The sequence below is a fragment of the Bombus pyrosoma genome, linkage group LG8 (assembly GCF_014825855.1).
Source record: "Bombus pyrosoma isolate SC7728 linkage group LG8, ASM1482585v1, whole genome shotgun sequence".
NCBI lineage: Eukaryota > Metazoa > Arthropoda > Insecta > Hymenoptera > Apidae > Bombus > Bombus pyrosoma.
Window position 1 is genome coordinate 890,595 of NC_057777.1, and position 287,285 is coordinate 1,177,879.

General features: G+C 40.1%; 21 protein-coding genes and 1 long non-coding RNA gene across 47 annotated transcripts in view; 8 read left to right on the forward strand and 14 right to left on the reverse strand.

The window, feature by feature from the left end:
- The window catches only part of LOC122570413 (cyclic AMP-responsive element-binding protein 3-like protein 2), a 49,522-nt gene extending 43,984 nt beyond the window's left edge, over positions 1-5,538 (forward strand). For all 7 annotated transcript variants that reach the window (XM_043732693.1, XM_043732694.1, XM_043732696.1 and 4 more), the window contains one exon: positions 1-5,538. This exon is cut by the window's left edge and continues 1,833 nt beyond it. The gene's annotated coding sequence lies outside the window, so the exon portion shown is untranslated.
- Positions 5,539-7,106: 1,568 nt separating this feature from the next.
- Positions 7,107-15,910, reverse strand: LOC122570411. The gene is made up of 7 exons (XM_043732687.1): positions 15,593-15,910; positions 15,207-15,504; positions 13,453-13,757; positions 12,891-13,014; positions 12,563-12,797; positions 10,476-10,629; positions 7,107-7,628 (listed from the first exon to the last, which is right to left on the reverse strand). Exons 2-7 carry the CDS (start codon positions 15,483-15,485, stop codon positions 7,283-7,285), a joined length of 1,443 nt encoding a protein of 480 aa, XP_043588622.1. The 5' UTR covers positions 15,486-15,504; positions 15,593-15,910; the 3' UTR covers positions 7,107-7,282.
- Positions 15,911-16,264: 354 nt separating this feature from the next.
- Positions 16,265-37,300, reverse strand: LOC122570415 (allatostatins). Its single transcript, XM_043732701.1, has 3 exons — positions 37,139-37,300; positions 18,615-18,905; positions 16,265-18,405 (listed from the first exon to the last, which is right to left on the reverse strand). The coding sequence occupies exons 2-3, from the start codon at positions 18,873-18,875 to the stop codon at positions 18,076-18,078; spliced, it is 591 nt and encodes a 196-aa protein (XP_043588636.1). The 5' UTR covers positions 18,876-18,905; positions 37,139-37,300; the 3' UTR covers positions 16,265-18,075.
- A 24,278-nt stretch (positions 37,301-61,578) lies between these two features.
- Positions 61,579-65,158, reverse strand: LOC122570250 (histidine-rich glycoprotein-like). The gene is made up of 5 exons (XM_043732347.1): positions 64,993-65,158; positions 64,324-64,406; positions 62,394-62,627; positions 62,074-62,217; positions 61,579-61,857 (listed from the first exon to the last, which is right to left on the reverse strand). Exons 1-5 carry the CDS (start codon positions 65,156-65,158, stop codon positions 61,690-61,692), a joined length of 795 nt encoding a protein of 264 aa, XP_043588282.1. The 3' UTR covers positions 61,579-61,689.
- A 4,757-nt stretch (positions 65,159-69,915) lies between these two features.
- Positions 69,916-79,112, forward strand: LOC122570013 (transient-receptor-potential-like protein). Of its 2 annotated transcripts, none has more exons than XM_043731798.1 (18): positions 69,916-70,262; positions 70,400-70,615; positions 70,695-70,917; positions 71,046-71,243; positions 71,778-71,967; positions 72,355-72,543; positions 73,408-73,598; positions 73,671-73,849; positions 74,309-74,593; positions 74,924-75,114; positions 75,219-75,301; positions 75,470-75,591; positions 75,657-75,844; positions 76,161-76,351; positions 76,709-76,908; positions 76,991-77,272; positions 77,988-78,126; positions 78,563-79,112. In XM_043731798.1, the coding sequence occupies exons 2-18, from the start codon at positions 70,436-70,438 to the stop codon at positions 78,832-78,834; spliced, it is 3,303 nt and encodes a 1,100-aa protein (XP_043587733.1). In that variant the 5' UTR covers positions 69,916-70,262; positions 70,400-70,435; the 3' UTR covers positions 78,835-79,112. The 2 variants fall into 2 exon arrangements, with proteins under 2 accessions (XP_043587733.1, XP_043587734.1); XM_043731799.1 differs by having other exon boundaries at positions 69,916-70,153.
- LOC122570014 (coatomer subunit beta) lies at positions 79,016-83,523 on the reverse strand. Its single transcript, XM_043731801.1, has 10 exons — positions 83,376-83,523; positions 82,790-83,205; positions 82,381-82,714; positions 82,015-82,303; positions 81,599-81,939; positions 81,246-81,510; positions 80,721-81,088; positions 80,160-80,604; positions 79,851-80,086; positions 79,016-79,650 (listed from the first exon to the last, which is right to left on the reverse strand). The coding sequence occupies exons 2-10, from the start codon at positions 83,155-83,157 to the stop codon at positions 79,420-79,422; spliced, it is 2,877 nt and encodes a 958-aa protein (XP_043587736.1). The 5' UTR covers positions 83,158-83,205; positions 83,376-83,523; the 3' UTR covers positions 79,016-79,419.
- A 3,388-nt stretch (positions 83,524-86,911) lies between these two features.
- On the reverse strand, positions 86,912-87,709 carry LOC122569982. The gene is made up of 2 exons (XM_043731732.1): positions 87,430-87,709; positions 86,912-87,210 (listed from the first exon to the last, which is right to left on the reverse strand). The coding sequence occupies exons 1-2, from the start codon at positions 87,623-87,625 to the stop codon at positions 86,996-86,998; spliced, it is 411 nt and encodes a 136-aa protein (XP_043587667.1). The 5' UTR covers positions 87,626-87,709; the 3' UTR covers positions 86,912-86,995.
- Positions 87,710-88,303: 594 nt separating this feature from the next.
- On the reverse strand, positions 88,304-103,262 carry LOC122570341 (insulin-like growth factor I, juvenile form). Of its 5 annotated transcripts, none has more exons than XR_006317793.1 (4): positions 102,386-103,262; positions 96,966-97,239; positions 95,275-96,003; positions 88,304-94,062 (listed from the first exon to the last, which is right to left on the reverse strand). XR_006317793.1 is itself a non-coding variant. In XM_043732517.1 (3 exons), exons 1-3 carry the CDS (start codon positions 102,724-102,726, stop codon positions 95,908-95,910), a joined length of 711 nt encoding a protein of 236 aa, XP_043588452.1. In that variant the 3' UTR covers positions 88,304-95,907. The 5 variants fall into 5 exon arrangements, 1 of the variants encoding a protein (XP_043588452.1); XR_006317792.1 differs by having other exon boundaries at positions 95,164-96,003; XR_006317790.1 differs by having other exon boundaries at positions 88,304-94,902; positions 95,164-96,003.
- Positions 103,263-103,624: 362 nt separating this feature from the next.
- On the forward strand, positions 103,625-131,441 carry LOC122570340 (ras-related and estrogen-regulated growth inhibitor). Of its 2 annotated transcripts, none has more exons than XM_043732516.1 (5): positions 103,625-103,757; positions 126,753-127,023; positions 127,427-127,649; positions 128,165-128,351; positions 130,733-131,441. In XM_043732516.1, the coding sequence occupies exons 2-5, from the start codon at positions 126,885-126,887 to the stop codon at positions 130,913-130,915; spliced, it is 732 nt and encodes a 243-aa protein (XP_043588451.1). In that variant the 5' UTR covers positions 103,625-103,757; positions 126,753-126,884; the 3' UTR covers positions 130,916-131,441. The 2 variants fall into 2 exon arrangements, with proteins under 2 accessions (XP_043588451.1, XP_043588450.1); XM_043732515.1 differs by lacking the exon at positions 103,625-103,757 and adding an exon at positions 126,292-126,651.
- Positions 131,442-131,665: 224 nt separating this feature from the next.
- On the reverse strand, positions 131,666-135,660 carry LOC122570339 (Bardet-Biedl syndrome 2 protein homolog). Of its 2 annotated transcripts, XM_043732513.1 has the most exons (11): positions 135,369-135,659; positions 135,176-135,295; positions 134,746-134,934; positions 134,499-134,681; positions 134,179-134,401; positions 133,889-134,100; positions 133,519-133,689; positions 133,098-133,202; positions 132,672-132,984; positions 132,193-132,447; positions 131,666-132,117 (listed from the first exon to the last, which is right to left on the reverse strand). In XM_043732513.1, exons 1-11 carry the CDS (start codon positions 135,591-135,593, stop codon positions 132,023-132,025), a joined length of 2,091 nt encoding a protein of 696 aa, XP_043588448.1. In that variant the 5' UTR covers positions 135,594-135,659; the 3' UTR covers positions 131,666-132,022. The 2 variants fall into 2 exon arrangements, with proteins under 2 accessions (XP_043588448.1, XP_043588449.1); XM_043732514.1 differs by lacking the exon at positions 131,666-132,117 and having other exon boundaries at positions 132,284-132,447; positions 132,662-132,984; positions 135,369-135,660.
- Positions 135,661-135,867: 207 nt separating this feature from the next.
- LOC122570097 (ER membrane protein complex subunit 10) lies at positions 135,868-137,296 on the reverse strand. The gene is made up of 4 exons (XM_043731973.1): positions 136,869-137,296; positions 136,534-136,797; positions 136,181-136,447; positions 135,868-136,100 (listed from the first exon to the last, which is right to left on the reverse strand). The coding sequence occupies exons 1-4, from the start codon at positions 136,926-136,928 to the stop codon at positions 136,005-136,007; spliced, it is 687 nt and encodes a 228-aa protein (XP_043587908.1). The 5' UTR covers positions 136,929-137,296; the 3' UTR covers positions 135,868-136,004.
- A 1,172-nt stretch (positions 137,297-138,468) lies between these two features.
- LOC122570096 (apoptosis-inducing factor 3-like) lies at positions 138,469-142,454 on the forward strand. 3 transcript variants are annotated; one of them, XM_043731972.1, is made up of 8 exons: positions 138,469-139,029; positions 139,094-139,206; positions 140,269-140,561; positions 140,630-140,966; positions 141,048-141,395; positions 141,486-141,691; positions 141,766-141,982; positions 142,065-142,454. In XM_043731972.1, the coding sequence occupies exons 2-8, from the start codon at positions 139,134-139,136 to the stop codon at positions 142,322-142,324; spliced, it is 1,734 nt and encodes a 577-aa protein (XP_043587907.1). In that variant the 5' UTR covers positions 138,469-139,029; positions 139,094-139,133; the 3' UTR covers positions 142,325-142,454. The 3 variants fall into 3 exon arrangements, with proteins under 3 accessions (XP_043587907.1, XP_043587905.1, XP_043587906.1); XM_043731970.1 differs by lacking the exons at positions 138,469-139,029; positions 139,094-139,206 and adding an exon at positions 139,626-140,066; XM_043731971.1 differs by lacking the exons at positions 138,469-139,029; positions 139,094-139,206 and adding an exon at positions 139,637-140,000.
- A 7-nt stretch (positions 142,455-142,461) lies between these two features.
- Positions 142,462-143,308, reverse strand: LOC122570098 (ribosomal protein 63, mitochondrial). Its single transcript, XM_043731975.1, has 2 exons — positions 143,143-143,308; positions 142,462-142,835 (listed from the first exon to the last, which is right to left on the reverse strand). The coding sequence occupies exons 1-2, from the start codon at positions 143,199-143,201 to the stop codon at positions 142,571-142,573; spliced, it is 324 nt and encodes a 107-aa protein (XP_043587910.1). The 5' UTR covers positions 143,202-143,308; the 3' UTR covers positions 142,462-142,570.
- A 563-nt stretch (positions 143,309-143,871) lies between these two features.
- Positions 143,872-152,429, reverse strand: LOC122569988. Its single transcript, XR_006317639.1, has 2 exons — positions 149,049-152,429; positions 143,872-148,935 (listed from the first exon to the last, which is right to left on the reverse strand). It is a non-coding gene; the product is annotated as an uncharacterized LOC122569988 (long non-coding RNA).
- Positions 152,430-158,149: 5,720 nt separating this feature from the next.
- Positions 158,150-214,144, reverse strand: LOC122570234 (cytoplasmic polyadenylation element-binding protein 2-like). 3 transcript variants are annotated; one of them, XM_043732305.1, is made up of 9 exons: positions 213,601-214,144; positions 211,141-212,318; positions 202,207-202,315; positions 174,547-174,597; positions 163,600-163,902; positions 163,360-163,472; positions 162,724-163,116; positions 162,535-162,645; positions 158,150-162,352 (listed from the first exon to the last, which is right to left on the reverse strand). In XM_043732305.1, the coding sequence occupies exons 2-9, from the start codon at positions 212,233-212,235 to the stop codon at positions 162,236-162,238; spliced, it is 2,292 nt and encodes a 763-aa protein (XP_043588240.1). In that variant the 5' UTR covers positions 212,236-212,318; positions 213,601-214,144; the 3' UTR covers positions 158,150-162,235. The 3 variants fall into 3 exon arrangements, with proteins under 3 accessions (XP_043588240.1, XP_043588239.1, XP_043588238.1); XM_043732304.1 differs by having other exon boundaries at positions 212,999-214,144; XM_043732303.1 differs by having other exon boundaries at positions 212,865-214,144.
- Positions 214,145-215,011: 867 nt separating this feature from the next.
- Positions 215,012-216,413, forward strand: LOC122570236 (charged multivesicular body protein 5). Its single transcript, XM_043732308.1, has 4 exons — positions 215,012-215,222; positions 215,321-215,638; positions 215,729-215,956; positions 216,044-216,413. The coding sequence occupies exons 1-4, from the start codon at positions 215,154-215,156 to the stop codon at positions 216,092-216,094; spliced, it is 666 nt and encodes a 221-aa protein (XP_043588243.1). The 5' UTR covers positions 215,012-215,153; the 3' UTR covers positions 216,095-216,413.
- Position 216,414: 1 nt separating this feature from the next.
- LOC122570237 (tubulin epsilon chain-like) lies at positions 216,415-218,851 on the reverse strand. The gene is made up of 9 exons (XM_043732309.1): positions 218,691-218,851; positions 218,346-218,578; positions 218,132-218,247; positions 217,868-218,056; positions 217,473-217,724; positions 217,256-217,402; positions 217,035-217,184; positions 216,785-216,959; positions 216,415-216,561 (listed from the first exon to the last, which is right to left on the reverse strand). The coding sequence occupies exons 1-9, from the start codon at positions 218,713-218,715 to the stop codon at positions 216,415-216,417; spliced, it is 1,434 nt and encodes a 477-aa protein (XP_043588244.1). The 5' UTR covers positions 218,716-218,851.
- A 12-nt stretch (positions 218,852-218,863) lies between these two features.
- Positions 218,864-222,679, forward strand: LOC122570235 (nuclear envelope integral membrane protein 1). 2 transcript variants are annotated; one of them, XM_043732306.1, is made up of 8 exons: positions 218,864-219,098; positions 219,460-219,569; positions 219,656-219,878; positions 219,948-220,114; positions 220,200-220,415; positions 220,499-220,623; positions 222,082-222,243; positions 222,357-222,679. In XM_043732306.1, the coding sequence occupies exons 1-8, from the start codon at positions 219,005-219,007 to the stop codon at positions 222,478-222,480; spliced, it is 1,221 nt and encodes a 406-aa protein (XP_043588241.1). In that variant the 5' UTR covers positions 218,864-219,004; the 3' UTR covers positions 222,481-222,679. The 2 variants fall into 2 exon arrangements, with proteins under 2 accessions (XP_043588241.1, XP_043588242.1); XM_043732307.1 differs by lacking the exons at positions 222,082-222,243; positions 222,357-222,679 and adding an exon at positions 221,401-222,028.
- A 7,040-nt stretch (positions 222,680-229,719) lies between these two features.
- On the forward strand, positions 229,720-286,435 carry LOC122570331 (protein tincar). Of its 6 annotated transcripts, none has more exons than XM_043732495.1 (15): positions 229,720-230,801; positions 250,896-251,028; positions 252,958-253,062; positions 253,229-253,505; positions 253,996-254,220; positions 254,362-254,493; positions 255,736-256,641; positions 256,718-256,905; positions 256,983-257,182; positions 257,303-257,805; positions 258,294-258,489; positions 259,483-259,615; positions 259,779-259,829; positions 285,990-286,096; positions 286,240-286,435. In XM_043732495.1, exons 4-15 carry the CDS (start codon positions 253,235-253,237, stop codon positions 286,268-286,270), a joined length of 2,943 nt encoding a protein of 980 aa, XP_043588430.1. In that variant the 5' UTR covers positions 229,720-230,801; positions 250,896-251,028; positions 252,958-253,062; positions 253,229-253,234; the 3' UTR covers positions 286,271-286,435. The 6 variants fall into 6 exon arrangements, with proteins under 6 accessions (XP_043588430.1, XP_043588424.1, XP_043588427.1 ...); XM_043732489.1 differs by lacking the exons at positions 285,990-286,096; positions 286,240-286,435 and adding exons at positions 260,382-260,600; positions 260,818-267,672; XM_043732492.1 differs by lacking the exons at positions 259,779-259,829; positions 285,990-286,096; positions 286,240-286,435 and adding exons at positions 260,382-260,600; positions 260,818-267,672.
- On the reverse strand, positions 266,724-279,502 carry LOC122570332 (probable sodium/potassium/calcium exchanger CG1090). 2 transcript variants are annotated; one of them, XM_043732497.1, is made up of 10 exons: positions 278,567-279,502; positions 276,544-277,029; positions 276,187-276,412; positions 275,742-275,854; positions 275,419-275,594; positions 274,901-275,124; positions 274,174-274,488; positions 273,823-274,056; positions 273,582-273,669; positions 266,724-267,136 (listed from the first exon to the last, which is right to left on the reverse strand). In XM_043732497.1, the coding sequence occupies exons 1-10, from the start codon at positions 278,588-278,590 to the stop codon at positions 267,088-267,090; spliced, it is 1,935 nt and encodes a 644-aa protein (XP_043588432.1). In that variant the 5' UTR covers positions 278,591-279,502; the 3' UTR covers positions 266,724-267,087. The 2 variants fall into 2 exon arrangements, with proteins under 2 accessions (XP_043588432.1, XP_043588431.1); XM_043732496.1 differs by having other exon boundaries at positions 266,724-273,669; positions 278,567-278,859; positions 278,933-279,500.
- LOC122570334 (tetratricopeptide repeat protein 1) lies at positions 280,835-282,240 on the reverse strand. Its single transcript, XM_043732502.1, has 4 exons — positions 281,808-282,240; positions 281,540-281,716; positions 281,266-281,448; positions 280,835-281,196 (listed from the first exon to the last, which is right to left on the reverse strand). The coding sequence occupies exons 1-4, from the start codon at positions 282,105-282,107 to the stop codon at positions 281,017-281,019; spliced, it is 840 nt and encodes a 279-aa protein (XP_043588437.1). The 5' UTR covers positions 282,108-282,240; the 3' UTR covers positions 280,835-281,016.
- The window catches only part of LOC122570333 (tachykinins), an 18,943-nt gene continuing 17,964 nt past the window's right edge, over positions 286,307-287,285 (forward strand). Inside the window, exon 1 of one of the 2 annotated variants that reach the window (XM_043732499.1) lies at positions 286,307-286,444. The gene's annotated coding sequence lies outside the window, so the exon portion shown is untranslated. Of the gene's footprint in view, positions 286,452-287,285 lie in introns of both variants that reach the window. The other variant, XM_043732498.1, reaches the window with a different exon arrangement.

Here is a 287,285-nt window from a genome sequence, read left to right on the forward strand (position 1 = left end):
CTGTATAATAAAGTCATTTATCAAGTCAGATATTTAAAATTTCTATCGATAAAAATCAAAATTTCGCTTGGATGAGTAACGGCCCAGTTTAATTACGAGGAGTTAAACTTGTAGCGAGACATTTAGCGATAGATAAGCGTTCGCGCAGACTATTAAAGTATTTAGGAGCGTAAGTGCATTTTCAATCGACTGTCGGTTGATATTTGTGTTCGCTTGACAGCGATAATGACTCTTCGATTTTCGTCCAAATAATATAATAAAATTAGGAAACGGATATAGAGAACGAAGAATAGTTAAAATATAATATTAAGACGACATACAATTGAAACGATAAATGTCCAACGCGTTAACTATATAAATTATATAAATAATGAGTGATTATAATTAATGTGGTATTTTATCTAGAATGAATACGAGATGATCGTGTACGTCTATTTTCTCCAGAGAAAACTTGTTAGATTGATATATATATATATTTAGGAATTTATTTATAGATTAGGATCCATTCACGCGAGATATAGATTTGTATATTGTATTTGTAAAAGAAGACGTTTATTTAACCATCCGTACGTTGTTGAGATGGTTCGCACCATTGTGGTTTTAAGAAGAACGTGTGCAATGATGTTGACTTTGATTATTTCTTCAAAGAACGCGCCACAGTATATAGATGTATAATTTTTTCGTAATTCTGTTATACTATGATACTATATTACGTGCGGTGTGATTCGTAGTACGATAAAGGAAGATAATTTTTCGGACTGCAAACAGTTGAGAGACTGCAACGAAAAATGGAAAATGAAATTCGAATCTTTTTTCCTAGAAACAGATATTTTTCGAGAAGAATTGTATTTTAGACGTAGTAAACAGGGTTTCTGTCTTTCCTGTTTCTTGAACTCCTTCGAGATTCTTAACATTCTCGCGTTCTTTATCGAAAAGGTTTATTTCAAGAAAAAATAAGAAAGTAAAAACAGAGAATAGTCGAGGAATGTTTTCCGCGAGAAAAATATTTTCTGTGTAGGAAGTGTTTTTATAAAAAGACAAACACTCGGTATCGAAAATATAACTTGTCGATAAAAATACATTTCTCGGGGGATTTGCAATTTAGAAAATAACAATGGTTTACAAATACACGCACAAAGAATCGTATAAAATTTAATTCCTCGAAAAATATCTAAGAAATCCAATCTTCGATTTTAACGAAAGGTCGGTAATCTTTTAACTTCGTAACGAATCACGCCTCACTTTGCATATTCTATGCTCGCACTGATCACATGTATCGTCCAATTTCAAAGGCGACAAATTTTCATTGTCTAATGGGTACAAATATCACCGATAATGTTCACGATCGTGTGAATTAAAGTTAAAAGAAGGGTGAACGAATGGTTCTAAGAGGAAACTTGTCTCGAACACGAGCGCTGCCATTGATTACTATAACGATCTTTGAAAATATGATACTTTCGGCACGTAAAGTCTTGCTGATATAGTTAAGCACGAGAAGAAAAAATTCTCCAAACGATTGCATTTTCTTGAATTTTAAAATACATAGGTATTTTATTAACGCATCAAGTGCCATGATGGTTAGAAATATTATTATATTACAAAATTATATGAAAACTACGATAGAACTTTGATCATTGGAACATCTAGATGGAAAATTCTGCTTTTCTTCAAATTTTCCAACCATCTAACATATCGCACTGTGTTACGTGACGTACATAACACAGTGCGTGTGTATTATTGATGAAAAGTAAAAGAAGAAACGAATGTCGGAGTATGTTTTTGAAAAAAGAACGATTTTATTCGAAGTGGAGGACCGCTTGAGAAATTCTGGGAAATGATAGAACGGTTCTTGTCTGTTTTAGTTGGCTATTTAAAGCTCGAAGCTGTAGTACGAGCTTCAGCGTCTGGAGCATCTATTTTTATGCAGAATTCGCTGGGTCATTTAAACAATAACAAATGTGTTAGGTTCACATTACGTCTACAATTTTGAAGCTTTATCTTTTATTTCAAACAGGTTGTCCGAAAGATTGGTTACGAGATAGATTGGATAAACAATTTGGTAACTTATCGTGACGTGATAATTGTTCTCGCGTGTTGAGGTAAACTCAGAGGATTTATTTTATTAAATATTCCTTTGCCAAAAGTCATATTTCTCTCTGATAATAACAATCGACATTCTGTTCTTCTTTTTAATTCAGAATCTTCATATTCTCTATAGAGTATCTTTAATAATACAATTAATTTAAATACATGTTAGCATTTTGTATAAAGAATTAATCAGAAACTTTTAAACAAATTACTAAATTTTTCAATCTGTCTCAACAAAGAAAATATCTCTGCCATAAGTCTGGTAATTTAATCACGAGAAAAACGGGTTTTCAAAAGTCACTGTTTCATTTTAAAAAATTAAAGGGGAACAAAAATCAGAAGGGGAGGATTTTTCCTATTTACAGAAAACCTGATTAATCGATCAAAGGGTAGGATAAGTTTTAACTGACATGGCATCAAACGTGTTAATAAATATCAAAGATGGTTGAAGAACGTTTAACAGAATAATTCAAGTACCTAAAAATTCGATGGCGCGTCTCCGATTTCTTCGTCGAACACATTTTCGATCACGATCGAGGCTCCTCGCGCGATTTTGCGATCTCATCGTTCGGCGATCACGTGTCGCGGAAAATTTTCCTCCTGGCTTAGATCCACGCTTCGAACCAATCGAAGTTCGCGAGAACTTTGATCAACTTGTCTAGCCGTCGTAAGCCCAGGAAACAGGGAATTGTAAACACGATCCATATGTTAAGCGGATATTGAAAGCTGAGATCTAGGGAAGCTGCCAATTTCCAATTTTTCAAATCCTAAACTTTGAAATTTGCAAATTTTCATCTGTTCGAAACTTTAGACGTCTCGATTTCTCTCAACCTTATTCCTCTAACATTTCAAATTCCGAATTCTCCAAATTTCCGAAGCTTCGAGTTTCTCGAATCTACAAAAATCTAATCGACGATAAATTTATTTCCAACTTGGGCTCCCGGAAAACAAGTTGTTTCGTATTTGTATAATATAACAAATGTTACATAACGTGATATAGTCATTCAACTTTCGCGAACAACAACGAAAACCCGTGAAAAAAGTTATAGGAAGAAACGTGATCTCTATTCAAACTCGAGAAAACTATATCGTAGCGAAGATACGCGTAAAGCTCTCAAGAGATTGACAAAAAAATTAACGAGTTTACCAAACAGTGTCACGTGTGTTTATAGTACGCTATTGAGGAGGAAAAAAAATTACGAGAAAGACACGCACACTCGCGTGTTACGTACTCGCGGTAAAAAAAGCGGCAAGACGTGTAAAAAAGGCAGGCTAACTCGGCGTCTGTCAATTACTTACGCCTGACTGAGCACATCCGCAAACGTGAATCCTACTGACTTTAAAGACCGATGTGCCTATAATGTTCTTAAAGGGGATACTGTTTTTCGCGCTTTCAGTTGTTGACCCTATCGCTTGTACGAGATTGTGGCGTGACACCTGCACTTATGGGGTAATATCGATGCATTATAGATTAAAGCTGAGCGCCGAACACCTATGGACGTTTATTACATTAAGTAGCGCGCGTTGATCGCAATGGTCTCGTAAATAGGAAGAATGTAGAGGAATCTTCCAGTGGAAAGTATCTCCGGTTTAGATAATATTACAATGGAACTTTGTTTATTCGAACGAAATTTTAACTGGCCGATGAATTGAAGTTTTGCTGATTGAATTCGTTTATCTGAACGCGAGCTGCCATTACGCGAATGACAAGCGATAGGCAGCAAGGCCAACTGGCGAACTCCTATTATACCAACTCTAATTATAATAAACTGTTTGTCCCGTGACAAGTTCAAATAAATGTAGTTCCAGTACGTAGATAGAGATATGTTAATTTGGTATTTGAAAGAAACTTAAAAGTTGGGAAGTTTGTTCGATTATCCGGAACTGTGTACGTCTGAATGACCAAATTTTGGAATTCTCAAGTTTCCGTAACTTTGCATCTCCGAATTCCTAGACCTGCAAATTTCTTGATTTTCCAATTGCACGTTGAAACTCTCAAATTTTGGATATCTAAACTCCTCGTGCTTTCGAATTCCCAAACTTCGAAGTTTCCAAGTTTCGAAATGTCTTACAGTTTCATAACTTCGAACTTTTCAATTATCTAAAATTCTACAAACTTCAAGCTTTCAAATCCTGAAATCTCTGGATCTCTAGCTTATCAAATGCCACACAGTCGAATTTCAAAGCATCTGGTTGTGAATTTCTAAATTTCCAGTGTTCTTCCCTAATTTCGCAATTTCCACGATTCTGTGAATCGTTCCGTTTTCAACAATTTTCCAAATTCTCTTTGCCCAACTTCCACACCATTTACATTCGCGCTCTTCGATCCGTGCGTTTCTAGGTTGTTTCAGAGTCGATCAAACGACTATGTAAATTAATAAATCTCGAGATATTTGAGGAATTACTTGTTACAGTCCCTGTTAATCCTATTCGCAGCAGAAGCAGACGCAATTTATACGTCGGTGTTATCCAATGATTCGCGGAAACCGTAATTCCCGCTATACAATTATACGAGTACGTACGTAAATTCGCCGGAGGAAGCCTCGTATCGTTAGATAAGAATCATAGCCTGTCGCGCAGAGGAATCGTATATAATTTCTTGTACAAAATGCCAATTGAACGCAGTTTTATCCAGAGGAAATGAGAGAAAGAGAGGAACAGAGAGAGAATGAGAGAGAAAGAATTTAATATATTCTATAAACGAAGCTTTATATAAATGGTTATATATATACATATATATATATAAATATACATATATATATACATAAGATATTTCTATATAAACAGATAATATATGTATACACTAAAGAAAACGTACACAAACACATTTACGAGTCTATAAAATAGACGACGAGAGAACGATTGTCATACCATAGACTGTGGATATTTATGGAATTTCATATTTTTATCACTCGAACGATCAAGAAATGGATCAAGAAATCTGTAAACAGAGATTCGTACCACGAAACTAGGTATCGTAATTTTATCATGGACATCTTGTATATTTTTGCACGTTGTATGCATTTTAAGAGTTGCTATTCTTCCAAATTTCTCGCATTTCATACTTTTAAATATAAATGCCTAAAGATCCGCAGGCTAATCCGCACGCAAACAGACACGTACACGCAAATAACGTTCGTTCGATTTCATTATGGCGAATCGATGATCGATTACCGATTCGTAAGATTACCGGTTCGCTGCATCTGTGTGCCCTGCACCGAATATCCGATGTATCGCGTGCATTATATTATTTATCCGCAGAGACTAACCGTGTATATCTCTGTGTATACGTGTCCTCGTGTTAGCTGTGCAACGACTTATCCTATTATCCCGACGAGTAAATGTCTTTACGCGATTATGGTGTGCCGCTGCCACGTGGACGCCGGTGCACGTGGTCGTTCGTCTAACTTCGAACGTTGTATGACAAATGAATAAACACATGTGACTTAACTTTTTTGTTTTCGACCTTTCAATTCTTAGCCACTCGTCCAATTTCGTGTCTGGCGTAGCTCAATTTCCTGTTAAAAATTGAAGAACTGTCGACGACGTAGTATCATACTATTTCTTACATTTTTCAAATTCTTGTTTCGTTATTCATCAATCAGGAGATTTTGGTTTTCTCGGTTTATACAATTGGCGTAGTTGGATCGTGTCAAACGATTGGACAGGTTTTTTAAACGACGTACAACTCGATGAATTTTCATTATTTTCACTTCGAAATGAATATCGTTAAGATGTGAAGAACACGTATGCGTGCCATCAGCTGATATCCACAAGGTTTTACGGTTCTTTTTAATGAAAATCTCCAAGCGAACTAAAGGAACGTTTGTATAAAAATTCACAAATTATAATAAATATAATGAAATAATTGCATATATATTATATCAACGCATATGAAAGAAACAAAAACGAAGAATTATATATACCACGTCGAATCAAAAATCAATTGGCTTCTCGAGACCATTTTCTTCCCTTTAAACGAACACCGTGTTAAAGAAAGTTTGTCCTTGATTTCCCAAATTTCGTTGAGTCGCTATCAGAATTGATCTTTCTAAACTATTTTTATATTCTTCTCCAGATAGTTTACAATTTTGTCACGACTATGTAAATCGATATAACAAGCTAGAATAATAGTTTGTAGACAATATTCCCAGCAGTCCGTGCTTCAGAGTTAAATACATTTGTTCGTAGATTATCGAGCGTCCTAGTTCATTGGGATGTTTCCTGCTCAGTCTCCGTGGGATTAACTTGGAACATAAGTTGTTTACTAGTGGGTTTAGGTGGTCTTCTAATCCCTTCTTAATCTTCCTACACAAATTCCTTAGTACTTGTAATACATGGCGTGATAGATGGAATGATTGTAAACGAAAATAACCTTCACCAGCTAATTGATTTTGCGCGTACGTGGAATAATAGATTTCACGTGACGTCACTGTTCGCATTGACAATCTTATCGGGTTTACTCTGCCGTTAGGTTTCACAGGATCATCGAGCGTTTTTATCAAAACATCGAGTAACCGATCGAGTAATCGAGTAACTTTGGAATTCGATTAAAGCGAATTACTAAGGAAATACTTTCTTGCTCGTTTAATTCTCTTCGTAATTCTAAGTGAAAAAATTACATATTTTACTTGATATGGCAATTTAATTATGCCGTCGAAATAAGACCATTCGTGCAGCACATTTCACAGCCCAATCTGATAGGCCTCCACGATTGAATCGACCGTTCATTCACGTTTTAATTAAGATTCTGGTAATGAATTATCGACCTCCACCTCCTGATAACATTGTTTCGATCTCTTCTCATTTCCCGCACGTCCTTCGAATTTTAGAAACAAACAAATTTTTACGTCGTTGAATTCTCTGGCCCGATTAATCTGAAAGGTGTTGCGCGGTCTTTCGATCATTTCTGATTCGGTTGTAGCGAATTTTTTATCGTTAGAAAATATTTCAAGCTTTCATTTCTTAAAAAAATTAAACGATATACGAAAAAGAAAATCCTCAGTTTCGAAATAACGTACATTCGCAATGGTTATAATATTTATTGAAAAAGAGTGGTTATACAGCAGCGAATCATTTCTCGCATTACAACGTAATAAAAGCTGCTTTATACTTCAATTTAAATAATATAACCTTACGCCGTGAAATGCTGTAATTTCTACCAAAAGAGAGAAGCAAGAGAATTTTTATCGTTTTATTGATCGGTGTCAAGATCCGCTTCCTCAATTTGATCATCCACTTTACGCTTAAGGGTCGATAAACTGAGGGGAGCTTCCATATTTAAAACCTCCTCATCCTCCTTGCGCCCTTTTCTTCTCGATCTGTACAGAGGATTTTCGAATCTTCCACCGGAAGAAGGATCGTTTCCCTCAGCTTCGTTATCTTCAAGATTTGGTTCGTTGACGACGCTGGCAATTTGAACGTTGCTCTCCGCGCTATTTTCAAATCGAGCAAAACCGAATGGTTTGCTACCCTGCGTTTTGTCCACTCGAATTCCATCCCTTATCGAAGAAAAGATCTCCGAGAAGCCTAGCAGGAAACTGCAAATAATAACGAGACGTCTGATTAAAATTCTGGATACTTAACTACGTTAAATACGTACATTTTAAAACTGCTTTTATTAGTTTGCTTGCATTTAAAACAAAAAGTTTGAAGTTTCAAACATCTACCTTAGATAACTGAATTTGAAAATATTTGCTGTTAATCTCAAAGAATAGTGAAAACTACTTTCGTCGGAAGAACATGTTATGCCTTAGAATATTTCATAGAATTTTTCATTACAAATGAGAGAAAAGGTATCAGTAACATAGAACATTATTATAATATCTTCAGCACTTTGGGTTATTAAATTCCCTTTAAGAAGCATTCTCTTTTAAAACTACAAATTTACGATACTTTTACATATAAACAGCACTACTCATTGATCAAACAGAATTAATTAAATTGCAAAAGTTTCTACTTCCTATTTTCTAGTTTCTAAGCATATACAGAAAGAACATCCCATTTTTTATTCTTCCTTTTCTTCTTTTCGTTCATTACTTTATGAATTTATGTCTTCTTTTTATTTCCCCGTTTCCTCTAACAATTTGAAATTTCATTTTACAAATTGCCCGATTAAGTGGACAAATATTTAATAGCAGTGGCGTTCCTGTAGTCGTGGAATACGAGTTTGCATTCGTAGTTGGAGAAATTAATAACACGATAAAGCTTAGACTTCTCCGTTTCTTCCTTTTCTCGACCTTTCGCTTCCCTCATCTTCTTCTGCTTCTCTCTTTTCTTCGATTGCTTTATGAATCTTTCTTCTAATTATATTTACACAAGTCATAATTTACACTCTATCGCTTATTTTCTTTAACCTTTGCATCTACTAGAGATATCCTTCCTTTTTTCCCTTATTAATCTTCTCTGGGAAATATTATTTTCTGCTTCTCTTCTACGATCTGTTTTTCCCTCGATGATTGAAAATGTTATTTCACGAACTGTTTGATTAGGTGTCTACATTCGCTTTGTACACGTGTATTACCACCGTACTGCTCTCCAATGATTCGATCGACAGCAAAGAGAACTTTTGAAGTTACACATGTTCCAATATGCAGTTCGGTTTACCGTACGTAAACATTGATACCATTGCTGCAATTCGAAGCAACCGGTGCTGTTTCTCTGGTGATTTCGTTATTCAAAATCACCGAGATTGGGACTCGAATTTCTGCTACTCGAACGGAATTCATAACAGGTATTTGTAACAAAATGAATTTCTGTTTACGATGGGTAAGCTGATCGTTGTTTGTAATAACTTTGTGAGCGGACTTCTTGCATAGCCGAATATAAATGCAAAGATCAAATTGATTGCCAATTAAATTCCAAACGCTCAAACTCAGTGAAACAAAGATGTACACACTCACAGCCACGTAATGGACGATATCTTACATCGTCAGAGTTTCCTAATACGTTAGACGAAGATACGTTTCACTGAATTTTATCGATACTTGCAAATTCTTTAATCTTCAAACTTCCGAATTTGCAAATTTCCAAACCTCTCGATCTTCAAATTTATTCGGTTCGCATCAGATTTTTCAATCTTATTTCGATCGGTAAAAGGTTCTCACGATTAAACATTTCAAGAGACATATAAACGTTTTAAAAACATTTGGTTCAGTCTCGTTTAAAAGTATGCCGAAGGGAGGTTAATTTCGGAAACATCCGGTTTAACGGGGCTGCGAGCGAAGGAGAAACGCATCCAGTTGCAAACTGCGCCTCGTGTTTCATATTCCGTGTAATTACTTTTTCCATCGCGTTCCTCTTCTTTTTCTCCCTTTGCTCCTCTCTTTTCCCGTGTTGTCTCTGCCTCTCAACGATCCTCGTCATCGACACCCACGTGTCGCTGGAATATAAGGGTCAAACGGGACGAGCTTATAGAAAGCTCCATCGCCGTTTTCCCAACGAGTCGCACGTAATCGTTGAGCTGCTCGCTTCCGTTTGTCGTTCGCGAAAACATGCATCGCCCAGCTATTTTCCACGATTTATTAATTCCGCCTTCTCCTTTCTTTTTCCCCTTTTCCTTCGACCTTCTCTCTTTCATTCATTTGCTTGCTTAATTGGCAGCGTAGAACGCGAAGAGATTTTTAGTTTACTGGAAGTTAGCTTTGCACGTGGAATCTTTTGAAAATGCGAAAATATGAAAATTCAAAGGAACGTGTTTTCGTAGTTTGAGCAGCTATTTCACAGTTTGCGGGGACATTAACAGGTCTATGAAAGCAGAGGTCCGAAGGTTCGAAAATTTACATATTCGAAGTTTGAAAATTTGGGAATCTGAAGGTTTACAGGTTTGCATCGTGAGAACTTTGAAAGCGAGAATTCGTAAATTTGCAAATTTTAACGTTAACGCATATTCGCAAACCTGCGAATCCCACGGTTGTAAAATTTACAAATTGGAACGTGGCAAATTTGGAAATCTCGAAACTTCGTAACATTGAAGTTTTGAAGCTGACAATTTACAAATTCGACTAATAAATTCGAAAGTACTAATAAAGTTCGAACGTTTCGTCTAACAATGCGCGACTGTTCGTTAACCCATCTACGAATGATTAATAAATGAATCGTTTTTATGGTAAAATATGTAAAGCGCTTTCATGGTAAATTTAGAAGCAGGAGGGATTATCATATCTCTGTTGCTCTCTGTATCGTCTCGCTGTAGCTCATAAATTTCTTAAACCATTTTTATCCGAAGTTAATCCTGCAGGAGACTTTAGAATTCTCAGAAGGTACGTACAAAAAGGATAAAAGACTGTATGTCGTGACGTTATAGTGCCTCGTAATGAGAAAAAGAGTTAGAAGAAAGGATATTATCTCTTTAGGTTGATCATTAATTAATTACACTAAGTACTTACTGCCTGTAAGAGTAGCCAAAGTATAAAAAGACGAGGAACAGAAGAAGAAGGACGATCATTGGCATTCCCAAAAAGGGAACCAATGTAATAGCCATACGATTATCTCGCACGGCAGGGCCAGTTACTTCTGTTGAGAGAACTTCGACTTCCATACCTATTAAAAGAAGAAAATCACGATAAAATAAGCAATATTTAAATCTGTTGTGGTCCTCCATTTTTACGTTTCAAACCTGTAATGGGAGCAACAAATTATTGTCGTAAGAAGCAAACAAATTTTTCATGTTTTAAGAAATACTCTGACATATAAACGAGCGTTGTTCCATACTTTTCTCAAATTTAAAAAATCCGTGAAGAAAGAATAGTACGATCGAGTCGGGGACGATGAGAAAGATCGGAAAGCAGAGTTAAAAACATCTTTTGCAATTAGAGCACTCCGGATAATTAAGATAATTCGTAATCAATTTCAGAACTTTTAAGTCATTGGGAAATATTATTCTTCCGATTAATTTCGAAGACTTGATAATTGCCATTTTGTAAGAAAAGGATGATTTAATATTTCGCGATAATAATTTACGATTTTATATTAGACTCCGTTTATATAAAAACCGAGCAATAAGTTAATTCGTTTTATTTATTGTAAATCGAATTCTTTGATATAAAGATGGTAGACGTTGAAACTAAAGGAGCTTTGACAGTCACTTTTTAATCGCTTGTTGATTGAGGAAATATTCTGTTAAAAAGTTTCAGGGGATTTTCCGATTTTCCTTGATAAAATATAAAGTTTACCTTGTCTAGAAGAAGAATAACTTTCATTAATCTAGAACGAATGAAAACTGAAATTAATGCTGTTGGAAAGTTTCTTTTTAACGACTCGCTAATTGAAGAATATTTTATACTATTATAACTTTCTCGCGACAGTCGCCAATTTAAGTTAGTAGTTTTACTTAATTTCAAGTAGATAAAACGTAAAGTATTTAAACGTATTAAAAGTAATAAGTAAAATAATATTTTCTTGTGAAAAAACCATAAGAAATAATGGGAATGTTAAACATAGAAAGTGTTTCGAGGGGAAATGTCTTGAAAGAGCGATGGTTGCGTCGTCGATGAAGCCGGAGTAGTCGGTCAGGTTAATTGTTTTCTACGTAGTGGAAAATACAGTAACCGATATTATCAGGCCGTGACTCGTCGAAGAACCGTATGATTATTCATGGAGTCTATAGAAACTATTTTGAAAGAAATAAATAATTTATTTCCTGCATCGCGTGTAACTCTTCCTCTGCATATTTTTACACAAATAGACAACATCCGATGTCAATTTTTAATATGGCGAAATATTTAAAAAGGGACTTGCTCGATTAAACGAGAGAGAATAATCTAAAAAAATGGCCACGACTACACAAATTTATGTTGAGATGATACTTTTAATTCCAATATTCATCGATAGTCGACAACATTAATTTTTATATTCTTAATTCTGCTTGTAATATACGTGGGTATATACAGGATATCCCAGACAATTGAAATTCAATACAGGATAAAGGAAAGTGATAATCGATAAGTGATAAGACAACAATGACGACAGAAAGCAAGTCGTGACACTGTCCGTGTTTAATAATACAAACACGATCAGAAAGAAAAGTTTCATAATTCGAAACTTCCATTTGACACACGGCTATTTGCACGCGAGTGTTTAATCAAACTTGTTCGTTCCTTTCGAAAACGTGGCCTTGAATAAAAAAACGTTATTCTTCTTTTTCTACTTATTTTTCCACGTAGAATCGCTAGCCGGACGATTGTACTACTATTTTTTAGGACGGTCCGTATATTTTTAATTCTCATTTCTACGGAATTCAATCAAACGGTAAAATTAATTAACAGTATATTCGATTCGCATCTTCGACATGAAGCACCGCGTTTTTCATGTTTAACTTACCTCTCCTTGCGAATATTCCTACGAGAATAGATATCGGCGACACGTTAAATTAAAGAAAAATCATTAGTTACGTACACATTTAGAGATAACGAAGTAACGAGAAGAATAGAAAACGAAAAGATTAAACTAGAGAGACGTAACGTATGGAATTTACTTTGCAACAATCTCTTTGCGCGATATGTAGCTTCCAAGATATCGATTTCCGAATAGTCGAGCTTCTTCTTTATCAAAACTTCGATAGCTCCGTTCCAGGTAGGTCTTACGTGCCAAGCGATGCTTTCAGCGTATCTTCTTAAAGCGTCGTCTGTTAATAGTTGAACCAATGGTAGAGGTATTTTGTTTGTTAAAGACAATCGACCGCCACAGTATCGACAGCAGTGACCTTCCACCTACGCTCGAATATTATTTGAAAAATGAATTTCAAGAATTTATTACATCCATGGGAATTTCTGTAAAGTATGATGATTGTTGGTTGAATTTACCCATATGGGATATTCACAAGGCGTGAATCCACACTTTGGTCTTTCAATGGCACAAATTTCTTCGAGATAGTAGCCATTTGGATCGTCTTGGCAGGGACACTCCTTGCAACTATAGCCCACGTATCTGTGGAATTTGATCTTGGATCATCTTTGTTAAATAAAAATTTGGATGAATACACGAAGATACGAAACTCGGAAGTTTCAACATTTCAAAATCCGGTAGTCTGAATGTTCCGAAGGTTTGAGAATTGCAAAATTTAAAGATTGAAAACTTGCAAGGTTTATGAATTTAAAAGTTCAGTGATTTCAAAGTCTGGAAGCTCGAACACTTAGATGCTCGGGTCATTTGAAAATTCCACGATTTGCAGATTTGAAAGCTGAAAGACTGGAAAATTAAAAAATTGGTCAACTCGGCGGTTGGTAGGTTTCGCAATTTAAGAACGTGGAAATTTGGAAGCTTGAAAATTCGAACATTTGAAAAATTGCAAATCCTGCAATTTGCAAATTATTTACTCCGAAACATGGTAAATCTTTCATCAAAAATTTGTTCAGCGAGACGCACTTTACTGTGAATATTCCTTTCTCGAACTCTCTACTGTGAACCATGTCTGCCCATTGCCACGCTCTATACGGTTGCTTTTCGTCCATCATTCTCACCGATTGCACTTCGATATTCTTCATCGGCAAAAGTACGCTGAAGGTTTGATTCTTTCTGGGAAGTACGATATTATCTTGGCGACATGGTACTTGCTCGAGATGCGGCGCTGCTATTGAACTTCCGCCCCAATTTTGAGGGTCAGCCCAGAATAGGTGACCCGACCTTGACCACTGGCTGATTTTCTTTGGTGATTTTCCTGCTTCACTCAACTATTATAATTGATCGATTAATTGCCTAATAAACTGATTAAGCATGATAATTGTTACCTAGAAAGAAATTTTGTAACGAAAATAAAAGGGTGATCTTAAAGAATGGCAATTTGCGGACCTGATTGCGAACGAAAAATTTGTCAACAATATTAAGACCAACTGTCAAGCAACAGAAAACGTTATTTTATCCGAGATGCGATAGGAAATTTAAGAAGAACGAGTGTAAAGATGAAAAAGCGGCAGTTAATCTTCATTTTCTTCAAATTCTGATCCAACTACAGAATAATTATTCATCCATGTCGACATAATAATTCTTCAGAAATTCCGCTGATGAATCAATCGAAGTTTGAAATCGGGAACATCTGAATTACCATCGGATTGTTGCTACGATAATTGCTACGTGAAAGCAATAGCCCTCAACGATCTTGTAGTACTTCGGATTTGCTAGATTTCAAACTTTAATTGATTCACCAGCAGGATTTCTGAGGAATTATTTCGTAGACGGGCCGGAATCTGAAGAAGATGAAGATTAAGCTAAAGAACGGGCAAGTTTGATCGCTGCCGCTTTTTCATCACCGTTTTTTCCCCATCATTCTTTTTTAATTTTCCTCGAGAGATGCGCTTGGACGTCTTGAGAGACCTTCTCGTTCGCAACGGAGTTAAAAAATGGCAATCTCTAACATCCTCCTTCGTGGTTAATAATTTCATAATTAAAATTTCGAAAAGGAAGGTCAACAATTTCGTAAACTTGATAATTTCAAAGTGGATTTCTACTTTCTTTCGCACTCGCGGTTTCCATTTCATTTTTACTGATTTTGAGTTTACCGAAACAGCTGCTGAGGCATCGTACGCATTTTATTTCCACCGTTCTGAGACGTTGCTCGTTAAATTTTGCTATCAAAAGAAGAAGAATTCGATTTACGTCTTGTCCGGCGATTCTGTTTCGCAGGCTATTAAACAACGAACGAGAAGAATACGACACAATGTCGATACAATCCTCGGGCTAATCGTGTATTTCGTGTATACCGAAATATATGTACTTTATTACGAGTTTTTTTATTAGCATGTTAATAATGTCGATCGTGGAGGAATTAACGAGTAATCGAAAACTTGGTACTTTAATTTACCATTATTATTAATCTACCATCCGTCAAATATAAAAACAATTATCAATAATCACGTCTAGAATAATATTATGTTGTCAAAGTATCAGTTACTAAAATAGTAATTATTAATTATTATCAAAATAATAATTTCAAAAGATTGGAAAACGAAGCTTAACAAATATCAATTTCACCTGTGAATATACTGTCGCGTTAATTCGTTACTATTTATAATGCGTAATCCGGTGACCTATGAACCATATTTATAGCAATTAATTGAAATATCACGCGTCTTTAGTCAGTAATTTATGTAATTATTTATTCACGCGTGTTTCTTAATTCCTACCTGTAATCTTCCATTCCTGGGCAAGACCAAAGATCCAGATCTAGGTAAATCGATTCCAGACAGCCTTAAATCGATCGATTTTCCAATTCCCACTGCGTGTCTCATATCCAAAGGAAATGTCACGTAACTGTCTAATTCCGGTACTCGTTCCCCAATCCAATTTTCAGCCGTTTCCCATTCTAAATTTGGAAGCCAATGCTTCTCGACACCGAGAACTACTTTTATGATTAACAAAGATTGGAAAAATGTCCAAGCTTCGTAAGAAACTCCACATTTCATGATATCGAGCAACGGTTTCCTATAAATTAAAATCTTATAGATCTCTGAAATTTGTTATTCCTTTAACAACGCTGATTTATCACGAGTAGCGTTAAAAGTTCTTTTACTTTTCGATTTCGAGATTCGAAGCTTCGTGCGATTCGAGAGAGAAATGATTTTTATTAAAATGGTTCGGTCAGCGTTTAGGCGAATAGGGACGAACGATTGTCGAGTTAAACGATCGGAAACTGAAGCGAATAATCGGAGTTGACAGGGGGCGTGCTTAGAGATTTATGGCAAGCTGCTGCAGACTCGGCCTATTTATCGTGATAATTTAAGTTTCGACGATCTTTTTACAACGACGATGTAGAAACCCATTGGCGAAGACATTTCTATACTTTATATCATTAGGAACGGTCAATTTTTCTATTTTTAAACTTTGAATCTTAATATAATATTATGATATCTTGTAATAATCGAACATTGCAAAAGGTAAACGTACTACTTTCGCGTTTGTTAATCTTCTAATTTTCGTATTACTTGCTGTCTAAAAGCAACTTCTCGTATTTTCTATTACCAGAGATCTTCTAACAGTCTTATCCTTTGATTGAATTTTCAAAGGCGACTGAAATTCGATCGCTGCTAACATTGAAATACGCAGGAAGATTAATTGCAAGCGCAGCTGCAATATCATAAAGCTTATCTCGAATGATTCCGGAAGCATTTTCTTTATCCTCGAAGTCGAAGTCCTTTCTTCGTCCTTAATAAGGTTTGTCAAGGATTTTTTAAGGCATCATCACTTTTCTCTTTTTTTTTTCTTTTTTCTTTTTGAAGAACATTTATTGGATAAACACCTGGACAAAAATTTAAACAAGGTTCATCTAGAATATCCTTAATTCTGTAAAAATAATACTTAACTACAAGTGTCTAGTATCTTTTATTCTGATGACAATCGAGATCTTACGTAAAACGGTAACATTCATAGGGATTTTTAAAGTACAACGAACGTATGCAATTCAGTGGATCGATGTTTTTGTATATTTCGGTACGAACGATAGCCTTATTTAAATTCATAGTCGCGAATGGATATGAAAAAAGGGATACAGAGCTGGGTAAATTCGATTTGCCAGCAAAACGACAAACCATTTCAGTGTTCCATCTCGCAATAACTTGTCAACCTAGATAAAATACCAGTTTATTTGAAACAACGTTAACAAGCTCCAGGACATTGCTGCTAATTAATAGAGTTTCCTATTGGTGCAACGAATAAAATTTATTTATATAAATAAAATAAGGAATACACGATACATTCGTAGGTCTAAAAATGCTTTATTTTGGAAAATCGTCACGAGAACTGTTCGTTTGTTACTCGAAATCGTCAAAGATAAATTATTCACCAGAAATTATTCTTTAAAATCACATAGTTTATGTTGTTATTATTGAAATTTACACTTATTATATAATATATTGTACGAACTTTACTTATTACGATAAAAATGATTTAAGCATTTTCAATATTATTTATCGAACAAATCTATGTACACGATATGAACCTTCTAATAAAGCATTTTCAAATCCATGTGTATAAATCTCAAGACACTCGTAATTCGATCGTTTCAAACACATTTTATTCGTACAAACGTCTTAACCACCAAGCCGAGCCAAACATCGCCATACAAAAATAATCACCATATCGACATCTCTGGTATTGTTTAAATCAAATATTTGAAAATCGTTTAAATGACATGTTCTCCTTTTTAAATCAATTTTGTAGTTATTCTTAAATAATTGCGCTTCGACGTATTTAAAGGTGAATATGATTCTTCTTGATTATACCTTGTTCCATCTTCTGTTTGAGTAAATGTTTTCTAGAGTAATTTTTCGCATGATTTCTGATTCTATTATGTAAATCGTACCGAAGACACAAATTTCCTCGCACACACTTATTATTCATGTATACAATCAAAAGGAGGACTTGAAACGAGGAAAGCAAGATGCTGTTTATTCCGTGAAATAGTCTGGATTTATTATTCGTATATGCATGTAGAGGCCGTATTTAAATCATTCCTTGGTACATTCCAAAACGTTAATTAAAATAAAAAAGAATTATCTGGGCATAAGGTAAAATTCATTCTCACGAAAATACATAACAAGTTCAAAGGAAAACAATGAATTAAAATCGACGCATCGCCTCAAGTTATGCTCCTTTATTTTCGTTTCAAATAACATTTGCCCAACTTTGACACGAACGCCGCTCTTCCATTCGATTCAACCATCGTCTAAACGATGGAACGATCCACCCAGCTCTGCGGTTACTTTTACTTATACAACATCAACCAAATTAAAAACCACCACCGATATTATCAGACGTAAAGAAAGAGAGTTCGATAGGTAGATGATGAAAATGGAACGCAAAGCCCGAACGAGATGTAAGAGACGAAGAACTCGTTTAAGAGACGTTGAAACTTTCGAACGTGTCTTTATTGTTGCGTTATCGATATACTTCGTCTGACAATAAAACTCTGCGACATCGAATTAGAGCTACATTGCCATAAAAGTCGACGACACCGTTCAAATGGATCGTCGAGCAAGACATCCTCCGCGAAGAGTCCTATTGCGGCGAATCCTCCTCGTCTTCGGGCATCCTCTTGCCAAGGCCAAAGTGATATCTCTGGCTCATCAAATCGTTTGGTCTCTTTGGTCCTGTCGGCTGTCCGTTGTTCGGATGAGCCGCCCTCTTACCCAATCCGAAACTATAGGGCCTGCTACGTTTCGCCTCTAAAATATCGTCCAAATTCTCTTGCGAATGATAAGCGAGATTATCCACGGGGAGGTAATCCATGTTTAATCTGACAGGGTAGTCTGAGTTATCGTTTCGTTTCCCTAAACCGAAACTGTATTGCCTGCGTTTACCAAGACCGAACGAGTAGTCGCGTCCTCTCTGCAATTATGGAATTTAATTATTTCGTAGGATCGCATCTTAGAGGAACGGGTGCGTTGGCTATATCGAGAGAACTATTGTACAATTTGCGCACGTTTATAACATTTTTCTTTTCAAAAGGAAGCTTCTAACATGGAGAAGTTTTATTAGAAAAATATGTTGTTTCGTAATATGTAAAAGAATCTTCTTCTTCTTAGGTATGTTCCTACCTTGTTATCGTTCGTGTCTATCCAACGTTTCCCAATACCAAAGTTGTATACTGGTAGCCTCTTATATTCGGAAACGTAAGTATAAGCTCTTTTCTCAGGCACAGAGTCGTCAAATTCCATAGGATTCAACATAGTGTTATAATCATGAAGGTTCATCGAATAAGGCGGTGCTTCTTCCATCGCCAAAACTGGTTTTTCCACGATCCCGATCAAATAAAGGAAAGCTACGCTCGACGTTAACAAACCTGTCCTAATCTTCATTGTAAAGTTCTCTTTCCGTTTAATTCTGGCCTGAAAAAGATAGAAATGCGATTAAATATTGTAGTATCGGGGAAGAAGCCTGGGGAAAAGGACAAGACCGGTGAACTACGCGTAGAAAACGATAGAAGCGACGACGGGCCGGAGAAGATGGGAAATCCCGATCGGCCATATACCCGTGGCCCTTTACGACATTGGGTAATTAAAAAAGGTGTACTTGACATCCACGTCTGTGTAACACACGTGCATGCTAGGTATAAAAGGTAGCCGTTAGTGAGTTGTTATTTACAACCGAGTTGCGACTAGTTGCAGCAGCGATGCAGCTGCGATTAGTTGCGGGTTAATCAATCGCAAGCTGTGAGCTGTAAGTTGTTAGTCGTCAGTTGAGTCGAGTCGAGTTGAAAGCGACTTGCGAGTTGGTGAATCATTAGTTGCCGAGTTGTTATGAGTTTGACAACTGTTAGTTGTGAATTATCAATTTAGTTGTATTAGTTATATCATATAACTGCATTAAGTTCGCGTTAAACGACCATCGTTTCCTGTTTATTTCTACAATATAATGTATAAATAGAGAGTTTAATCAACAATTTATTATTTTATAATATTTAATCTCGTTTGATTGAATTTTTTATCGAAAGCTGTAGGATATATTTTCTAAACCAACCAACTATAGTAATATTTGTCGCCCGAATATCGTTTCATCGAAAACCATTGGAATCGCGAGAAATTTTACCGGAATGGAGGCAATCTGTTTCCTAATTTCGAATTGGGTTTCAAAATTCACAAATCATGAATAACAAGTGACACGACACATTGCCTCGAAAATTGCTTTCCCATGTATCTAATCTGTTGAGAATTTCCACTTTCCTAGTCCGAATCCAGTCGCTGAAATTTCGTTGCTCGACCCGATTTCATCCGAAAACTTTTCATCATAATCGCAACACGAATTTACATCGTAAATGCAAAACTGAAACTCTTAACGAGTTCACCGCGGAAAAGTTAAGTGATCGCATGGATTTTCCATATCTTCGTTGCCGTTATTTATTTAATTAATTATACATTTCCCAATGTATTATTATACCTAGCAGAAGAATTATTATATCTGCTTTAAATTAAACTCTCAAAGTTTGTCTGCTCGGAAGCATTAGGTCAGAGAAATTTGGGAATTTCTAAAAAAGATTCTTTGGATAAATTGTTTTCTACATAGATTGGTATATCAACTCTCCACGAGAAGATGTGTTTTTCAAAGAAATAGAAAGTTCAAATATTTTCGCGCTATACTGGTTCGTAATATTTATACAGTACGATAATTTCCAGTATATTCGTTTCGCGTTTCTGACCACTGTCAGTCCATTTCCATTTATATTCCTTTGCGAATTTCTTTACTTTCTTCGCTTCCATCACATTTATTCCGCTCCACGTATTACGTACTTTAAAAATACTTTATTTTCAAAGATCTATTCTTCTACATATATTTCACAATCCCGCGTCAAGTAAAATCTATAAAATAATACATTTTTTAAGTATTTTCAACTTACTTAATTTCCAAATAATCGTGTCTTTCGTAGGCAACCGAGACTTTAACGAAATAATTACTAAAGCAGTATTAAAATTTGACAGAATAGGATATTCGATTTCGAAAAATGCGCAGCCCAAGTAAATCAATTTTTAAATTTTTGCTACTAAAAAACCGGAACTGTCTTGGTTCTTTTAAGAACCAAAGGCACGACCAAAGTTCCAATAAATTTCTATTTCAATGATTTATCAAATTTTAACCGGGTAATTAATACAGGCTGGCAGATACTGAAACAATTTTTTACGTCGACTGTTTCTTCTTTCTCTTTTTACAACAAACACGTGAGAAGTGGTAAAACGATCACGGTTTACGATCCACGATTCAGCCGAAAAATCCGACGCTACCAACGATTCTTTCGAGAGCCACGGACGATTGTAAATCCTGTAAATTGAACGAGATGAGCTCCGGGAACGCGTATCCTAGTTTCCCCGTGTTGGCCTTTCGTTTCACTCGGAATTGCCACTTTAAATCGAGGCCGATTTAATTTCCACGGGTATCTCGCAGAAATGAAACGTCCTGGTAAATGTTGGGTAGGTACCACTGAAATTTTCACGAGCTTCGTGAGAAATCTTTCTCCTCGGCGTACGAATCGATATTCTCAGAATTAATCTCACGAATCGGCTGGCTATAACGTACAGAGGTGTTAATAACCATTTCGGGATGGTGTTTCTTCCTTAGAGAAAAGTTGTTTCGCGCGAAACAACGACAAATTTCTCCAAAGACACGTCTTTCTTAATACGAAGGAAGCTATCTTTTACAGGAAAGCTTCTCAAATTTTGCTACGTGACTATAAAATTGGAGAATGTGATCCGAAATTTTGAGAATCAACGATGTTTTACAGATATTTGCTTCTTTCAATAATGACAATGAAAAAGAAATGGATCATAGCATTATTTTTGAAGTTGTATACTTATATTCTTCATAATAAGTAAAAGAATAAAATATTCTTTATTTTCGTTTCACGAAACGTCAAAATAAAGATGAAATCAACAAATTTATATTTATTTAGTAGAACCATCGTTGTTGTGAAAATTCTTGACCATTCTTTGGTCATTTTCATTAATCGTAATCAAGTATGACCAAGAAATACCGATATCCAGTGGACTTCTATATCGAATATTGAACGGATAACCAATGATACGCGGTTTCAGTATCGTACAACAACACGTGTAGTCGCTCACCCTAAATGCGACCACCAATTCCTAATGATTATCGGATTAACTGAATTGCAATTCGCTTAAGCTCGATAGTGGCATCTCTCGTATTGAAGAGACGCGATTCAATATTCTAAAATACTGTTAAGATTGTCGTGCATTGCCTTGGAATTCTATCATAAAATTGGTAATTTTATTTTTGAAAAATGCCGGGATAAGTACCCAGAGAGAAAGTATTTTTCGTTGATTTTCCTCTTGTTTCCTGATAAAATATTAATAACTACAATTACGTGTATTTTATAAATATCGTGTAAATATTTAAATAAATATTTAAATATTTACTTTAGTTAGTACAGTCATTTGGTAAACAACTGAGAAGAAATCTTCGTTGCGTAAGCGAGGAACTTTCCTAAAATAAATTTTTGCAGGTTCCTGACAAATTAACAACGAATTACGTTAATAGCTTGAGAAGAACACTTTTCACAAATTAATGGACATTTGTAGAATAAATTCCTGAAAAGGAATATCTTTCGCGAGGTCACTGATACTGTGATAACAGAAAAGGTTGACATTTGACAAATCCTGTCCGGAGTATAAATCGTAATAAAAGTTAATACCTTGTTGAATAAAATTTTGACAACTGAAAGAAAAATGTCACGTAGAACAGACCTCTACGAATGGAGAAATTTTCTAACTAAAGCCATTACGAATCGAAAACAAAATTCCTGAATAGATCTTCGTAACTTACGTAAGAAAACCTCGCCAACAATTTCGGCGAAGAAATTTTTCAACGATTTCCTCGATTTAATAAAAATTCGAAGACGGAATTCTTCGAATATTTCGATATTCGCGAACAGAATTTCCACAAATTAATGGAAATACAACTCTCTAGAAAACTTGGTAGGTATAATCAATGTAGTTTCATAGAAACTCGAGAGTAAACTCTGATAAACGAGAAACCCTACAAAATTGTCTGCATCGCAACAGGTGCCTCGACTCTCTCTCTCAACCAATGAATTTAGTTTTTAATTACAGCGACGCTCGTATTTTTATTGCACGAGAAATATCAATTCGCTGGACTTTCGTCCCGCCGAGTTAACTCGCCGGCGTAAATCTGCCTTTCCGATCTTCGCTGGATGAAGATGCATTAACACGTAAAAAAGAAAAGAGAGAGAGAGAGAGAGAGAGTAAAGAAGAAGAGAAGCGAGAAAAACGAAGAGGAATAGGAAGTTCCCATAAAATTGCAAATTGCTTTGAATAATCGTTCCGTCTCGGTTCATCAAAGTTCTTTTCTATGGCTTTTTCACACGAATGTGATGAATTTCGGGTTACTGGACTGGCAAAAACATCGAAAAGAGGGCGTGAAAGGAGGGAAAACGGGAAGATGGGTATACCGAGATGCGATTTATCTGATTCGTTTGGGGACATCAATCACGTGTCTTGTATCGTGCTTCATATCGATTATCCAGCTGCTTTGAATCAGCCTGTTCCACGTGTCCCGCGTGCACTTTGAGAGATCTGGTATGTGTTCATTTTTTCCCATTTTTAATGGGCTTTCCGCAAGCAATGTTTTGTGTTACGACAGGTATTTGTGTTTCTATTAATGCTCCTTTAGAGGCGAACAATATTTCTTGCGTTCTGACTATTCTCTCCCGACACTGTGTGCTGCGATAAGTATTTCTGTTTTACGTAATTCTCAATTAATTTTTTTAATAATTATTTTTAATAGGTAAAACGAATCTCTATTCAAGTACCGTTTCTTTAGTCGTATCCAAAAATATAAATCTTCGCATTGTGCAGTTTGATTTATTCGTAATTTCGAAATACACACTACCAGAAATAAGCGAGTGTCTGGATACTTTGGAGCGGTAACATAAAACGCGTTTGGCCGCGTGTTTCTTCCCGAGGAAATCTGTACCGATGATCTTTGCTGAAAAATTATTTCCTTTCCTACTATGGCGTTTCTTTAATCCGCGAAGAAACTGCTAAAAGGCTTTCGTAAATCTATTGCTTACTCACAAGTTTTAAGCTCACGAGCTACGACGTCGTTAGGTGGTAATCTCCAAAGTGATAAAAGTGCAATTTTACAGCCACTGTCTTAATTAAAAGGAGAAAATTGGTAATTATATATTCCGTGGCATTACAGTTTCTTTAAAGTTCAGAAGTTTCCTCTCGTTATTAAATTATCGAAAGGTACGATTACATTTGAAAGAGAAGACAAAAGATATTGGGTTGTGTTATTAATTCTGAACGTATTTCTTCTTTCATAAAATCGAACTGGGATTTATTTCTCATTATCCTGAAATGAACTATTTTAATAATGTATGAAGAAATAAACGACTTCTTGCTATAATACAGTTATTTGTCACGACAGATTTTTCTCTTAGTAACGTAGTAACTTATCGTTGGTATAGTAATTTCTCTTCTAAAGGGACTTTCCATTATACAAAGCAACGTACATTCACGTACTGCTAAATGATACGGAATTTGATATACTTTCAGCTAATTAATTAGTACCGTAACAAAGTAAATGCTATAATAGACACAAGTACTTTCTACAGACACTGTATATGCCTAAGAAGATCGTGTCAAAGTCGATTACAAAAATTCCAAATTTTCATCAAAAAACAACGACGACAAAATGTCCCTTGAAAGAATTAGAAATAAAAGTACAAGCATCGTTCCAATCGCCGCGAAATACGATAGATGCTGCTTTGAATTACGAACAAAAATCAAAAATGAATATACCGAAATGAAAACTCTGACTGGATACGCAAGAAAATCGCGCCAGTTGAAATCGTGTCAATTTCAAAAATGAATCGACGAACTCAAGTTCTCTCGAGTGCTGTCGCATGACGTTTTCGGATCAATTTCCGCGTTTCGTCAGCAATTAAACATCGGACAGCGCAACGTAAGTGTTCAACTATATACCGTTCGTACGTGTTGGTTGAATGAAATGGACTATCATCAACGTATGCAGACATATGCAAACAAGTACGCATCGTTGGATCGATAGGACAGGAGTCGTACGGAATGTGTCTGACTGGTCTGACTCGACGACGAGCTTAATTCAATCGTCACTTGGGAAAGTTTCCGATGGACGACAGTTGGCAGGGCTGAAACGGCAGTGATTCGACTATGTTTCGAAAATCATTGGCAAATTTCTGAGTTTCTCATTGACATCTCTGTCAGAGGTTCGAGACGTCACGCTGCCAAGTTGTAATTTTAATCGTTTCCGCCACATATTGCTATTATTGGTCACTGACCATTTCTATATAGTTAACAAATAACGAATTTATGGTTGCGTTCTAGTTGGTTGATCAGATTTCTATGATTCAGTGTTAACTTGAACTTTTAGTAAACGAGAAATATTTGGTCTGTATAAAAATGAGAAGAATTAAATATAAGGTTTCGTTTAAATCTAAAATACCTTTATTTCAACTATTTCTGATAATGATCGTGCGATTTTCGTGTCTTTTATCTCGTTAGCTTTTAATTCAGTTCAGTTATAACAACTTAATTTCAATCGAATTTTTAATAACTTCGCGATACTTCTCTGTTTCTTGGAGACGTAAGAGAAAGATAACTCTGATCATTGGCCTGCTACGAAGAATCTGTTTTCAGGAAAACGCGTTAAAAAGAAACGCTTTACGTAATACATCGAACGTGATATTACAGAGATTGAGAGATTAATAATTATTTTATTCACTTTCGTTTACTTTACTTTGTTCCTTTTTTTACTTCGTCGCTTATTCATTAGCGATCTCATCTATATTACACCAATCGTAGTTTAACCGGATGCTTTGGAAAAGCACAGTGGAAGACTGGACGCAGGATCGCTTTTTAGTTCGCGACAGGAAGCCACCCCCTATGATATACTTGGTAACCGGAAATGCGATTAACGCGTACTCCGTGGCAAACCCATCGACGATTCGTTAATGAAATTTTAAGTTGTCTCCGAAAGACCCTTGTTGATAGACTCCCACTTTCCTTCGCCCTCTTCATCCGATTTAATGAAATTGGTCTTGTTGACCAAATGGACGAACTATCCCGAGGGAATTCAAGATGCGATAGGGTAGGTCTTTTTTGATGGTTCGGTGGTGGTTCTTTCTCTGTTTCAAAGATACGTATAATGTTATTATTATTTAGGAACTATCGTTTAATTTACGAAGAAATATAGTTTCATTTTATTTAGATGAAATTATTATAATATAATTATGTTACAATATAAAAACTGCATCTTCCTGTTTATTCCTTTATCGACATTTTTCTAATATATCCTACTTGATCCCATTAACCTTCTTTAAGAATTTTCTTGTTTCACTGAATTTTTGAAAGCAATTTTTACGATCTTTCTAGAAGACAAACGACATAAAAATGGAAGGAGTAGCTAGTCAACGAACAATATACGAGAACTCGAGTAGGAAAAGTTTGAGACGCGTTATTGTTGCGATTATCATCGATCTCATCGATGGACTTGTGAACAGGCGCATACGTATACGTGCTACCTCGCCCCGGAAACGAGATTATCCTCGCTTCTCGATATTTCTCCCTCGAGAGAGAGAGAAAAGGCGCCCCGTGTCGTGAAATTAAACCTTGTTAACGTGTCTTCCATATTTCACTGTTCTTTACAACATCGCACTAGCTTCCGGTACAGCAGAGACGATCAAGTTCCACGAACTAATTCTAAAACAACGTAACAATTTCCGTTCCTTTAATTTTCTATAACAACTTTTTCGATTCCTCGAACTTTCGATTGGAAATTCCACTTCGTAAATTCCATAAATTGTTTGAACCTTTTGTTTCCCGTATCTTTGTCGAATCGTTTGAATTTTTAATTTCTAAATTCTTCGCCGAGGCACACAGAAGCAAAAATGCTATAGTTAGATCACCTACGTTATTTAAATGGAATCGATGCGATGCAACTTGCGTATCGAAGAGAAAAAATCGAGACGATCATCGTATCTCTTTGTAAATTTGATTATTCCAACTATTTGATCGTAATTGCTCGAGTCACTGTATATGTAGCACACTGTACAGCACGATAACGAGAAAGAATAAAGACGGACAGCTGGAGCAAGTTGACGTAGATATCGAGACACGGTCAGTAAATTTTACGCGAAGCACGTCATGAAAGTAACGTAGAGAAAGTAGAAATACGGGAAAAAGAACGATACGACGATGAAACCGTGAAGCTGAGGAATCATAAAAATCGTAATGTCGCGTTGCATTGGAAGGCGAATTTCACGCGCGGTGGATCATTATCAATGATGAAATTGTCGATGAATGTGATAGGAATCTTGTTAACGGACCAAATATTGTTTCTTTTCGTACTTTTGTTCTTTTACTTTCTTTAAGGCGAAATGTCAGCTTTCCAATTTTTTCTCGGCTATGGGATACTGCAATGTTTAAAATTTATAGAAACAAATTACCATTTTAATTCATTTCTGGAAATGACAACATTCGGCAAACTTCTTCGTACTTGAGACAATGCCACGGATTGACATTGAAAATTACAAGAAACTTTCGATACCAAGCATCGACTAAAAAGAAGATCATTATTGGCTTGTCGCGGAAACTTTCGCGACATCTTGTATTTGCTAAATATGAATTTATGCCTGGTGTCTGAATCTAAAGTTCTTTATGGTCGTTGTCGAAGAGACGCATTGGCCAAAAATTAAATCTTTGTTTCCGTCGTATTCAGCATAGCAATTTTCAATCTTTTATTTGTATTTTATGGTATTTGAAAAATTTCAATACTAACGTTGTATCACTGATACAATTTCTAGAAAAATTTGACAAGTATTGATATTTGGAAGAATGGGAAATAAGTTTCTTATATTAAATTTTGTTTTGCAATATTGGAAATTACGGAATCCTTCGAGTGATAACATCATCATCATCGATATAGTTTTTAGAAAACGTAATTTCATATGAAACTTTTACAAATGCTAAAATTTAGGACAATAGTTTGAAACAGTTACATCCTATCGTTGATATAATTTTTCTAATGTTTCATTTAGATAGTATAAGGATTCTACAAGTATTAATATTTGAAAAGGTACAAGGTAGATATTATAATAATTAGAAGGACACTTCTAATAACCAGAGTTTCATCCAACTTTCAGATTATACTATTTTAAAGGAAATTACTATTGAAAGTTTCGTCAAAGTTCCAAAATGGGATACTACGAGTAGTTTCGCCTTACCACGGCCATCGCTTTCGCCAGTTTCCTTTCTTGATGCGTCTGATTGAAATACAATACAAAGAACCGCTACATTATGGCAGAGAATTTCCAAGTTGTAGCACAGTTCGAACACAAGACGGGATGGTAAAGCGTGGTTTCGTATTCGAAACTGTTAGATACCCGTGTTTGTGGTTATAAATCGTGTCGTCGAATTGGGTCAAGCTTTCCGTTTAACGTATATTTATAGAGAGAGACCAGCCATAAGAACGTAGAATATTAATAAATTGCTGGTAATCCTACGCGATAATACGATTTACTGGACGAGAGAAAGGGGGATATCGATACGTTAAATCGAAAGACCCTTCTACATTCAAAATTATTTGCGGAAATTATTAAAATATAATCCCACTCGTACGCACAATCTTTATCGGTGAAATTGGTGAAATGTCTTCCACTGGATCAGAATTTTTCTTACTTTTAGTATTATAAATTTTAATATTATAAATTTAATACTGAAATATCGAAATAAAGGTATTTAATTTAATTTGCCTTGCTTTTAATACTGACAATTCGAAAATTTCATTTACGAAAATAACTTAATAGACGCGCGAAAGTCTAATTGTAAGAAATATATCTCGAGAAGACCGAGGAAATTTGTACAATTTTCAGTATGATAAATTGAAATTCAATTAGGTGTCACTGAATCGACATAGAGAATTCAACATTTTTAAAGTTGGGGATAATATTGAATAATATTGGAAGATTTAATTAATATAGGTCAACGATCGCCGCTAGTGAAGTTGCTCAATGTCATGAAACAAATTCTATTCGATCTTTCTCAATCCTAATACCTCAAGGTTTAAGTGGTATGGGTCAAGGATCGGAGCTACCGAAGTTAGCCAATGTTATGAAGCCAATTCCACTTAATCTTTTCTAAGGAACCTAAAGATCGCTGAATAAATACAAACAGAAGCCAGGAATTATTTCTTCCGAAATGATCGGTAGAATGAGGTATAATTAAAAAAATTAATTGCATATCATTGTAAAAACTCTGTTTCGTCGAACAAATCAACGCGAGAAATAAAACGACTGCTTATTGAAAAATAATCAATTGAATTTTATAATCTGCCAGCTGAAAAATACACAAATCGAGAAAATATCGCTAAATCAATTCGAGAGGTGCAAGAATTATTCACCTGAAAGCTGTGATTAATCGTTTCTATTTGTGATAAAATCAGTTCGAAACAATCTGCGAATTATTCATTGCGAAATGAACAGCAATCCTTGCTACTTAAGCGATCGCGAGAACAGAGCAATTTACATAGGTTATCAAAGAGCAACACATATTAAAGCAGAAAGCCACGCAGCACCAAACAGAGAATTGTTATTAAACGACTGGTAGTAAACTGAAAAGTTGTCGTGAGCTAGTGGTTCGTCATGGCAGGCTGATTAGCCCACTTTCAGATTTCATACGCGCGAGATAAGCAATAACTGTGCACTGCACGCTGCTTATAAGCTACAAAAGATTCGCTAATAACGCTGTTTTAATAACCTCGCCTGATCCGTGCTTTTCCTTTCCACTCCGCCCACTGCTCTCGTTTTCTCGTCGTTTAGGACACAATGTTCATGGAAACGCGTGAAAACGATCGTATTACAAGGATGTCATAATAGAAATTAGGAGATAAAGAAATTGTAAATTGAAGTAGCAAGTAGCAATTGATATCGATCGACGCATAGACATAAAGTATTTTACGTGTTTTTCCGATATACGATCATTTTATATTGTACACGATCTACTTTATGTTCTGTTATTTTCTAGTTTACGATCGTTTTATGATAATAATAAGTGTTTGTAACAAGTGTTTATGTACGGCCGTCAATATTTGTTGAAGCGTTGTATTGTCCTGATGAAAGTAAACTTATCTTCGTGATTGTATTATTTCGATGAAAGTGATCTTGCAGATACAAATTAGACACTTGTAAAATGTTTGATTTCTAAGAATTTTTAAACATATTTAATAGGGACAAAACAGTTAAAATATACGTAATTGATATATAGATGGACAGACAGATAGATGGAGTATATAAATATTTATAAATAAATTAATGTATGCGATACTTGGAATATAAATATTTCGAATATGCATAATTGCAGTGTAGATATTTGGAGGATAGATATCTTTATTGTTGACAGTTCGCGTAATTACATTTAAAAAAGTGTTATCTTGCTTAATACTAGCCTAGTAATTTATGAAGCCAATATAAATTATTAAATAAATTACAGCTCGTAGAAAATTCTCCAAAACTATTTAAATAATAAATATTCTTATGGTTTAAAACATTTTTTAACAATTGCAAAACCTACAAACGCGTTCCTCTACTAGCATCGACCTGTACCAGCCGCGATTGTTGACTTATACTACTTAAATATTCCAATATTTCCGAATTCATCGAATGTTGTCGCAAAAAAATTGTAAATTGTCTCGAAGAAACTAAGAAAAGGAAAGGATTGCACTCTAGTAAACTCTCCGTCGCTCTAACGTTTTTCGATCGTATCATAAACTCTCTCCACATCACAACAGATCGATCGTGACAATTTGCACGGACTTGTAAAAGATTCGCGCCGGAATCACGAAATAAATCCGTTTTCTAGGTCTGTAACACGATTTGAAGCGAGTGGAAAGGCATTCACTGTATACTTTACTTGATCACGTACGATCAAAGTTTCGACCAATATTCTCTTAGGATCTTAACAACTCGGACAGCACGAAAACTTCGCGTCTGATTGGAGCATTCGATTATTCCGTGGCCTCGAAAGAAGAGGCGATTGCTTCCATGGAACGAAAGTTTCGATATCAATTTTATTGAAGCAGTGACGCCCGTAAATAACAACGAAGATATTACGAGGAACTCGAAGTTTTAGTCTTGTCGTCGAGATAATTAAAAAATCTTACTTCGGTCAAAGAGTTACTCGATACTCGTGCTGAACGCTGCTAATGAATTTCCGATCCTTTTATTTTAAATTCTCTTTGAAACACGAATTATGATGAAAGTTTGAGCGACATTCTAAATAACGATCTTGTCAAATTTTCAAGATCTGTATGATACTTTGCGACCTAAGAAGTTTCTGTAAAAATTTTACGTTTGGAAGTCTATTGTTAGAAATTAGTGTATTCGTTATTTTGTCTCATTTTTTAAAATAGAGAAACATCCTCCGGGTGTGTCGAATTGACTTAGAGCTAAAAAGTTTAATGGGAGTAGGAATTTATTATCAGAGGATATTTGTTAAAGAAAGATCCTGTGCATATTAATTGGACCATTTATGGGAACATAAGTGTCTGGAAATAACGGAGGAATAATAAAAATGTTGCCGCTGACCGTGAGAGAATTTTCTTGTCTACTTTCCTTTATTTTTTAAATAATGAATTATCTACTATTTTTCCTATGTTTTTATCGTTATTTATTTTTTTACTTATTTATTCGTAGATTTTTAATGACATATATATATATATTTCTAATTAGTAACAGGAGTGGTATGTTTTCAGTAAAATTGTTCGAATTGAAGCGACACATCCGTGTGACATTTCCGAATCAATTTAACAGCTTTCGATGACCCAGCGCGGTTAAAAACATATCACCGTAAAACTTCCCGACGGTTCGAACGAAATCGTAGTTTCCAATTCTACAGCATTTGTTAGGTAACTCTTTTAATCACAAGCTTTAACTTTTCAACATGAAATTCTTCTCTCCATGTAGCGTCATAAAATTTATTAATGATAGATGTTCCTCTTGAAAGAATTCTGAACCTTTAGAGGGCTCTTAAACTTAAGTATTATACTGTGAACTTATTTAAAAAATCTATCAAATGGCTTCGGGAAAATTATCGTGCGAGAAAAACATTTAAATTATACTTCTTCGTAAAAATTTTACAGCAATTTCATTATTTCTGACATCCCACATATATAAGAATAATAATTATATATATCGTTGCAGTTTAGGATCGTTGATGGTCAATTATCACTTATCAATTCATTCGTGCAGATGATTTAATTAATTTGTACAAATAATGAAGCAAATGAGTAGACATATTTCATAGTAATAACTACGAGAATACAGTAATTGAGAATGAAAATCAAAACGAGAAGTATGTGCCTCTTTTGTCCGATTCCTATGGTAATCTACACTTCAATCGCATCGGAATAAAATGGTTTTCCTTTTTCGTGTACCAGAATAATCCCATATACGGTGTAATTCAGTAGTAATTATTCGAACGATACAAATTTCGTACTTAATTTTACTGTGATTATAAAAGCTAAACGATCGTTATTTATTTATATACGTTTGTGAAAATACATTGTACACGTTATCCTCGTTATCCAAATAATGTTTTAAAAGGAAAACTCTCTGATTTCAAAAGGTACACCCAACGACATTTGTATCTTTTTTATTTATTTATTTTTTTTTTGTTTAATTTATTCTTTTAAAAATGATTTAAAAAATCTTTAGTTTTCGTTAAAATCCTACACGTACTCTCGCTGTCCTTAATGCACATGATCCTGACTGGCAGACTGCAGATGTTTATGCAAATAAATATGCGAACGTATACAAAATATCTATACGTAATATCAAAAAATTGTAAAAATGACTAAAGCAGAGTATTGTTTCCATTATTTAGAAGATAAGACAGATCTGAATATTTAAATACCGTTTGTTTACTTACATTCGTGAAAATATATATTTTTATAGCATATCCATCAGGACAATGAATGTTAATTTTATTTTACATTTGTCGCAGCTAATTGGGATAATCAACAGTAGTCCATGACTCTTCTCATTAACGAATAATTCATTTTTAAACTCGCTATTTTCCCTGAGCAATTAATCAAGTTACTTCGGCATTGGCTGAATGGAAAAAAGTAGGGCGATCCTGTTTCTTATTACGTTTTTATTCAAACTCTCATCAATGTTTGTTCGCATCGGCACAAAGCTCGAATTTAACATCGTTACACGTTACTAACGTTACCGTCATGAAAGAAGAGATACTTTTTTGTTGTATCGTCATTTGTCTTTTGCGGCTACATCAATCATTAGTTAACATTCGTATATCGTGGATCATACAATTTTATTATGCATCGTTCTTGACGCCTCCACAGCCTGTCGCTATAGCGAAAATTTATTATCCAAGTCAGTCATCCGTTATGCAAACGCAAAGTGGGCTATGAGAAATTTTTGTTCGTAGACACGTCGCAAGCAAATCGATCATTCCTCGCATAATTAAAAATTTTGAAACTCTTCTTACCTTTTACTGTGACTGGCAGGTCAAGGGGATGTCATATTCCATTTTAAATATAAATACTTGTAATACATCTAAAAATAGTTTACAAATAACAAATTCTATCTGCGTGATGCAAAAGAATAGTGAAATAATTACGAACGCGAGCACCAGCGTTTTCGGGTTGACGAACAATCTGCCCAACGATCGACCAACTGTTTTTATACAAGGTAGAGAAATGTTTGCTATGTTTGGAGACAATGTTTTCGCGTGGCAAACACGCAAACACGGGAAAATGCCCTGGCGATAAATAATAAATGAGGATCATTTTCAAGCGACGATTGAAATATCTTTTAGGAAAAAAAAGTGTTTTATTATTCAGATAGAAAAATAACATTTGACATTTCACCGCAACTGGTTCATATCTCGTAAGCTAGTTCCGAAGCCTGCTATAATTTGTACAATGATTTTAATAGATCTTAACAACTTTGTAAGCTACTGAATCATAAATAATTAAATATGTGTTTTTACATTCCTTTCAATGTTTTAGCTAGTAACAAAAATTAAATTATTAGACGGCCGAAAATGTGGTACTTATTAGAATACGAATGTAAATTGAAGAAAGGATTCTACGGAGATTGAAATTCTTCAAGTGCTAGTGTTAATAAGAAATTCCTTCACAGAAGTTTCGCGCCCCGTCGTAATTTAGTAATATGATGGATCTTGACACACAGAGTAATAAGGTTTTCCATTAAAAGAATAACCTTTTTTGAAGTATTCTACGTTAAATCAAACCAGCTATATTTCATACAGCTATGTATAATTGATTCAGTTACAAGCGACGAGAAAAAGAGCCAGTTGCCGAACATCGCACGAGAGAAGAAAAGAAAGATTAAAATTACAATTTATAATTTTGTTTTTAAAACAGTGGTTAATTGTTTTCGCCGGATGTCCTCGTTTCTTTCATAGAAAGCACAACGAGTTGTCATTTTGATTTCTTCGTCGAGAAGAGCAAACTGCTAACATCACTTTTATACCGTGCGATTTGTCACCGATGGAAAGATACGTCCTTGCAAAACTTTTCTGCCGTCTCTTTTTACAACTGTACTTTTAGAATTCTTCCGGACTGTCTCTGACGTTTACTATGACCGGAGACATTCCGAGTCGGCCACTGCTTCTCATTCCACCATTCCGTCCTCATCTTTTCTAACTTTTTCCACGGTTCTAATTTCTCTGTCCACTTTTCTCCGTGTTTCTTTTCTTCTTCCAACGACTTTTTCCCTAATGGTACGGACAGTAAAAATTGACTCGACTTTTATCTACACGCTGCTTCCATGATATGTGACGATTAACAGAGTGAAAATATAGCGATACGATATAATTTAATATTTTTAATGTCGGTGCAATAAGCTCGTTCGCGTTTCTTTAGGGTAGCATCGAAGTTTAATTACCAATTATTATCGAGAACTATAACTTAATATATCAACGGATGATTAGATATTTGAATTTAATTAATTTGACGAAAAATTCACTCGATAAGGAAGTATGAACGTTCAAAGAGGAAAATGAAATATCGTAAACGCTATAGAAATTACAATTTAATACACTGAGGAATTATTGAAAAGTTAAATTTAATTTTATAAACGATCTATTGAATTCCTGCCTAACGCTGTTTTCATTAATATTTCAAGAACGTGCTTAAAACATAGTTTCTTCTTTCGAGCAACAGGTGAGCGTTTTGTTGGTCTCATGAATAAAAAATCGCCCTTTCTCTCCTTTTCTGCCTCTGGCTGATTGATGTTACGCTCTCACCCCTTAATTTGTGAAGTCAGAGGTGACTAACAGCTAGGTATTTTAAATTTCTGTATCCTTCTATGTCCTTCGCGATACAAACCACGAATGAAATTTATCGTATAAAATATAGGACAGGCAAATTGAAGTAAGATAAACTACATAATCTAAATTTTATCTAAATCAACTACACCACCATCTGTAGCGATACTATTCGTTCAAACTTCGATTATTTCGACTTTCAATTTTTTATAACATTCCGCTTTTCAATTTTCAATATTTCACTTGAAGCCTCCACTCTGCTCTATCGTAGATAAATAAAATCACAAACGATTTCAGTAGTAAATTTCGAAAATTTTCAAATAAAATATCTCGAGTTATCCAGAAATTGGAAATCTGACGATTCTCTATAAATTTTCTATAAATTCGCCATTGGCATACGCTATTGGCATAGCAAGATAATTCTGGCGAATGTCACACGAGAAATTACAGATATCAAAAGGGAGAGACTTTCGCCTCTTGCACTGTGCTGCGTTTAAAACGATTAGAGTTTCCGCTTTGCGCCGTAGTCGTGCAAATTACGAATCGTCAAATTTCACGAGAGATTTCGTTCGCGGAGTAGGCGTCTGCATTAACCAAATTGGATGGTCGTCTCAAAAATGTTGTAAGAACACTTCAATTGCAATTGCGTCAGACAGGTCCAATATCTCAACGTTAGTATTCGGCTGGAACAACGTCGCATTAAGCAAGGAATATCCCTTTTATAACATCGCGTTCGATTTATTGCACGAGGATCCTAATTGTGTGGAACGGTTTGGAAGTGTCCATCCCATGGAATCCAATTACGTTCGAGTTTTTTCGAGAGAGAGTCCGTCGATTTTTGGTGCAACAAACTTATAGATTTGAAGATAAATAAAATGTCATGTTTCGCGAAATTTTGATCGATGAAACTGGACGAAGATTAAAATTTCCTTCTATTCCTTTACATTCGCGTTATTTCTATTCGAAGCAGGAAATATTCTTCCTTTCTGTGGCTCTTTCTTTTTTGTTATACTCAATTTTATAAAATTATCGTTTAATTTTTATCGCACTTGAAACGAGAACGATACAGTCCAAATCTTCATTATGCTAAATGTTCTTCAATTAGAAACGATCGATTAGATATTTACATCGCATCATACACAGTTGCTTTCTAGGAGAATGAAACCACCCCTCTGAGTTTACAAGAAAGAATTTCAGACTTCTCAAAATTTGGTACTATCACTTTTCTATGAGGAACTATCGTCTAAATAGTCTCACAAAGGACTTTCTCCACGTCGTGTTAAATATTGTCTTAACATTGACATCGTTGGATCTGTACTTGACCTCTATTTCTCGGTAATTATTTTTCACAAGGCTCGCATTTTCCTTCAGATGTATGAAACGAAATTTTATCCCAGAAATCTAAAAATTGCATTCTATTGCATCCGTCTAATCTAAAAACAAAATTCTAAACGCTTCAAAATTGACAATTTCTACTATTCAAGATCGAAAGCATCGTGCTACCTTAAATATCTTTGTATCAAAATCTTCACACGAGAATTGTATCACTTATCACAGTTTTCCACCTAATCACCTCACTACACCTCCTATAAATCTTCAAGTAGTCACTATGGAGCGTTAAGGAGGAAAATTTTATATACAACTTGAAAATCATTTTGCAGATCAAATGAAATACCATTGATAGAAACTATTCTTCCTATTTCTCAATTATCATATTTTGTTACATGCACATTTGTATTTAGATTTTCAACCCAAACCGCCTTGGACATCACAGCCAAAGCCATCCATCGCCAATCTCTCCGATTCTTTTCCATAAAATTCAAACACTATATATATATATATGAATGAACTATTAAAAAATCTTTTCACTTTTTTCTCGAAAAATTCAACTCCTACAATTATATACTAACGCGCAGCCTATACGAATTCTCAGGAAATAACACCAACTTGTCTCATAAACTTCAATTCCTATTAATCATATCGATTCATAAAGAATCCTAATCTCAATCTTCTCTCACAAAACCTCAAACCTCTATATATTTACATCCCTGTTCGTAGCTCGTACGAGTTATTTTCAAAAAGAAATCCCAACACCAATGTTTTCTTACAAAGTACAACCGCTCTAACTATTCACAGCCGATATGTCGTAGGAATTCTCCAAAAAATCTTTCCACCGAACGAAATAGAAAAATAGTAAGAAAAATACACCGGTAGCGGCGATATCGAAGAAACGATCAGCTCACCTGTTGCTATAGAAGCAAAGTAGACGATGTATCGAGGTGGATGTTCCCTTGGGAGTCGAAACCGTAGCTCCGTTTCCGTTTCACGTGGTTCACAATCGTAGGTAAGGTGTTCGAGGTTGAGTGTACGATGCCGAGCGCCGCGAGTTTGCTGTCTACACGAGATATGCCGATCAGGGCATCGCGACGCCACCCTTTATACGCGTGTAAGCCGCCTGTGTGCCGTGGGCCGCGCGTGTCGACTACCCCTCTGCTCTTCTCAATCTCCGTCTCTCTCTGTCCAACCCTGATCGCGGTATAGTCGTCTTTTTCGCACACACCGTGTGCGCATACGCGCGCTCCTCGCGATCGGCATTCAATTCTCTTCTTCGCGAGCTGCCTTCGAAGTCGGTCTGATAAAATACGTGTGAACAGCTCGGTTCGATTTTATTCGCTACATTTAATTTGTTCCCTCGTTGTTCTTTGTTGCTTTGTTAAGCAGAACTTTGGAAATGTCGTTTCGAGTGGATAAATAAATTTGGACAGAGAAACGGTCGAGAATAGGTTTCTCTGGCCAAACGAATTTTTAAATTTTTGTGAGATGGTTGATTTACGGTGTAACGTAGTTATTTTTCGTTGTCGTGAATTGTCTTCGAATTCGGCGTGGTAAAACGCGCGTGAATAGTTCGGTTCTATTTCCTTTCCTTCATTTTGTTTCATTTATCGTACTTTATTTATTTCTTCTTCTTTCCATTGTGGTTAAACATGGTTTCGGAAAATTGTTGTTTTATATGGAATTTTAATAAAACTATCCTATATGCAAGAGGAGAATTAAGAATAGTAGAATTTTGATAAAATACATTTTCGAATCCTCGAAGTAAGAGAGTGTGGTAAAATACGCCTGAATAATCTGATTTTACCTTTCTGTTTGTTCTTTCTTTATTACGGTTATACAGGATTTTAATGATGTTCTAAATGAATATTAATTGCTGATGTTTCAACCATGTACGCATGACGGGTGAAATGGAGAAGTTCGTGAACTTAGGATCGTTAAAAGCCAAAGTTTTGTACGTGAATGTAACCTAATCTGTGAATTAACCCTTCCATATAGTTGTACTTTGCGATTGCTCTACTTTTCTAAGAATGAAACGAGCATTTCTTGTGAATTTGAAATTCCGTTTTAAGAAATGTTGCAGTTCTGTGCATTTTTATGCTTCTTTGTTCGAAAAAGCGAAAAATGTTGCAAATTTGCGCTCGACTAAGGGAACGTAAAATTTCCTCGTGATCGACCACCAGTTCGAATTGCTTGTTACCGTTAAAGAAATGTTAATTTAGTGAAAAAGAGATGACTTTGTAACTTGTATTCCAAGGAATTTCAATTTTCTGAAATCATTCGCCACAGAATGAAGCACTTTTGTATAAGATTTTCTAAAATTAAGAAAGAAAGAAGATCGTCGTCTGCATCATGCGTTCCGAATGAATTTTGATCTTCCTTCGAGCGTCCATGACGTTAGGAAATTCGAATATTTTCGTTTTTCCATCAGACGCCCACGTATAGCCTCTTTTTTATTTAATGAGTGTTTTCCTATTTTCTGGTTGCTCGCACAGGCAACAGGTTCGTCCACTCAACCTTTGCGAGGTTCGCGTAAGTTCAGCTGCTTTGGCAATTTGGCTCAATTCAGCCAAACTGAAATTGAGCTGTTTTATGTATCATAGTTCTCGAAGGCTATCACAGATGAAATTGCCGCGTACGCAAATTTTGTTTTAATATTGTCCATGTTAATGTCATCGTAATATCTTGATAAATCTACATGGCAGGAATGGTAAGGAGAAAAAGAAAGAAAGAATTAACCGAATCTTAGAATTCTCTTTTATAACTGCAATGTTTTAAAAAACAGAGTTCTATAACGTAAACCGATGGAAACAAAAATTGCAAATGAAATGTTGCATTAACGCAACGTTGGTCTTTAATGGCTTAAGTTGTTTTGGAACCATGTGTTTTATTTACGATCGTTGCGTGAGTGTAAAATTTGTCACGCTTAACATTTATTTAAAAGAAATAAAAAGCAGATGGAAAGTTCAGACTTTTTTTCGATATTAAAATAATTTCATCCAACACTATATATATAAATAATTCTAAATTTATTATATCACATCGTGATAATCCATTTATTATCGAACATCGATAATTATTCATATTCAAATTATTCGTATCGTACGAAATCTCCATATACATCGTTTCTAAGACTGCAATGAATTTCAAGAAAAATTATCTTCGTTTAAATAGCTTCATCTTTCGCGAATCTCCGCGGTTCTCGAAACTATGAAACATTTATATCCTACTTAATGCCAGAATGAATAAGTTTCAACATTAACACTGATAAATTAACAGAAACTATCTTTATTCCAGACCAGAGTAAATTGGCTGTAATATCTTCATTCGAACACCTTTATCCTCCACGAATATTTAGAATTCTTAAAGTCGTTGAATATTCATATGCCAGTGAGGACTTGAAATTAACAAATAATCAACGACTCTTTTCATCGGCAACTATTTTCATTTAACAAACGAACACAGATGTTAACATCAGCATAGTAATAACAATAAGAGTCTCTATCAAAATCCCCTTCGTTTTCTTCGAATCGCTAGAATTCTTAAGACGAATAAGATGAGATTAAAATTAGTAAATAAACAGGAACTATCTATACGGAGGATGTTGCGAACAAATGACTAATTTCACCCAAATATTTTTATTTTCGTCAAATTCTCGGAATCACCAAATATTGGACATCCGAGTCGATCACTTCCCTTTGACGCCGACGTCGGCAAAAAAGAGAGTCGACAAAAGAACGACGACGAGTTTATTGGTTTTTTCGTCGGATTACACGAACGATGACAGGGTTCCTTTCATGGAAAATCGACATACGTCAACGCGCATATTTCAGGTATCGGCCAAACTAAAAACGTGGCGCTATTTGATCCGCGATTTGTCCAGTTTAATTGGCTGGTTGTGAAGACACAATTGTAGGATGGTTTCGACTAAACGACACCGGCCCACGGGGAATGGATGTTTGCTTCTCACTTTATTGGGGCGGTTTTAGTTGCGTCGAGAATCCAGTTATGAGGACAGTAAAGTATACATACTTGAAATCAGGGATAGCTAGAGGGATAGGAAATCGCCGGAGATTAGATTAGTCGGGGCATCCGAAATTTTGCGTACGCTTGATTTACAGTTCTCAACTATGTTCTCAAATATTAAATGTAAATAGTTTGGAACTATACGTAGTTGAATCAGTGAAGATGGATGTCTGAAAGGTGGATAGTAAGCGCGTGTAAAAATGAATTGTTTCACCCCATGTAAATTTTCCGAGTACTTGATTTATTGATATTTGATTTATTCTTCTTAAACTTCTTAACTGGAATTTGGACCTATTATTTTAAATAAATACTAAATATGAGTATTTTGAAGTTATAGATAGTCGAATTGTTGAGAATAGATGCTTAAAACTATGGGAATAAGCATATGTAAAAATGAATTATTTCGCAGTAATTCCGGTTGGATATCATTTAAATTATTAAGTTTTTAATTCAAGAGAGATGTGCTACAGTGAACTTCCACTTAAGGGTTAGATAACATTAAATACTTAAGATTTTTTCAACGGTAGTAGATTGATCTAACATCTATGTGTTTTCAATGGTATAGTGACAGGGAATATTGAAACAAAATAAAATAATCAAACAGTTCATACTACTTGTACATATCGAGCTATAAATATTACATATATGGCTATTCTACTAGATAAATCATACTGGATACCTAGAATTTAAAATATTTCACGTTCAACCAAGACACCCTAAATCATTTTAAATAGACTAAACTATCTGGCAATCAAATTATCAAGTATTCGGATCATCCTTTTTGCAATCCTTTTCAGCATTCGTTCGTCAAATGATTCATTTTACATTGAATTTCACCTTTATCCTTCCAATATAATTCCGTATACCTGATACACGTATTTGACATGTTGTTCAGGAAACCGGAAACTTAACGTAGATCATTTTCTTAATATCGTAGGAGTCGCGTAGCCGGATATACCACAGGTCGTATTCGCAGAACAGTTATCCGGTGAAAGGCTTGCAACAAAACATCAGGCTGACAGAAAATGCCAAAAACCACGCGAAGCTCGCTAGAGTGCTGAAAGATGAAACGGATGCACGTGTCGTCATTATCGTGCGATAATATTCACCGAAAGCTGGAGATCCGTGGCATTTACTTCGTCTTATGAAATTCCGTTTTTCTCCTTTACAAAACGTGTGATGCGGTTGGCGAGGAAGTTATTCTACGCGCAGAAATAAGTTGAAAATGTAAAATAAACTATTGCCATTTGAAGCTGCGTTTTTTCGAAAAATCCAATCTGAAAATTTTCGAATTTTCTTCCATGACATTTTTCTTCTCTTTTTTACGCAATGTAACACAGGACATGTGCCACAAATGGACAGTTTATTCTACATGAAAAGATACGTCGAAAATAGAATAAACTATCCGCATAACAGACTAAACGATTCCCATTCAAAGCTTCGTTTGCCGGAAAATCCAATTCGAAAATTTGCCGAGTTTTCTTCCATGATATTCCTTTTTTCTTTTTCATACAGTGTAACACAGAACGCGTGCTACAATTGGCGAGGAAGGTACTCTACGTTGAAAAACAAGTAAAAAAATGTAGGATAAAATTTGTTCGATTTAATTTTTGTTTTCGAGAGAATTGAGTTTGAAATCGGTGTTACTTCTCGATTAAAAAAATTCTTTCATATTACGAACGTTCAACGACTCATCCATCAAAATGAAAATATTTTCGATCAGCAATCCGCGCGATAGAAAAAAGATAAATTACATGATACGCGGGTTCGTGAGCTCGCCTTTTTGCTCTCAAAAAGCATGCAAATGCACATGATTTTTCTCTCCGCGTTGGCTCGTGGCCAGGTATTTACGACTTTTCTGTCAGTTCACGATCTCAGAGAAATCTCGTAGCACACGGTGTCTCACGAAAGTATTTGAATATTTACCACGGGAAACTTTTATGCATATATGGTACGCGCCATATAAAACATTTTGAAACATCAACGTTGCAAAGAGACGCGTGACTCTAGTATCTATTTTGTTAAGATTTGAAACTAATTTAAAAATGCATATAGAAGTTACAAGATATTTTCGGTAGAAAATTAGTATTCTCATGGTGCGTGAATTAGAAAATTAATATTTTCAGCGTGAATCTTCGTCGTATGATAAATGTTACAAATGGTCCCACTGAGTATTGCGGTTCATCGACATAATGGATACTCGACTGTTTAAATACTTGTGAGATCTTTGCGAAATGTTCATTCACACCAAATAATCTCGTAATTATATATACCTTGGGATTTGTTTCGAACTCTATCAGTATAATCGTGACAGTCGAGTATCTACGATGGTAGCAGCAAAATTTTTTAACGTTTCATCTAACGCGAGTAACATATTCGCGAGAGTGTTCGAATATTTTTATGCGCTAATGTACTTGCCTGAAAGCGGCGAACTTCCGGCGGAACTGTCTGCAAACATTTCACCACGTTTCGCGTATTTAACTTCGGTCGCCGCTGACGGCAAACTTTTCTCTAGCCCGCACGACAATCACAAAGATTATTCGATTCGGCAATTTTGTTATTCGTTTCATGCTATATTTCCAACCTTCTTGCAGAGTTATTTGATTGAAAGCAAGTTAGATCTAATCAAGTTCTTCGGGATTCAACGAAGAAAGTTAACTTTGAGTAAAAATGACAGTAGAAAAATTACGTTTACATTTATGAAGTTATAGCTTATTTGTTTCTCTTAATAAAAGTAAAATCGTGGAGGATACGTGTTCTAAAAACTAGAAAATATTTCGAAAAATTAAAATACCTATTTTTAGATATCCCTTTTTATCATAGAAATGGGATAGCTGCGATGTAATGAGATTTGGATCTAAAATATTATTTAATTTTCAATATTCTTTATATCTTTGGACTTGCTTGAAAAATATAGGCCTTTATGATCATCGTATTACAATCAGTGAACGAACATGGCTTCGTTCAACTGTTGTACGTCAAATAAAAAATGAAAAGAGGAAGTTTCCGAAAGTTGGGATGGCATGGATCAACAAAATCCCCTTTAGTAATAGGCTTAATTAAAAGTAAAGGCTTAATAGTTTGCAATCTTACTCGGAGGAGTTCTAACGCTCCCTGAGCCACAATATAATTCTAATTAACGATGAGAACTTCGTTAAGCGTTCTTTGCAGCTGGAATGCAACCATTTAAACCAGAGTTAGATACAACCTCGTAGAAAACAAAATTTGTGAAATATGAACGATAATTGGAAAAGTCAGAGAATCGTAAACGTTACGAAAGTTGCAAGCGCAATGAACGAAAATCTGCAGGAAAAATAAAGTGCATAAATTACAACAATTTTCATCTTATTTTCTTTTACCTTTTGAATACGATGGCGCTTGGAAAAATTTCTGATTTTATTCGAAGATCATAGTTCGTGCAGGCGACAGCTTATGGAAAAAGTTCTGCACAGCGTGGGATATACTTCTTGCGATGCATTAATGCGCCGTAAGATTGCTATGCATAAGACGAGCGATCATTACAGTTACTCGCTTGCCAGTTCAAAGTTGACATCGGTCGACTTTTATTTGCGAGATGCGATCAGGTTTGCGCGACGTCTACGAGGAGGATCAAACAAATTTGTAACTTTTTCTTTTTTTTTTTTAAATGACTATGAACCAACACTTTAATTTTGGTTATAATATATACAATTAACTTTTAATTAACAATAAGAAACACCCTTATTTTACTTTTGACGAACACCCCTACAACTCATCGTATTCGAAAAGAAAATGCAGACGTTCTAGGAAAGAAAGAATAGGCTTGCAACTAAAACTGCAACTGCGTACACGAAATTGACGTAATGAACATGAGCCATCTGTTTCGACACTTTTTGAAACTCCACGTACCTAGTCGTTAGTCGCGTTGGATAGTCGATCGCAATTAGGCAGCGCGTTAAAACATTAATTAACACCGACGCAACGAAATCCTTTGTATCGCAATTATACTTTACGGTATAATGTAGCACTGTAGCGGACATTATAGTCGCGTGACAACGAGCGTTTAATTCGTCGAATAAAATGTCTGACGTTGATTGAGACATCACACAACCGCGATGAATCGAATTTCATCGACACGTGTAAGCGGCTATCCGATGAAAAATAAACAATTCCATTTGTTCCACTCGATTCAATATGAACGTTCAATTTATTCAATTTATTCGATCGATCTGCCATCACAGGATTTAGGAAATCCCCTCTTGCAGCCAACAACAGAGAGACAGTCCAGTATTTTCCAAATATCCTTTTTTTTTTTTTCTTTCCATAAAGTTTTCGTTTCCATGTACACTTTCGCTCAAAAGTTTGCCGCAACCTTGCGCTTTTCTGGACGAAAGAAATCTTTTCATCCTTATTTTTTCTTTTTTTGAGAAAGAGAGAGAGAGAGAGAGAGAGAGAGAGAGAGATAAGAATATCGTTATTGTGACTTTTCATTTACAATTACAGTTTCTGTACTGTTCGATATTGTTCGATATTTTAAATAAAATATTTATTCATTTAACTGCTGGCTCGAAATGACTTCCATTGTGACTGAAGTATTGCTTTTTAAAACTCGTCGACCTTTCAACGCCATTTGAAAACTACTTGTGCTTGACGCGAACGTGGCCTCATCCGTCTTCGGGAGCAACTAAGCCGTGACGCCTACAAAGCGTCATCAACAATCAACGTGTTAATTATTTCTTCTAAAATTCTAAAGGGGTCCGCGCCCAACAATCAGTAATATCAATATATCAAATATATATACAATATATTAAATTGTCAAATTCGCCTTCGAAACGTCACTGCGTGTTGCGCTATGTGCATCGACTGTATTTGGAGTACACATGAATCTATCGCTGCAAAAAATATACAAATGAAAAATATTGCTCCGAGTGTTGAAATTATTTATTTCAATTACGTTGGAATAAACTAGAACGCGTTTCAATGGCTAGCAAAAATAGAATTTTTTCTAAAAGCACAAGATATGCATATGCATCGTGTTCCATCCATTAACCTGCGGTATCTCGCTATTGACATAAATTTCGAAGATCTCAAATCACAATGTAAATACTGATTAAAATATTAAATTTCAAACATTCACAGTCAATACTATTATCAATATCCCCGTCACTTGTCAATATACTCACCACATAATTTGTGCATTATGTTGGCTTTAGTATCGTAAAATATCTAAATTTCCATTGATATTCCACTTAAACCCTTCGGTATTTAATACGGAGAATATTGAAAAGCAAAAGTTGACGATATTATTGACCACGTAATACGCTGCAAACTTTTCAGACAGAGTGTAAATCGATTCGAAGAAAGAAAAAAAAAAAAAACGGAAAGAGAGACGGTTGACGCGTCTTTTACATGACAATACGTCAATGGACTTTTGCCAGACCGACGAGTAGGCGTACGAGCTATTAAAGGAGCGCACAAAACGTAGGAGCCGATGTATTCGTCTCGTTAGGAGGCAAGGTTGAGAAACCCTTTGGAAAAACGAAGAATCGTCGAATAAAGATGCCTTTCGTTCGTTTGTTTCTCATTTGCGTTTCTTCGTCTGGGATGGAAATCTCTTCTGCCTTTGAGAGAACAGTTTATGGAATGCTATTGTTAATGGAACATTTAGAATTGCGAGGCCGGTCATGGAGAAATTAGTGTGATTGTAATCGAAGAATGATAGGAAATTCTCAAAAATGGATAATTAAAATTTTCAAGATTTTGTTCTTTGACTTGATTAGGATGGTTTATAAAATGTGGTATTTAAGATTCAAAAGTAGATCGCGGGAAGATTCTTGAAACTATAAAATATAGGAAAGCATAATAAATTTAGAAGAATTAGTTTTTATTCGATGAAAAATCCAAGAACTTTTGGTACATATAATACAAATGATTAATAACTGCGAGTGAAAGAAGCAATTTGATTGTTCATGTTCCTATATTTAATCTTCAATCCCAGCGTTCGATAGCGCGATACGAGAATATAGATAAAAAGAAGTAAAACACTGCTGATATATTTTAATTTTCCACTCCCTCATTGAAATCTCTGGTGTAATTTTCACGCTATTAACGATAACATAGTCAAATATGCATAGATACTTCTGAATCTTATCGCTAGCTATTGGACAAATATTAATCGATAGGAATTTTTACTTTCGCCCGCGTCACCGATTTCAACTAGTCAAATACCAACTGACAGTTGTGCGCGATAAGAAGATATAGACAAAATAAAATCTATTAAACAGATACAACGATCGTCCGGTGTACAATTTGAAAAAAATTCTAATTCACGTTCGACGCGCAACTTGTATTCTCCAATATCTTTATCGATCGTGTATAATTTTCGGAAAACAGGAAGATACGAAAATAGAAAAGTCGGCAAATGACAATATATCAAGATAGCGAAGTAGATACAGGAGAAAATGGGAAAATAGCAAGCTAGCAAAGTAACGAAGCAGATAAATAGGAAAATGGGAAAATAACGAAATAGCGAAATTGCACAACAGTGAAACAACGAGATAGAAAAATATAAAAATATAAAATATCCGATAACAGTTTCAAAAATTTTCTTCCTGTAATCGTCTGAAATAGCAAATTAAGAAAATACCACGATACCGAAATGCAAGATACCCAACATGACTCTACAAATTCTCCTACAATCGTGTGAAATAAGCATATCTTTTAAGCCTCTGCTATATTAAGTACAGAAACGATACATTTGCCATCCTAACGAAACAAATTTCAAAATACCGTGCGTCATGCGGTATTAATTTCGCTTTCGCGTTAACCCGTCCCGTGAGAACGGGCCAGAAATCGCGCGACATCGATCCAAGTTATCTCATAATATACGAAAGAGAATTGGTCGATAACGGTATCATTTTTATTACCTATTGTTAATCGGAAGGCACGCGTCGAAGCATCGTTCACGTTGTGATACGTGACGATTGCTCGATGGTACCGTGGAATAACCGGTGTTCCTTCACACGAGGCTCATCGGCGGACGTGTCGCGTGAGACCTCCTATTTAATGACCAGCGAATATCCGCGCTATTAGCAACGACCTGGCGTTGACGTGAGTTACTTTCGAGCACAGCCTGCTAGCCTTTTATCTTATTCGAAGATGGAGCGCGATATCGGAATCAGAGATTGTAAATCACCTGTCGCTGGCATCCGCGACTATGTCAGCTGGAATCGTTCGCGCGATCTTGGTCTGCGACGACTAATAACCCGGTGGGTCGATAGAGGAGAGGTTCGAGGGAGAGTGGTGATGGGGAGATTTTAAGACGACTCGTTTTGTCCTTTAGGAAGATGGCAAAGTAGCTCGACGTGGCGAAAGAAATTATTTTCTTGTACTGTCCAATTTTTTACAACGGTTCGAAGATGATCTATGATTTATGAAGCTATATATCGGATATACTATGGTTAAATGAATATTAAATGTGGATATTTTTAAACTACGAATAATTGAATTATCGAGAAGAAATATTTAATACTTTTGTAATAAGTAGACAGCCGTGAGCATAAACGTGAATTTAAATTTGTATGTACATCACTAAAGAGATGGAACATAAACGAACATCCCTGTTTTCTTTCAACTGTCATAAATAGTAACTTACTTTGAGTATTTCATATATTCTTGTACATTATACGTGTTCTATACATTTCTGCGCATTTCAATTTGCAAAAACAACCGCGATCTAATAATGAGAATGCTTCAAAAGAATTTGAAAAAACGCATAAGAAACTTTGATCGATCGCTAATGGACACGACCGAGGCACTTCTTCAATTTTTCTCCAAAGTTTCGCCACGATCTATCATTCTACGCGTAGGATATTTTAGTCGACAGATATTCTGTTCATTTCTCTGAAATAACGAAGCGCTTGCATTCGTACGTTTTATTGTTAACTTCAACGTGTCTCTTATCTTGTCCGATATCCATTTGCGATGAGCCTAGTTTCGTTTGAAGTATTATCATCTTCAGCTTTTCTGTCATAGACCATTTTTAATAATCTCTTGCAGTTTCTTGCCTTTCTTTTGAATGTTTCGCCAAAGTGCTTCACTTTAATATTTCGTGGAACTTCTTCAAGCTACTTCGTGACTGTACATTTTGTGTCACATTCTCCGACTTTAGCTCATTTGGAATACGATCTTTGAACATAACGATCGATCTATTACAATCAGGCTGCCTACCTGTTTACGCAATCTTATTTCTTTCATAATTAAAGAAGTCCATTTTACTATAAATATTTTATGTATTGTGTACATTATGTGCTTATTTTTAAATTTCCCAAAAATCCACAAAAATTCGCAAACTAATCAAAGGCCAACGCTTATCCACTAGAAGTTGATATATTTTAATACTCATTAACACTTATTAATACCTTTATATCCCTCGAATGTATTAGTTAATTGATAATATTCTCCGAATTATGATATTTCTCCCTTACGATTCGAAGATGATAATAATTGTTCATGCCACAACGCGAACTTAACACTTGTTGACGATTCATCCCGTAAATCACGCAGCGAAATTTCAACTTTCCAAATTTCCTTCTAGAAGCGTACCGCAAAGTCGGGAACTTTGCACGGAATACTCCCACGTTTCCCGGCCTGTCAGACCGTCGAGAATCTACAGTTAGAAGGAACGTTTCCTCCCACGGAACATCTTTGCGGAGCAATTTCAGAAAACCGTGCAACAAGCTTCGTTCAACAGGGTTACTTTCCTCTCTACGTTTCGAATGACACCGTTTCTTCGTGTAGTTTCACGCAGCCGGCCATTTTTTATAGACACCATGCATTTCTTCTCATAGAGGAAGCGGCGGTGACAAGAGCAACTGGCTCGAACCGAGCAAATGAATTTCACGTCTGTGCAGCTAAAGTGAATGAAATTGAGCCTCGAGCTCGTACACTCGCTATCGTAGCTAAATATCAAAGTTCTACCGTTCGAGTACTTCGTTACAAGTTTATTAATTAATTTATTATATTAAAGTTTAACAATCTCTGTATAAGTATCGCGTAATAAAAACAACGAGTATAACAATTTGCACGTGTATTAGGTTGCAACGTATGAAATTTCTAATTTTCTTCACGGTGAGTATTAGCTTGATTCTAAATCTGACTCTAAATTTTGGTTGTCCCAAGAAATATTTTTACCTTTTTGTAAGTACCATTTCATATGTTGTTCTACAACTAGGAGAACGGAGGAATCTTTTATACGCGTTTTTGAAACGCGTTTCTTTTTTTTTTCTTTAATTTCGTGAGGTATAACTTGTTGAACATTGGATATTTCGTACGATGCAATTTGGTAAAAATATTTAAATATTAATGCTACTTACAAACGTCGTAGAATAGGTGCAACGATTAAATTGGAAATTCAGAGGGATGTCTTAAGCTCGCAATTAATAATTGTTTGATAGTAATTAGTAACGAGCAATCGACTAGTTCATCGATTTATAGTTATCTAAATTATCTTTTGGCTCGTTTTGTCAGTAACAGGTTGTTATTGTGCCATTGCAGGTCTTTTTGGGCCTTAAAGATGGCTATGCTATTAGTTGCTCTTCGAATCAAGTACGAAATTGCACAAATATCGCAATCTTTTTCGCGAGCAACCTATATACACAGCGTATATATTAATTGTACGAAAGTTTTAACTTTGGGTGTAGAGTTCAAAATTATAAAAAATCGTAAGGAATTTCTTTTTGTATAATCAAAATTTTAGCTAGTCAGGCTAAAGACAACGTAAATCTGCAACATGAAAGTTTCTTTTTGATGTGTCGTATCGTTAAAATTCTCCTGTAGTATTTTTTAAAAATGCACGTGTGTATTTGATTTTTATACAAACAACGAATTATAAACAAGAAACAACAAAAATATGTGGAACTATCAAAGAAAATGGACTCAGTGTCCCTTTTTATCATCCCCATTTCCGCCATCGCCCTTTTTATACATCCATTTTTTTCCATCATGATGATTTTTCTTCTTCCCATACATATTTTCATGTTCGTAGTGACTATCCTTGCCCTCTTTAACCTTATGACCTTTGTCATCATCGTAATGACCACCTTTCTCGTATTTGCCTTCCTTGCCATGCATTTCTTCGTGGTCGTCCTTATTATGATGACCCTTTTTGTAGTGACCGCCTTTGGACATTTCGTGCTCGTGATAATGCTCGCCGTCGTTTTCCATGTCACCGTCCTCGTGGAACTCGTCGAAGAACTCGGTTCGTTTCTCGAACTCATCCTGAAATTGTAAAATGAAAGAAAATAAGGCAAAGCAAAGACAGAAATTGAAGAATTCCAACGATGCGTATTTGAGAATTGTCTATAAAATAAATAAAGGCACGATCAATGATAGAAAATGCTAATAAAAATATCCTTTAAATTTAAACAATGAATCGCCGAACCTTATTACGCAAAATCTTCAAATCAAAATGGAATATTAAATTAAACGTAAATCCTAAAATTATTTACGATAAATATTTAGAAAATTGTATCTGGGAAAGAGACGATAAAGGGAAAAATGTAGTTTCTATTTTGTTCACTATTGAGCAACCCTTTAATTCTATTTGGATAAAAGTGAATAAAGGCAAAAAAATAGTTTCTTCAATTTAATCAAAACAGATCAGTCCACCCCATATGAAACTTACCTTTTTGTGCACGAAATGTTGTCCCTTGGTATTGTAACCCTTCTGATGTTTCCCATTTTCGTCGAATGCCGCCTTTTTTTCACCTTTCTCGCCCTCATCGTGTTCCTGGTGGTATTCACCCTCCTCTTTATGATCTTTCTTTTCGCCATCCTTCTCGTCAAAATAATTGCTGTGCCGTTCCTTGTCGTGATGACCCTTATCAGCTTTCTCCTCCTCATGCCAGCTTTTGTAACCCTACGAAAAACAAATTAAACACACGACGACTAACTTCCGTATCAGCGATAGTTTCAACGATGTAGAAACCATTTAATTAATCTTTTTTTCGGAGTTCTTTGATATTCCTATCTTTGGGAACTACGAAGCGCTATTGGTTTTTATCACTGTAAATTTGATTATCGAGAATCTGAAAAAGTTGGGAAAATTTTATCGTAAAATTGTCACAGAAAAAATAAAAAAATATGGGAACGTAATATACGCGAGGATAATTATGAAAATATTGTTCGGAATTTTAAACAATCCTCGTCTCTGAGAACTCGCAGGCATTAATAATTTTTATTGCGAGATATAACGGAATTCACAGAATTTTGTTACACGTAATCAAATTAGTTGGAAATGCAATAGTATGGATGATTCGCTATGCGTATCGTTAGTTATGAAAATTCTGTGTAATAATTTTTTTTTTTTTAATTTCGACGATTCAGAACTTTTAAAACTTTTAATAATTTTATATCGTCTAAAGCGTAGGAATAATTGTTCTTTATAATCAAAATAGTTAGAAACATTCAGCCATTGACATAAAAAAAATTCATTAAATATACGTAAGACTAGTCACGTTTTCCCTCCTAATCTCCATCCAACGTGAACTTTCGAAATTTACCAGTGACTGTAAAACGCTAATTACTAATTACGAGTTAAAGCAATTAATAGCCCATCTAATCGCATTGACGTCCTACCTTCTCCCCTTTCTCATCATCGCTCTCATGATGCTCTTGCTTGCGTTCCGTGGCTCCACCCTTCTCAAATTTCCCTTGACTACCCTTTCCACCTGCGTCGCCACTCGCTGCACCCTCTTTTGCACTCTGATGACTCTCGTTATTATGCGAGCCATCGGTTGCAACATCTTCCTCCACCCTGTCGTCATACTTCTGCGCATACTGACCATAACTGTCTTGGTCCTTCGTAAATCCGTCGGAACCATCTTTTACATCTTTAGACACACGTTCACTATCACGAATATACTCGTGACTTTGTAAATCATGATTTCCAGTCTGATGGCCTTCGTCTGACTTTCTCTGTATTTCATATTTCCCGCCCTTTTTCAAATCCCCGCTTTTGTCATTTGCAATATTCGTAGCTTCCGCTACACCATCAGAAGCTTCTCTACTATCCTTCTCATCGTTTTCTCGTATCTTTGCGTCATTTTGCCCAGATTGGTTTACCAGTGCCAGACTGGTTAACAATGGCGGATAGTAAACATAGTTATTTGAATGCAAATTGGATGCTGTGTAAGGCGATAGAGTGGAGACTATGGGATTTGCCGAATGAACAGTAACTGCTGGAGTTTTGATGTTTTGATAAGAATTCGAGTTCGATGAGACTACTGATGACTCTTCAGAAGATTTACCTAGATCCGACCCACTGGTGTATCGATTGTTACCATTTGTCGGTTCATTAGTCGAACTTCCATCTTCGGACGGACCATTTTTTCCAGAGAACTTTCTTCGAGGACTTTTATAATGCCTGAGTCTGGCATCATCGGGTCTAGAAAATTGTTGACGATCGGTAGAGCTTTCATCTTCTAAGGAACCATTTCTGTCGGAATATTTTCTTCCAGAATTTTTATGTTTCGGTCTGGAAGCATCAGATTTAGAAGACTCATGATGGTCAATAGGCGCCTCGTCTTCCAACGAGTCATCTCTCTCAAAGATTTGGGAATTCTTATAAGGACTATGTCTATCAGCGTCAGATTTAGAAGATGGCTGATGATCGGTAGAGCTTTCATCTTCAAAAGAACCATTTCTGTCGGGATATCTTCTTCCAGAATTTTTATGTGTGGGTCTGGAAGCGTCAGATTCAGAAGACTCGTGATGATCAACAGAGGCCTCTCCTTCCAACGAGTCATTTCTCACAAAGATTTCAGAGTTCCTATGACTATGCCTATCAGCATCAGATTTAGAATGGTCGGTAGAACTTTTATCTTCGAAGGAACCATTTTCTTCGGAGATCCGAGAATCCTCGTAAGGAACACTGACTCTATTGGCATCAGATTCCAAAGATTTTCGAAGATCACTAGACGGAGAACCATCTTTCACGTTCACTCGGATCGTCGAACTGCTTTTACTATCTTTCCTTTCGTACGATTTCTTATTTAATCCAGGCAAAGAATTTCTGTAACCACTGGAATGGCCACTATCCATCTTCGCGGTATTTCGATGAATATTCCTATCGTCGATGCTTCGAATCTCGTCAGAGGCTATTCCTTTACCATTTATTTTCTCCAAATTGTCTTCCTGGCTTTCTTTAGAGTGTCTGCTTATGGAAAATGGTCTTGGCGCAATATCATACTTGGGTAACTTGGCTTGCAAACTTAATCTCCTCGATTTATTCTTATTTTCGTTCGTTGTCGATCCTCGAGCCTTCAGGAATTCTTTAGGATAGTTTTCGGTATTTTCAGTGAAGCTGGATGATTCTACTTGTTGCGCAGGTTTACTCGTCACTCGTTTGCGACTTTTCTTCCGTCTACTAACTTTTGCCGGATAAGAATCGTTGCCGGAAGGTGTTGTAGTAATTACGGGGTCTGTGTAGTACGTTTTCTGTGGGTCAGCGGCTAACGTATAAGGGTTGTACAAAGGAGTAGTGATCTTTTGGTTAGATACATTTTCGACGTTCGTTTCGTCCTTTGGTGTAGTTGATTGAAGAGTTTGCGGGGAACGAGTTCTAGAATACTTTCCTTTGATTGCTTTCGAGACTGTGACTCGGTATATGTGCTGTGGGTCTTGAGATTTTGATTTTGAATCGATTTTAAGTGGTTTCTGGCTGCCTTGGTTGGGTCTGGAATAGTATTGCGGTATTGTTACGAGTTTCTTGGGTTGGTCGGTTCTTGGTACTTCGTAGTAAGTGTTCGTAACGTCTGGAGTTGCTGGACTCGCGCTTTCGCGGCTGGCAACTATGGTATCTGAAAAATAAATAGTTTGCTTTTCGGAGATGGCATTTAAGATTAAAGAAAGTTGAACGAATCTTTTAATGGAAGAAAAACTTTCCATCTTTTGATTTCTCTAATTTGTCGAATAAATCAATAAGCGAATTTTTCCATATAAATAAAAATTTATTCTTCCAAATAAAATTGATAATTTCAATATAAAATATTTAAAATAAATAAAAGTAAACTCGTTATATATTTTTCCCCTAACGTCCTCGTTTTCCTTTTATTGAGAACTTGAAGTTTCAATGAAAATGTATTTCTACTGAGATAATTTTTTAATATAATTACCATTGATCACAAACATAAATGGTACTCTTTTAGAAAAGTAAGGATACGAAAGTAATATCTTGTATTGCAATTCGTTTAAATTTACTTTTCACTTTACTTACCAGGGTTGATGTTATAAGAGTCCACAATTTTCCTTTTTCCTATCTTACTAATTTTCTGCGGTTCGTATTCAACGGCAGACAGAACATGCTTTACATTTTCCAAGCCTTTTACATCACCAGCGTTTACCAACACTATTCTCGATTGATCCACTCGTTGGTCCAACCTGCCTCTAACGCTATTTTTCTCGGGAATCACATTTTGACTCTCTGCTAACGATAAAATCTCATCGTTAATTTTTGTAGCATTATGAACATCGAAAAGTGCTGTTTGTCTTGGGTTCGAAGGGACTATTCTTCTTATCCTGGTGATGTTTGCATTTATTATCGACGATCCTGTGCCCTGTAAAAGATACATTTCGCAATTGAAAGGATTTGCAACCGAGAAAATCGATTATGTCTGGTTACGGTTGAAGCATGATGCTACTTCTTTGTGTGAAACTTTTTAGTATAATCTTGCGAGACAGTTGCTTGTTACGTAACGAGTAAAATATATGGATCTGACACCGTTGCACGAGAAAGTGAATATTTTTCTCGTTTTTTCATCTAGAAAGTTTGACAACTTTTTGGACAATACAACTTCTACAAAGCGTGAACGAGTGGCTATCTCAATTTATATTTTATCAATTTTATCAATCGCAATGTTGCAATATTAATTATTGTAATGCACAGATAAAGCGTGTTTATTAATTTACACGTAGTCGTATTTATACGTCGCTCAGTTTCTATAACGAATTGCAATCCCATGCAGGAATAAAGCAAAAAAAGTCCAATTAAAATTACACGTTTTAACTTGCAACTCATCGGTTTCTGTGCATTCCCACGCTTCATGCGTTCGTTCTCTGCTATAATAATTAGGATATACTAAAGAATATACGTATGTGCAGTACACAGAAAAGTTCGTAAGATGGCTAAATGTAAAGAAACGTGAAAATTCAAATACTTTCAAATAAATTAAAATTATACTTTAGGAAGCATTAACAAGCCTCTAAAAGGTAAATTCTATGCATTTATTCGATTGAGTTTATACTACGATGTTTCGAAAAACGTTCATTGCTTAAAACCTCTTCAAACAATTTTAAATTGAATTCACATTCTTCGCTCAATTTCACCTACACTGACGTATACGCTTCAAACCCATCAAAAGAAGAAAAACCCTAGGAGCCTTCGAAATAAGTAATCGTCGCACTGAAATTGACATAAAATACTTTTCTGTGTACAATTTATATTATAAAACCATTTTCTACAATTTATATTTCACTTGTTTAAATTTTAAATTATCCATCGATTCTAAGAGCCACCCCAATAATTAAAAACACAAGCTGTACGTCTATTTAACAGCCTAGAAAAATCGTCGACTGGTTTTGATCATTTAACTAGTTTAGGAATAGAGTTCAAGTTTTTAAACTATCATTTATGATATCGGTGAACTTTACCAGGCAAAACAGCAAAAGCAGCAGGCCGACTGCCGATAACACACGGGCTCCCATGTCTCGTTGGCCACAGAACGTAAACTGAGCTGCAATTCTACCTGGTCCAGGCAATTATATCGGGTGATTTCTCACCACAGAAAACCATTCGCGAATGATATGACAATTTCACACCGATTAGAAGTCTCGATTTACCCGATCGAGCCAGCAAACCTGACTCCTTGTCGATCGAGTCTTTCAGCTTCCTCCTTTCTCCATTTATAAAGTTGCACAAGATGGTCGCTCGGCCGAATCGTTCTAAACATCTCAAAGTTTCCATCTCTTATTCGACGATATTGCACAAACTTTTGCCCTCGTTGTTCCTTTTCCAACGTTTTTATCTAAAATTCGTCGTATTCCCAGTAATAAAACTCGCTCGTCTTTCTTTTGGAAAACTCTCTTATTCTTTTTGTTTTATTTTCAGTTGGTCGTTCGCTAGTTGGATTTTGCTCAATTAAAACGAGTAGAATCCTAGCGAGCTGTTAATTACCGGAATGATCGTAACGTGACATGCTCCTGGCTCTCGTTTGCCAGTGAAAATATAGGGAAAATTGTATTTTTAGTTTTGTTGCTTGCAGCTGGCGGTTCGTGAAAGTGGTTTAATTGCACTGTGTACGAGAATCCGATGAAATACTTTTTTCGCTTGTCACGACATTTCGTTGCAGGATTATTACGCGTGATTTTTGTTCAATTTTTTGTTCCAGAGACATGGGACAGTTATCGTATGGCACTTCTGTTACGTATAGTTTAGAACAAAGAAAGAAACAAATTAATAATTGCAAATTTTCCTCTTCTTACCCTGTTTATGGTCTTCTGGTTTTTTATGATTTAGAAACGGAGCACCGTTTCTTACATTATAATTTACACGTACATACACCATATAAATGTTATATTTAAACGCTTAATAACGTATAGGAAACAGTTACATCGAATATCTTTTTGAAACTTTCTTCCAGATCGGAAGAAAAATCTTGCAGCCTCATCTTTCGATAGAAGCTAGACATTTTGTAACGATTAACGAAGTAAGCATCGCTGGTGCGGTAAATCGATTGCTACTTTGCAATCACCTGTGACGAATTTATCTTCGTCGTGCTGCACGGTTCCGTTAAAACTCTGCCGACGTATTATATACGCGATATCGTTATGATTTGCGCTGCGTAAATGTGTACGTATCGAGATTAATTATGCACAACCGTCGTCGTCGACGAATTGAGCGATGCGATTACCGATCACGCGATTCATTTCAATCGAGTTATCACTTCCAATCGTCCGTAACAATTATCCGAAACAAATTATTTATTAATTCAAATTACGCGACGAATTACCTTCGTGCGTGTGCTCGTCCCTATAATTAAAATCATACTTCGCTTCGATTACGTCAAATTTTCATGTCAATAATCAATATGCAAGCAAAATTGCTTACAAAACCGAAAATCGAAATTTTTATCGACTTACTGTGCGATAATTAGAGAAATTGACAAACGCTATGCGCAATATAATTGTATGTACAGCAATGAGCGTAAGCGGACGCTCTTCAAGACAGAGAAACTTTTTTAAAATTCGACCAAAAGACCCGACTTGTTTTACAGTTAGGAGAATCAATTTATTAAATATCGTGTAAAGAAATGTTGAAACAATTTCAGTTGGTTCTTCGTCATATTATTATATTACAAAAATAAATATTTATGTCATAATAATTACATGTTGATTAATAATGACATGTAAAAAACGAGAAGAATAATTACACGGTAATATCATTTCTATCGCACAATATCAATCGAACGAACAGCAAGTAGAATATGAAAAGAAGAGAAAAGAGAATCTCAAACATTTTATACGAAGTTACACCCACCATACGTCCAACGTATTTCTCTTCGGCATATGTACATCTTCAAGTATGTTCTATTTACCAAACTCTCTAGAACTTCCATCGTATTCCACACCCTCTCGAAAACCCGCCCTTGACGTCCATCCAGATGCACTTGGAAATGCACTTTAGACTTTCATTTTCGTGCGTGACACGGTCACGCTTTAAAGTTTCGTAGGGAAACAGCCGTTTCCCGTTCCATCTGCTTTCATTCTCCGATGAAAGTGTTTCGGGCTTGCGAAGACACGCTTCGCGTGGGCAGCGAAAATGAAAGACGGGAAAAAAGAAAAGATTCTGGGATTAGTTGTAACGTTTAATTCGCCCGTTAGTGGCAAGACGAAGATCGACGAAGGGCTGCGTCGGAGCTTCTGACGTTGTTCCTCCCACGAGCGCCGCCATTACGCTTGCAAAACTGTGTTCGTTAACTGTCCAGAGGAGCAATCTTCGGCTCATCTTGGGGAATTTATTCGATTCGTGGAAAACGACTCGCCTCGTTCAACGCTATCGCTTCGGGCCCGTCTTGAAATTACCATTCGATGCGACCATCTTCTTGCCCTTGCAGCGTGGTATTTAAGCATCACGGCATTTTTCTGTTTTTATTTCGTGCTCAGCCGTGGCTGAGGAACAATGTCGCAATACGAAGAGAAAACTATGGAAAAAAGTGGAGAGAAAGGTTCGGCAGCTGCGAGCATATAAATAGCGAAATGCTTGCTCGTATAGATTTAAGTAATTGTATTACGAAGGGATAATATCTCCATCTTTTTCCTTCTTTTATTGTACGGCATTTAAAAATACAATTCTTGTATTTTAGAACGCTATAACACATCAGCAGTCTAGTGAGAATTATACCAAATATAATATTCCAAATTCCAAGTTGAATTTCGTATAGGAACTTCTTCCGTTATTTAAATACCCGTTAGCGCGTTGTTGGTCAAAAGTTTCGAGAATGAAATGATTATTTGATAAAGATTGGTTCGAGGCTCGTCGATTGTTATTAAAAATTTGATGGCGCAATTTAGTTTCAATTATAATCGGATCAGTTGGAACGATATATTTTTGAAAAGAAAAAGAAGAAAGTGCGTATTACTACTGAAATTTTGTAAGCGAACGCGTGAATTGAAAATGATAAATAGTACTTTTATAACGCTGCTATAATGTTTCAGTAATAAATTGATGAAAAATGGCAGAGGAAGTAATTTTAACAGGTCACGCGCTCTGTCTGACTTTCAACGACCCTTTTCCCTTCGCGTTACCACGTTATTTCTCTGGCGCTTTACTCGCGTGAATTAACGACAACTTTGCTTCGTTATATTCAAACAGTGCGCAAACAGAGTTGTCAAAATACTTAGAAAAAATTATCCAAGAGGTTTGAACGTTTTTACCAATTTCTAAAATAAACGGAGATTTTACAACTTCGAAAAATGTACCTTCGCCTGTCAGGGTAATGTTACATTGCTGTTTTATAGGTAGAAATTTTCTTGTGCGACAAAAACTCTTTAAGTGCTTTATTAACGAGTTTTAACAGAGCTACGGAACGTGAAGTCCATACGGTACCAATGTTTTTATTTCGTATATATCGTGTTATTAAATTTCGTCGCCATTCTGTCCAAATTCGTTACGAAATTATAATTCCATTATAATTACGCTAATACATTGCGATATACCAAAAAAAAAAAAAAAAAAAAAAATAATATATACCGACATATCGCTCATATCTCATATTTTTATTGTAGCTTCCTAATATTATTGAGACATTCACGTGCCAAAGGTGGTTAAACGCTTGATCGATGCTTATCTTGTGTAATTTCGTCAACTTTCTTCTACTATTCGTTTTGTTACCAATTTGCTAAATAAACAGCTGGATTGTTAATTTTCATGGCGTTGGAAAGAATTAATTTATGAGAAAAATATGATAACGATTGGCTGAAATGAACCAGAAAAATCATTTTCGGGCACACTGATCAACTGCTGAATTCGTAAATCAACGTTGTATCTCACGGAACAGTTTGATAACTGGACGAGTCTGGCTTCCTGTCGCGAGAACAATCGCGGTATCTCGAGTCGATACTACGGTCGTATTCGTTCGACAGCGCGACAATGAAGCGCTTTAGCGGACCGTGGCCAATTTCACGCCAAGATTTTCACTTTTCACGCCGGAATAATCGTCGCGAGAGATCGGGAGAGAACGAATTCTCGCTTGATCGGCCAACGCGATTTTTTGACTTATTCTACTCGTCCAGATGTTTCGCTATATATAACCGATCGATCTCGCTTCGTGGTTGAAAAATTCTTTTACGATCCTCGCAACTTCGCGACGTAGATTCCTGATTCTTTGAAGAAAGAATGCCATTTTACGTGGCAGTGTTTCTGTCTATTTTTCAGGCGACGAAATATGAAATTTAATAGCAGTTCGAAATTTAATTTACAAAAATAAACATAACGACATTGAAAAGTAGAACATTCCCCTTAATCCTCTTGCATCTCATTCGCTTGCAAATATATTATACGAGAATTCCCCTCGACAATAATCTCAGTAATTCTAATTTCACAACTCAATTTTCGAAATGTGATAGCAACATAGCCTTCCAGTTAGAATAACGAAAAATCCTTTGAGATAAAACTGCTAAATATGTACAAATATCCAACTAGACGATCGAAATATTGCAAAACGTTGGAGTGCGCAAAGAGATATATTTTGCACCATACTATCAACATGGATAATCCAGAATTATTATTATCTGGTTTCAAGCGTATCCCATTAAAGCTCATAAAGGATTTACAAAAGTTACTTCCCCGTCCCTTGCTTGTCGTACAATTTCATGTACAAAAAGTGACGCAGATTTCTATAGCAGGTTCCATGTATTATCATTCGAAATATTCATATTCAATGTCATATATCGCATATTAAATATATTCAAAGAAACGTATCGGTAAAGAGAGACAGACGAAGGAGTCAAGTAAAATTTAATGAAAATTTATAAACACCCAATGAAATTTAATTAAATGTATTAAAATTAATAAAGATAGTCTCTTGACGCGTGTTCGTATATCTTTAACAGGCTTTACTAAAAACAGATTAACTGACATTTGCATAGGCGACAAAGTTTTGTAATTTTTCGAATAAAGACCTCGTTCATGAACAGCATAGTCTTGGTTCCCTTGCTTTCTACCGAACTTGCACTCATTACGGCTGTCACGTCGAACAGTCAACGAATATACACAATTCCATACACCTGCCTCGCTATTTACGCGCGTGCATTCTGTTTCTACGTTCGACTACTTCCTCCGAATGTTCTTATGCATTTGCGTTATAGTTCCGAGAACGATGACATGTTGGTTCCCTTGAAAATTTCATCACGGCAAAAGTGCACAGTGACTTTCGGCCACCCGTTTCGAATCGATAAACTTCGGTTCAGATTAAGAGCTAAAGCTACTTAACATTTCATACGTACAAATTGCGATTTTATTACGATTTCTATGCATATCTTTTATACACCGTGATCTTTAATTTGATCGATTTTCAACGACGAATATTTTGTTGCGCTACTGATTTTTCAGTTTCTCTGATTTGTTTGAAAATTATTTAATATTTTACCGAATAATTATCTATAATGATTTCTACGTCTAAGGATGTATAACGTACCATGATCTTCGATTCTGTTTCCTCTAAATTCTATACAACGGATGAAGAGTTTTCTAAATTGTCATATATTAATCATTTAAATATTTTTTAACGAATCTTTGAATCGTTTTAAAACGCGAATATTCGCTGTCATGACTAGCTGAAGGGTTAATCTTTCGAAGCATAAATTTTTATTTAGAAAACATACTACTTTATCTCCTGAGAATTTAATGGCCGCTGCTGGCGAACCATTTCTTCCCTGATTCGTGTCCACCCTTCTTTCCATATTTCTTATCGTGTTGATGATGACTATCGTGGCCTTCAGCGAGCTTGCGACCCTTCTGTTTACGATGATGATGACCCTCCTCGTGCTTCTTCTTTTTACCATGCCGATGCTGATAGATACATCAAATAATATCAAATAATATCAAATTTGAAAAGTTTAGAAACGTTTGGACGTTTAAAAATCAAAAAAACAATTTCTTACTATTTGGATAAATTATGACTGATCCACGAACGAACCAAATAAATAAATGATAAATTTATCAGAAAAGAAACCGATTAATTTCCACATGTAAAATGTTGCACAAGAAATTATCATTTTAACAAACCTCGCGACGAGCAGAGTCCGTATGTCCTTTCTTCTCGTGTCCACCCTTCTTGCCTTCGTGTTCGTGGTGGTAGCCTCCATGTTTCTCATGTTCCCCATCCTCGTGATACTCATCGTAAAAATCGTGCTTCTTCTCATACTCGTCCTACAACACTCGTCTCGTATCATAATTTCTTAATAAAACTCTTTGCGTTTAGAGAATTACATTTTTCTTAAGACATCCACGTATCGACTTTAGAAACTTTTATCCACCCTATGTATAGTTTCTTGCTTGAAAAGCTTACTAGAAAATCATAGAGGAATTATTTCTGAAATAAAAACCTTCTTAGAAATACTGTGCTCTCCTTTGGTGCTGTAGCCTTTTTGGTGTTTGCCCTCCTCGTCGAATTTCGCAGCTTTCTCGCCTTCTTCACCATGGTGACTCTCGTCATAATGATCCGTCTCCTCGTGTTCCTTATCCTCTTTCCCCTTTTTCTCGTCGTACTTTTGCTTGTGGCCCTCGTTGTCATGGTGGCCCTTCTCACCCTTGTCGAACTCATGGAAGACCTTATAACCCTGTTTTCGAGCATTCGTGATCGATGAAACTGGCATCAACGTTATAAAAATATACGGGCGAAATGTCATACAGCTACAAATTGCAACAAACTGCGGATTTCCATGCATTCATAGGAGATTTGAAAACGCAAAATTGCATGGAATGCACGTAACATGGAAAACTATACGAAATATCCAAAGTACTGTGCTTCCTATAAAATATAAAACAACTATATTCTACTCGCCGCTGTAAATATTAAAAGAATTAGAAGACACCAACGTTATAATTCTTGAAAGAGACCGGTTTAGAAGAAGTCGAAGAATTTTCTCGGAATGGCCACGTTGAAAAGAATTTTTTGGACGAGTAACGAGTCCATTGATGAATTAATTGCCTCGTGGCCAGCGACCCATGAAACGAGCGCAAGAAGCAATATCGAAGGGTGCGTGTACCGAACAAAGGGGCGAAAATACCGTTTCGTCGTTACGAAGAATTTCCCGGTGAAGAAAGAAGCGTCGTTTGGTCTCTGCAAAGATATCGTTCGCGCAACGACGACCGTGTAATAAATAATCCCTTAAGAACACCGGGTGGACACTAATATTACGGGCGATAAGAAGGGAAGAGAGTCTTGGACGTCGACGATGACGAGTACGGCTGCAGGAGAAGAGGAGTGTTGCATGCTCCCAAGGAAATTTGTTACAGCTGTGATATTGCAGCCGGATTATCAATTAACGCCGAAATATTACGGTTTGCTGAGTTTATGATGAAATTACGATGATATTGGGCGTATTTGAAAAATTTCGAGAGAAATTTCAGGAGATTGAAAAATAATATATTTACACTGTTGTTGGCAAGCGTATGGATATTCTGATTAACATTAATGCGTAAATTAATGAGAAGTTGATAAATCAAAGCGACGCTTGGTATCCTTCCGTGGAACGGAATGATTATAAAAATCAATCGTTTATTGAAGATATTAATATTGAGGGTTGTTATTGGATGTCTTCCCTGTAGCATCGAAGCATTTTACGACTATTCTTTTATAATTCGCAATAAAGTATTTTTTTTATGTATTAATAATGATTCTTGAGAAAAGATATCGAAGAAATAATGGATCTTGTTACTGCATCTTTATGACCTTTATTGTAACGTTAAACCATTTCAACGAGCATTCCTTTATCATTTTCTATTTTCAATGTATTGTTTGTATGTTAATTTATTTCCTCTGGTTTTTTCAGCGAACGACAATATTAATTCATCAATAACGATTTGTATAAAAACAAAAAAAACGTTTTGTATGAAATCGTTCGATAAATTTAAAAGGAATATTCTCATCTCATTATTACACTGCGGACATTTATGCGTTTATGACAAGTGTAAATATGCAAAAATCTGCAAAAAAAGAAAAAAGAAAAAATGTACAAATGCAAAAATATATGAAATATCGAAAGTAAAGCGCGTATTATCAAACTTAAAAAATAAAATACGCACTTTATTTATCTGCAACTATGAAGACATGAATTTGCAGAAATATCTGCAATTTATTTAACGTAAAAACAATTCAGAATAACGTCATGCTTAAAACATCGTATTTTCTACATCCTTCTTCTATTCTTCTCTCAATAAAACACTTTGGTAAGAAATTTTTACGAATGTGCAATTCGTAGAAACTGTTGAACAATTTTGTACGAGAAATTCGTTCGAACAATGGTGCTATACCTTGTCACCCTTCTCGTCGTCAACGGTATGATGATCTTCCTCGTATTTGGTGCCGCCGCCCTTTTCCTCTTGTCTTCCTCCACCTGTTTCAATTAATTACCGAGTAAAGCTTCTCGCCCTTTGCCGAAAATTTCTCAAGAAATTCTCGAACTCCATGAAAGGATGGTGTTAATTGTAGTTATTAAGGTTTACCGAGCAACCGAAGGCGTTCTATTTCGGTATTAATTAAGTCTACCGTTTCTTGCATCGAGAAATGAATAAAACAAAGGTGACAATTACAAAGAATGATACCTTTGATCTCTCGAACGCTTAAAGCATTAATCACGAAATTTTATTATTAATTTAATAGTTTTGTAAATCAAGGAATATTAGCTTTGAATCGTATGATAAAATAAGACACAAAAGAATTATTTTAACAGTACGATTTAATTTACTTTCATTTACTTGAAGAAAGTTGCTTCTGGGAATTAATTAATGCCTATTGTGAATAAATTCGTTTACTTTGAAAAGCGAATCTCTCTCGGACGATAATTTAACGTAGGTTAAAAAAATAATTGAACCAACTACTTGGAAAATTACGTATATAAATATATTTGCCACTTTCTGAACAAAATAACGATTCAAATATCGAAGCAACTACGAATAGACTTCTTGAAAACTATTACTTGCCTTCGTGTTCACTAGCAGCTACCTCAAGATCCTTCATGTGCCGGAAGTTCTCAGAAACATTCTCGATCTTCTCATCACCAAACGAATTACCAATCAGAATCGAACCAATTATCAAAACTAGAATGAATCTTGTAAAACGTAAAATCTCACGACGTAGTATAGCCATCGCGTATAGAAATATAGAAAAAATAAAGAAGAATCGTAAATCTTAAAAGCAAATATGTAAATTAATGATGCAAGAGAAGTCTCGTTATTTAATGATGGGAACGAAAGCAAACACTGAAGATCGCTTGGATTCGATCGACAGATTTATTCGAGGCGTAGTTCCTCTCTCGCGTTATTTTCCTTCCCGCTCTGTGTCCGATGATCTCGTTTTTCCGACACGAAGAAAGTTCGCTTCCGAATGAACGATGAAAAAAGATGCTTTCACTCGATCCGCTCCGCGATACATTTCCCATCGCCTGACATCGATTGCTTGTTAAACGCAATCGTTTATCCGCTGTGTCTATTCAGAAGGTTCATCGACATAGATATTCCTTTAACAATCCCAAACGCTTTCCCCTATAGATAGTTGTTGAAAGAAGATCGGACAGTTTCTTTGCAATGTTCGAAAGGATCCACGCGTTTATTTATTTTTTCGTGCTGTCTTTCCTATCGTTTTCTATTCTTTGACAAGATCGATACGTAGATTGCGAACTTTTACGCAAACTCGTTTTTATATTGGCTTCGTATAATAATTTCTATTTTACGAATTTTGTACAAAAATTCCTGTGGCCGCGTGATCAAACGAAACGATACAATTAAACAACGACAAAGATTTGCGTCACTCAGCAAATATTAAACTGAATACTCTGTGCTATTTTTGTCATAAACGCAGAAATATCTGGAGTCTGTCGATAAGATAACGCGGGTCGTTTAATACTTTGCTCGAAGAATTAGAATTTTAATATTTCTGAATTTTGTTATTTTTATCCGCGCCTGCATATCGTGTTATACTTTTGCTATATTGTATTCCTGTTTTTATATATTTCGTGTTATAGGTCACGACGTAACGAAGCTATGAATTTCGTTGGCAGCCAAAGTGTAGTAGTCACGCTTCTAGTTTCAGGAAAATAGACATAAATACATTCGGGCAAGGAACTAAAAACTGCGCAAAGTCGTGCGAAAAGTTCGAACTTGAAGGCTGAAACCTATCCTGAAAACGAAGGAACGAGCGAATAATATCTGAAAAGAGTTTAGGAAAAAATGATCAAGGACTTTTTACATGTCTTTAGGATTTTTTGACGAACAAACCATAAAACTTTTTCGTATTATCATTTTACACATATTGTTTGTTTTTGTTTTAAAAATGTTTGTCGATATTTTTGAATGAAAATGATCAACATCGCCGTTAATATAAATCAATACAGTAACCATTTATACGTCGTGTAGCATGGTATCTAAAAAGAAAAGTGTGTTATTGGCATGATGAAACAAAATTAAATTACGAAATGATGAAAAAAAAGCTGTTCGCGAGTGAAAGAAAATAATGTCTTATGATTTGCACGATGATTCTCGATTAACGTAAATAAGAAATGACGTTCTTTTAGTTAACACAACGTAGCATGTGTATAAAGTATTACCAGAGCGTTTTCACGGAACGCCATAAGCTCTAAGTCTTTCTCTTCTCGTACTAGCGTGTTATTTTTGCACCTGAGAAACGAGTTCCCAAGCTGTTGACATTTCATAGTTTCCTTGAGTCAGCACCGCTGGTCCATTTATTTTCCTTGCGTTCAACAATCCTCGAATAACTTTACAGCTTCAGTTGCAAGCTTCTTTTTAAATTTAACAACCTAAGAATAATAGTCGCTTAACACGTCACGTTTCATTGCCAAATTTGTGACGGTCTGTTGTGTTCTTACGGTATTATATGCGATATCAACGCAAATCCTAGGCGTAAATTATAAATAATTGTATCAAGTTATAAATAATAGCTTGAAGCAATATAGAATCGCATAAAATAATACAGAAGTAGATTATGTTGTCGAAATTACTCTCAATGAAATATTATATCAAAGATTTGCCATCGTTGTGAAATATTATCATCGAATTCCCATGGTAAAATAGAAGAAAAGAAATGGAAAAACCAAAGTTCTGAAAAGTCACGAGGGAAATGGGATTTTAAACGTCACAAAAATGTCGCGCTACTGTAAACGAGACGCTACAAATTACGATAAAAAATTGAAATTAAAATTGAAAGGCGAAAAAATTCGGGTTGAAACTGATATTCCGAAAAACTGCAAAACGCGGATGAGCTAGATAGCTCTGACGTCAGATGTCAAATGTGACAGAGATCTCGAAGTATACTACGCACAAAATTAAAGCAAATAGTCAAAGGATGCACAGATCATTCTTCTTTAACAGTTCTTCTTTCAGAATAGAAAAATCCCGATGGAAAATTAAATTCCGAACACTATGAGAAAATCGTAAAATAAAACAAGATCTTGAACATTAAAACATAATTTCGAAGTACTTCGAGTCAAAAGTTTCAAAGAGATAATAACTAAAAGACTAATAACTGTGTAATAATTTCACCTTAAATAACAACAATAATTGGAAAATATTCCACTAAAATATTCTAAAAGAATTACCTCGTCAGACAGCGGTAAATATTAGTTTTAAAAACACGAAACAGCATGAGAAAATAACTAGGTAATACTGTAACGCGAAATAACAACAAGAACTAAAAAACAATTACGATAGAAAATTCCAAAGAAATCACCTGGTGAAACAAAAATGAATATTGTCGACGAAATACCTGTTGATATGCAACTATCCGTAACGGAACAGCTGTTCGATAGTCAATAGAAAGTTGTTCGAAACAACGAGATCGAAGTGGAAAGAAGCATATCAACGGAAGCCGATGGATAATCTGCGTTGGATCTACGATCGTTGAACACCCTCATGGACGCCAGCCATCGAGCAAACATCGACTGGAACGAGGGGAAAAGTGGATGAAGCCGCAGTGCAAACCGAGCTAAAAAGAGCTGGCTGGCTCTTTTTCATCCCTCGTTCCTCTGATATCTGGCGACCTGCTAAGCCATAAGAGGGAACTCTTTAATAGTCCAGTTTAATGAATTTCGCAATTTGTAACTAGCCAGGTTGCGCGGATAATCGGCTTTTAATGCTGTTTGAGTGTTTCGTCGCCGCTTTGAGCTGCTTTCTTCCAAGATGTCGCGAATACTTCGATCACGTCTGGTAAGGATATTGTAAAACAGGTATTAATTAATTAATAGACTATGAATTTCCATACAAATGTATAACTTTGTTTATCTTTATCAATTAAAGAAATTGAACTTAAGAAAAGATTAGTGCATCGTTCCAAGTATTTTATGCATCCTTATTCGTTATGTACGCTAAAGGGGAAAAGCTTAAAGACTTTGAGAATGAAAGGAAAGGGAGGAGAATTTTGATCATTTGAAGTTGCTAGAAAATCTGAAATTCAAATCGCTTTTGTCAAGCGTACGAAGTAGATATTATACGCACAGAGACGTATTTATTTATTTCGCCGATCATCGAGAGATAATTTCTTTGAAATATTGCAATTTCTCTTTCATCGCGTGCTGAGTTTCATCGAGCGGTAGATGCTTGGCGGTGGACAAATCGATTCGAAAGATTCGCGAGTTAAGGGTATCGTAACTTTTAGGGGCTATTCGAGCAAACAATCCGCGTAAAAAGATCCTGTGAAAAGAATATCAAGGATGATCGTGTTGCAGGACTATAACGACGGAGGACGCTAAAACGCGTCTAAAGAATTACATTTTTTTTTTTTTTTGGATAGTAATCTGATCATATAACTCTAACGATGCTTTATACTTCATCGCTGAATATCTAAGCCACACAAGGCATGGAAATAAAAAAATATATCCATCGCATATTTATCTCGAGAATTTTTTAATAAATTTCCAACATTTTATATGAAGTCTTCTAAGATTCCTCTGTTCTTTTTTCCTTTATCACATTTTCTTACAGATTTATGTATCATATGTTCCTTAGAATTATAAGTAAACATTGAAAATGATGCAGAATAAAATAAAGAACGAAACTTTTTTTACTTTGATATAATATCTATGAGAAAATATGAAGTTGCGACATTACACAGAATGTAATGAAACACGTGGGGCCCACCTCGAGAGCTGATTGTACATCTAAAAACATATGTCCTATTTATGTCCTGTCTTCATTTATAAGGTGTAACGAATTTTCTGTTCTGATTTCATCTAATCTAATTACTTTCGCAGAAGATGCTCAAAACGACCACCTCCCATTTCCAAGCTTATAGACGTCCTCTCATGGATCCAGTTACACTCTGAATGGTTCCTGGTGTTTCCCGAATTTGTTGCAAAGCTTGTTCTACTCTGAACCTTGGTATCTCGACATTTTCAACAGGTGTTGTCCCATTTACAAAATTTTTATACCTCATAGACAAAGACAGCCAGAGCATGTTTATACGAACATTTTTCATTGTTTTTAGCTCAAGAAGCGGATCCCGCATGTTCTGTTACACCCAATATATGGAAAAATAAATTTTCTTTTATCGAGAAATGTAAAAACTTGTCATTCATATAAAATAATAATTATCGCAGTTATTATTGCATACGGTATTACTAATTATTCGTTAATTATTGCTTATTAATTATTTAGTAACTATAATTATTATTACTTTATATGCAAAAGTCTGTCTATAAATACAGCATAACTGTCAGAGATGACACTCTTCGAGAGCACCCTCTGACCAAGCCATCGCGTGGCTAACGAGATATCGATAAGCAAATTAGTCCGCGTGTGTACACCGCCTTAAACGACCAAGCAAATAAACAGGGTCTCGGTTAATACTCGTAATTCGATTTCCATCATCCCCTATATAAGCGAAATCGACTCTCGCCAGTGTCGTTCGCTTACAAAACCTTCTTCACCAACCTGGCTCTTTCTGAATACATTAATGATTTTTTTCAATCGTTAAACGTTGTTGATTTTTCGTATAAAGAAATTTCGTGGGAAATTTCATATTGCTTCGTGACAGTGTGGTGCAGACATTGGAGAATCTAATCAAGAGATTTTTTAATAAAGAGCAAGGGGCAGAGGTTCGTGAATTTGAAGTGGAATTGTCGCAAGTTTGGAGGTGAATAAATAAAAGATAGAGTTGTGTTGGTGGAGATTGGTGTGCATTGGAAAATCGGTGGAAATCCAGTTCTTATATAGCTCGCATTGTTCGTGTGTTGCGATTGGGGGTAAAAGTCAAATAGCATAAATCTCTTCTTTTCCCTAAGATCTAATTCCCTTATCAATTAAAATACAACAATAGCAGATGTAAAAAATATTTGTCCCTTAAAGACTCGTGTTGTAAAAGATCTTCTTCGTCTTATAGAAACTTCGAAAATTGTCCTTGAGGCCTTAGTCCAAAATGGGCTTCGAGAAGACAGAGAAAGAGGTAGAAGCTCCTCCAAACGAGATGGAAAGCTACGTAGTCCATCTTCCAAGACCTTTGAACATCGAAGAAAAGAAATATCTATTAGCAGTGGAACGGGGCGATTTAGTTAACGTCAAAAGATTCATTCAATTTGCCAATAAGGGTAGTGTCAACGTGAGTCTTTGTTCCAATCAACGCTTTTTCTTAATCGATTTCTACTTGGTGAAAAGGGTACAACGTATTTAAATCTCAGGGGAAGTCACTGGACATAAATTGTGTGGATAGTTTGGGACGCGGCGCTTTGTCATTGTCCATTGATTCAGAGAATTTGGAAATGGTTGAATTGTTGGTGGTAATGGGCGTGGAGACGAAGGATGCTCTTCTCCGAGCCATCGATCAAGAATTTGTGGAAGCTGTAGAGTTGCTGCTCGAACACGAAGAATTGCTGACTGCTAATTTATTGGCCGAGGAAAACAGTGAGTGATCGATGTTCCATCCTGCTATCGAATCTTTTAATTCGACGAAACGCGTGGACAATTGAGAAAATAGTAAACGATCGAACCTGATGTTTCTTATAAAATATCCATGCAATCTGCATTTGTAGCGACGAAAGATGTGATCCACAGTTGGCAGAAGATCGATCCAGCATCCGCGAGATATCCGCCAGAAATCACGCCTCTGATTTTGGCCGCACAGCGGAACAACTACGAGATTTTGAAGTTGTTGCTGGATCGCGGTGCCACTTTGCCCATGCCACACGACATTAAATGTGGATGTGCCGATTGTCTGCGATCGACGACAGGTGAAACACTCGAGCAATCCTATAAAATAAATTTCCAAATAAATAATAATAAATGTTCGTCTTTCTTTAAAGACTTTTATGACTTTTTTTCTATCAAAGAAAGACGATCTCGATAAAAGTACCGCGAGTTGAAATATATGCCATCGCTAAACAAAGCTATGGTTGTTACAATTAAACTCTTCGGCTGATTGTTATTGCCGATTTCTTTTCATTGGTTAGGCGATTTATTTTTCACGCTTTCGCGCAATTTCTCCGAACGAGAAAGAGAATAAATTTTTGCAAAGGTTTCTCTAAACGAATTTAGCCCGTCATAAACATTGTCATAATATAATCTTCGATTAAGTTAAGTTCCATTGCTACGAACGTATTTCCTTTTCAGTGTAGCAATTAAGGGTTCAAGAAGACGAAAGTAAAAGGGTTACTTAACATTTTTCGAAATGCAACTATAAAAATGTCAAAGTTATATAAATCTAGAGACTTGACTCTGATTTAAAACGTATATTACCCTGACATTATCGTTCTTTTCTATACCAGGCGATCCACTGAGACTTTCGTCCACGAGGATTTCCGAGTACAAAGCATTGGCAAGTCCGAGCTTAATAGCGCTCAGCTCGCCAGATCCATTGCTAACAGCTTTTCAATTAAGCTGGGAACTTCGCGAACTGACGATTGCCGAACCGGAAAGTAGAGGCGAATATCTGAAGCTTCGACGACAGGTGGAGAGGTAAATTTCTCTCTTCTCTTTCATTTAGTTTTTACCTTGTCCATCGATATTTCATTTTGTCGCGTGAATAAATTTCGAATTTCCCAAAAGAGTTTTTGGCTTGTAAATGAACACAGTTTCGTTCTCTCATTATCGTCAGATTTTGGCTTGTAGAATTTTCAATTTTCTGCAACGTGTTACCAAACACGTTGCATCGTATATTCTTAAAAGACGTAAAGCTAAATTTAAAAAACTAATACAAAATAGAACTGTTGCAGTTATAGAAAAAAGTAAATGTAAAAAATATGGCTATTTCCCTTCAAATTACAAAGTGTCCTTTCTATGGTATGTAAACCTTCGAGATCTGGAAATATCCTTAAAAGCTTTCGTCGATTTCATTTCAATTAGATTCGCCGTTGATCTGCTGCAACAAGTGCGAACTACCACGGAATTGCACACGATCCTCAACTATGATCCTGAGGATGAGGAGAACTTGGTCACCAGGAAGCAGCTGGCTAGATTAGAATTGGCCATACAATATAAGCAGAAAACTTTCGTCGCTCATTCCCACGTGCAGCAACTGTTGGCGGCGATCTGGTGAGTTAGTTACAAAGTTCCCTCGATTTTCTGCTCCTCAATTATCCGCGTGAAATTGCCACTGGCTGTTTGCAAACTTTATTTCGTATATTACATTAACAATGAACTCAATTACGCTGTAACTATCGGGTCTTCTTGTTACGTTTTACCGATATTAAAACCGATTACTGATATTAAAACGTGATTCATTTAAATCATTTTGCGAGGTGGAAATTAAAGAAGAAGCAGAGAAAGAAGAGGACATTAAGATGACGAGATTGTACTCGATAAGAGGGATATTCAGAGATCTCTCTTAAAGATACAGCTTTATTTTAATTAGAATTTTTCAACTAGAGCAAAAGAATCTTGGAATAGTAAAGATAATAAAGATAATTGTTCCTCGAAAAGGTCATTGGATTAAGCTTCAGAGTTGGGGCAAAGTTCAGTTTCCTGAGAATCAGTTACTTAATAGATTTCTCGTTTCCTTATGCCACAAATTGTAGAATAATCAGTGGTTCGTTGAAATAAAAATATTAATTCTTATAAAATTACCAATTGACCTAACTGTGTACAATGGATAGACTGCGGATGTTTCTACAAATTTGTATTATTGGTCCTAGAAAGAAGCAGAATCCAACCAAAGACTTATTTCGATCGCTAAATATTACAACATATTTTATCATCGATAAATATTATATTGAAAGATATTTTGGGTATCTTGCATACTTTTACATATCATATGCATTCTGCGCGCTAAAGTAATTCATCATAAAAATCCGCGATCTATTAATAGCTAATTATTAAATTATCTTAATAATTGTACAAGAGTGTGAACGGAATATTAATTCTAAATTAAATTATCTTCTTCTGATTCGTCCATCGAAGGTACGACGGCCTACCTGGCTTTCGGCGTATGACCACGTGGCAAAAGTGCGGTGTCCTTGCAAAAACTGCCCTCATGTTTCCATTCTACTCTGTAATGTACTTACTAGCGCCAAATTCGAAAACTGGTCAAATGATGCGAAAGCCATTCGTCAAATTTCTCGTTCACGCTGCCTCATACGTGTTCTTTCTATGTAAGTCTCAGTGATGTTAATAATTGTTGAAATGAAACTCATCGAGTCAGACGATGAATAATCGTTGTTTAGTTATTTTGATGCTGGTGTCGCAACGCGCAGAAGTGGAAATAGTAAAAATATTCGGCAGCGAGAAGGCAAAAAGGGATATCGAGATGGAATTAGCAAGACAAAGGGGCGCAGCCCCTTCGTTCCTAGAGGGTGTAGTTGTTCTCTATGTTCTTGGATTTATTTGGCAAGAAATGAGAGAGGTATTTTTTACTTTTTTCCTCTATTTCGTTTATTATACTATACTATAGGCCTTCGAGTTCATATAAAAATATATACTGTATCAAAGATGTATAATACGTTCCATCAACGATAAAACGAATGTACGTTGTTTAAAAAATTGGAGATGATCTTGGAATCTTTGAAAAATCTCTATCCAGAGAAAATTATACCACAGCTACTACTTCGTTAACCATCTTAGTTTTTAATTCTGTAGAATTCTATAGAATTATAATTTTCGTATTAGGAATTGTCGAATATTGCGAGGCTTCGTTAGGAGATGTAGAAATAGTTTAGATTTAGGAAAATCCTAAAGAAGGAATACGAAGATTTCGTATGAAACTAATGTACATATATAAAACCGAGTTTACTTTAGAATAGTAGATTTAACACATTATGTTATAGAATCGAATAACAATAATTAATATGCTACAAATTTCAAGGCCTATGTGGATGGCTTGAAGGCATATTTACGGGACATGTGGAATTTCATCGACTTCACCAAAAACTTTCTCTACATCGCAACTGTGGTTCTTAGAACTGCCGCGTACCTTCAACAAAGAGCGGAGATTAATCAGAACCCTATGGCAGCTTTGGTCCCGAGAGAAACATGGAGCGATTTCGATCCTCAGCTAATAGCGGAGGGTTTGTTCGCAGCCGCTAACATCTTCAGCGCTTTGAAACTGATTCATTTGTTCAGTATCAATCCTCATTTGGGGCCTCTTCAGGTACTTGTTATTCCCGATATCGTGAATTTTTCATTAACAACAGCAATTAAAAATTGGAAAAAAAATAACGCTAAGAAGAAAATGTATAAAATGGATAAAGGAAACAAAAATATGTGAAAGAAAGATGAATAAAAGGATCGGTACACAAAATGAATAAAATGTTAAGGAAAAGTTCCGAAAATTTTCTAAAATTACAAAATTCTACGATCCTAAAAATTCAAACAAAAATCTCAGCAAAATTCTCTTTCTGTTTCCAATTCTGATTTTTTTTAAAGAGCTCCATCGTTCTTGATCCATGGTATCATCGATTGAAAATACGTTTTCTTCCAGATATCCTTAGGTAGAATGGTGATAGACATCGTAAAGTTCTTCTTCATCTACACGTTAGTACTTTTCGCCTTTGCTTGTGGCCTAAACCAACTGCTTTGGTACTTCACGGAATTGGAGAGACGAAAGTGTTACGATAACATCGCGGACCCATCTTGGGATCCTACCAGCGAGTCCTGTTTAAGATGGAGAAGGCTAGTATTCGTATATCGTAATCAACAACCATTTACTAAAAATTATTTTCTCCAATTTCTCAATTCAATCCAATAAGTACCCTTTTTATGATATTTTTCAATAGATTCAGCAATCTCTTCGAGTCGTGCCAGAGTTTATTCTGGGCTAGTTTCGGAGGAATTGGCATAGAAAGTTTCGAACTCGCAGGTAAACCGAGAGAATCATCCAACTTTTATGCTATAAATCTATCTTATTGTTCTTTTTCTTTTTTTTTTTTTTAATAAATCATAAATTCGTAAAATTATATTTCTCAATTTTGATTAATATATATTTAAAAAAAGCTCTCGGTTTCGTTATGTCGATTTCTGTTTTGAGGAATCAAGACTTACACTCGATTCTGGGGCCTGTTGATGTTTGGTTCATATTCTGTGATCAACGTGATCGTTCTGCTGAATCTTCTCATCGCCATGATGAGCAACAGCTACGCTGTCATCGAGGTAAATCACTTTCGATAACATGAAAGAACGAGAGAATTTCGATTCGTAAAATGCCATGTAAACAGGAACGCGCGGACAAGGAATGGAAGTTCGCGCGGACGAAGCTATGGATGAGCTACTTCGAGGATGGCGACACGCTTCCGCCTCCGTTCAATATTCTTCCGCCACCGAAATTACTCTTCAGACTGTGCGGCCTGCGGAAGAAGAAATTCGAAAGAGAAACGAGCGATCGCAGGCGGACACACGAGTCTAAGTAAAAATCGAGCTTTAACAATAATTCATCGCATAATACAAATTGATAATAATACTAAGACTTACAAGCTGTACAGTGGGTTATTTGAAAAATTCATAGTTTAACTTCAGTTCGTATTTCAGTTTCTGCCAATCGACATAAAGTTCTGCTTTATTTAGTAAAATGGCGAAATACTACGTTCGAGAAGATATTATTCCTCGTTAGATATTAAACATGAGACTATGGTCTTTTAATAAGAATCCTTAGTATGCTAAGAGTTATCATATCTACCATGGCGTTTTACGAATTTTACGACGCTCTTGTTCGCTCTGATCAGGTACGGAGCCGTGATGAGAGCTCTGATATGGCGGTACGTAGTGCACTCACATTCTGAACACGAAATGGATCCTGTTACCGAGGACGATGTTCACGAATTAAAATCAGACTTGTCATCTTGGAGATGCGAATTGCTGGATATCTTACAGAGGAACGGCATGGATATTGCTGGGGCTGATACTAAAGAAAGAAGTGAGTGATTTTAAGAGAAAAGAAATTTTTTAATGTTCCCTGTCACGTATTTGATGTTTGATGAATTGCTAAATAATAAATATAGTATCGGGTAAAAATAAACGACAAACGAGGAAATAAGGAAATTCTAGAACGAAAATATAAAATATAGAATACAAAATAAGAAATACAGAATAAGAATATATCAATAAACAGTACGAATGAATATGAAATATTTGTAAGAATAAAAGAATTGAAATAAGCAAAGTACTTTTCCTACGGTTAATTAAAATCTTCGCTTAAAACTTCAATGGCTCGTTCAACATTTCGATTAATTCTTACAATTAACTAATTCTCGTCACTTCTGTGAACAATCAGCCATTCTAGGCAAAAAGATGAGGGTCTGGGAGCGACAGCTGATGAAGGACTTCCAGGTAGCAGTTCCTGTCTCGGGTACGGAGTCCGAAGAACAGCCAGATTCTCTTCAGCAACCGGATGAAGACGAAGATAACATCGCCAGATGGAAAAGGATTGCCAAATTAGCTGTATTAAAATCTGCTAATCATCGTTGGAGCCAGGTGAAAATCGTATTTAAACTTACGTAATGAAATTAACATTTGATTCGTTGTGAGTGAGGAAACGATTAATGAAATATCGTAGGTCGTGGACAGCGCGATAAAAAGCTCTCAAATTGGTAAAAGTAACAGCAAAGCGTCTCTTCAAAATCAATTGCATTTGAAAGCAGCCATGGAAGAAGCACAAAGATTAAACAATAAGAGCCCCCTGCCACCTGTGCCGCCTGTAGAGCTACCTGAAAGCACAGCCTCGACGATTCTTCATGTTCTTCAGGATATCGTCGAAACTGAGGAAAAATCGCATGAAACATTGGCCGAACCTCCGATTCTTACACTCGCGGCAAACCATAATGAAACTGTTGTAAAAGTAAGTACCACTTTGTGTATTAAAACTTTAGATAAATAAAAATTTATATACTTATACAGGGTTGTTGGTAACTGGTGGTACAAGCGGAAAGGGGGTGATTCTACGCGAAAAAAGAAGTCGAAAATATAGAATAAACATTTTTCGTTTGAGGCTTTGTTTTCGAGGAAATCGACTTTGAATTTTCGCTCGGTACGCGTGCACTTTATATTTATTTACGTCGATATATCTATTATCTGTTTCTATATTTATTTATAATCTAAATTGTCGATTATAGTTAATTAAATTAACTTTCGTAAATTAAAAATTTCGCTATTTAATAAATTTTCTTGCAAAATATTAAACCTCGATACCTTTGGATATACAGCTAAAAAAAAGATTTTGTGAAAATTCATATTAGTTCTCCAAATTCAAGATCTCCGTAATTCTTTTTATCCAACTAAAAGCTATGAAAATTCCGAAAAATATTGTTTCCCAATAGCAAATTCATTATTCAAAGGAAGAAGTTCTTTAAAAACCTTCGATTTTTGTTAATACGTCTTAATCTTTTTTCTTAACATATCATGAAAGAATTGAATACTTATAAAATACCATATAGTCAATTATAAGACACAAGTTTCTTAATTCAAAGATTGTAATTTGTTCGTACCTCGCACGCGCGTATGTTTGGATCCCGTCTATGGGGAATCACGTAATGGGTTGTTGCTTTCCTTTATAGACGAAGCCCGTGATGTCAATGGACTATGTCGATGAGAAGCCCGCTAAGATTGCACCACCAGTACCGCTTCGTACGCCGCCGCGAGTCGTCAAAAGGAAGTCCGCGAACTCTTCCACCACGGCCTACCAACAATCGACTGGTAAGAACATTGTTATTTTTATTTAAAGAGCACTGTTTTATTGCTACAGTCACAGCAAAATTAATCAATACTATTTGCTTTCACAAAGCTCTTATAAATGTTTTCAATACAAGGGAACTGTTTTCTCATTCAGATAAATAATAATAATACATCAATATAAATAAATATCTTCGTTGATCATCTGTATAAAAAGAAATTCAGTTAAATATCTATAATGTTTGTAAATGAAAATAAGAAAATGGATATGTTTTTATTCTATGTCTCCATGTTTGTTTTCAATTAAACTTTGTGCGTACTTGAGTAGAAAATTTTATAAAAATTCTGCAAGCTATTTTTGTTGCGACTTGTGAAATTAATTTTTCTATCTTTTTTTCAATTTAGTAGTTATCCATTTGAAGAAATGAACTTTTTCTTTTAATAATACGTGTGTTTACAGAAACATCATCAGCACTTCCCATCCACGCAATGAACAATCCCCAGTCTTCGTACGGTTCACCAGTGAGGGCCATGAAGAAACCTAACACGGACACAGAATCGACTTTATCTGCCCATACGGATGGCAAAACGATAAAGTCGCGATTGAAACCTACGCTGAGTCCGAAAAAGAATTTAAACATGCCAGAGGATAAAGAAAAATTGGTGGACATAGCGTCTCGATCGCCACGAGTATCGAATAATAGGTCGCCCCGAAGAGGTGGCTGGCTGTGAAACACTGAATAAATGATAAACATAAACATAGCTTATGAAATTTCATTCAGGCATATGAACTGAATTTCTTTATTTTATATTCTTTAAAGTAAACTGTTAAATCCGACATTTTAAAAAGACAAATTGTATACTATACATTTTTACGACATACGTAGAGGAGATAATAAATCAGCATCGAAAGGACGGTGTAAAGTATTCATTTTTTATTTCTTAAAAAATATGTGTATGTATTAGAAACGTCAATTTAACAGAATAAAATACAAGCTTGTACAGCTAAAGTATCGTATATGTATATATTTCTTCGCTCACGGGTGCAATCAGTGTTGTGGTTCGATGGCGCTGGGCACAAGGAAACAAAACTAAAACAATGCATAAGTTAATGCACTAATCGTATAAAATATATCTCAACATCGTGACGTTCGAAGAAACTTTGAATCGTGGAATTGACGAAGGCAAATGGCTACTGCCATTTTGACAGTATTTCACGTGTTCTTTCATCTGAACGAACTCGATTGGCTACACGTTTTTTCCACCTTGGAAATAACTTGAATACTGAGGATACCATAGGTCAAGTAACTATACTCTCTAAGCAGCTTGCACCACTTTGCTTTGTGGACCTTTCTGCGTAGAACTGATTTTGTCGCCTAACGACAGCGCCATGCCTTGACTTTTCGCTCTAATACGGATATGACCGACCACTGGTGCATCTGGTTTGTTCAGTGGCTTCTCGATGGACATATTCGCCAATGCATCCTCGCCGAATATCGATTTCGCGTACATGTTCGCTGCCATGAAACCACATTGTCCAGAAAGGGCCTGAAAGTATATTTATTCCCTTATTTTTAGAAATTTGACATTTAAGGTTTTGCTTCCCACCGTTAATGATAACGCAAATGTTTCCCTTTTTTAAGAATCTTGCTATAACTTTTTTCATTATTTTTAAAGTTGATTAAAGTTTCATGAAAAATATATATACATACATATTTATAAGAAAAATTAAATTTAAAGTACAGTACCTTTTCTGGAGTGAGACAGCGCATATTTGTAGATTTTAGTAAGTGAGCGAGGTACTCCCTCAAGTCTGATAACGTCGTATTTACAGACACCTTGTTCTCCCATTCGAATTCTGCCCACATTTGTCTGAATTCCAGGTCGGTACACGTTGCTGGCACTATATAATCCATGATATCAATATGTATGTCATTCAACACCACTACGCTCCTATCAGATCCAGCGCCGGATACGTCGTACACTGAAAATCGATGAGTTCGCGTTCTTATATGTCTTTGATAAGCAAAGTAGCAGCACGAATCTTTATTAACTACCTATATTTCCAAATATTATTCCATTTTCTGTGGATGCCACTTTCACATTTGCCTTAATGCTTGCGAAGTCTCGAGGAGCAAGCACAATAGGCTGTGGTCTCTCTACAAGTTTTAAGTCACCCATCGTAGCAAGCTCTAACGTACAATTCTGCAGAGTATCTTCTGTCTGATTAACGATTAATACATCGAGTACAATGTCGTATTGATTAACGTGAACAAGAGCTTCTGCGTAAACAGGATCTGAGAAGCCAGTTAATTGGGTAACCTTGCTCAAAGCATTGGGAGTTGGCGCATCTCCACTAGCACCGGCTCTTCCAGCGACGGCAGCACTCAAACTTTGTTCGAATACATCACCAGCTCCACCTGCCAAGTCCGAACCACGGCTCAACTGTAAGAATTGTATCGCGTCGTCTACTTGAACAACGCTACCCGGCTTCTCCTTTGCCTGTATGAACAAAAGAATGTACTATTTGCATTAAAAATATTTATATGGCGCAAGTACTGAGACCAAGACTATATAAGAATTAAGGAAGAATATATCAGATAGAGTTGAAAAGGAACCTTTTGATTCTGTGAATCTTCTTCAGCTTTCGCTGTCAGCATTCTGCCAAGAGCTTCACGACATCCCTCTGTGAAAACTTTCTGCACAAGTGTCGTCGGGCAAGCCAGTGATCTCAAGCATAAGGACAAACGTTCTGCATCATCGTGCGTTATTGCCTTAGCAGGGAGACCCGAACGACCCAACTGCATTACGCTGGACATCACGAACATTGCTTCAGCCTGTATACGATTGCTCTTTTGCACGTCTGTTTCAAGACTCTTATAACGAAGCGCTAATTTAGCTAAGGTTGTAGCTAAAGACGCGCCTATGAAGAAGTCACCTTCCATCATGTATTGAACTAATGCTGGGCGTTTTTCTTCTTTCTTTCCTGTAATATTAGAAAAATAAATGTTAAAGTGTCTGAAATCAATAAATAGATGGGCTCTTTTATTTTTTGTTGAAGAAAATCCAATATTTTAATCATTTTCTAGTGAAAAAAACAACAACATATTAAAGTACTTAGGTAAATGATAATAAATAATTACGTGAGGACGCCGCACTAAATGCGCTCTGACTGGCATATGTGCCATCTGACGTGACCAACTGTACTGGTGTAACTTGTGCGCTTCCATCTTCTGGTGATTTCTCACCAGCCTGACGTTTATTCTCCGCTTCCAATAATGGTAATTCTCCTAAAGCAGCCCGTATACGACTCAGTACAGCTTCTATGTCTTCTTTCGACGTTGCATATTCACCAAGAATCCACAACGCTGCTCTGTGTACCCTTACCGATCTTATATGTGGAAATACCTGTACATAAAACGCAAGATTAAAAATTGATTTGTTGAGATATGAAAACGAATACTAATTTGTTAATTTTTACTTCTTTAATACGTACCTCAAGCAGTTTCTCTACAATAAGTGGTCTGAGATTTTCAAATCGCTGGATAGCTTCGCGAACAAACACAAGAACGTCAGTAGCAGCGGCCTCGTTATTCTCAGACAAGAAATCTGTTAATACTGGAATTACTGTAGCCGCCACGTCCGAGAATTTGATAGAGCAAGCATGTAGTGTTCTAACGAGTAATTGTCGATATCGACCAGCGTCTTCGTGTTCTCCGCCAGCTGTTCTAAGCACTTCTTTCTTCAGTAATTGTACCATTTCGTCGATCGTGCGGGTTGTTACCAAATCCATCGCTAGAGCTAATGTTTTTGTTCTGACCTCCAATGCTGGAGAACCTAAAATATGAATTAGAGCCTTAAGCAATTTTTTATATTTTGAGTTACTAGTTTTATTTGTCTTCAGAAATCTACCTAGAACCCTGAGTACATCCATCACCAAATCTTGAAGGACTCTCTCATAAACGGGACTATCCTTCATTGCAATCAAACGATCCAAGACAATCAATTTAACATTATTATCGCTTTCTTTAACGACTAATTCGATGTAGCACGAAGCTGCGGCTTTGATGGCCGTAGGAGCACTGGAAAGTGTAACCAAAGTACCAGCTGCTTCATAACGTACAGCAGCACTGGGTGAATTCAACAAACTATAGATGCATCTGATAAAACGAGCTCTCTCTGATGGATTTGCAAGACAAACCTATAAAAATATACGTTTATTAATATTTGGGATTCGATTTTTTACTACCAGTAGGAGCTTGTTTAAAATATATGCACCTTGTAAATTAATTCCACAATAACCAACTGCAATATGTCGCCAAAGCTGGGCACTTGATCCAAACAAGCTGCTAAATAAGCCAGTGCTCTGCTCTGATCAGCATGTAACAACATTAGGAATGCATTTCTCCTACAAGACATATCCTGTTCTCCCTCTAAATATTTTGCTATTAATTCTGGAGCGTCTGGTATAAGAAATTCAAAGTTTCTGTAAATAGTAAAAATAGCCAGGACTGCATTACGTCTAACGTAAGAGTGTCTATGCTCTAGACACGCAATTATTGCAGGCATCAGAGGCTCCAAAAGTTCTGGTTCCTTCAATTTGCACAAAAATCTGAAATATACAAGCATATTTTTAAATTAGTCTGGCATTTCAACAACTAAAGTAAAGCGATCGATATATTAATACCTTAAAGTCGATCCTCTAACAAACTCATTAGGATGCTGCAAATCTTTCCTATAAGCATCGCAAACTAAAATCATCTCCTGAAGCAATTTTCCATCGGGAGAAGTTTTGGGTACAATTTCCCAGAATATCAAAAGCAGTTTCTTTATGGTATGATCCTGTAATGGTAATACAAATCTAATGATAGTCATCAAAAGTCCAGGCAAGCGTTCTCCGCTCAAAATCATGTGAATGGTTTTCTTAAGAGCATCGATCTTTGTCTGAACATCGCCTTTCTCCAGATCTTGTTTTAACTGAAGTTCGTTTAATGGTTCGGTATCGGTTGGAACGTTTATCAAAGTATAGCAAGGTTGTTCGACGATAGTACTCATTTTTGCGGTTACTTTACACTATGTCAAAAAAACTTTTTCTTCTACGACCTGCAAATTAAAAAATCTGTGTATAATTTGCGACTAAATAATCAAAATTGATCGTGTGATATATTATTCGGAAAATACATTGAAAGTGAGGTTAGGTTGCACTCCACTATACCTCTACTTTGCCATATTGAAGACGATACTATAGATTGTGTTTATTAAGCTTGACATACCTGATTAGAAGAAAATCGTGCTGTAACAAAAAGCAACAATATCTTTCAATTGGTCAACTGACATTTATACGAATCCCGAAACAAGGAAAACAGCATACGTGTCAAGCCCCTGCACAAGGGGACTATTCGGATTAGGAATAGATAGCGCCACGGTCTACGCTTTCCACGTAGATCACATATTTTTGAATTCGTCATTTTATTTCTTTTCTAAAATATTCTTTATATCTTGTTTTTGTGCAAATATAAGATTTACTGTCATTCTTTCCTCTTTAATTCTACAATACTTCGATTTTAAAACAACGGACAATCATGTTTTAATACAAATGTATGAAGAAATGTTTCTACAAAATCTGTATGTAAATCACACGGTAAGGAATGTTTATACTTACGTAATATTGAATTGTACGTACTTCTTAAAAAGTTATTAAATGTCCCTGATCACCGAAAATATTTAAACACGTCATTTTCTTAATTGCAATTAATTTTAAAGAGACGATTATTTTCGATGAATATAAAAGTAAAGTGTATGTTAATATAATTATTAATATTGTTAAGGCACATTTAAAAATTTGTGTTTTAAATTCGTATGAGTTGAAACATTTATTAAACATCTAACAATAAATTTAAAGATCCAATAATAAATGTATTACAAATTACAAACATTTAAATGTTTTTTGAAAATTTCTTAACTTGCATAATTAATCGAACTATCCGATTAAATTACAATTCTGTTAAAAAGCAGGTATTCACTTGCATCTTGCTTTTGTTTACTTTTCACGCAAAGATTCGTAAAAAAAATGTACAATTAAAATTCTTCCCACAAATAATTCCGAAATGAAGGTACAGAGGAAAAAAAAAACAAGAAGTAAAACTTACTAAATAAAGCGTTTAACCTATTAATCGAACGAGATACATTGTTACTAAATATTATTAATTTATTTCCTTCAAAGATAAACCATCTCGATTAGCGAACTGCCTCAAGTGGAGCACTACTGACCTAGAAAACAAACTGAACTAAATAGATTGCAACTGCGTTCAAATAAGCGAATAACCCGTTCGCGAACTTCACCAACGAAGTATCACACGCGATAAAAATACTTCGAACAATTCCACTATTAAAGAGAATAAAAATGAAAGAATAATTTAGCGATTTAATTCTTGCAAGAAAAATGGTAATTACGTTGCTTCATGGCATTGGAGTCATTTTGTTGCAAATAGAATCGCTCGAGGCTATTGCATAATCGCGTTATCGCTTATATAGAATATTCAAAAATAATTATGTTGCGTTTCGAATAATTACAGCATTTTTCATTGATAAACAAGATGACCATATGACATATTACCATATATGTATACGTGATCAGATCTCTATGATTGACAGGCGTATTTTTCTCTTTGAATAACAAACATCCATGTAGAATTTTACTGAGCATGACATATGTCTTTAAAAATTTTCCATTTAACATATGTGAAACCAATTCGCTTTTATGATTTCTTCACGTTTTCCTGCGAATATTATTCTTGCGAAGTTGAACAAATTAAGAAAAAGCATCAAATTGAATGAATTATAAGCATGAAAGCTTTTAATAGGTTTTCAAAGATCAATCAAATCTTACTATAACAAGAGAACCTTGTTTCGTTATCGAAAGAATAAAAGCAAATACTCGAGCGAATTTCAATCGTAATCGGATTATCATCTATATGGAAACAGGCTAATATCTTCAAGCGGATTAAGAGTACACATCCGTAACAGCAAATTGTGTAATATGAAACAAACTTTTTTCAATAATTCGTTATATCAATAAACATCAATATTCAGTGACACCATTACATTAATGAAACTTCATAATACCTAAATATTACATAATTTTATATTATATTGTTACGTTATTCTGTATCATACGTTACACATCGTTTCATGAACCAATGAAATATCTTATATAATATATGTAGCCATACAAATCTTCTATGGTAAATGTTGAAAATTTACATAATATTTCCGCGAGTCAGCGTGGATATTAGGTTGTCTCGAAAGTTTCTTTCGTCTTATAAGGAAACAATAGGTGCACAACAAAAAATGGATAAAATGCATGGAAAATTGCATCTATTATTTCCTTATAAAACGAAAGAACGTTTTGGAACAACCTAATATAAACTATTAATCAGCGAAAAGCAATCGATCTCGTTAGACACGATTAGAGAAATTCCCATTGGTGGTCGCTGTTAATTTTTCGAGATTCCAACTCGATGAAGCGGTTTTATGGCGTCAGACGAAATTAGCGGCTAGATCGCGCGCGCGCGCCGGCTAATTGCAAGCGTCTCGACGTGACGCCGGAGCCGATCCTCAATTGCTTCTCGTCTCTGTCTTACCTACTTTTTTCGATTAACTTCTATTGCACCGGGCGTTGCACGCACGAAGCGGGTCAGACACGCGTTTAACTCGTTCTGGCCATCTCTCTGCCATAATCGGCACCGTCCTTTTTTATCTCTTATTGGCGTAGTTTCACGGAGTTTCAGCCCGATCGCCGGGAATATCACTCATTATTGCCACAAAGAGCTTCGCGTTCGTCACGCTGTCGGCGTCTCCTTTGTTGTTTCGATCGCTCGAATCATTTTCTATAGTTGAACGAGCTATTGTCTCGTTTCGAGCGATTCAGTTTCCGCTGGTAATTGGTATTTCGTTCGTCGTTTTACGGTCTATGCATATAATTTAATGCCCCTGAAGCAATTTCAATTAACTCTGTAAATTGAAATGTAGAGGAGAGGGAATGTCGTAAACGTTACTTTCGTCCGGCTTTTCTTGCAATTTTATTTAACTGCATCTATAGAAATACTAGTAGCTCGAATGATCATTTCTAGAATAATAATCGATTCTTCCCATTAATTACGATTTTACAGTTTACCTTTAGATAGATGCAGTTTCACCGTATTTACACCGCCTTCTCGCGATGAATAAACTCGTGGAAATAAATCGGTTACCTTTTAAAAAGTTCGACGCTAACAGCTAACAGATTGAGAAATTTGTGAAAGGATAAATCAACGATAAAGGTTGATCAATTTCTCCAAATTCCTATAGAGTTAAACGCTTTAATACGTGATCAAGCAGTGTACGATTACTTAAATACATGTATGTTCGAATTTCTTACGTTTTTTAATGACGCAATGATAAGAAATTGTATTAAGCCGGCAATTATCTCGTTTAATCATTTATTCTTAAAAATTCTACCTTCCTCTGTTATAGCGATATAATTATTTCGAAGCGGAAAACTTATTATCCACTACGTGTGCGAATATAAAATTCCAATTAAATACAATTTGACTTAAATAAAGAATAAAGAATAAACTTGAATAAAGAGCAAAATCTTTGGACAAAACACAACATCTTAGTCAATAAGTACTTTATTTCCTCAAAGATTCTCAACACACAGCTGAAAATTTAAGTACGATCGATTGTACAACAGTCGTCATTCGGATTTTCTGTTCAAAAATGACTAAACATTCTTTCGTACTCTAAAATGATTAAAAGTACTAAAGTTCCTCGCATGGCGTATCAATGATAATCTCGCGATTCATTACTAAACTCTAAAAAAAAATTTGGATAATGAACCGCAATGTTGTCGTTAATATCCCATGCAAGGAATTATTCCTGGATTATCGTAGCATAATTTCGGATTCGGGCAGCATTTCATGGCAACGCTTTGGAAGATCTTCCTGCTCAGATCCTTCGAACTTCTGGGCATTCTGTAGCCGACCTCGTCCAGAAGTTCTTCCAATTCGTCGGAGTTTAAGCTGAAGCCGAGGAAATCTTCTGGACGCCGTGAATCTTCGGCATTCTCTGTAAATGAAATCAATTTTCGGTTCATTAATCTTTTGTATTCCTGATCTGGTAAAGTATTACGAGGAAAATACATGTACACTATACATTGTTGCATGAGAATATTCGCTTTAAATATTCAACTTTCAATGTTTAAAATTGAATATTCAAAGATTTGTGTTAATAGGAAATTAAAAAATTCCTACCGATATAAATATAAACAATCATGTGGAACATTACCATCATTTAGATAACGAAGTAATAGCTGGACATTTCCCGTGGATCGTTTTATCCTTTCTCCCTTGCAGCTATTCATAATCGCATCCCTGGCGATGTTTTTACACTCTAAGGACTGTCGGCTTATCGTGTCGGCTATCGAGATCTCGACTATTGCCAGCAACATCGTCGTGACTAACGCCACTCGAATCTGACACATATCCACCAATGATAACTGTTTCGACTAACTTGCAACAAATAACAAAATAGCTGTTTCCTCGGATCGAGAACGCGAGATCGTCGATTCGCCGGTCTTTCGGTTACTCCATATATTAACCACGGTCCTTCGTACTTTTAACGAGAAAGTTATCAGCTTGAACGTGTCGCCAGACCGACTTTGCAATCGGGTTTGTTTTAATTGGATAGTTGAATTTTGTGTTCGGTTTATTGTTTTATCGTCACTAAAAATGTTATCGAGGTCAAGAAGGGGTATAGATGGAATTATTATTACGTATTAATTATGACGCCATTCGAGTTTTGGATGATTGCAGTTGAAGTTCCTACGGACAAGGGCGTTCATTATTGATTACTTATCATCCATTATTATTTATTGTTATTAGTGTTTGTTATTCCTATATTATTATTGTATTATATATTTCCTTTATATCATTATTTATTATTCATTTATCCATCATTTATTCACAGATGTTAATACTTTATAAGCTTTTAGATTCCTCGACGTTTTAAATTAACTGAAAGTAAAAATTTATTTATACAATTTACAATAATTTATTTGTAGTTCGCCGCGATGTTTAGGCTGTTTTTGATAATTCGATAAAGAAGCTTCTGAAACAAAATTTATTAATTTCGAATGAAAAATGAATCACCATAGTTGAAACTTCGAAAACATATTTCATTTATTTGCATCGTAATACTTTTACGTTTACATTATAAATTGAGCTCTTGTTTGAAATATTTTGTCGTAAAATCATGGAACGCAACTGGAATATCGCAACAATGTGGATCATTCTACGTACTTATTCTCCTGCAGAAGTAAGCAAAATACTCAAACTTCTTAAGACATAACATAATTTCACCTCGAGACGCATTACGGTATTACGACATCGAAATATAAATACGAATAGTCATCACCTTTCACTAGAAGGCAGGTTTCATTCGCATTTAATAAATACACACTGTATATTTACAAATAAATATCGAATAAATGTGCAATTGCATTTAAAAAGAATGCAATTAATCTTTGCAAACACACTGGTGAATTTGTAAAGAAAATTACACCATACGTTGATAGGTTTCGCAAACAGAGCAAAACTCTCCTCTGCAATATTTTGCAGTTTATAATCGAACTTGGCAGGACCATTTGTTAAGCCATGATTTTCAATTTTCTATCTTTTTCCATTTTCCAAACTACGTTCATATAAATGATCATTTGCATACAAATCCGCAGTTTAGCGATAATCCAAGCTCTTTCGGGCAGTTGCAGGCTAATCATCTACACGGATAAACAAATTGAACGTCAAATTTCGCTTCTCAGAGATTCATGCATACTATATATCTCGATGCGTGCTTTCAAAATTATAACGACTCTCAGCGTTCCTTATGAAAATTGCCTTGAGACATATCCCATTAATCTCAAGGGTTGAGACACTCAACATAGCATTGATTCATACTCTCCTCATCTCCATTCGAATAACAGAACACCACTTACGACTTACAAATAATCACTGCATTTAAACAAAATTAATACATCATCGCCCATGTATGTACAATGCACGTGTACGAGGCTAATAGAAAATTTTACTTGCCAATTTCGCGACCAAAAATTTGTACGTTCGAATTAATTCAAGAAATGATCCGAGGACGAATTCTTTATGAAAGCAAGAGATCCTGGATGAAAAAATGGAACGATCTTACGCGTTTCGAGATTTGCGCTCCACGTATCACCCGTAGATACTTAGCAGAATGCGACGTTCCAATGACGATTGGGAACAAAAATAAAAATTCACTGGCAACGTTCGCAGGCCATGTTCGCAGGCCATGTTCGCAGGCCATGTTCGCACGTTGGCACGTTCGTAAGTCACATTCGCACGCTCGCAGGCCACGTCCGCGGACCAGGTTCGTAGGCCATGTTCACGGATCATGTTCGCACACTAGATACGCACGTTCGGAGGTCGCATTCGTGGGCAACGTTCGCGGAACAGGTTCGCACGTGCTCAGGCCACTTACGCAGGTTCGCAGGCCACATTCTGACGTTTCGCGGTGCGACATTTCAACGAGGATCGAGGGCAAAGGTCAAAAAGATGGATACAATGTGCAGCTTTCTCGAAATTCGATATCAGGGGATGCGAGATGAGTGAAGGTCTATTTATCGTGTCTGTTAGTGTTTTCTCTGCTCCCTGGCTCAGTTGAGATGTCTTGAATGGCTACCTCTTTGTCTAACTACACGCGGTGACGTTTAAGTAAATAGCGCCGATGCCAGGAACAATCTTACCGTTCTTTCGTAAGTATCACGCAGAAATCATTTCGTTGCCCTTCCGTCTCGTCGAATATTGTGCTGACATTCGATAAAGAACAGGACTTTTGTCTTACTTTTAAAATTTTCTTAGGATAGGCGTCAGAAATTCGCTCTTCGATCAAGTCGCGGTTACGAATGAATTTCACTAAAAAAATTAACAACATACATTTACATAACAATGTAATACAATATCTTGTTGACACGGAACGATAAAAATTACAGTCGTGGTTCGGACCATTCTTCTTTTATTCCTTAAAGAAGGAAAGGGACCTTTTAATTGAAAATTAAAATTATACGCGTCTTTCTATTTAACGAGAATTGACAAACGAGAATATAACTATCGAGTGATAGATTCTGATGTACAAACGATTCTTACTAATCCTCTATCGATCGTCGACGGAATTATTGCTTACATTTGTTATTTACTTACATATTATTTACTCAAAGACCGATGATATTCATCGACTAATAAGATCAAGATCGAACAATGTTTATTTCGTTTTTTGTCGAATGCATTCCGCACTGTGCTTGTGGCCGAAAGTGCACTCGCACGGAGGATCGCGAGAGAGAAACGATGTCCCGTAGTGGGTTTGCTACTATCATCCAATTTACAAGCGAACCGTGTGCAGCGGTTAATAGCTGCCGGAATAATGGGCATCGTGCAGGTAGTGATGGGATCGAAACGAACATACAGACAGCGGACGTAAATCTTTCGGATAATAAAGGTTTCTGTCACTTCTGTCATTCGTCTAAGACGTCGTTTCTTTTCTTCTTTTTCCTGTATATCCCTACGTCGCGGAGAAACAGATTTTGCGAGTAGTCGTAAAGTTTATTTCTGCGCCTAGAACGACGCGTGTCGTGTGGTCCTGCGCGCTTTCAAAGACCGTATTTTTGGATCTGTAAAGTACTGCTCGAAACAGCCGTTATACACGTCGTAATAATTAATACCGCCTTTGCTTGTTGAAGGTTACGGTTTTATAAATTCTGGTTTTATAGAGAGGAGAGCGTGTGCAGTGCGCTATATTCTCGGAACTTGTGCTTTGCAATTTGAAGAATATTGGATTTTCTGCAAATCTTTCTAGCCTCTCTTCTTATCGAACTGATGAAAATACTTTCTCGGTCTTTTCAACTTCTAACGTGATATTTCTATCGTGAAATAAGCGAAAAATTCTTTCGGTGCATCTTCGATCCTTTGCTTAAATTTTCTATAAATACACAAATATCTATAGGCCAATAACGATGAACGGTGTTGTAACTTTTGAGCAGATCTTCTGTATGTGAAACTTTCCTCTTTTTCTCAAAGTCGCTCTTTGATCCGATCAATACATTTTCAATAATTTCAAACCAAACCATCATTCCCTTGTGTAAAAAGTTTATGCGATATTAATATTTCACGAAGATTCAATTTTTATTTTTCAAATGCCTAATATCTTGTCTTTATAGCGTTGATCTCCGCTAGGGAATGAACACGATCGACGATTATTAAATTCTATGAATTCCAGGATTTTCTCCTTATTTTATAGGAATTCGTATTTCTCGGCCAAAGTAGGTATTACAGATTCGAGTAACAAGTGGATAATAATTCTTAACTACAAGCGTGCTAACAAGAGCGATTTCTGATTTTAAAGAAGCACCACAGAGTGCCGCGTGTTATCTGTCACGAGATCGCCTAATAAAGACCGAATTCTCGAACATCTTTCTACTGGCCAGAGAATGAGGAGGCTGTGCTCGTTCACGCTCTTTGTGCGCGACTAGCGTGTTCGACACGTTGGCATCAACGTGATCTGTTAATGGTTCAATCTGCCACAAGATGCGCCAAAATACATTCTCAGAAACAATAATTCTTCTACAAAAGACACTTGGCGAACGTTCCCTTTGAAATTTATCAACTTCTACTAGGTTTTTCGAAATTAGGCAATTGGCTGTATAAAAGCTAATTATTTTTTATGAAATATATTACGTTAATGGCATTTATTAATCAACGTTATCTGCTATAAGATCACTTTCTTCGATTTTTGCCTGACAAATATCGTAGAAATTATAGGTTTCGAGATTTTAAAACGTATTATGACTCCGTACTAGGAATACTGATAAAAGATGAAGTACAAAAAATTTGTAATAAAAAAAAAAATGAAATCAAAATGGATAGCATACGACGAAATTATAATGCAAGGGACGAGATAAGCTTTTATTCATATATTTTGCAAAAGAATCGTTCAAATCGTCGGAATATGTAAAATTTCTATGAAGAATTATAAATTTGTCACTTTGACCATTCTGAAAGTTCTAGCGTCAGGTAAAGGTATTGCGTTTCCTTCCAATTTCACCCACTTGAAATCATTATATCAGATTATCTATCATCGAGGGGGCCTCTTCATCCAATGATACAAAAGCCAGGAATCATTAAATCTTAGAGATAATTTTTCTAGTTGTAGATATTTAAGAGAAAGATATCAAACTATCAACCACGAAACCACGTTTCCGAATTGAATTTTGGATTTCCACCCTCGGATTTTGATTAAAGATTCGAAAGAGTCCGCAAAGTGAAAGATCGCAAGAATGAAATACATTTCGTTCTGTTCGTTGTAAATATTATAATTATCGAATATTTTGGGGCAGGAGAAAAGGTAAAATGAGTGGGTAAAATGAGTATGAAAAATCTCGAAGGGTAAAAAAAAAATCGAACAAAAATGTGTCAGTTTAAGCGTTCGTGTATTTTTTATGCAAATTCTAGCAGATAGAACTGGACAACAATTTCCATGAATAAGTTTTGACAGCACGCGAAAATCGACCCCATCGCTATCTGCAAGCCGGTTACGCAAGAACTCGCCACGTGTCTCGTATGAATCGCAATCTTCTATGATAGACGTGACAGAACAGGAAGGAGGAATGAGATTGCGAACAAGTAACTATTCGATTGATATAAATATTTAAATCGTTTCTCGCTATACAGGACCCGTGGCGAATGTAGGGTTTATTTACAGTGGTTGAACATGAATGACGAGAAAATGAGAAACTATGTACATAAATGCGCTTGTGAAATGATATTTATGAATACTTGATGGAAGAAGTATAATGAATATTCTAACATTTTTACACTAGACTTATCAATGCCTTATACGTTACATCTGGACTTTTATTATTTAAGAAAACTTATTCGCATTTCATGCGTTTTAATTCATTGGCGTGTAAATTAAATTGATGCCATATCGACGAAAGTTTATCGAATGCTTTATTTAGGAATATAATACTAATTTCATCGTTGAAATAATTTCTATATTAATTTTTAATCTTCTAATCTATATTCGAGATTGTCGGGCAAAGTTACGGGCGATGCTCCTTTAAAGGATACTTGTACATTTGTAAGAAATTTACAAGACGGGAAAATATTTAAATCTAAAATAATTTACCTATAAAAAGTTATTAAAACTAGATATATCGGATCAATTTACACACCTAATATTAAAAAGAAATTTACATATATATTCCATAATAATAATTATTCATATTTTTTCTATTTTTTATTAAAAAATGAAGATACAAATAATTATCACTATAGAATTTTTCGAATGTTTCGCTATACTTCTTTCGATACTTCGCTAAGTCCGTATACGCTACCCGTTACGTATACTCTCGAAATAGTAGATTTTGAAATGGCACACTCGAGCGTTCAGAGTCGAGAGTCGAATTAAATAAATTAACTAATACAACAGAAAACTAGTGGCGAATGACGTCAAACACATCTGGTGGTTCGCGACCCTCGAATTATTATGCACCGTTCGAGCGTGCCTCGAGTATCTCACTATACAGTATGGGGGCAAAATTGAACGTTGTTAAACGACACAGCTATTTTCTATCGCAGATATATCCGCTTATTTATACCTACATAACTATTTACTCGTGTTTCAATTCGCAATACACAATTGCATTTCTTTTTCACTTTCTTCTTTCATCTTATCGAGTTTGTTTTTCCCGAGTCGCAATACTCGCGCAACGATGTTCCGTGAAACTCGGCAGTTTAAACAAATTTTTAAATCGTTCGAGTTTGCCTCGAAATAATTCCGATGCTGTGGAACAGTTTCTCTTCTTTTCGCGTAGAACAAGAATTAACGCTGTCCAGGCTGAAAAATTCAGAGAGCTTTCCTCTTGCTCCTTTACATAATTGTATTAAGCGATTCGAACTATTCAGAAGTCGATCTGACCAATTTTATTGGAAAATTGGTTCTACTGTTCGTAAAGTTAAGCGGCAATTGCGCGTTACGGTATTTAAATTGTAAGATTTTGGAAATTGTCGAATGGTTCGGAGTCACGCAGAATCTAAGCTCGACTCTATAGAAGCGAATTCTTTGATTTGCGAAAGATACAGCGCTGTTGCATGTCCTTATTCGCAATAATTTACTAGTTAATGATGTTAGTGAATTGAATCGAATAGGATAATAATAGGATACGTAAATTGTAAGATTTCATTTGTTTTATTACCAAACTTATTCCATTATTCTTGTGACTCGTTTAACCACCCTATCGTATTAGATAATAATGGAAATTCGTCGAAATCTTCAAAATTTATCTCGATCAACAAAACCAAAGGAAGAAACATCTGCATTAAAATTTCGTACAGAAAGAGAAAATACGTTGATTTAAGGATACGATTAAATCACGTAAAATTTATTAAATAGGGCAATAGGGGTGTTGAAGGCCAGATTGACTTCTTTCTATTCAAAAAGGCACGCAAATAAAAACGAAGCGAGAAATTTCCCACCTAAACTTCATCGCCCAAAAAGGAATCGCGGTTCTGACTTTGTTCTCCGAGAAAGTTCCGATCGCCTCGCATATTTCGTCTGCCTCTCTCGGTTGCTCGGTATTTCCTACCATCGTCCTTAGTGACTAGTTCGTTCAGCACTAATTTATTAAATGTAGTTCCTTAGCTCTAATACTAGTGAGATCATTGTTCGACAAGGGAGCTGAAAGTGACCGGCAACTTAACGAGAGGAACGAAACGGAGAAACAAAATAAAAAAAAAAAAAAAGAAATAAAGAAAGAATCGCGAACGAGTCCGACTAAACTTATCTCTCGTATGTACATTTGTGTGCATGTATGTGTATGTGTCTCATTAAAAAAAAAAAAAACATAGAGAGAAAGACACGAAGAAAAATAATAATAATAATAATAATAATAAAATAAAATAAAACGAAAAAATCGAGCAAAAAAATGTATATACATACACTTATTGTATAGGGTTAGGTCAGACGTGTTACAACACTGGATTTAAGTCTTTCTCTAGGAGATCGCGCGCGACTGATGGGCCGGATCGGTTTTTCCAATTTATTACATACGTATAGCTTCTCCATTTTTTTCGGATTCAGCCGCGATTACTCGTGAATGTCGATATTCCGCGTCACGAGCAGTGCTTCCAGAGACATCGAGCGTCGTTTTTCAAGCGATGCGATGGCCCATGTACGAGAAATCCACGAAAATTGACCATGTTATTTCCATCTTTTATATTTCTTTTCCTGTTTTTTATCCACTTGGTAAAATACTCGAGCAATGTGTTAAAAATTGCAGAGTAGATCAGATTGTAAATTTCCAAGTCGACCATTCGCGCCGTAGATTCGAAGGGAGGACTTAAACTTACTCGTCTCTAATCTCTTTTCCTTCGCAACTTCAGAAAATACAATGACCAATTTCTCACTATTTTATGGGACTAGACATCTTACTGATTGCACGCTCTCTTTCGTCCGCCTCTGTCCTCTTGGATCAGCTTCCTCACGCTTTCTTGTCCATTGGCCTCATCTTCCTTAGATATTTTGTTCCCTCTCGCGCTTTTCTTCCTTTTGCTCGTTTAGCTCTCTTTGTTTGTTACGATTGTTTCGAGTTCGTGGTCTCTTCGACTGTCTCGACGGGTGCACGAACGAAGGAGGAAAGAAGTTAGAACACAGAGATTTCGATGCTAAGATGAAAGAGGTGCTTCAAAATGGCTCCTCACGGGTCGTTGCTTTTGTCTCCGTTTCTACCTCTTTTTTCAATGGCGCACCCGATTTCACGCCCGATATCTTCTCTAGCATCTGCAACGAGAAATAACAACTCTCATTAGTTACGAATCCCTTTAAATTCGTTCTCCCATACTAAAATACAGGCAACTGGAATTCGAACGATTAGCAATTTGCTCGATTATCGATTATTAACTAAATAACGTACGAAACTGTTTACTTAACATTTCTGCGAGTCCGATTATTTAATCTTAGAACACAAATATTCGTTATTTTCATCATCGACAATTTGTTTGATTATCGATCTATTAATTAATTAATATTTCAAACTGTCATGTAAGTAGAAATTTCTTCGAACTGGTTATTTAATCCTAGATCGCAAACATTCGTAGCTTTTTATAATTCGAGAATTTGTCTGATTATCAATTATTAAGTAGATAACATTTTAAGCTATCGCTCAATAAATTCCGCGACACAGCATCGCAAAGATAAAAATTTATATCAAGTTGTAAAATTTTTTTATCAACATTTGTGCCTTCTAAGAATATATTGGGTAATGAGAAGATTTTTAGGAAAGGATGAGAAATGTAACTTTTGGTTTCCGTGTTTTTTCTCTGTTATTGGACGTAAGATTGATTTGGAAAAAAAAAATTGCTCGGCAGACTATCGCGTGATATTTATACGGTATATCGGTAATGATGTTGTGTCGTTTGCAAAATACCATTGAGAAAAGTAATTTAGAAGATAAAAATTGCACGTTGGAGATAAGAACGTCACACTGGGAAATAAATGCAAACAGCGCGAGACTCTGATCTAATCCCTTATCATCTTTCTTTGCTTATTATTGGATCTTGTTTTTAATTTCTGTTATAATTCGATAATTCTGTAACACTATGGAAACTTTGTCGCAAATCTGCTGATTCGTTGAACGATATTCATCCGGAGGAAATATTTATTTCGCACAGATTAATATAAAAATTCAGGTAGAACCGTCTGAAGGACGAAGGGAAACGATAGTTTGCGATGGTGGTAGATACCTTGCCAAGACGACGACGCCTCTGTCGTCGATGCCTGCAGCCGCAATGGCTGGCGCGATGCCTCCTCAACGGGTTTTTCCTGTCGCAGCCGCCGGCGTCGTCGTCACGGTCCATGTTAGCCCCCTTCTTTCGTGCTCCCCTCGACCCGTGGATTTTACATTTAATTGTACCGTGGACGTAGTCGATGTCCGACCTCGATCTCTCTTCCAACGACGACGAGGTTGCCGACCTCGTGGACAGGTACGGGTACTTTTCTATCCAGACCGGGCTGTTTCTGCAAAAGTCAGAAACAAACGTGGGGAATTATGAAAATCGGCGGCGTTATTTCTTCAATCGTTTCGTGTCTTAGCTTGGAAGTTACAAGCGAAAGCGCAATACGTAGCAAAACACGATGAATATTGTGACGAAAATGTGCATGCGAGCCTTTCGATATCTGATTCTTTCGAATGGAATGTTTCGTTCCATGTATTCGAGAAAAAATATTTTCTTTTTATTATTACTTTTTAAATTCCAGATCGGTCGTAGATTGTAAATCCGATATTAAAATATATTATTATATGGTTTCACATTAAAGAGCTACAAAACACTACCGTAACGTCATTCTCTGAAAATAATAATAAAATAACGTAGTATAAAATCTCCGACTATAAAGGAAAAGATTCGAAGGAAGACTATAACCATCCTTTATATTGGAAGGGTTAATTAACAAGAAAATGCAGATGCTACGGGAGATCGTTTACTTCCTCGTTTCTCCGATACGCTTAATTCGTTCGAGCAATGAACCTACCGGACGTACGTGAAGTTCGAAATACTCGTAGTTGTAAAGGAGGAAATAGAAAAGTGTCAGTGAGATATTTGACAGATGATTGATTAATGAATAAAGAGGTTTGTTAAGCTACCATAAATTACTCGTTGCATGAAATCTGTGATTATTCTCATGCACCGAGGTGTTTCGAATTTTTATATTCTGTAATTACTTCTTTTAAAAAGAGTATGCTCGTTAGAGTGTAAGAAATCATTCGTTAAAAGAGATTATCGTGTTTCAATGTGCATATGTCTGAGGAGGAGTCAACTGAAGTTATTCTTAATTACGATTAATGTTCTCTTCGTCAGAAGTTTGAAAAGACGTTGATGAAGTTGACCATGCAGTGGAAGATAAAACGTAAGAAAATCTTTTCTCAAAGACAGATAGCTTACACTGGCGTAGCGATTGTACGATTGAGTTTTCATACTGAATCTTATTCACAAACCGCAGGAAATCAAATTCGATAAAAAGAAAGAAATTCGATATCAAGAAAATCCTATGTACTCGCGATGAATGCATTAACGATGAGTGCACTGCAAACGCTTATGGAAGTTCACGATCTCCTAAGAGATAAATTAAAGAACTAAGACTCCGACTGGATATCATAGCCAGTATTTGTAATATTCTACGTATTTTTGAATATCATATAAATTTTTCTACTTTTAAACGCAGTCATAAACGTATAGGCATTCGAGTTCTAACGGAGAAAACAAATTATAACATAATTATTATTAAGCTTATATTTCCCATAAAGTTAGAAATAAATGTTTCGAATTTCTAGTAAATAGAAATGTATGTAAAAGGTTAAGAACCACGCCTGATAACGAATTACGTTAAAAAGATACTACGGCAAGATATAGATATTATATAAAAATAAAACAGTTGAAAATTGTAATATGATGTAACGTAATGTCTTACATATTCAGATAAGCTTTTAGTGTAATTATTGATATAAGCTGGTAAGTAAATATGTTACCAGTGATGAAAGACACTGAGATTGGCACATATCGATACTTAATTATTAATAATTGATAAGTATAACAATTATCGATGTACTTCGTGCGGCGATAGGCGTTTTATTTTCGTTACTTCGTTTATAAAATATCGAACCTTTCGAATTCATTTGTAGGAACTTTCTGGAACTTACGTACATATTTTTCGGTTCCTTTTCCTTACTTGCTTAAAATATGACTCATGCAACATAAAATAATTTTTCTCGTATTAAAGCGATAGATAATAATAGTCATGCGATGGTGCGTTACATCACAAGCATAAACGCGATAAAATAAGAAAAAAAAATCACACATTCGCTAGAAATCGTTAATGCGTCCGTTAGTTTGCGATAGTTATCAATTAGTAGCGAGAAATTGAATGTTAAGGCTGCTGTAAAGTATCTAACAACGTTCGATCACAGTGGAAAGTATCACGTCGTTGTCTGAAGCTTTCTCTGCGAAGTCCAACCGTAGATTTACGAGCGTCAGAACCAAGAGTGATTGCTCTAACAGATTTAACAAATAAACCAGTTGCTCGGCAAACAATTTCAAATAAACTATAGCGTTACATAATAAATATATTAGACAGAATTTTATCTAAACTACTGTTCACTCTGTATGAAGTAAATTTCAGTCATCGAAATAGCGCCAATCAGTCCTAAACTCCATCAAACAAGATTCGACATAAAAATCGAACTCTAGCGAATAACCAAAGATGCGAGCAACTTCACTGCGATTTTGACAAACGAAGCCAAACCAACGTAACAATATCGATGAAAACATTGCGTTTCCATTAATAATCCTGTCATCGAGTAATTTCTCAAGCGGAACTTCTACCATAACAGAGTTAAAAGTGAATAACCAATTAATATCAGTTAAATGGATTTTACCTTGCAAATATAAATTACAATAGACTTTACTTTGAACAAGAACGACGCGACGCGACGCGTTCTAAGATAGAAGATCTACGAATATTATACCCAAACTATTAAGAATCGAAAGATGACGGTTTAACAGCCGTCCGGTTAACAGGTTGTTCGAAGCGACAGCTTCATTTCAACTCATTGTCCTCGGCGGTTCACGTTTCGAAATAATACTCGATTCGCGTGTACCTCGTCACATCTGCGATAAACAATAGGCGCGAAATCGATAATCCAGCTGTTTGAATCGTTGCTCGCATGCGCGTAAGATCTTATAAGAAGAGTACGAGGGAGATGATATTGAAAAAAAAAAATGAGAATAAAAAGGAGAAGATTGTTTTATCGATCGTTGGAACAAGATAGACGGGGAAAAAAAGCGTAGATCGAGCGACGAAAGAGATAGCGCTCGATCGTCCTAGTACTTCGGACTAACCTTCCTGGCTGAGGCCACTCCGCGCAACCGTGAACTTTAGGAAAAGCGACAGAGATTATCATGGAGCGGCTGATAATCGCCGCTCTCGAGCCTTCTGTCCTCGTCTCTCCCGGTTTCTCTGCGACAATTGAACCGGCCGAACCGGCTAATAACCACGACTCCGCGAAGCCACCTACTATCGACGTGGTAAAGTCCACCGAGATGAATTCCCTTCTATCGTGAGGAACGAAAGAATAACAAGTAGCTGATTGGAAGAACGGCTGGCCGATGGCAGGCGGTTAAATAGGTGCTTTTCGCGATTCTCATCGTACTCGAGCCAATAACTGATGGGATGCCGATTACGAGCTACGAATTCTGCCTATGGGCGCTGCTCTGATCTGTCGATCTTAATCTAGCGACAGAATACGTATTTTTCTGCATAAATTTTCGTCAAGGTGTATTAAAATCTTTGACGCGATCGAGGAATACGAATTGGGAGCTACGGGTGCTGCTTTGAGTGCCTCTAATACGTTTATGGATTTTTGTCAAATAAATTCTTAAGAGTATAATTTTAATGATAATTCTTGATGGCAATTCGTTGGAGCTTTTGAAAGCAGAGAGAGAGAGAGAGTTACCTTGGATACTGCGTTTTGATCTATCGAGATTCAATTGGTAATCGAACAGATACTTTTTGAACGAATTTTTGAAAATATTTCCTAGTGATTTGAGATAATTCTTTGGTCCGGGATGGTTCTTTAAAATAAAATTAAACAATGGAAATCGATTGGATGCTCTGATTTGTCGCACTTGGATTAGAAAGTGAATACACTTTTGTCTCAAGTTTCTGCTAATTTATAAGGATTTGGAATAACTTTCAGTGAAGAATAATATATTATATTTGCTCATATTGGTAACGAGTGGATCGATGAACTGAACAGACGCTATCTGAATCGAGATTTCGACAGCTGAACTAAATGTGTCAAAGGTAAAGTTGAAACGTTGATCTGGCTTATCAAAGATCGATTTAAATATATATCCGAGTTACGTTCCACGTAAATTCATCGTGACATCGACTAGAATTAGAAACTCGGAATCGTAAAGTGGATTTCCATCGAAAAATATTGAATGTTGCTTTCCCTTAAATTCATCTCGTTGTACAAGACGATCTTCGCGAAAAACAACTTCCTTGTGTTATTAATAAATTGATAAACGAGCGCATCGAAAGAGAAATAAAACTGAAGCACGATATACGAATAAATAACAGAAGTAAAAGAAGAAATTGAGTCGCAGAAGCTATTTCGAACTTGGAATGTTAACGAGGTCGTTGGGAAATTAATCTCATGGCCGATAATTGCAGCCGAAATCACTGGAAAAAACCCAAGGCGAGTCGAAGGTTGGAGGTTGTTGCAAAAATCTTTGCATAATGGAATATTCAGACGTTGAACGGGTCAATTTAACAGTTAAATCGGCTAGATCCCGCGAAGTCGATGATTTCCGGCCAAGACAGGAAAGAAATTGATCGTCGCGTTGAATATTTAAACACGTCTGGCAAAGATTGGTCCTCAAGGCAAAGACGAGGTGTTATTGGAAATTATAATGTTATTGGAAAGGTTAACGAAGTCTGAGGTAAGCGACCATAATCGACAACAAGAATAACGTTGATCTGCTAATTTCGTTTCCATTCGTTTCCATCGATGAAAACACGAGAAGATTTGCAAATGTCTCTCGAATTGAATTTTAATTTGGTCGAAGGAGGAAATTAAGTGCGCCGCAGCAGATCGATTAAAGTTTCAAATGTTCAATTAACGTTTCAGACGCTTCGTAAACAAAGAAAAAAGCAAAAGATAGTAACAGAAAACTATTACCGCTTTCTACGAAAAGATTCGTTTTCTAGAATGTAACATCGAAGATTATGAAAATATGCAAAATTACGAATAAAGAGGAAAGCGTATGAGAAATCTCGTGATTTATATGTGAAATATTCGACGGAAAACTAGACTGAGAAGAAACTATCGCGTCAAATAAAGACGCACAGTTGTCAAAAAACATCTCTAAAAATGAAACCTTCGAAACCTCTCGTAACTACGAAACTTTTAATAATTCATCCCGTTAAAACCCAGAAACTCGATCAAGGGATCAATTTACTCGTGAAAAATTCGATCAGCCAATAAATAATTATCTAACCATCGTGCAGAAGCGGCGCAGCAAGGAAAATAGCGTGTACAAAGTTTCATAGCTTACAGTGTAGAAAAATATCAAAAGAAAAACAGGAGAAACTAACATCCACTCACACGGCGTCCACGGAACTGGACTTGTCCGGCTTGCAATATTGTTGCAGCTGGGTATAGGTGCACGTATGGTAGCAACACTCCTCCGCGAGTCCCGGGCCCACGGAATCCATAGGACTATCCTCGCTGCTGTAGGAAAACGGCTCGTTGTAACCTCGATCCTTGCACGCGAGGTACAGAGCGTCGCTGAGACTTTTCGAGCATAGCCTGAGCAAGGACCTCTTGTAAGGAGTGCTATTAACCGTGTCGAGGAGCGTGAGCAACATCAGGCCGACCAGGACTATCGTCCTCGCTCTGCTGCTTCCAAACATGGTGGTTTTGGCGCGGCAACCGCTTCGTAGCATTGCGAATTATACAATTTTCGCTTCTTCGAAAAGACAGCTACGTGTAATTCCCACTGGTAACCAGTCGAACGACACAGTGACGGATTATCGTCGTTCCTTTAATTCACGAAAGCTGGTATCGAAAGGTATCGCGTTCACTGGTAAACACGACACGTGCCTTTGATCCGTCCACTCTTCGAACTGTACGAAACTTTTACAAATATTCTTCGGCCGATCGAATGTTCAAGGAGTTGCTCGATTCGGAGATCCTGAACTAGAAACGTGAATCTTCGGAGACACGGAGACGATGTGTTCCGGACACGGTGTACCGGTGGACTAGGTGTTCCAGGTGACCAGGATCGGTTTTATAGGCGCACTTTTGCCGATCGTGGGGCTCGTTATCGGAGAACGTGCTCAACGTGGTCGTATCGTAAACGACGACGAAAAGAGAGGAAAAAGAGAGAAAGAGAGAGAAAAGGAGAAAGAGAGGGAGCGTGGTTCTCGTTCCCGAAGATGAGACCTCCGTTGGTACCGAGTTCCTCGGTGCCACTGGTACCGGCTAGCCTCGCCACGCGGTTCTTGTTCTAGATTTCACGGATTAGAGGAGTGGAACAATAAGGAGGCGCAGCTCGAAGGAGGGGAAAAGATCAGCGGAGGAGTAGGTGGCGGAGCATCAAACGCGATCATAGAGAAGGGGGAGGTCACGTCGGACTGCTGGTGGTACGCGTCCTCGTGTGTGCTTCATAGTAGATCGAGAGAAGGGGTCGATGGAGCGAGATCGCTCGATCTCTGTCACGTTTCTTTGGCCGGTACAGAGGAACCGAACGTGCTAGCCTAGTCATTTTCTCCAGGTGAACTTGGTTATCTCTTACGTCCGTTGTCCAATTGAATGTACGACCGTAAAATACCAAGTTTATCGCTGATTCGCGTGAAACTGTCATAGAACGTCTGTAGTGTTTTTAGTTCCTCGAGGTCAACCTCGATTTTTCATCAGATACCTGGAACACGTGTACGTACGATCTGTGCCAGGAGACGGAGGAATAAATTAACGCGTGAGTAGATACGAAGGTTTAAGGGAAGGAGCGTGATATTTTATGTTGGTTGATGCACTGATTCGAGTTTTATTTTACGATTAAACGAGGGAAAACGAAGATACATCGTTAGGCTCTGTTAGGATCTGTTTTTGAAAAATAGCTGACGAGTCGACCAAGTTTTGTTAGTGTTTCGATATTCCGCTATTGTATTCCACATTCCATTCATACATCGATAGTCATGAAATACAACGAAATCTTAGAAAAATAGTGTTTATCCTCGTAAATTAAAAACGTAAATTCGTTTAATAATACGTTTTATCGTCCAAAGTCAAATAATGGCATCGATCGACAATGTGGCGAATTTCAAAATTATTTGCCTAAAGAAGGTAGGAAACGCGATAAAATAGGAAATGTATCGCGTTCTTCTCCTGTAGTCTTCGTATGCGTTATAATTTAGAAAGAATGTGATTCTTCCTTGGTCAGTGGAAGACAAAGGGGTGGCGGTGGTCGCGGTTTGGTTAATCGCGCTGTATTTCGTCTCGAGTACGATAAATTCGATAAATACGTCCGCGTATTTTCGCGATACACGCCGCGGGGAAACAGGGGACGCTCGATCGACCTCCTACCCTCGTTTCTTTCCGACGATCGTACCAATTCCGATTATCGTCCAGCTACAGAGAGATTGTTCGACGTTTCTATTCATAGAAACCTCGTATGGGGGGTGCGAACAGCCGGGTAGATAACGACCGATGTTTCCACCCGACATTTAGGAGGTGACGTCCCACTATGAACGCCATTCCTTCCATTGAACATTGATTAGGCGATACCGGTGAAAAATTCGAATATCGGACAGGTTTTTCTATTCGTTAGACGAGAATAAGGAAGAGTCTTATTTTTCGGTTTATCCGATCTACTCGAATTTCAATGGAGTTGAATTTGTCTCGTACGATGAATGAAACTTTGTTCGTGTAGCAGCTCTGTGTATTTTTCTTCCCTTTGATCTTTGTCATAGAGAATTTTCTAACATTTACTTTTATCCAGTTTAATCCTCGTTATGCGATAGCTAATACTTTGTTAATACACAGTAACATTATGTATTTTTCTTTCGCTTAATCTTCGTTATATAGATTTTTCCATTCATCGAAATATGCAACTGTTTCGATCACGATTTTCGTGGTTTACACAAACCTTCCTCGAATACGATTCTCGCCATACGTAATAATATCGCATTGTAATGTAAGTAAGTTCGGTTAAACTCAATATTTTCCTTTATTTAAGCAAGTTTACTTACGTTGCAACGTAATACTCTGCCGATACAGCAATTCCACGATTTTTCTTCTCTTTCTTTTGGTTTTTGTCGATTGGTAAAGACCTACAATCTAAAATAACGAGAACATGATTGTAGATGATATCGGCTTACGGGTCGTCAGCATTCGTATCGGTTTACCTCAAGAGTGTAATTGAAACGTGTCCGGGAAATTTTTTGTTCTTTAAGTAAAAATTTCAACATCTGTTTCGTTTATTTTAATCTCGTCTTTCAATTTTTCTTGCAAGTGTGAAAGATGGATGCAACGCTGGGAAAGTAAACTGATCGTTCGATCGATTTTAGTTATGATTTCTTTTAATGTTCGTCTATTTCTGATCACTTTGCTGACTGGTTATGCAAACGGATGGTATTGTATTTATAAACAGACTCGTGTAACGGGTTTCGCAACATCGATACTTCTCGTCTATGTTTGTTGCATTACTGTTACTGCAGACAGCATAGCCAGAATAGTACAGGCTATCAGTTTTACAGCTCCTATGCCTTCGACCTTGCAATATTTTCAGCTGCTTTCTTAATCGTTCCGCAAGATCTCATTTCGCAGAATGTACAATATTACATTTTGTGTTATTAAGCAAGAAAAACACGAAAATCAATGAAACTGGGCCGATGTTTTTCCTCTGTGGTCTTCATATCCTGGCATAATTAATAATTTTCCTATATCAAAATACGAAACTTCTCAACACAATTAAGACACTTGTGTCGACTACGAAAGGAACAACGTGTTATCGAGAATTAGGTTGTGCTGTCCGAGTTCAATTACAAAAATGCGCCGGACGATACAAAATTAAAGCCACTTTACAACCTTTACGATCTTCTAACGCGACAAAGACCATCGAATTCGGAATGAAATCAAACGAACTAAAAAGCGTCGTACAAATCAATAAAATGGAACAAAGTGACAGAAAATGAACAAACAATAAACATCTGTAGCGTAACAGAAGTTATCAAACGATCATGCAAGCTTGAAACATCGTTTGTAATACGATTCACCTAATCTTTCGTAGAATAAACCAAACTCACGTCACAAGCTTTCCTATCTAATCTTATCGTTTCCCAGTAATTATCAAATAATGCTGAATAATCAACGAAAATCTCGAAATCTATCGTAAAGAAGAGCCACGTGCTACAGTATCACATCTTAGTTCACAAGAAATTGCTTCGCCGCTCGTGTCAACATGTAGAAAAACAATGACGTGTCTTCCATGCTGGCGTGAATCGTTCGAGCGCAGCAAAAAATTGCCACGTGTAATTTCTGCGTGTGATTATGGAAACAAATTGTATACGTTGCACTGGAGAGTTGTTATTTTTGTACGTTCATTGATTATCGCGATTCTCCAGGCGCCAATGCGATTAGAGTACGCCACGTGTATCAATGTGCTGTACGGTATAGTCAAGCCTCCGTCATCACGTGCATTCACACAACTCGTGCATTCGAGCGATAATGATTTTCTCGTACGATAGTGATTTTCTCTGGCTCGTGATCGCGTTAGGGAATTCTTGAAATTCCTACGTAAGCGATTAAAGAGACGAGGAAGGTGAGACACGTATCGTATGGCGTATAGAGTACCGATCTATCGTGTTATCGAGGAAACAGGTAAGGATTTGCATAATTGTAAACTGATTCGTCGACGTAGGACATTCCTCCTTATCGTCAGCGCTTATCGCTCGGCACTGATACGCGATCGTCGAGTAACTTACTCGAACGGCTGTGCGACGATAATTTTAACGATATTGTATTATCGTAACTAACGCTGGAAATATCAGAGTCCCCACTTTTTTGGTATTTTGAAAGTTTTTGTACAGTTTCGTTATAGCTGTAATAGAAAATAACTGGAGAAGAAGAATCTCCTACTATTGTAAACGAGACATAGAAAAATATTTATTTTTTCTTTAGAGTCATGGGCGTGTCGCATGTGAGTGAAAATAATAATTGAACTACTTAGAAGGTAGAACGATCCACTCCACTTTGCGCAAGTTTCAGAATTTAAAATCGTGATAAAAAAAAATAGATTTGAAAGATTTATGACTGCTTTTTCTTATTTTAGATAATTCTTCTCTTCTTTTTTTTCTTTTTTTTTTTTTTTTTTTGAAAAATAAAAGATTATGTCTCGCTGGGATAATATTCTTGGGAACTTTAAAAGATTAATAAATATTTCGTGGTTCAAGTTGAAACGTATTAAACTTGACAAGAATTATAAATTAAGTAAACGTAGAATGATTTAAAAAGGAAAGATTGTGGATTCCGTGAGTCATCAGATAGGTTGTTACCTCATGAGTAGTGATGGAACTTTTTTGATGAAGAAATCTTCAGAACCGGAGCAGATAATTTATTTGGTAATGTAGATTGACGACGATTATGTGTGCGAAGTTTTTTTAGCTCTTTCAAAACGGTCTGTCTGTCTATTTTGTCACTGATAAGTAGATATTTTTATTATGTTGGCGTTAATATTTTTAGTAGCACTTGGAGAGCACGAAAATAGCAGAGTAATGTACATTAATCATCGTTATAATATATTATCATCAATAATCGTTAATAACGTACATTTTATTTATTCATACCCCTTTTTGAATTAAAATGTGCACGTTTTTCATAGAATGAAACTTAGGAATTTTTATACCTTCGACGACAGATACGGTATACTTGAGAAAATGTTCTTTCCGTCGTTATATGCGTCCCTTGAAATAGTTCAAATTTGTCCTGAGAAGATTTTTCATACAGTTGTAAATAAGACAGATATTTAGGTGATCTCATTTAGCTGAGACTCTCTGTGTACATGTACACAAGATAATAACATTTTTACAACGATGTGTTATTTCTCTAATTAATACGGATTTTCTAGAAATTCTAAGAAACGTTTGCACATTTTAATTGAATCTTCCTTTTATCGGGAAAGATTTTTTATACGATCGTAATTAAGGCAAATATTTAGACGATCTCATCTAGCTGAGACACCCCGTATACATATGTAAGAGATAACATTTCTACAGCGATATGTTATTTCTTTAATTAATGTGAATTTTCCAGAAATTCTAAGAAATGTTTGCATATTTTAATTGAATCTTCCTTTTATCTTGTTATTCTAGTTGAATATCGGAATTTTGATTGGTAAAAATTGCCAAGAAACTATCCACTCGAGTCACCCTTATTATCAACCGTCTTTCACTTCACTTACTCTTGAAAACATCCATCGACATCCTCGCACTTGTAAAAATTCAATCTAAAGAGCGTAATACAGCCACTCATCCTACCTCTTATTACAGTTATCGTCTTTTATTTTTAATACAGTTATTTTCAACTGTGACGGTTATTCAACGCTCTTCCAGCGGAGTCAGCAGGAGGCAGGAATGGAATTTCCACGTACAAGACATCACATTAAAACATTGTGAATAAACTTTATGAATAAATGCTCGTCTTCGTTACGTATTTTTTCCATTTTATACCTTATGACATCAGGAAGGAAAGATTTGTTACTTTACTCAACTTTTACTAATTTATTAAACAAAAGGTTTCGACAAACTAGTTTAAAATGGAAATTAAATATTTCTTAGAGCGAACGAATCGCCTGTCCCTCCTTACTCTCCTCCTTACTTTCTGGAAAATCCTTACTTTCAATCTCGTTCAATAAAAGTAATAAATTTTCTGTAAAGTAAAAAGTAACAAAATTTTTCGTTCGAACATGGCGACAATTTTTCAAAACTCCATTCAACGTGTTCTAAAACGTTGCAGACATTTGGAGACAAACTAACCGAATCGTGTAAGTAGTACTCGTCAAAACAAGCAAATATGTCTTAACGGACATGGGTCAAAAAACTACTCGTTTCGGAGTTACGAGGTGTTTTTGCTAATAAGACATTATCTCTACAACATATGTTGGATATGTGTCCGTTTGATTTCAACACACACTTCGATGCGTTTTCTCACGGAAAATTAGTTTTCTCATAGAGTTTGCGAAGCGACTGAATTACTGTGCACTGTAATTTTCAAATGTCACCACGAATAAGAAAGATATAAAATGGGGTGAACAAGACAACCGTGTCACAGGCCACCACGTTCACGTCACCTTTCGCGAATCGTTGCGTGTAAATTCTACTCGAGGTAGAAACTTTACTGCTAATTTTGACGAGTACTACGCGTTTCCAAAAGTTTGCCCTCAAACAATTTTAGGACAATTCTGTATACAATCGGGAAGAAAAGTAAGCGGACAGGTGGCGGATCTATCGATGAAGTTTAATCGAACTGACAGCAGCGTTATACAAGCTACGATCGAAAGTAACGTACAAGCGGTAACGAGATGATTCCTCAGGCAAGAATAAGAAGATATTTTCCTCCGAAGCCTGGTTTCCGACAAATTCGGATTTGAAAATTTATCAAGTATACTCGAACGTACCTAATCATCGACTAGATACGAGTAAACGATCTACTAGATGTCATTCTATATATGTCATTATATTCTAAAATATTACAGTTTTATCTATTACATGTCTCAGAGTACATAGATCATGCAGCGAATAATTCAAATTAATATTTACATTTTTGCGTAAACAAGCTGTATTCGGAAAAACATCGTCTATTTATCTATTTTCACTAACTGTGCACTTATTTTTGACCCCAACAGATACTGCCGTATCTGTGCACTGTGTAGGTTTTCGCATCCTGAATTTTGTCAAACATACATAAACATATAATACAATAGCGATCTACCAATCAATAATAACACTGTCGACCAGACTATACAACGTTGCATAATCGTGTTTAGACTTCGATCTGCCCCCCCGTGGAACCCATGGGCAACGGGGTTAAGTTCGCCCGCTCTTCAGCGGTATCGTTTCGCTGTCCATCATTTCCAGCTATCTGTTTTCTACTGGCTCGATTTTTCCCTAAGAAATGCTAGACCGACGGCGTCGCGGAAACGCGGTCGTGCAGCTGTGCCGAATCTAGGTCCGATTCGATTGAGAATCACGTGCACATGCTGTTGACTGCACTTTGAAATCGGGGCTGCGTGGCTCGCGGGGGAGGGCGATAAAGCTTACACGCGCCTCCGCGTTCAGATTCGTTCGAACGAGGACGAGCCGAGGTTCGGTTTGTGTATGCATCGATCACGAACAAGTACGTATTACGTATCTCGGCGATAGTTTTTTGACACGTGCCAATTGTTACGCGCGAGACAGATTCGCGAAACGTATTTGGAATTTCGGGCTGACCAGGCGTTGGGTTATACTACTGATATCGGCGCGACACGTGCGGATCATTCTGCGTATTTTGTTTTCTTCGATGTTTGGTTGAAAAACTATGTACGCGATGTATGCGATACACAGGGTAATAAATATATAATATACAGAGTATTAATACGGTATCAATATACACAGTGTACTCGGGATACTACAGGGTGTTTGTTTCTCGTAAAGTGGAAAACTGTACCAGTCGTCTTATCGAGTCGTGTTCGTTCAGAAAGCAATATTTATTTAAAAAAAAAAAAAACATGTAATGCACGATTTAGTGTATGGTACTAATATACAGGGTGTCTCAATCCTTTTTTTAATACAGTGCTATGGTGTTTTAAGGGCAAAAATGAAAAAGACAGGTTGATAATCGTTTCAATGGATTTTAATCGTTTATGAATCAATGCTTGTTTGTAAGAAGTACACACAATGTAACCAATGTGTTTATAGTTATAAGGACCATAATATTTGCATTCCAATGTAGATGTAATAAAGAGCCAGTAATTAATTTAGATTCGCATATTATAATTTTGTATATGTATATGCAATATTGTTTATATAAATAAATAAAGGTTTATAATCTATATTGCGATTCCTCTTCCTCGTTCTTGCATCTCGAATCTTGAATCAATATAGTGGTTAAAATAAAAAATTAATAGCTGCAGGTTTTCTACTTCTAACGAGTATAAAATCTCAGAAGGAAACGTCGTATGTATGAGAGCTGTACAGTTATTCCATGGTTTGATTTACGACCTCGCTATATCGTGGCCGTATTATACAATGAATTATTACAATAATTGTCTATGAATGAATCGCGTGCATGTGGTGTGCGCTGTTTGATAGCTTCGTTTCAACTATGTTTTCGTCCCGTCTTCAGTACTTCGAGTCTAATGGAAAATATGTCTTAAAACAGCGGAACAGAATATACGCGCACGCGAACATTGCAATTCAGCATGCTTTATAATCGTTTTATATATATAAATGGATTCTAAATTCTACATCGCAGATATTTTTAATGGATCTAAAATTATCCATTATGCATATCGTAGATGAATTCTGTGAATCCTGCATCGTAGATATCGTAAATAAATTCTAAATTGCAAATGGATCGTAAATTCTGTACTGTGGGTATCGTAGATGCATTCTAATATGTAAATAAATTCCAGGTTTATACGTAGGTTGGAGTAAATTGTAGAAAGTTTGGATCTACTACGTCTGACAAAAACGATCGGGACTGAAATGAGACAGGATTCGAATAAGATATTAAAATAATCGGACTCGGAGCATAGTTTGAGCGTTCTATTATTTGAAACGTTCGGCCGATCGAAGTGATTGTAATTTAATTAATCCTTTGTGCTATGATTTGAAGACGTCAGAATTATATAACGATGAAATATGAGAATCGAGATGTAAAAATTGAGAAAGATTGACAGATCGTGATACTCCGATTTGCTGACTTGTCTGGGCTCCTTGATTGATTATTAATGTAAATATTTTGCGCATATCGAACTTCCATGCTTTATATTGTAGTTCTGATAAACTTTGATTTAGAGCAGTGAAGGTCAATCAAAACAGCAACCGGTTTATACTACTTACTTTGCACTTGGCATATGGAATATTCTTAGTTTTCATCTCCCACATGTTTTGCAAAATCGTTAAAATTATCTATGATTTCATTAATTAACGATAACGTTGTTATTGCAAGTATTCTGCAAATAGCTTTTGTTCAAATTTGTATGGAAATCAACAGTTGTGAATTGCTCGAATCAGGATCGATCTCTTTTCTTGACCGTTGCCTTCTTCTCATCTTAGTTTCTACAATTCTTCTTATTCTTCGTTATAATTATACATACGATTGTAACACGCTGAGAGACATCTATTAGTCTCGTTACAGTGTTAATTAATTTCTAAATGTCTCTATACAACGCACATAAATACATATTCGTGTAAAGTTTCATTATACAAGTATTCGAATACTTTGTTGATTCGATTAAAAAAAGAAAAAGCACAAAATATAATGAAAAATTGTAATCGTGAAAATACATTCGATGAATAGCAATCGTCAAACTGCGGATCTTTATGCAAACATAGGAAATTTGAAAGTGTCAAATTGCACAGAATGCGCGTAATATGAAGAAATATATAAAATATGCGAAGAAGATACACAGTGCTTTCTGTAACATACGGTAGATAAAATAATTTTCTATCGAGATTCTATTTCCTGAATTACATTCTCAAATGTATGAATTTGCGTAAAAAATCCGTATTCTGGTGGTCACAGTGCGCGGAGAATAGTCGGAGTTGCGCGGAAACTAGACCGGCGAAGTTTGTATAGCGACGAACGATATTTCTTCGTTAGAGTTGCGAGGATCAAAGGAAACGTCGATGGAACAGAATGGAGGGATCAGTGGCTAACGTTTGCGCATGATAATACCGAGTCAATTGTTATTTCCTCGATCGTCATATCGGTTTCAGGTCGTACACGAGTCGACCTTAGACCTCGCGGCACGCGTCTTGCTTCTCTTCTACCTCTTCCGTCAGCCGTCTTCCTTCATAATATCTAATGAAATTGACCTTTCGTCTTGAAAATATAGTATTAGGTTATTCGATAAATCCATAGCGAAGCTTAAGCAGAAATCGAAAAAAGTATATTATAGTTCATGAAATTCATAGAACGGCACCTATCATCGTTTTCAATGTTCAACAGCGAAGAAAGATGGTGTTCGACTGAACAATTTAAATAAATCGAGGGCAATCGTCGTAGAATTTCGAGAGGTTGATAAATTTGGAGAATTATCGATTTCACATTGATTTTGGTATTTTCCAAGGTCTGGATTATTGTTCGACGAACCTTGTACTTGTTTACAATTCTTCCAATCGTATTGCGTCCCATTTCCCGCTGATATTTTCCACATTCTCTGGATCAAGGCTGAACAAGCCGAGACGCAAAGAAAAAGTAAGCATAACTAGAAAAGAACTTCATCGAAGGGGAAGTAAACATGTTGGTGAGTTTTCTCGACAAACCGGAATCTTCAACTGTGTCTGTTGTTCCTCTGCAATCACCGGCGACGTTTCGTACACGTATGCAATTTCTCGCGAAATTGTACGTTTCAGATAGATATTTGCTAAAGCTATGAAAGTGGTATTTGCAACGGAACAATTCTTATTCGATCCACAAGAAGTTAGAAATTCTAGAAAGCTTCGGAATCAACAAGCTTCATCGCCGCTATTTATTTTCATCGCTCCGTTGTTAGTCCGCCCTTTCTTCTTAGCTGTTCCAGCTCCGCTTTTCCAAGAAAAGAAAACCACGTAATTAGCCAAACCAACCAAATCAAGAAGAACACAAATTCGTGATAATACGACGAAGACTCTATTTACAAAGCAACTAACATTCGGTTCTTTCGAATCCTACAATCCACAAAATAACATTAAACTTCCCAAACTTGAAACTCGGTTTGTTCGGTTTACAAAGCAGTGTAGATAGACTAACAACTAAGAATCCAAGCGGCGAAATGCCGATAAAACCTAACGAAATTAATTTCCAGATAATCAAAAGTTCAAATAGACGATTCTCCTGTGCGCACAGCGTTATCGTAGAAGCACTCCCCGATGTAATAAAGTCGTAACGCGTGCAATAAACGCGCACTGCAACGCGAGCCGACGATCTAAATTGAATATGTAGGGTAAACTTGGAAGAAATCGTTCGGAAGATCGGTTGTGTTCGGCTACAACGAACGCACAGTAAGTAAGAACGTTTGTAATCGAAATGCTTCGCCGATGATACTCGCCATGATAATGCTCGTGGTCGTAATACAAAACTTGCGAACCGTGGTCAGCGATCTGTCAGCACTTCCTCGCTCACACGTGTCGCACATCATTGACGTAAATCGCGATACACGGAATACGGTAAATTAGCTTACGATAGAAATCGAGGAATTTTGTTCTTAAAACAAGAATGGAATACCAAGGTGGGTAGTACGTGTAAGAAAACATTTTAATAGCTTGCCATTTCCTGTTTTCGGACACGTACGTATTTTCAAATATGAGGGAGGCTGATGAAAATGTGGAATATTGAAAAGTTTAAACACGAAGTTTGGACACGTTTTATTTAATTAGATAGAAGGTGTTCGTGAATATCTGGCAAATAGTGATATAAAGAAACGGTAAGAGCTACACAATCTGCAAAGGTGTATATAAAATATGCTAAGCATAGCGTTCGTTGTAACATTTAACGAAACAAATCTCCGTTTGCGAGCATCAACCTCATCTACATCTACCTGTAATTAGATGATTATAAAGCAAACTTCTTAATTCACGTTGGTATAATGTTAAAGATCGAAGAAATAATGATCTACTCCAAATTCAGAGTGTGTTAAAATTTACAAGCCTGTAAAGCAAGATTTTTGTGACGTTCGTTGATAAATGTAACGAAGGATGATCAAATTATTTGAACGTGAATGAATCTTTTTTAATTAATTACAATTTCTTTAGTTATAGAAATCTGTGTAATAACCAGATATTCTTAATTACGAAATGCATCGAATGTCAAGTGTAAAAAGAATTCGAAATTCCAAAGAAACGAAATATTTTAGTGGTAAGAGTTTAAAGAGTTAAAGGAATTCGAGACATTAAAGAATCGCGATACTCTAATTACACTGTCAGATGTAGAACAAGGATCAAAATGAAAAATTCGAAAGAAACGAAAGGAAAGGGATCGAAGAAACGAATATAGATCGTATTTTCATGTATTTCGTCAAACGACCAACGAGGACACGATTCAGCCATACACCACTATAATATCACTTCTTTATTTAGGAGGGCAGTCACGGTGAACCAGAGCGAGCACCTAACACGCAGCATTTACGATAGGCCAGACTCAATAGGTTAATAGTAGGGTTTACACTAATCGAATGGGACGGAACTCGAGCGAACCGAGAGCAGAGTGAGTGGCGAAAATAATTCAGCTTAGTGATCTAATTCACCTATTGCCTCGTTCGGTCCTGGTTAAACGATGAAACATGATTGTGCCTCTGGCTGAACAGTAATTGGCATAATTGTTTCCCAACTGACTCGACATTTACAAGATTCTTTCTCAACTTGAACAATTATTCGACAAAGATATCAAATCTTCCAATCCATCCTTAACGTAACTGCATCCCAAATGTCTAAAAATTTCAAAGATTCTTTCACAAGTCAAGGAATCGTTCACAAATTATTCGATTAAAATACAAGATATTTTCTTTGAAATGACTTTAAATCGTAATTGATATAATCGAAACATGACATAATCCCAGATGTTTCAAAGTTCGAAAGATCCTTTCCTAATTTAGAAAATTATTTGCGAATTATTCTATAAAACTAGAGAATATTACGTTGACAAATTTTCGAAAAGAAATATATCCTTTTAAGCGTGATTTGATCGTGTTATCAGTTTTTCGGTCTAATCATCCGACAGAGTGGTATTTCATTGAGTTAGACTTGCATTAACCTAGTGCACTGTTATTGCACAGTAACTCTATCTAATTCAGCTGATCGTTAGTCTCAATGCACGCGCTGGAATAATTTTCTGGCTGACACCAGGCCAAATTGCAATTGTCCGCCGTCTCTGCGCCTTTAATCGATGAATTTAAGAACAAGTGGCCCGGTTCTCGTTTCCATTTCGATCATAAATCATTCGCTCCTTAACCCTTCGAATTAGACTCTATAATTTATTGGCATGATCCGTCTGCTCAACGTGTCCTCGAGTTGCTTATTAAGAACGGTTAAACCTCGAATAATCGTAAAATTGAACTCTTACAATTCCATTTCTTAATTTCGAGCTCCGTGCATGTAGAAAAAATCACATCTACCAATTGAAAACGAGCATCCAATTTTGCTATTTTCTAACATTCGATACCATTATTTTTAAGATCCCATTTATCTTATTTCCCATTTAATTTAGCAATTTTACACTTTCGAAATTCCTGTAAATGGATGAAAATCCACAGTCTACTAATTAGCAAAAGTGACATGCCGTAATTCAAACGATGCTTTATATGCGGTTCAACTGCACAGTTGAATTAATCTACAGCTGAACGATTTAAGCTTCCTGAATTGACTCGTTGGACGGATGCGTGCATTATGCAGAGGATGGTGGGGGAGGGTGCGTTGCTAGAAAGAGCCGCGAAAGAGACACGTGGAAGAAGTAGGTCTCCGCCAGTGTTCGTCGAGGATCATCCTAATCTGTGTTACCATCCGTACTTACCTCATTGTCGTTGACTGATCATGCACCTTGCTCATGCACATCGCCCCCCGTAGTGTTGCAAGGCATTAGTGCACGCGGCCTGACCTCTGGCCAAGCTATCGTCGTCGGCCGACCGACGCTGCTCCTCTGCGCGATTGACACACAACGTTATCGTGATTATCGTTAATAAGTGGCAGACACGCAAATCTACCGAGCGAATTTTGCCACCAGGACCTGACTCATTCTTATTCCTCTTTTTTTCAGGCTGCGCCGAAATAGTCGGTCGCGACACCTAAGACGTGGGGTCTTCGTAGGTCTTTGGTTTCTTAACCCCCGGTCAGCTGTATGATTAGGTCATTTCAGAGTCGACCGTGGTGAACGAATTAAGACAATACAGTTTTAGAACATACAGTGACTATGAAACCTATCGGAACATTACCCTTAGCTTCCAACGATGCTTTCGTTTTTTCTAATCAGAGTCTGCACATTTCATTTTCATAGCAGATTTTTGCGCTCTGTGTTCTCACTGGTATTCTTTTTGCAGAAAAATGAATGTTTCTTATATTCTGAATCATCTTTGTCTCTCTATCGAGTCAAGTGCCGATCTTACCAATAAAATCTATAAAACACGATCCTAAGGCTTCAGAAAAATCTGCAAAAATGATCCCTGATAACGCCGTTGATAATTTATATCAACCGCCGACGAAAGGAGAAAAAGGAATATCCACAGAGGAGGTGAGAAGTAGATGAAGATCAAAGGCAGAGTTTCTGTCGATCGCCACAGGAGACACGACAATAATTGCTCGTTATCTGTTTAGAAGATTCCATTTACCGTTGTCTTGTCTCGTATCTCTATTTGCTAACGATCCTATATACGATCAAGGAATTTCTCGACGAGGAGCCGATACAAATTGTCTAGGGGAGCAGCGCGTGAACACCCGAGTATAAAAATACAATTATGGATGCAATCTGTCGATAGTTGTTTTGCTGATTTACGCCGTCGAGGTCCAAGTTCAGACGCCACGATCGACCTGGCTGTGTCGATGGAACGAAGTGGTGTCGACGACACCCTTATCGTTATACCGGTCGGAAAACTTTCACGTCGCATAGCATCTGCTCGCTATGTCGATAGACACATACACTGGTTCACGAAAATTCTCCAACACTTGCCAAAGAAAAGTTTTATATCCATATCGTGTGTGTTATACGAAACATTTTGAGATTTCATTAGCACCGTAGTGAAAGTCGGATTTTCACGCACTTGTGGGAAATCCGAAGATACAAAAATACACAGGTGGCAGGTAATATGCGAAAATATGCCGAATATCTAAAATATGTTGTAATATATGTATACTACTCGTTGTAATATTTAATAAGTAACGCAATTTACATGGATACCATTCTTTAAATTTGTAATGATACGAGGCTGCATAAACGTTTCTCAGTCTGATCGCGATTACGAACTGACGACAAACTAACTACAAATCTGGCCCAAACCACTTTGAAAATACATGCGTCGGTGATTATGAAATAAAGATGGCATGCAAAGTCACTAACTAAGTGATTTATCACAGTGATCGCAGAATCACGATCACGATCGTGACGAACTTCATTCACGAGCGCGACAGTAATTTTTTTTATCTCGAGCGAATTTGCACCATGTGATCGTAATTCTTCGTCTCGATTGAATTTTTTTTTCTATTCAAATTACTTCGATGTAGCTTGCATAAGAATACCAGCATATAACGTACATTTATTTCGTCTAATATTGAAGATAGAAAACAATTCAATTCTCTTTTCTTTGTCTTACATCGGTATCTTAAAGAGTAAAGTACTAATTCTTCCTCTCGATTTCGAACGAACGTGATCGAATATCGCTCGCGATTCACGATTTTACATAAAGCGATTACGTAATTTTACGTCTATTTATATTAGAATCATCTGAAAATATCTTTGCAAAATAGTAGAAATTGTACTGTTAGATTAAGTTGGTTGGATTAGGTTAGGGTTAAGGTTAGGGTTAGGGGTTAGGAATTGTAAGATTGAGTTGGTTAGCGTCGTCGTTAAGCGGAATTTCGTTCACGCGTTAAACGCGAGACTTTAAATATCTCGAAATGAGAAATGCGTGACTTGGACCACTTTCGTAATCATCGGCACATATATAGAAATAACAAGATATTTAGCACAAGTATATGTATATTTCGTGGATATGGAAAAAATATTTAAGTAATCACTTATCCATTTAAACGTCAATGTTCGGTGACACCGTATCTGGCACTTATAATATACTTCAAATAATTACTCACGCTGTATACTAACTTCTTATTAAATATATGTATTTTTGCAATAAATATCTCGTAATTTCTATACATCTTCAAACTGGTTTCAAACTATACCGATATAATCATGGCAGGCGTGTCTCGTTAAAGTGCTAATGGATTTACAAAATGATCGGGCATCTGTAATTTATATTTTTCAATAATGTTGCGCTTTTACGCGTTTACGTTTAATTACGTTTCGATGCTTGGTCCTTAATGAGTCGGAGATCTCAAGCCTGCTAAATACGCCGAGCGGAACTTAAACAGCGCTTGACTGAGGAAACATTGGTTACACAATTGCCGTAACCGGTTCGTAGAAAACACACCCTGAACGTTGCTCCGCGGAACACGTGCCTCTCGCGTGTAGTTACACGCGTTATGCAATTCCACTCGAATTTTTTGTCCAACAAATCTGTGAAATGCATCGATGAAAGCCACGGGTCCTCTCTTTACAAATCGCATTCGCATCAAAATAACGTACATATAAAATCGGCTACTCGATGAACCTGTTTATATTTACACGATTTGGTATATTAAAAGCGAACACAGTCGTTTCTAGGGTCAAAACGGTTCAATATCCACCGAAAATAGAAGAAGCGTTTCGTAATCGGTGTCTTAACGCGGACCTAAACTCATAATAGAATTTCCAGCATTTCGTATGAAGTTCCATACGACCCAAACTTTTGTATCCTTAAGCTCTTCGCGCTTTCCATAGTGCCGCTGTTAATTTGACACGTAAGCCTAACGCATTCATCAAAAGTAAACGAAACGTGTTTTAATAAAACTCTCGCTCGCTACCAAGTTCTATCAAACTTGAGTTTCTCGTCTTTAAAACATCGGCTTATCCTTTTCGCAGAATCTTTTCGACACTGATTTGCGTTATTCCAGAAGAAGGCCTAACTGGATGTTACGATTTCAGAAAAGAGACCTACTCATTCTTAGCCGAAACCAGCATTCACCGAAAATAGAAGAAACGTGTTTCAATGGAATCTTCATCGACCGCCGCCAGTTCCGTCAGAATCGAGCATCGGCCTCGCTCGGCTCTTCCTCCTTATCAATCGAAGCTTTTTCCGCGCCAGCCGACTAAATATTCGGAATATTACGCTGTTCTCATCCGCTTCTCGTTCTGTTATTGTTCTATATTTAAACATGAAACTTTACCCCTCGGCAGCCAGTGCAACAATTATTATATACATAAAAGACGCGCTCATACGTAATGGCCGTTCTCGCGGACAAACACGAGAGATATTCAATAAGGTGCATGACACATCCAAGCTTTGCTCTCTCCCCTGGTGAAAACAGAGACAGAGATAGAGAACGGAACGGAACGGGCCGCGCTATCTTGGACATTCACATCGGTTCAGAGGTCAATCAATTGGAAATGAGAGATGGCGAGAAAAAGGTTGGCGAAGAAGGCGAGAGTGTGGTCGCGAGCGTTGGAAATCGCCCGTTAATGATCAGTTGCGTTATAATTGAAACCGACAGTCTTTATTGTCGCAATTATTCTCGCACGGGTAATGGGCTTTTTTATGAGACGCACGAGAGAAATTTGTTGGTACACGGGAGGCACGCTGGTCGACAATCCTTCCCCTATCGCCCGATGAAATTCGTGCGAGGTCACGGAGAGTATCTCGGGAAACGCGTGGAATTGAAATCACATCGATGGTTCGTCGTTTCTGTGAAAATGGGTTTGTCCGTCGTTCGCGGATGCAACATATAAATACTAAACTTCTCTTGCCTATTTTCTAAGATCATACTCTCGTTTTCTATATTTCTTCATCGCTGGATCTAAAGTACAGGATATCTTCTCATGTCGCGTAATGTACAAAGCAAGATTGAATTTTAAGATGTCGGAGCTTAAGTGACTCGAATAAATAATTACGAACGAGGATAAATAATTTACGTTACGTGGTAACGTGATCGAAGCCAGAGAGATTCTATGGCTCGGGCAAGAAAATCAAAAATAATAAAATAACGTTGGAGGTTTCATCCTCCAGACAATCGAGTTACATAACTTGTCAAGTATACGTACGTAAATTTGTCTGACCATAACTAGTCAGAGTCATAGAAATGTTGGAAACGCTTCGTTGAAATAACTGGATTTATGTACGAGCTGTTGGTGAACCTTAATTGGGTTAAATTTGAGTAATCTGCGGGACGCACGCGGAACTTTAAACTGCTTGCTTGAGTTAATATCAAGAAATTAACCTTTCCGCTGCAGAAGCCTCTGCCAAGAAGCAATCATGCGGCATGAATGTACTTACGAGGTATACGTGCGTTGGTAATTTTGTTTCAGACCATCATCTTGTGATCGCGTTGTCGGAACTTCTTTGCAGAGGAAAGATTTACCTACGGTTAATAAAAAATCTATTAAAAATCCTCTTACCCCCGTTAGCTCGTAAATTATAGCGTAAATTAGAAGTTGGATTATTAAATAATATCGTACAACGTACATAATATATTCGTAAAAAGTATCCGTAAGTCTGCAAATACTTTCATAAGCCGCTATAACTCTTATGTATCTTTTCTCTACTTTTTAAATAAACAGATCGTTTATTTCGTAAGTGATGCAGGTCCATTCTTGACTCTGAAAAAACACACTGGTCTAGTTAATTTAAAAAAAAAAACATTATGTAAACGTAACGTAAATGATAAAAGTATATTCGCATAATGAATTTACACTTACTTAAACATATAGAGAAATGGATAAACTACGTAGACCTCGACAGGATTTTTCAATCGATAGAAACGAGAGCTCCTCGATATTTCGAAACAAAGGAAAACGCCACTTGCGAAATAAACAATTCATAATGCCGAAATTTCGTTCGAGAGTAAGCGTTACTCCCACACCGCATTTCTACCGAATCGTGTTTCGGCAAGTCTGCTTAATATTTCCACGAAGCAGCATCTATCATAGGACCACCCAGTGACGAGACATTATTTTGCTAACACTCTCTTGTTCGTCACAGCACTAATTTACGAGCTTGTAAATTCCGACTTCACGACCGCTTTGAAAGCAGTTGCGACGCGACGCCTCTATAAAGTTTATTTCCGGTTCTTTTACGAGAGAATCGCAGCGATGCATAATTAACTGAAATCGCGTGCGTGCTCTATCGTTCCAGAAATTACGTTTCTCGAAATTAATGATCCGTCGGTCGTCCTACGAATAATTCATCGATTGGACCACCAATCTGTTGATCGAATCCTTGTATACACAAAAACATTTTCGTGAATGACCACAATTATCTGATTTATGGTTTGTAGCTCGGTTGCAAGTGAGGAAACGTAGATGCCAATGACTCGAGATATTTACCCAAAGGTCAGTTTATGATATTTTTAGACCTCCATGGGATTTGGTGAAAAACAAGAAATAAACATCAGGCTGAAATACAACAGGGGTCACGAAATACGACTGACCCCAAAAATTATGGGCGCATAATTGGATCCCTTTAGGTTCCGAAGATACGTGCGTATGGCTAGATAACAGTATCCCACTGAAGCAGGAAAACCACACAGTTACTAAGAATATCGATCAAAGTCGGTCTATCTGGAAAATAAATAACTTGTTTTCTATTGAAATCGATATTACCGGAATGTAACTTTGTCCAAAAATAAGATTCAGATATCTGTCCTTTTCTTTTTCTCTTTCAATTTTTTTTTTTTTTTTTTTCGTTACCATCTTTTTGTACGGTATGTATCATCGAGGCGTTTGATAATATTTACGAACCCTTTCTTTTACGAAGGTTTATTAACAAATTACAATTTTGCAAAGTACACGAATATTTCTTTCCCACACTTTCTACGTTATCGATTTACAATACTCGATCAGCTAATATTAGCAATTTAATCGGATCGTTTGGTCAGACTTTAATTCTGTAACCTTCGTTTTGTAAACCTATTACGTATACGTAGCTAATAATTCTATCGCGCACGAATTTTTGAACGTCCTAGCTTATTAATACTACGAATAATGGACTCTTTAAATACTTTTATGATCTCTGTGACATACACTGCCAGCAAACATTACCTCGCAGCTTCTATGTACATTTTCACGATATAATCGTAATCGAATCGATATAATCGAGTCTTATTGCAGCGCTAATGAGACCTCAAAATATTTCGTAATAACAGGCATAATATAGTGTTCAAGAAAGTTTCGTACAGATGTTCGACTTACCCTTCCTATATTGGCCACGATCTGGCAGAAAAATTGGCACCTCTTCCACGACTCATAAACGCAATCTCATGGCCGATTGTCAGCTTCATGCAGGAATCTCTTTTAGCCTGGTAGCCAAAGACTTCTTCGCAGCCCTTAAATACGAATATAATATAATTTATTTATAAAGCAAAACGACAGCTACGCGAATCGGTAAACAAAGAAAATACTCACGGGATTGGCAATGTGAGTAACGAGTTGGCTCGTCTCCTCCTGGTGAACCGGTTGAACGGGGACGAATTTCTAGAATTCGAAACAGTTGAAAAAAAATTAACCTGCCATAATCGAAAACAGTGAGGAAAGACTGACCTCTTTGTAATCTCCAATCTTTACTTCCCTTCGGATCGATCAAAATCGATCAATCGTACAAAATATCGCGTTATCTTATCCCGGATATAGGAATACATCTCCGAAGGGGAAACGAAAGAACGAAGGGTCACGGGTCACGTTCGAAGGGTCGATTCCTTAGGGAGCGGCGTTCTCCGTGTTTGAATCAGCCGGTGAAACTGGCGGGCACATTTTTTCGACGGTGATGGCGCCGCCGTGGCAACGATAACCGATAAGGGACACGAGTTACACGCACGATAACCCCGTGGTAACTCGCGCATAAGGTCAAGCCGGGGAGCGGCACGCTTTCCTCCTACACGGCCGACTTCGTGGCGTTTATATTTAGATTATCAATGGCCGGCCAGGGTATACCAGGAAACACCGACACGCTTAGAAGAAATCGACCAGGGATTGCTGGAAATCGGAATCCGGATTCGTGATTACGGATACGTATGTTTTCGTACGATGCTCGAAAACTGCTCCCCGCCTAACTCGCCTAAATCATTTCGCTGACAAGTGACAGCGGGACCGCCAGTGAAGATTCAGGCGCGTTCACGTCAGGCGTTCAGGCGAATTGATTCGCGGTGACAGATCTGTATTTGCCTTGGATCTTGTTTATTTGTCCTCAACGAGAGCTATGCGTACCGAGTAACTGTATAATATATTATTCAGCAACGGTGTACACAAACAGAGTTTAGTTGATGGACAATGAAATTTAAACTTCGATACAACTTGAATGGATGATTACACTGATTGCGTATGTATGTTAAGTGTTTGTTCGATGCTTACACTTTGAATGTTTAAAGCTGTATAATGTTTGCGCGGGATATCTACTGCGTGAATGTTCGAAGATGTACAATTTGCGATGTCTGAGAACGTTCAGTGCTGAAGAAGATCGTCCAGTGTTTGGATGTTACACGAGTCCGTGTTTGCTCGATGCGACTCGAATGGCGAAGTTCGTAATTAACGAAGACGGCTAAAAGTAGGAAACTTGAACATACGTTTCGTGCGTTCACGTACAGCGAAATATCTAGGCAGTCGATCAGTTATTCTATTTAAGCCTTTGTCATCGAATGTTTCCACAACGGCGACAATTATTGGTTCGAATATTTACACGCTGCTTCGACTAGTTGATAGTGCTACCAGAATAATACACCGACCGCAAATATCGAGGGTTAACAATCCTCGATATTTAACGATAGATAGCTCTAATTGTACGTTCAACACGATTTATTCGTGTTACATACTAATTTTCTACTAAATATACATTTCCAGTATATATCTTGAAATTTCTAGCTAGTACGTTGCAACACCATACACTGTCGTCGAATTAGCTTGGAAACTAATATAACCGCGGTAGTCGTGTCTTGTCACAGTTTTAATAAAATTTGAACATGTCTTATAACCGGGTGGAGGATGACTTTACGTGAAAGATTAAGTCGCTTCGTTTCTGAGAAAATCAACTTGACTAAATCTGCACTGAACGGGGATAAATACGATCGACAATAATTTAAACTGCGCCTGAAAATAAGTCAAAAATAAATTTGAAAGTGTATCATGCGCGTGCATTAGATCAGTTCTTAACCAAACTCTATTTTCTTGAAAATGAGGCCTTAAATCGTTTATTCGTACCAAATCGGTACATAGCCAAGTTTAAGTTACGTACTCGACAAATCTTCAAACTCGATTTTCTCAGAAACGAAGCGCTATATGAAAAAATTGTCAAGCATATTTCCGATTTACTTCCTCGAGTAGAATTCCCCGCGCCTGTTTGTACCAGCAATTGCAGGACAGACTTAAGGGCAGACGTAGCCAAAGACTCAGCGTTCAGACTGTCGATATTTCCAGGTTTTCAACATTCCCGTCGACATTGACGATAAATATCGATAGTCTGAACGTGGCTTCGCGGTTTTCTATGGTAAATGCTCGAATTGTTTCGCATGGTAAACGTTTAAACTGTTTTATATGGTAACTATTGGAATTGCCACACGAAACCACGGTGGGAAATCGAAACGCCAGTGAGTCACCGATTCTGTACGCTTGTTCTAAGATTCGCGCGGGACGGCGCAACGAGAGCGATAAAAGGCCAGCCGCCCCGCGTCTCTTACATAAAAGTAATAACAACTGTTGGACGCGTGCCGGTCTCTTGGACCAGTAGCCAGGTCGTAGTGGAGAATCGTGCGGCTGAGGCGGGTGCAGCCGCCGCGATGTCCGGTTTTATTCCATCCAGGAGGAGGGCCGCGAATTGCGAAACCAGCTGTTCGAACGTTTGACCCAGCGACACTGATATCGCGTATCTTGATTAAGCCAGCATGTACCGACCTTTGCATTCCCCCGATATCCTGCCACCACGTGAACGCACTGACCGAGAAAGTTTGAAAATGGAATTCCCTCGAAACTTCCTGGACGATTCAACGTCCCTGAATCCATTTGTGACGGTTTCGATGATGGAGCACGAGAAAATCGAAGTGACAGCGACAAGTAAATTAGCAAGTTACACAGGCTGTCTCGGTGATCATGATCCGCCGATCGATCAGGAAGTGATTCCATGAAAAAATTCATGGAAGATGTGAAATAAAAGGTTTTTCACGCGGTGCTTCGCCGTCGATAAAATTCAATTTGAAAATTTACTTAGTACGTGTGAACGAGGCTAATTACTGACCGGGTAGAAGCAGGTAATACTCGGCAGATTATTCTACGTGTGAAAACGAGTGAAAAACGTGCAATAAAATTCGTTCGTTTAAGCGTATTCCGTTCAAACGTACACTGACATTTTAGCTTTCTTAGTACGGGATTCGTAGCAACGTATTGGATAATAATCTTGAAGCGGAATCCCAACCGCGTGCTCGCACGGAATCGTATGATCCTTGTGTAACCGTATTACCCAAATAATTAGTTATCGAGCGAATTCGGTATTCCAGATTTGATAAACGTTCTATTTTGGACATTGTCTGTGTCTCGGACTCGGTACGAGCAAAAATAAAAGTAATAAATTAGAAACCAACTTCTGGGAACAGCAGACGTCGGATAAATCAACGAGATTCGTCCCTTTACGAAACAAATTGCTTATCAGCGTCTGTAAAAAACAAGAGAGTGTATTATAATTGGCAATTAAATAAATCGAAGGATCTACACAGATATATCGATTTAAAAAGCAGCAAGATGATATGAGAAAAAAGAATAAAATAAAATAAAATAAAATATAGAATGTAAAACGTAGTATAAAAATAATTGGCAATTACAAAAGAGAGAGAAACCGGTTAACGGAAGAGCTGATGAAGGTAAATAGAAAGCACGATCAAACACACAGAGAGAGAGAGAGAGAGAGAGAGAGAAAGTGGGATTTGCGATCAAATTAAAACGAATATCATTCGTTTACCAGTTTGCGGATCGATCGGAGGAAAAGGTAGCACGAAGAATGCGTGCATAAACACGTCTATTAAATATCAGCGGGAAAAAGAGAGGCTTCATAATCGATGAGACACCCCAGAGGGAATTCAGTGACAGTTAAGTCATGGAGAGATTCAGTCCGCCAGCAACGTCGTTGAGGAAGAGAATTAGCCCTCCGATAGCTTGGAATCTTGGCCTCACTAGCAGGGACCCGAGAATTGTCAAAGTAATCCTACTGGGACATCAGGGCGTCGGTAAAACCGGTAAGAATCCAATTTAACAATTATAATATTTCAAATTTGACTTTAATATTCCAGTTGTGGGATTTTTAAATTCCCAAATCTTTTATTTTCTAAAGTCTCTTTGCGGTTGCAAATCTTGAAACATCTTCGAATTTCCAAATAATCCAAATTATCGAACTCTCGACTTTTCAAATTTCCGAATTGCCAGATATCCGAATGTTGAAATTCCCAAATTCCCAAATTTCCGTATTCTCGTATTCCCGAGTTTCTCGATTATCGGACGTTCGATTCTCCAAATTTCCGAACTTCTAATTTCCCGAGTTCTCGAGTTTCCAAATTTCCAAACGTTCGAGGCCTCCACGTGAGATCAATATTACCCGATAATTCTATCTTTGGCAAACGCTAACACATCGACGATCGATAGCCCTGGCAGTGCGATTCGCGACGAAACGATATATAGGGGAGTACGATTGTTCTATCGAGAGGGTTTACAAAGTGGACAGCTTCCTGGATGCCGCGTGGGAGATAACCGATCCCCCAGGATATCTACCACCTCCGTCCGAACTGAAATTACGATGGGCAGATGCTATCGTTCTCGTTTACTCGGTGTCGGATCGTGTCAGCTTCGACGAAACATCTCGTCTTCGGTAAGAAAATTTATTAATCGGTCCGATTGGAACAACACTGATTGGAATAACAGTGTTTAGTCTATGTAACGTTTCTATTAATAAAGAAGCGTAATGAATTAATAATCAAAGAAGGGGAATATAATTTGTCAAGTGACGTACGAATATACCAATGAACGTAATTAGCTATTTTTAAATCGTTAATCGTTACATTACACAGGATACGCCAGAAAATATCTTTTCTACAAATTCTCAAGGAATTTTTGAAAGATAATGCTCGCGATAAAATTTCCTTGCAACCTTTCTTCTGCGATAAATATTTGTTTAATATTATATTCTATCAGATATTTGCAATTAACGTTCGTTTCGAATTAAAAAAATCATTTTTACCACAAATTCTTAGCTCTTTGTACGCAACTTTCGATAAAATCGCATCTCACTGTTTGTGTTATGTGTTACAAATATATTTTTAAATATCTACGATTCTGTCTGGTAAAAATTTACAATTAGTATTTCTTACCCGATATTTATTTCAGATTTCTAGTATCACACGCGAGGAAAACTAGGAAGGTTCCACCGATAGTAGTCCTGATAGCAAATAAAGCAGATTTAACGTACACTCCTGGTGAAAGGGTAGTTACTACGGCAGAGGGGCGGCAAAGGGCGGAAGAGATCGAGGCCCACGCGTTTCATGAAATTTCCGTCAGAGAATCTGTCGAACAGGTAACATTAATATCAAAAATTTGTATTTCCATGCCATGAAAATAATTATTCGTATACCGAGCACCCTTCATCTTGGCCTTTACCTTCCATAATTAGATGCGCAGTAATAATAGATCCATTGCCAGTGCTGCGTCGATGCGCTTTAACCTGACCTCGAAAAAGACATAGTACTACGTCGATGACATTTTCCACGTTAGAAATGTTACGAACCAACGTGTAGCAGCATTATTTTTATACAAAATACTGCTTCGTATCTTTAAATCTTTAACCATGCAAATTACAAAGTGTAACATTATCGCGATATCGACCCTGCAAGTCGATAATACGACAACGAGGATGCAAAAATTTAATGAAAAGCGATGTAAAATAAAATTGTCATATTTGGACGCGTGTTGGGAAAAAGATTTGAAAATTGTGTAAATGCACGTTTAGAAAAGTGAGTAGTCGTTGACATGGCATTGCGCGGTGCGGCGTTGCGTCTCACGTTATTACGATAAAACCACGAACTTTTGACGTAACACTGACATTGACTCTTTTGCCATACCTTTAACCTTAGGTGGCAAGGACTAAGGCACAGGCCATCCGACCTGTAAATTACTATCTGTGCTATTCATAAGGTAAACAATTGCGAGATAACAAATTCATTGCACAAATGCCACTTCGTTTCGTAACGATCTTTCCTCCGAGCGATATACCATCACTCGTATTGGAAGCTCGCAAATACTTTTAAAATTCTATTCAACAAACCCTGGAAAATAAATTCATAAACTTCAATTTATGACGTGTTGTTTTCATTGTCCATTATGTCGTATTCAAATTGTCCTATAATCGTAAAATGAAATTGTTACGAGGAAGTCGACGAAAATATATACTTATCGTGTTTTTCTCCTGTAATCTTCGTTCGATCAAATGGTTCGATAAATTCAAAATCTACGATATAATCTGATATACGTATCTGTTGTATGAATTCATTCGGAACATCCTCAAAAATTCCTTTGCTTCCTCGAACGACGAAGGGTCAGGACGGTGCACTTCCTTCATTTTCTAAAATTTGGTAGAGAGCCAGCCAGACACAACACCACGTCATCCGACACGAAAGCTTCGGCAGACAAGCGTTTGATATCTCGACGAGTTGAATATTCGTGGAGTCTCGTACGCGACGATATGACATTGAGATCGTTGACGTAACGTCATACGTCATCGATCGCGAAAGAAAGCCCCCGTCGATCGGAAATCTCAGCTGGAGTTCTGCTATTACTCGTCTATTTCAATCGCGAAAGAACGCAGAGAGAAAGAGAAAGAGAGAACCAAGAGGTTGGCGAATCGTTCGCTTTGTCACGATCGATCCCGCGGTCGAGCCTAATCGCGAGCCTCGTTATTTTTCTAAAACGATTGTTTGCTTCTCCGGGAAACCGGTCATGGCGTTTACGCGTGATCGCAGAGTGGTAAACAAAATCTGTATCGTGGAGCGAGCGGAACGCGGGCGATACGGTGGCCATCTCGAAACGATCGTTCCAGCGTTATCGGTATCGTAAACGTGCCTATCGTAATTAAAAATTTGTTTCACAATTAATTATGTGTAATAGGTGGAAACGACATATGGCGTGGTCGTGATATCGAGAACCGAGCTTCGAATTTATTCTGACACGTTTCAAGGGTGGGAACACGCCTGAAATCGTTTCAGCCCTGAAGAAGCGAACCGTAACGTTCGAGAAACGTCGGAACGAAACGCAACGCACTATTAAAAATCGATCGAGACTCGAAGAACCGCGAATACGTCGTGTAATGATTACGATGACGGTTTACAGTCTAAAGTATATTACGTACGTTGTACGAAACATCTGGAAATTTCGTTAACGCTCTAACGAGACTATCTAATGTGACTGTATCTGCCGAATCACGGTATTGTGTAACGAATATATTATCTTTATTTATTTTATTTAGTTCTTGCCTTTCGGCACTTCGAATCGTTCCCTTGGTTCTTCCGCTTTACCACAGTACGTCATCTCAACGTCATACGACAATGATATTTTTCTCTTACGCTATGACACTTGATATAATAAATATAGAAACAGACCAAAATTATGTTACGATCCAATGGACTATACCATATGTTCTTCTTCGAAAGAATTTCAGGTAGAAGTAGGAGCAAGAAAAGGTAAAAAGAAGAGGGGTGTCTATAACTTGTTCTACACGTGTCGCAAACTGTTACACACAAGCACAAATGAAAAAGTGGCATGAGCGATAATGAGACTGGTTTTAAACGTACTATATGAGAGAAAAATATTTATCAAATATAATCGTCATAGCGGTTGAGCAGATAATCCCGCGAGGTTACGTAACGATAGCAACGGACTGACTCGATTATTTTTATTCGACAGGTCATGGCCGTTTTCACCGACATCTCCAAGCTGTTGACGGAATTGCCGGGCAATTCTGGCCAGCAAACAAATTCCTTCAGGGTGAGAGCCTCCACCGATGGCACCTTGGACGCTCTTCGACGCCCCTCGCCTGTTCCGCTCAAACGAAGATTCAGCATTTCCGTTCGAGGAACCCTTCATTGAGCGAAGACAAGCTTATGAAGATTCGCTTTGCGATAAAGCTCCTGTTCTAATCCCTCGAGTTTTGACAAATATCGACTGTTTGTTGTCAATTTGTAGTATTGTGGTCGTTTATTGTAAGCGTTGTAAAGGCGTATTTTCTTCATTTTTAGAAATATTTTGGGAATCTTTTCACTTTGAGAAATATTTTTGGAATCTTTTCACACGTTGCGATATATTTTTAGACTTTAAACTTTTAAACTATATTTTTAGATTATTAGATAACATGTTTGTGGTCCTAGTCTGTCCTCAGTGAACTGCAATGTGCGCTATTGAAATATGATCAAAAGCCAAAGAACCACAAATATGTCAGTGAGAGATATTTTTGGACTGCTTTATCTTTGGGTTTAACGCAATTTATTAAAAATGCACTATCAGCCAATATGGAGTTTCGAATCGCTATATGTTTCATAGAAATAAAAAATTTAAAGAAAAATCTGCCGATTAAGCAGTAAATATTAAGTGTGATATTAATGTATTTAAATTATTGCTGTTATTTGTTGAGTATATATTTAACTGTAAATGATATCGATGTTAAAAAGTTCAATGAAATAAAATTTGCACAATAATTATTTCGTAAACATAAATATGAATTATAGATTATTCAAATTACGATTAAGTTATATTTAATTGTAAAGATTATTGTATAATTTCTCAAATTCAATCAATAAATAGATTTTCTAAAGCAAATTCGAATGTCGTATCTTTCATCCTTAACTCTGTCCACCTCTCGCTCTCCTTGTAATTTTCCCGAGTTAGAATATGTAAAACATCAAAACGATGCGATGGCCAGTCCTCAAAACTCCCATCTTAAGAGTTAAGTTAAGAATCAGCCCATCGAGCGTCTCGAATATTCGAACGAGTATGTGGATACGAATGTGTCGATTCAACAAACGTCATTTTAGCCAAGCTAAAATTTTCATCCCAGTCATTGCATACTAACGAATATATTTTATTTAGTTCTAATAATCGTTTATTAATCTTCTTGACAAGCTCTTTTGAGGCCCTCATATCGTTGCGGGGTCCAACGCTTACAGTGACATTAGCGTCAAGGAAAATTCGCCCCTGAATTCATCCATGTCTTATTGCCAGCGTGAGAGCCTTCGGATTCTCGTCCTGGATCGCTGCTCTACAACGGGCTATTGTGTTTGAGGCACTTTTCCCAACTAGTAATACAAATATTAATAACGCTTTATTTTGCGCAAATGGAAAATAAGTAAAAGTAAGGTGAAAAGTTTCACCTCTTAATCTAGCTGCACGTTGCACTCCGAGATTTAATTCTTTTAAATTCGCCGTGAGTTCTCTATAACTCTTCATTCTGATTTCATGTTCCCTGATCAGATCGACATTGACATTTTTCAATTGTACGAGTCTCCTTCTCATTTCATCGATATTCTCGAGAATTCTTGCATCCTCCAAGCGAATTACAATATTTTTCAGTAAAACTGTTTCATTAGCTGCCTCTGCTTGTAATCTGGTATCAATCTCCTTCAACTCTGCAATAAATAAATAAATTATCATCCGATATTTTCTGAAAGCCATAAAATATATACTTTCTTGTCGTTGGACTGCAAATTTCTACGCATTTATGGGAAACCTGAAGATGCAAAAATCCACATGAAGAGGACAACCATTTCCTAAGCCTATGTCCCATCTTTTTAATTATGTTTATGAAAATACGAATTTTTATCAATATTTATTATTTACTACTTTGAGTCACCTTTGACGTGTTCCAAGGCGTCCAACATCTTCTTCTCTTCAGCCGGAAATGAAACTTCGGAAGAAAGCTCTCTAAGGCCCAAGTACAAGGCCAACGACTGAATAATGTCGCCAGCAAATGTAGGATCTTCTGTCTGAATGGTTACTTTTCCCGTTGCGTTTGCCATGAAACAATGAATCTTGTTGTCTCTCATGCCACGAAGCCACATTTCAATACCTCCGTTGTTTGGTTTGTCTTCCGTAATTTCGAACTCTTCCGGAAGGATGAGACTTTGATTCAACCAAAGAGCGATTCTTTGAGGTCTCTCCGCAAACTGATTAATCAAAAATAGATATACTGTATAGTTATACTGTATACTGTATACTATAAGTTAAAAAATAAGCAGATGAAAATAAATGTGAATTGTCAACAAATTAAAACTGATACCTCAGCTGTGACGCTATTTTTCGCAAAGTCCTCCGCAATTTGCGCAGGCCGTTCGATGATCTGATACATGCAAAATCTAGGCAATTGGCGCGTCATCTCGAACACCTTAAATGGAGTAAAGAAATCAGGATAGAAATTGGAACAAACTTGTTTTACATATCGAAATAAAATTTCCGATGAAACGTCATTCGTTTCAATTTGTCGGGGAACAAACAGTTTATACGTGTAATATGATAGGAGCTCGTCAATTACCTATTATCTTTTGTTCGCACAATAGGAGCCCACGTTTGGATAAATGAATTCAACCAGCAAAAGTTCAGTTAACCGAGCACGAAAATTTCGTTCGGATAAATGAAATTCTGCTGTACTAGAATACTGTGCAGTAAAATGTTTTGTAAATGCCCCTTGCTTTATATGGTACCTGTAGCAAATCTGCAGCAGCTGGACCAACGCATACTTTAACGTGCATATCGACAGGGGCATTCTTCGGAGGACGAAGCTCTATTTCCAGCTCCCCTCTAGGTCTGCTGGGATGGACAACGAGAGTTTCGCCTTCGAACACTCCTTCGGTGAAAACTATCGCGCAATACATCTTGGGCAGAGTAAATGTACGATTATATTAAAATTTATTACATCTAAAAGTGATGAAAGTATAATTGTTACACAGTGAAAACAAATAATTGTTTTCTACATCGACCGTTCCGAATTCTTCGTTATATTGTACCGTGAAAGCGTTAAAGAACATTTTAAAAAGACAAAAATTAGTTTTATGCAAGAACCGATCGACTTACAAAAAGACCAGGTCCAGACGCAAGGGCAACACGAGCCGCACCGTTGCAGGTCATCAAGCTCACTGCCAATTTCGTCCCATGGAACATATTCGGAACGGACGCGGCCCTCTGCCTAAGCTCCATTTGAAGGATCTGCCTTTTCGCCAATAAATCGCGCATTGCCTCGCCAGGTTCTGGAGTATCCATCGCGGAACCCGAACCATAGCCGCGCACTAGAATATAATTCGAAAAATCTTCCTGTCAATCTTCTTAGTCTATCACTGTATCCGTATGTACATATTCTATTCTACCTTCGCCGATAGAAGACACTACGACTAAATCAGATTTGCCGATTCTCCTGTAATCAGCTTCCACGATTCCAGCTATTCCGGCGGATAATTGAATTTTAAAAATTACTTCACCGCTATTGGATGACCTTGCGTCTACTTTTCCATTATTCCAACCAGTTATGACTTCCGGTGCACCGTCTCCGTTCAAATCAAAGCTCCTCGTGACCACCACCCGATGCTTCGACTGAAAAATTTATGAAAACGAACGTTCCTACGATCTAAATTCTATCATCGTATATTGATTTCTTTCCTGGTACTTATATTCTGCAATTTAGACTGACCTTGACACGCCATAGCCTTTGAGTCATTTCATAGACACCAAGAGTCCCATTTCCTACTGAATAAACGAATCTTCTATTAGGTAGGCCGGTTAGAGTGGTAATTGAAGCTGTTTCTTTAGCTTCCCAGAGCAGATTGTCTTTCTTGTACACCTTTATTTCGAAATCTCTGGTCCCAATGACCAACTAAATATTGTTTGTATTTATCAGAGAAGGTTTTTTATTAGACTTATTTCCTATTACAATTTACCTCGTTTTCGTCGTCTCCATCGAAGTCAAAAACAGCTAATGAAGTTACAATACCTCCCAGTACTGTCCAAAATATCTCTGTGCCTTGTGAGTCTAGAACTGTTATCGAACTATTGCCACCAACGATTGCAACTTGATTTGGGAGCCAACTTAATTTACCAACGATTATACATCTAGCACCGTCAGACATCTAATAAAAACGATATAATTTATTTGAGTTTTAGTATGATAAGCAAACTTCGGATTTTTATGCAAATTTACATATACCCAAGCAACCTAAGTACAGAAACCTAAATACAGATCATCCATTAAACATTATAGCAAGTAATATACTTTGTATATTTTATGTATTTTTGCATATTATATACATTTTATGCACCTTTAAATTTCAAATGAATGCATAAGTATCTGTAGTCTAATAATTGCAGTACCTCTTTGTAAAAAGCATCAGAGTTGTCTTCTATGTGATAGGCCAAAATATGAGATGCAGTTCCAATTAGAAGAATATCTCTCTCGTCATCACTAAGTCGGCCAGTGCATAATGCTGTAATCTAATAATATACATGTACATATTGATTAATTTGTAGTAAAAGTTAGTTTTTATAATTATTTAATTAATTATACCTCGGTTCCTATCTGAAGTTCCGCGAGTTCTCCGCTCCAAGATACTTTTCTGTCGGATTGTTCGTGGTCTTGGCCGGTTATTTGTGGTTGCCTATGAGGGCTGTGTACCAAAATATTTCCACCATAGGTTGCAGCCGCTAGGCAAGCATGAGAACCATCGAATTTACCGGAAGTTACAAGGCCTGGCTCCACGTGTTTTTGAATATTTAGAGAAAACGCTGCCATTTTAAGGTCAGCTTGAGTGGTTGCACATATTCTAATGCATAATGGTAACAGTCTGTGGCCTTGTTCATTGGGTGGAAGATTATTGATCTTTCCCTGCCTTACCTCTCTGAACTTTACCTGGTGTACTAAACTGTACATATAGGAAGATTATATAATTATAACAGCTAACTTTCACAAGTATTATAGCACTCTAATGTATGTATATTACATTGTAAAGAAATTTCGTTCTACATGTTATTAGTTAGAATGATAAAACAAGAGATAAATAAAAAAATTTAATTAAATCATAGAATTTATTCAGGGAAAGATACAATCATAGTTTTTATAACTATAATTATGAAAGTACATTGTAAATTTATAAATAAACGGTTCCCGCACAAACACTCTTCGAGGCATCACATACACTTTATGTTACTGTCTTTGGGCACTTCCTCCTGCACCCCCAGCTTCTGGATTTGTTGCGGATGACAGAACAACAAAGATTAATGCAGGGACAATGTACATCCACTGAAATTCAAAGCAATAATATATAAACTGAAATTGAAAAAAATTAAATATACAAACATTGTTTAGAACAGAAAACCTACATATCTTGCAAGGAAAGATCTGTTATCTTTCGCATCTCCTCTTTCTCTTGCTTCTCTTTCACGTTCAAGTTTCTGAATATATGTAGCGGTGTCTGGAACTGGTCCACCATCAGGATACTTAACAATAATGTTGGTCGTCCACATATTTGTAAACGGACTTTCTGTACTACAAGGACCGGGCGACGATGCGCTCACAACTATTGGCTCAGCCGCGCTATCCAGCCAAATTGTTATAACATCTTCAAGATCAGAACCGAGAAGATAACACTATGCGTGGAGAAAACATTATAAGTCGTATATATAGATATATATGTATATATAAAGTGAAAGTATAGTCAGAGGAATAAGATTACCGCAGGTACAGAAGTTAAAAATGTTATTTCATTTCCTGAAGAGGTCCGAGCTACTGCTTTAAGTTTGTATTTGCCGTCATGTTTAGCAAGGTTTTTTAATTCGTTTATATGAGATTGTAGCAATCCATTTTGTCCAACAACAGAAGCACCGCTACGAACACTTGACACTGTGACGTTACCTCGTTCTATAAAAATGGGCTCTGGCTCGTCGTTAAATGCGTGCCATAATCGTAATTGTAACCAGCCGTCATAATCGAGTTCGCTCTGAAATTTTAATAGCTGTTTAAAACACGATGAAATATCAAACATTATAAAAATTTGGAAGGTATACTAACCCCACGAGCTAACGATGATACGCTGACTAACAAACTTATAAAGATGTATATCGTTTGCATTATTAAAGTTATTTATTTTCTACGACGTGTAACAAAATCAAATCAATCTCATTTTATAACATTAATGTATTTTACAATTTATTTATCGAGTAATACTAATGGAATGTGCGAATTTTTGCACTATGGTGCAAGTGCTTTGACAGTCAGTCTACTAACGTTTGATAGGTTTAGATATTTATAACCTTAGCATTTACTAATTAGTTTTACTGAATATTCTGTTGAAATTGTTTCGAATTTGTTATCGGATTTTATTTCTCTAAATTTATTTTAAAAACTCATTGGATTTTAAAATTGGGCTGTGCATGACAGCGTAATTGTTCCTGCAATTTCTATTTTTATTGGCTAGTTTCTAGTATATATTTATAAAGTTTATATATTTCAACAAAGTACTATACTATCCTCGCCAATCATATTATGTATACTGAATGGCGTACAGTATTACTATTATAATTCTATAGTGATTTTTCTCTAACTTACTATATTAGTGATTTAGTATATGCTACACGCAGTATTGCTTTTTACAATATACTTTGAACAAAATTATAAGACCATTTTATAAAATATTTAATAGCTGGAAGTAATGAAACCATGAGTTTGTATTACTTTAATACATTAAAAAGAGATAGGTTCATCTAAATTTTAAAGAATATAAAAATCATATCATAGTGCATACCATGTACGAACACATCATCTAGACTATGAGCGGTACTCATAGTTCAGTCTTGTGATCTGTCATGATCTCGACACGTATATAGTAAATCGGAACCTAGGAAAAACCGACCGAAAATTGAGTTGTAACCACGATCGTATAAATTGCTCTCGATATTCATATACAAACACCTAGGGAATACCGTCCAAAAATTAAGTCGTGTCTAGTTGTGAGAAATCAACATGGAAGACAAGAAAGTTCTTATTCTGCGCATGCGTGACGTGTCACGAATGTTCAGACAGAACAGATTCATTATACTCATCTCTCTCTATTTCGCAAGAATACGGATTTTGTTGACCTTCTACGATGATTTTACAATTAGACACGAAATCATATAAAATTATCAAGAAAGTCGTATAAATAAAAGTATTCATTTCTGTAGAACTTAAGATCTTTATCTAAATACTTCGCGCACTTGGACGAATAAAGCGGGTCAACATTCCATGGACGCCAATCCATCTTCCTGTTTCCCGAAAATTCACTATATTTCTGTAACTATAGGAATTGAAGTCCTGCTAATTGAGGAAGCAGTTTCGGATTTCACAAAAGGACTGCGTAACGATACGATAATGTTGCTAATTTTAAAGGATAATATTTCGAATCTAGGGACTACTATCAAAACGCGTTAATCGATTCAAAAACCTCCATGAACAGATTTAGGGTTTTAAATGAACGAAATATAATACAGACGCAAATTACCACTGTTCCTGATAATCAACGTTTAAATTTGATAGGCGTTCCGCGGAAAGCGCCCTTAGCTGCCGACTCCTTCACATCTGTTGCAAGCTAATCTATATTATATCATTTGTCCGTGCCATATCGCATATGCGCAACATCGCTTTATACGAAAATCGATTTCAACTTTCCTTTAAAAGCGAAAATGATCATTCTCTGAATCATTGCAACAAGTTGCCGTTAGTTATAATGTGTCGAATGAAGTTGAAATGATAGTATGTTCGTATCCTTCTCTTGAAACTAACAGCTTATATATTATAATATTTAACTTTATTTTACGAACTCAGAAAATATATTAAACAAATACTAAACCGCTATATTGTATAAATAAAAACTGTTATATACTGTTAATGATAAAATATTTATATTTCGGATAATATAAAAGTTGGTTCCTAATATTTTTCTAAAAATATATTCAAAGCAATAACATTTAATCTAAAGTTCTCTTTAAATTAAGTACTTAATATATTATGCGAACGAACTATCGCTAATCTCTTAATGTACTACAATTTTTAACAAGTTTTAAAATAACTTCGTCGAAGTAGTGTCTTGATAACTTTTGATCTATTGTTCCACGAATAAGTGAAAGTTTATCTAAAATAGTTTACCAGTAGTAACGCAAGGCCGATCGCCGTAGTTGAAACTGTCTTTAGCGATGTAAGTATTAGTAATTGTAGGAATCGAAGTAGTCAGATGATTTATAGATACCACGATAACGCAGTTGGGATACCGTCCGTGAGTGGCATTACTTGAACGCACAAATGGGTGGAAATAATTGTAAAGGACTTCTTCCAGGGAGCTCTAATGCTACGTCAAGCACATCCGTCAAGACAGGTGAAAACTACATATCTTTTTTCTTAAGTTATAGATTCATAATTATATATGACATTATTCAATAATATATTGGATTCTACATTGGCGTTTCTATTTATTCGATACATACCAAGAGACAAAGTTTCCTTATAGCAACAAGGAAAATTTTAACTTGGAATATTTTAACAAAGAATTTTTTGTTATTATCTAGATTTAATTTAAGCAATTTATATATGAAATTTTAACAGTCGTGATTTATATATGCAAATAATTTAAATAAATATACATAGTTGCTATCAGAATATCGACTTTTCTATCGTATACGATAAATGTAATTAATGATGGGTTTTTACGTTCGATAATAAATGATTACGGATCTAACAGATAACACATTTAACATATCTAACCATATTTCCGTATGTATTAACGTGTTTAAAAAACTAGACACGATAATTTGTTGCAATACATTAAAATAAGTTAGAATGCATTGCATGTGTTACAATATCTTGTTTTGCAACATCCAATGGTTTTATGTGTGCGTGTACTTGAAGAAACCTTCGGATAGTTTCACTATACTTCTCTTTCAAACAGAAAGTCCATTTTAAAGTTACAATTCATTTAATGACTAATCTATAAATGTCTAAGTAACATTGACGAATAGTTGCGGTGAATAATAGCAGAACGACTTGACAGTATGCGCTTATTCATTGCGAAACAATGTACGAAACTATCGTTTAACTCAATATTTCACGTTGGTGGGAAAATAAATAACGGAAGAATGTCAGAATTACAGAAAAGGAAAATTCACATTTGTAGTGAGTGTAACAAAGAAATTGAAGATATTAGGCGGTCGTATAATAAAGCAAAATGTTGTTGCAGTTGTGAGTTAAGGACTTGCCATTTGCACGCCAACGTATCTAATGAAATATCTAATGAATCTAATTTATCAATATACAGCTATATTGACATTTAGAATATTTAAAAATATTTTACCAAATTAAATAAAAAAAAAAAAGTTAAATCTATTCCAGTTACAAATTGATATAAGTAAATTTTTTACTTGAATAATTTATATTTACTTAGGTAAACCAGAGAAGTATGACTATGTTGAAGATGTGGTGTGTAATAAAACGGATATCAAAGAAAATGAAATGAAACTGTTGCCACTTGGAGAAAGTGGGGCAAAAGTCTTGTTGATTAAACAAAAGGGGGAATTACATGCTATTGGTACAAAATGTACGCATTATGGAGCATTACTTCATACAGGAGCGCTAGGAGATGGAAAAGTAAGGTGTCCATGGCATGGTGCATGTTTTAACATCAAAACAGGAGATATAGAAGATTACCCAGGATTGGATTCTTTACCATGTTTCCAAGTAATTTAGTGAGCAGATATGTTTGCTTTTAATCTTGATAAAATAAACTTTTAATTTTAATTAAACAGGTAAATGTGGATGATAGCGGTCTTGTACGTGTGAAAGCAAGGCGTAAGGACTTAGAATTCAATAGAAGGGTCAAGAAGATGTATGAACAAGATCCCAATAATAATACCACTGTCGTAATAGTTGGAGGTGGTCCAGCAGCTGCAACTTGTGCAGAAAGTTTGCGACAGGAAGCCTTTACAGGAAATATTATTATGGTTTGTAAGGAGAACACAGTGCCATATGATAGGGTAAAGGTATCCAAAACATTTGATATAGACATTGAAAAAGCAGTTTTGAGACCACTTTCGTTTTACAAAGAGCATAAAATTGAAACCAAACTGGGTGTAGAAGCTACAGGTAAAAGATGAAAAAGTTAACGCAAACTATCTTTCTTTCGGTATAAAATATGATCAAATTTTATAATAAAATTCATTACAGGATTAAATACAAATGACAATGTTGTTCATTTGAGTAATAATGAAAAATTAACGTACAATTATCTATTTATTTGTACTGGAAGTATGGCCAGGAAACCTGATATACCTATTAATTTATCTAATATTTATGTATTAAGAGACTACACAGACTCTCATGCTATATCCTCCAAATTGTCATCAGACAAACATATTGTAATACTTGGATTAGGTTTCATTGGTATGGAAGCTGCTGCTTATTGTGTAAATAAATGTGCATCTGTTACCATCATAGGGAGGTCTACAGTTCCATTACAAACAGTTTTTGGTACAGAAATTGGTAACAGAATCAAACGCTACTTTGAAGAACAAGGTACTAAAGTATATCAATAATATGCAGGTACTATACCGTATCTGATTTGTATCAAGTTAGGTAAAAAATAATCGATATTGTTTTTTCAAGGTGTTAAATTTATATTTGAACGTAATATCACACAGTTTGTTGCAAAAGATGATGATAAGAACGCTGTAGGTACAGTTGTACTTACCAATGGTGAAGTCCTCCCTGCTGATATAGTGATCATTGGAATTGGATCCAAATTATATACAGATTGGATAAAGGATACTCCTATCAAAATGTTACAAGATGGCAGTATTATAGTGGATAAGGTAGATTGTTATTCAACAGTGGATGAATCAAAGTATCAAATTTAGGAAACATAAAATTCTATGTATAATTTCAGTACCTGAAAACAAGTGTTGAAAACATATATGCAGGTGGTGATATAGCGTATGCACCGCTCTTCGGTTCTGATGACATTTCAGCTGCAATAGGTCACTACGCGCTGGCCCATTACCATGGTAAAATAGCAGCATTAAATATATGTGCTAAAACTACTGCCTTAAGTACCGTACCATTTTTCTGGACGACACTATTCGGAAAGAGTTATAGATATGTTGGTACGTTATGCTTTTGCATATAATACACGTAAAAGAGAGATGGAACGTTATATCGTCATGATAATTATCGAAAATTCCACAGGATACGGAAAACCAGAGAAAGTAAGAATTCATGGTTCCCTAGAGAACTTGGAATTTTTTGCATATTACATTAAAGATGGTAAAGTTATCGCTATAAGTAGCATCGGAGCAGATCCTATAGCAGCAGATTTTGCAAACTTCCTGCACGAAGGAAACATACTAACAGAAGCGGAGATTAATCAAGATCCATTTGGTTGGATAAGAAATAAACCGAAGGATTTAGAGACTAGATTCAAAACTGAAACTATCGTAGATCCGTGAATCGAAAGCGTATAAAAATTATTTAAATGAAATTCTCATACCAGGACCTTGATATTGAATTCTATAATGCATTTTGTATTTCTATAATCTATTTTTTTAGAATTTCTAAATAAAACTGAGCCTAACATAATACTATGTTTAGCTTTTGTACAATTATATTGTAGATACGTCATACATTTTTATTTAACGCAATTCTTTGCTTTTAACAAAATAGCAAACAAATTATAACTAATTAGAAAATAAATATTAATCCCAAGATTCGGCTACTTTCAAATGACCTAACCGATCCATGATAGTGATTTTTCTGTTAAATTTCGCATTCATATCTTCTCTGAATTTTGTCATCAGATTTGCAATCTTCTGTTCCCTAAGATGGCTCATATGACCGTTTGATTGCTCCGTAGTAAGATAAGGATGCCTTAATATCAACATATTAGCTTCTTCCCTTTCAAGATCCTTTTTGAATTGAACGATATCTCTCAATGTTGGTTTCTTACGTATACCGTATTTCCTGTACATAATATTATTATATTATTACATATTTGTAATATAAAATGAAATTCTTGTTAACAATAGTGTTTACGATAATGCAATTGCAATAAATATAACCTTAGGTTCTAATGCTACGGTAGGTTAGAAATTAATTTGTTTAAATGATATTTCCTTCGCGGTAATAGCACCGTATTAGACACTACATTATGTGTGTGATGCTATACTTATTAGTGATTTGTCACGACGTAATAAAAAAAATATGTATAGTGATCGAATAAGTAAAAGGTAACCTTAGAATTTTATCAAAATGAGTGATTTGTACATACCCACGAAATCTATATGGAATATTATGAACTCTGTACAAAAGTATACTCGTAATACGCATATCGAGTACAATTCCCTTTTGTTTCGATATTTAATACTTAATTTATATTAACTTTGCGTTTATGACGTATTTTTGTGGCAAGTGGCTTCAGCGACACCTACATTATCCTATCTCGATATCTTACGCGATTCGCGGTCGAATTTTTGAATCATCGAAGATTTGAATTACGTGTATTCAAATACGAATTTAGGATGACAAAAAGTGTATGTATCATTCTTTAATCAATAAATCTTTCGTGAATCATTTTAGAATATCGTAGTACGCTTATCGACGTATCGTAAATATTCAAAGGCAAGTATATTATTACTATTTTATTTATATTCCTAACCCGCTTATTAATTAAAACTTGTAATAGGTGAAAGCCAAACGCAATAATGATAATAATAATAATAATAATAATAATAATAGTAATAATAATAATAATAGTAATAATAATAATAATAATAATAATAATAGTAATAATGATAATAATGATAATAAAAATAAAGATAATAATAACGATGACGACGATGATAATAATAAATAAAGTAATAATATTTTGAGGTAAATATAGAAACGTTTAAGAAATAAAGTAAGAAATTAATGTTTACCAGTTTACCAGTATCGATCTTCGTTAATGAATAGGATCGGTTTAGGAAGAAAGGGTCGAGAGAGATTAAAGAAATCGTGGTTCCATGAAAGAATTGATCTATTTGATAGCATTTCAAATTTAAGACAAAAAGAAAAGGTGATATTCTTATAATTAATAACAAACACGTTGTCAAATTACGAAGGAGGTTCACACATTCGGTTTCCGCGTTTATACGCGAGGCTTTCGGTTTTCATCACCATTATTTTCTCGTAAGTGTCGTCTGCCTGTCTTTCTTTCTCTCCCTTTCCCATTATTTCCTCTCGCTTGTCTATTTCTTCTTAAATTATACGTTTACATTCGTAAATTGCACTCGCTTTCTCGGCATTGTACAGTATTCAAATATCTCGATAATAAATGTTCCTCGCGACTAATTTATATCTATATCCTGACTTTCGATATTCGTTAATGGCAAGGTGCATGAAATTAAACGGAAAAATAGATCTAAATAGACAATAGACAGATAGACGGACATAGATATAGACAGAAGGACAGACAGGCAGACAGATAGATAGGCGAGCAGATAAACTACACGGACAAATGGTGGACTACGCTATTCAATAACTGTGGCTTTCCTTTGAAACGATCTACGCGCATTAAATCCCTCTGTTGGTTTCACTTGTTTCCTATATAAATCGAATTTGAAATCCTTTCTATTCCGACACCCTTATTCAACCCCGTAAAAAAAGAAAAGAAAGAACGTCTTCGCGCTCGTGCACACGTACAATTGCGTAACGTAATCGTGTCGTATTAGAAATCTCCCTTTCCCTTCTTCGTCACTCTCCAACATATCGATTACGCTGTCTCCACCGTTTTGAACACTTTTATTTCTATTAGGGGATGCTGGGTGCCAGACTCGCCACTCTTTCCGCTAAGGATTATCATACAAAATAATTAGAAAAATGTACAAAAATTCATAAAAATAGTAATAGTTACACAGTACAAATTACATCTGGGTAATTAGAGTAGTGTGATCGAGAAACGAGCATGAAAAATTACGGTTCCCTACTAATATTACATTTTGTTCTTTTTTTTTTTTTATTCGTGTGTATGTGTATGTGTGTTTCCCATTTTTTTGTCGTCGCTTTTTTAACGCTTTCTTTCCACTTTTTTCCATTTTTTTTTTTTTTCGTTTCTTTCTTTCTTTCTTCCTTTCTTTTATTTGTTAATTGCCGCCGGTTCCAACGAGTGTCGATCGCTCGTCCTCCATAGTCATAGGAGGGGAACGCCTCGTGGAACGATTTAGGCGCGTGCTAATTATCCATTATTCGCAAACTAGTTACGTTGTTGCACGCGTACATACACGCTTGATCCTCGCATACCTTCCCGAATTTTCATCTTTCCAACTTTTCATTTTTACGTATTAATTAAGCTTTCTTCCCAAAAAGATCACATTACATACATGTACACGTATATCAGCGCAGAGTGAGTTTTGCCGTACTCCTATTGTCGTCGTTTGCCCGCATCAACGCGAAATTAATCTATCGTGACTTTCGTGATATCAGAATAGAGGAGAAGGGAAATTTTCAACTTTGATCGATCGAACTAATTTCACTGGCTCTATGGGATGTTACGCGATTCTATCGAAATTTTCGTTGAAACAGGATCGTAGAGAGGAACATTTCGCTCTGAATAGAGAACAGCAAAGAATAAGAGAGATGCGGATGGAAAAGAAGCAAACGATGAAAATACGAGTAGAACAGATGGAATATTCGCTACGTGGCACGACACGTGTATCCACTTCATTCTCTAAACGTGATCTTAATTTTACTAATGCCACAATATGTAGTGACCACACCGTACCTTGCGATGTGGACGTAGTACAAACAGTCCCGATCCTTCTGAACCAAACAATACGGAGGAAGCTTACGGAGAGCCAGCCGAAATCCTCTCTAAACTCTCTAGATTCTAGACGACCGTTCGATTCGGTCGTAATATACACGTATATACGATCGGAAGAGAAAAGGAAGGATTGCCTCTCGTTCCACGCGGTCCCTCGTATCTCGGTTCAACAGTTGTCTCGCGCGATAACACTTCTCTCTTATATATATATTTTATTCGCTTTTCTTTTTTTCGTCTTTTTCTTTCTTTAAAAATCGCTAAAAACTTGGCCTACAAAGTTTTAAAAGAACATAGAGCCGCGTACTCGACAAGGTTGATTCGTGTTCGCGAAATATAGAAAGTTTAGTTAACGATAATAAGGGGATCGCGCGAAACGAAGGCGAACCGGTGCCAGTAACATTGAAAATTCACGGGTGAATTCGAGAATAACGTTTTACCGATTCGCCGATCGAATCGATCGTCGTTCCATGCGTCCATCGTTTAACGAGTAAAGGAATTCGCCTCAACTCGAATCGACGCGAAACATTCGCAATTCTCTCGAACTCACTCCGTCGCTATTACCGATCAACGACGCGCGCGCCTTCCTCTTCTTTCAGCCGCGATCGTCGCGATCGTTGCGCGTGTTCGCCGTTCGTTCCCGTGTTTATTCGCGTCCAACGATTCGTCGCGCGATCAATTGCGATTAAACGTATGCGAGCGCACACACAAACACATATACACGCATCACGCACCTTCGCACGTAAACACGTACACACGTGTACACGTATACAGGCATACATGCATATACGTACGTACAGACCGAGCACCCCCGACACACGAGCTTTCTTTTTTCCATTCTTCGCGATTATACGCTCGCTCAAAAAACTTTCTTCTCTCTCTCTCTCTCTCACACACACACACACAAACACACACTCTCTCTCTCGCTTTCACTCTCTCGCTCTGTCTCGAGACCGATTTTTCTTCTCGTCGCGTTTTCGGCTTTGCTGCTCCTCTTTCTTTCGTTCGCTCGCCTCACTGACAACGAATCCCTCATTCGTCGTTCGCACTAAACGTATATCGATATACTTACGCACCTAGAACGGTACTCTGTGACCAAAAAAATAAATTCTATCGTGTACGTGCGTTGTATTGGCTAAGCTACAATTATCTCTCGCGATCTTTCTATCGATGGATCGCGATCCCACGATATCACGCACGCTCTCTCTTTCTCTCTCTCTCTCTCTCGTTCAATTTCCGCCATTCGAACGAGAGCCGAACGATTCGAAGAAAATTTTTCGAATCCGATCCTACGATCGCGTACAACCTTCCGTTTAGTTTACGCGGAACTGATCACAGCGTGAATTCGAACATAATCGCGACAAAGAGAACGGAGATCTATGTTGTCTTTTAGCACCTCGCGAAATCTCCCCGCTTTGTGTCGGGTTAAAGAAAGTTTCGTAACTTCGCTTCGATTCGAGACATCCTTTGCGCTACAGTGTACTTTTACCAGAATCGATCGACGAGTAATCACGTGTCCGCGGAATAACAAACAGATCTGCACATGATTCGCGATAGGAGAGATAAGCTCTAGGATATCGTGTCCTGTATCTTGCCGAGTGACGCTCTGCCCCAATATCCGTCTCCGACGATTTTGCAGAAAATCGCGCGACGCTCGATTCGTTTGAGAAAACGAAAGGAGGAAAAGAAAAAAGGAAAGAAAAAGAAGAAGAAGAAGAAGAAGAAGACAGCAACGCGAATTCCCTTGTTTCGCGGCAAGAGTCCTGGCTGGCTCTTCGTTCGAATAACTTCGATCTCGCGCACTTTCGATAACGAGAAGAAAGTTGGATCTAAAATTCTCGACGTAAGAAATATATCGCATACACATAGTAGTATTGCTTCGACATACTTAAATGCTAACCTAGCGCACAAATGCGGCGTTTAAAAGTAGTTGAATGGTTCTTACACGATATATAATCGATTCGAGTAAGGTAAAGAGACTAAATATCGTTAAAAATGCTAGTCGAACTTGTGGAGACGGTGTCGGCGGGATACGAACGCAGAGAACGGTTTATCGTTACGATATCGCGTTCTGCCTCTTTCTCTTTCGTCGAAATTTCTACAAAAATGTCGACTCGTACGTAAGTCGATGAACCTATGTTTAACGAACGATCGGTTAGTTCGTAATAAAATCCGAGAAAACGTGGAATACGCGGAACGAATGCGATCAAGGGAAACGAGAACGCGCTCGGTTTGCACCGAGGATTTTCATCGAATGGTAAAATTCGTCGAGCGACCAGCTCGCTAACGACAACTTTCGATCGTTCCTTCGTTCGTGTGGTTTCACTCGGATTTCTCGAAATAATTATTTCCGAAGCGAAGTTCTACCTCAACGCTAGCGTTCCGAAATCTACCAGAGTCTCGGGGAACTGAACCGAATCAAGTCCAACGACGAAGGTGCAACGTTTTGCGACCGGCAATTTTTCAGAAAAAGAAAAAAAGAAAAAGAATAAAAAAATAAAAAAAGACGATTGTTCGTTGCGTCCACGTTTCGCGTAAAAAATCGTTGACCGTGATTTCATAGAGTGAATGGTGTTTATTGAAAAGATTCTCGATGGAAGAAAGTATCATATAGAAAGACAAAGAAGATACATTTCGTTCATCCGTGAGCTTTGCCTATCGATAAAGAGAGTGTGTAACTATTTTATATAAATCTACGAAGGCGAAAATAGAGAGACGAACCAGCGCAACCATCAAATTAGTAATAAGTGGTTTGTTTCACTTAAGCGTAGTTACTTACTTAAAGTTACGTTAAGCGTAATGTGTACAATATCCTAAAGACGTACGTACAGCGCGATTTCCTCTCAGGCGCTGTTCACTTGGATCGTCGTTCGTTCAGTCGGACACATCGATCTTTTCAAGCCGCGATCGAATCGATCGTCCATTAACGTTAACTTTAATACTATAACAAACCAAACGATAAAACTATTATTTTTCCTACGCCTTTTTTTTTTCTCTCATTGTTTCCGCTCTCCTCCTCTCTATCCCGCTCGCTCCTTTCGTTTTCATGGAAACATATAAAAAACCTGTATACGTACGACTTGCATGGTGAATCAAGTCCACCTCGTTTGCCTTTTCTCGAAGGACCGCACGGTGTTCAATGTACTTGCGATCGTCTTTTATACATCTATCTCGGTTTATCATCGTTGAAAGATTGTTTCGTTAGAATGAGAGTAGCGTAAAAGTCGAACGTGGATTTGATTCGTGCCAGTTCCGAGCCGCTAACGTCTACTTTATATAGATATGTGTAAAAAAATTACACGTAGACAGAGTATATATATATATATATATATATATATATATATAAACGTAACTTTCACCGAATGTAACCACGGGAGTACCTTCTGTCGTACACTCGATCGAGGTCCTTCGGTTGTATCGGGCTTCGAATCGTTCGACGAGTTTGTAGGAAGCAAGGGAGAAGGATGTGCTACGTGTGTATGTGCGTATTTTGTGTAAGAGTGCCTGTATTCGTGTGTATGTGTGTATGCGTGTGTGTCTGGGTGTGTATTTAACCGTATGTGTATGGCAAGCGTAATGCAAAAGTGTATGAAATGTGGAAAAAAACAGAGACGAAACGATATCGTTGAAGTATGCATAATTTGCATTTAACCGTAGTACGAATAGAAATTCATTAACAAAACAGAAAAATATGAAATAAGGGGAACCAAGTCAACGTTGCTATATCCAAATACAATAATAAAGTACTTGAAAACTTTCCTCGGTTACAGACGAGCTAAAGTACCCTTAACGTTACCAACGATAATAAAAATGTGTTTAAAAATAAAGATCACCATACAACGATACAATACGCTATTCGCTACAATAACGTGGACAATGTTAAATTACAGGTGAACGTAGAAATAACGTACAAAAAGGATTTCTCGAATCGTGTAAATAGTCTCTAAATCAGTAGGACACATATTTAAATCGCGTTAATAATACCCATTGGTTTTTATCAAAAATTCAGGGATCGAGATACAAAGAAAGTCTTTTCCTTTTACGAATCGAAAATAAAAAACGTTTTCTCGTTCGTTTCGTAATTTCCATGCAACTTTCGTGGATCGAGGATTGACTAGTAATATTCTTGCTTTCGCCTTTTCTCCTCCATTTCTTTTTTCTTTTTTTTTTTTTTTTATCATTTACTCTTCGTTTTTTTTTTTTGGTTACTTTTTCGTTTTTTTTTTTTTGTTCCTTTTTTTTCTTCGATATTTTTCCTAAGAAAACCTCCGTCGATATACAAGACGCGACCCTCGACGATTTATTTACAAAACGCGACAAAGATTTATTTATTGCGACGCTATCGTGTCGTATCCCGATGCAGCGAAATATGAAAGAGCATACATTATTAAAAATAGAAATGCAGTGTAAGAAGGGGTAAAATCGCGTCTTGCATCACGACAGACGTCGCGTGACTTTTTTTTCTTTTTTTTCTTTTTGTTATTCGTTCGTACGCCGTTTTTACCCAGAGGTGGGCAGAAAATACTACCACTGGTATATATAAAAAAATAAAGATGATCGATTAAAACGAGCTCCGCAAAAAATTGCTTTAATAAAAAATTATATCTTTCGAGAGTATGAAAACCTCGCAGCTTGGTAACTTCAAGTTAAGACTTAAGTTGCACTTGTAAGTTTCCTCTAATTTCATTCGTATCCTCGGCATCGATTATATTACAAAATTATATAGAAATTTGCGTTTTCATCGTTTTACACGCTAGGAAATAAGGGGCTATCTTAAGTAAACAGTAGTATTAGTAACAGGAGTCTCCTATATGATAACTTACGAATACAAATGGTGAAATTTTTACGATAAAAAACAAACGTCGACGTGTAAATGTACATAAAAAGATACGTACAAAGGCGAAACGACATTTAAAAAATTCAATCTTCCTTTTCATCGTCGTCGCTATTGTAAATTTCATTCGTCCTTTCTTCTTCGTCCTTTTTTTCTGTGCTTTTCTCAACGTTTTTACTTTTTTTCAGCTTGTTTTTACTCGAACAACTCGTTTTCTTTAATATCTAAGAGACGTTAACTATTTCCCGTAAAAATTTCCACAAATCAAAAGCAGTCAGACTTTCTATTTCTACGTAAAAAACGCATGCACTGTGCCCGCCTCTGGGATGCACTTAGCTCTGTATTTTCCATTTTCCGCGCTCCGTCTCTCATTCTATCTTTCGCACGCACGCTCTCCCATACATTTCCGACCGCCATTTAAACACACGTACGAACATAAACACGCACACAGAACAAAGAACACGAAAGCACACTCGCTCACTCACGCACGCACGCACGCACGCACGCAAGCTCTCTGCCGCTTCATTTTCTTCCGCCTTCCTCTTTGTTCCTCCATTTTCCTATTTCTTTCTTGCGTGTAAACTTTGTTATCTCTTTTTCGTCTCCAAGATCTCGTTAAAAAAATAAAAAAATATCTTCTTTCCTCTGGTTCCTGGCGATAACTTTCGCTCCTGGCAAATTCCCATTTTGTCCATTATTTTCTCCTCGTTTCTCTCGCACTCCCTCTCGTTCTCTCTTTCCGCATTCTTACCACTGTTATACCCGTCCGCTTTCATTCGTCCGATAACAACATTGCACGGCTCCCAGCTCCAAACTTATACTGTCTTATAGCCTTATCACGTTTTACGCTCTAAGTGTCTCCGTTAAACATATACACGTACATACATTGAACTTATCGCTGTACCGCATTTCCATTGAACGCATCCAGACTGTTTGTAGCTGCGTGGTTCACGCGTACCGCGAACGCGATCGTATTTTGCCCCGTACAATCTATCGATGCCGCGCTACGATCCGGCTGCCAAGGAACAGGGTAGCAGAAATCATTCTGTAGGCGAGTGACTGTAGAGTGGCAATGAATACGATGTTCGGCTTTCTTATCGAAAAAGGCTATATCTCGTCGTCTCTTTTTCAACGCCAAACACTCTGGTGCCCGTCGACGCGATGCGATCCTTCGACCTCGGGTCAGCCACGCTGCCCAGCCCACTCTTCCAAGGGAAGCTACGATGACAACATGACTGTTGCGAGATCGATCATAGAACATACGTCGAGGATCGAAGAATGGATCGCGGCGACGATCGTCCGTTCGGAGGATCCTTTAAGCGGTCAAAGTTGACGCGTCGCGGGTCATTCTTCGACGATTCACGATCGCGTTGCTGACCCGAGATCGCCATACGATTTTACGTATCAAAAGCAACGCGCAAAGATGTAATTCTTTATCGGCGTCAGACCAACGATTTCGGTCGCTTTTGGTTGGACAGAGATCTTTATCGATCTGCGATGCTCGCGTATATTACAAGCAATTAGTCCAAGAACGTTACTCCTCAACCAACTACGGATCACATTTATGTCCGACGCTTACAGGATATTCCAGCTTCAACGAGACTCGAGTTTCTCATTTATCGTTGCGCTCCGGTTTTCGCATCAAAAGTACTCTTTTACCGGCTTTTGTTCTCTGTACGCGTGCCGATCTGTACGTTTCCCAACGTGCACATGTCCATGTATACATCAGATGTACATATATGTTCAACTGTTCTTTGGTACATGCAGATATATGCGTACATCTACAGTAGACACTCTAATAGTAGTAGTGGTAGTAGAAGTAGTAGTAGTAGTAATAGTAATAGTAAGAGTAATAGTACTACTAGTAGTAGTAATAGTAATAGTAATAGTAGTAGTAGTAGTAGTAGTAGCAGCAGCAGCAGCAGCAGCAGCAGCAGTAGTAGTAATAGTAGCAGTAGCAGTGATGATAGTAACAGTAACAGTAGCAGTGGTAGTAGTAGTAATAGTAATAGTAGTAGTAGCAGTAGTAGTAGTAGTAGTAGTAGTAGTAGTAGTAGTAGTAGTAGTAGTAGTAGTAGTAGTAGTAGTAGTAGTAGTAGTAGTAGTAGTAGTAGTAGTAGTAGTNAGTAGTAGTAGTAGTAGTAGTAGTAGTAGTAGTAGTAGTAATAGACGTAGCAATAGAAACAGCAGTAATGGTAATAGTAATGGTAGTAGTAATAATAATAATAATAATAATAATCATTACCGTCTTCGTAATCATAATAATTATAGTAGTAGTAGTAGTAGTAGTAGTAGCAGCATTAGCAGCAGTAATAATAATAATCGTAATAATAATAATGGTAATAGTGCTAATGATAGTAATAATAATAAAGGTAATGATAATTAGTAATCGAATAATAGTAATGACGATAATGACAATTGCAAAAATAACAGCGACTATATTGATTGCGTTAAAAACATTATCAACTAGTAGTAATGCGTTTCGTAGTGAACGTATATCGTATGTAACAAAAATAGAGAAATTTGGAGAACGATGAAAGGAAAGGCGACTGAACGATCGCTTGGCCTTTCGTAGGACTTCGAAGAGAAGGAAAAAAGAAAACGAACGAAATACGAAGGTACGAAAGGTGATGCGTTTTCGCGCGGAGCAAAAGACCGCGCAACGGTTTAACGGAGGTTCGCGTTCGTCCACGCGCTTGATTGCTCGTTCGCAAATTCGAAGAAGGAAAAATCGTTTCGTGGGCGCGCGAACTTTCCGCGCTCCGTCGCCTTCGATCGTCCGCGTTTTATCTGCGAGGTATGGCTCGAGTTAAAAAAAAAAAAAGAAAAAAAAGAAAAAAAAGAAAAAAGAAGAGACGCGTGTAGAAAGAACAACGTGATGAACAGGAGGGTGGGCGGGAAGTCCAGCAAGAACACAGATTAAACGAGAAAAATAAGATTTGCAAATTGCCTCTAAACGAACGCTAGTCGTTCGAATGCGGTCTATACAATACGAGAGCGATAAAAATCGTAACGCTTAAAAAAATATAAATCGATCGATAAAATTGTACGTGGAAAATGGTAGATAGAAATAGGATTGCTCAAGCATATCAGGAGCTAACTAGAGGTAGGATCGACTTGGTCGATCGCGTCTGGCGCTTCGTGTTTCGTGCCTGGTATCTCGCGCTCGCTACAATCTCGCTTTTCCGCCGTTAATCGTCGTCGGTTCGCTCGTGTTCTCGGGGTTTACGCAGAGCGAGTCTCGAAAGCGCGAACGCCTTTTCTTTCTTGGACAAACGACCACTCGCCAAGGATCACCGAGACTCACGACGCTTCTACCTTCCCAATCCCAATCCGCGGTTATAACAATCTCTCTCTCTCCCTCTCTCTCTCTCTCTCTCTCTCTTATCATCGGCTTTTCTCTCGCGAATAATCGTTTCGAGACGATCGAATCAAGCTAGAGATCGTTCAGCGCTTGTTCGCGACGATGACAACAAGACGTCGTCGCACCGGTTCTATTCGACATTTGTCGAGTGCAAGTTTGAACGCACCGTGGTAAATCGCGTTGAAAATAAAATCTCGAGGGTCGATTCGTGGCGAGTATATCGTGTCCTCCTCTTTTGGAGCTTACGTTATACACGATGTTCGTGCTTTTCCGATTGCTCGTTCGACTTTCGCTTCTCTTTCTCTCTTTTTCTTTCTCACGCGCACTCTCTCTCGTCTCCTCTCTCCGTTACCTCTATCGAAGCCATTTCACTCGTTCCGTTTCTTTCATTCCTTTCCTTCGCTAAACCCTCCTTTCTCTCTCACTCACTCTCTCTGTCTCACACACACACACACACACACACACACGTATTCGGACGCACCTATATAATTTCATGCAAGCTAAGACGCAATCATCGTCTCTCGCATTTTCTCTGAACTAAGATATTTAGACAAGAATATAACAGCGGTATAAAAAACTTTTCAACACTGAAAAATACAAATCTATCGTAAGTGACTACCATTGTTACTCGTTCCCCCAAAATGTTCATCCTTCCTTCTTTTCTCGCTTTTCCTATCCTGTTCCGTAACCCATACGTTTTTTCAATCACTCGTGCGCATTACACGAACGACAGTGTACGTGTTACGTCGCGCCTGTGCTTATGTGCAAGCATCGTTCGGTCGGCATCGCGATTTCTTTCGTTATTCGAAACTTCCGCTTCTCCGCTTTTCCACGCGTTTCCACGCTCCACAATTTTCCTATCCGTTTCTCTCGCATTCCGCTACTGTCGTGTCGCGCAATCAACATCTATATTTCAAGTTTACATCCATTATCTTTTCTTTTTTCAAGTCCATCAGAATATATTAAATATTTCGATCGTTATTATCAATTATATATTAGTATTTTATATCCTGTACCTACATGTACACACACACACACACATATATATATACATACATACATACATACATACACAAAAATATGTATATACATGTATACACGCGTACATACATATATATGTATATGTGTGTATATATATATATATATATAAAATTGTCATTATATTATATATTATGCTTTATCACACATATTACAAAGGAGGTGAAGAATCATACCTAACATATTGTTTGTTACTCTTGTAGTTGTTGTAGTTGTTACTTTTTTTTTTTTCTTAAGGGCGATTTTCTCAAACAATAACTTTGCTGCGAAATGTAGCTTATCATTATCATTATCATTATCATTATCAGTATCATTATTATTTATTATTATTATTATTATTATTATTATTATTATTATTATTATTATTATTATTATTATTATCAATCGTTATCGTTATTATTTTTCTCTTCTTTGCATTAAATTCTTAGCGTGCCATTGCCGGCAGATTTGCGTTTCCATCGTGTGTACGCGTGCACGTTCGTACGTATAAAGTTTCGCTATAGGCGACTACAGAGTCGCGGTTATTCCCTTTATCCATACTTTCTCGCGGCTTCAGCCCCTTATTTTCAACGCAGGAGTCGCGCGCGATGTTCGTACGCCTGACGTTGAGCGGCGAGTCCATCCGATTCGCGCGGATCGTCAGCTTTTGTCTTTTCGCGACTTGCCGACTAGCAGAGAAATGTAAATTCGTCGAGTCGCGCGTAATCGCGTAAACCCCGCCGCGTCGTTCGTGCTCGAAAGTGATATGTCACTTATCCGCTGCGCGTGGAATCTCGACGACATTCGCGAAATAATTTCACCTAAACGATTCGCCAAATTCGTACATCGGGAATATCCTCGATAACGGTTCGCGTTTTCACGGCCAACTAAAATTTTCTAATTAATCTAAGCATCGAGCGTGCACAGAGCAAACCGTTCGCGGTTCGTTGATCGAGCGCGAAACAAAACGAATCTTTCATCGATATTGCCTACCCACCTTAGGCACGGAAATTTCGAGATTGGACATTGATTTGCGAACGATCGATAAGCGAACGTGCCGTTATAATGTCTGATACGGTCATTCGTTTCGAGTACTTCGTATTTCGCGCGAACCTACGACGACGTCAACATTCTGCCGGAACGTTGTTATCCGAGGAAAAGTGACTGGAGTTCCGCGTACGAAAAACGCGCACGTACGTTCTCGCGTGTGTGTGTGTGTATGTGTGTGTGGTGTGTGTGCGTGCGTGTGTGTGTGTGTACGGGCCCGCGCGAGCAGGGAAATCGGTACGATCCGTGTCAGAACACAGGTGAACGCAAAAAACGCTCGAAGAAGAAATTCGTTTAGTCGAGATCGCGCGATAGTTCTGGCACGGATACCGGGTTCGTTTCGGCCGTTCGTGGCGTGAAAACGCGCAAACGAGCCGAGATTTCTGTTTACGGGGCATGATAACGCGAGTGTATCGATAGAAGGAGACGTCCCGCTCGATTCAACGGCGGAACGCCGCGCATTCGTCAACGATTAGAAAAATTTGTCTAGAAAAATCTCGATCTCGATTCTCGCCCAAATACTCGGTTCGCCGTCGAGTATCGGAACAATACTACTTTCTATATAATATATATTAATATATATATCATATGTATATGAATATATATATATATACTTTGTTTTAATTATCAATTGATTTAGGTGAATTGGTACCTAGATAAGTTTCACTACGATTATATCGATCGATTAGTGGGGAGAACGTGTCCGTGCACGAACGAGATCGTGTGTCTAAGAGTTGGTCTCGTTTTCGTGTGTCGGTGTGTACGAGCCCGGGGTCGCGCGCGAAATCCTTTTCGAACGCGTATCGTTTCGTGCTCGTTTACGGGATGCAAATTTTCACCTAGTATATATATGAGCCGCGGTAGCTTCGTAGCCGCGCTAACGCGGTCAAAGGTTTTCCGATTCCTTCGAAGCCGTCGTTAACGGTATCTCTCGACCTCGAAAGTTCTTCGCCAGCCCTCTCTCCCATCTCGCCGATCGATTTACGACCGAATCTCAACGGGTACTCAACGAATCTCGCGTGTCCCAACTTTCGTCCCCGAGAAATCTTTCATGGAAACAATGCGCATGGTGTACGCGGTGATAAACGAAAGGCAGCGTTACGATCGTTACCGATCAACGAAAATAAACGAATTCCACGCGTGTTTTCTCGAACCGCGCTGCGATCGAAAGTCAAGGAACAAACGGAGGAGACGCGACAACGTATTCTTCCGCGGGACGTTCGCCGCGCGTCGGAATCCGGGGGGCAAGCGAATCGTCGAGTCGAACGTTTCTCATATCTTCGAAGCAATTGGAAAACCATCTCGACGCACCGCGTCATATATGCACGCTTATACGCTGCGTTTGGTATATGCGTTTTCAATAAATTTATCCGTGAGATAGCGACGCTGCCGAGACGCGTGAATCGCGGCGCTTGCTTCCTAATCGCGTGAGTCGCCGCGTTTCATCGCTCCTCGTCCACGCGAGAACGGTGCCGAGCGTCGACAAAATTACGCTAACTAATGCTTTTCCCTTCCTTTGTCATTTTCCTTCACCCCCCATTTTCTCTCCTTTCTTCCTTCCTACTCGCCGTTCACTCGCCGCGCCCCTTCGTTCGCAAAAATCTCACTCGGTTTTCTTTGCACCTCGACAAGGTTCTCCGCGTGGCTCGAACGATGTCGATCGTTACTCGAAATAAACGCGTCCATTCGCTTCGATCGCAACTATCTTGCCAGTCGACCGATCTAGGACACGGTCGAAACGCCTTCTGTGTCCGCCAGCGTTTTACCAAACGAGATCGACGAACGTAAAACACGAATATTTTCCTACGTTAATGTAATAGCCGATCGGTTTGCAAGATTCAATGTTGAGTCAAGTTGCGTGTATGCGAGCACCGTGTGATAATTCGTGCGAACGAAGGGACGGAGATGATCGTCGTTAACGTGGCTCGTTTCTCCAGCCTTTCCCACCCTCTTTCTCTCTCTCTCTCTCTCTCTCTCTATCTATCTATCTCTCTTTCATGCACTTTTCTTCCTTCTATCACGCACACATACACACGTGTGTACAGACAATCGATTTTTCATTCCGTTTCTCGTTTTCTTGCTCGCACTCTCTCGTACACGCTTTTTCTCGTCCCTGGTTTTCGCTCTGTTCTCTCACGCGGATATCTCGTACCTCGTGTGGATCCTAGACGTCACCTAATCTATGGCGACACGTATATACAAAAAGAGTACCAAAAAAATAAATATATATGTAAATATATATATGTATATATAGATGTGGAAATTACTTTTGTTTATTCATTCCTCGTTACTAAACGCACGCGAAGGTACGCATCGGTTAATCCACGATTAATTTTTATCGATTCGTTCTCGGATGACTAAATTTGTGATATCGTAGGTATGCGTGTACGCGTATGTATGTGCCTACGTGTACGTGCGCGCGCACGTGCGCGTGTGTCTGTGTGTCGTGTGTATTTTTTTCTTTTTTTCTTTACGAATGCGTAACACGCGAAAACGTGTCGTTAAAGATACTCGTCGTGCGAGGTTAATCTACGAGCTTATGGTTTCAACTGACGGTGCTGCTACGTATAAAACGACCATCTATTAAGCGGAACACATAACGTTGCATACTGATTAACCATCCGTGTCGTTTCCACCGTTGCATCCGGTTGTCCGAAATTCGCGTCAACTTTCTTTCCACTCTCGTTTCCTCCGCGAACTTTTTCCAACTAGCAACTGCTTCGTATCCATTTATCGAGAAGAAAATGAAAGATGATAGCCCGCGGGCAGGATGTCGGACGAAGGTTGACGCGTGGCAACGGGCCACGGTCGGAAGCGACACGCCGGCAATTACCACCGAGAAAAGTCCTCTGTTCCTCCTTCGAAGAATAAAACCTATAATAACGCGTCTCCGTCGAGATGAGATTTCATTTGAACTACGTCGATTGCATCATTGCGTTTGATTATATACATCGAGCGAAGAAATTCGTTAGGATCAAGAAAACGTGCATCGCGACAGCCGTTGAACGCGGATCGTATCGGTACAAGAGGGATCGGTCATCTACACAGCAGAAACCCGTGCAGTTTTCTTCGTATTTTATCCTATCGATTTAGCGTTCATTCGCGCGAAAACAGCGTTAATCTTTGCACGCGTTCCCTTCGGATCTCCTATATATCGGACGTATGAAGAGTAATTTGCTAGGAGCTCGATCGCTACGTCTCTTCCCCGTCAAGAAAATTGTAACGCGTACGTGGTATGTGTGTGTGTGTGTGTGTGTGTGTGTGTGTGTGTATGCGTCCGCTCTGAAAAGGAGCGTTACTGTATATTCGCGAGATCGACTTACTCCAAATACACTGATCCACTGGAGAGACGTTGGCCGCTCGTTGTTGGAAAAAAAGAAACGCGGAGGCCCAGGTACGTAGAATCGTTTACGTTCCAACACCAGGTTTGAGGATCGTTTCCGGATTCACGGCCGAGATTAGTCCCGTGACTCGTTTCGATCGCGAGAAATTCTCCCCCGTTTCTTCGCTCTCTCTCGGTCTCTCGGTGTTACGCCCGCTTCGGTGCTTTTTCCTTCCTTGACTTTCGAGTGCCGACGCGACCGTTCGTTTTGTACTCTCTTTTATTTTCTTGAAAATGAGTAACAGACTGTGTCCCGGTACGATCGCTATGGTTATGAGCCTCGTACCATCGTTTTCTTTCCTGGCGTCGTCGTTTGAGACATTTTCGGAAGGGTCGCTCGGTTAAGGTTTCGTGTATTGGCTGAGGATCTGGTACGGTTAAGCAAACTCAACGCGCGATCGTGCGTTAAGTAAATTGGACTATCGTCTTTTCAACGTCCGTTTCGAATTCCATTTCTCTACTTCGCTCTCCTAAGCCCCCCTGTTCATCCTTCCTCCTCCTTCTTATTTCGTCTCCTTTTCACAATCTCTCCTTCACGCACGCACGCACGCACGCACGCACACACACACACTCACGTAAACGCGCACGCATTCTATTCTTTTTCTTACGCTTTCGTTCTTGCTTCCATTGACTCTCGGCATATTTTCTCACCTCCGTTTCACTTTCTTTCGGTTATTCCTCTATTTTCTATCCCATGATACTTTTTGCTACTTATTTCTTGCATTCAAATAAGTTAATTAGTAAAAAATCGTTTATTTTACTCAAATATTTTGTCTACGAGCGCAACGTCACGTTTTTCACGCGGGAAACGCATGTGTATATATATATGTATGTTATATATACATACAGATATATAACGTATATATACATATATATATATATATATATATAACGCACCTATGTAACATTTAATAAGTTCTTAAAAGCTAAAGACCGTGTGATACAGATAATTATCTGGCACACAGCGATTCGAAGCGTGGTTGGTTTTTCATTACCTATTCAACATCCAACGCGAATGGCTCATGTTTAAACGTTTGCGTCTTTATATTTATATCACTCTTCCGCGTTTATCTACCAGCTCGCGAGTATCGACCATTCTCTAACTCTTTCCGTCGCTCTGCCGTCTCATCTTTCCATCCGCATCTCCTCTTCCTCGTTCATTCACACAGGCATACACGCTCTTCCGATTCCTTCCAATCATTTCCTTTACTCGCTTTCGTCTCAATCTTTTGCTCTCTCGTGCTCGCGTCCCATCAATCTTAATCCTCGCGGTTTCGCGTCGAATCAGGTACTCGCTATCACCTCTTACCGTTTCCATTCACGTTCACACTCGTACGTTCCTTATATATTTCCGTACACCTCTCGGGTCAGGTTCGAAGCGACGGTCGCATCCTTCCATCGAGGAGAGGGCAAGCTGCCGTTTGGCTACCTCGATCGATTTCTCGAGGTGGCACAGAACGCTCGACGAAACAAAGGGACAATTGCCCCCGTACGGCGCTCCGTTCCTCTCGTTCTCCGATTTCCTTTCGTTGCCTTGGCCTGTTCGACGAGAAGGAACAAGCGAGATCGCAAAAGGAGGAGGTGGAGCAAGTAGAAGAAGAAGAAGAAGAAGAAGGAGGAAAAAGTCAACAAGGAGGAAAGCGCACGTTCGTTGCGCGAAAGATTCCGTTTCCTCCGAGAGGCTCGCGAAGAACGGATAGACAATCGGTGGACAACGGAGAACGATGTTCCTCGTGGTAGGTTCTGCGCCTCTGCCCGACGCGCGATCGATCGACGAGGAGATCCGTCGTCCGTCTTCGGCCGACGCGCTACGAGAAAAGGAACGAGCGAACAGGCAAGGAGAGGAAGAGGAACACCTGGAACGAATCTTCCCGTCTGACAGTCGGTAATGGGAAGAGACGATCCGCGAGCGCGAACAACGATTGAAACCTCTCATCGGACGCGTCCAACGCGTGCTCCGTACGAGAGAGCTTTTAATTATGGCCGCCAACGCACATTCGTAACTTATATATATATATATGTGTGTGTGTATGTATATATATATATATATATATGTCGATATCGATATCGGTAACTAAAGCATGTTCCATGTCGGTCGGACGAAAGGCGTTTAGGGCGACGGTCCGTTGTTCCTTCTTGGCCTCGACTCGTTCGTTTGTTATAAAGCGGAACTAGCGCGCAGCACTCTGTGTATTACCGACGCACCGACGAATCGTCGACGAGTCTTCCTCCTCCGCTGCTAAACCGTTTCCTCGTGGTGAATTGTTGGTGCGCTGAGTGTCACACATACAAACTCGGAGATGAAAGATCGAAGTGGTCGTCGGTGCGAAAAGGTAACGTCGAGACGCATCGGCTGGCAGAAGACGATGGCGGCGGCGGCGGCGGCGGCGATGACGGCGGTGGTGGTGGTAGTGGTGGTGGTGGTGGTGGTGGTGGTAGTGGTGGTGGTGGTGGTGGTGGTGGTGGTGGTGGTGGTGGTGGTGGATGTATGGTGGTAGTAATGGCCGTGACGGTGGTGAAGGCGACTGATTTGTTCGCCGTGTAACCGGTAAACACGTCCATGTAGCAATGGTGGATAGCAGAGCAAAGGTAACTCATAGTGGAATAGTAATGGTGGTGTATGCGATAGAGCGGTAATAGCAATAGCGATAATAGCGATAGTAGTAGAATAGCGATAGTACCGACGATCAGTGGGTAGTAGCGATAATAACGGTTTTCGGGCTGTGTTTCGATGCAGGTAGGTATGTGAGCAAGGGTGAGACGAAGTGTCGGACGGGCCGGGGGAGGTTGAATGAATGGAAGGGTGGGTGGCGGCGGGCGGTAGAAGGTTCTCGTAGGGGGGGGGGGAGAGGAGAAGTTGGTACGTAGAAGTGGTAGTTAATTAGCTAGGGTTGCGAGATAATTAGGGACAACGCAGCTGGGGTTAACACCAGCGGTACGGCACGGCCCGAGGTCGATCCGCACCCTCCTTCACCAACGGCTTGTGGAACTCGCGACCTGGTCGCGAGTGAATCGTCGCCCAGCAGTGCTCGCAATAGTACTGCAACAACAACAAATGAGAATGCGCGTTTCGGCGCCGTTGCTTCCAGTTTTTTCATTCCGTCGTTATCATCGTCACTGTCGTCGACGCTGTCGTCGTTGTTGTCGTTGTTGACTCGTGATACGCGGCAGGGAAAATAACGAAAAAGGAAGAAAAATGTATAACGAGGTGAAAGAATTTACCTGTAGGCAGGTAACGTTTGCGCAGAAAAACGGCGCAAATTTGCCACCGCAACGTTGTCCCTGACACTCGTCGCACATTTGATCGTCCAGAACGTATGGTTTGACTTCGACCTAAATAAAACAAACGAGTAATAGCTATAAACGATGGAATCGGTCGCACCGAAAAGGGCGCTCGCAGTGGCTACTTACTCTCTTGTCTATGTCGCCGTGTTGTAACTGAACGAATCTCGCCGATATGGCAGCTATGTAGCTTTGTTGATTACTGAAAGCGACCCTGCCGGCTCCTTTCGGATACTTGAGCTCGGGATCGGTATCGATACCGGCGTAACACACGCCTCCGTAAAGTCGATCCATGATCATCGCCAACTCGACGGCTTTCAACGGCCGTGGAACACCACCGACGAACACCGTCTTTCGTGGATCCAGCGGCATCGAAGCGTCCAGCACGAAATCCGCGTCGCTCAGTCGCCACGGTCGAATTTGCACCGGCTTGTCTTTGGTCGTTGGCGAGCTCACGCATAGATACAATTTCTCCTCGTCTTGAATGCACGCGTCGATCAATTGTTGCACGGACGCTTCGTCCTATCGTCAAGGAAAACATTCTTGTTAATATATCTCTTTATTCGTTACTCGAGATTCTAGTTAACCATCTTGGCAATTTTCAACTATCGATACACGATCGTGTCGATCTTTGATACTATTTTGTTGCCTGCTGGTATCGCGTAGTACGTGAACTAAGTGAATCGAATTCCATCTTTGGTAGTAGGCAAACTGCGAGTTTATTATTACTCGAAGCATAACACAGCGAGAGCGTTTCTCGCTTACCTGGAAAAGCAAGAAAGCGTAGCCCTTCGGTGGAAAGTAGGATTTGCTCTCCGCTTTGTGGGGCCAGTCGACGACCAACGATCCGAAACGACGGAAACTGGCTTTGATTTCCTCTGAAACGAGACAATAACGAGCAGTTAGAAAAACATTCGTCCACCCGTTAAACCGTACGATTCGCCAACGGATATACGCGAACGTCGAACAGATGGGAAAAGCGTATCACGGAACAAAAAAGCTTACCTTCGTCGATGTCCGGTGGCAGACCACCGACAAACACCTTCCTAGAGAAGCGTTCTCCGGTCTCGCTACCTTGACTGTGAGGACTGCTCCGACTCGGGGAGGAAAGCGGTGCGGTCTGAGAGCCGGTTATACCGCTACCGACGCCGACTCCAACCCCGACGCCGACACCGACACCGACTCCAACGCCAACTCCGACTCCAACACCGACGCCGACACCGACGCCATCAAGCTGACTCGCCGCGTTCGGATCTTCTAGCAGCGTGCCGCTCTGATCCTCCAAACTTGGAAAGAACGGCGATTTGCCTGCAACGATAGACACACTACGTTTATCCCCTCGTTATTTTCGTTTCTTTCCACCACTATTTTTAAGGCGAGAACAATCGACTCTTAACTATTCGTTTATATCAATCGACCTAATCCCAGAGCCACTGCCCGCTAATTAGAAATTAAAAGGAGGAAAATTATTTCTCTTTAAATGTCGCGTCTCTTCTCTTTTCCGTTTGATATCGACCATCGCGATCGCGCGATCGAGCCAAGCTTCCTCCAACGTTCGTTTCGTTCGCCGCTTTCGTCTCGTACTTTTCATCTCGAGAAAACGCGAATACGAATCGAAGTCGTTGATCCGCAGAGCTTTCGCTCCGAAAATAGATCGATGCTGTTGGATTCGTGTTAGACTGCGTGAAATACAAAGGGTCGAGGAGTATTTGCGATCGTCATAACCTGGATATCATTGAGCGTCATCGCATAGCGACGATTCTTACGCATAGACATGGCAACAAGACGGTTAAGAGAAATCGGGGCCGATGCCACGCGTAATTTCGGATCGATCCGAGAAAAACTCACTGTATCTTCTTCTGACCGGGAATCTCGCTCTTCTAACGAACGTCGCCATTGCTAGCGGCGAATTCTCGTTTCGATAACGAATGCAAAATAGTCGGGCAAACGTAACCGCTTGTTTCTTGCTGTCGCGAAAAGAGAAAACAGAAAACGGACAAAGCGTACGCGCAGTCGAGCGGAACAATCGAGTCTTATTGTTCGATCTTCATCTTTCTTTTTCATTTGCCGGCAAGATCGATAGTTTCACGCCAAACTATCCGCTTCCAGGCGATCATATAGCTCGAAAAATAAGTCGATCGTCGTTTGTCCGAGGAATCGGCTTTCGAACAGAATCGCAACGATTCTTTGCTCGGTAGGTGAACGAGAGAGGACACATGGTGTCCATCGTGCTGCCTCGCCCACCCCTTCGGTTTTACCCGTTCCCGGTTTGGTGCAGTATCGATTACTCGAGCCAGCTCTGCAAGGGCCTCCAACAGCACCCGGTTCTTAGGATCTCCTATTAATCAACGCGGCTCACAGCGGTATATCCTACGCGCAACTAGCCATTTTATTTGTTTATTAACCAATTAAGGAATCCTTTAAGCGTACATATAGACAGGAAGATCAAAGGAGGGGAACACGAGTGTATTTAAGTATATTTTTGCGGATTTACCGATTCCAATGTGACTTTACGATCGAACGAGATAAGTCTGATACGGCGCGAATGACAGTAAAGGCAGCCGGTTAGATTCAGAGATGAGAATCGGCGAGAGAAATTTTGTAGAAGCCAATGGCATAATTATTATAAGACGAATGATACTTTAACGTCTCTGACGTTCTACCGGCATTATGACGAGCGATATGACCCTAATTACCGAAATTAGGTTAAAATTCCCGAGTTTAATGCAGCTAATGCAGGAAATGAATAAACGTACGCAATTATTTTTCGACGACTGGTAGAAACGAAAAAAAAAGGAAGTAAAATTTAATCAACGCGTTTCCAGCACGAGATCGCGTAACCGGCACACGCGCACGCGGCGCGACCTATCGATTAGAAGATTTTAAGTCGCGAGTCCTCCTTTTTCTACCGACTCCGCTTTACCCGATTCCTCGTCGATCATTCGCTGACTCTGACAGCAGGTTTGATCGCGGAGGGTAGAACGTTTCGTTTTCGACGCGTTTTCGAGGGATCGGGACACGAGCGCGATACGCTCGCCTGCCCTGCAAATCGTAGAACGATGTCACGCGAGTTAGGGGAACACCAGGGGCCACGTCCCTTTCCCTTCTATTCTTATTCCGACTGATACGTAAATACGCTAACCAAAGCTACCTACGTACGTATATGCCACGAGGGTTATTCTTTTTTAACAGCTTTTATCGCTAAACCGCGAACAAACGCATCGATTCTGTCCAAACAAAGGGCCAAGTTTCCTTTTCCGTTCCACGCGCCTTTCTCTCCTATTTCCTTTTTATCGCCTTTCGTTTCTTCCTCTCTCGTTCGCTCTTTCTTCCTGCAGCTTGTAATCTCACCTGTACGATATGTACAAGCCCAGAAAGTCGTCGTACGCTTTATAAGAAGTTCATTCTTATCGAAATAAAGTGTCAGATCTTTAAGAAGATACAGTGTGCGATACACAAAGATAAATGGGAATTACGATACATGACGATCTTGGAAATTCAATGGAAAAATGTTTCACGCGTCGGTGAAATGTCGGCACATCGACGTTTTATTCGACAAACTGATTTTATTATAAAAAAGGAGAATGGCGAGAGAGAAGAACGGCGCAAGGTGTTTCGAGTAGCCAACGGAGAAGGGAAATAAATTGATCCACACGCGTGTGATCGCGATACGTCTATATGCATGAAGTATAGACACGAGATACGAGACACGAGACACGAAACACGAGACACGAGTCGCGAGGGTTCGAGATCGAGGGAGGCGAACGATGGCGACCGGTTCGCCGTAGAATAATCTGTGCGGATAATCGCAGCCTTATTACCAGGGACTGCGCCTATGTCATGCTCGTGCTCTCACCCTCACGCTCCACCCTCTGGCACGTATTATTTCGGAAAACACGGCAAGACGAGGCCTTTGATTGAAATTATATTTATTCGATTAGTTGATAGTCGTAGAACGAGAGCTTTCCCAGAGAGCAGACGTTCCATGTCTAAAGAGAATGCCCGAGCGTGGCGAAAACGTTCTCGACGATGCGAGTAATTTATGACGATTCGTTTGAACGCGATAACACGCGTATTCGATACTCACGCTTGTGTCTTATTAAATATTCCACGTGCGGCGTGGAAACACGCGCATCAACGGGAAAGAACGAGGTACGCGATTACGGCGAAGAGTTAACGATCCTTTCTTTCTTTACACCGATGTATCGTAACTCGTCGATTCTGATCACTCGCCGTAATTAATCGCCCGATGAAGCGACAGGCTGAAAATTAAATGGCGAAATTAAACGACTGTCTAAAAAAGGAAGAGAACGTGTCGTCTGTAGGAAAAGTAACACGTTGGTTGGAGGAACCACGTGCCAGAAGTCACTCTTGGTTTCCAAATTAGCTAAGAAAATAGATAATTGAAACGTATTTTCCCGTGTTCGTAAGAATGGTCGTACGAGAGGGGGGAGAAGATGTCGAAAACGTCGAGGTTCGTAGCACGTGTAGAAAAATTGAAACGAGGGGCGATGTTTTCGTTCGGTTGTACAGCAACAGTAATGGGGAACATCCCTCTAACGCACGTCGTCGACGCTAGGAGGTTCTATGGATCAATATTACAGGTAGCGCTGCCCCCTGTGCCCGTTCCACCTACGTTCTCCCTTCCATTCGTCACCCTTTACACGCTACACCGATACCTCAGCTTTGGCAGGTAACCAAGGTGCAAGCTTCGTTCTACATTCCTGGCCAAACAAATCAGACGCAACGCGCGTATTTCAGAATCAGGGGAGTCATGGCGAAGTCGCGCGACTCGTTGACATTTCCACGCTGTGACCAAACTTGCGACGGACACGGTAACTAAAAGCCGAATGGCACTGGGTACACCGAATCGTTTTGTTTGTGTTTCGCGGTCGTATCGCTAACGAAACGACCCGCATTCGAGAACGCGGTGAAAAAGAAACGGGTGTGCGCGAAAGCTAGCCGAGGTGAATGACCTTTTATAGCCACCACCTCTCTACTGCAGCCCCATCGCCGGTAAACAGTTCCCCTTATGCTTGTTTCGTGCTTTCCTGGTCTTTCGACGTCGACCCATCGTAAGCCGGCGTTTCTCTTCTCCTTCCTTCCTGCTCTTCTTTTCCTTTTTCTTCTTCCTCTTTTTCTCGTTTACATTTTATTTCTCTCGCGGCGACGCGCACCCATTGGCACGTAAGCTGCAACACGTACAACAGGAAACGCAGGAATCGCGCTATCTCGTGCAACGTTCCTAACCTACCGCTCCAATAGCGCAGCGACACGATGATGCGTCGCAGCTGATAAAGCTTCCACGCTTCCACGACACTTTCTGCGAATAAATCGAGTACGCGTGACGAGCACAAGTACCGAGAGAGATCGGATTTTCCTATAAATTCTGTATAAATGCATAAACAGTCGATAAAGGGGTTTCGGTAACGGGCTACGAACTGTTTCCAACTGGCTCTACCGTTCAACTCGACCGTGGCAACGATCGCGTTTATGATAACGCTGTAGCGCCACGTGATCGTAGAAAAAGTCAACGGAAAATTCGAATCTGAGGGACCCATATTATTCCGCCTTTGAATACTAACGTTGTTTTGCTTTACAAGGTCTAGAGGTAAACGAACTCGGGACACAGTGTTATTGCCGTTATCTGTAATCTTCAAACGGAGTTACATAAGAACTTTAACTTTTTTGTGGTAATTTCCGTCGATATAAATGTATGAACGTGGACAGTTGAATTGTTATCCGACGATATGCGATCGGCGTAAGAGTATCGAGCGAGTGACGACCATAACTGGCGTACACTATCTCTGGTACTTATGCGAATTTTAATACCCTGACTATTACGAATTCATGCACTCGTTGCATCATTAAATACACCAACACGTTTTAATCCAGCTCGACGCTTTGTCGGATAGACATCACGTGGCGAGAGACGGTCTCGTATCGTTACAACGTACGTTCGGCCAGCTTTTCCGGGTCTAACTTTTGGAGGCGTGGAAAAGAACAGACGCGCAATCGTTTATTGGGCAACCAAACCCTGCACGTTTCGACGAGGGAGCTGACAAATAGACAGTTGGTCACGCGACGTGACGAATTTTTTTACGAGTCGTATGCAAATGCACAGCAGCGTGTTCTAAGCGCATTTGTGCGATAAACGACTCTCCTCTGCCAGCATGATTTTCCATTTCGATACGAGCTTCATAAATTTCGGAACGTCAGCCGGCTCGTCCGAGGATGTCCTTTGTGTTAATTTCTTGGAATCCTCGTCGATTCGTCGTTCCGCGTTTCTGTTTGAATTGTTCGGCGATCGAAATTATTTGGGAAACTATCGAGACGCGACGATGGTCGCTGTGAAATTGAAAAAACGGGCAGCATCGTAGGAGAACGAAGACACGGAAACGCGAGGCATCTGACTCGATTCGAGGAGTGAAAGAGGAAAAGCCGAATACGACGAGAAGAGGAGGGATTACCGTAATAATCGTTCATTGTCGAGAGAACATAACGAATGTTGTTTCGTGAACGATGCCTGGCCGTTCTTCTCTCATCACGTTCTTCCTGCCCTATTACGGAGTCCTGTTACAGTCGAATTCCTAGCAAAGATACACTCCCCCTTCTTATTTCGGCAGTGGATTTAATTTTAGATAAGCTCGCAAGGATTTTATTCTTCCGGCGGTCGAAGTCGATTCAAACGGCGTCGCCAAGAGATACATGCTCGTCTGTATTGTCTGCAAAAATCCATCGAGAAATCCTCTGATATACTCTTCGTCGTGATGAATTTCCTAGGTATCGCGATTAGAAAACTCTGTATCGTAATTTTGATATCGCCATATGCTCTTCACAATTCTCCTTCGTTTCAGCGACCTCCGGATAACGGTGAAACAAGGAGCGATAGAATGCGAATAATCTATCGGATCTTATCGGAGGGAAATCGAGAATTAATTAGTGGAAGAAGGAGATCGATCGATCGATTAGTCTCGCGAAAGGACAAGGATCGAAGCTGTTGGAGGAAACGGGAACGCGAGCGAGTGTAACGCAACAGACGCGCGATGTGCAGCAATAATGGTAATCGGGGAGAAAGCAGCAATTAAAACGTTACTAGGGGCGCCACGTTTTCGCACTTCTCTTTTCGCGGTCTCTCGGCTGTCTAGCCTACCCTGCGTCCCCCTTTCTTCGTCCCTTTTTTTCGTCTGCTCCCCACCACCTTTACCTATGTCGCTAACCCTTCCTTTCCTTTCCATTCCTTTCCCTTCTCCCGTCTCTTGCCCCCTCGCGCCCTTCGTAGCCATTTTCGAGGTTCCCATTTGCCAGCGCAACTTATAAAAATTTGCAATTATGGGCTTATTAACGACTTAGAAAATCCTGCGAATTAACGAGCGCGCGTCTCAAGAGCCAGTAACTTTACGACAGCCCTCTTGCATTCTCGTTCCGTCGACCTCGACGGCTTGTCGTCTCTCTGCCTCTACGCCACTCTGCCCTCGCCGCTTCTTCGCCCTCCGCCACTCTCTCCCCCTCTCCTTCGACTTCTCCTCTTCCTCCTACCGCTTGGTTGCCGTTCGTCAACCCCATAGACCGCGATCTAACCATCCCGAGAGAGGAGTACAGAGACGCGCGAGAGGGTGAGCACGCCGACTGTGAAATTGCTCGAGGTACATAGAAACCTCGTCTAGCTACGTGTACACCTAGGGGAAACGTTAAGCCATAGAGAGAGATATATATATATATAAAACATCACGGATGCGACGATTATTCGACGAACGATATAACAGCGTAATGATAGCACAATGGAAAAACGATAGATTCTCAGCTGAGATCTGCTCTTTCCGTGTTCCGTTTGCTATTTCCGTGCGTATTAGCTAACAATCGAATAAAAGTATATTCTCGACGCTGGAAAATACAAACGTAACGTTCGTCGGTGTAGAATTCGTCGACAAACCTGAGCTCGTGGTTGCCGGTAGCGCTTGAGAAACCTTGACGCGTATCGCTGCATCTATGAAACGCGTGACGCCAACAAATCAGAAGAACAAATCTCCTCCTTTTTGTGTATCTCGCGTTAACCTCTTTCCATATCGTCGGTCTATCCCGTAAGTAAAATAGACGAATACGACAGAAGCATAGAAATCTGGAACTTTGATATTGGTGTCTGTTGGCGTTTCTACGCCTCTCGTGCTTCTTCGCATTTTTACGCTGGAAAGTCGCTTCGCGCTAGACGACGATTCGTCGAGTCGTAAAACGCACGATGCTTACCGGCGCGAGAAATTTTCAATTAATCAGCTATACTTCAAAAGCACGTTAAAGCAAAGACATTAACGACGATACGGATTTAAAAGCGATGTAATGGAACGTTCGAAACTCGGCGCGATGCGATATTGCGAATCGTACCGTGTATAATCCAACAAAGAAAGGGAACGCATGGAACGCCTGCTGCACTCTTGACCTTTCCAAAGTCTTGTGCAAGCGAGGCTGCAGAACGTCTCGCCACGTTTCCAGGAGGCAACGCGAAGAATTCGACTCGCAAACAAAGAGGAAAGCTAAAAGATCGGGAAACGCAGTTATCGCGTCTTTGTCGACTGTCGTTGAAAACGATTTTGTTCCGTGCTTCGAGTCGTACAGTTGATTCGTAACAGTGCAGAATGGCGGAGCCGGTGTTACGGCAGGGCGATAAAATTTTACGAATTTCCAAAGCTGAATTTCCGAACCATGTTTTATCGTAACGATGTATGTTTAAGGCTTGTTTTCGTTCTCGATCACCCGTTGTCTCTCAACGTCGAACGCGAAAGTGCTCTTGATACGAGACGCGTCTTACAACGCGTTAAGGCAGGTCTTGAAAACAGGTCTCCCCGGTCTCTCTCTCTGTTCTTCTCTCTCTCTCTCTTCTCCATCTCCTTGTTGCACTGTGTTTCGCGACACGCTTAAACTCCGATCGAAGGGTTCGAACTCTATAAAATAAAGCGATCCATCTTCGCGACGCGCTTGCGAAGGATAGTGAAAACCTTGACGAACTGCGGACAGTTATTTACTAAAAAACGAAAGTATGTCATAACTACGATTGTCGCGTGGACGCTGCTCGTAGAGAGACTTTTTCAAAACGCCTCGGGCAACCGTATTTTACGAATATGTAACCATATGTTCGCGAACAGTAGGCAGACAGACAAACTATTCACCAACACCAAGGAGGACGCGTCTCTGCGAGAAAATTATCGACTTCTCGGCAGACGTATCTACCGCGTGTAACGTCAGTAGCGAGCGAGACGACTGTTTCAAGCAAGTTCGCGCTTGGAACGGTGTCGTGCATCAAGGAGACCTCCGTTAGTCGATATATTCGATTCTCTTTCAGAACCCGCGGTTCCACGGGGTTTGCCAGCGGCGCGTTACGATCGCAAAAGGACGGTCTCGCCGAAACGATCGTAGGACGAAGAAGACGGCGCACGTGCGCCCGTTCTTGCAATGGCGCATGATCGCGTTACACGTTGCGTCCCTATTCTCCTCCGGTAAAAGTAGCTCGCGTGATTGGTGTCGCGTGATTCGCGCGACGCGAATACAACTGCCCGGTAATTACCCCTAATTGCGTCGCTCCGCGATAAACTTCCTTGTGATAATCGTTGCTTTTAATCGACCAAGAAATTGCTTTTTCCGTCGTTCAACGGACTGTACGCGATCTCAAGAGCAACCGCGGTTCGCCATTAGCGAGAATAATTGAACGAATGCTGGCGAATAACATCTGTAATCCTGTTAGATCCGTAATAGACCTGATTACCTGAGGAATATCGTCCTTCGAGGACACGCATCTTTTTATTGAAAGCGTGCGTTAGATACATACACCATTGTATACATACGCACGTTAGCGCGCATAGAGTGCTATCGATAAAGCGATATTGTCGATATCGCGACTTAATCACGTATGGTTGTCCGAGATAAGACTGGAGACTAGAGGAAATCAGATCGGAGAGCGATTGTATTTGAAGCGAGTTTTGTCCATTTGTTATTGTACAGTGAAACTGTCGAGACTCTTGTGCACGGTAATGGAGATACGCGGGCTCTGCGAATGCTATGTTCCGTATAGAAATGAAAGACGAAAGAAAAGTTCGTACTTGGTTTATCGGAGAGAAGCCGTATAGAGCAGGTTTACCCTGCAAACGAAGAACGTCAACGACGCGAAACTTTGCCAAGGATGCTAGGAATGTGGGACAAGGAAAATCTTACGCCTTGGCTTCGATGCGTTTTATCGCGTCGACTAGCGTTCCGCTGGTGAAAATATCGAGTATCGACGTGCTAATTTTTACCTCGATCAAAGAAACAGAGAAACGCGAGAGGAACGTTGCGGGGCGAAAGGAAATATTCCGGCAAAGTATCTCCGTGAAACAGAACGTTTCCTAGCGAGAAATCGGACGGGTTGTAGCGCACAAAGGTCGAGCGTACACGGGAAATGAATTTTTCCGGTTCGTACGGTAGACTTGTCGGGTAACAAGCGACCAACTCGTTCCGTTTCATTATGCAGGCAAGGAGACTAGAAAAAATACGCGGCGATGAAATCGTTTTTTTCGCGGTTGGTCGACTCTATTAGACGCCTGAATGAAATGTCTATGACCTTGGCGCGATGAAAGTTTTACATTTAAATCGCGGTCCTCGTTCGGGCAAAAGGTCATTTCGCCAGCGAAACTCTGATTCGTCGCCTGCTTGTAACAAGCTGCGGAGAAGTTTCAGACTGTTTTGTTCAGTCATGCGCAAACTCCGTGCTCTGGATTATCCGAATAATTGATCTATCTACTTTTACATAATGTTTCGGTAGCTGTGGCTCTTGCAGTAGCCGTTTTCGTTGGACGTACAATTGGCTGCCTTGACCTTCCGATCCTGCGTCGTATATTTATCGGTTTTCCTCCGTAAAGATCAGCGAAAATACGTTAGCTGCTGTGATAACAACGGCGGAACGGTCGAGCAAAGTTCTCTTCCACGTTTCTTCGTAGCTTTTTCCATGGCGATCGGGCGATCGATTTTTATCGGCACGCGTGTACATCACGATGCTCCAAATAGGTTCTCGCTTGTGCGTCTCGCGTGCGCTTCACGCTTTGAAGTTGCACGTAGAAAATCGTCCCATCAGCGGAGGACTCGGTGCATGTCTGTCACGCGCCCGATTCCGTGCATGTTCGTGTAATTTTAGTTCGTGCTTGTCCGCTGGTAAACCCTCGAGAACCATACGGCGCTACGTAGTAGAAAATTCTTCGCTTTTCGATGACGCGCGAATCAGAGCAGCACGACTCTCTTCCTCGGTTAAGACAGGATTTTCTATATGCGTCGGTACGTTGCTACCTGTTCCATGGGAATATACGGGAAATCTCTGTGGCTCAACTTGCAGGAAATCCTATCTCTAAACACCAGTTTTCTCCATAGTCGTTTTGTGCTCTTCTCGATCGAAAGATCGCTGAGAATCGATTTCTTTTTTTTTTTTCTTTTTTTATCGGACGCTTCGACGACGAACGCGCGTGCCAGTCTCTCCGTGTTTTTCCCTTCGAATAATATCGAAAGGAAGGACAATTCGCGAGTATAAGGGACAACGGTGGAGGTAAAGGAGGTAAGGGAGCGAAGGGAAGAAGAAGAAGCGGAACGGTTAAACTACGAACATCCCAACGGACTAAAGTACAGGCTCGAAGCCAGTGCTTTTCCAGCGATTGCAACGAAGAAGGAGGAAACGAGCGTCGCGGAGGAGGGCTTCGTTTCCTTGATTGCCGTCAGAAAAGTGTACAAGCCTGTTGCAAAGGCGTTGCGCAAGCGTAAATTTTAATTGAGCGTACCACGGGCTCTGGTCTCTCTCGAGGAATCTTCCTGTGGCGTAGCGTAGCGAGACGTGGCACGCCGCAAGTATCAGCGAAACGTTCGAGAAACGGCGAAAAGAGGAAAAGAACAAAAGAACCAAGACAAGAGGAAAGAAAAAGGAACGAACTGGCAGTTTTCACTCACCGTGCAGTTGCGCGAGCGATTGCAGCGTGCTGGCATTGCAACTTATGTATCCTGAAACAAAGAAAAGTTCCGTGGATTCGATTAAACCTGCATTTCCATGAAATCACTAGCGTCGATCGATATTCTACGATAAAAGGTGGGCCGATTTTCAGTTGGTTTTCGACGGTTTAATCAAATTGCCGAACGAAACGATCGACTCGGTAAATTGAAAAGTATCTTCGCGTCTGTTAAAAATCAACTGTATCGTGTTTATGCTGCGATTACATGGCGTGGCATGTATATCGAGGGAAGCAAGTGCGAAAACAGTGGATCGAGATTGATAAAAAGCGAAGTTGATCGACTTAGTTTCCGAAAATGGTAAGATTTGCGCCAACAGGAGAAACCGAGCGATTCGTTCGATTCTGGAAAACTACTTTTGCAAGCGTCCCTCGATCAGCCGTATCTTCGACGTGTGAGCGTATTGGACGTGCATCCACGCGCGGTAACGCTAGACGCGCGCGTGAAGTTACGAGCCGGGATATTGTATCGCAAGGATATAAAGGCAAAGAAAAAGAAAACGAACCGCTCGCGTGCGGTTCTCGGAGATCGCGTTGCACAGTGTCGTAAGTAGCGACACGAAAGCCCGTTGCCGGACACGTGGATCAAACGCGGTTTCACCGTTTCGAAAAAGTCCGCCGCGTTACCTGGCTTATCGAGAACGCGACGCTGCTAACCGTTAACCACAAACGAAATAAGTCGAACGAGAAAACGCCGGCGACTCGAATCTACGGCTAAGCCCTCTGTGCGAGGTTCTGCGGCTTTCCAGACTCCTCGACCGGAGATAACATCGACACGCGCGTAGTTCGCTCAGTCGATGCTGTTCTCGTCTTCGTCCGAGGAATCTCCGCTAACGTCTCGCTATATTCGTCTACTTTTACGCGGCAGTCGTATATTCTGTTATATTAGGCGCTTCGATAGGGCTCGAGAGATCGATGTTGCGCTGTTAACATGGCGCTATTAATAGCTACGTGCGCGGATTCGCGTTCGCAAAATCTCGTAAAACGCGTTTCATTTATCTTTCTCATCTACGACGCTCTTAATTTTCCGTGTCTTTCTTACGCGTCTTTCCTTACTTTTTGTTTCTGCTACTTTTTACCGCGTTGACGTCTTTCACGTACTTTATACCAACCGTATATAATATAAATGATAATAACCAAGATTGCGCAACAGCCAGCTAATTTTAATTACGAAATCGAACTTTGTCATCGATAATATCATCGACGATAACGAAATCGAAGGTTCTTTCGCGCGATCGATCTGTCGATAATTCGAGACTTGCAACGTTTCTGCCGTGAGATCGAGGGAAGGGTTCGCGTAAGCTAAACACGCGAATTCCAATCTTCTTGGCGAGTGTTTCCATCGATTTAGACGTGTCGGGAGGGAAGACGGATCTCGAGTCCGGGAGCGAAGCTCGCGAGAAAGAGCCGCTTCTTTGCGACCTACCGTCTACTCGACTCTCGTTCCGCCCTCCTGACAATCGAACGTCTTGTTCAGTCTAGTGGACGCTGTTACATAATTCTTTCGCAGCTGTAACGCGCTAGCAAGCGAGAAACAAGAAGAGGAACAAGAAGCTTGAAACGTGCTACGCTGGTAAAACACGGGTGTTCGACGAGAAGGTAATAATAGCAACCGCAGACTTTGACTTTGCGCCGCTGCGACATACTTGGACGACAAATAAGATAAAAATCGACCGCATTGCCTAATTCTTCCCGGTCGCTTCGAGATTGCGCGCGTTCGAGCGTTCCCTTCGACCTCCGAACGACAAACCGAACGACAAACCGAACGACATCCGAACGTTCGCGAGTCGACCAACGTGTGGGGAATTTCTTTCGACAGTTCCCCTCCTTACCGATCGAGATCTAGTTTCCTTTAGGGATCATAAACTTGGTCGATGTCATTGGCGTTCGCGTATTTACGCGGCAACTCCACACCTACCGGATCTTCCGATTCAAGGTTAATTAAACGCGTGGCAACTGGCGTAGTCGGCTCGATCGTAATTTGAAAGTCGTCGACTAAAAGGCAGAAACGTTAATTAAGACGCAGAAGCGAGTCGAAGTACGCACTTATACGTATATGCAGGACGCCGTGGAATAACCGCTGTACGCAGAGGAGCACGCGCGTGCTCGTCGAGCCGAGAGAGTTGTGCAATCGGCTCGAATCGAAAATATCCACTACAAGTATATTCGGGACGCTCGTTGCGCGAGCGACACTTCCCTGTTGCCACAGTCGGCGCGGCAATAATCTCCTCGTTTCTACACCGTTGTCCTGCTCTCGTACAAAGCTCTTTCTCTTTTCTTCGCTTTCCTCCGGTATCCGTTCTTCGTTCCGTGACCCAACGATCGGAGTCGCGCAAATACCGCGTAAGTGCTTATATCGTAAAAATTGTTAAGAGATCCAACGACAAGCGTAAGGAAATTCGAGCCTCTTAAGAGACAAAACGATCGACGCCATTTTTTCCGTTCTTCGGGTTTCCGGCTTCCGACTGGCTCGTACACGCGCACGCGTATACGTATGTGCCATTCGACAAGCCCCGTCAAAGTTACTTCACGGATTAACCAACTTTCGATCGCACGCTACATAAATTAACCCGCTCCAGTCAGCCGTCCTTCGCAGCGTAACAAGCAAAATATTCGAAAACATCTGGCCGTAAACTCTTCTTTTACAATTACTCTGGCATCGAATACCAGCGGATCAAGGGAACTTTAAGCGAAATGCTGTGCGATAAAAATCAAGTTTCAAGCGTTTTCTCCTTTATGAAAGACGTATCGTTATTTAGCAAAATCCAAGCAACGAATCTCTCTTTCCCTCTGGCTACACTGTCGCCGCTGATAACCGCACAGCTTGCGGTTGATGCGGCGTAAAAACTTATATAGAAAAAAAAGTCTTTACATTCGCGCAAAGTCGAACTGGAATTTATCGGAGGTCGTAAGCGAGGAAAGAAAATTTCACTCGCGAATCTCTCGGTTTCTTGCCGGCGTACGTACACGAGTTCTAAGACACAATAGTCGCGTTTCGAGCGAACGGCTCGCCTTTCCATCCCGCGAAAAGGCGCGTCACAAAACCACGACGGCTTGATTTTTTGCCAAACGACTTGGTCTTGCGACACGTCGATCCGATCAAATTTCTCGACGCTTTCTCCTTCGCGGTCCCCGGCTGAAAATCTTCGCGATCCCTACCAAGTTTCCCGTCAAAGTGTGCGTCAGGCGACAAATATATATACACACACACACACATATATATACGTAATTGGACAAAGTTTTTACAATTTTCAAAAGTCGACGATACACGGTATCGATATACTAAAACCGATGGTTTTCTCTTTCTTCTCTTTTGCGACCGATTCAAAATCGCGGTAGTTTAATGCAACCGGACAACCGGACGTTAGCTCGTAGAAGAAACCGGTTCCGGGCGGCGCGGTACGGCGCGCTGCGCAACGCCGGAGTTTGGTCACCCGCGCGAAATCAAACGCGAAACGAGACTCCGTGGCACGATGGTATATAACGATTCGCTTTCCATACTAGATATTTCTGCCAGTTACCAACTTAACCGGAACCAAGTAACTAGCGTAAGTAAGTATATCTAGTTCGAGCCGAGCCGAGCTTGTTTCCTTTCGCGTTTGAATTCGCGGATTGAATTTCTTTTTAATGGCAAATAAAATGAATCGCTAATCGACGGTCTTATCAATTTCGGTATAATGTTTCTTTTGCGCGGTGCCGACTTCCTCCAGTACTAAATATGTAAAATTAAAACGCGGAATCGCGTCGTTTATTCGTTTCGAGTGTTCAAAGTCTAACCGCGTATTCGCTTTCAAAGAACGTGGCGTCGCAGAAATGTGTTTCTCCGTTCGTCTTAAATAATAAACATCGCGTTGGATATATTTTTACCGTTCAGATACAAACGTACGGTCGGTCGTTTGAAACGCGGATAAATTTTACAAACGTTACGGCTTGTTCTCCGACTTTTCCTAACGTTAGGTATCTAACGCAGCATCTCGACCACGTTCCTTTCTGATCGTGACCTTGGCACTTAACGACACCTATGACCTTCGAATAAGCTCGCTTCTACGGATTATACACGGTGTTCCTTGACGATCGTACGGTGATCGTATACTTAAGGAATGCTGGAAAACACGCAAAAACCGCGCCACGACGAATATCTTTTTCGTTGTAAATGTAAATTTTTACATACGTATAACGATAAACCGCGCGATATGCTGCGATAAATTCTGTCCTATATCGTATTACCATTATAAAACGGCGGTCGCTCGTGAGAGAGAGAAGAGGAAAAACATCGAGTTGCAAGCGGCTCAAAATGGCGGGAACTTTCAAGGCGACTTTGTACTACGACGTACTACTATAGAGTAGAACGTTCGAGCTAGCGGCTGTCTTGCAACTTGAACCGAATAGCGGTATATCCGTACCGTGTCAGGGAAGCAAAAGTTTAAACGTGCATCGACCTTTCGCGTTTCCTTTGGCTCATCCGTTTCGCTGAAACTAGGATCGCGAACGTTGGACGTTTGCCTATCTATTTCTGTCATATTTCTATAAAACAAACTCGTCGAGTATTTACACGTTTATCCAATGCGGATAATTACGTAAAGCGTATGTTCCCGTCAAGATTTATCCTCGAAAGGTTTCCGATAATCACAGCGAGCGATCGATGATAAAACAAGTGGAAGAACGCGCAGGTTCCGTCTCGGATCCAACGATAAATCAGCGCAGGACTCGCGGGAAAAAGTTATCGCGTCGAATTCCTTCCGCCCGGTGCAAATTAACGTTTATTCCAACGTCTTATCAGCTTCGGCAGATATAGCCAAGAAATGCGTCGCAGTTTTCTTTTTAAAGGAAGCCACTCACACGGCTCTCAAACTGGTTACGTGTTAAATCGTAGGGAACTGCGTTTTCTGTTTCGTCAAATTCGAAGAATCGCGTCACAGGTGCGAAAGATAACAATTTCCCTGTTCGTTATTATTGCTTGTCGTTGTCAGCAAATTATTCGCACGCGTTTTTCAACGTCGCGTTTGAGAAAAGATTAGAATTACGCCGCGTAACGGCGACTCGGCGACCGACTACTCTCTTCCTACGTCCGTTTCCCGTTCGCGCTCGTGGCAGCCATAACACGCAACGTATTGCGACACGGAACGACGCTATGCGAACAATCGATTGTTCGAGGCTTTCTGAAACGCGCGATGAAATCGATGCTACGTTACGTAAGCCGCAGGCAAACGAACGTCAGTTTTCGGATGGAATCGAAATCGACCGTCGGTCGGTTCGATCGGCGAATTTAGGCGAGCGCTTGATCGCTTCTCGCGTTACATGCGTCGTGCACGTCAAAAACCAGGATATCCGAAGACAAACGCTCGCCACCGTTGCTTCCGCCTCGATAAATCCGGGCGGGAACATTCGCGAATTAAGATTCCTTGAAAAATTAACATTTTTCGTACGGCTGTCGTCAACGGACGACGAGACGAAGGTTTCGCGAAGCGTAGCTGTCTCGAACGAACGACGATGTAAACACATTTTCTGTGTGTACACCGATCTTGCGTTTACCTCGTTCCTTTCTTTCCGTTTACGGGGAACGATTAATGAAAATCTAGAGATGCCTGAAGCATTAAAATCCTATTTACCGATCAACGACGAAAACAATGCATTCGAACACGAATACGATCGACGAATCGACACGTTATCGTGGCCATCGTCGTTTCCTGGTATAAACGCAACGCTGCGTCTCCGGCAAGCGCGAGCTTAACGCAGCAACGATCGTTTTACTATCGCGTTGCTCGATGATTCGATCGGAGTGGTACGCTCGACGAAGGTCGACCACGCATTACGTACGTTATTTACTTGTATCCCCACCTACTTGGCTTCTCGCGATACTAGTTCCTGCGAGATACGAAAAGCGTTCGTACGTTAATGGTGCATCGTCGAGTCGGTTTGAATCGGTTCGAGGTGGAATTCTACTTTGACGTGTCTCGCAACACGATCTCCGATCGTTCCTGTCACGACGTCTACCTGGTGAAAGTGTTAGATAACGATTTTATTCGTGGCACGCTGCTCTGGCCTCGAATCGTACCGACGATTTAAAAAAAGAGATCTCTCGTTCTGCTGCGCTGTTGCTTTACACCGTGGACGAAACGCGAGCAAACTCGCCACATTTTTATTCGTTTCTCTCGCACCTGTGCACTCTGTGTACTCGTACGTACTCGTTGGTCGCAACGATCGTATTCTCATTTCGAAGCGGCGAAATGACGGCGAAGACGGTGCTTTTAGAACAATCTCGAGACACCGGTTAGAACACGGCCTATTCAATTAGACTGGCATCGGTGACATAACGCGAGCCACGATACGGATGTGCATATTAACCTATTTAGCTCCGTTACACGCGGACAATGCATGATCCGCGTTCTGTACGATGCGAGCGACTCCGAAATGGACGCGGAACAAGGTGGACGTGGAATGGAATTAGACGAAATTCAAATATCTCGCGCCATTACGTGCAAGGCGGTAGACGCAACACCGAACTACCTAGTTTCGCCAAGTAGCGTCGATCGGATCCGCGCGTACGTAACGGACGCACGTGCGCGTGAAATTCTATCTCGTATAAAATTCTTTCTCTTTTTCTGCACGAATTTCCGTTCGAATGGAATCCGCGATATTATTATCATCGCCATTGACGGACGAAGCGCAAATTGCTGGTTTCGAGCATCGAGGAAAGCAAAGGAGAACGGGCGAGAAGAGTACGAAAAGATAGCTAATTGATAATCGCAGAAGAAGTAGAACGCGAAACGATCCAGTCGAGTATTTAAGATTAAAGGCGAATTCGACGTAAATTCGATATTTACGTAGACGTTTATCGCGACATTATACGCGTCGTTGAACGCGTTTTGCGCGAACAATCGCCGTGCACTTTACATAATCTTTGACCCTGCATCTCAAATACCGCAGAAATATATAGCCTCGTTATCTCTCTCGCTTTATCCTCGTCACTCTTCGGCTCCTTCCGTAGTTATAAATATTACCGAGTTACGTTGCTTTCTTCTTTCGAGAGACACACGCCGCTCTGTTTTTATACGAGCCCTCCAGAAGTCACGAATTCTGTTCTGTACGAATTCCTTGATTCCGTTGGTACACGAGTTATACGAGTCGCGCCGAGAGAAACTCGTCGTTCGTCGCGAGACGATGACGCACGATGCTTCACGAAAATATTTGAACGCGTTGCATACACGTAGAGGTACCTATCGGCCTGTTAACCGGCCACGGTCAATTCCTTCCACTTTCGACAGGTTCCTGCCTACCGAGCTCCGTTTCGTTAATCGGTCGTGCAGCGAAAGCAAAAGTAGTCGATGAGAAAGCAGCGACCAAAAAATCCGCACGAGCGAGACATTTACCGAAGCATCTTTCGTTTCTCTTGTCAGAGAAATCGATTCGATGTTCTTTTAGATGGAAGAAACATCCGATTAACGGTATAAACGTGGACGGATTTTCTTTTTTCGTCGAGCCGGTTTCGCATCCTAAATTTGGACGAAATCTGGTTCGCGTCGAACGGTTAACGCCTCAGAAACGCTAGGCATCGTTCGAAATAGAAAAAGACTTGCTATCTACGGAATGCAAGCGCCCCGTGCATCCGCTCCGTTACGATTCTATTCCGGTCCTCGCGAGCAAACCGGTGAACTGCTAGACCATGCTCGACTAGTACGGCGTCTCTACGCGCCTCTGTCTACCGCTCAACGCTGGAAATTCGAATTTCGACGACGATCAGCGAGAGGATTCTTCTATGCCCGACGTACGTACAAATATCAAGAGCGCGCGCGTCTAAAAATTCGAATTCTAAGAACGTTCATCGTGGGCAAGAAGAGGCGTTGAAAAATGGTCGGAAACAATGGTAATTCGGTAATAGGTCCACAACCGTCGAAAAACCGTAGAGCGAAGGGATGCGGGTAATTCCGGGGATCGAACGGAGGGGACGAGGCTTGGAGGAAGATTCGAACGAGGTGGGGTGGGCGAGAGAGAGGAGCCAGGCTAAATTTAAATGGCCCGGTACTACTCGTGCGTCGTTAACGAAACGCACTTGGCTGCCGTATACGCTGTTCCCCGGTCGTGCTACTCCCCAGGACGTAGTACGCATACAGACATGTACGCGTCGCGTGCACGTGCGTCGAGTCGGCCGATCAGCTGGCCCGCATATAAGGGTTTCCACGACCCTCTCTCCGGCGGCGATTCCGTCCGGGTGTCCGTGCGTTTGACTCGGCTTTCTCCTACACTTCCGGCGCTCTGCGATTCGTTTACGCACAGTTTATTAACGACGCTGTTTCACAGGTTGTCCTATGCTGAAAGTAACGCGTGCCATCGCCTACTCTGTGCGAGATCGGGCAACTCTCAATTTTACGCGTGAAAACGCGAGTTCGCCGCTGACCGGTCAACGATACGTTCCAGGCTGGGATTTCCCGTACGAGTCGTATATACAGTTTGGCAGAAGATACGCGGATCGAGGTCGTAAATCGAAATGCGAAGAAAAACAGCGACCGCGAACGTTGCCACTCTTTCGAATCTATCTTGGAATTTGCGATTATTCGCGATAAGTAAATTCCTCGAGACAGATGATACGTTGTTTTCCGAAGTTGTAGGATACGGAGTAGCCAGGCTACGAAATTGGCAACTTTTTGAAAGCGAGCAGTCGATCGATTTCGTTTCCGAGAAGTTCGTACAAATGTCAACTGGAACGCGACAGACGAGAATCGTCGAGAGAGGCACGTTCTACCGAGAGATTTCTCCAAATTTCTATTTTCTTGCGTGGAAAAAGTAGCGGAGTATTAGGAGAGCGTGAAAAGAGGAAAAAGTGAGCAACGCGAGAAGGGGAGAGAAGGAGAAAAAAAAGAGAGAGAGAGAGAGAGAGATGGTCGGGAGAAAAGGTCGGATTCGGCTTACAGGAGGGTGGCTGAAACTATGCGATCGATAGTTGAATGCCCTCCAGTTGACATGCGTAGCCCGTACCTGCTTCGCTTACGGTTCACCCCCGATAACTTTTTCCCCTCTCTTTCTCTCGGTCTTGTCGTTATCTTGCCTTTTAACTGATTCCGTTTTTTTCTTTTTCTATCTCCGAGTGAATATGCCATCGAAGAAAAATCGCTCGATAACGCACAGAACGTACGAGTCGACGCTATCGACGCTAACAGCGAAACCGCCGGTCGACTAGCGCCGAACTCGACGCATGGAAATTTCCATCCAGACGAATTCTCTTCACCTTTGCTTCGCGCTTCTGTTCCACGTTCCACGTATATTTGTACTTCCTTCTCCGTATTTTTTTCGTTTTCGCCGGGCCGATCGATGCGCAAAACATATCGCGGATTCGTGGAAAGGTAGCGCGCTTTTACTCGCATAAATTAAATCCAATTAGTTGCACGGGTTGACATTAACCGGCGAAATTATGCGATAAAACGATTCAACGTTAATTGGCCCGAATTATAATTACCCTCGTGGTAATAAATAGCACGAGCAAGGGAATTGTTATGATCTGTAAAAACGTTATATATCTACTCTGACGACAAACAATGTTATGCACGCATATATGTTAATTCGACTGCTATATAATTCGTCGTGATTAGAGTTTGCCACTTGTATTTGTCAGAGGTTTTAAATACTTGAAAAGCGAAAATATAGAGGTAATAAATAAGCAAAGAATCGCGTAAATTGATAAGTAAATATTGTGTGCTAATGCGCGGTTAATATTTACACGACGCTGCTGTAACGTCAGCGTTCGTCGATGCATACGTGTGCGCCTGTGCGTGGCATAGATCTGTTCGTTTTGCTCCAAAAACTCGCACGTAAAATGCGGGGGAGAAAGGTTGGAAATCGCGTTAGCAGAACGCCGCTCTGCGTGCCAATCGAAAACGTAATTTACCGTTGCAAATATCGTACACGTATTTCGTGCACGTTTCGTACGATGCGATTGTAACGAATTGCAAGAAAGCTGTACGAAACGAAACGAAACGAAACGAAACGGCGGAGAAATTATGGAAAACTTGGGTCGAGTAAAACGCTTTGATTACACGATCGGTTCGCTGAATCGCGCGGCCTTATTATCAAGATGTTGAAACAGAAACGTTGGCGTTATTGCTAAAGAAGGAAATCGATATCTTATCGGGCTTTCGCGATAACATCGAATATCCTGCTCGCAAAACCGTACATATATACGTTTCATGTATTAAAGTACAAGTTTCTTTCTCTCCAAAGCGTATAGGCAAGTTGTTAGGATGTAGGTCGTAGATCTGTAGATTTCCAAGTTACGGTTTACGCGAAAAGAGGTCAACGGTAATGCAAGGTGTATACATCCAGCTGATCACGAATTCACCGAAACATTTCGCTTGTTCGCGCGTCAATGGAAACGCGATGACACGACCAACTTTCTTGCGGAACAAGCCGCTGCCGTTGGTAGCGACGGAAACAAGAGTTCGTATAATGGCGCGGTTTATTACGATTCATAGTTAGCTCGCGAAAGGAACACGTATTTCGTAGAATCGTAGACGACGTAAGCGTTCGTCGGAAGATTCTGAAAATCAGCGTTAATTTTTCTTGCGACAATTATCTATCATTTCTGTAATATAGTTCTATCGTATTATTATTATTATTATTATTATTATTATTATTATTATTATTATTATTACTATTATTGTTGTTGGTAAAATTACGTAAAATCATAGTCGCACCATCGACAATCGCAATACAGGTAACCGATGAAACGTCCGAGCCTTCGAACGCTACCATTCTTTTTGCCTATGCACGACACGTGCACTAAAACGTACGAGTTATATAATTATTCATTGTTACTTACGTAACGCCGTAATCGCCGAGCGAACCAAAGGAATACGAGATAACGGAAATGCGAAATACAGTCGACGATACGTCGTAGGTAAGTATACCTACTATGTAAGTTTCTGGAAACGGATGGATCTCTAATTGTAAGCTTCGAGTCGAGAGAAACACACGTGCGAACAAACAGGGAGGAGGAGGAGGAGGTGGGAGGGGGAGGGAGAGGAAAGCTCGGTGATGTAACTCGATTCATCGGTAGACGCGAACGAGCGTGAATCGAAAGATCCCATCTGGCAAAAATTCAGCCTGCTACGATTTATTTTTGAACGATCGGTTCCACCATCGACGAAACGAAGTTCGTCAACGAACAACGGCTCGTTTTCCACAGGTTCGTGTTCGCGACGTTCGACGGTGGATTCGACCCGATCGTAACTAGCCAAAATAAAACGTTGCAAGGAACGGTCACGATGTCCGTCTCGTTTTCGAAAGTCGGTCGAGGCTGTTGCGACAAGGGACAAGTGGTTGAGAAACAGCGCGAAGGAGAAAGGGGCATTTTGTTCGACGCGAAAGAACCAACTACGAATCGTCAAACGTTGGTGTAACGATAGCTCGTGCGTAATGTGGATATCAGGTCCAACATTCGATGGGCAAGGGATCGTCTATTCGCGATAGCCCGATATTACATATACAGCTAGAACAGCAAAGGTTTCAGTTAAGGTCGCTACGATCCCCTTCGTCGTGCATATTTCTCATCGAATCGACTACCCCGCTGTTGCCAGACCTTTGAACGCTCGGAATCTAACGCGTTCGCTTTGACCTATGGAACAACATCCGCCAGAATAATTCTCAGGATTTCAAATATCGCGATACGCGTACACACGGAATAATACGGAGAAACGCGAACTGATCGAACCTTTTTCGAAAATCTCCGCGATTTCCTGCGCGTTCTCGGAAAACAGAAAACATGAAAGGGAAAAGCTTGCGAGGAAAGATTACGTTCGCTTGTTTCGACGTAATCTTTCGACGTAAAGAACGAGGAATTTTTCTATGGTCTCTCCGTATATCTACTCGTTTACGATCAACGATACGGTTCTTCGATCGACAGTGTCTCGATCGCGATCTTTCCTTCTTTCTTGTGTCTTGTAACGTTTGAACGATAGCGCGACGATAGCGTAAAGCGCTGGAACAATTGCGGCGTGAATAAAATATGGTAGAGAGAAAAGGAAACGAAAGGTAACCGCGGTGAGGCGTTACCAAAGAAAAGAGGCGAAAGAAAGCGCGAAGGGCTAAGCAACCTGGATCAGAATGCATTCCAGCACGAAGTACGTGCAGCAAGAGGTTTTCCCGAGGGTTAGAGTGTGAAATTGTGCGGGTCAGGCCAGGTCAAGGCACTCTATCGGCGAGCGAAATAGAGGGTGAGCTAAAAATCGCGACTCGCGCTACGAATCGATATTGTACCTGTACGATTTCGCGAATACCTGTCTCGCGCGCAACGATTCGAGAGCAAATTCTTGAAGATTGATTATAACGGTACGATTGTAAGGCGCGTTAGCACGAACATCGAGTCGCACAATTTGAATAAAAACGAGATGACGTAAACGAAAGACGAACGATCGTATTAAGTAAGCGTAATATCGCGAGATCTGGAATGCTATTCGTTTCTATTAGAGCGTGCGTACGTGGTCTCCTCCGGTCGAGTGTGAAACAGGTGCGTGGCACCCGACGTACCTGAGGGACGAATCTTTTAAACTTTAAAAGGACGTTCTTTCGCGAAAATCCACAATGGAGACCGTTCAAGCGTTTCGACACGATACGACGCAAAACGATTCATTACGATAGCAGAAGCGTGCGTGACGCGGACATCCCTCTTTGCCACGTGCACGCGTAAACACATACCTACACATTCGTGCGTTTGGTATCACGATTGTCATCGCCCATCGTCGACTTGTTCGATTCAACGCCGTTCGAAAATAGCAATGATATCTCTTTCGGTTATTCTAATTTGAAAGTACTTGAGAACACGCCAGTTGCCATTAAAACGTAATATCAATTATCGTGGTCATTGATGGACGAGCAAAGTAGCGCATTTTCTACGTCAAATTGCATAAACAAGGAGAAAGGGAAAAGAATGAAGGACAGAATGGAAATTTTCGAACGCGCCGTTTCATCCTGGCTTGGAAAGTTTTTGATACGTTACGACGGGCACAGTCATCGATGAATCGTCATAGAAAGCTGTGTATGTGTGTATAATATATATATATATATATATATATTTGATGTTGTTTATCAACTTCCCCTCCTTTACTCCCAACACGCCATCGTTTGATGTTCTTTAGTAATATACCGTCCCTTCCCTACTCCTATCGTAGTTACAGAAATTAAAGCACACGTATAGATACTCGTTACGAGATTAAAAAGAAACTTATTCGAAAGGGAATAGCCGCAAAGGATGTACGCAACGTTAAGGGGATTAGCTCGAGACAAAAAGAACGGTGAAAAAAGAAAAAAAAAAAGGAAAGAAAAGAAAAGAAACGTAGCGCTCGCGACGACGAAGAGCGCGAGGCAGGATGCGCGGCTACGCGGGTGCGAGGTGCGATCACGTGGCGGGACACGCGTCGACGAACTCTCGGCTCGAGCCGAAAACGGGCAGGCTGCACGGAGTGTGGTTGCGTCACCGTGCTCCGAACCCGTGATCACCCCGCGCGGCCTCTTTGCGAAATTCGAGAGAACCTTCGAACGACAGCCATACGCACGACACGACGCACCAGCTTAGTCTCGCTCCTGGAGGAAGCGAGTACGAACGATCTCGTTCTCGTTCGACACGGCGACTAACCTACGACAAGTTTTATACTCGACAAGTACATAATATAGGCACCTTTATTGGGGAACGTGGTAGTCCAGATGTCGGCGGTTGAAGGTGTCTCAGCCGGCGCAGCGCCGAACGCGCGAAACATCTTCTTCCGCTATATGGATTCGTATGGGTGCGACTACGGTCGCTCAATGAAGTCGTTGAATCTTTTAACGCGAACGTTTCAACGAATTTTAATTCGTAGGTTACACCAAAAATCTTTTCGACTCCGTTCTCGTCTGGTGTCGTTGGTTGTTAAACTCGTTCCCCGGTCCGTCCACTCGGCCCGGTCACGATGGTCGCCGCGCACTTTGAACCTCACCTCGGCGAACGACTCCTCCTGATTTTCGATAGATTCGGCACTACGCGGTTGACACGGAGCGACTGCACGCAACAGGACGTGATCAGAGCATCGGAAGTTTCGAGTTTATGCACAACACACATACGGACAAGAACGGCACACTAACGGGCGCGAGCAGCTAGGCCGAGCACCGGAGCACCGGAGTACCGGGGTACCGTTTGCCGATGAACCCTAGATAAAGTTTCCTCCTCCTCCTCCTCCTCCACTATCGAGTCACTTAGCACACACTGGGGCGATCTTTGATTCCACACTGCTACCCACCGCGCACTTTTATTCTTATTCCTATTTTTCCTTTCTTTCTTCCCCTACCCACCCTCTCTCTTCTCACTCCTTTCTTTCTGTATTCCTTCTCTTTCTCCGTGTATCTTTCTGCTTTTCCGCACTATCCTTCCTCGTATCTCACCGAACACGCAACCAAATCAAACACGTATGTAGTACACGTAGTGTCGCTGCTATATCACCCGTATCGCATCCCAAAGACGAACGAACGGCTGTAAACGGTGTATCTGGATTAACACAAAGTTAAGCACATGTCACGGCCGACTAGGCGAGAGTATTAGTTGCTACGTCGTTCGTTTATACGATAGCAGTCGAACGAACGGAAAAGTTGTCGCGCGCACTTTGCTTCGATTCAACACGTTCCTCGGCCGTGGTCTCTCGAAAACAGATCGTCGTTCTTTCTGTTTGCACTTTGCCGCTTCTTTCTCGGGTACTCGCTCCGTCGGCTTCGAACGAGCGTACGCGACACAACCGGCTATTTGTTTTTAGAAAAAGGCGTGGTTACGGTTACGGTCGGCTGTGTGTTACGTTTCCGACTGCGATTGCGCGGCGTGTGAATACGACGTATGATGCGCGCTGTCTGAAGTTCGCTGAAGGAATGGCCGCTCCGCGATGGTCCCCGGCCCCCAGGCGTGGGAGGAAGCTGGTAGCGCGCGGAGGTGCGGCGCGGCGAGGCGAGGCGAAACGAACGTGGTGGGACGAAACGAAGCGAGACCAGGCGAAGAGAGGCGAAGAGAGGCGAAGAGAGGCGAAGAGCGGCGAGACGAGGCGAAGTCCATGCGGACATATATGTACGCGCGCGATGTGTGCGCACCTACCGCTTCTACTCTGTTCTGTGTCGACACGTCGACGTGTCTATGTGGTGGCGTTCTCGCGCGCCGGTGTCCGTGTCCGCTGTTCGTCTACGAACGAGCGCGACAGAGTCGGAGCACGCGCGCGAAAGGGATCGATGGCGCCGTGGCGAAGCTACCCGACCACTACTCCATCGGAGCCACATCGAGCGAAACGCTACTATACGACCAAAGGAGATACAGGAGTCGTCCACGCGCACACGTTCAGTTTCGCGCACGTACACGTGCGATCGCGGAGAAAGAGAGAGAGAGAGAGAGAGAGAGAAAGAGTACGTCAGGGACAAACCAACGGCGCGAGTCAAAGCGAGTTCGAACGATGTATGCGAGATACGGCTCGATGACGTACTATGAGCAAGTGGACGGGAGAGCGAGAGGCGGGACTCGTACCGCAGGGACGTAAACAAAGTCCCGAATACCCCGATGTAAACCTTACGTGTCGTCCTATTTGACGCTTCGTGGCTTATTCGATGTTTCATCGCGATCGTAAACGTAACACGAATTACCGATAAGTCTGAATCTGTTGTCTCACCTGTACCTAAATCCAGCCATTAGGAATAAAAAAAAAACGGGTTCGGTGGTCCCGAAATACGATCTCGAACTCGCGGTTACCATGGGGTTCGGGCAGAGTTCGTGTGGAAAACGATCGAGGGTAGAGAATTTGATAAAAGATAAAAATGGAAGATGGAGGACGGGGCACGCGTGTGCGTGCGTAAAAACACAAGCGGAAGCTATACGACGTATATTGTACGAATGTAATGGAAGCAAAAATGGGAAGGGATATATGTTGTTGCGCGTATGTACGCGTGTATGTATATGTACGTGTGTTGATATACAGATAGATAATCTTATAAGCGTACGTGCGTATATAGTATACGCACGACCCCTTGATAGTCGCGTTGCCCCCGTTCGTGTTTCAGCATTGAGACGCGATGACTCAAAAACAAGCGTGTGCGTCGCATCAACGTATTAGTATAGCGTAGCGCGTGCATCTATCGCCGCCGATGTACATACGTAACTTCTTATCTAGCCGTGCATCGTTCCTCTGTTTATTCATTTGTTTTATCCTCCGTTTACAACCCCCTGTTTCAACATCTATTCGAATTCAAGCGTAGCATTGATCCTTGAAATACGTATTTTTGCACCCTGTCGAAACGAAGAAATTAACGGAGAAACGAATTCGTCGTGTTCTCTTCTCGTATGCTGTTCAAATATATCGGTGTGGAAATAGATTTCGCAGCCATTCAGCCACTGTACGGTCAACGCTTTGTCGAAAGGAACGAATCTAATCGATCGGAAGAATCTCGAAATTAAGTATAATACATTCAGCGACAGTCGAGCGTAACCTTAACCGTATTATACAAATGAAAGAAAGAATCGCGGCTGAATATCGTATCGACCGATTCAGCCGCGATCTTGAGGTCGTTTGGCAATCAACGAACAAATTGTGCGTACATTATCGCCGAAGATCACGACTGCATCACCGACCGGAGAATAATAAAAATGTTCTAATATTTCGTCCAAGCCTGTACAACGACGACAACGACGACGACGTGGAAGAACTGGATAATACGCTCAAGGTTGTTCGCTCACGAGTGCGCTGCTTATACGAGCGTTTCTGCATCCACGTGATATCGCGAAATGCGCGAACGTTGTTTCGGCGCTTCGTCCGGTTTCTTCGGTTACGCGTCGAATCCGTCTGGAAATCGAGTCGAATTTGTCCGCCGCTGACGTCCCTTTTCTGCTACCTCGCGCATTCGGAATTCCAAGCGATCCATCCATCCCTTCCTTTCGAATCGTCCAAAAGATAACATTTGCAAGCATATACGCGTATAGGCGTCTATGAAAGTGTTTCGAGACTCGTGAACGCATATCGCGGTTCGATCGAGATAAAGCTTCGTCATCGTTACGATTTCTTTCTGTTGGTAGATGGACGATATTGCGAATAATTACGTAACATCCCTGTAACCTAACATTCCTTGAACGTACGACCGTACTTAAGCGTATCCAGTCGGCATAATACTCGATCGATAGCTAAAACGTATTTGAACTATCGGATTAGTCTCGTGGACGAGCGAATCGATGGAAAATAGTTTTTCGACGAATGTTACGCAAATACATCGGCCGATTTACCTACAAACGCGTAATACAACCTGTAGAAGCCGGCCACTCGTCCAACTATCGCAAACTCGTTCGAGTAAACACCTCTGATTCGTTGCATCGATCCTAAGCGATTATGCACGGTTCAAGGCATATGGCAAACATCGTGCACATGTGGTAATATCTATATGTAACGCTGTTCCGACGGCGAGAGGTGTACCGATACGAAGGATACTTTAATCGATGTTCAAGGTTAAACGGCAGAATTATTAGCGCTCGCGCTTGTTGCGACACGATCGCGGTTGCTCGTGCTCGTCTCGCGGTTCGACCAGTACCACACGCTGATATGTAGACACAGTGTGTCGGCATTTTGTGACGCATAGCCGTTACATAATCGTTCAGCGTCGAGACGAGCAGCGCGTGGTATAGGTCCTCGTGCTCGATCATCGCCGATCCAATTCGAAGAGTTCGTTGTTCGGCAAATATTCGAGCGATTAAGAGATTTGGCGAACAACAGCGGAAAACGGCGAACGAAAGAGCAGCGACGAATAACGCGGCAAATTGTTCCGCTCAAACACAGACGCTGTTACTTCACAGCGGTTGAAGGGAAATTGCAGAAAACGAATAAGTCGATGCAGGGACATACGAAAAATTAGAAAGCGAATTCGGTTGTTCGCGTCATTCCGTGTCTTGGAATCGCGCGACGTTCCAATGTCGTCGTATTTCGTAACCAATAAGCTGGCAACAGCTCAGCAACGGTCACCGATCGAACCGTCGTTAATGAAAACTCTAAACAATGGCCAAAGGAGGGACGAAGGAATTTGCGTACGTAGCTTGATCGCGAAAATTAGTGCATGCATAAACGAGGTAACACGCGCGCGCTTGCGCGGTACTCCACTCGATCGAACTGCGCAACGGCACGATGGAATTTCACGAAGCGGAAACTGCAGTCGTACAATTTCGAAACGTATCTTGTCGTAAATGAGCAAATCCGCTTTTCATCGACCATCTTTGTAACGCCAACGCGCTTCGACATTTCACCGTTCGCAAAACGAAAGAAAAGCTACCGTAAGCCGGACGTATAATTCGTACGCGATCTTCCTGGCAACTTTTTATCTCGAACGTAGGAAATATCGATCGTTGAGAGATATCGACGTCGAGAGGAAATGGCGAGGAGAAAAGCAACGGACGGAACGTTCCTTGGCCGAAACGGTTGGCCCCTAAGCTAAAATAAGCGGAAGTAAGCAGCACGAGCGCATCTAAATTTAGACGTGGACGTGTGCTCATCGTTCGGCCTTTCGGCCTTTCGGCCATTACGCTACTAGCTTGCTCGTTGCATATCTGGCTGATGGGGGCTCGTGCTCCGGTTAACGTGGAAGCTTCGATTCCAGCACCGACTTCGACATTGACGTGCACGCAATCCGGCCTGAGCATTTTAGGCTGCATGCATAATGGATATCCAAGAACCCGCCGAGTTGTGGAAAACTGGTCCCATTTGCATTTCGACGCATCGTATCTCCCTACCATTAGGCCTGCCTTTCGGTATTTCCACCAACACGCGATATCGAAGAAAAAGAACGCTCGCGTGTCATATTCTTGATCCTAATTTACGTATTTGTTTATTGAGACAGGTGGCAACCCCGTGGATACAAAGCGGGACCCCCCATAACGCGGCAGATACGTATTATACGGGACCCGTATATATCAGCCTGTTTCCTGTAAAATCGTACAATCATAAAAGAGAAATCTGCAATCTACAATTTCTCGCTTATCGATATTATCGCTAGCGTTATTGCTCGCTAAATTACCGCGCGGAAGGGCCCGAGTTACTCGGAAGCAACGAAAGGGTATCGAGAAAAAGCGACTATCGCTAGAAAGCATGTTGTAAATTCTATGGAAAGGATCGATAGAATCGTAATTAGAGATACAGAAGTTTAGCCTGAAACTAGAGTGGACAAGTTCTTGCGGCTTTTACCGATACGAAGCAACTTTTACCACAATGTCGCCGTGTAGTCCTCTCCTTCCTCGTTCATCGATCTCGACAATTTTCGATAGAAAAAAAAAAGAAAAAAAAAAAGAGGAGAATCGTCTTCAGTATCTGTCTCAATGGAGAGACAATGGATCGTTGCGAGGAGGACGACTGGGAGAATTTGGTATGCACGCAGCCTTATCGTAGATTCGGCGCGAAAGATGTCTGACACGAAAGCCCGTAGTACAAGATACGAACACGAATCGGCCGAACCAGCTGACTGCCAAAACAGCTGCGGCGATACACGCGATGATGGATCATTGCTTGTTCCGTTTCACTGGTTCGTCCTCTCTTCCGCTTCTCCTTTCCACTTCGACTCGACCTCTCGACTCGATCGTACGACTCTATGCGTTCAGCCAATTCCCGCTTAATTAGCCGACCTTCTTCTTTTCATCGATTACGCGTATATGCTAAAGAGATCCAAAAGCGAACAATCGACTCGTAACGTAACGTAACGTAACGTAACGTATCGTATCGTATCGCGTCGAACGTGATGCATTATTCCCGCGATACGGTTAGAAATTCGCTCCTATTTCGCGTGGATCTTACAAGTTTAAGAAATTCGAAGAAATCCATGTGTTTGTCAAACTATAATTTATATATAAGTATACGTTTATAATAAATACTTAAATATAGATACAGGAGTATTTAATATATAGAGATATATATTTGTAACAAGCTATTGCCGTAGTCTTTAATAATCGGGAAACTAACGTACGATCTATTTGAACGGAACTTGAAATGTTTCGAACTGATTACCAACCGGGCATGCTTTGCCTCTCTCTTTCGAGAACTAGCTGTTTTATTTTTGGCCGTCTTACGTAAGGAACAATGTTCGGTGGACGATCGAGGCGACAAACAGCGTTAATCGCACCGTGCGATTTCGCTGCTAATCTCGAGGTACACTCCAATTACTGTTTCTCAAGGTACGCGTGTCGAAGCAACGAGTATTATTCCTCGAGGAAAATACAAATTGCTGTTCGTGTTGCAGAGTCACGCAGTGACGAGGAGGTATTCGGTTTTCTGTACGCAATAAGACGTTTGTTGTTCCAAATAGAAAGTTACCGTTATCCAATCCCGACGTTGGATAACAAAATTCAAAGGCCTTTTTCGCCTCTTTTTCTTGCGATTAACCAATTGTCGCGTTGGCTTGGAGTCTGCCGGTGCCAAGGAAAAAATTGGTACGAGGAACGTAGACCAGTCGAGGATAAAAACTATCACGTTCCATGGGATAAAGAGAAACGCCGAAAAACCGACACCGGTCGACTAATAGCTAGAGGAGAAGAACGGTGTCGCTCGAGCGTGCTCGCGATACTCCAACTCTGGTTCGTTAATTTTTTCGTCGCTTTACGATTCCAACGAGTTTACCCGACGGTCGTTCGAGCCTCTCAGAAACCACATCGATCGATATCCTAAGTCGAAAGTACGTTTCTCAAGTTTCCCTTAGAATTTACCATCGCTTGTGTCACGTTGCCGCGAACGATCTCGTACAAGTCGTTCGTTGCTCAAGAATCGAGCATCGATCGCGCACTTATGTAACGAAATTAAAAAATTAACAAACAGTCGGTCGATTCGAGCAGCTTCCAAGAGATTCGTCTCTCGCGGTTTCTTATTCCTTTCCTCGGACGTTCTATTTTTTTTCCAATTATCACAGCCAACGTCCGAGGAGCTGCGTACGACGCACACGTTGCAACGAATCGTGGTTGCGTCACGCGTATAACACCTTCAATGAAATATCGCAACGAATATGATATCTGATATCGTACACGGTATCCTTGAATTTATATAATGTCCATTCTTTCGTTATTCGTTAAGGCTTCCTTCCTTCCCCTCTATTCTCGCCAGTCGATCCTTTTCACCCTCTCCCATCCTCCTATTTGCCCTCCCCCCACCTCCCATCCATCCATCTACGCGTCTATCTGTTACTATACGTTGCTTCTCGCACGGTTCTTCCTACACGATAGACGAAACGATTGCGTAAGGATTTCTTCGCTTTTGTAAATAATTGGACGGTGCTCGAGCGACTACTTCCATCACCAAACAGCAATACGACGTTATAAGCGTACAGAAACGTAGAAACTGTGGCCACTTTCGTCGCTGACTTTGACAGCCGACGATTCTTCTCCCTATCGACTTGTGTATGTTACGGCGAACGACATTTTCCCATACGACCTATTGCATAAATATAGAGAAAGACGCCAGCGATCAGAGAAGTATTTCCAAACGGCGAGTTGCTACAAATACGAGCGCTATTTGTTCGCTTAAATCTTTCGAAAATTCTTTGAAATCGGTCGAGTCCACGAACGGAAAAAGGAGCACGGGGGTAGTTCGAGTCGCTCGACCGACCGACAGCCATCGAACGCGATAGAGAGAGGAAATAGATGGAGAATAATGACGTTCGTTCCGGAGAATAATTTTCAAGAGACGACAAAAAATATTTAATTGCTGTCTGTAGGATCGAGCTGTTCGTTTCGATTCACGCTTCGATAAATAATAATTATCGATGGATGGTAGATATTACGTAGCAGCGAATCAAGCTGATCTGTACACGCGAACGAATGCTTCTTCCGATTGATATTTCTCGTGCCTCTGTTCCGTTTCTTTCTTTCGTCGCTTTGTCTCGCCGATAATCAGGAAATAAAATGTCAGATACCATAGACGCGTAATTGCGTAGGAATTAAAAGGCGACGTAAGATGGAAAATGCAAGCTCGATAGGTTACAAGTGCAAGGACGAGAAAAGAGCGCGTTAGGTGTCCCCGAGCGAGTAGCATCGGCGATCGCGCGTGTCGCTCGTTCGTTCGTTCGCCCGCCCGCCAACCGCTTTCATCCACTCTCGTTCTTGCACCCTTTTACCCTTTTTATTCTTTGACGTAAGCCTTTTGTCCCTCAGGATATTTGCGGAGCTTTGTTTCGTCGACAGTATGTACAGCGGCTTAAATATACGTCGCTAATGGCACGGAACCGAAGATACAAAGGGTTGCTCGCTACTGCTACCGTTCTTACTATTACCGCCACTGCTGCTGCATGCTGGCGTGTTTATTTATAATTTGACCATGGTCAAGAAAGGAACGATCGAATCGGTGGAAGCTAAAGATCGACTTTCAAAGCGGACAAAGTTACTCGAACGATGCGAGGAATGCAATCTTTTATAAGTAAGGAAATAAAATAAAGCCGCACCGGGTGACACGCAACAGGCTCGAAAGACCGAAAGAATGCGTCCTTTTATAAATAAGAAAGTAGAAAAAAGCTCGTACATAGTACGCAACGTGCGTAATAAACATGGAAAGAGTAATCGAGCGATAGGGTGGTAAACAAATTGCGCGTACGGAGGCTTGCGAAGGTATTCAAACACTTGTAGAAACGTAGAGACATCGCGTGTTTAAAATACGAACAATTTTGAGATTCTATCAGTTTTGTAACGAAACGCGACTGATGATCAAATATTTTTACGAATTCTAATTTTCTATGGCGAGCGTTCAAACGTTTTCGTGCGCCAGCGTACACGCGCGTAACGACGGCCGAAAGGTCCCTTTGCGTTGCGCGAATACGATGTACGAAGAGCAACATTGCAGGTCACTGCAATGCGGCTGATGGTGGCAGTTGGTCAATAGGCAACCAGCCAATTCTGATCGAATTTAAATAAGCCCTTGTGCCATTTTGCACTGTCAGCGCCGAGTATAACGTTTCTAAAGAAACCTTTTTTTGCTTAGTGCACGGAGCGTGCTCGCTACGCGGTACGCACGAACAATCGAACGCAGCGCCACGTTGATCGATGACCTGAGATCGAAAGATCGGGAATCGAAGATCAAACGCGACACGAGTCGCGTACGTCTATACGCTCGATTAATAAACTCGCGCAACATTGACGGAACGACGACTTGAAAACGTCGTAAATTCAATTAGATCTTCGCAGCGTTTCGGTGTTATCGAAGATTCGCTTTGTAAATAAATTTTGAAACGCGGCGTGCGCTTGCGCGATGCGCAGCCGCTTACGATTCCTTTTACAAGCCGCCTACAGATGGCGGTACGCGTCTTTTCCAGTTTGTGTGTCGTTCGAAGAACACGTCACGCGTATACTCGGTCGGTATTAACGCCACGGATTAAACGCGAACTTCTTGACAAATTGGTAAGTATCGATGACTCGAGAATTCCACGAGTCATTCACGGGACATTTATGACTCTGTTTGAATACGTTATTCATCGACGAGCGCGTATGGTTCTCTTAGAACGGAAACTTATTCGTAACATGTCACATTCTCCTTCGTTTCTTCGTTCTAACTTCTAGAGCCACTCTACATATATATATATATATAGAGGGGTGTACAGTACCGTGTATAGGAGTATAGTATTCGGACTTGCCACGTTTTCCGGGTTAAATATACAAAACTATGGACGAGAATACCGATAGATAGGAACTTATAGGAAAAGTAGAAACTCTACCAGACAAACAGAAGAAAGGATCGTCGAGTTTGTTCGTTGGTTAAATTATTTTTCCTTCCACACGACCCGAATACTATTTTCAGTCGGACCTTATCGCTTTATACGCTTATTGTTTGCACCGTTACCGTCTTATCGGACGTCAGCTTCATTTTTCAGATTATTATCTCTAATTCACACCCGACCGCTTTATCGTACTCCGCGACGTACGAGAGAATACTATTTCGGAAATTGTTTGCTACTTTTGGTAGCTCGATAAACACGTGGCAGCAATACCTCTCCGATAACGAGCACGACCATAATTGCCCGTGTTGCTGGAGTTGCGAACGATTTGCGAACGATCGAACAACTTCGATCGAATCGAATATTTAGAACGAGCACAGGTTTCACCTTCACCGTGGTCACCTGGCAACTTTTTTTTTTACACGGACTTGGATCGATAGCTGCGGTCGCATCCTCGAGACATCGTCGCATATTCTCGGCCAATATCGCGTCTACACGGCGCCATTTCATAACGGACGAAAGCTTCGTGGCCGATGCGACGCAACAAAAGGATCGTCCGCTGGTTTTTCGTCATGAACGGAGCTCGATTCTATCACCTAGCTGAGACGAGAAATTGGTTTTCGTTTTTCTGGATGGATTAAGGTCGAGAATCGCGGGAAGACAGTCGAGTCGATTCAGCAGGATCGATACGAGAATGTCGTGTCGACGCTGTAACGCGTAGCGTAGCAGCTGTAAAGAAAAAGCTCCGCGATTCTCTTCGTTTCTTCGTCAATTCCGCCTGGTTTTTACCTAAGGATTGTTTCAGTCTTGCGACGCGATCTCGCGATTTGATAGGATCGTATCCTTAACGACACGGATCCATAGTGGTCTGACAAACGAAATTTAGTAGCTCCGAGATAATTTAGAGTTCTGAGTATTAACGAATTTATATCCCGGATCAACTGGCTATTTAAAAATACGAAGCTGCCAAATCTCACAGCGTCGCTGCTATATGTAAAATCTCGACGACATCGTTTTAGTTTACCTCGTGTGTAAAAACTCGCTACCAAATTACGCATCGTCCTCGACAAAGAAGGGGATGAAAGAGAAAGAGTAAAAGAAAAAAAAAAGAAAGAAAGAAAGAGAAGAAAAAAGGAACGAAACGTTGCATCGCAAGATTAATTCTTGTTTCCTTGGCGGATCGAATCTCACGAGTAGAAGCGCACGAGTATTTATGTATTTACGCGGTGTCCTTTTTATCCATTCACCTTTTCAATTACACGCGTAGCGTTTGTTCGCAGTAGCGAGATGGGGTGTGCGGAAGATAGAAAGGGAACGAGGGGTAGAAAGCACGATCCAATGAAACCCTAGATGGCTGGAGCGCGGCGTAAAACCACCCTCTATGAATCCCGTCGGCGTTACTAACCGATTACACGGTACACGTATGCGCGATATATAGGTCAGAGAATGGAATCGTAAAGCCCGTGTCGTTCAAGGACGGAAAGTTGGCCGCTAGTTAACCGCTAGCTACTCGCCGTGAGATAATCTGGACGAGTGCGCGCACGCGATCCTATCAATCGGACACGTTCGATCACGCGGCGCGTTGTTTTCATCGCACGATGCCGAACCGATTTAAACAGGTTACAGTTTTCATCCGTAATCGATAGGAATCTTGGTCCGTAAAAATACCGAGCGGAAGGAAATTATTCCCAAGCATTGTTCGTGTTTAACTACGGTGCGACGCGATGCAGTATAAAAACGCAGCGATAACGCAAAATCGATCCGCTTATTTTCGAAAGGATCTTATCGACGCGGAACACGCGATCGTTAGAGACCGAGTAGCGTGATCGTTCTCTCCAGGTAGCTTCTAACGTGCGTTTGATCGTTCCTTTCGTGCTTTCGTAACGAAGTCTGCAAACCCGAACCACGAATTTAAGCTCGAATAATTACGGCTGCTGATGCACGCGTATATTTGAATGCGAGGCGTGATTCTTCCGCGTTTCCTCGGCATTTAGCGAGAGGAGCACGCTAATCGGTCGGAACAAAGGACGACGCGAAGGGTGTTACGTTTGGCCCAAAAGATGGCTACGCGACGCTACGTATATACAGCCGGCTATCGTTGCCGTCTCGAGGTTGCACTCGGATTTTCCGAGACTTGACCTACTGGTGTGGTTTAAAGTGCCATGCTGACACTTTTAAAGATGGCGCCGTAGCAAGCACGCCCACTCAACGGAGCCTTACAATGCCTCGAGAGAGGTTTTTGTTCTAGAATAAAGACGGGTTCGCACTCTGGCGATTTGCTATCCCATCCTAGCTCTCAACCCTATTATTCGTTTTTCACCGAAGAGTATCTTCGACTAGACGTCGTTTGGCGAAAGGGTTACTCCTTGTAACTCCTCCATTCTTCCAGCCATCCTCATTCTCTCCGCCCTCTATCGAGGCGTAAATTTCTATCGGAAATTATGGTCGCGATCTATTCTCCGTTACCGCGAGCTTGTCCCCGGCCGATCGTTATTTCCGATGGTATTTCGATCGTGAAGAGATTTTAATTACGGCTATATAAGGGTTTGCGGCGAGTTAAAAAGGAAAGGCAGGACGTCTCCGATGGTCTCCGAGGGAGCCGATAATTACGCGATCGAACAAAGTAGGTTCGCCAAAATATTTTTCTGTGCCTATCCTTGCTGCTACGTTCCCCGTGTATTATTTCATCTTTCTGGAGCTTGTCGCGTCATTGGCAAAACTTGACGAGTCTATAACCCGTAACTCGTAACTCGTCGACTCACCGATATTATTAGCTGCGAAATTATCGAGCAAAGAGGACATAATTCGCCGTGAATAAATAATCGCTGCATCGTCGCGAGGCAAATTTATCGAGTCGCCTGGAAGAACCGAGGCGACTCGAGTCGACGAAGAAAGCCACTTTCTTCAGAAGCTGCTAAATCCTGCGAAGCTTCTTGGCGAGGATCTTCTTGTCACGCGCGTATCGCGCTGCAAGAACCAGAGTAGTCGATTTTAAGACGTACGAATAAATTCCGTGCGGCTGTGGGAACTCGAGCGCGGTATCGTCGTGGGTGTTGGCGACGACACCGGGCGCTTGGTCCTTCCGGTGGTCGATGTCGGTGGCGTCGTACGGTTTCGGTGTGTAGACGGACCACTAAGGAAGAAGAGGCCTCGCGATACCACCCTTGCCCTTGACTGCAGGCGCGAGACCGCTTGTCTGAGGGTTGTGTCGGGGCTCGCAGACAGGGTGAGTAGGTGCGGGAAAGAAAGCGAGATCGCGAACGAGAAGGGAAGCGAGAGGCAGAGCATCGCGAGACGCAAAGCGTTTGCGAGTCTCCTTCCTACTTCTTTCGGCTCGGTCTCTATGTTGGTTCGCGAAGCTCAAGCTGGACGTGTAGATACAGTCGCGTCGAATCGCACAGAGTGTACGGGATAGAGCGAGTAAAGTGTGTAGAGTCGCGTCGAGTGGAGGGTGCCGAGAAGGGTTGGTCTGCGTTAAGTGGTCGGTTCGGCGGCTGTTTCGTTGGTCTCGTTGCTCGGAAAGCTAGTTGTCTTATTCCGCGCGCCCATCTACCATCTTTCCCTATCGACCATCTTATTCCATTATGCTCGTTCGAGAACTTGTTTCGTTACGCACCGTCGTCCAAATCTCGTTTCTCTTACATTTTCTTTCTATCCATTGAAGACTAAATTTGGCCAATTTTGGATAGTCGATTTTGAGACAGAGTTTGATCAAACTACGAAGAAACATCGAGACGATCGTATCTCGTACATGTACGCGTAGACAAAACCTTACGTTAGATTCTTCTGATAAACTTTTCAACCTATTCGAACGATAACTCTGTATTTGCGGATTGTCGCATCTTCTATTCGGCCAAGTTCCAAAGCATCGAATCTACGTTTTATTACGAGCATTGGAAAATCGACTTACCTTTCACGTGTTCGGAGGTATCCGCTGTACCTCGCATGATGTCGCTCAAGTAATGCTCCAACGTTCTCATACTGTCCAACGGTGAATTTCCATTTGTCGTCATACGATCCTGCAAAAACAGCGAAATTCGTTTGTTATTTAGGTTGCATCGGGCGGGAAATCGGACGGTTGAACCATTTATTCGGTAACAGGTCGTAAAAAGGGGCGAACGAATCGCTTCGAATATTTCGCCAAGTACGGGAAACCGATCGTTCGCAAACTCGACTTACGAGGCGTTCGCTCGATTCGCAGTTTCTACAGCGAACGAATTTTAATTTTTCACCGGTTCTCGTTATCGCGTTTCATCGAAACGAGCCTCTCTCGCGGAGAAAGGGCTTTTGAGGACGAACGAGTACCTCGATGGAAAACTTACCCGGCAGCGATGTCGCGCTCTCCGATGAATAGAGTAACCAAAGACAAGAAGAAAAGGAAGGATGATGGAGACGAGAAAAGAAGCAAAGTTATGGGTTCGAGTCTAGTTTCCTCGGAGACGGGTTACGCGCAAACGAACGATTTAGCTCGCCGTAGTCCAAGCTCCCTATTTTTAGATAGAAAGGAAATTCTTTGTTTCAGAGATTCCGCTTGTCATTGAGAATACGTCAGTTTTGTATCGTCTGGCTTCCTGCGCTTTCCTTCCTAAGGCTTCGGTCAAAAAAGGCCGCTGGTCATAGCAAATATCGGCATTTGAATGAACAGGCTTCGACGTTTAAGTCGCATCTATTGGAAAGGGAAGAGACGACTAGAAGAAGGTTTATTATTACGAATATTAGTTGACCGTGAATGTACGACGCGCCTGAGAAAATGACGTAACGATTAACGGAGAAAAAGCGACGATTATACGCGTCCTAGAATCATTGAGAAGCGAATCGATCGCGAAGCGTCCGACCACGCGTCGTCCTTTACTACTGAACTCGTTTCATAGCAGAACGCGCTGTTTATTTCATTTCCACGAACGGCTCCGCGAAATAGGGAATTCGTTTAGTCGAAACATTAATCAACCGCGCATCGCACATCTGTCGCTATAAAGTCAAAGGTAATGTCTATTCTGAACGCGGGTATTTAACGTTCGTAACGATCGATCGATCGATCGGTCGATCGTAAGTGATACGCGGCTAGCAAAAGTATTCAAGAACGGAAAGAAGGATCTTAAAATATGCGAAAGAGAGAGGAGTGCGTAAAATATGCGTGGCGATGAACGAGGCAGAAGGAGAATCGAGGTAAAATGCACGCGAATATTATCAAACATTGGGCTGCGACATAAATTCGCCCTATTTTGTTTACTTGTCCCTGGCAAATACGCGTTACAAGCCAGCGCGTACGAATTAATTCTCTCGATTCACTGTTACGTTACGCCAAGAATCCGAAGACAAAGTGTTTGTCGAGCGACGAGATAATTTTACAAGCTCAAGGAACTACGAACGCCAAAATATATCGTTGCATGGCGACTTTGAAAAATCGATTTAATCGGGTCGTAGCTATCCTCTTGAACGTAGAACGTAGGTGATCGTGAAAGTCAAATTCTTCTTGCTTTGCTAATTAAAGTACATCTTTACAGAAATAGACAAGTGTCCACGCATTTCTGAACACCGTGCAGCGTGCATATAGCACGTATATTCCTCTGTCGTTGTTCGTTGGCGCAGGGCGAAAGGTGCAAAGGTAGCCCCACTTTTTTCGCATTCGCGTTTTCTTCGTATTACCTGGAACTCCGAGGTGTATTTTCTCCACCCTCCTACGTGAACACCGACTCTCCAACACCGTCGTGTGCCAACCTAGTTCCCCTTCTTTGGTTTTAAGGCCGCCCACACATTGCTGCAAACGTGACTGAGGTGCGCGCGCAAACGCTCACCCACACATCGCCAAACGCGCGAATCACGAATGAGCGCACGAGCACCCTGCTAGCCGATTTCCGTGCACGCGCACACATCCGTGTGCAAGCACAAGCGCAGACCAACCTTTCCTCTCCCTCTAGCCGTGTCGCTCCGTTTCCGTCTAACGCGAGGCACGCTGGAAAATCAATATAGGGAAACCAGGAAGCGACGGCAGGGCGTCGACAGCAACCTCCGTGCAGGCTCCATCACTGTACCACCCCTATTCCACTTGTTACCCCTCTGCTTCTCCTCTTAACTTTGCTTATCCATTTACCTATACATTCCTTTTCTTCCCTTTTTACCCTCTACTTTAGCTTCGATCGGTTAGTGTTTTTAGGTTATGTTTTTGTTTTCTTCCGCACGTTTCGCAAGACGAGTATAGAGATGTTATTTAATGCGCGATATCGCGGTCAGTTTATCGCGTAGACGCAAACGTTGAGAAATATGGAACACCTGGTTTTACATTTTTCGACAAAATAACGATCATTAAGAATACGTAGATCCTACTAGTTGCGGTGAGAACGCGTCATTGCGAATCTATGAAACTTTTACGAGAGTCGCTCTGGTTCTAGCGTTGATAGAACGTAGATAGGATATAATGGAAAGAGAGATAAAGAGAGAATCGCGTGTCGCGAAAGAAACGAAAAAGGGAACGATACAGAGTGTCAGTCGATTCGTTTCGATTCAAGAGCGAAATCAAATATCATATTGCGACTAGCGTGGAACGTTAATTTTTCTAATCTATTGGTGTTTAAAGTTCGCTCTAACGATTGAACCAGCGAACAAAGAGAATGCGCCACGGCCGCGCAGCAGTTTGTCGCAGACGGAGCAGATTCGAACTAGGATTCTGCGCTATACGATCGCAGGGTGTGTACTCGCGACAACGTTGGCCTACTTCCAATGATTACGACCCGCAAAATGCTGCCACGTCCTTCGTCTTATGCCGCGCTAGCTCCTTCCTATCGAATTTAATTACTCGTTACCATAAATACGACTGAACGATATCATCTCCTGTGTAACTTAAATATAAATCGCTGCTAAGATGCACAAGTTGGCCTCGTCGTTCCCTCCGAGACGAGGATGCTGCGAGCCAACGAACAAAGAGTCGTCGTAGAAACACGGCAAGGACGACGACGACGGCGACGACGACGCTCCTGCGTGGAGAATTTCGGAGCGTTCGGGAGAAGAGAGAAAGATTACGCAAGGGGGTGGGTTTTATAAAGGGAGAGAAGCGTGAAAGGGATTGTTAGCGAGTGTATACGCGCGTGCACGTATTCAAACGCGTATACATCTTCGGCTCCGCCATTTCCGTGCATCCCGCCGGTCTAGACGCGACCGTTCTCGCGGCCGTTGTTCTACGCGTGTTTTGTACTCGTGCAATCTCTTTTTCTTTCGCTCGACGAACCAGACGCGCGTAATTCGCCGCGCCCCGACGCCTCCTATCCTCTAAAACGCGCTCTTCTTTTTCTCGAACGCGCGCGACGCGACTATATTCCACCTGGACGACGCGCGAAAGCGCGTAACCCCTTCCTCGCTTCTGTCTTCCTCGGGATATCCATTAGACCGCGTGCACCCATGTAAGAAACAATTATCGCTTTGTTACGCCGCAGACGATACGCAGATCGCGTTCAACCGAGAAAGAATCCTCGCAACGAATGAGAACGCGATACGGAGCGTCGAAGCACCTGCTGTATCGCCGATATCGAGAGAAGCAACGTTGAAATTCGGAGACTCGAGTCGTTAAGCGGAAGAAAATGGACGCTTCTGAGCAAAAGTTCGACGATCCTCGCTGTTATATAGAATTTCGGCCGTCGACGCTTTTAAGTAAAATTTTAATAATCGACGCTTCGAATTAAAAGCTTGAGAATCGAAGGTTCCGCGTAAAATTTCGACGATCCACGCTGCTAAGCGAAATTTTGACGACCGATGTCGCTAAAACTGGAACGGTCGATGCTATCGATCAAATTTTGGCTGAAAATCCACGATGTTGATTGAAATTTCGTATTCCAATAGACCAGAGCGAGCGAGCGAAGCGGCGAGGCACGAGCTTGGTGTAACCTGGATCCCGAGGCATGTGCGGAAGAAACGATTCCAGCGGCCTGTCGCGAACTAGGTCACCGTCGGTGGAAACGGGCTGAGCAGAGGTGCGGCAGAGCGCGCTACGCCACCGCATGGCATGGCACGGCAGGGCACGGTAAGACGAAGCAAGACACGCCAAGGAACACAGCTTTCCAAGAGAGAAAGAGAGAAAAAGGGGGGATTCAAAAAGTGGAGGTAGGTAAAGAAGAGAAAAGAAGAAGCGAAGAGAGGAGAAGAGAAGAGGAGAGGAGAGAAGAGAAGAGGGAAAGGATGGGGTGGAAGCAGTCGATGGTGAGGGTAAATTGATGGCGACAGAAGGGCGGAAAAGGTAGAGCGCTGCCGTCGATGTTCGCTCTGTTCAGTGCGCGTCTGCTCGTCCTGAGCAATCTACACCCTCGTCCAGTTTCTGCTTAATTGCAAAATTACCATTTATCGACAAGATATATATATATATAAATATATATATGAACATGGCGTTTTTAGCCGATAAAGTGTGCAAGGTTAACCACGCTTTCTCTCCATCGTTCGATTCTGATACCTTTATACGAGCTTCTCGGTAACTGGGAGCTCGGTAACTTTCTGCGCAATATCTAGATACGCGACATAGAGATCAAAATAGAGAGCTTATCTTCGTAAATCAATTTGTCGCAAAGAGATAGCACGAAGAGAAATCCTAATTTGGATTCGATCGTCGATCCTTTCTACTCTTAAAAGTATCGTTCCATTATTTTCGTAACTAAGATGTACATTTATTCTCTATCTCGATACGTTGTCGTGATTAGAGAAACACCGTGAATTTTTGATAACAGCGAACGTAGAACGCTGGCTGATAAGACACGTTAGTCGAGTTAGTCTGTTCGGCGAGCGAAATAACGTTTCTACGGATCGGTCGAGAGTCGAGGACACGGTCTACAGGCGAGAGCTTCCGACTCGAAAAAGCTGTGTTCCGTGTTTTCGATGGTAACGACGGAGGAGTAACGGCGTAACGTCGGCCGTTGCGTTCGATAGCGGGTAGTTTCGCGCACACCCTCCGGCAGCGCCGCAGGGTCGCGCGCCTTGCAGTTTGCCGTATTTTATTACATAAGCTGCGAGCTTGTGTAACGCAACCGATCGATACGAGCTTCATAATTTTTTATCGTATCGGTTCTCCAAGTGCGCGCTCTCGTCAAGAGAAAGAAAGAAAGAAAGAAAGAAAGAAAGAAAGAAAGAAGTGGACGTGGCTGTGGATTTGGATTCGGCGAGTGGACAAAGAGAGTCGGTCGATGGTGCACGCGTGGATTCCGAGGAGGTCGCAACGGGCGCGACACCGTCGAGCTCTGGCTCGCGAAAAATCTATATCGCGCGAAACCGGACTGACCTATAAACCTCATACCGGGTCGGGTCACTCCGCACCGGCGCAGTCCCGAATTCAAATAGGAGGGATCTTAAATTGGGTTAACGTCCGGATATATTACCGCGTCACCGGAATTAGTCGAAAAAGATCGTCGTTGCGTCTTGGTTGGCGGATGCGAACCTAACTCGCGACGATGATATGCCGTTGCGCTGGCTATCGGTATCGCACCTTCCGATATGGCGATCCGTAACGTTCTTGGTTCAGCGTTTGTTTCAAGGACGAATTGACCAAAACTCTCGGCCACGACGCGATCAACGCTTTCAACTAGAACGTGGCGTGTATCGAAGCTATCGAAATTTCTGCATACGATTTCATAGACAGGATGATCTTTATAAACCGGACGAATCCACGGGACTGCGTACTCGTCTAACCCCAAGCCTGTCGATCGATTAACCGAAATCGTCTTTTATCAAGTTTCCCGCCTGTTCTTTTCTATCGGTGTGCACTTGGCGTGCCAGATGTTACGCGTCTCCGCCTACATTTTGATACGCGTACTACGTTGTGATACTGGTTAAATACCAAAACACGAATAGACACCGATACACGATTTCTTGGTTTCGTTGGCGCATAGCACCGTTGCGAAACAATCGTGATAGCATGGAAGTACTTGTGGAAGAATTATCAAGTAGATAGGGCCGTCGTTGCTTGCATTTTCGTTTCGTCAGACTAGTACACGTGTTTCGTAACGATATATATATATATATATATACATATATATATATATATACACACAATATACAATATATATAACGATATACGTACACGGACGCTGCTGTGTAACGGCACTGCGTCAAGGTAAAGTCAATAAAAAACTTTATCTTGTCGCGCGTTTAACGTTTTTCGAATCGACGCTGGCTTCGATCGGCTCGTTGGCCAAACTCGTGGTCGGAACTTGGCCTAGTTTTCCCGTGACCCTCGAACAAGGCAAGATCCGCTGCCTGGTTTTAAGCAAAAGAGCCGCGGAGAGTTTAGGGGAAAACGCACGCGTAAATCGGGCGCACGCGTAAATAGAGAGACGCAAGGCGTAATCGGTGCTCGTCTTCGATTGGTTTGCCGCTCTGGCTGTGGCTGGCCAGCCGGTCTACGAGCACGTGCCCCGATTCGCTTCCAAGGTGAATGACGACCGACGAGTTATCGGACTTCGAGCCCGAGTATTTTTTCACTCCGTTGCGTTCGACGAATCGCTTCGTTCGCGTATCGCCGTATATTGCCACATTGCCAGCTAGTATACAACCTCCTTTCGATCGACTACCCACAGCCAGCTTTTTTGTTATCGTCTATTTTGCGGGTAGATATGGAGTACGGTAGCAACGCTATTCCAATCACCTTCTAAACTTCCACTTGAATTCGCCTTAAAATTCTATCGTATACGGAATAATTCAACTCGTTGAGTATTACGAGACATCGATACAGCGTTTAACGTGACAAGGAAATAACGAGGTAACGTGGTGCACTTCGGAGCCGGGAAGAGAAAAATAACAACGATCGGAGAATCAAACGAAGCTTATGCTAGGGTTATTTTAATTAGCGAGCAGATGTTATATAAGAACTGGTAAAATTAATGACGAAATATACGTTTGAACTACGGCAACCTACACACGCTACTGCATTACGATAATTACATTTACGAATATTGACGCGTCTAATCTAATCACACTTCTATCTATAGTTAAAGTTACGTCTATGATAAAATATTATATTCTATAATATGTATAGCAGTCGAACTATTGGCAATACATTTCGTCATTGGAAAATTCGTAATCTAGTTTCACGAATTACGAAGCAAATTACTTAGCTGGTCACGACAGAAGAGAGATAATCACAGTGGAGGAAAGTGGACGTCCGAACGTCCTACGTAAATTCCTATATCCGATGATCGGATTATCGCGTGTGCATCTAGTTTTGCCCTTTAACGAACGACATTTGTTTCGGCATCGATTTCTTCTTCTATCCGTTTCATCGTGCGTAGGTACAGTTGGTTCGAACGCGCCCAATTGATAAACGCGGCAAACCGAGCGATGATATTTTCATGAAAATACGACGTTATTACCTTTCGGTAAATATCAGCATACCGATACGATCGATCGCTAAAAACTGATCGAGCGCGAGTTTCCACGTAGAATACGCTCGATATCTAGAGCCGTAAAACAGACAGCACGAACGTACGGCGTTACGTACAACAAATGCACGTCACGCGTACTTATCGAGAACAATGTCGCGAAATGCAACACGAAGAATGGACGAATCGATCGTGACGAATGTAAATATACGGATAATTGTACATATTCTTCGAGAAAGGAATCAATTGCAGAGCGTTTTCCGACATGCTTGGAACAATATCGCGAACCTCGATTAACTAGGTTTCGTATAAGTTGTAATTGGATTATGAGGCCTGGTACAGATTAGGAGAACCTTCCTATACAAAACGACCGACCTAACAACAAACAAAATTAATCTTACACGCCATCCTTACGCTCGACGTTTCACTTTTTCGTTCGGCTATGGCCCCCGTTCTTCTCGTTTCTTTCTTTCCATTTCGTTTGTTCGTACGTGACGTATAAAAGACGAGCATAGAATTTATAAGTATCGTAATGCATATAATTTAAATATAACCGTCGAAGAAGATGCGCGAAGGGTAATAGCTCGCATAACAGAATCCGCCATTTCTCCCGGATAGTATGCAGGTCTATTTTTGACAAGTGGCTAAAATAGCTGAGCTTAAACTTCTGCTAGACACTGTTTGAGCTGTTCGAGCTGCCACGCAGGAAAGGAATTAGGTCAGACATCAATAACAAAATAAGTACATCGGAAAAGTTCTTCTCTCCGTTTCTTTTTAAATGCTATAAACTCGATTTCAAAGTTACGTTAACGATGCGTTTGGTTGTTAGCCGATATTTTACGAGTGCTTTCGCGCATTACGCGCCATCCTAACCTCCCACACCTTCGTACGTTTCGCGTTTTATCATAGCTACGTGTGGCCAGCACGAATGACGAAACGAATCGGAAAACCGAAGAAAGAATGAATTCTCCGATTCTGAGAATCGGAATAGATTTAGGTAAGGTTTAGATTGGTTTCGAAGTAGATCGAACCACGTTTCAGAATGTTTCTCGAATTTCGAGGAACGAAACGTTCCGTTTAAGAACAACGATGTCGCGCCGTTCACAGCGAGCAAACCGTTCAAACAGCCGTTGTACCGTCTAAATTTAAATGCATGTCTCGAAGCAGTTGCATAACCTGGCATCGAATGCGTGCACCAACGAAACTGCGGAAGCTAAAGCTATCGGTATATACTTTTTCGAGCGAACCATATACCGCTACAGTAACCTTTCTCGTAGGTGGTGAACGAACGATCGATAACGGAATAAAAACTCCGTTCGCCCCGGAATCGACAGGATCGCGCTCCTTCGTTGAACTTAAGACGTTCGACGATCTCGGCAGAGACGTTGGATCGGCGTATCCTTAGGTCGAGTCTTACGGGTTAATCTCAAGTCGGATAATTCGAAGTAATTGGAAGTAAAAGAAGAGAAGCTAAAGGAAAAAGCAAAGATTCTAACCTGCTGAAACGGCGGCAGCTGTAGCAAATCTCTGTCCTCGGCGGTGGTAACTTCGAAGGTTGGCGCGGGTTGAGGCGGATACATGTTGCCTTTACCGGGATACGAGGTGCTTCTTCGAAATTTCACGGGGCTGATGCAGGAGGGATGAGCCGCTGGTCCCGGATGACCGGGAAACGTAGGACTCGGTTTCCTGCCCTGTAGCCCGGCAGCTGCCGCGACCGCAGCAGCGGCGTGCAGGGACGAGTGCAGGGGAGGAAGATTCGGTACCGATCTGCCGCGATTCCAGGGCGAAAGGCCGGGACTCGCGACCGCCGCAGCTTGCGGCCCAGCGCTCCATTGTTGAGGCGCTTGCGGGCCACCGGACCAAGCCGCGTAACCTTTGCCAGGTAGATAAACTCCCGGATGCGAGGTGGCTGTAGGTTGTTGTTGATGCTGCTGTTGCTGCTGCTGCTGTTGTTGTTGCGGCGGTTGCTGCTGTTGTTGCTGCTGCTGCTGCTGTTGTTGTTGCTGCTGCTGTTGCTGTTGTTGAGCGGACGAGACCTGAAGTCCGTGTCTCGTAGTTGCAGCGGTCGCGTTACCGTGCTGTTGCGGGAAATTGTGACTAGCGGTGATAGCGCGACGCGTACCAGCCGAGACGGTTGGACCGGTACCGGCGAACAACCCGGTCGGACCACCGGTCGGAAAGTTCTGAAACGCTGCGATGGATCCGTTGACCGGTAACGCGTGAAGACCGGTGTCATCCGGAGCGGATGACCACAAGCTCGGCACTCTGGCCGCTTCGGAGAAACTCTGAAGCGCCGAGCTGGTGCTGCAGGCGATCTCCTTCTCTGTGGAGGAGGGCGTCGTCGGCGTGATAGCGATACTCTCGACCTCGACCGCGTCTTTCGCCTTTTCCAGTCCAGCGACGGCCTCCAGGCCAGTACTGGGCGATAGCGGCGCTGCTTTGCCACTGGCTTGTTTCTCGATCAACAGATCGTCCTGCATCGTTGAGGTCGTTACGGTTACACCGGGACTCGCGGTATTGCTACCGATCGAAGATTTCGTCGTGCTGGACAAGCTATTGGAGAAGAGGCTGGTCGCGCTAAAGTCCCCCATAAATCGCCAGGGTTCCAAGATCCACGAGTATCCTGTCGATCGTATCGAGGTCCCTTTCGCCGACCAACTCCTTTTGGATCCCCCTGTCGAACAATACGGATTCTTTTAGAATCTGTGTTTGCCGATTCGGTTTCGAAAATTCGCCCTGTGATTCGAGATAAATCGAGTCGTTGGCTGTCGGCACGGACGTCGTCGACCACCCGTCGACCAGAGCTCGCGAGACAACTATCGATCCACGGCGTACGCGTAAAAACACCCACGAAGCCCGGAAGCTGTGCGAACTACACCGATATTTGGCTTCTCTTATTTTCGCCGTTTTCCTCGATTCCTTCCTTCCTGCTCTTTCTTTTTCTCCCTTTTTATTTTTTTTTTTTTTTTTTCTTTGCACACGACAGTTCGCCAAATAACGTGGAAACCGAGCTAAACTACGACAAAGACGCGTCGCGCCCGTGTAATTTCCCAGCAACTTTGCCTCCGTAGCATTCTGCTAGTTATCGAACGACCGCCCGCTCGATGAGATGACCATCGTCGTTCGCGCGAAGCTACCGTCCAAACGACGTTTGTTCGTTCGTTGGTGTCTAACGTCTCTTTCCGGTATTTTTCAGCCGCTTCCGGCGAGCATAGTTTACCCTTTTCACGAATATACGACGAATTTATCCAGTTGGAATTCTCCCAAGTATACGCGCGAAGCAACGCGACCTTCCGTCTTGCAGTGCGACTATTTGTCGATTCCTTCAGCCGCGTTTCACACATACACGCTCACCCATAGAGGCACGCACACACACTCCACCGTAGTAGTACGCGAAACGAGGCCGGGATCGTGGTCGTGGTCGTCGTGGTCGTCGTGGTCGTCGTGGTCGTCGTAGGTCGTTGCGTATCGTGTACGCGGCACACTGCGAATACGCGTTTTATCACTAAACACAGAATCTCGGCAATAAGGATAGGCGATCGTTTCGTTTCGTTTCGTTTCGTTTCGTTCAGCGTCGAAATTCACCGCGCGAGAAGCAGCGCGCGTATCGCTGTTCGACACACTCGCGTCCTCGTTAATCGCGACTATTCTGCCGATTACCGATCGCTCGACCCAGTCGTCGAGCGACTCGCGACGCACGACTCACGACGTACGGCCACTGTGCGTATCGCGCGCCAGGGAGATCTCCGCTAGTTCCACGGTTCCCCGGTTCCACGATTCCCCGGTTCCACGGTTCCCCGGTTCCACGATTCCCCGGTTCCACGGTTCCGCGCTCGTTTAACTCCAATACTATCGCCGAACCGGACGAACTTGTTTCCTTCTCGCCAACCCTTTCTTCTTTTCGTCTTCTTCACCGTGATTCCGCGCGTCCTATCGACGATGCGGCCCGAACTCACCGTCGTCTCGGCTTGTCTTCGTTCGAGCTAGCGCTGCTTCTCATTGGCAATTCGAGTACTATGATCACTCGCGGTTTATCGTTTGCCCACGGCACTGCTTCTGTCCGTTCACGTGTCACGATCTTCTACAACGATAAGACGTCGTCGTCGTCGTCGTCGTCCTCGTCGTCGTCGTCGTCGTCGTTGTCGTCGTCGTCTTCGTAGCTGACGATTCTACGCAAACAGAGTCTCGAGTTTTCCGGCCCTCGTCGTCGTCGTCGTCGTCGTCGATTCGATCGATCTCTAATCGGACAACAGCCAGCTGTTGGTTACTCGCGTTCCCTGGCTGCGCTCGACGGAGCACTCGATCGGAGGCCAGCCGAGCGCGATTCGACGACGCAGCTTGGTGGCTCTGCGTCGCGCGTAACACGATTCGTGCGTGGTGCCGACTTTTGGAACACTGTGGCCGTGCTGCGGCCCACACCATGCCAGCCGTAGTCTCTCCGCGTAGCCGTCCGCTCGGCGATCTTCGGCCGCCGCTTCGTCCTCGTCCTCGTCCTCGTCGACGTCGTCGTCGCTACGTCGCTGCTGCGTCGCGCGGCGACGTCGCTCACGCACGCGCGTTCACGTTCGCCTTCGAGCTGCCGCCGCCGCCACCGCCGCCGCTTCCACCGCCTTCACCGCTACCACTTCCACTACCGTTACTATCGTCGCCATCGACTCCACCACCGCTACCGAGGTCGCCAACGAAAACCATCCTCGTCGTTGTTCATCCGATCCTTTTCATCTACCCTCCCTTTCTTCGCACGGCACCATACACCAGGCTTCCCGGCCTCCCCCGTGAATTCACCTGAATTTTCAAATACTTGCTCGACGCGAGCGCCTTGGTTCCTCCCCTTTCTCCGTTACCTTTCTCTTCAACTTACCTTTCCGCCTTCGGTTGCGGAACGGTACCTGTGTACTTACCGACAGAGATAAATAACCCGACTGTTGCAACATATCATATCACTGTACATTTGCAACATTCATTCGTTGATTTAAGGTTAAGCGCGTCTAACCATGAACGATACAAGTGCGCGTTCCAAGACTCGTTCGAAATTCTTTTACTCCGCGTAATAAAACGGGAACGTTTCGTTCTTCCAACGAGTTGTAATCTTTATCGATGAAACGGTGATCTTATTATTCGTCGATTAGAATTCAGCCAATCGGAATAGACCGCTGATAATGGCGATAATGTTATTATCAAACTATCGACGACGTATTATAATATCTGTTCCAAAAATTGGATGACAGATGGGGGATTCCATAGATGGATAAAAATTTACCAATAACTTGTTTGAATTTTGTTATATTTTACCTTGAAAGCAGAAATACCGAAATCCCGCTCAAAACTAAAGTACATTGATAAACGTGCTACGTGACAGTAGATGGAGCAACTGACTGCGCTGAGTCAGTCAGCTTGACGTTTCGATTGAAGGCGAGTAACGATCGAGAAACAGAAAGAGAAATAAAGGGGAGGAGAGAAGGAAGAAGAGATAATCGTATCTTACCTTTACCTTATTTTATTCGCCAAAATGAACAGACTTTTTGGTCGACCTAAAGCGAAAGAACCACCGCCGAGTCTCACCGACTGTATTGCCGGGGTATGTATTCGTTTTCGTTGCATCGTTAAAGAGGTTACGTTACTATCTACACAATTTGTACGTTTATAACACGTAATTAACGTTTATGGTTGTAATAGGTCGACAGCAGGGCGGATACCGCGGAGAAGAAGATAGCAAAATTGGACGCGGAATTGAAGAAATACAAAGATCAAATGGTTAAAATGAGGGAAGGACCCGCGAAGAATGCGGTTAAGGCTAAGGCATTACGCATCCTGAAGCAGCGTAAGATGTATGAAACACAGGTGGACAACTTGCGTCAACAGGCCTTTAACATGGAACAGGCAAATTATGCTACCCAAACACTAAAAGATACTCAGGCAACTGTAGTTGCCATGAAAGAAGGAGTTAAACAAATGCAGAAAGAGTTTAAAAATATCAATATAGATCAGATCGAGGTATTTTCAAAACAACTTCCTGTTTATTGTATCTCTTCCCCCTTTCTTTTTTTTCGTTAACTTACGACGATAAGTTAATGCACATCTTAGGATATCCAAGACGACTTGTCCGATATGTTGGAACAAGCGGATGAAGTCCAAGAAGCGTTAGGTCGCAGTTACGGCATGCCGGATATAGACGAGGACGAACTAGCCGCGGAGTTAGAAGCTCTCGGAGACGATTTAGCCATCGACGAAGATACCAGTTTCTTAGACGATGCGATCAAGGCACCTAGCGCTCCTGACAAAGAACCTGGCGCCAGCTCAATCAGAAATAAGGTTCGTGCTCTTTATTCTATCGTTCGTGGAAATATTAGAAAACATTTTATTTAAAAATTGCATCAAACGAGAATTTTTTCATTCCAGGACGGCGTCCTGGTGGACGAATTTGGTTTGCCACAGATACCAGCTAGTTAAGATGTTGTTTCGTAAAAGCATCGACCGATATAAGTAAATATTGTGTATATGGGTATATCCAAAGATGATTGGTTTTTGAACGACTTTCGACTTTCAGAAGCTTTTGCTACGTACATATGTAGTACACAGACAACGTACTAAGTATTCCGAATTTCTCTAAATCTATGGATATAAACTCGCGCAAATTGTAAATTAAAACGATAAACGAAACGTAATTTCGTTGTTGCTAATAGATATGCTATGTTAATATATTTTTATTGCTTTCTGTTCATATTGTTAATGTATAGATCAAGTTAAATAAAATTGTCTAATCTAAGAATTTAAACGATCTGTAACCGAGAAATATTCTTCTGAGTTTGGCTTTGCACTTCTGTGTACTGCATAATTAAGTTTGAGATTACCTCTTTACTATCAATGAAATGCGTTTCTTCAAAACCGCATACTTGCGTGTAGTGATACACATGTGCCTGCAACATAATCGGTATGACTCTACAAGCTTATTTTATAAGTTTCGTGTTTGTATATACAGGGTTGACCAATAACTTTGTAGCGTCTTAATTATTTTCTTTTATTTACAAAAGTTATACGGTTGGCTATAATTTTTTAATATTTCAACAATTTATAATTCAAAATCATTTCTGATATTGAAGGTCCACCCTGTATATGTATGCGTGCTCGTTTTAACGTTACCTTCCTTCTATACAGTCTGGTAAACTGTTCTATTATGTTTTTAAATAAGGATATCATCGAGGAAGAGTTTAAAAGACTCAACAAAGAGGTTGAGTGCCCAGCTGGAGGTACAGAACACAAACCTACTTTCATAGCTTCGTTGCTCCACTCTGTGAACGTAACTTTTTTCCGAAATCTGGAAATTCAAATGTAATATTGCATACAATGATTTCCAAGCGCATGTAAAAGACAAATTACACGAGATATTTACCTCTCAATGTTTCGTTTTAAATCGTTCACAGGGCAGAGTCCTCTAGCAATATGTGCAGCGCTTAAAATCATGGAACCTGATTGTAGCGGATCTATTTTAATCAATTGATTATTTCGTGACCATGCATTGGTAAATATTTCATCTATTAGCCTTAAAGAACATATATAGATTACGTTTTTATAATCTCATAAGCTAATATCATATCATAAGCTAATAAGTACTTTGTTTCTCGCATACTGCACATCGTCGGCGCTGATAATGCTAATGGACTAACGCTGCTAAATATATAATGTAATTTTGGGTACGGTACAAGATTCGTCGCTATTTCGTTCATATCCATATTTAAGTTGCCAGGGAACCTAGATCCGCTAAAAAACATAGCTATTTTCATAAGATTTACTTGTTACGAATAAAAATTTATGAAATTATTCTAATTACCTTGTTAAATGAAGAAGCATATTTGCAACAATGCTGTTCATATCTTGAAATGGTTTACACGAGATATTATAGTTTATCTGATCCGTGTTACTTCTTATTTTCAATTGTGCATTGCATATATCCAAAAGGGATTTGTTCTCAATAGGAAATACACAAGTTGCATAATCTATGAGCTCTCGAGTTGACAACAATACATTATATGGAGCTGTAACAACATCTTGCATAACAATTGGATATACGCAAGATACTAGTCTGTAATGATAACAATAACAACTACTAAAAAGTTAATAAAATAATGCTAGTAATAATAAAAATCATAATGATAATGATGATGTCAAATATTATTCTTCGTTGTAATCAAAATAATCTTAAAGAGACATTTATATATTTTATACCTATCTACAGTAGGATAATTATTGGCCAGTAGCTTTAGAACAGCTGTTCCTAATCCAGAACCAGTACCACCTCCAAGAGAATGCATTATTAGAAAACCGTGTAACCTAGAACATTTTTCTGCCATACGTCTGATAGTATCTTCTAATTTATCATGATACTCTGTACCATAGGTATGATAACCTACAGCCCTACAAAATGTATCTGTAATATTTGTTTTGTCCAAGAATATACCAAGGTAATCGAAGAAAGCAAAAGATCAATACCAATTATTCGCAGAGCCTGGATAATTTGTTACAACGGAGGTCTGGTCAAACAAGTCACGCACAGGTCCTCTCCTTAACCCTCCTACGACACTATCCTCCATATCTATCAATATTGCCTACATACCAAGAAATCCACGTTGTAAATCTTTTTAACCATTCGTCTGATTTTTCTGTAATTGTGCAGCAATAACATAACATAACATAAATATTATACCCTAGCTCTGACTTTAGCTCGTTTTAAGTCAGTTATACTTTTAAAGCATAAATCGCGTGTATTCTCAGGTATAACAAAGAAACTATCAAACGCATCAGACAAATCGCTCATATTTTTAATGTGGCTTCGTTGCGTCTTAAGTAAATTCATCCCAGTATTCGTTGTTTGTATACCGTACTCGTGTAACGCCAAAGGCCAAAATGCTGAACCAATTTGATTTCCACATTGTCCAACTGAAATCAATGTAAATAAATATAGTATTTAGTTTCAACATATGCTATTTCTTGAAATCCATTTATACGACGTTCACAATTTATCACAAACGTAATATCACTCGATATATACCTTGTACCGAAATGAATTGACTCATTAAAAATCTGTCCAAGGTACTGGAATTCGGACATTAAATTCTCTTCGTATTTGGCATACTTTGACATCTTCGAATTATACGGTAGACTCGCGCGATTTTCAATTTGACGAAGTGAAATTAGAAAGAATAGCATCGATATTTAAATTAGTGTTATCGAAAGTCGCTTATTTCGATTTTGAAATTTCAAACGGGCACTTACTGATAAATTCAGTGTTGTTCTATCCTGTAGAACCAGATAGTACTTATAGATTAAGGTTAAAATATTGGTTATTTTTTGCTCGATCATAAAATGGGCAACGGAATAGTAAACCCGTTAAGTGCAGTTATTTTTTTACTTATTTTTGATTGTGTGTACACAGAATCTGCATCAACCACGGAATCAAGTAAGCCATATTAACTTATAATACCGTAACCTATAAAATGTGTATTATAAAATATACCGACTTTGATGACAAAGGATACGGATGAAAATTGAGGGAAAAAGTTAATTTTGTTCATATTTTATGTTATAGCAACATCCGTATATTTACGACAGTTTTTCACTGAACAATTCAATTTTGTTTTATTCATCTCATGAAAACGTTAACAATTGTCGTTTGTTGGCGTTCTTACGTTATAAAAAATATTTAATTTTGAAAGCATTATATTTTACTCATAGTTTGCTTATATTTTGTTGATAAGACTAAATTCTAAAGAGATACCTAGGCTTTTATTTGTTTGATTTTCTTTATCTGACCTTTCTAGTACACTTTTTAAAGCCAGGAGATGTTATTGAAAATAACAAGCCTGGATTACAAACTTTCTGTCATAGTGCCAAACCAAAATATATGAAACATATGTGGGAAAGTTTAACAGTAAGAAATAAGTTTGGAATTCACGTAAAACATGTATGTACATCTCGATGATGTTATTACATTTAGTTGTATTTTATACGTTATAGATATACTTAAGAACAAATATAGAAAATTATGATGTTTACAATGGGAAAACTCCTGAAGAAGTAATACAAAAGCACGATGACAATCATAGGTCCTGGAATTTTAATATATTTAGCATAAAGAAGGATAAAAAATTCAAAATTAATCCTTTCGAAGATGTATGTATTGGTATATATGTGCATCCATCCAATTTGCACAAATATACAGTGGGCATGATAGAAACACGTGAGTGTGCCAAAGCAAAGGAATATTTTGTGGTATAAATGAAAGGCGCTGAAATTCTTGTATAAACAGGTACCGATAGCTCCGCATTAATATTAATGGTGGTAGGCGCTGTATTATTTTGGAGCGCTTATAAACTCAGTAAAAATACTCTATTTTATTATTTGATGAGTATAATGCTTGGAATCACCACCTCCATTATAATTTTAGTGTACTTCATTAGTAAATTTCTACTAAAGGTAAATAGCTTTTGTACAAGCTTTATTCACACGTATAGTTTGCCACGTCGAATTTTAAAAAATTAATGTCTACACACAATTTAAGGGTAAGATGATGTATATCACGGTCCTCACTGGTTGGACAATGAGTTTTTATCTGTTTCAAATGTTATGGGAAAATACCCAACTAATCATCGTGCAGTATAGGGAATGGGTGGCGTGGTACATTTTAATCACGTCTGTCATCAGTTTCGTCATTTCTTATCGGTTTGGCCCAATTACGAATGTTAGGACGAAAAGAATTATACAGTGGTTCTTGCAGGTTTGTAGACTAATGCGTTTGAAAAAACGAACAGTTCAAAGTTCACTTGTTCCCATTTAATGTTCTTTTTTTCGTTTATTTAGATAATAGGATTGATTACCATGTATAATAGCAGTTATTTACACGAAGCATCAGCCTTTCTTTGTATCTTAATTTTCTTACTTTATAAGTTTTCTACTATATTAACTCAAAAAGGCAGCACTTACTGGTAAGTTATTCGATGATATCGTTCGTCCCTTATATCTATATTTTCAATGTTACAATTAAAAATGCCTGTTAACTCTCCGTGGACAAGTATATTTTTTGCGGCTTTCATGGGCAATCTGGGTCATTATGTCCATAACTTTACTGTTCTACCGTTTTACCGTTCTTGACTTTCAAAAAAATCTGAACAGAATTTCGTGATGCTTATCAAAACCACTAGTTTAGTACGTAATAGCTTTTTCAGTCGGACGTTTAAAGGATTACTGAGCAAAAATAGAAATTCGCAAAAAAGTTTAAAAAGAAATGGGAATTTATTAAAAGATAGATATTTTTACAATATCAGATATAAAAAAAAAGTTATTGCAAGACTTTGAACCCGCTGTGGCGATCTTTTAGAAAATTAGATGTACATTTGCGATGGGTTTAAGAAGTATAAATATACTTTGAAACTTGAATTTGGAGGAATTTTGGAACAACAACGCAGGGAAAAGCCGGTATATTTATTACAAAATGTTACGGCAAATGTACTGATAGAGGGCGATCTCACCGATTTCGATGATTTTTGAATATGTGGTGGCGGGCATAACGTTGAGCAACTTTTTCCTATATATGTTAGTGGCAGTCGGTCTTTGTTTGCGAGATATTTGTGAAAAACTGTTGTTACTGCTGCTACTACGGTGAATTCTGAATATAATTTTGTGTCTGTGGCAGCATTGAATGCCGGCCGCTTTACGCAATACTAATACTTACGCTCTGATATAGAATTTCATTTGTATTACAGTGATCATACAAGGCGAAAAAAAGAAAGCTTCCCAGATAGTAGGAGAGCAAGGAAAGAAAGAATTACGTACTCTCGAAAATATTAATCTGCTTTGGAACAAAGTGATTCGCATCAAATTCCTGCTGATTCTATAGACCCATTTACTTCTTATTCTTTTATGCATTTTCCCTTCCCGTCGAAGACATTCAAAAGTGAAATTTCACCTCAGCCACAAACGACCCAGGTTGTCCACTGTGGGTTGATATCAATTATAATTACTCATATTCGTATTCTTATATATTATCTCATATTCGCTCATATTCTGCTTATTGTTAATTTTTTAATTTGTGTTAATAAACCGTTCTGTATTACTTCGTAGCATTTTGTTATTTCGATTAAAAGGACGCAGAAAACAATAGTCAATCAGACTGTCTCATCTATTCCATTTTTATCACTTTTATTCGTTCGATAAACATTCGATCAATATTTTGAATGCGTTTTCATTATACTTACCGAAGCTAGAGTCTGATATGAATAGCGATCTCGAATAATTGCTAATGGCAATCGAGAGTAGCGCGTAACCATAACAGGAATAGCAACAATAGTAGTAGCGATAGTGATGGTAATAATAACGACAGCATTAGTATTATCGTTTAGAAAAGCAACACCGTATGTTACATGTATACACCTGTTCGAAATCAGGATGAACATGTTTCCTGAGAGAAGAAAGTTATTGACAGAAGACCAGTATCGTGAAGAAGGAATAAGAGAAACGAACAAAGCGTTGAACGAGCTAAAAGAATATTGCGCTAGCCCTAAGTGTAATCCATGGAAAACGACTTTAATATTAAAAGATCCGATAAGGTTGTTATATTATGTATTAGTTAAAAGCTGGTGTGCGTTTATGAAGATTAATCGTGATGCTGTCGCGATAATATATTCGCGAATGTAACGTAATTAAACACACGTGCTTCTAGGTTTGCCAAGTTTATGGAAGGTGAATCACATTTATCCGACGGCGAGTCTCGGGAACACGACGCAGAGATCACAAGAATTATAGAGGAATGCGAATATACGGACGATGAGGATGATTTGCTATAAAATGTACATAGGAGTCATTTATTTCGGTAAAAGAACGACCCACGAGTACAAAGATTTTGTACCATCGTTCATTATGAAAGCTTTTCGAGTACAAAATTTTTTACTCTGAAATATTGTACTTACTAATTTACTATATAATTATATATTTTTTTATTATATCGATTGCGTGGTTTTTGAAATAAAGTTGTTAATTATGACATTTGTTGCGCGCATTGTGCGATTCTATCGAGCAGATTTACTCAATCGCGCCACGATCCTTCGAATCTTGTTACAACCCTTCGCGATCGTATTCTTATCTGGTTCGCGTGACTGCGGTCCTTTGCATGTATTTGCCCTATGTATCGTTATGTTGTTTGCTCCAGTTATATTTCTGCGAATGTGACTTTATATTTCACGAGCTTCATTTGTAAAAGCACGAAGAGAAAGAGGAGAACAACAACAAGCATACTTCTCCTTTCTCTCTCATTTTCTTCAAACAAAATTCTGCGAAACTCGGAAAAACCATGCAACTTTTCTATCGCGGGATGAACGAGGAACAGCGAGAGCTTCGTTAAAATAAAGGAACTTTTTGCAGTAATTATTCCACTTGCTCCTTTTTATTTTTATTCTCTCTTCTTTTTCATAACGATACATTGGATAAAAGCGTAAAATTGCCATAAAAGCATCCGCAGTTAATTTTACTTCCCCTTCGGGCGCCTATTATTTTGCCATTTTATTCAATCTGGTATTCGCGTATTGTACACAACAGCGGAGTTATTGCTTCCTTTTCAAACAGCTCGATCGAGCAATGTAAGTAGATATTGCAATAAATCAGGGACAACTCGTTTGCACGTGTTTACGATTCGAATTACTTCATCGTTCCGCAGCTTCTCATTAGTTTCTCCAGATCCGCTATCTTCCTTTGAAAAATCCTACCGAGTACAATAACGCGAAATTTTCGTTTGCCTTCGTCTTTGCGAAACAACATCCGAGTCTTGGTACAGGCATATTTCTTATCGTATTTGATATATTAAAACGTTCACGTGGCAAATACAATACTCACGTTTAAAAGAAAACGACAGATTAATCGATCAATTGATTAGTGAGAATCGAGAGCGACGGAGAATAGACGCAAAGTGCAAAGTTGTCGTTGCCAGGGCGTTGTTACTCGTTTTGCCATGAGCGAAGATGAGCGTCGGGTTTTTGACACTTCATCGAGAGTACGCGTTCAATTGCTTCTCACGGCGTACAATAGACTCTCGTAGGTCTTGCGCTTGCACACAAGTTGCTTTCTCCGATCCACGGCAAATTGTCATCGAGCGATGTACAACACCGACAGGTGGTCTTCAATCGGGCACCTTGCAAAAAACCTGAACGCGCACGTATGCGGCTTCGGTGCGTTTGCTCGGTTGATCATATTGGATTACAAGCTGCCATGGAACGACGCATGGGTCACGATTAACTTTTGCTTTTCGCACGGTCCAACCTTCTTTCCACCGTAATTTCTTCTCATAGATGGTGCAATTGTTGGAACAGAGGATTCTGGATTGTGTGGAAAAATTCCGTGGTAAAGAACGAATGCTTGGCTCGGAGGACATAGAAGACATTTCGTATAGAACGTGCTATATCAAAAAGCAAATTGTAGTTGGTCGAGTGTCCGGGGCAAGCCACGTGATCGGCAGGTGGGATTGGTAACGGTCCAAAGGGCAGAAGCAGGATCAATAAGAAAAAGACTGGTTCTCCGTGATGCATGGCGCACCTGCTCTTCGGAGAGACACGAGGAGAGCGGATCCGATCTCGTCCACGATTCTTCGTCAAAAATCTCGAACCGTTTCATTGTCGAAAGCGACAGCGACGTTCCAGCATGTATATAGCGAAATAGGTATTATTCGAGTCGCTTGAGCTTCGATCTTTTAAAATTCATAGATTTGTATTTCGTTTCGTTGAACAAGGAATCGAACAGAAGAATCGCGATCGAAAGCGATCGGAAGTAGCAGAATCGTTGAAACCCGATTCCCATGAAATTGATCGACGTAAGCACGGCTTAATGGGAAACGATCGTGTTCGCGCAAGGCTCGAAAGACGGTGTTTTATAAGAGAGCAGAGGAAGTTAGTAAGATAGAAGAGCTTGTTTTCTTTCGAGAGTCTCTGTAAGGACTATGGTTAAGATCCCAGCCAGCGTATGCCATCTGCCAACTAGTTCTTTGGATGCCAGTCGCCCTTTAGTTTGCCAGCGCGCAAGAAGTAGCTCGCTGCCCTTTAAATCAGCTCTACTTTGGCAATCACGATCAGCTGCCTAGTCGGCGTCTCTCTCCTAGCTCTTTTCCCTTACCTTATCCTCTTCTTGTTCCGTATACTTTCGCTTACTTTCTTCGCGATTGTTCTTTTCCTCTCTAACCCTTTTTCCTCTTTTCGCCGTAGACGATCCGCACTGAAAATGTCTATATGTTCTATTTTTTGATAAATCGACACACGTATTTACGGTACATAATCGAAGAAATATCGTATAATATGTACAACGTATTTTTATTGCTCGGGGATCACGAGTTACAAAGCTGTAGCATTTTTATCTATTTGAAACTCGTCTGGTTTAATCGTCGACAACCGTAAAATTATTTCACTCGCGGGTATTGGTTTTTTTGTGGTTACACTGCAAATATGGATACCCCAGTTTCAGCGAGGTTTAGCTTGAACCGTAGAGATCGCGCTTCGACGCGCACGCGAATATATTCGCTGATATTTTAATCTTCGGTCCTGTTTACTGTTAGAAGTTTACTGTTGTTCCAGAAGAATACGAATATTGCAGCGAGTCAAACTCGTTAAATCCAAACGTTCAATTTCCATGAATTTGTTAATTGTAACTATATTGGACGAAGAATTATTGGATAAAGAACGAAGAATTCGAAGAGTAAATCGTGTAAATATATTCCGTCAATCGTCTATTTCCTTGGATTCGCCAGTCGATTTGTACCGAATCCGGGACTCGAAAGATAGTGAATATAATGACATCGACAGTACAATGATCTTTATCTTATTGGATGTGATTTATTTACAGTGATCGAACATAGAACGATGACTATTTAATTAGAGCTATTCTTTAACACGTTGTTGAATGCCATGGGGGTGACCGGTGATCGGCGCACCAAGTTTAGTAGAAATACATAATTTGAACAAATGTCAATAGTTATACATTTTTTATCATCACCGTCGTTACTACAATGGTGTGACGAAATTAATGCAGTATAAAACATATAAAAATAGTTTTATTTATACACGAAATATAGACTTATTATGTGCTCCCCCCCCCCTAGCAGTGGCTGTCGAACATGGAAAAAATCGTTTTCTCCGTGTTTTACCTTAATAAGCAATAACCCTAAGAAAGGTTTCTATTTGAAAGATGTTTGATTTGCAATTAAGGGTCCCGGCAGTAGTCTTCTGGGGTAATGAGGGTTCTCTAGGATCATTGCGGGTCCGAATAAGTATGACCGAGGGACGTAACGATATAGAACAGTTATTTAGCAACGCGAAGAAACAATATAGGTGTATTTTCGCACGTTCGCGGGGGGACGCGATCAGGAAGAAGCGCGCCAACGGGAGTCGTAAATTCCCGTTACGATTGACTAATCGACGCCACGAATCGTACGATCCCTTATTTCTTCTGGGATAATAAGGGTGGTTAATTGAAATAACGCTGCGGTTGACAGGTTATTATATCTTTAATTGATCCAGCAACTTCGGTGATACAATGGTGAATGTTTTACCGTACAACGACGAGTTAGTACGACGTCAGAACCTTTGCGTGTCGTTTCGTATGATGATATGGACAGAATCAATTCGCGGGAGATCGACCGAACACTTATTGACGATTTGACCGAGAGAGACGTGGTGATGTTCACCACTTGCTCGATAATTGAGCTGTTGATGACTGCTTGAGCGCCTGCTCGAGAGTAGAACTGTTGATGACTGCTTGAGCGCCTGCTCGAGAGTAGAACAGTTGATGACTGCTTGAGCGCCTGCTCGAGAGTGTTGGACTGCCCTTAAGGTGTCTCGGAGGAAAGCTTGGTGTGGGTGTGCCCTTTGACCGATGAACGCGGATTCGTTGTTCACACTTTTCGTCCAGGAAGTGAGGGTAACGATCCGCGATGCTGATTGGTGATGACCCACTCTAATGAACAGAATATGCAGAAGATTCCCACCAACGTAGAGCGGCGGTGGACTTTGCTCCAGATGGGAAAANACAGCCTTTTATGATGGACATGTGTTGGGTTTTTCCCATCTGATGACTGTCCGCTTTCTCCGTGATTCTTAAGAGCGCCTAATAAACTCAAGGACCTTTCCAAGACCCAGCCATAAACTGCAAATACTTCTCGAATTAGAGAATTCTCCAGACATGCAATTAGACTGGCAAACATGTGTGGAGACAATGCAGCTAAAGGTTAATGTCTTTATGGTGGGTCATTGGGTCTATTGAGAATCGGGATGGCTGTAGGTTGACCGTTGGCGGCCAGGTAGCGAGGGCTGGCGTGCGGATGTCCCGCGCGACGTAACAATAGGATAATTTCTTTTTTTTTTTTTATTTAATACTTTGCATTCACAATTTGTCCAATTTGGACATTTGGTAGAATTTTTTAGCTGTTTGATTATCATGCGAGTGGCTACCCCCAGCGGGGTACCATCTTCGTGTTTGTAAGGTTATATCCTTTGTGATATAGGATTATTGATAATCGGAAAAAATAAGTGAATCGAGCGAAATTGCTGACAGGTGACCCTAGCGAGATAAATTCTTGCGGTAATATCTCGACGTTATATGTATCGGATAATAAAAGATTGATCGTAGTGCCACGGCTAAACCTTGCAAAACTGGCGTGGCATTCAACGTGTTAATGTAGCGATGTGATACAGCTAGAACGACTAAATTTGTACAACTACTCAACTTCCGAGTGACAAGTCACCACTCAGAACTCACAGCTAACAATTCGCAACAACTCGAGAACTAACAAGTAACGACTAATTCGGAACTTACTCGTAACCGACTATACCCTTCACCGAAACGTCCTTTTGTAGCACGATTTTCGGTATTCGATTATTCGGTATGCGTTTTACAGCTGTTAATGGCCCAAGATGGTCACGTACACCTTTATAATTACCCATTGTCCTAAAAGGCGACGTGCATATGGCCCAATGGGATTTTCCGTTCCTTCCGGCTCGTCAGCACTCTCGACATTCTCTACCTGTAGTTCGTCGGAATTTTCCCCGTGGCTTTTTCACGATATTACAATAGAAGGATGAAACGTGACACAATTTGGCACATGACTTTTCACGTAAGAATTTTTGATACGTTCGATAAAATAGGAACGATAGGTGCTATCGGCGATTGTTACTCGGTAAGGTCAATATCGTTAGAGGAAAGGAGACGAAAAGAGAGAGACAGAGAATGCACATTGAGAAAGACAGGTTTAGCAGCGTGAAAGCAAAAGGTGAGACGGATGAATATGTTAGCAATGCCGTTGCGGGCTCGTAACCAAGAGTTACTCACGATTCCGACCCTCATCGCCACACAATTACTTTCTTTGCTTCGACGTAATGTCGTTCAACGGGGATTCTGGGATTTTCAAAAGACCTTTACAACTGCGAGTCAAACAATGTCCGTAGCAAGTATCAATTTAGTCATTTACTCGTTTAAACGTTTACCATGAAACCAGTTATTCGACGTAGATGAAACGTTCGTACAAGTTGAATTCATAAATGTAAAACGTAGCAGAAGGTTAAACGATATCGATAATTCGTGGCGGAAATATTTCTATCGATGAAAATTCGTTCCGGACGTTAAGGATCGACGTCGTTGATAGGAGGAAATGGAATCGACAGGGTAAACCAGAGTAAATGCTATTACAAGTGAATATCTCTGGGGTGAATAAACGTTTCTGAAAATGATCTAACAATGGGGCAAAGTACGCATATCGAATGTAATAATTTTTCCAAATACGGTACAACGATTATTCGATAGAGAGAGTAGAATTGTTTAAACTATCGTCAGCTAGATATCGTCGATCGCATGCACTGACTGTAGACGCGTTGCATCTTGTTCGATTCGATCGACGAATTATCGCCACGTTCGCAACATTGTAATCGTCCTTTCTTAAATAACCGATCTCGATCGATTTCCGGGTATGAACGTCATCGATAAGAACCGTAAAGACCGGTTCATAGAAAGCAAAAGAGCGAAGGGAAAGTAAAGAGGAGCAAAGAAGGATACTGGCTCCCACCTCGTATGCACGATAAAAATATGGTGTTTGAAGGAACGTTGGACTTTTCAGAACCAACGACGAACGTAAAAAACGCTCGAGCACGATCGTTCCAGACGCACGCTTTTTTGTTTGTGCACGTTTGTACGAACGTTTGCGGAGTATCTGTTCGCCAAGGGAAACTAGAGAAAATAGAGAAAATAGAAAAAAGGAACGCGTTTCTATGCATACGTAGTACGCGCATACTTGTTACCAAACGTACATATGCATGCACGTATTTGTTTCAACATCGAAACTCGAAAATTGAAAAAGTTCAACGACGTTTTCCACGAACGAGTAGAACGTAGTTCGTTGACTGGATTACACGATTTTCCAGTTTCGTCCGTGCGTTGCACACTTCCGGGACTTTGGCGTTTAAAGTTGCGTCTATTCCCTAAAGCAAGCGTTCCAAATAATTGACGATCCCACGTTGCTAGTTTCGATTACGGCTCAATTTACCGAGTAAACTAATTGTAAGCACGTTGCTATCGTTAAATATAACAATTCTAATACTTGTACAGTTTCAGTCGCAAGTATATGTATACGATATCATCGATTGTTCCAGCTCGTACTGTCCAACGAACGTGCACGCTTCGTAATAACGTAACAGTAGAAAAGCAGCTCCGCCGCTGTTGATTAATCGGCGTGGGCGTCTTACGGAAAAAACTACCGTTAGATTCGGCAAACGAACATAATTATCATAAACACGCAAAACTAGTTGGACACGAAACAAGATCATCAAAGATAATTTAGCCTAACCAACGACAAGCCTGTTCCCTCTGGCGAATAGACCAGTTCGACTATATGGGTGGTTGCGCCTTTTCACGAGTCGCTAATTTCATAACTCGTTCGAGAAGCGTGGCTTATGTATCGTTATGCGATACATTCACTTTTTGTAAAGAAAAGAGAAAAAAAAAAAAGAAAAGGAAAAAAAGGAGTGTATATTAATCGATTGGAAGCATCGCATCGTTATATCACCAATTTTTTCGATTCCGAAGCAGCTCGAGCGTGTAAAACGTGGAGCGTAAGTTACTTCGATTACGCGTAATTAAGATTTCGATGTGAATGCTAGAAGCGACAATCCAGAAGAAACGAACATCGAACGATGATAAATCGAAAACAGTTTAAAAACTATCGGGAACAGAATACAAAGGGACTATAAGGAATTCGATTACAGGTAGATTCGCTTGTTATCCGGGAAAAAGGAGAAGAGCAAGGAAAAGAAAGTCGATAAAATAGTAGAATCGGCGGTGGTGTCGAGCGTGAGGAGAACCCCTGTAGCGCAAAGAGTGGGGGAAGGATAGAGCTCGGCGAGCCAATGAAGGGAGGAAGTGCGCGGCGCAGATGCGTGGTACATTCGATGCGCCGGGCTGGTCAGACCAAGCGTGGACGTTTACCGCGTCGGATCCTTTCGATTTTTCGCTCGATTCTTTGCTCGTTTCTCCACTTACGACCGCGCTGCGAGTCACACGGCTGCCAGACTCGGACCGATAGCTTCCTAGTTACGCGAGTGCTTCGAACACCGATCGGTTCTTCTTGCCGTTCTCGGATCTTGATCGCGAAAATACGTACGTACTACGGGCAATCGAGAAAACTTCCGGGATTGGAAGGTGAATCGAGCCGGATGATCGACACAGTGCGGACGAATCACATGTGCAGTGACATTGGTATCGAATTTTGACCGATAAATCGAGATTTCTCCGTCGTTCGTCCATTCGGTTGGACATAAGACGTGTACCGCGTGTCAAGTTCGTAGGATACTAAGCTTCGCTCACGAAACATCTGCGATGATCATAAGAGTGAGAATTCAAGTGACGCTATATATTAGCGACACTGTCTTTCGTTCTATACGTTTTTGGTACTCGCTTTTACTTGGACCCGAACGCATCGAGGCTATTTTGAACGAGTAGACCAATAGCACCGGTAAGAATGTAAAGATTGGTCGGACAGAAGAACCGCGAGTGTCAGTAGTTTACAGTGTCTGGTGAATTTGACTTTTCGAAAGGCATCTACGCTCGCTGGAAGTCGCCAACGTCGAACCAGGATTGGAGCAGAAAGGTCAGTGTGCGTTTCATTGTGTTTCGTTTATCGATCGTTGCGGCATACTTTACTATACGCGGAAACACGAAATACGATATACGAAACAACGAGATATCAGAACGGCTACATATATATATATATATATATATATATATATATATATATATATATGTATGAAAATTATCAGTTTCGTCTTGTCTACGATCGAATAAAACGATATATAGAAAATGTGGGTCAAATCGAATCTTTGGAAGATCGAGTATCGGAAATCGACGTGGTTTCGCGTGAAAACGGACGAGATCGGCGAACGTTTCGACGGAACCTTGTTAGTTTTTTTTTTCTCTTAACGAAACGATACGCCAGAAACGTGACTGTCGAGCGATAGTTGAGAAGTAGTCGGGCTGTAATTAAGATCGATAGCTGGAGATTAGATTGTTCCGGGGAAAAGGGAGTAGCTGAAAGGGGGTGCAGAGACGAGAGAATTCGGGATCGAAGGATGGTGGAGAGAAGGTGGTTGCGCTGAAACAAGCGTACGCGGCGAGCGTAGGAACGTTGCGTGCAGGAACGAGGCTCGTTTCGTTTCTGCAATACCAACGATGCGATACAAGTGTGACTATCGCGCGTTCACCTACGATTATCACTGTCAAGGGGGTTTAACAGATTTAATGGAACGTTTCCAACTTCTTTTCCGTCGCTCTACTTTTATTCTTTCCTTCCCTTCCCTTCGAGCGTGCGTACGCCCAATGATTAATTCATGCTTACCTCCGCGTCAACGATTTCATTTTGCACGCAGTACTTGCAGCTTGAATCGGATTACGTTACGTCGTAACTTCTCCTCGTGTAAACTGGCTTACTATCGGAGTTACGTGTTCCGTATTTGGTTTACTAATATTCCGCGCTACGTAAATAGACCATGCGACCCATTCTATCTAATTCGGAGCTAAATACGCGTGTTTACGTCCTCCCCGATATTTCCAGAATGTCGCTCGTTGTAATTTCAAAGTATCGACGATTTGTTGTCGTTGTTTCGACGTTGAATTATCGACGTTAAAAAGTATCGAATATACCGGGTGGTCGAACTATTATCGTAAATTTGCGTATTTCATGGACGAAGTGAAGTTTCCATCGATTTATTCTCTAAGAGTCTGCCGTAGTACCCGATCCTGATACTCGCTGCTCCTTTCTCTCGTTCTCTTCTTCTCTTTCGTTTAGCCTGTGAATTCTTCCAATTGCACTCGTCAACGAAGAGGACAGCACGCGCGATCTTACGATCGATTTTTGTTCCCATCGACTTTGGACGTTAATGAACGACGGAACGAGCGCGCATCGAAGATTGATAATTGACGTCGGTCGTTCCCGTGAAAGTCAACGTACCGTAAAGTTCTCGGTTCATTCATCGTTCCCACGTTGCGTAATAATCGTTGCTGGCACGTGCCACGTGCGACATACAGACGTTTCCGATTGACAGAAGCGTCGTCGTTCAGCCGGTACGCGTAGTGGCCGATTTACCGAAAATCGTCTACGTTTAACGGTATTTCTACGTTTCTCTCGGACAACTGCTCGGAATGCGGCTCGGACACGACACGATACGATCAAACGATGAAACGATCGAGTTAAGATCCATCCTCTTAGAAGCTACGCCGATCGTACTCCGCTTCTTGTAAAACTCTGGTTCGAGATTTGGGATTAGGTCGTTTACGAGGTATCGGGTTGAACGCAGGTTAGACGATGGTAGAAAGAGCGATACCGGTTTCCCTCTTCGAGGTAATGTTTACCACTCTTTGCCTATCTCCGAGCATACAGCTATACGAGTCGTGTATATTAAAGCAACTCGCGGAAGAGGCTCGTCGAGAGGTTACGTCATTACTTACCAAAAGCTACTCCCGGTCTTTCACGTTCCCTGTTCTGCCCTGTTCTTACCTCCGACTACTTTACTCCGCTTTCTTGCCTTGCAAAATGATCGAGCTTTAACCTCGATGACAGTGGAGCACTCTCTTGCCTCCTTTTTAAGAAATCCAGCCGGAGAGATGAACATAACGAGCAACAATGTCGCAGAGTCAGCGAGATTTCAAATGTTCTCGTCGAAAGCACGTAACGTAGTCATAAAAATTTCCCGTGGCTAATATTCGATTACTTTCAGACATTTAAAGGTGTAAAGATACTCAGAACGAGTATAATATTCGTTTGAATATTTGACGCGTTTAGTACCATCGTTTTACTTCTCTTCGCGAAGATGCAAGATTGCTTAAATATATATATATAATATATGTAAGTATGTCAACGAAAGCGAGCGAATCAAACCATCGACTAATATCGCGAACGAGGCAGTTTAACGATATCAACTCCGCGGTATAATAGATTGTTCGGCGAAGGAGGCTCGTTATTGATAATTAATCTCATTACGAGCTTCTAGCGCAGCGGCAATGGAAAAGGACCGATCGGCTCCCTCGAAATCGAATATAATAGCCTTTTCATCGGTTCTTTTTCTCACGCACCTTTCATCGCGTACGCCGTCCGCTCTGCCGGAGTTAAACTTTTCTCCGCGGACAATATCAGCGTTTATTATAGCGAACAGTTTTATTCAGCGTATTCTCGTTGGAAAGAGCGCGCAAGGACGAACCTTTTGTAGAAGAAAGTTATCGAAAGCGATTTATTTCGCGGTTGGTGCTAAGCTCGACTGGCCTTTACGTGATGAGAAATGAAATTGGATTTTGAAATGCCTCGAACGGACGACCGTATCGTGACTAATTTTCGTGGTAGCTAATTTTCAGCGTATATACCCGTATGTATATGTAACGACCTCGGAATCCTTTTTCTTCATTCTACGTGCTCGCGTTACGGGGTTATAAACGTGTTTCAAGCTTCAAAGCAACTGGTGTGTATATGTGTACACCGGCTTCCGGTTTCTGATCAATCTAAAAATCGTTCACGACTATGCTTCCGGCGGAGCGTGTATCGTGGCATGGTAACCCTTCGACGAAGGATCCTGAAGAAGAAGAAGAAGAACGATTCGAAGTATAGTTATCTCTTTATCGTGCTCAAACTTTTCCCGCGACTTTTTAAATGCAAAGTGCGTTTAATTAAAAACGTATGCAATTTAAAAAATATTTCATCTTCGTTAGAAGAAATGCTAATAAGTATATATTAAAGATTAACAGGTATGCATTATGTATGACGACGTTACAAACGGGAAATTTATAGAGCTATATTTGACGGCTTGGCCGAGTCTCCCCCGTGTTACACTGCGAAAGGGTTGAAATAATTATACGGAGGTTAGCTTAATATGAAAGTTTCTTTGGAAGGAGCACCGCCGAGACGTACATATTTTGTGCACGCAACAGGCTATCCTGGCACTTATACGATCTGGCCAGTACGATTATTCTCATAGAGCGATATTTTTCTTGTCTTCGTAATTTATGAGCGTAATATCGAGTAACGCGTAACGCCACAGCTCTCATAGACCGCTATAAATTCTTTACTGCGCGCCTAGGTCGTTAGAAAATTGACGAAGGAATAACTATTCGACGATCGATTTCCTACAGGTCCAGTTTTTACGAATTTTACTATACCCCCTTTGGCCGCATGCTCAAGACGATCAAGTATCGAAAAGAAGATAATTAATTGTTCGACCGATCAATTTCCTCGCGGCTTTAAATCGCTGCGAGACTGGTATTTCGATGCGTTCATAGAGACGACGAGTAATAAGTAGTCGAAGGAGAAGGAAGGAAGTTGATTCGTGGCTAAACGATCGAACGGATAACAAAACGCGTTCTTCGAGAAACGAGTGCATCCTTCCGTAGTTGTGCATTCGTTGGAGCGCAAAGAGCAGGCTACGGGGTTATTTTTGTCGTTTCGTTCACACGGGAAGGAGACCATCCCGGATAAATTTATCACTCTACGACTCGGCACCCGGGGGCAATTTCGGGATAGGCTTTTATAGAAAAACGCGAGCGCTCGTTCCAGCGCTGTTTCATCGAATTATCGCCACGTACCAGCGAACGTCGCAACAGCCTCCATACGCCACTTTGAAGTTTCAAACTATCGTTTAACGATGCTTTCAAACAAATTGTTTGAAACAAATATTTCAGCAAAGTCCGGATCTTTCGTTCGTTCGTTCGAAACTTTCAACCGAAAATCAAATTTATTTCAATTGCGCGGCAATTAATTACTCCGAATCGAAGAGAACGTCCCGCCATGAAAACAAAATGAAGCTGGAATGGAAGCAGCGCGATTAAAACACGGTAAATTTTGGCGGGCACCGAGCCAAGTGCGCTCGTACGTTCGCGCTAATCGAACTCTTTCTTTCCGATAGCATGTCGCTAATTGCACGGTAGAACTATCGTGCTTCCCTATATCGTGTTCCGTACGCACAGGTTCGTCAAAATATTCCATCGCTTGTAAACACCTTACTTTACGAATATACTACGCGCGTCGTATGAAACATTCTGAAAGTTATTTTATACGTATACATTTTCGGATTGCTTTCAAATTTGGCCAATACAATCGTGACGACCGAGTCTCGTCATAGCGCTAACGAAATCTCAAAGTGTTCTTAACACGCTTCCGTGAGCCATCGTGGTATCCTATCGTATGCTATTCGTCGACAGTTCGATCAAAGAATTCGTCATGCGACCGCTTTCGATTATTGTCAGAACGATCGAGGTCGTTTAGTTCTGTTCGGCGATCGTGTCGGATTTATCGTTACGCCTATTGCTCCAAGTGTTGGGTACAATAGCAGCGCACAGTGGTGATTGTCGTAACGTTCTACCATCGTGGTCTTCGGTCCTCGAGAAAATCTCTATACGAATGTTCTATACACGTATGTATGTATTTGTAGGCAAACGTTCGAACCAAGTATAGTAGTTGGACGAAGGTTGTAGTGGTCGAGGCGTGGATGTGTACGTGCGAAGGGAAAGAGAACGAAAAGCCGGTCTTCGATGGAACACCTGTTCCGCAGGTATGCGATCCTTTCCACTCTTCTTTGTGCTTTACCTCTCCGATCCGGATTTCTTCTACGCGTTTCTGAGCTTTGTTACCGCTTTTTGCAGCCGCCATGTGAAGAACGACGTTCGACGCCACGTATCGTGATATAAAATGCCTCGCGTTCCTCTTTTCACAGCTAACCAAAATTCCCCAAATAATTATTAGAATCGATTAAACAGATTTAGGAGACGATTCATTAGAGTATAGTATAGATTAGTTAGGAGATCGACTCCTGTTGTGACAACGATCATGCCCAAATCCACGCCATTCCATACTACTTGACAGCGAACCGTTAGGTTTTCACTCGACCTTTGCACATGGCCTAACATTACACTTTCCCCGTTACACAGGGCAATCAGGGTCCTCCCCTTGCTCCTCAACACCTACAAACGCAGTATACAAAAACTACAAGCATTCGACCACGAGACTAGTCTCGAGTCTTGTGTACAGTTTGGCCGTGATTCGAACAGCTATTTTAACTTTGCTGCTTCGTTGTAATATTATACTTAATCGTTTTCGCGAATAAAAGCCTACAAAATTATAAAAGCACGGTCAAGTCAAGTTATTGGTCAACTACTCCTTTTTTATCATTAATTTTACGTGACACTGTCTTCGCTCGTACTATTAAGCCTCTGTGATTTTGGATATTTATGCAAATTCATATTTTTATGGACATAATTCGTATCGCGACGACCGACCGTGTTTTTTATTTCGCTGCCTGGACCTTCTTCTGCGTTTCATACATATCGTAATTGCTAAATACTCGTAACGATATTTTATTTGCCCGCTAGTCTATATACAACGTGTCGCAATAACCGTACGCAACTGTATATAACTCGTAACGAAGTTAAAGTGGAAGAAGGTGGCTTACGTGAAACTTGTTTACCGATTCATCGTCGTTTTATTGCGTCAAAGCGGCCATCAGACACTCGATTACGATTTTTCGCTACCACCTGGCATTGTATGTTTCACCATATCACGTTCATCCCAAGCTTTCGTAATTCTTCTTTGCTTTACACGTTGCTACCCTGTTCGAGCAAACGTCAAAGTGCTCGCGCACGACAGCTCTTTTGTTCTGCTCTCGAACGAGAACGCAAACGCCACTGGCAAATCGACGTTCCGGATATACGTGCAATATGTATATCGACATTTATCCATATATACTATATTTATATCGCGGATGCAAGTCCAATCTATTTCTATATCGCTCGAATATTTCACGACCTTTTATTTTCTACGTATCACATATCGTTCGAATCCTTCTTCGTTCCTCTTCTGTTTCTTTCGCGCGTATAAATAAATAATGCAACAGTTATTTCTTGACAAATCGAAAGGTTACGCTTATTTTAATCGTCCGTTTGTTATTACTCCGCTCGAAACTTGGTTTTTGTTCCGTTTCGTTCGTGAATATAAACAATCGATGGTTTTCCACAAAATTTATGATATTTCCCTTATTTTATTATCGTACATGTTTCTACGGTTTGAGCGATTTTTATTACGGTCGAGCAGTTTCTCGCAAGAAAGGAAACATCGAAACAATGCTGAAGACAAATGATGGAACATCTGTTCGTTCGCAATTCGCATGCCTCTTGAAATTATTTATTTCTCGTTTCACCTCCCGCGATTCACATCTCCTACTTTAACATTGATTTATAACGTTTGTCGCGCTTGATCCATTATAAACCGCAACGTGTTTCCTATTGTCTTTGCGTGTACTGGGTATAAGTTTAACACGGAGAATGGAGCAGCAACAAAGCAAGGCAAGAGAAAAGTAGTTAAAGAGGAGTGGGGCTAGAAAGAGAGAGAGAAGGGAGGAAGTTAACGGTAAAACAGAGAAAGTGAAAGAAAAGGGATCGTGCGTTAGGTAGAGAAAGACGAATACGAGCCTCCATTTACGGCCAGTTTCCCAATTTTACAGACGGCCAAGCTTTATAGAACTTCTCGAAAACCTAACTTCTATTACAAATACGAGCGAGATAATATTCCTGCCAAGTTCTCATTATGTCTTTGAAACCTAAAACTTTTCCGTTGCCTCTTGTTACGTCCAGTCATCCAACCACACGTGTATTCTAATCCATCCTTCGATCAAGATGGCTAACAGCTGTTGAAACATATTTGCTCGGATCCGCAGTGATCCCAAGGAACCGTTATCGCCGCGTCTAAAATCCTCTTTACAGCGATAAAATCTATTGCCGTCCTAAGATTTGGTTTGTCTTGATTGTTTGTCAGCTAACAAGCGACACCCTAAATTTCTACGATGCGTCCTTCAAATCGAGACACTAATTGGGATTATTGCTCGTTACGATAAAACACGAGATAAGCGGCTTTTCCCAGGTACAACGTTCGAAGGTCGATTTCACCCGCGAGCGACCTTTGGTAGGAGCCGGCCAGCACCTATCCTTCCCTATTGCCTTCGCTCCTCTAGCGAAAATTGCAACCAACGAATCCGCTTGTTTCGTCCTTTAGACACATCCATCGCTGGTTTTCCTCCTCGACGTCACCGTCACCGAACTATACCTGCTATCGACGCTTTTGGTCTTCAAAAGTTGTTGCAAATAAATCGTTATATTTCAATTGTTAACTCAGAGTGGAAATTATTCGAACCACCTCTATTATCTTAACCGAAATAGGCCGATTCGATTATCGTATCGAGACGAGACTTTACAACTCTCGTTGACGCGTTATTCCGCGAGTACGGTCGAACATCCGTTTCATCCGTCGATGCCATTCGTGGCTCGTATAATCGTTTACGATGCATCTTGTTATGAGGGTTATCTTCAAGGACGATAGGTGAAAAATTGGACCAGGTAATATCGCGCAGCAAGCAATATCGTTGCCGCCAAGCAACCAAACAGGCCACGGTTCTCGTTCTCGATCCTTTGGCAACCTTCTTGCCATGTGATCGTCGCAACTCGCTCGGTATATACGCTAGTAACACGATAGTCGAAGCTTGGCTGCACAGTTTGGAGCACATTGCTCCGACAACCTCCATTGTTTCTGACCAGTTTATCGTAACCCAACACTTATTGTGCATCAGAATGCCACGCTGGTTTTGCTCTCTTGGTAGCTCGACGACCTGTTCGTCGGCCTGTGCCTCCCTTCCAGTCTGTGTACCTTTTTGTCTAAGCAGTTCCTCGTCCCTGGCGATTCTTCTTTCCTTCGTTCATTATTTTCTCGCTCTTTTGACGAAGGCGCTTGGTCCTAAATTAGAATATTCCGCTTCACGTTGGCTAGTTATTCCAAAAATGTTCCATGCCACTGGGAATAATGACATGGGGACGAAAAGAGCAACGCGTTTATACATCCGTACGGTTCACGGCGTATTGTCGAACCTTCGTCGAACTACGAGTCGCTTAACGATTAACGGATAACGCGAAAAGCTGCGTATTGACCTGTAAAGTTATTTCTAACCGGTCGATATACGTAGCAAAAAGTCTCTACGCTGTTTAAAGATTAGAGAATAACCGACGATATACATAAGCGACACGACGATCGCTGACACGAATTATCGTTCTTCCACGGTTCGAGAAAGTCCTTCGGTCGCCACGAAACTTTACTTTCCCTGTATTTAAATTCGTAACTTGCGTATACAGCCGTAAACTATATTTTTTACGATCGTCGAATTATTAATTTCTTTCTTTTTTTTCTCGTACACGCCTGAAATTTCGTAAAATATCTGGCGTATTTTGTCCCTGAACGTCGTCGGCAACTTGAACGTTGACAAACCATTTCGACACGCTGTTCTACACATCTGAAACGTGGAGAAAGCTTGCTGCGATTAGAAAATTAAGAAATACCAGGAACTATTATAAGGGTGGCGCAACCCCTTCATGTAACATTACACGCGATGTTAATTATTCTATCGTAATGTAATTTGTAACGAGGGGTTGCGATGATTTTCTAATCGCGTGAAATTGAAAACGTAGACGCTTGAGTATATCGCAGAAGGCGGCTACTACGCGTGCGATGGTGCAATCAGCTCCGGCACTGTAATACAATCGGTACAGGAACTTGACAGTGGTGTCAAGAATATGGGTCAAGGGGCCAGAGTGTTTATCATCCGTTCGATCGAACGAATTAATTTTCCTTTCATTTTCTCGACTCCGTTTCCTGAAACTCGATTTCTCAGCGGGAAACCTTGTAATTTCCATTTAAGATTTTATGTCTTTCAGCTCTTTCCCGGTTGACTTAAGAATTCCTGGCTCGTGAGAATTAAATTAATATTTCGGAGAATACAGTCAGAAAGTAGAGCCACGGTAAAAAATCGTTTTATCTGTCGAATATTATAGATATAGACTCTATTTCATATATCTTTCCATATTATGTGCATTTTGTAAAATTTGGCGCTTTCAAATTTCCTATAAATTCATAAAAATCCGCCGTCTAGCGACGATAAGCAATGACTCCATTCGTATCTTTTTTTCTTTTTTAAGAACGCGTTAAAAATTAGATCAAAGTTAGATTTGTATGCAGCTAGAAAAAGTCAATAGCCTTGAATCGAGATTAAATGGAAAACTAAATGTAAAGAACGAGACGAAATTTCCAGGAATGTACGAGCTTTTAAAATGAAAGTAGCTACGTCTACGTCGATTAGAAATTACAATGTCGGTTCGACAAAGTGTAACTTCGATCACGAGTCTCCCTTTGGTTGGCGTACCAGCCGCCGTAAGCACTGCCGATTTTCACGAGTACACATCGTACATGGATCCATTTACTTGCGCCGTTCACGCTCGACTTGTTCGCAACTCGATACTCCCGTATTTAATATCACCCTACGAGCGTGACACAACACCCACTCCTGTACCAAGTGACTCGTTACTATCGTTTAACCCTGCAATGCTCGCTCGAAACATCCGGTTAAAGGTATCGACCGTTGACCGGCTGTCCCCGAACGAAATTTTTCCAAACCACCGCTTTATCGTGTTGCTTCGACAACGATATATTTCGATATACGATTTACCCAATTCTTTGTATCAAAGTTATATTTTCGAATAGAATCGTTCGCCATAGCGTAAGGTTATTTTTATTAAAATAAAACTGCACCAAGTTTCACCTCGATGTTGCCGTATTTCATAGCAATAGAAGCAAAATAACGTGCTTACAACATGTTAGCATAACGCGAAATGATCTTGGTCGATTTCTTCGGCCGGAGTTGGAAAGGGACTCCGCGCGTTTGTTATACCAAGTAAATAATTATACAAATAATAACGAACAATCTCTAGTTTGAGGTTTTTCAGCGAATATTCTTGTAATATAATCCGATTCAAGTGATTTCTCTCATCTTTAGGAAAATTCAAGTGTTTAATTTTCTTAGTCCTCCGAGCCATTAAGCCATTGTTTAGCACTAAATCAATTTGAAGAGCCTCTCAGCCTCATAGCCTTTTTAGGAACATGCCTTGCACAGATGGTGCAGCGGGCTATAGACAGGCCAGTTTTCGTAACTATATAAATAACCCATAGACCGATGGTTTCGGAGCTCTGTTGCAATGCCAGTAATTATACTTATACTTGTTTAAATATATTTCTATTACACATTGATCCAAGCGTTCCTCTATCATATAATCTCGACAAACATGACTATTATTTAACGAAAATAATGCTTTTATAGAACGTACAAAGACGATCGCGATCGTTGCTGCCTCTACGGAGATACGATCGACCCAGTGGCTTTTTAGCATCAGAAATTAACCATCGACGTCTTTGTTTCTCTATACGATAATATCACGTCGGAATTTACCGAACCTACGTGCACGGTATCAAGCTGTCGCCATGTACACAAGTAACTATGTACTTGTTCGGTTTACCTAATGAGATTTAACAGTATCCAATTATCTAAAGTGCTTTTCCGATGGTCGCTTCAGTTCCTATCAATCAAATTTCCCTTCGGCTAGCAGCCGCGCCGGTTCGGTTTCCAGCCTCTGCGTATTTTATTTCGCGAATTAATTTACCGCCCGTGCGTATATATGTCGTATAAAACAGCACGAACGATCTTTTATGGGAACATTAAAATTTCGCGAAATATACTCTCTTTGCGCGTTTAACAGCCACATCAAAGCCAACGATAATGGCAGTGCGTTAAAAATCGTTTGCCCCGTAACGTGAAAATTGAAAACGCGACCGGCTGCCGCATCAACTTTTCGTTCACCGAATCTTCTTTAATCGCGTCCAATGGACATTTTTTGACGGATTACTAAAATGTTGCGCAACATTCGAAGCCAAGAGTTTTAAACATTCTAATTTTCTCTCCTTTCTTTCTTACGATTTAACGAAAACGATATCTCGAGATACTTCTTCCTGCGTATCCCTATAACGACAGCAATGATCGCTGCGTCTCGTAGATTCACGATATACGATATAAGTCGAGTGCCCGGTTATATCTTGCAGCTGTTGTTTATCCCTTAGCTTGCAATCATAAGGGGCGATAAGAATAATATCCTATTTCCTTTCACCTTTGCCGTATTACCATCTTTTTATTTTAAACCTTTTCTTAACGATATGAAGCACAACGAGCCGATCGTTGCGATGCATCGGATAACGATAACGGAAAATTCTGAATACAAATTTGTAGATACGACCGGGAACATTCACCGTCTAATATTTTCTTCTTTTCCGTATCACGATCTATTTGGTTTATCGTTCTATCCGGATTACAAACTACTAGCGTCCGTTCCCTTCGTTCCTCCGTGGTTTTCCTTTCGGTCGACACCAATATTTGCTACGACTTTTCAGTTCCAGCGACACACACACATACATATAGGAAAAGCAGAGCTTATACGCAGCTTTTCTTGTTTGGTCGGACTGTAGAAAACGGAAGGCAATCGCTTGGGATTTTATCCGAGATTACTATGAACGCGAGAAAGGGACGACCGCTTGAAAACCTTGAAGAGAAGGGGCCGAGCGAAAGAAAAAGTAAAAGAAACGCGTTTTTCATAGCTGGAGAAACTATTCAATTACACGGGATAAAATTCAAGACACTTTGTATATATATACACGCGCGGCCAAAAACGTTCACTCGGTTTTATTCCTTCATTTACCGATGCGTAGGTTGGTTCATGTAGTTTCGTGTTTTTATCTATATCCGTTACGTCCCATTCGATCGTTATACGGGAGCGTACTATAGGGAAGAAGGAAACGACAAGAAAACAGAGAATAGGGTAGAGTGTACGGCGGGTGACGTGATAAAACATCGTAAGATAACGGTTCACGGAGAAAGCTTCGACCAAAGGGTGGAAGACAAAGGAAACAGATGGTGAAAATTAGAGCCGCGCGGTACGCAAACTTTGTTTTCTTTAGTCGAATTCGATGGACACGAAAGCAACGCGGCGTAACCAAATATAACATCCCCCTGACGGGATTCACAAGCGCGTCAAGTTTCGTAAAGCCTGCGCTAATCGTATTTGGGAGCTGTTCAGCACGCCCGGAAACCAAGTTATACGGGAACGAAGCAACGAGTGTTCCGCGCCGCTTCGAATTCTATACATTCGTACTTATGCACGTGCTCTCGTTTAATCACAGGCACGGTCAAGGCGAGAAAACGTGCGTGCCCTCGCATCACGTCGCTCGTTAATCCTCCTAACTGAACTCGACGTTTCATTTCGTTCGATTCCTTTTACTTTTAACATAGGAGAATCGCAGAGGAAAAAGTACGACAAGTACGGTTTCGTTGATCTTCTGGTTTTCACGATTATTTTGTGGTAGTTCAAAGGTAGTATTTTAATGCGACGCTCGATAACGATAAGGATAAGGATAACGATAACGATAACGTGATGTTTCATGCGAAAGTTTGATACTACGAAAATGAAGTATATATATACGGGTAGAAAAAGAAAATGGAGAGAACTCCATTGTGTCAATACTTTCTGTAGCCGCAGCACGGACAGCTTTAGAATTTAGCCCATTGAATTTAATTTATGAGTCACTGGCGATAAAATGTCGCACGTCCCTCGAACCGTCGAGGCTTAATTTTTCCTCGGTTTCGGTCGACCGAAAGAGACGATAAGAAAAACGCAGAGAGCGATCGATATATCACAACCATCGCTTGTTCGAACGTTTAAATAGCTATTCGCACTTTCGATAGGCAATGCTAATTCTCGTAACCCTCGCATTTCCATGGCGTTTCGATAATTCTCCCCTTTCGGTAGGCGACCGTCTTTTGCGGAAACGGCTCGATGAATGGATGAAACTGATCGAATCCGATCCCTTCGCCACAAAACTAATTACGTTCGTAAAGCCATTAATATTCCCGGGGCATATTAATCCATAAAGGAAGTCACGATCAGGTTGGATGTCCGATCTAATCCGTCGAAGAGCGACGAACCTTGTTTGTCGTGGCTACTCGATCGATCGGAATTACGCGAGGCAATCGTAACAACGAACGTGTATTACATTCTGTCGAACAGATATGGCAAACGGATATCGTAAAAATACCAGTCAGGGATGTTGATATTCGCGCCAACTCTGTTGCAGTTGTTCGTCGGAGAGCTGTTCTGTTCGAAAATATTTATAAAAAGGTCTGGCGTGTATCTGTCGGGCCAGTCATAACATCCGCGAGATTAAACGATATTTGTACGAAATTCTATTTCCCAGTTCCTCCAATTTCAAATTTATGACTCCGTGAGTCGAATACGTCTGCTCCGCCTGCTGCAACCGAGCACCACGTATACGTGCTGCCCTATCGCTTACCTTTCAAATTATTCTGACTGGCAACCCCCTACCAAGCCACGGCGAAATTCACGATAATTGCCGCGTCACAGTCGATCGTAAGCTAAGCACAGACAAGACTGTCAGGAGGACTGACATCGACTGCGTACCTACTTTCGTTATCGAATAACATCGATGCTCTCGTCACCATTGCAGTCTCTGTTGCGTCTATATTATTCCAAACTACGTTATGTCGGATATCTATCGTACTCTGCAACCGTTGTCGATATTCTACGACTGTAAGTCCATGCTGTCTTAGCACGTTCGCGAATAGTCTCACGAAGGATCTCATCTTAGGACGTTTATTTAGTCGTTCGATAAGTTCCAAGTTATAGTTTGCAAAGTAGATCCGTTTCTAACGCGATATTCATGCATCGTTTATACTTATATCGTGTTTTTATCGATATCACTATAGTAGCAGCATTTTTCTTTTTTTTTTTCTTTTTTCTTTTTCTAAATTAACCAACCAACAGTTATTATTTTTACCTTATGTCGCGTGCACGCTTTGTAAAGTAAGAAAAATGTATTTCGAGCAGTACCGAGAAAAACGTGTACGTTAGTTACACCTGTGTATCACCTTCTTATACGCATACATCGTTACGATCGATCGTTAATCGCGTAATACTCGCGTGAGAATGGTCCTTGCCGAAATTCTCGGTGAAAATGAGAGGTTTAGATCCCAATGTTTAGCAGTGTGTGTGTGTGTGTGCGGCATCGGATATTGATTGAATGGGATGCCATGGGAGGTGTGCGGCAAGAAGGAATAAAACGTTGGAGGGAGAGAAGGAAAGCCGGTGACTGTCAGAAGGGAGAGCGACAAAAGGGACGAAGGATGGATGATACTTTGCTCGTTGGTCGCTAATCATCGTCACTTCCGTTCAAAAATCAAAAGCTCGTCCTAAAAAATCTTTTCAAAGATAAAGAACAACGTGGATCAATTTTTGCCAATTATACTTCCTTCTTATCTCACGATCGACTGACTCGATTTTTTTCTACAATTCGACCCGTACTGTATTTCCGGCTACAAACAAAGTATAACGTCGCTCAAGTTTTCTCGATATCGTAATTTTGATGGGAAACCAAGAAGAGAGACGATGAAGGAATCGTAATGATCCAGCGATTGAATGTTTGCTCGATCGATCAATTCGTCTTCTCTGGTTAACAAGTTACAGATACGAGTTAAACCGACGTCGACGAACTTGAAAATTCGTACAAGCTTTCGCTGTAACAGCATCCTAAGGCAATTTCGCTTGTCCCGTGGTAGAGGCGGTTGGTTGAAACGTGGAATCGAGGGTGAATCTCGAGGATGAGTCATCGGTGGAACCCCGCGGAAAACAGGGAAACTTTCTTCTTTCGGAATGTCTTGAGGGGCAAGGGAAGAGAGCGATGAGTCATCGAGACGAAGAGGATCGCGTCGATTCGATTTGTCATGACAAAGCGTTCCACTCATTCGGATGTAATAGGGTGAGGTTAGGTTCGAGAAAGAGGGCGATGTAATTATTACCCGGTCTTCTAGGTTAGTTGGGAAAGAAAATTTCCACGTTCGTTGGTCGACTCGTTTTCTCGAATCGAAGGCTCCGATTTCATCCGGTTTCGCGTGGAGCCAAGGAGAAAAAGAATCGCGGTCCTCCGAGCTCCGGTCGACCTCGTTCTATCGATTTACCGGGGAAAGCCGAGCAGAAGCGACGCGAAGAAACATTCCGGGCAGCTGCGTTTCCCGTACCGTTGCGGAAGCACCTGCACCCAACGATTTTAGCCCGTTTATCGTTTCGTCTTCGGAACTAGAGCCGATGCTAAAAATCTCTCCTCCGAGCATTCGTTGCGCGTACACCGGAAGTCGAGTGCGTACACTTCCGTTCATAAATTATTACGGCCCGCTCCACCTACGACCGGTCGTTCCAGATTTCGACGAACCTTTGCTTTTTTAGGTTGATCGATCGATGTTTTGGATCCCGTAAGATAACAATCGCGAATGTAGTACAAAAGTTGGCGGAAACCAATTGGAAAAGCTATAAAATAGTCACAGAAGCTTGCTCCACGATCTTCTAGTCTATATTTCATTGGAAAGATATGAATTCGATGGAAGATTCCGATCGATACCGTGTCTGACAAGTTTGACCGAAATCTTGATTCGATTAAACTCAGTTACACGTACAATCGGTGATATTATCATATCGTAGCATCGAATATATTAATTTCTTTACAGTTTATCATTTCAAACGACGTGATAACACGGAGAAAAAGATATAATAACATTGTACCAATTTCTTTAAAAGTATCTCTTCTTTAGTCTCTAACATACTTATGAATGGGGTTGTACGCACCAAAACCTGTACGTAATTTCAACATCGATTCCGTTGAACCTTCCGATCTAGAAATAGCTCTGCTTGTAAAACGCACTCGCTTTTCGTTCACAGATCCTCCTCCGTTGTTATTCGTTTACCGTTCTATACCTCGTCGGATCAAACAGCTACAGATTTAGAAAAACGACGAATACATCTCCCTTCCTTTTTCTAGCTCGGTTCTCGTACTATTTATTGTCGTATGCCTCTCGAACGTTCGCTGTGATTGATCTCGGAAAATCAATCGCCGATGGATACGCGCGTACAAAGAAAATTCATCTCGGCTGCGTATGAAACGCGTTGTTACGAAGGCGTAGATGAACGCGTATTACGTCTATATCGACAGAGAGTAACGAATGACACGCAGGAAATCAAGTTTTTCGAAGCCGCGAGACAAGGATGGCAACATTTACGCTAGGCACGAAGCATTGAAACGTAGACGTTTCGATAGAAAATCGATTTCCGGTTGAGGTTCGTGCGGATCGCACCAGCAACACGCTCGCTTCGTCCTGTTCGTTGTTTCTTTGTTGCGACCGAGCATCGATCGGTGCCGCAATCGAACGTGCTTTAGAAATTTCCGCGTAAAGTAAACTCGTGACCAACTTGCAACTCCATACTCCATACTCGTCTACAGGAAGGATTTCGTATTCGAGGAAGCGCCGTCGCGTTGTCGTTGTCGTCGTGTTCTCGACGACGAACAACGTCGTTGTCGGCTATGGAGTCAGCGAACGTGACGCCGTTTCCCTGTTATTCGCTTCGCTGCGTTAAATTCGAAGTGCATGCTTAATTTAAGACACCGGAGAGAGAATGCGGGAATATCGACGTTCTTCGAAGAAAAACATACGGTGCCCCTGCCGCTTTCTTCTATTTCTGAACACATCTTTCGAAATTCGCTTTTAGATTAGATTTCATTTCCCCGATGTTTTACCGTCGTCAGCTTTCAAAGTAATTGCGGCAACGAAGAGAATATCGTTATCGCGTTACCAATATTTATGGACATTCATATTTTGCGTATTTTCGCATCTTTAAATTTCTTCATAAAGGTATACAAATCTGCAGCCTAATTATGTAACAGTAACGGAGAACAATACGGGGAGAACGCTATAGGCAGCCTAGGACTATTCCATTCAACGTTTCAGCTTTTTGTATGAAATCGATGAAATAGTGGCGAGAGGGGAACCGTAGATTTCCGATAACGATCGTGGCTGCTTCGTACGATAATAGACGCGTCGACGATTACGATTACGATGCATCGTCGACCTCGGCTTTTCTCAGCCGTCTCGTGAATCCAGCCCAGCAACGTAATTCGGCAGGAATTTACGGTCGCGCGAGCGTCTATAGCCTATAGTTTATATCGTGCCATGCGTATCCAGCTATTTCGGTGCTGTTTCAAATAAAACGAAAGCAAAAACGGAGCTGCATACGGAAATTGCCGGTGTACGCGATGCGTAACCAGAGATGTCACCCTTCGTACGTAAATAGCCAAGTTACTACCAACTATCGTAGTATATTTCGTACTTGACCTTTATGAAAGGTCTGACGTGCACGACAAGGTGAAACGCACGCGAAATACCTGTGTCGAGTTTTGCTTTTTACACTTCGTTTCGTACTTTCAGCGGTGAATGTTTCGCGATTAAGTCGAACGTGAAGGTGAATAAAATCGATCGTCGATCGCGGTTCCACTTTCCAACAAGCGTCCGTCTTCTGTCTACGTATAAGTGTAAGAAGTCTACGTATAAGTCGTCGAAAGATCGCGTTCATGTTCGACGACGATCATTCGAAAGAGTATATCACGAAGCTGGCGCAGATAACGAGATAAAAAAGATAAGAGAAAGAAATGCCGTTCGTACGATATGAATGGGTTAATTTGGACGCTAGATCTACTTCCACGAAAGTCAGCGGAATCTCTTTTTCGTCTTCGTGAAAAACCACCGAGAGAAATCGTGATTTGAATATAGGACGAAATTTTACAGAGAGCAAATGTTTCCTGGCAACGGTCCAACACGATCTTCGTTGAAATATTACCATCTTCGAGTCGTTGCGCGTTTCTTCTAATCCTCTCTGGAGAGGAAGAAAGAAAGAGAAGTAGAGGAGCATCGTGAACACGAGCAAAGACGAGAACGCAAACGGCTAATAGAGAAAACGAATGCAAACACAAGCAGAAATACGAAGGGTTCAGGGGATGTTGAAACGCGAGATCGGTTGACGTCGATAATTGAGGTGTCGATGCCTCTGACTGGTGCAAGCGCACGCTGTAGGCAACAGTGGTGAGCTAGCCATTGGCAGCCTGCCAGCTACTCCTCCTGCCATCGATGCCTTCGGTGTTGACCGACAAACAAAAGGGACCTCGATGCATTGTCCTCGACGAGACCGAATGCAGGTCGAGGATTCATCCAACGACCGGCTCTCCCGTTCTCGGCTGATATTGCATTCCGTAAAGGACGATCGGCGTGCCTGTCGCCGTTCGTCCCAATACCTTGCTGCCTCGTAACGAACTTTCCTCTCCTTGTCTGCGGATCGCGCGTCTTCACGCGCAATAATTTCACCGGGAAAGAAATTTTTTTCCCCGTCGTGCCTAGACATAATCGAGGATGAGATTTGCGTTAGCTTTAAACCAGCTTCTCTTAAAGGCCAAACTCGTGCGATCCTGGCGAATGATCGCCAGTCTCCCAATATCTCTGACAAAATGCACGCCGTCGCGTCGATTAAAAATGAACAAAGTCATTCGTATCCCTGACGTTCAGGGCAGGTCGAGCAGATGGAGGATAGGCCGAGTAGAGTTGGTGGGAAGAGCCGGAGACCGATCGAAAGGCGGTTGATTGACGGGAGCATGAAACGGCAATCGCGGGCTAATGCCCTGCGAACACAGAGAACGGACCTTTCTCGCACGTTCTTCGCCATCTCGTTCTTCACCTATCGTTAACCTTAGTTTCGGTTCGATATTGTTTACGACTGGCCGACCGACGACGAAAAGAAACTCGACTAATTTGAATCTCAAAACAAGACGAGTCACGAGTACAGAGAGCGGCAGACCAGACGAGGTCGAATCAGTTGCCAGGCGATATACGGAATATATAGGATTAATAGGGTGTTCCGGCTGTCCTCGCCGACACAGCCACGTAAGTAGCTGTCTCGGAATGTCGGAGACGTTCCGGAAACGGAAATAACGAGCTACAGCACGATGTAACGTTGGAACACGCGAGAACATGCTCGCCACGAGATAAACGACCTCTTCAGATTGCTAACCGATGCAAATTAATTAAGAGAAACCACCCTTTGCTCGTTGACGGTGCTGTTAAAATATGTAGCGGAGAGAGTCGTGTCTGCCAACTACCTTACTGTCCGGAATTACTCCAACGATGATATAATCCGCGCGATAGTTTGAACTTAGGACTCGTGCAATTTCAATGCAGGTAGTGTTCGTTGTTTCGATATCTGCAAATGTCTGCGCGATTCCGTATTTTCCTAAATAGCTAATACCATATTCGTATGCGAAATCGTAAATCATTACATCGAGTAATGTACATTACATTCAGGCCTTTCAGGAGATTCCTAATTTTCTACGCATCTCTATGTGCATGCAATTACGCTTCTAGTAGTTGCATTAATCGCGCTTGCTAATTTATTTACCCGTCGATTAAACTTCTGTTGCGAATCGTTTCCCGTACTTAAGAAAAATGTTGCAAATGCTGTGTGTAATTCGCTGATACTTTCGCCCCATTTATCATCCGTTATTATTAACAGTGGCAATTATTCGTTCATTTTATATTATTGTATTTTTCTTTTGTATCAAAACCTGCCATCCACACATAAATAATAATAATAATAAGCAGAAATTTGTTCCTCCCGCTAACATATCATAATGGATGGAAACGAATATAACTATTTTCGAATAACAGTAGCTACAGATTGGATTAAATTCATCTATTCATATACTCTGGAAATCCAGCGAGGCAGAATAATCGATCAACGAATCGCTTTGTTCAACAGTGAAAACGACAATGGCTAATCGATTCGCGAGCGTGGCTGGAATCCATTCGTACGTTCGTTTATAGAAACTTGAAAGAACCTTTGGTTTCCATTTCAGATCCGCATAGCGTTCAAAGCGCAACTCGTCGCTTAACTCGTCGCTTAACTCGTCGCTTAACTCGACGAGCAGCACGACGGCGACGACGACGGTGACGGCGACAGCGACGACGGCGGTTGTTCTCCTCCGTTCGGTGAGTAGATCGATCGTTTTGACAGTTTAACCAATTACGTATGCACAGTGTCTCGCGAAAGTATTTCAACGCCGAGATACGACATCGGAAAAATATTTAAACAGCCAATTCCCCGTCATATCGATGAACCTCTATGTTCAGCGTGAACGACCATCCCTCGACGCTTATTGTACGTTCAAGATGGTTGTTCATATTAATTCTTTTACACGGTGCACGAACGTTCGTCGTTTTTTGCTCAGAAACGATCGTCGAGAAACACAATCACTTTCTGCCAGTAGCCTCGCCAAATGGTACCGAAGAGCTGTAGTCGTGAAAATTTTGACAAACAGCCAGAATTCGTTTTATTCGTCCTTCTCCCTGGAGGAAAGTCCATCTACGAGTTACACGGTTTTTCATTCTCGCTACATCGTGACTGAACGTTCGTTCGATTTTCCATTGCACTCACGACCATTCGTCTTGTCCAACTTCACCGACGGACCATCGGTCCACGTTCCGTTCTTCTGTACCTGCTTTTCCCTCGGGGGAAGCTTCTCTCGCGTAATTAGAGGAAACACGTTAGTTGCCAATTTGCCAGAATTGGAGAAACAAAAATTTGAAACTTTCAAAGGAACTTTCAAATGACGATGAAGCAACTGAAATAGCAAAACGCAGGCAGAGGAATAGAGAGAGAGAGACGAATCTTATCGTAGGAAGAAGCGCGCTATCGATCATCGAAATTTCCAATTCCAGCTTGTTCGAATATCGTTCGCGACAAGTGGGTCAACCCTAGTGAGATTACGGTACGATCGTGCTTCTACGATAATAGATTCTCTCTTTCTGTCTTTGTTTCTCCTTCGACCTCGTATCAAACGGAAAATGAAAAGACTGGTTTCTTTTTGTTACGACGCCGAGCCTCTTCAGAGTCCGTCTCCACGGTATCGCTTCCTTCTTTTGAATACCGTGGCGAAGCAAAAGATCAGGAGCAATATCCGACTAAAAAAGAATTTCTCTGCAAAGTAATCATCTCGGAAAAACGGCTTCTTTCGTCAAAGAAACGAAAAGAAACGACTTTACGAAGCTGAGCGTGCAAGAAAAAAGCCGATAGGGAGAGAAAGGAGGGAAAGAGAGAGGGAGATGTGGTCGTAAGAGCACTAGAATTACCACGCTACGCTGGTCCTCCTCTGTTTCGGCCCTTTTGTACGACTCGCTACCGCGATTGTCGGTAAGCATTAAGCCGCTCGATCATTTTTCTTCTTCCCGCGCTTCGTCATTGTCGGTTTCACGATTGGGGAAGCATCGAGTTGTTCGCGGATAGACACGATGCGTAATTTTCTCCGCAACTTTTCGAACAATGCTCACACCCTACGCGTCAGTTTCCCCTTTCTCGTCTATTCTACGTTCAAACGATACCGTTTATGCACAATGCGCGTTTAAGTCTTCGTCTCGGTCTTTGTACTTCTCCTACCCGCCTTCTATCAAGAAGTATCCCAACATCTTCTTAAACTGACTTTCTAATCGTTTCCAACGTTCTCCCATTCTTATTGAATTCTCGTTGAATTCTTATCGATCGAGGAAAATAAATAAATATCAAAATTTAGTTACGTGCAGGAGCAATGGCATATTGGTATTCTTTGGACACACGTCCTTTTGCCACTTACATAGCTTGAACGGAAGATCACGATGCTCTAGGTACAAACGAATCAACAGGCTTTGTATATACGTTGACGGGCAACAACTTTTGTGCGTGTGCCTCGTAGTATACATAGGTGTATAACATAAGTAGATAAGTCCGGTCAGTTTCACGGTTCGATCACTGCAGCGTCCGGGCGTCCTCGTTTTCTATCGTACGCTGTGTACGTTCTGACGGGTCGCGTACAAGGAAGCGATTCGCTTGATTTATTTCAGGCATTTTGGACTATCCGATAATTCGATTTTCTTTTTACGTTTCAGGCGGCGCTGTCACCTCCGAAAATGCCACAGCTCCGCATCGATTGTTCCAAACTAACTCCTTCGAAACATTAAGACGCCTACACTAGAAACATAGCAGAATACTCGGTAAATATTCGAAATCCGATCGATGTTCGACTTCACGCCCACTGGAAACTTCGATCGCCGAATCCGAAAGTGAAAGATTGCAAAATTATACGCGTGCAATTTTTTCACGCGCGATATACCGCCCTCGATAGTTGGATGATGAACGAACGAAACGTCTCTCTTTCAGAACAAGATGTCAATGACGGGAAGCTTAATGGGTTACGAAAATAATAACGAGGTAAATCAAGCAAAGTGCAAAAAGCCATTAAAACCGCTTCCGATAGTGTCCAGCGTAAACTCCAGCGGTATCACAACTACCAACAAAGCGAAAAAGCCACGAAGGTCTACTAGACGAAACTCTTGTATACGAGGTCACGTGAATAGTTTGTGGTCCGTCTGGTACGGCGTTTTGGCGGTCGCTTTTCAAGCTTACATCGGCTTGAGATACGCAAAAAGGTTTGCCGGTAAGTGAAATCGTCGTTTTTCGAACTGAAAGAGGAAACTTGGCTTTCCGTGAAATTCACGGAAGAAACGCAGTACGTAGTGCAGTAACGTACAGTGATTCGCGAAAATATTTCAACGCTTATGGAGATATTTTGTAAAGGTGCAAAATTTCAAGTTGGCGTTGACGGATTTTTTGAATTATTACGCTCTATGAAACACGATCCAAGCTTTGTTATATATTTAAACGCGAAATTTCTGTTCCGTTTCGAACTTTACCAATATGATCGCGATAGCCGTGTCCAGTTACAATATCGATCAAGTTGCAAATAGTTTCCTGTAACGCGAGTAATATATTCACGAAAGTTTCTCGTCATAATGTTCGAATATAGTAGAACTTTGATTATCGGAATTAATCATGACACGTACCGTCTCTAAATTTTCTAGTTCTATTACACTTTCGAGATACACCGTATACCTTCGACATGACAGGTTGGTTGGTTAAATTTGCAGCATATTTATCGTTACCTTGGCCGGCGGACGCTCCACCGCCGAAGGTAGAGTTATACGCGTGTCTGGTGCTAGCCGGAGCCGGGGTTGTTCTACTGCCGGTTCTGCTTGGCGCGGCCTTCCTAAAGCTAGGCAACCTGGCGAACGATGGAGTGAAGCTCGGTCGTCATTTGAGCGCCTGTTCGCGCGACCCGCCTTCATCCTTGCTTACCAACAATCCTGACCACAGTGAGTATACGTGCCATGTATTTTTCATCCCGGTTTATGTCCTCCTCTCCATCAAACATCCAAGCTGGGATATTTCGCTCGACGAAGAATAGAAAGCAGAACCATTTGTAGCTACACAATTCCCGTGCTGTCGATTCGCAGGTTTGGCGAATAATTTATGGCGACACGGAGGTCCCACGGCTGCTTTCGTACACCTTTGCACAGCCATGTGCTTCCTGCTGCCCTCGCTGCTCATGGAGGCTAGATTGATACACGCTGGATTTCTGCCAAAAGGTAACGACCGACACCTATCGCTGTTTCTGTTCGTGTTCCGCGATTACGGTGACGCGTGTTTTGAACGGTCTCGCTTTTCATTAGAAACGTGATTCATTTTTGTGGACAGTTATACGATTCGAACGATATTTCAGGATAACGATGATAACGCGTTGTCTCTGCTGTTTTACGTAGAAGAAGGCAACGATAGTTTTCACGAGTACCTTCATTTCTTTTTCCAACACGCGTTTCGTCCTGGTTGAATATGCTCCACTACCTTGCAGTAAGTTCGAGTAATCCGAGAGAAACTAATTAAAAATCTATCCGAAGCTGCACTAGCTTCAAGCGGATCTTCGTTTAGGCTGATCTCATCCGTAATTGTTTAACTGTGCATCTCCCAGCTTAAAGCTATCACTCGCGTGTGCCTTCGTTACCATTGATCAGAAACATTTCAATCGAGTCGATGACGATCAATGAATCGCGCTTCGGATTCAGATCGCTATCGTTATGGGGTAAAACGATTCGCGCATGGAGAAAGGGGCGTTTGGAATGTAACGGGGCAACTTCGTCCTGACTACGTTCTGGTTCGTGTATTGATCGGCCAGGTGTGTGCACACAGCTAGCTACAGGATTTCTCGTTCCTCGAATCCTTCCACCTTGAGCCACTTAACCGAGGAAAGAAAAAATATACCATTTTTTTAGAACGAATCAATTCTCAACCCTTGTACACGGTATTCTTCGATCTCGTTAAAAAAAAAAAAAAAACCATCTTATGCTCGATGATTTCGTACTCCGAGATATTCGAATTCTTCTCTTCTTTTTCTGGCGCTATCGTAATGCCGGCTGCGGGATCTATTCACGCGATCCGTGATCAAAAACACGAAACCACAGGGCGGAACTGGCTAATGATTAACACGAAATTATCAGATTGCGCGCATGTATGTAAATTCGTATCTTTATGAACGTAATTGAAGAAATAAAATCTAAGCGGAGATTTCTTTGGTCTCGTGAGACGGATAATATTTCGAGGAACGGATTAGAAACACGTGTAGTTGCCTAGATGCATCCTACACGCCATCTCTCAATTTCTATCTATCATTTATTATAATTTTGCGACTCGCGTAAAGCATTCGCGCGTTCCATCAACGTCCGTCAAACTCGTGAACTATAACCGAAGCGATTCGTTGTAAAGATTGCCAAATGGAGCGCAATGCGGATACCAGCTCGATTAATCCTATTAAATCGATGCTTCCTATTTTCCAGAAACGATATGGCGTACGGACCTCGATTGGCTAGTGACTCACCGGGATCGTCTGGTTGTATCCAGTTTCATGAATCCAAACGTGAATCTCAGCATCCTAACGGGCTTCATAACTCCTCAGCCTTTCGTCACCTTAGCACCGGACGAAGAATCCGATAATATAGCCAACGACATCGTCACGACGAAATTGGAATTGACCGACGTTATTAATAAATCAGCAGCGATGGAATTTCGACCACGCGACAGCACGAACGAACATCTTGGTCAGTTTCGTACACCAGCCAGTACCAATCTACCCGTATCCAATGCAAGAGTTTCAAGCGTTAGCACTACTTTACCTACCAACAAGATTACGATGCCCATGACGCCAAAAATTATTAACGACACGACAAAAACACCGTCCATAGTCGATGGAGCATCGAAACTAAATTCCTCGAGACTAACATCCGCGGCTTCTCCGATTACAACAACAGCAACGACCGGCACAAATATGGCAGAAACGACTACGGCAACGATAACAACGACAACGACGACGACAACAACAACGAGAAGCGTTAAAGCGCCTGCAAGCTCAGACGAAGCGGCAACGGTTACGGCTGCGACTACGACCGCAACCGCAGTTCCAACCGCTGCTACAGCTGTAACAACAACGTCACCGTCGACGTTATCTTCAACGTCTAGCTCGATGAAGTATGGCAATACCGTTAGAAGACCTACCGCCGCGAAGTCGATTATTCGAAGCAATAATTCGAGGAGTAAATTGAAAACGAAGAACACGGGGAAATCATCGACGACTGTTAGGCCCGGTAAGAGCGTTGGGAATATGACGGCGCAGAGTATGTCGTTGACGATGAATAGTTTAGCTGATTTGGATCACCCGGAGAAGCTGAATCTCGAGTTTCAAGCGGGTAAGTTAAAATCGAATCTCGAGTTGTTCTCTCTTTCTCTGATTTGTCGTAATCTTTCTTCTTGTATCTCCATTAGCTGAATCATACGGACCTATTACTCTCGAGTACTTGAATTACGCCATCGCTCTCGGAGTGTATTCCGTGAGATACCCAGCGGTGTTCTGGTCGTGCAATAAACCGCTGGCCACGATTTTTAGTTTCCAGTTGATCGTCAATTCCGCCCAGAGTTTATTAGCCTATATTGGGATGTCCGTACTTTACAAGGTAAGAGACACTCTTGCAGTAAATTCCCTTACGAAAATAAAAAATAACAGGAAAGTTAAAATTTGTAATATGTTCAGGTTCAAGTGATGGGACCGTTGAAGGTGCTACCAGTTCTTCGACAACAGTATCGCACTATATCGACTACTAGCAGCATATCAACGATCTTCGGGGACTCTTACTTCTTATTAAACCCACACGTTACCCTCGTCTTGTTTGCTCTTTCCTCCCTCCTGGTGCTCTGTTCTAGCATGGTGATGTATTTCTACGCTTACGGCAGGTAAGTCGCTTTCCATCCCCTCCCATGTTTTCTTTCATTCTGCCCTATTTCGTTCTTTAATGAAACTGCCTTTCGCCATACAAAAGTTTCTTTAACTTCTTTGCGTTTCTGCACATACAGGTTTACGGCGTTTTTGAGCCAAGAACGAGAGCGTCGAATAATCTTGTCAAAGGAGAATAGAAGTGGCAATGGTTGGATATATTTCATTCACTGCACCGCTCTGTGCGTATTCCTGGCGATCGCGATCTGCAGCGCACCGTTGCTCTACGACTACAGCGTCGTATATCGTGGCAGTCTGGATGGTGCAATATTAGCTTGCGTCGTCGCTACTGTTCTGCACTTGTTCCTCTGGTTACTCTTATGGATCTTTCTCACGATAAAACAACGCTGGACATTCAAATTGCGAGTGACGATCGGTCGAGCCACCGTTAGGTCAGCCAGATCGGTGAAACTCGTAACTGACGTGGATCTATTGTCAGCCAGAGACGACGAGGACGGAACTAACGCGCCGTTACTGGTCGTTGGGAATGGTAGAACTTACACGATTGCCGACGCGTCGCCGAAGAAAGCTATCATGAGCGTGATACAAAAGGCGGCTATTGAAAGGAAAGCACGCAGTCAAGGTAAGACAGCGCGCTATGGAGTAAGGCGATTATGGAGGAAGGCGGTGGTAAGCGCATGAGAGCGTACGAGAAACCTTTTCATACCTTTGAATACTCGTGAATATTTTGTGTTTTAATTTGGTCCAAAGTTGCAGCAATATCGGCGATATACTTGTACTACTGTTAAAGGTTTTCTTTTAATAATTGTCTCCGAGTCAATTTTTATTACACTGGCGATACGTCGAGCTGACGAACAAGCTATAGTCTTGCGTAACAGAACCGTTTATAGCACGACCCTCTGTTTGCTTTCCACGGTATATTATCGTTTAAAAAATATTAACGGCTGATATTGTTTCTAACTTGAAAGATAAGTTCCAAACATTCTGTATCCGAAATTTGTTCATAATTTTGATACCTTGATTGGAATTTATAAATTTATAAATATTTATAAATATCAGTATTTCGCGACGCTGTCTACTATAATCATTTTTATCTTATTCCAATTGTAGGAAACGTGGATTCCGTAAACGGCGACTCAGCAGCCGACGACGAACAGATTTATTGGCTAAGACCAAAATTACGTCCATCGCCGACTAGATCGCCGAACGACGGGAATGTAGCACCAACGACGGAAAAGGGCTGGCTGAATAAGAAATTGAAGCCCAAGGTCACCTTTAACGACCTGCCTAGTACGTCAGGCTCGCGGTAACTACCCTCCTCCCTCCTCTTGATGTCTTTCTGTATGTATCGTCGTGTCCGTGCCCGTGCTCATGCTCGTCTTCACTTTCATTTACTCTCTCTCTCTCTCTCTCCTTCCTGTAAACTAATATTTACTCGAGATTCCTGTAGAGAATTCGCCTGATCGATCGTTCCAATTCGGTAATCAGTCCGTATCACGGAAAACTTGCCATCGCCTTTTTATCATAACCTGCGTTCCCTTTGTGGAATTCTCCTGCTTTGGCTACTATGTATTTTTATAATGTTTGTTGCTCTTACGATATTCAAGCGAGTAATTTCCTATCGATCTCCTCTTCTCACCTTGAATTCTTTTTCCACTTAATCGTACCGTGTTCGTATCTGGCGCTTACGTACACGCGCGTGTTGTCAATGTTATTAAATTGCGTGCTTTTAAAGTGTATCGAAATTCGTTAACTCTTTGAGATCATAATGTTATATTATTACGCCTATTTCCTATCACGATCTAGCAGGAATTCTTAAAAAGGAAAAAAAAAGCGTTACTAATATCATATGAAATAACAATTACGTTACCTTATCTTACCTTACGTTATGTTTTTACGTTATGCGTATCGAACATTGCATGGGATATCGATGCATTTACGAATAGGCGATATTTCATTTTCAATAAAATTCGCACCAAGTGTCAAATCTCGAGGAGTTAACGTCACGTATTGCTGGCACCTGTATTTGTTCACTAAGCCTTATTGTTATTCGTTTTCGCTTTCACGAGACTGAATAAAATTTCTTACGTTTACGTCCAATATACCATATATGGATCGCTAAAAACTATCAAAAAAGAGATACCACTTTATCCAATCTTCTCTTTTCCTGTCTTCCTCCCCTTCCCTTCTTCTTCTCTGTCTCTCCCCCATTATCTCTATTTTCCTCGTCTACCCTAACGGATAAGTATTCGTACGAGCTCGTTGTAACATATCACAACGTAGTGCGTGTGGATTGCAGCAATAAAGGAAAAGTCAGACGAGGCACCGGTGACGGGGGCCCTGAAGATGATGGAGATTATGCCACGTTACGAGAATTACCGCTGATCACGTCTCTGGACCCAGCAGATGATTCAACGTCCGAAGAGAACAAGGTATTCGATCAATTTCTGTCGCGAATCGTTCTTTCCCTGTTAGATTTCATTCGCGACGAACGTTTCGTTAAATTGAAAATATTTTGCTCGAGTACCTTCCGACTCTTGTAACGTCGTTCATTTCCCCTTCGATTTTTAACTTAGTTTTCTTTTGCTTTGACAGTGGGAAAGGTGGCTGATAGCTCGTAGGGACGTTATACCTAAGTTTGGCAACGTAAGGCGTACAAAAATGTTTCTTTTTTTTTTTATTCGTTCGTTTGTTTTCTCGTTTCGTGTTGACGCTTCGAAGTAATACTAACATACTTTAACTGCGTGTGTTTGTCCTTTGGTTGCGTACTAACATACGTTATCATAGACTCGTCCTTAGACGAGGAAAATGTTTGAAAAGCGATTTAACATCCCACAAATTTCTACGCAATTCGATCGCATCGGTAGTGCACGTTCGATCTTTACGCTTATCCTCCCATCCCTTCGAATTCTGCTCTGTCATCTCCAAACAGCAACCGTACCAATTTTATATTGTACATATAAATGTATCTGCGTAAAAGAAGCTTCGAAAGATATGTTTGCTAAGAATCGAAACACGTTTGTTTCTCTCCTCTTCTTTCTTCGCCTGATGGTCCTTTTTTCCTTTTTTCTTTTTTCTTTTTTTTTGCGTTCTCACTTCGATTCGTACGATTTCCAATAAATTCATGAGACTCTTGCAGGCTTACTTTCTAATTGGCATTTCGCTTGGCAATTAATCGTTGATCAAACGTTCCAACAGCTGCTCGAGTGCGTGAACGACGACCAAGTGACATACTACGCGAGCGCAAATCGCGATCTACAACCTTCGGAAGGCGACCCTTCGCCCCTATTGACTCCAGACCCTTTGCCCGATCCCACTTCGGAACCACTTCCACTGCCACCTCCGACTCCGACTCCGACTCCAACTTGTGCACCGACTACCGAAGTTGTCACGGCGTTACTAACCACTAACACCCAGGTACTAACAACTCTTGTCGTTCACAATATACTTTTCTTCTAACAAACTACCAAATGAATAACAGACAGCAAAATGACAAATAAATAAATAAATAAATAAATAAATAAATAAATAAATAAATAACTGAATACAGAGAGCGAGATAAACGTCAGTAAACAAAAATCTGTGGAGACCCTGTTCCTTAAATTGAAGGTAGGTGGTCGCGCATTGGTTTCAGGCAAACGGTGGTCAAACGCCGCGATGTCTGCGTCGAGGGGATTCAGGAATGCCGCACGAAGAATTAACGCCTCGCTCGGATTCTTCGAATTCTCCGCCATTGGACGCCGTGGTGGGTGGTAGCAGCGGAGCTGGTTCGGTGACGGGTCACAGCAACGCGAGCAGCCACAGCGAAACGTCCTCGAGTGGCGTGCACAGTAACGCGAGCAACGCGAGTAACAGTAGTTGTCAAAGACGAGCAACGAGCGTGGACGACGTGAGCGGCAACTGCGATCAACGAGACGGCGAAGAATCACGCGATCAATGGCGCAGCTGTTCCCTCCAGCGAGGGATTCAACCTCCATCCGCAACGGCCACCTTCTCACCGCCGAACAGTCGTCCAAGCACTAGTCAATCCTTCTCATCGCCGCAATACGCGAATCACGTGCCACTGTTCGCGAATATCAACGCAAATTCAACCGCAAACGCGAATATAAACGCGAGTGCGAACACGGGCGCCAACACGAACGTTAACGTGAACGATGTCAACGTCGTTGGACAAGGATGTCCAGCTGTGATTCTCGAGAATCCGAACGAGGCGACCGTGGTGATCCGGCGGAAACTCTCGAGGACAAAGCTGACGGAACCGCTGAACCCTAACGAGGAACCTTTCGGTCGTTCCACGAACATGAGGATGACATCGTTCACGGAGAGCAACGATATTCGCGTGCACGCAACGTCAGCCACTCTGCCGCATTATCCAACCCAGCCAGCGGTCACTTATCCGCATTGCTCCACCATGCCTCTGCCACACGCCTCTCATAGTATGGCTGGATCTCATATGGGTGGATCTAGCGGAAGCTGCGGGTCGGTGCCGCGGCACGCTTTCGTCCCTCCGCAAGTACACTCGTCGGTACCAGCCCACACTACTCTACCGTCCCATCACAACGGCGTCAGACTTCTTCACGGCATCACGCCCACACCGAACAACCCTTTCGTCAAGAGGTTCCCTCCTGTGCAGCTGCACACGCAACCCTGGGCATTGCCAGGCCACCACACTTTCCCCCAGGCTTCGCAGGTTAACGGAAAATTGACCACTACCGCGCAGATCAGGCAGAGCGATCGCGACTCGGCTAATTTCTCGATGGCCAGCAGCGGAGACTCGGATACGTGTTTGCCTCATTAGACGTTGATCGTCTCTGCCAGATTCCAGCCTCTTCGCTCTCGCTCCGCGCCGAGCAAACCCGATACGTTCTCACGATGCGGTTCCCGTCGTCATTCTCGACGATCGCGTTCCTAGATCGCCTCGACGAAACGTTTCCCATCGAGACATTTGCGAGACGGTTCTTAGAAAAGAATCGTCGTTCTTCGCGAACGTACTTCGATGGCAAGCTTCTTTCGAACGTGTTTCGTTATCGAGGTTCGTGGAGGATCACCGTCATGGATTTTTACCCTTATCATTGATATCAGAAGTAACGTTATTACATATCATAGCAGTCGATTACTCACAACATCCGACACTTACGGTTACATTATGTTATTTTCGATACAGATGTCGTATGTCGAGATAATATTCTGCCCCGTTCTTCCATATCAATTATCTCTCCATATGCATGTACCAGTAAGAAATCATACACTTGTAGATACACTTTTATGGTCTGCCCGTTTTTTCAGCCGGTACAACGACTCGTTCGGATATGAATGGACGACTCGCGATACAAACATATCTTGCGAGCTGCTCACGAATCACCGCTCGTGAATCACGAACCAATATAATCGCACGTGAGACTATTTCGATCGCCAGACTGGAGGAAGTGAAATTTTTTTACATTTTTTATTTTTCCATATAGCTTGGCGTGGTCGTACATCATTTTATTGCTTCATTGCAACAAATAGCGGACAAATAGTATATATATATATACTTATTATTACAAAAGGAAAATGTTCTTTTATCATTATTCTGAAAGCCGAACGCCAAGCCTGCATTTCAAACGGAAAATCTTCACACGAGTTGTTTACCCTCGTGATATTCGAGACGGCACAATTTCGATCCCACGCGACGTAATAACGATACATCTTGACTAATAGGATATGAGCGAGTAAGCCCGTCGGAGAGGACGTTGAGAAACGTACGATTACTGCCATTATAATAAACATAATCGCGAGACTTTCTAAGATCTTCGTTATATCGAATATATAAATTGATTTCATCGACTGCCACGTTAATTCGTCCTGTTTAACGCTTGCGCTACGGCAATTCTTTTCTATTTCGGCGATTTTAAAATGGCGAAAAACGCGGCGAGACCATAGGAAATGATCTCGCGTGGAGACGCGCCCAATTTCATAATTAAGTAAAGACTTAAGGACCCGGATGCACGACGCACGAGTGAACGATATATATATATATATATATATATACATATAATCCAGATAGTCGAATGAATTCGAGTTCGAGCATCTATCGTTAATCCAAGTACTTATGATATCGATTAACCAAAACTGCAAGTACGGGTTTCCTAACTTTCGATGAAAAAGAAAAAAAAAAGAGAAAAAAGAACCGACGCTTTTCCGAAACAACATAGAAAACGATCAAGATAATAATGTGTGCAACGTATATTAATCAGCGCTTATCTATTACGATACTACAAGTACTACGATACAGGAAACTTACATACCGGACGCGTGTAAGTGATAATAAGTTCTAAGCGAAGCTATTGGGAAATTGTTGTTGACGCAAATTCGGCAAAACGAACGGTATTTTTCGATTTAGGATCGATCTTTGCAATCTCCGATCAAATACACCGATAGTAATAAACTAGTGGCAAAAGAGAGGTGTGGTACTGAGAGCGTGCCTTGCTTGTTCGACGAAGCATACGTATAATAGGACGCGCAAGCTTTCTTCTTTCTTTCCACTCACTCGTTCGAGAAGGTTTCCTTCGACACGAACGCAGTCGCACGAGTTGCATAAAATTTCGCCTTCTCAAGTAAATACGCTCTAGAAGAAAGATTGTTATTTTGAAATATCTTCCGATCGTTTTCGACGATATCGAGTCGGAACAGGTATATACGGTATCGCCAATGAATATCTGAACCATGTTGAATATCCTTCGTCCGTGTCCGAATTGTAAGACGCGTTCGTTCTGCGTACGTTTCACGCACTTGTCGCGAAAGCGTAAAATCAGATTCCTAGGAATTTCAGGCAAGTCCCACGGAAGCTGAATCGATTAACAACGACTTTCGAGAGAACAAATTATCTACCTTGGTAACTTCATTTTTCGCGATAAACCTTAGGATAATAAACTTAGGAAAAGATAACGTTTATACCGGCAGTTTGTATTTGAAGTTTACATACTTTTCGGTTTATGAGACTCGTCAGATATGGGTTTCGAAGGGCTCAAATATTCACCAGAGGATTAGAAATACCGATTTCGCCTGGTATCGCGTGTCGTATCGACGTTAAGCTTTCTTTAAACCTCATATATATACCGTCGTTGCGTACTCGTTACACCTTTCTCGACTCGTTATTCGCAAATGTTAGTGTTAACATTTAGTTTACGTTCTGACATGCAAACAGAGCCAGTCGCTTTCGTCGAGCTTTCACTCTCGAGGGAACGAAGTTACGAAAGACGGCTCTAATGGGCGACGCGTGAACTACTTTTTTTTATCATATCACGAACGTTAATGAGTCACGGAGCGTACGAACATACTCGAATAATTTTTCTATTACGGAACAAAATCAACGGAAGGGAATACCATCTAATAGATATTTTCTTACTCTTTCCACGAACGAGTTACGACTTCCGTACGTAGAGAGTAGAAACGGGAATGTAACAACGTATAGCCGAGTAGAAAAAGCCAGTAGTAGTCAGCCAGATCACCGTCGACGAGGTTACTCGAATTAATTACGCGCGCGTACGAGCTTTTTGCGATGTTCGACGTACGTCTGGCCAGCAAGGATACAGCGAAGTCATAAATTAAATACGCTCGATTATATTACGCGAGAACCTCTTGAATTTCACAGCCTTCGTTCGCGATAATTTATCAGCTAACGATATTAGCGATCTCGCAAGCTGCGAATCGTCGATTATACGTAGACAACATCCCTTTTATTTTACGATTTTACGTAAAACAGAATAATTAGATAACAGGATTTGCGATTTGTAAAATTCACTGGTAGAATTTTACATTTATTTGAATCTCAGACCTTTGATCGATTTTATGCTACGGCTTCGTTATATCTTCCTTGTCAAACGTTACTTTGCAAATATGTAGCACGTACCTATTCGAGCCTCGAAATCCTTGGTTATCTGGACGGACGTTAGACAGAAAATTCCTCTAATTTTTATACCTCGATAGGATCGAATAGATGAACCGTTTTTGCGAGTAAATTAGAAGATACCAGTCTATTCTTCTAGGATCAACGAAACGTCGAAATGGTTGCAGTCAAAGCTTTATGGTACCGACAGAAACGCAGACTCTTGAAAAAGCAATCTTGAATAATCCGCGGATGGTTGGCTTCTACGCGATAAATCTTCTTTTTCTAAAGCATACGATCGATCGGAATGCAAACGACAGCTAAAGAGCAGCACGATTCTTCGACATCGCGATCGATTTGTAAAACGATAAAGCTTTCACTGTACTTGTATATTTTTTCAAACGACTTTCAATGCGCATAGGTTACACGCATTCTCTTCAACGCCAATTACGGTATCGACTTTTATACGAGACTCGCTTTCGTCTTTATTCCAAGCTAAAGATCGTCAACAACGCGATTTAGAGATAAAAGAAGAAGAGAACACGACGACAGAGAATCGAGATTGAAGCGAACGAGCGTCTTTCTAATCATCGAGATACGGGTAATCGATCGATCACGGAGGTAAATCCCTGAAATCTTTTCGTAGAAAGAAGGAAAAACTCCAAAAAAAAAAAGAGAAAAAAAATAAACGCTTTGTTACACCGATCGTACATATCACAGTAAAAGGACCACGCGTTGGTAACGACGAGACGTGCAAAATCATTCGATTCGCTACACATTTCTGGATCACCATCGAGATCAACGATCAGAAGAAGGAAATTTCAATTTTCTTCTCGACTTTTTGGTATCAGGCCGATGATCCGTTCTTCGAAAAACGATCGAGTTCGTGTTTGCATCGTATTAATCGAAATAAAAGTACATCAAGCTAACAAGGACGACAACTCGCGTTGTCACGATCGAGAATTACCGTTGTCATTGTCATCGTTGTCGTCATTATCGTTTCCATCGTTGTTATCGGCAGCAGCAAGAATATCGAGAGCAAAGAGCAGCCGGACGTACCTTTGGAGAATTGCGAAGAAGCTCCGATCTGATACGGACGCTGCTGTTTGCAGAAATATTTTTTTACCGTTTAGCGTCAGTCAGCGACCTCATCTGTTCGTTTTAGATCCGGCTAGACCTCTCGAACGCGGATACGTACACGAAACGGATCGATTCCGCGTCCCACGTGCTACCTACATCCCAAAAGAACGTTAAAGAGGAAAAGAAAAAGAAAGAAACGCAGTTTCGGGGCAATATCCGTGCTTTCCCGCGAGGATTGTATCTGAAGCGCGCGTAAAAGCACAACGCATAGAGAGTAAACGAGAAGGAAAAAGGAAGGGGAGGAAAAAAGGAAAGGGAGAACTAGAGACAGGGGAAGAAAAAGGTTGCGTATTTGTTGCGCGTACGAATTTCCGTGCCTATGTCTGTGCGCGCACGTTCAATTCGTTCGCCCTCGAACTAATTCCTTTCGAAACTGTAAATAATTAAGGATCGAATCAAACTTGCGGGTGAAACGAGAGAAAGGGGCGAGAATGAACGACGAAGGGGAAGAATTAATGCAACAAAAAGAAAAAGGAAGGAAGAGAAGAGAAAAAAATTTAACAAATATGTACGAATAATTGTATAAAGACTGATTAGAGTTATCTTGGTATTTATTCTAATTCACAGTTAAACGCTATCGCTTTGCGCGCTCTCGAATACTCACGGAGCACGACACCAAAAGTATTCCCTGGCTCAGATTCCATTTTTCTCTTGTTCTTTGACATCTGTCTGCGATTACTCGGTCGCGTTTCCCGTTTCCATTCGTTCTTCCATTTGGCATTTCGCGCGCTCGCTTAAATTTCAATAAACTAGGATTTTGTATCGCGATTCTCGCGCAAGCAGTAGCAACTTTATTTTACGAATACCGTCGAGACCCACGAGCGAGTAGAATTTCGTTCTTGTTGTTCATTTCTATTTTAGTTGCATATAGAGGCTTTCCTTAAAACGTTCGACGTCTTATCGCTTGTTGAGACAAGAGTGAGATTTGCACGATGATATTCCAGAACTGCGGCAGAGTTAAGCGAGCATTACTGGACTACTAGCAGCAACCACGAAACGCCAATCAATCGTACGATGGATCGATCGAACGGTTCTTGGTTTTCGTGTCTTTTATCTATCGATAATTTGATGCTCTGTTTGAAAATAGAACGGGTCATATACTCGTATCGGCCTATGAAACATATTCGTCGTACAGACTGGAGAACGCGAAAAGCGAAACGGAAAAATGAAGAGAAAGGACAGAAGGAATAAGGGGAAACGAAAATCAACGATCGACGATCACGAACCGCGCTATTTCGATGATTTTTGTTTCGTATCGTTAACGCGTAATTCATCCGTATTCAAGGGAAGAGCCATCGGATTATACAAAACGCGTGCGAACAGAGCAAAGAGAAATAGAAAAATGGTAAGCGCGATTATAACAGCGACGCTACTATCATCACATCGTATCAATATTATCCGACGCATCGTATAAACAAGTAAACTAGATGTAAACTTTGTATATTCATTTACCAAGAGAATAAAGATAAATTATTCGACGTACATACACGAGCGAGCTGTTTTATTCTCGAAAATTTGTCTCAATTTCACCATTTCGCCATCCACGCTAATTTACAAACGAATAAATAATATTACGAACAGCGTAAACAAGGAAACGTTCGATAATTGCACGAAAATCGAGAGCCAATTTTTTGCAAATTACAAATGCGAAAGACACCGAGAATCGAAGCGTTTGACTATACTCAAAATTTTCTATTTCTCACTGGCGATCAACGAAACTTTTACCGATACGTTTGTTACATTTTTCTAATTAAACGGAAACGTAATCAAGTATAATTTAAATTACATCGTGTTTGGTCTCGTTTCAATCGGAAAGATCTCGTTAGTAGGCGCTTAATATTAAAAATTTCAAGAATAAAAAAAAGTTTCACTTTCTGCCATTCCATCGCGTTACGTTATTGGGTCGCGGCGGGTCATCGAGCTTCGCGTTGCGTCGAGCAACCCCCATCCCCCGTAACGGGGATAACGACCGTGCAATTATCGAATGTTTACGTAGGTATGTCCGTAGAGCGACAGTTCATTCGTCCGTTTTATTTACGCGTTAATTCGTTCGTTCGTGAAATAATCGATTCGTTGGTGGACTAGTTTATTCGTTTATATTTCGTATTTGTGTTTATTTCTTTACGACATTGGTAAAACAGTTTGCTTACATAACGCCGTAATAAGCTATAACTAGATGTATTGACGGTTTAGGACTGTCTCGGAAATGTATTCTAACAACACGAGAAAAACGTTATATAACAGAGGGAGATCCGGTTCTGTTTCCGATTTCGATCGCGTGCGAACAATCCTCTTGGAAGGTGCACGATCGTTTCACATCGCATCATCCCGTCGTATCGCTTTATCGATGTTTCACATCGCGCGCGATTTTCATCGATTTTGTTCGTTGTTTAGAAGCGCGCAACATACTTTCTCAAACTGTCGATTCGATCGCGTCGAGAACACGTTCCACGCGTGTACAAACGTTACATAACGCGTATATCGTTCGTTGATGGTTCGCTTAATTCGAAAAAATTAAATCTACGCTTATAAATTATTACGATTTGCGTGCTAAGTTATCGCGTTTATCACGTTCTTTTCTGTTACGTACGGTATAAAATGCTAGGCGGTTTCTACGAGTCTTGTTAGGATCGCTACTCGTTTACGTAAGTAATTTATTGCGAATCGTCGCTCGATGTCACGATGAAACGACCCGCGCTCTCCCTCGCCTTTGTGTTTCCCATTTTTAATGTATATCTACTACGCATACATACGAAATCGTTGGAGCGCGAGGGAAACGCGACTGGAAACGCGTCAAACTCGCACGGTGCGCTGTATCGCCGTTTGTATCGAACGAACGTTTGTCGTCTCGCAACCTTATCGCAAACTGAACATTTTTCGGATGTTCCCTCTTGTCAATGGCAGGTACACGGACGTATTGACTCGACGAAGACCAGAAATATCACGCGCACAGGAGGAAGAAGAAGAAGAAGAAGAAGAAGAAGAAGAAGAAGATGATGAAGGAGGAGGAGAAGATGAAGAAGAAGAAGAAGAAGAAACTATATATTTGAAATCAACTAATCCTGTTAATTAAGCTAGGCGCATAATATACGTATACTTGCATATAGTATGTGCCAAATATAGAGAGTTTGTATACATATATTTATATATATATATATATTGTATATATATTATCTGTATATGTATATTCTTATATACGTATATCTATAGGTATGCGTATATGTATGTATGCGTATGCATATTACTCGACAATATAAAATCTACATTCACAACAGTTAACAATGAATGATCGACGGGTCGATATCTATATCGATAAACAACGAGTCTCCTTGTTCGCGTTACTTAAACTTTTGAATCGGATAGATACCTTCGAAACAGATTTTTCGTTGGTCCGTTGTTCGAAAATTGGTGAACGAGACAGATAGGGGCAAAGGACGGGTAAATAGGTCCGATTAAAACGTACGTAAAACGTCTAATTTTAAGCCGTATCGAATATATTGACTTGAACGTACGAGCTACGCCTATTTTAAGGGCACCGGTAGAATTGATCGAAGTTACGCTAAACTATCTAACGATATACACCTACGATAACGCTACTAATTGATCTTCATTGACTAGAACCACACCAATTTTCGAACGCTGTTGCACGAGCGACGAGTACATTACTCGGCTACGAAACATGTAGGCGAATCCATAGAGTCGACGATCGGGAGAAAAATAAAATTCTACAGAGCGAAGGTTCGTTTCTTGAGAAACTAAGCTAAACCTTCGTCAACGAGAGAAGGCCGAACCGCATTTTTCACGCTTCCCATCTTAGTCCCATCTTTACCTAGCGAGTCCTTCTTTTTTCGTTTCTTGGTGCACGTCGCGCGAGTCGCCGATCCAACTTAACCCCACTTCGTCGAACGTAATTTTCTAACGAATCATCGATACCTCTTCGCGCGCCTCGCTTCGCGAAGCTACATTCGATAATTACGCTTCGACCAATCGAACGCGTTTCCAACGCGTATTCGTATGCGTCAGAACGCACCGACTCTTGCCTCGCATCGATCGATCGAACGCTTGTTAATGCTGAAGTTGGCTTCGTTGAAGTTGAATTACACGCACGTACGCACATGTATATATACTCTATATGGAGATGTAATTTGAGTTGAATTCGATCGATCGATCGATCGAGCGACCGAGCGAGCATACTATATATCTCACGATATCGCTAATAGTTAATATCAACGTGTATCCGCCTGAAGCGCTAACAATATAACAAATAATGGTAGTGAACAAACACGTAGAACGTTCGATAATCATATAAATCTAAGCTTTCGTACGTATCGTATATACTTTTCTTTATGTATACTACGTACTGTGTATTATGTATACACATATACATATACAGTGCGTAGTATACAGTTTGTAGACGTATGTATTGCTACAGCTATATATGTATAATACGTAATCGTACATATCTATATACACACGCATACGATATATGTACGTGTATATACGTACATGTACTTATACGTAATGGAGCACGCATGCATATAACACACGCGTTCAGTTTACGTTGAAACGCCTGCGCGATCTTTGCGATCTGGTCATCGGACCGCGTACCGACTCAAACGCAACCGTGCTCGTAACAGTGAGTTACGTTTGTATTGTATTTGCTTTTGGAACAGGCGAACGCACGCATGCGGTACGATGTACGATGCACGATGCACGATGTACGAAGAAACGCTGATCAACGTAGACAGACAAATACAATAAATGCTTAGGCTGTTCGCGGATCACGGTTTGCTTTTTGTTTGCGATTCACCGCCGGCCCGCTTTCCGCTTAACGACTACATAGAATATTATACGTATAATAGTCCAGAAACGTTGATCGATCGTCTTTGCAAAATGGCCAGGCAACAGACAGATCGAAAGGTTTCGGAAAACGGAAGAATACCGAACGCTATCCTTTTACACGCTGATCTCAACGATCGCGCAGAGTAACGTTGTAGATACTTTCATCGGATAAGGCTGCATTAATTATTGTCTCTTTTGTTATCTCGTCTCGTACTCGTCGAAAGTGTACCCTTCTATCTCTTTCACCTTCTTCCGTCAACTTCGTTTCTACCTTTTGACTCGCCTCGACCGATCCACGTGGGTCCTACGTAATCCCTTTGATCGATGCACGCGATTTGTCCGAAACGAAGCTTTTTTTCCTCTCGTTTCCAAGCAATCGTACTTTTATGCGAGTACGCGAACGGCGTTCGATCGTTCGCTCGACTCGTTGAAAGCGCTCGCCTCTCCCTCACCCACGGTCTAATTCGTCCGATAAACTTTAACTTCGCAGCTGGTTGCATCGTCTTTCGTCGTTTCGTATCTGTTCAGGACGTTAGAAAGTGAAAGAAAAACAGAGATAATAGTGCGGAAAGGAACGCGCCAGAAACAACGTGTTTAATTGCACGTAACAAGCCTGACGATAAGAAGGTCGATAAAAAGACCGGCAGATAGTGAGGACGAATGGTGTTGATCGTCAGCGAGGAAAACAACGATGCGTCGTAAATTTCGATTCGGACGCGGCTGGTTTGGCCGACGTTTATCGATTTCCTCTGGAAGAAAGCAAACTTTTCGGGTCCCGCTGCGTCGCGTTTGACTATTAAACGTTAATTCTACTTCTCTGATCGATAAAGCGCTTCGTAGCAGCGGTTCCTCCCGCAGTTACACGCGAACAGAGAAATATTTCGTAAAAGACGGATTGAAACGTACTTTCGTGATTTCGAAAAACGCGTTAGGCCACAGGCGAACGATCGTTCAAGAAAAGGAAAGAAATATCGAAGTAAATTCTTTCGCGATATTTTTCATCTATCGATACGCTAAATTCGCTGTTATCGACGCGATGATTAGAAAAATCTATCAAAAAACGTTACGTTGTTGGAAAATTAACTTTCCCGCGAGTAGAACCGTTTGAAAACACTGACGTACACACACGCATACACGCGTATACTTGCATAGAAAACGTATATGTGCGCGATAAGAACAAGGGAGAACGATTATCTCGATAGCAAAATAATTATTCTCGCGTGTGCACTATATTACTTGTCGAGGAAGAAAAACGGCAATATGAATCAACGAATTAACGAACCAACGAACGCACGGACGGACGAATCATCATATACGAAGAAATTGACTGGATGCCGGTTGCGAGAAACGTTTAAAAACGTAAGAAAGAAGCGAAAGTGCAGCAGCTTTCGATTAGAAATGTCGATGTAAGTGCGACGAGTAGAGCAGGAAGAGTCGAACGAGGAAACAGAGTAGGTTTGAAAGAGCAAAGAGGCACGAAAGATAGAAACGATATTCGATTAACGAAAACGACTGTCTCGAGTCTTCGGACTGTGGCGTCTCGCGCGTCTACGATTCGAAAGAAAGCGCGACGAGTTAATACGATCGATCGACCAGTTCTATTCCGCTATTGATTCTAGATCGAATAATACTTAACAACGTCGTCGTTTGCGTTTTAATACTGATGAGTGTATTGTCCGTTTAACTGACCCCAAACTTACGAACAACGATAGAGCTTGTTTTCGTTGCGTTTTCCATTTGCTTTCGAAAGAAAGCTCGATCGATATCGTACGAATAACGAGTGGAAGCAAAGTGAAACATCGAGAATCGTCGATGTTTCGTTGGAAGGAAAATTCACGCGACGTGAGAATAGAACTCGAATTTGTGCTCGAGAGGTGACGCTACAAATCATCTAACGCGTTATTGTACAAATGGATCTTAAGACGAGCGCATTTGAAATATATTCTTTAATTCCAGCGCAAACTGGAATCTTGTCACCTTTTTTCTCATTCCTCTGCCATTCTTCCTCACTTTTGCTTGAAATTTCAATTCACGTGGAAATTAGAATAGGGCTAGAAGCTAAGGTAAGAGAAGAAGAAGGAAGAAGATGAGAAGAAGAAGAAGGGGCAACAGAAAAGAAAGAAGAAGAAGAAGAACGAAAAGGAACGAGAAGAAACGAGACGGGGGATGGAAGAAGGAAACGAAAATATTGTAAAAGAGTTTTCGAACTATCTTCCATCGTGCTTTAGCAGCCTGATACTTACACGATGCAATGAGATCGAGTTCGACGAGAACATTTTCATCGAGCATTCAGTCGGTTGCTTACACACGCACTCTTTCTCTCTCTCTCTCTCTCTTTCTCTCTCTCCCCCTCGCTTTTTCACTGCTCCTCCTTTTCCACTTTTTCCATTATATTTCATTTTCCTCGTCAGTCTGTATACGATTAAGTGGCGTTCGTTTAAAATGCGCTGAAGCAAACCGGAGGATTCATTTCACCAAAGACGTTTAGTTCGTAGAGCGAGGCAAATGTGATGAATACCAAGTACCAAACCATCAATATCGCTCCGTACCGTCGATCCAGCTTCCAGCCGTTCAAATGGGTCGCTAGGACTAAGAACACCACCGTTGACAGCAGAGACACCGTCGAGTACGTCAGGCCTGGCAGTGCGACAATAAAATAACGGGAATTTGAATCCTGTTTGATAACCTCTAGACCGCGAACGTTTATGCATTTATGGAAAATTGAAATGCACGAAAGTTCCCAGACACGCACATTCGCAGTCTAGCAAGCGTATGCGACAAAGATTTTACCTCGACTAGTGACGTTCACGTGCGAGCCGGGTTGTATCATCGCAGTTTGTATAAACCATGGAAGCCCGAGGCAAACTAGTATATCAAAGACGTTACTGCCGACAGCGTTGCTCACGGCCATGTCACCAAGGCCTTCTTTTATCACGGCTAACGACGAGAGTGCGTCGGGCACACTGACACCGGCAGCGACGAACGTCAAACCCATCACCGTGTCTGGTATACCAAGAGTGCTACCTACGAAACATTGAATTTGCAATCGTTGAAAAATAATGGACGCCAGAAAAAGATTACTTAAATTATATTTGTATCGTTATGCCTTTCAACGTCACCGTCGTCGCTGCTGTTGCTTACCTATAATCGTAATCATCCACACCATGAAGTAACTGTAGAAACTGATCCAAACCATCGACACGCAGAAGGTAAAGGGATACCAATTCCTAAATTTGTCTTGTCGGCAATCCGGCATTGTGGCGCGGCACATGAAATGAATCGGATAGACGAGACCCCAGGTAAACAGAGACCATTTGCTACCGTCAGTGGGCTTCTCTAACGGCGATACTTCGTTCGGATCTGGTTCTTTCGCTTTGTAATAGCTCGGTTGTTTCGGAGGTGCCGATTCGTTCGTTTCAGGAACGTTTCCTCCTGTCGGTGTTCCTGCAGTTACACCTGCGTAGTCAAGCGATCTTCCGTGTAATATTTTCTACCTCATGGAATTTCATTTTTGTGCAATTATTTTTATACACTCCCGTCCATGAGTATTCCGGACACTTACGTAGTTACGCATTTCGCATAAATATCTTCAGTTTCTTTTATGGATTTATCGCATCGTTCTACAATCTTAATGTTATTTTTGTACAATATTTTATACAGAGATAGATTAGCGAACATGGATAAACACGACAGCACGATAAACGATGCAGGCGTTCGAATGATTCGAGTCTACGTTTTAATTCGTTGCAACATCAAGATCGTGGGTCAACATAATATGTACCGGAGGTGCACACGATCTATTCTTTTTATAAAAACTAGAATAGATTAGAAATTCGTATTTCGTACGTGTTTGATAATCGGCGTTTACCTTCCTGCTCTTTATATTGATCCGTAGGCGAACTCGGTCCTGTGTAAGACAAGCGGTCCTCTTGTAACGATCTATAACTAACAAGAGCGCTCTCCTCCGCGGGTTCGTCGTCTTTTGGTAGAAAAGGTATATTGTAAGATTTCGCCCAGCGTTCCAGTCTAGCGTTGTAAGATAAAGCGACGCAGTACACGCCGTACATGAACAACATGAACAGAGATTCCATCCTGCAAAAGACACGTTTCTCTTTTGTACATGATAAAAATCGACGATACGACATCCATACGACGATGGTACAGTAACGAAAGTCTTCGTTCACCATGGAAGATGGTAATTTTCATTAAAATAAAATGCTACGCAAAAGTTCGGTACAAAGATAGCGTATTTCATGTGAACGCGATTCTTTCGTTAAACGTATATGCTTTATGTAAATGAAATGGCCTCTTCGTAAGATATACAAAGACTTTTAGAGATGATTGTGTCGTAACAAGAATCTCGATAACAAGCTGTCTGTCTCTTACCAAGATATCGATTCGTTGTAAATTGTACCCAGCATCACCAGAATCGATACAGCGTAGAAAAAACAATCCCGGCAGAGGGGCCACCAATTCAACTTTGACACTGTCGACGTACACAGTCCACACACCGATATCACGAACATTATATTGAACACCGCACTTCCGATTACACCGCTTACCTGCAATCCCAACAGCAACTCTCTGTAATCTGCATAATATTCCCCACTAGATTCCTTTCAAGTCCCCTCTAACCGAACTTAATTACACGCGCACGTATCTGCTCGATGTGGATTTTTGGCCAAAACGCTAAGTTCTCGTATACTTACTCCGATATCATCCTTGGCAAAGAACACACCGATCACCACGGTTGCCAATTCCGGAGCTGAAGAACCGGCAGCCATAAAAGTCGCTCCAGCAACGTCCGGAGACAATCGCAGTTCTACGCAAAGAAGACCAAGACTTTTGTCAATATTCTCGCAAATTTAACGGTAGAGGAATTTCATATAACTTGTATAACTTTTATCAGAATTACGCTTCTTCGATGCATCGTACATCTCACAGTTCTATTGCTATTTATAATACAATTTTAATCTTCCATAAAAATAGAATTTCATCGTGTATACGATACCGTAAAATTCGCTATCCAAAGATTCTGTTGTATCAAATATAGATGAAAATATACATGAGAAATCTTTCTGTATGAGCAGCATCCTGCTGAAAACGTCCAAACGCATAGGTCTGAAGGAAATTCTACTTTAAAACTTTCGTTACCTTCGCAAATTCGATCCAAACTGGAGACGAAGTAATCGTCGCAAACAATTGCAAGGCCCAGGAAGGTGTAAATTGCAACTAAAATATGAATGATCAATCCACCGTGTTTTCTAGCCGAGGGACCCATTAATGGTCGTGGAAATTGTTCGATCGCAGGCGGCGAGCAATCTTTCCTTCGCGGTCTCCACGTTGCGTGTTCGTACTTCATAGTGGTCGTTGTTGGAACCTAGAGTCTCGAATAACCAATATCTCTTATATGCGTTATAGTGGAATTCAAACGATTTACAGTCGCGTTCCTCGCGTTTAAAAGAACACCGCGATAGAAAAGAAAATTCGATAATAAAAATCGTGTCTCACCGTTGTGGTTCCAGGAACATTCGCCGTCGCCACTTCCTTTTTCGGAACAGCTTTCTCTGCCGGAGGAGTTTTCTCCGTCGAAGCAGTGTTCCTTTCCTTCGAATGTTCATCGAGCTTCGATTTTTCTTCCTCGGGTGTCTTCTTTCCATTCTTCTGCTGGCCCTCGTTCTTTTCTTCCGTTTTGTTCTTTTCGTTCTTCAGTTCGGTCTTTTCGTTCTTTTCTTTCTCCGAGACATCTTCTTCCTTTGCTTTTGGTTTTGCTTCGACACTGGCCTCCGTCTCGGGCGTAAACGATTCCGAGGTAGAATCCAACGTCCAGTTTTCTTCGCGGTCCGTGGAACTGGGATAAGGAGACGTTACCTCTTCAGGTATTTTTGCACAAGTGACGTACTGGACTAATATATACACGAGGAAAAGGCCGAATCGCAGAGACCACCTTCTGCGTCGCGAAATACTTTCCAAGTGAATTCGCCTCATTGTCCTCGACTGAAACATATTTAACGTACAATTACGATTGGTACATGCATACAGCTTCTTTTGTATTTAAACGTGCGATGAATAGATCGCAAATGTTTCTGCAAATTCTCATTTTTACGTAACGCAATTGGAAAAATGGAATGTCAGCAGACATTCGTTTCGTCCGGCAATACAACAGATCCTGTGCGAAATACGCGATCAATTTTGTTTTTTATCGCTATGTAAATCACGTTGTTTAACTTTGACACAATGTACGTAATAGTTCACGGTTTCTTCGTCTTACAAACGTCTCGCCCCTTAACGTCGAATGACCCGTATCAAATGAAACATGGGAAGGATTAGACTCTTTTTATCTCGATATAGTCGTATCGATCGTGGGAAATATATTGATTCACAACGCGTACACGCATGTAATACATGTTGCCAGACGTGTCAGTAACAACCTTACGAATGAATAAAGTAAACAGAATAACTTTTAATATCGTACGAGGATAATCCCGGTTTTCGTCCAAATATTTATGCTCGTTACGAAATGAAAGTTAAACGAAGAGAAAGCGATTGGCCACGGTTATACTATAATTCTTCGCTGGAAGTGAGAAAGCAGCGATACGATAGAATACAGAAATTAATTAAAAGTTCTGTTCACAACTCGACAAGGAACTCTAACTACTGCAACGATTAAAATTTATCGTATTGTTCTCTTCTGTTTTTTCTATTCTCGTTTTACCTTGTTATTATCGCAAAAAGTTCTTCCTTCTTTGTATAATGCGACTGAGTCATTTATAGCCACGTGTGTTGCCATTATACGCAAATGTGGAAAGTCGTAGTTAAACAAAAACTCGACGATCTAAACTTTTGCTCTGAAACGTATTTTCCTTTTCAACGAGTTTCCACTTCTCCTTTCGTCGTTCTACTTGATATCTATTATTGCAGCTAACGATCGAAAATCAATAGCAACGAACGACAAATACAATTTTCGAATTAGCCAGCTACATCCGCTCTATCTTTGTTTCATCATTTCGATGAGCCAGGCGACGAACGCGTACAAAAGGATTTACGCTAATGATTTATCAACCCATCGAGGAAATAAATACTTAAACGATACTGATAATTCCATATGAGTACCTACATACGTGTAGTATGTGTGTTGCGAAGGAAATACGATTAGAGAAACCATAAAATTACGCGTTAAATTACGAACAGGCACCAGCGGCTCGATTCACGGCAAAGATCAGATACGTGTCTTTTAATAACGAACGAATCGAACGATAGGATTTCTGAAAAAAATAATTCTGAGCAAACACGTATACATATTTCGTAATCGGAACGATGCAACGATACAGTGGGTTTCTATTCGGTAAAACTATTTCCGGTGGCGGAAGTTCCGAGACGAGTAACTTTATTTACCGCAATTAACACGTACAAATATAAAAGCACGAGGAAAACCGAGGTGTCAGTGAAAGTGACCCAATTCGGTGTTTCCGACGATCGTTAAACGGTGGGTTTACGAATCGACGTATGTATGGTAGCTCGTAGTTCGGCTTACCCCTTTCTCAGAAACGTTGCACATTATGCACCAGCGAATTCGACGTGGCCAACTTCTTTTACGTGCCTCACGAAACACGTACGCAGCACCGATTATTGGCACGCGAAAGGCGAATCAACGGTGCAAGCGACCAAAGGCACTCTTACGCTTTCCTCCACACTCAGCCGACGTCTGCCGAACGCTTCTACCACGATAGAAACTCGTTATCGAGTGTCGGGCGCTCGCTGCCGTCGACGCGACGCGACGTCGCCCTTGTCGTCACTGTTATTCGGCAACAACAACGTTCGATATTTCTAGGAAATAAAGGCAAAGCTTTATTGCTGCGTCGTACTCGAATTATTGATTTGCATAAAAACTGTCGGTTACGATGCGTTCTCGGCGTGTTTGCGCTGTACGTAGGCGTCGTCTTCTTGGCTACGTAGGTGTCGTGCTTACTGAACCACCCTCCAGTTAATACGATCTCCTTTCATCGACGTCACGGCCATCCTCGTGCCGTGGAAAAAGTATCGCAGCAACTTCGCAAGATCCCTTTAACGGTACTTTCACATCCCTTGTTATCCCTATCTCTCTCTCTCTCTCTCTCCCTCCCCCTGTCTTTTCTATTCACCTCCTACACCCGATTTTTATTTTTCTGCCAGTTTTCGCGTTTATTCTGCGTTTGTTTTTATTTCTTCCGAGTCTTGCAGTTTGACCGCACACTTTCAACGTGGACGTATGTCTGTATGCGTGTAACAGGTCACCTTTAAACGCAGATACCAGCTTTTAACGATCTCTGCCAGCACATACCCATGCAACGTTTATCGTTTACCGGTCGATTCTGGTCGCCTGTTTCGCTGCGTTTATGCGCTGCTCGCCAATGAAGCCTCCTTTCGCATTTCTTCTCCTCGCATATCACCATCAACGTCGCCACTACCATCCCCCCTTTGCAACTGCTTCTATCCTCTTCCCCTTTTGCTACCTATATCTATGTGTTTCACCTGCATGCGCGCACGCGCTCGCGAGTACGCGAGAACCACCCTCCTACTTATCCTACTAAAGCGCACACACATCCGTCGTATCTCTTTTTCTGTTATTCCCAATCCTCTGATATCAAGCTACGCACGCGCAATCACAATGTCACAATTCGGCTTATTGTGAACCGCAAGAATGAAAACTGAATGAAGTAATGGCAATTGATCGGTGAATTACGGATTTTTATGCGCCATTGGAATTGGACATATAGATAATCATATACAGATGTAAAATGTCCAAAGTGGAGCACTCGGTGTGAACTTGAGTTCCACTTTTTTAGCTGTTAATAACGTATGAATTTGGATAAATATCCATAGTCGATCAGAGATGAAGAGGGAAGGAGAAAGAACGCTCGATATGTAATTTTATATTTTAGTAATCGCAATTGGAAAAATGAAACCTAAATAGACATTTTTCTATCCAATAAATATTATAACGAGCGCTTTACTTTAGTTATTTATATATTCTTGTATATTAATTTTAATTTTCCATAAATGCAGGAATAGATCATCCGTAATGCAGCGATAAAGTCTAGGAAATATGAGGATAGTACATGAATATCAAAAATAGAATAGAAAAAGGGGTATATACGAAGATAAAAATATCGAAATGAGAGGGTGAGAAGCGATAGGAGTGGCAACGTGAACAGTTCATCCGTTGCTTCCTTTCTATTCGCGGTCGTTCGTTGCACCTGCAACGCTTTAAGGTCGTTCATTCGTTCGCTTTCGATTGTGGAAGATAAAAATAGTTTCTTGCCTATAGTAGCTTGTTGAACTTGCATGTAATAGGATCGTTAGATTACATATGATCTAAATCGTACGATGTCGTTAGGAATAAATGCTAAAGACAGCAATAGGATCTGTCTCACAATCTGTCTGCTGGTCCTTCAATCTTTCGTAAACTTTTCTTATTCTCTTGCAAACAAAAGTTCTCACTAATATTTATTAAATCATTCTACTACCGATCGAAACATTAACTGCAGTAGATGCCAAGGAAACTCTGAATCAACAATGCAACAAACGACATGCAACTGTAAATAAAATTGGCGTATGAAAAAATCTGACGAGTACATCTGACAAATGATTATTTTACCTCGTGACGAACTTACGAACATATACTTACCATTTAGAATGAATAAATCTTGTGCCGTAATCGGCAATCGGTCAGGCATCGTACGTTTTCAGACGAATCTTATCAAGACGTTGATCGGTAGCGAAAGAAGCTAACTTCGTATCGTGATAAAATCGAACAACGAGATTTTACGATTTTACATTTTTTATATATATAATCTTCAATGTTTTAATATATCTTTCTAAATATCATAACGTTTATATATTTATTACAACAAGCACACAGCATCCGAGCAGAATTTACATAAGGTACTTATAAATATTTCGTGACACGCTTCCAAAATCCATTTTTATGCGGCCGTTGATGTATTAACTAGGATTTTGATGGAACTTGACAGAATAGCCACCGCTATTCGGATCCTTTTGCAGTTCGAAATTATTCGTAGAAAGACCAAAAGGTTTTAGTACCATATTTCCCAAATCCTTCAGTTTCCCTAGCATTTCTTCTTTCAGTTTTTCATTTCTTTCGTTGATCAATGGAGGTAATCTCTGGTAAAACATTTAACGCATTAATGCCCAAGTACAATGGAAATAAAGAAGATATAATTTGGTGATTACCCGAGTGGCATGATTTGCCTCTACATGACCGGAATCAAGCGTTAGAATTTTTTTGAAGTCTTCCAGAGCCTCGTCTAGTTTCTCTGTTTCTTCGTATAGTTTGGCTCTTCTAGCGTATGCTTTCACATAGTTTGGATTTAATTCTATGGCCTTTGTACAGTCGGATATCGCGGATTCTCTATCCTACTTAAGAAACGTCGTAAGTAGATTTTATTGAAAAGATCATTAGATCTTTCAAACGTTTACGAAGATATTCTTTAAATAACATCATTACCAGACATATTAACTTTGCAGCAGCCCTGTTAGCATACAGAATGGATCTCTCTTTGCTATAAGCTAACGGACAAGTTCTTAATCCTTCCGTGTACATAGATATTGCCTCTTGATATTCTTCGCTCTTAAAAAGATCATTTCCTTTATCTTTATATTTTTCTGCTTCTGCTTTAAGGACCTGAAAAAGAAACATACATCGGTAGACATAATATATGATGATTACTTTTATAATTCTGTAAAGGCCATAAACTTTATAAGCAACTACAAACTTCTTTTTCATCTTCAGAGAGGGTTAATTCTCTATCTTTCAACGACTCTTCGTCTACATAGTCTCGCGGAAAATTTGTGTCGCCTTTGGCCCCTGTTTCACATTCGTCAGCATTGTCATTGATTATTCCCACACGTTCGTAACAAGCGCCCGACGAATTGCCATTTTTTTCAATCGAATCTTTGATATTGTCGTTCGACGCAGGATTGTTATTTGCTCTGATACAAGAACTTTCTAGATCTTTCGTGAGCTCCTCTATGATCTGTTCGTTCATTTTCGAATTTTCCGATTTATCGCCCATCGCGAAATTGTAATTGTTTCCTACCTTGCAATGATTTAAAACCTAATCTAAACGTTTACACCTAGGAATCGTAAAGGTTAACTAAAGCATCGCAAGCAGACGACTTGTCATTGTCAACTTCGACGCGTTTGCAGATGACGCTAACGTTTCTTCGTAGTTCGCAAGTCAATCGCAAGAGTGCATCCCACGATGCGCTCCGCAAATGGTATTTCAAAGGCGCTTGTGGCGGAAAATTTATACGCAAGTATCGTTATTATATTAATTTCGTACATTTATTCGTCATAACCATCGCTTGGATCTATAATAAAGTTTAAGTTTATTACAATACTCTAAACGTTGCTCTATGGAGTATTTTTAATTATCAATATTATAATTGTCACTTTGTAATTTTATAGGTTAATGGTAAAAACTTATGTACATATATTGTATAAACGTCATACATTTTACATACATTGGTTTATCGCGAGATATTTCATGCTTCGTTACAAAATAGGCGTTATTCACATGGAACAACAATTATTACGCTTCGTAGCAGTGCGATTTACGTTTCGTGCACGTTCCAATATAATCTAGTATAAGTTTTATACAAACGAGGATAAATTATTGTTTATACGTGTATAGAATTACTAATGAGAGGAAATTATACCTTACTAGGTACGATCTGAATGAACCTACGAATATTATAACTACGTGCTCTGGCCTGATTAAACTTAGCAGCTCGTGTCAAGCGGAAGTAAACCATTTACTTATGCTCTATGTTATATGCAAAAGGAAGTGCATTGATATAAGAATTTAACGAACAATATTATCGTTCTATTTTATTAATATTACGGTCAAATCATTGAACAGTATCTCTGCTTAACTTTGATTCCTAACTTTTCTCCTCCTTCGCCTGCTCATCTTTCATTTTCTTTATTCCACAGCTTACCTGTTATTATGAAAGAATATTACATTACATTGAACGAAAAAGACTCGACTGTTAAATTTCACCGTCGATAAATTCGAGGAAATACGGAAGTCAAATACGTAAGTATAGTTAGCACAGTAGTGGCTTATGGTTCAATGAAAATCGATTTCACTAACCGCTCAACTTCCCTTTCGATAATAAACAGGATCTTGGGTGATAACCTATGTTTCTAGTAGAAACGGGATAAATAAGGATTCTCGTTTATCGCAGCCTGCGGCTTTCCTTCGTCATCGAGGTTGATCCGCCAGTGCACTATTTCTTCGACGAGAAGAGAAATGTTCTTCATCGAGAGAGTCACCTCGAGCAACTTTTCGTCCGTATAAATTCTACGTTGATTTGTCATCATTGGCGTGTGTCACAGCATTGCATATGCAGCAATAAAAATATCCTTTTGAAAAAAGTAACGTCACCAGCTTAAAAACTGGCGCAACTCGATCAGCGCTACTTTCATAAATCAAGTTGTTGATCCAATTGTAAACACGTCTAATTCGATCTATTTATTCAAAAGTGTTTTGCAAGCTTTCCTTTAATTTAGCTTTAAAACGTATAAACTGGCCGTATCCTCGTTTGTAGAAAACTATCTCGTATGAAGAATTGCTTCGTGTTGTTTCATTCAGCTACAGTACATGTTTCGTATGACGAACGTGACGTTTCTTTTCGTCGACAGGCACTTTAATTAGAAAGATATTGCGCACGCATAACTTGTATATATGTGTATTGTCTTTCGTGCAAGGTTTCATGCAAAAAAAGAGAATAAATTGTCGACAAAGCAAAGTGCGACATAACAGCGCGGATAAAAAATTCGAAGCGGTCGAAATTATGCTATGAAAGAATTCATGAAACCACGAGCATTGGTCACAAGGGTGTATTTTTCTCCTTAGACGATGGTAACGGCGCGCGACCGTGCGCCATCGTGCTAGATCGACCGTGTAACTAATACCAGTTTCTTTTCTTATAAACTGCCGTACTAGCGAACGTTTTCAAGCAACTCCGTTAAACTACCAGAATTTTTACAATCTTTTTATCTTCGTTTTTTTAGTCGATTTTTTCCAAAGATACGCGAGAAACGTTAGTAAAACGAATTACCTACGCGTATTTTCATCCTTATCATTTTCTTGTAGTTCACAGATGGAAATCAACTCATCGTGAATAGTAATAGTAACGTTACGTATTATCTTTCCATACAATCAATATGCAAAACTATCTGGATTTCTATTTTACGCTCAAAAAATCCAATTTCGAAAAAAGGCCAAACGCGAATTAAAAATACGATCAGTCGAATATATGTATGTATAATATATACAATATATGATAATACAATGTAAATTTTCGTTTCGATTTATAGGCAAATTATTACTTGGAAATAGGGTAGATAAGAGCAATTGATTAAAACTGTTTCAAACGTTTAAAGAGTATTAATGCGATATCTCTGTTCTGTGATTTGATCGACAACAAAAGCATCTGCTTGGACGCTTTCGTCTATCTATCTGCGAAACGAACATATTGTTCGTTTCACTTGAAAACATTATCTTTTCTCGATAACATAGATTTTGAAATATATTTTCTATATAGGGTGTCTGTTCAATCTCAGTACACTGAAATATCTTTCAAGGAATTGACGTTACGAAGAATCTGTTGTTCAGTACGAAGAGAGACGTTATGCGATGCAAATACCTTTTTCGTACCTGCTATAGTCGGGATGAATTTCAAAGGAAATTTAATTTTTTCTTTAGACGGATCTATGTATTTTCTTACACACCATTCGATGCATTTTTTAATTCCCAACGATAAAGAATTACGATATCTCGGTCGAGAAATGATTAGTTTCAGAGGTACTTTAGCTTTAATCTCGTAAAACTTATCGTACGAATCTAAAGGAAGATCATAAAGGTCTGTCGTACGATAAGTTTTACAAGAGTAAAATTAAAATATCTTTCAAATTACTAAATACTTCTCAGCCCAAGTACCTTAACACGTTTTTGCAAAGAATTACAAAATGCATCGAATGGTATGCAAGAAGATGTATATAGGTCCGTTCAAAAAAATTAAATTGATTTTGAAATCTCCCACACTGTAGGAATTACAAAAGAAATATTTACACAGCATAACGTCTCCCTCGGTAACAAGCGATTTTTGACGAAACATTTTTTTCGTAGCACCATTGCCTCAAAAGATATTTCAGCGCATTGAGATAAAACAGACACCCGTATGTCTAAAGGTACATCACTTTTCATCTAAACGAAAACTGTTTCGAGAACAAATACTTGTTTTAATCATATCGTGGGTGGAATATTTTGAAATTTGCACCTTCCCATGAATATAAATGAATCGAAGGAAATCATGCCACGCACCTGTAACTTTCGAAACATTTGTTACAACTTGATATTAGCTATGTTAATCGTATGCAAGTAACGGGAAAATGATGCGTTACCGTCTTGTTCTTCTGGAGCATCAACGATTTCATCGAACGATCTTGCCGATCGATGTTGCAAAATTATTCCAATACAATTCCTTGTTATTCGTTTGTTCGATCGAACGAATACACGGAATAGAAACCGAGGATTGTAATTTAGGAACGATAAGACGATAGAGGAAAGCACTTAGAAAACGTCGTTTCTTCGTCGAAAGAAGTTATTGTTGACGTCGAAGTTAACGAGAGCTGCGGTGCACAGAGCGGACGGTCGTAACGAAACTCTGTTGCTCGATATCCGATACGCGATCGCCAACCAGAAGAATATTCCTCGTTATTCAAGTGCGAATTTATACAAATTCATATATTTGCGAACATAATTAAAGAAACGGCACTTTCATGTAATAAATTACAACGAACGTAACCGGAGCAATGGAAAATTAATATACACCGTCTACTCGTTATCGTTACCAAGACTAGCCAACTGATATATTTTTGTTCGTAGATGGATGAATATGCGAGAGGCTGCGGAAGGAAGGAGAAAATCAAGTGGAAGAAGAAAAAGTGGAAAAAAGTGGAAATGTTTGCCGTTGATAAGGGAGAAGATTCAAGGTGAAAATCGGTGGTTAGCCAAACATTATATATTCGAGATAGCTACAAGTTTCTCCGAGAGATATTTGCGATGAAAGGGGTACGGGGTTAGATTTCTATCCCCAATGGTGGTGCAAGCTTCGTTTTCTCATTGGTCCCCGCAGATTCGTGACGTCACTACGCCGGCCTATGTAAAGGTGAAGCACGCGGAGCGTCAGTACATCGTTGTCCGTCACGTCGATCGGGTCTCAACTTTGAATCACCCTCTGCTCCTCCGAGAATCGTAAACGAATCTTTAATTCGAGCCAATCGACAACGAAAATCATCGTTATTCTACTGACGAGGACATCTTTACGCTCATCTACGAAGGTAACAGGTACACATCAAATTTTTTTACGAACCGTCAGGTCGATTTTTTTTTTTTTTTTTGTTTCCATAATTAGAAATAACTACATATATATACACGATACGTATATACCGCTGCTATTCTTGTTCTCTTGAATCATTTACGAATCATTAAACAATCAATATTGTCTCTATAATAATTCCACGCTAAGTCAGCCTCACGTTTTCGGTAAACTTTAAAGCAGAAATAATACACCGCGCTCGAAACTGCTTCGGGCGATACATGAAATACAGGGAACAGCATACGCGTTAACTTTTAATCGAATAAAGAATTGAAAACTACATTGAAATATAATGCATTGAAATAATAAATTGAAATATCATTCTATGATGTACGTGGCGTTAATATTTACATTTCTTATTTTCTTTCTCGCTCAGTTTGCTTTCCCTCTCTTTCGCTTTTAAGTCGCCAAATATGTTTCTCACAGTCGCAATGTTTGCAAACCATCCGAGCTACGTATGTGCTCTCGTTCTCCAGTTAGCACATGCTTTTATAAACGCGTTTTCATGCATATGTAAATATACATATATTTGTGTACCGTATACGTACAGATATTCGTCAAAGAAGAAACAGAGAGCGAAAGGATAGCGAGGAAGGAAGAGAAAGAAGAAGAACGATATTGTTCGCAGTTTAGAAATGCTAGGAGTTAAAGTAGAAACGTACTGTCATACACAGCCATAAGTATCACGTCTGTTGAAAACTTCCAGTAAATTTTGCTTCAATTAATATTTCACGTTATGAAACACGTGTAACGTAATTAAAGCAATAAATTTACAATAAAATAGCTAAAAAATAAAAGCAGTG

Coding starts and splice junctions, on each gene's coding strand:
- LOC122570341 (XM_043732517.1), bottom strand. CDS start 102,726: ATGCTACGAAGCGGTTGCCGCGCCAAAACCACCATGTTTGGAAGCAGC. Junction 97,240..102,385: donor TCCAGTTCCGTGGACGCCGT/GTGAGTGGATGT, acceptor TGACTTTTGCAG/AAACAGCCCGGTCTGGATAG. Junction 96,004..96,965: donor GGCGTCGTCGTCTTGGCAAG/GTATCTACCACC, acceptor TTCTCGTTGCAG/ATGCTAGAGAAGATATCGGG.
- LOC122570096 (XM_043731970.1), top strand. CDS start 139,880: ATGCGCTTATTCATTGCGAAACAATGTACGAAACTATCGTTTAACTCA. Junction 141,692..141,765: donor GCAGTATTATAGTGGATAAG/GTAGATTGTTAT, acceptor GTATAATTTCAG/TACCTGAAAACAAGTGTTGA. Junction 141,983..142,064: donor AAAGAGTTATAGATATGTTG/GTACGTTATGCT, acceptor AAAATTCCACAG/GATACGGAAAACCAGAGAAA.
- LOC122570411 (XM_043732687.1), bottom strand. CDS start 15,485: ATGAAATGTGGAGTTTCTTACGAAGCTTGGACATTTTTCCAATCTTTG. Junction 13,015..13,452: donor AAAGGAATATTCACAGTAAA/GTGCGTCTCGCT, acceptor CAAATTCCACAG/ATACGTGGGCTATAGTTGCA. Junction 10,630..12,562: donor CGCAAAGAGATTGTTGCAAA/GTAAATTCCATA, acceptor TTCTTTTAATAG/GTATGGAAGTCGAAGTTCTC.
- LOC122570014 (XM_043731801.1), bottom strand. CDS start 83,157: ATGAGTACTATCGTCGAACAACCTTGCTATACTTTGATAAACGTTCCA. Junction 82,304..82,380: donor TTGTGGAATTAATTTACAAG/GTGCATATATTT, acceptor ATATTTTTATAG/GTTTGTCTTGCAAATCCATC. Junction 81,089..81,245: donor ATTTAGTGCGGCGTCCTCAC/GTAATTATTTAT, acceptor CTAATATTACAG/GAAAGAAAGAAGAAAAACGC.
- LOC122570334 (XM_043732502.1), bottom strand. CDS start 282,107: ATGGGCGATAAATCGGAAAATTCGAAAATGAACGAACAGATCATAGAG. Junction 281,449..281,539: donor CTGCAAAGTTAATATGTCTG/GTAATGATGTTA, acceptor TTTCTTAAGTAG/GATAGAGAATCCGCGATATC. Junction 281,197..281,265: donor AGGCAAATCATGCCACTCGG/GTAATCACCAAA, acceptor ATGTTTTACCAG/AGATTACCTCCATTGATCAA.
- LOC122570237 (XM_043732309.1), bottom strand. CDS start 218,715: ATGAGTCAATTCATTTCGGTACAAG. Junction 218,248..218,345: donor GAGCTAAAGTCAGAGCTAGG/GTATAATATTTA, acceptor CTTGGTATGTAG/GCAATATTGATAGATATGGA. Junction 217,403..217,472: donor ATGCTTCTTCATTTAACAAG/GTAATTAGAATA, acceptor TATGTTTTTTAG/CGGATCTAGGTTCCCTGGCA.
- LOC122569982 (XM_043731732.1), bottom strand. CDS start 87,625: ATGTGTCAGATTCGAGTGGCGTTAGTCACGACGATGTTGCTGGCAATA. Junction 87,211..87,429: donor ACTTCGTTATCTAAATGATG/GTAATGTTCCAC, acceptor TTTCATTTACAG/AGAATGCCGAAGATTCACGG.
- LOC122570339 (XM_043732513.1), bottom strand. CDS start 135,593: ATGGCAGCGTTTTCTCTAAATATTCAAAAACACGTGGAGCCAGGCCTT. Junction 133,690..133,888: donor CGTCTGGACCTGGTCTTTTT/GTAAGTCGATCG, acceptor ACTCTGCCCAAG/ATGTATTGCGCGATAGTTTT. Junction 133,203..133,518: donor CTGCTGCAGATTTGCTACAG/GTACCATATAAA, acceptor ACTCCATTTAAG/GTGTTCGAGATGACGCGCCA.
- LOC122570340 (XM_043732516.1), top strand. CDS start 126,885: ATGGAGAGATTCAGTCCGCCAGCAACGTCGTTGAGGAAGAGAATTAGC. Junction 127,024..127,426: donor TCAGGGCGTCGGTAAAACCG/GTAAGAATCCAA, acceptor GACGATCGATAG/CCCTGGCAGTGCGATTCGCG. Junction 128,352..130,732: donor TCAGAGAATCTGTCGAACAG/GTAACATTAATA, acceptor TTTATTCGACAG/GTCATGGCCGTTTTCACCGA.
- LOC122570250 (XM_043732347.1), bottom strand. CDS start 65,158: ATGGCTATACTACGTCGTGAGATTTTACGTTTTACAAGATTCATTCTA. Junction 62,628..64,323: donor ACGACGAGAAGGGTGACAAG/GTATAGCACCAT, acceptor GCTCGAAAACAG/GGTTATAAGGTCTTCCATGA. Junction 61,858..62,073: donor CGGACTCTGCTCGTCGCGAG/GTTTGTTAAAAT, acceptor TGTATCTATCAG/CATCGGCATGGTAAAAAGAA.
- LOC122570415 (XM_043732701.1), bottom strand. CDS start 18,875: ATGAAGATTAGGACAGGTTTGTTAACGTCGAGCGTAGCTTTCCTTTAT. Junction 18,406..18,614: donor TAGACACGAACGATAACAAG/GTAGGAACATAC, acceptor CCATAATTGCAG/AGAGGACGCGACTACTCGTT.
- LOC122570234 (XM_043732303.1), bottom strand. CDS start 212,988: ATGTGTGAAACGCGGCTGAAGGAATCGACAAATAGTCGCACTGCAAGA. Junction 163,473..163,599: donor GCCACCGGACATCGACGAAG/GTAAGCTTTTTT, acceptor GTCTCGTTTCAG/AGGAAATCAAAGCCAGTTTC. Junction 163,117..163,359: donor ACGCTTTCTTGCTTTTCCAG/GTAAGCGAGAAA, acceptor CCTTGACGATAG/GACGAAGCGTCCGTGCAACA.
- LOC122570097 (XM_043731973.1), bottom strand. CDS start 136,928: ATGCAAACGATATACATCTTTATAAGTTTGTTAGTCAGCGTATCATCG. Junction 136,798..136,868: donor TATCATCGTTAGCTCGTGGG/GTTAGTATACCT, acceptor TTAAAATTTCAG/AGCGAACTCGATTATGACGG. Junction 136,101..136,180: donor GATCTTTCCTTGCAAGATAT/GTAGGTTTTCTG, acceptor TTTGAATTTCAG/TGGATGTACATTGTCCCTGC.
- LOC122570235 (XM_043732306.1), top strand. CDS start 219,005: ATGGGCAACGGAATAGTAAACCCGTTAAGTGCAGTTATTTTTTTACTT. Junction 219,099..219,459: donor TGCATCAACCACGGAATCAA/GTAAGCCATATT, acceptor TGACCTTTCTAG/TACACTTTTTAAAGCCAGGA. Junction 220,115..220,199: donor TTAGTAAATTTCTACTAAAG/GTAAATAGCTTT, acceptor ACACAATTTAAG/GGTAAGATGATGTATATCAC.
- LOC122570331 (XM_043732489.1), top strand. CDS start 253,235: ATGTCAATGACGGGAAGCTTAATGGGTTACGAAAATAATAACGAGGTA. Junction 254,494..255,735: donor CGCTGGATTTCTGCCAAAAG/GTAACGACCGAC, acceptor CCTATTTTCCAG/AAACGATATGGCGTACGGAC. Junction 256,642..256,717: donor GAATCTCGAGTTTCAAGCGG/GTAAGTTAAAAT, acceptor TATCTCCATTAG/CTGAATCATACGGACCTATT.
- LOC122570332 (XM_043732496.1), bottom strand. CDS start 278,590: ATGTGCAACGTTTCTGAGAAAGGG. Junction 274,057..274,173: donor GTGGATGATTACGATTATAG/GTAAGCAACAGC, acceptor AATGTTTCGTAG/GTAGCACTCTTGGTATACCA. Junction 273,670..273,822: donor CGTGAACGTCACTAGTCGAG/GTAAAATCTTTG, acceptor TCGCACTGCCAG/GCCTGACGTACTCGACGGTG.
- LOC122570013 (XM_043731798.1), top strand. CDS start 70,436: ATGGGCTTCGAGAAGACAGAGAAAGAGGTAGAAGCTCCTCCAAACGAG. Junction 73,850..74,308: donor TTTGGCAAGAAATGAGAGAG/GTATTTTTTACT, acceptor ACAAATTTCAAG/GCCTATGTGGATGGCTTGAA. Junction 76,352..76,708: donor GGCTGATACTAAAGAAAGAA/GTGAGTGATTTT, acceptor GTGAACAATCAG/CCATTCTAGGCAAAAAGATG.
- LOC122570236 (XM_043732308.1), top strand. CDS start 215,154: ATGAACAGACTTTTTGGTCGACCTAAAGCGAAAGAACCACCGCCGAGT. Junction 215,223..215,320: donor TCACCGACTGTATTGCCGGG/GTATGTATTCGT, acceptor TGGTTGTAATAG/GTCGACAGCAGGGCGGATAC. Junction 215,639..215,728: donor TCAATATAGATCAGATCGAG/GTATTTTCAAAA, acceptor TGCACATCTTAG/GATATCCAAGACGACTTGTC.
- LOC122570098 (XM_043731975.1), bottom strand. CDS start 143,201: ATGCGTATTACGAGTATACTTTTGTACAGAGTTCATAATATTCCATAT. Junction 142,836..143,142: donor ATTCCATATAGATTTCGTGG/GTATGTACAAAT, acceptor TATTATGTACAG/GAAATACGGTATACGTAAGA.